The 226,898-nt window shown below is 37.5% G+C and overlaps 4 protein-coding genes across 20 annotated transcripts; 2 read left to right on the plus strand and 2 right to left on the minus strand.

The window, feature by feature from the left end:
- The first annotated feature begins 31,559 nt into the window (after window positions 1-31,559).
- On the plus strand, window positions 31,560-54,738 carry COCH (cochlin). 2 transcript variants are annotated; one of them, XM_064658550.1, is made up of 11 exons: window positions 31,560-31,756; window positions 31,837-31,881; window positions 37,632-37,788; window positions 43,933-44,066; window positions 45,249-45,314; window positions 46,164-46,208; window positions 46,296-46,443; window positions 48,229-48,332; window positions 49,720-49,946; window positions 51,768-52,284; window positions 52,968-54,738. In XM_064658550.1, exons 1-11 carry the CDS (start codon window positions 31,735-31,737, stop codon window positions 53,141-53,143), a joined length of 1,641 nt encoding a protein of 546 aa, XP_064514620.1. In that variant the 5' UTR covers window positions 31,560-31,734; the 3' UTR covers window positions 53,144-54,738. The 2 variants fall into 2 exon arrangements, with proteins under 2 accessions (XP_064514620.1, XP_064514619.1); XM_064658549.1 differs by lacking the exons at window positions 31,560-31,756; window positions 31,837-31,881 and adding an exon at window positions 34,576-37,288.
- Window positions 54,739-60,782: 6,044 nt separating this feature from the next.
- STRN3 (striatin 3) lies at window positions 60,783-127,705 on the minus strand. Of its 6 annotated transcripts, XM_064658543.1 has the most exons (19): window positions 127,379-127,705; window positions 107,625-107,728; window positions 102,082-102,155; window positions 101,377-101,458; window positions 100,901-101,080; window positions 100,316-100,448; window positions 98,540-98,681; window positions 93,065-93,175; window positions 86,848-86,988; window positions 81,623-81,756; window positions 75,304-75,479; window positions 75,129-75,176; window positions 73,272-73,393; window positions 71,726-71,893; window positions 71,333-71,473; window positions 69,269-69,376; window positions 66,921-67,007; window positions 66,605-66,806; window positions 60,783-64,111 (listed from the first exon to the last, which is right to left on the minus strand). In XM_064658543.1, exons 1-18 carry the CDS (start codon window positions 127,703-127,705, stop codon window positions 66,637-66,639), a joined length of 2,448 nt encoding a protein of 815 aa, XP_064514613.1. In that variant the 3' UTR covers window positions 60,783-64,111; window positions 66,605-66,636. The 6 variants fall into 6 exon arrangements, with proteins under 6 accessions (XP_064514613.1, XP_064514614.1, XP_064514612.1 ...); XM_064658544.1 differs by lacking the exon at window positions 60,783-64,111 and having other exon boundaries at window positions 65,110-66,806; window positions 101,377-101,455; XM_064658542.1 differs by lacking the exon at window positions 60,783-64,111 and having other exon boundaries at window positions 65,110-66,806.
- A 146-nt stretch (window positions 127,706-127,851) lies between these two features.
- AP4S1 (adaptor related protein complex 4 subunit sigma 1) lies at window positions 127,852-150,671 on the plus strand. 2 transcript variants are annotated; one of them, XM_064658552.1, is made up of 7 exons: window positions 127,852-127,993; window positions 133,454-133,591; window positions 134,708-134,908; window positions 136,303-136,389; window positions 137,519-137,587; window positions 140,665-140,676; window positions 149,936-150,671. In XM_064658552.1, exons 3-7 carry the CDS (start codon window positions 134,771-134,773, stop codon window positions 150,062-150,064), a joined length of 435 nt encoding a protein of 144 aa, XP_064514622.1. In that variant the 5' UTR covers window positions 127,852-127,993; window positions 133,454-133,591; window positions 134,708-134,770; the 3' UTR covers window positions 150,065-150,671. The 2 variants fall into 2 exon arrangements, with proteins under 2 accessions (XP_064514622.1, XP_064514621.1); XM_064658551.1 differs by having other exon boundaries at window positions 127,860-127,993; window positions 140,665-140,688.
- Window positions 150,672-151,910: 1,239 nt separating this feature from the next.
- On the minus strand, window positions 151,911-213,656 carry HECTD1 (HECT domain E3 ubiquitin protein ligase 1). 10 transcript variants are annotated; one of them, XM_064658533.1, is made up of 43 exons: window positions 213,520-213,656; window positions 211,173-211,457; window positions 195,249-195,483; window positions 194,259-194,486; window positions 191,210-191,491; window positions 190,674-190,944; window positions 190,259-190,335; window positions 190,072-190,170; window positions 189,627-189,741; window positions 188,896-189,070; window positions 187,384-187,522; window positions 187,047-187,217; window positions 185,788-186,010; window positions 185,655-185,699; window positions 182,404-182,679; window positions 182,221-182,297; window positions 180,711-180,845; window positions 180,349-180,495; window positions 179,896-179,990; window positions 179,390-179,495; window positions 178,347-178,481; window positions 178,122-178,261; window positions 177,305-177,628; window positions 176,772-176,938; window positions 176,413-176,589; window positions 172,984-173,820; window positions 169,252-169,473; window positions 167,370-167,503; window positions 165,146-165,302; window positions 164,051-164,273; window positions 163,264-163,318; window positions 162,845-163,027; window positions 162,281-162,491; window positions 162,113-162,198; window positions 160,474-160,601; window positions 158,682-158,883; window positions 158,396-158,533; window positions 157,491-158,098; window positions 155,274-155,352; window positions 155,069-155,162; window positions 154,608-154,758; window positions 153,284-153,428; window positions 151,911-152,861 (listed from the first exon to the last, which is right to left on the minus strand). In XM_064658533.1, exons 2-43 carry the CDS (start codon window positions 211,310-211,312, stop codon window positions 152,724-152,726), a joined length of 7,770 nt encoding a protein of 2,589 aa, XP_064514603.1. In that variant the 5' UTR covers window positions 211,313-211,457; window positions 213,520-213,656; the 3' UTR covers window positions 151,911-152,723. The 10 variants fall into 10 exon arrangements, with proteins under 10 accessions (XP_064514603.1, XP_064514602.1, XP_064514606.1 ...); XM_064658532.1 differs by having other exon boundaries at window positions 182,416-182,679; window positions 190,674-190,962; XM_064658536.1 differs by having other exon boundaries at window positions 172,984-173,679; window positions 190,674-190,962.
- Between the last annotated feature and the right edge of the window lie 13,242 nt (window positions 213,657-226,898).

The raw sequence follows: 226,898 nt of genomic DNA on the forward strand, positions 1-226,898 counted from the left end.
TGATCGGTGTCTTCCTACTTGCTTTGTTCATTCTTTTAAGCAGCAGTGTTCTCTGTTATGTGTCCCTAACAAAGACTGTCAAACCGGGTCACAAAACCATATGAGGGAGAGATACCAGCCAAGGATGATGGATTATGACACAAAATGTTTCACAGGCAACCACACAATTTTTTTGCGTAGAGCTTATGTAATAGCAAAGCTAATCGTATTTCCAGTTTTGTTAGCACTGAAATAAACCCTCTCTTTCTATATGTGTTTCCATATGCCATTTTCCTGGGATTGTTGACAACTAAACTACTTAGCTCCAGCTGGGATGTGAATTCACCCTTGAACTGGAACATCAGTTCATTTCCCATAGATAACTAATCAGCCGTGGGTCTCATTCAGATATAGTTTGAATTGGTAACTCACAGGGAAAGATACCTACTCCTAAATGCCATGGTCTGTCCAGCTGCAGTACTAAGGATGTTATTTTCTTTGCGGTGAAAAAAGCTTTGGCTAGCCAGCCTTCCCTCACTGTAACCATGCTCCTTGAAAGCAAACAATGTGAAGGTAAACACTATTCCATAAAGCAGGTAACTATATAAGTCTGCCTTCTGTGGTTGTGTGTTGCTACCAGCACAGGGCTCTCAAGGAGGAGAGTAGGTGCCACACTCAGTCCTCACTGGAAAAGTTGAATTTGTGCAGGCTCAGGGCCCAACATGAAAACAGGTGAACCTAAAAGAGGTCACCCTTAATTTTTAATTAATTTTTAATTAGTTTTTTTAATGAAAATATCTGTCATTCATTAGTTAGAATCCATGTTCCGTCTTTTTCTTATCTCTCCCTCTCAATCCGTTGCAATATCAATGATCAAAAGCACAGTCCCTATACCTTAGGATAGGATCCAGCTTAGTCAAACAGTCAGTGAAAACCTGATGAAAACAATGTCATTTTATAATCATGGCAGTCAAACCACAAACAAACAATGTGAAGGTAAACACTACTCCACAGGGAAGGTAACTATATAAATCTACCATGTGTGGGTTTTATATCTCCGTCAGGCTGGAAGTCACCTTTATCATATGAGGGATAGGTGGTAGTTTGAAGAAGAGGGAGGAAAAAAAATAACTGGAAATCCCTAGGAGTAAGTGTCAAAGAAGACAAACATGCTTTGTAGACCCTCACATTATGTTGGGGGACTGTTCTGAAACTCTTACTGGGAAATCGTTCACTGTTCACTGGGAAAGTCTTCACTGTCCACGTCACCAGCTTTCTGATGTTTCTGCAGACTACGTTTCTCCTCAGGGGAGGAATCTGGTCTGTTAACCTTGCCTTGCATGGGACAAGGAACAGCAGTGATGTTACCAGCTCAGGACTCTCAAGGAGGAGAGTAGGTGCCACACTCAATCCTCACTGGAAAAGTTGAATTTGTGCAGGCTCAGGGCCCAACATGAAAACAGGTGAACCTAAAAGAGGTCACCCTTAATTTTTAATTAATTTTTAATTAGGTTTTTTAATGATAATATCTGTCATTTATTAGTTAGAATCCATGTTCCGTCTTTTTCTTATCTCTCCCTTTCAATCCACTGCAATATCAATGATCAAAAGCACAGTCCCTATGCTTTAGGATAGGATCCAGCTTAGTCAAACAGTGAAAATGTGATGAAAACTGAAGTTTTATAATTGTGGCAGTCGAATCATGAACAGCAAATCCGTGATGTTTTCCAAATTCTTTTTCCTCATTTAGGTGTCATTAGTAATTTGTTCTGCTATTCTCCTCGCCTGGCCTCCCTATGTGCAGTCTCTGGTCAGAATCTGGGCTTCAAGTGCCAAGCTCACCTGTATCCCAGCCAGGATCAAGTATCCCAGCAGAGACAAGGATTTAGTCCCAAAATGTGCGTATTGATACCTCAAAGGAAACAGCTAGTTCCCTTCCCAAACCCACAGAAATATTTGTACAGCTAAAGTTTCTGAAGCAAAAACACATCACATTTACAAGAATCCTTTGGCACAAGATGACCTTGCTTTCTGTTACCTGTTTCTAATAAACACTCATTTTGGGAACAAAAACAGTGCTAAAAAAATAAATGCAACTCTGGCTTAGATACAGAAAGGATGATATCTGGATTGCATTCTTTCAAAATTTTCCCAGTAAGAAATTAAGGACAAATGTCTCTATGATTTAGTTATTATGTCACATTTTGATGCTGTTCATATACATATATTTATTTTTTCCACAATGACAATAGAAAAGTGACCTCAAAGGGTATTCACTGAAAGGCAATTTTACTCTAGTCTCCTCCTTCCTTTTACTTAAAATTATTACATTAAAGGGATTCCACTTGTTCAAGTGTTTTACCAGTTCCCCAAAATTTACCCCTTCTATGCACGGAATTCCAATTTTTCTGATCATGTCTAGTGCTCCTAGATTTAAGAAGATTTCCGCTTCTGCAGCTGCATCCTGAAGAAGTTTGTAAGTGAGCAGCCACTGTGTCCAAGTTCAAATTCTCAAACAGGTTTGCTGTTTATGGTTTTGGGTTTTTTCCCTCCTCACAATGGATATAAAACTGAAGAGGGATGGCAGGACTGATTGCAATTTGCAGATGCCGCTTACTTACCATCTTCATTTCCCTTGCTCATTGGAGAACAATATTGGCTGCATCTGCAACTTCACAGCTGCCTGAGCTGGAAGCCCCAGCACAGCACGGCTGGGATTGCAGCCTGTGACACCCAGAGCATGTGTGACATGGGCTCTATGGCTGCTCAGACTTCAGCACAGCCAAGGCCCCAGAAGCCGTGTTGGGAACCGTGGTGCTGTGGCTAAGCCAGACAGCACAGAGAGCTCAGCTGCCTGGGGAGAGGAGTCAACTGGAGTCAAGGGGGGCCAGGAGGGACTCTGGGAGGCACATCCAGATGAGCCATGTTCCTTCTTCCAGCAGAAGACCCAGATCAGAAGGATTGGGATTACAAAAGCGCGAGGAAGGGTTCATGCATCTGGCAGGGCTTGGAACCAACTTGGTTTACAGAAAGCTCTGGTAGAGACAAATATTAAATGCACTGTGTCCAGTGTGATGAGGATTGGTAACTGAAGGGGTTTCAGCCTGTCTTATAAAAGGAAAAGGAAGAACAGGGCCCTTCCCAAGGCATCAAGGTGCCGAGATCACTCAGGCAGTACTGCATGGAGTGGGAGGGATCATAAAAAGACTCCAGCACAAATCCAAGAGGGAGATTCTCCTCCGAAATGAAAGTCAAGGGGAGAAAGTAATGCTATCAGTCAGCAAACCTACAGAGACACTACACAGGCTCCCATGCTCTTCCCACAGTAGTCATGAGTAGGGGACCCAGCAATAAAAGTGGGCTCCGTCCCAAGGAGTTGTCCAAGGATAGGGACCATCTCTCTCCCTTCTCTCTCCTCCACAGAAGGATGGCCAGAAGAACAGAGCACTAACCTGTGAACCTCAAGTGACCATGTATGGTTGGTAATATCCATCACCAAACAGAACCAGGAGGGAGACTGCAGAATCCAGAAATGACACCCCACTAAGCCAGGGGTAAGACTGAGTGCACACTGGCATTCTTCACAAGAAGATTCAGCTAGGAACTAGTGAATAAATTCACATATTTAGGCACAGTATCGAATATAAGGAAAAGATGAATGCCACCTATACATAGAGTATTTGCAGATTTCTTGTCAACTGAAGCTATAATTAAAAAGAAAATGCAGTTCAAGTGACTATAGGTGCCTCTGAGATCTTGCATGTTGTTTGGTGCCACAGCTACAGTTCCACTGTATAAAACTTTGTGGGTATACAAAAAAAGTGGAGACTAAAAACATTAGGCTGATGCTGTTGTTGTATTGGAAAGCCTAGATTGGAAAGGAATATCTTAGCCAGGTCCACATTTCAGACAAAAGCTGGCTATAAACTAAAGTCATCTTTTGCTCCAAATACCGCTACAGCTGTTTGGAAAGGAAGCATAAGAAAACATCAGTTTATGGCAGTGCACATGTCTTGCAATACACACAATCAGGTTCCCAAGTCTTTTGGAGAGACTGGTACTCCAACAAGTACCTATATGACATGCAACTCTATGAGGAGCTAATTCTTGAAAAATAATGAAAGACCAACAGTCAAGGAATATCTACCTGCAGTATCTCACACTGTTTTGTGTGTTCTTTTGTTCATCAAAACTCATAAGAAACATCAGTTTTTTATGTACTACAATGACAGACCTGCAATATATATTTCCACACACAAATTTCATGATTAAACACATAATATGGTTTTAGGAATCTTAACATTTTTCATATCAGAGTTATAATTAGAAGAATGTGTTGCCTTCCTTATGAAAGTGCTTTTATTGCACTAGATGTTTGAAATATCCACATGTCTAAATTTAAGAAGTCAGTAGTCAGTTGTTTTGAAGTGGGAAAAGAGTTGACATGATGATGTGAATTAAAATTATTACTATTCAAATTATATCAAGTTATTTTGCTCACTATTTACTTTAAACCTGACTGGTAGGTGGGTATTATGAGCCATACTTAAAATGGAATGCAGTTAACTTGAAATAGATTTTTTTTATTATTTTAATGAAAGTGTTTTTCATAACTCAGTGTTCCTTTTTCCTTTCCCCACTGTGATCAAAATGTAACTGTCTGAAAGTTCATCTGGCAGCGGAAATGTTATTTCCAGTTTGCCTACAGATACAGTCATTTCTCAGGGGCTGGCTCATAGCAGACGCTTTTGTAGATAGTCTTTAAACTTTGCCATTTCAGAGGCAAACACTCTTGATCAAAGGATGAATAAAAAGGAAGGCCTCAGGAGATTCCTTCTCGGCATACTACCTCCAAAGGGTCCTCTCGGGTTACGAGTTCTCTGAATCTCAAAGCTACCTTTAGTTTCTGGTTTTATCTTCTAAATTTCTAGAGCTGTAGGCCTAAAAGCAACTACAAATATTCCTTGTAGAATTTGCATACTTCATCTTGTTTCACGCTCCACTTTTAAGGAGAGAGGGAAGGTGAATTATGGATGGAAGCCAATGCCATAGTGTAAATATCCAGTTGATCTGGTCATCTCCTCTGCAGGACGGTGGTGTTGCTCCATGGACCACAGAAGAGGTTGCAGGAAAAGGTTTGCAGGAAAAATGCATGGTACTTGTTTTGAGGGCTGTGGATGCAGAACAGAACCTAGAGAGCAGCAGACATTTAGCATGATGGTACGAAGAGCAAAGGGAAAATGCACAACAGCTACCCATGTGAACACTGTCCTTTTGTGGACAGTGGGACAAGAGCATTGGTACAACTGAAGAAATGGGAAAGAAGTGTGGACCCACGTGCACAGTAGGAAAGAAGCAGCTGAGAGGGGTAAAACAGCCACCATTTGAGTTAGAATAGCTCTTAACTGGAGTGCCTAAAAGAAAAGATGTAAAAGAAAGTACAGGCACGCACACATACAGAATTATCCTTGTAGGAGGAAAGTTTTTCCTACTGCAAGAGAAAAGGGCCCTATTCTACTGAAATGAAATACTGGCTACTTAACAGGACTTAACAAAAAAAGAAAAAAGCATCTGAGAACAATGTATCTATTATAGCCTTGTTTTCCAGCAGATGTTTTGAGGTGACACAGAACAGTTTAGTAGCTGGGTGTTCTGTTTTAAAGACCATGCTGTGAGTCGTTCCGGAACAGAGCTATTTTGGCTATACAGAGATTTTAAATTACCATTTTTTAAAGTGTACTTAAGCTGGTAAGCTACGTGTAGCTAAAGACTTTTGTTTGAGGAATAACAGTGGGAGGCCAAGAAAGGTACCTCCAAAAGGCAAATGGGCTTTATTAAATCAAAGTGCACAAAAAGTACTAATCTTATCTCTTTTTCATACATCGTTCTACAGCCTCAGTGAAATAATGTATTTCACTTAAATTCAAAACTAATATTTCTAGCACATAGACAAAGAGCTTTTGCTTTGCAAAAATATTTTTTCAACAGTCAGGTGTCTGAATGCACTTCCCAAAGAACAAGCACATGAAGTGAATAATGATGCTATAAACCACATTTGACCTTAAACAGCTCTCATATTGAAACAGGCCTTTGCTGAAGCAGTGGCACGATTCATAATGAAAAAATTAAGCAAAGTTGCTCAGCGTGAACTTACCCTTCTAGAAATTTGAATAAATGAACTGCTATTTAAGTATTTATAATTCAAGAATTTCCCCAATCTCATTAGTTCTTCCTATGGCCCAAGAGTGCCACAGGTACCTGTCTGCAGGTACCTCCACAGTGCTCAGGCTGTAGGCAGTCAGTGTCCGAGTCATACCCACAGCTTATGCAGATTTGTGGGTGGCAAAGCACTTTCTTTTGCTCCTCAGAGCCCACCATAAGTGTATTGCTGCCAAACCTCTGTGCTTGGCTGGTAATGTTCACATAAATATGATTGAACTATTTCCAGAGCTGTTCTTGCCCATCACTGCCCGAAAAATCCTTGCCCAAAACACCTTGTCTTAATGCTGCTCCACCATCAGTGTTTTTACAGGACAAAATCAGCATAACTTCAAATCACTCTCCAGCACCAGCAGCAGTAAAATATTAAAATACATAGGCTATAATTTAAAATGCAGATATGTGTTTATGAAAAAAATTGATTGTGGCCTGAAATATTTATTGTTGAACTACTATTTCTGTCCACCGCAAACACTTGGAAATGAGCACTTTCATTCAGAGGTTGAACTCACAAAGCTGTGTCATGTTGAAGCGGTGCCCTTATGAAAAGACAACTATCCAGAAGCTGTAGAGTTACCTCTGAAGACACTCAGTTTATCTGAAGTTCTGAGTTAATGCCAGGAGCTTTTGAACGCATCATGTTTCTTGTAAAAAGTCCAAACATTTGAGAAAAATCAGCTGAGCTAAATCTATTTAAAATCCCACAAGCTCCAAACACAATGAATGTCATAGGAGAAAGAGTTTTCTACGGTTTCTGTCTGAGGGGTGAAGCAGTCCTGACATAAACAGGACATTGTCCACCTGCATATGCCTGTGTGGTGTCCATGCTCCTGAGGAAATTCCACTTCCAGCAGCCTCTCTGGCAAGCACCATGCATGCACTGCAGCAAGCTGACACACAGGAAAGCCACTATGTTCAGTCATTTAGTCAGCCAGAAACTACACAAGTGCATTAATTGCTGCACCTATTAAAACCTTTGATGGTCAGTTTAATTATTTCCATCAATAAAGAAGAAATTATAGACACCACTCCTACCATTTCTTGTTGACCCTCGAGCAATCCTACCCTTAATTTAAAGTAAGGGTAATATTCACAAATTCTAAATCAGAAGATAAAAGGTTCACAGTCTAGAATAAAAGCTAATAATTAAAAATAACACACGGGAACAAAATTATTTGACATTTATACAGAATTTCCAGAATTTCTAAATAGTGCCACAAAACTGTGTCAGATTACTGCACTACCCGTGGCTTTGTTTAGGAGCCTTTCAGAGCCTTTTACATATGTGGAAACTGTTATAACAACAAAGTAATTTTAACCACAACTGCTTAACCATTATCAGTGAAAAAAGAGTCTACTCAACACTACTAATAGTTGCCAAAGCTAACAGATTAGGCCAATGTACTCATCTGAAAGTCCTACATCAAGCTATTTTGGAGGTACCATGAGCCAAACTATTCAGAAAGTGTTCAAGCAGTGAGTTAACCTTATTTTCCGAAGTAGTAAAATTTCCCAAATGCCTTCTAGTTTGTCTTGATCTTCATAAAATAAAATAAGATGAAGTAAAATAAAATAATAAAATAAGTGGGACCTCAGTGAAAGATTACAAACCTACCGGATTAATTATTTTGGTCATGGTGAGGTCAGTGAATATGAAAAGTGAAAAGCCATTTTTAAACATGGAAGTAAGGTCAGTCTCTGAAAAGTGAAATGTGAAGAAAAAGTGAATGTGGAAGAAAAAGAAAAGCAAATTTATTTATAAGCATAAAACACTTTCCACAGAAATTTTTCATACCTACCTACTACCCCAAACCACAGGAGAGAGAAAATTAATTTCCTAACAGGTAAGCAAGTAGAAATATTACAAGAATTAGGTATTCTCTTGTCTCATTAGCCTGATTTTGCAGGAAATTCAGGCTGGGAAAAGGAGAGAAAAGGACCTCAAAGGCAAGGAAATGGATCGCTTCCTCTTCCAGAGGCCTATCCTTGTGGCAAGGAAGATTAAGCCCAAAGTAGAGAACAAATAACTCAGAGGTGACAAAAAAGGAAAGGTAAAATTCAGTGAGCAGAACAAGTCTGAGAAGAAATTCTTATGGAGAACAAAATATCTGGGCACTAAGGAACAAATTTAATTGTTTCATTAATGAGCATCAGGAAAGATCCTCTAACTAACGCATGACAAAGAGTTGTTAAAAGTAACTCATGCTTACAATAAAGCAAAAGTCGTTAAAAGACTAAGTCTAGGGAAAAGAAATTGTTACTAGATGTTGAGCAAACCAGGTAGCATTCCTAAATTTCATCTGAAAATACTGAGTAGATATTTATCACAGTAAAGGAAGGAATTTTGCTCAGAACTTGCTGCTGGATGAGTTATTATTGAGACTGTCAGGTGAGAAGTATTCTTCACAACTTGCTTGAATAGGATGAAGTTTATTATAATTTAATAACAATAATAATCTTGAATGAATGTAATTTGAAAAAAATCAGTCACTGAGAAATGAGACAAATATCAAATAAATAAACAGTTCAGTGAAATAAGGAGAGAGAATTATTTACATTTTTCCTGAAACATGATGAGGTTTAAATGTCCAATTTTATATATATGTATGAAAGTACACAGAAAAATCTAATGTTTCCACACTGCTTCTCTTTCCAGATAAGCCCTATTGCTGATATTCTTCCATACACCCTGCAAAGCACTGTCCTTTTTCCTCTAGTTTGTAGCTTCCTTTCTGTCTGATTTAACAGAAAAACTATCAAAGTTGTGCACTTCAAGGCACTACAAAGGATTTACCCTTAGCCCACATTCTTCATTGATTCTCTAGTCTCCCTCTTCTAGAGCTGGCAGATACGAAGTGGCAACCAGGACTTAGACCCTGTAAATCAAGTTTCCTGGAAAAAAAGCCAGAGCTGAGCTGATTTATGCAGGGCAAGGATATCTGTCTTCACTGTCTAGGGTTAAGGGGAGACTAATGATCCTGCACTCCAGGCCATCAATCACTTTGCTCTATAGGATCCTTTGCTCTACAGGATGTCAACAGCTATGAGGGATGTTCCCATGCCATTCAAACCATAGTTACCAGCTGCAACAACTGCAGGATGCAGCAAATGCAAAGGAGAGCCTGGTAAACTCTGAGGTTAAATCCCTTATGCCTCACTGCTTTGGTCACAGGGCAAAGATGAGGCAGGAAAGCCAATGTTAAACAAGGCTTTGTTGTTAAAACAAGGAGTTGTGGGACTGCTTGTGCACTGTGGAGAGCTTCCATCAGCACTAAAAGGCTTTCCGAGAAGGCTGCAAGCTAATCCAAATCACTTACCTCAGAAACTGGCACATTCTTCAGAGCACATACCCAAACCCAGCAGACTTCAGGGCTACCTCCACAGTAACTAGAGTAGATTTGGTGACAGAGTACTCTAGAGACCTCTCCAGAAGACATTTCTCAGAGCCAAAGATCTGAAAGGACTTTGGCTTGGATTTAGCCCTCTGAGAACTGTAATTTTCATTTTTTCCTCTCCCTCAGTCCCACTAGTCTTAGATTCATATTATGTTCTTATCTTTTTCACTCAAAGAGAACAATTAACTCTATTAAATATGTTATTTAAATAGTTTGATGAAGGATGTAATTGCAGTAAAATGGAACTTATAACTAACAATGTCATAGTATATGCCAGACTGATCTCATGAAAAATCAAACAAACATGCCTTTGATTGACTTGCACAAAAAATTAATCCTGTTAAAATACAGTCTTTGTAATGTTTCAATATAAGGACTTTCAAATAGGAAGCTCTTTGGAAGTGTGTGGCTCAATAGCGTTTTGGCTGACAGCATGAAATCTGGTGACAAAGTTGGAGATGATACAAGTTGAAAAGCAGCTGGTAGTTCAAGGTAAAGCTGATTTGTTGCAGCTGGATCATGTATTTGCTGCATGATGCAGACCTCATTTTTCTACTTAGTGAAGACTTACTTTTGCATGCCTCTCCCCATCCTCCTTATCTCCAATCCATCCAAGCAAACTTTGGTATTCCAGCTCTGCCAATACCTGACTAACTCCCACCACAGCTCTCATTCAGGTGGATATCACCAGAGATACATTACAGTTGGTGGAGCAATCATCCCCAGAGAAGTGAGAAATGTGGGGTTTATGGGTTTACAAGGATCTGAAGAGTGATGGACCTGTTCTCACACTAGAAAACGTATCATGCATCATCTTTCCTCGTTCATGATGACACACCTAAGCCACACAGAAAATGCCTTTACTCTACAGTACATTTCCTTTATCAACACTCACTACTTTTTACAGTGTACATCTGGTTAAGAGAGAACCCCCCCAACATGCTTATTACTGCTTATTCTTCACTACCACTTCTCTCACACTTGTAACTATGTGGGTGAAATTCTTCATTTACTTTACCAGCCTGGATAATGTAATAAGAAGTTATTGAAGATTATGTGTTAAATAAATGTTCCAAACTAGTTCAGTTCTAATAACATTCTTTTAATCCTCTAATCTTCAAAATAACCCAAGAATGCTTCTTGGATCCTTCCCCAGCTTCTAAAAAAAACCCAACAAAAAAAACCCAGCCCAGTTACACCATGTCCTTATTTACAAGCACCCATTTCTCCACAGCGTTATTTATTCCTGTCTTCCCAGGTATCACATCCCAAGACTTTTTCATCACACAGAAGACCACTGTCAATAATTCCAGCTACTACTTAGCTGACACACTAAATGGTCGCTAGAAACAAGCTTTATATATAATAATATTTCCCAGAAAACTACACTGACATTTTGATAGCTGAAACCAGCAAAACAAGTGACTGAAACAGTGTTAAGCTTTGATCTCATAATTTTTCCCACTGCTCTCTTCTTCTTATTATTAGTCCTTCTTATTATCCTGCCTCGTGCCATATTACTTCTTCTCATCCCTTTTTCTAAAACACCTAAATGTATTTTTTCTGAGCATATGATTTCTAGCTTCAATGAACTGAAGCATTTTGAAGGAATCAGATTAGTTAGGGAAATTTTTAAACACCAGATAAACAGTTCTGTCACAGTCATGAATATCAGTTTTCCAAGTTGTAATAGTTTTTTTACCCAAGCCTATGGATGTTGTGAAACTACCATTTGGAAAAAAAAAAGTTTCTTTTCTACAATATCTACCAATATTAGCTGCCAATTTCTCTAGGAATGTTACATAATTAAAACAGAAATGGCATGAAGGAATAATACAGCTTTTCACTCCGTGGCCCAATAGGGGGAAAAAAACAAATCCCAAGTATCACTTACATTTATTTATTCTAGGTATACTGTTTCACTGAAATATACAACAAGTTCTCATATTTGACTACGTTTTACGCCTTCTGTCTATACAAAAAGTGCATTTGGAATGACTGAATATCAACAGATACAGTGCAATGTGATATAACACAAGTAAAACAGGTGTTCATAACCAAATCTCCAGAATGTCCTTAGATACAGCAATTGTTTCAACATAGATTTAGTGGGAAAAAATAAAGAGTCATTTGAGATGCAAAGCTTTGGTTTTAGCCTAGAGATTTTCACTTGTCTGAAAAGAAAAAGGAACTAATTAGCCAAACTACAGAAGGGGTTATGGAACAAACTAGCAGACAAATGGGATCCTCAGTTGAAGTAAATTGCTTCACTTTTGTCAGCCTATACACACTGTCTGTGTGCCCTGAAATAAGTGGTCTGCAGTCTGCTGACCTGGGGCTGCTGGGCAAGGAGCAGCTACCATGTCTGCACACTGGTGTGCTTGAACTGAAGAAAAAAAAAAGGGAGAACAAATTCAAGTTTCATAGAAGCAAATAGGTGAGATAGGCCATCACCATGATACAGCCTTTGCTGGCTATATCTGCAAGCTAAGGCAGTTATGCTCCACAGTGCACTTCATAGTCCTTCTCTCAGGGGCACAGCATAGGGGGCACAGCCCAGCACTATGACAGGTGGATTTCCACAGTCCTGGTTCACTGACTATCCAGAGGAAGCAAATGAGGGAGGATTTTGTCTTCTTCCATGCTAATGTGCTTCTCATCCTTCTGCAGGAAAACAGAACATATGATGGGATAGTGCACATACTCACCATTTGCCTGTGACACAGGCAGGACACACCAGAGATCAAACCTGCAGAGATTAATTCCTCTACAGTACCAATGCAGCCATTTTCCCCTCCACAAAGTATGAAGTATTTCTGCTAGTACACCAAGAGGCAACAAAGGGTCGTAGCTCTGCATGTCACCCCATTTCAAACACTAGTGAACTTCCATTTTCTAATGGATTCTGAAAAATAGGTTTTCTATATCCCTATTCATAATGTTTAATTCTTATACTGCCACACTAACATTTTACATTTCTATAGTGTTTTCATTAGATGATCTAAATGTAGTATGAAGGTTCATTTGCACTTTATTTCTGTTTTTGACTTACCATGACATTGATTTAGAGTAGGAAGAAAAATATATCTTTTGTTTGGCTTAAATGCAAAAAAATCGTTAAAATTAGTTTAACAGTACCCAGTCCACAACTATAGAAGGAATCAGAGAACTGGCACACCATCTGCCAGCAGATAGCACTGCACTGAACAGGCTGGAATAGGCTGACATTCAAGTGGTGGCATGCAGCTGGTAACATCCCTTGACAAACCAGAACAGAGGCTGAGCCTTGGCAGGAGAAAACAACCCTTTGGACTAGGCAGATCTTGACCCACAGATCAGTGATATACCGTGGAGCTTGAGAAAGAGTAAAGCTTTTGTTGGAGAAAAGTTCTTGAGCCTAGCCATCTCAGTCTTGGAGGGAAGAACCACCAAAGCCCTCAGAGCCAGCGATGTGGCATCAGACTTGCATCATCTTACACATGAGGACTGACTAGTAAATTGATTAATGTCTGGGTTTTAGTAGCTGCCAGAAAAAAAAGTCTATTATCTGAGCATAAATGAATGTTTGAAGATTTGAGGTTTTGCCTGGTTTGTAGGTCTCTCTAAGTACTCCTATCATGCTGGTCCCAAACTCACAAATAATAACAGCAGTGACATGTACATGTACAGATGTCTTACAGCAACTTCACCAAAGAGAGACCTATTATCCCTACTCTAGATAGGAGAAAACTGAGGTTTCCTATTCTAGATATGAGAAAACTGAGGTATAGGGAGATTAGCTGACTTTTTTAAAAAACTAGCAAAGCCAGTAACACAGCCTCTATCTCCCAAGAGCATGCTGTGTGGTTCAGCAGAGAGGACTGATGCAAGCTATGCAAGAGGTCAAGGCCAACAAGACTGGAGGCTTCTATACTGCTGACGAGGATTTGTGTTGTCAGTCCAGACCTCAGTCTCATCTGGCCCTTTCAAAAATCAGTTTCCCCTGAAGATCAGAAAAACCACAGAAACTAGTCAGTATTCTTGTAAACAAATTGTTTCATCTCTTACTTTGTAGCTCTCACCAACGCATGTGAAATAAACTATCATGCTCTAAAGTCTTGTGAAAGATTTCTAATTCCTGTGGTAGAATACATCTACATTATAAGTCAAGAATTTCTTAGTAACATTTCATAAACTTCCAAGTACCACTTTTTTCTAGGCCACAGAGTAACATGATGGCAGAGTGTTCTGTAAACCTATATGTGTGTGTGTGTGTGTGTGTGTGTGTGTGTGTGCATGTACACATATGTCTTTTCTGCAAAGGCTTGTAGCTGTTGGACAAAATTCTGGCAGTTTGGCAGACACGAGGCTCTAGGATTAGTTACAAGAGGACATTTGCATATAAATCTGTCTCTATTTATGAAGACTAAGAAGAGAAATGTCATTGGATTTTACTTTTGAAAACCAAGTATGAAAATCTTCATGTAAGCTGAGAAAATTAAAACTTTTCCTCTTAGTTTAAAGTCTCTGTTAGGTTTGAGTTAGGTTTCTAGGCATATAGACTATATCCATATTTTTAATGACCTATGTTCACATAGTTGTTCAGATTGTTTCTATGGACGTTGTACACTGTGAAGTTTGACTTTGAACTGTACCCATTCTGTTCCTATTATCCCTCTGCCCACTCAGATTTTCACAGCTTACTGATCCAGCTGGCTTGCTTCAGCCTTCAAGTCAGCTTGTGTGTAGTGTGCAGTTTGGATTTAGATGGCAAGCATCTAGATACACTTATAGTCACCTGTTTTTACATTTAGTCATCTCTTTCCATGCAGGAAACTGGAGCAAGAGAGACATATGCAGCTAAGGATGATGGGTCACAAGTTTTAGCAACCTAAGGTGAAATGTAATGTTGAAATTCGGAATATGATGATGACCATAACTGAACTGCATTAAAGTCAGTCTGCCTTATGTGAACAGAAACTCCACAACCCAGCTGAATCACCCCTACATTAATGCAGCGCTTCCCAATGAGATGTTCTCAGAAATCAGGAGTGTAGTTTGTTATTAAAAAAGCCAAAATATTTGAAACTTATGTTCAGTATCATCTCCTACCATTGCAGGAAATCATCTCAGAACTCAACATTGCTAGCATTCTTTTGGTGAGGTTTTCTTTTCTTAATTTTAAAAGCTAAATTTAAAGTTTCTTCCATGTAATTCTCAATATCAGAATCAATCTCAGATGAGCTTAGCATCTTCTGCTGTTTTGGATAAACAGATCAGTGTCAGAACTGTGTTTTTAGCAGCAGTCGTTTATAACTGATTACAGGCTTCTTTCTATTCATTTTTGTGAGTCTCTGTCAACAGATTATTTTTGCAGGGATTATTGGCATTGCAATGGCCTCATTAAAATGGACACATGATAGATCTCTTGCTTCAACAGTACTTGTAAGACACTTAACTTTCCACTGTTGGCTCATTATCCTCCCTTAAAAAACACATGATACTTCTATTAATACATACTTAAAGGTCCATGCAAATGTAAATTCCTATACCTCAGCTCCCTCCATGAAATAGCATCTGCGCTAAGACAAGTAGCAGTCTCTCCCACTGCTGAAGCTGTATGTATCCCAGTACCAGTAATGACAAAACTGTAAAAAAACTCATTTTTACTGAAATGTCACTTAATATTTTTCCAGGTATAATAAAACGCATCAACTACAACTTTAAAAATTTATCAGCTGTTTTTTGTTTAATTTGCTCTTAGTACAGCTTTAATTTTTAATTTTCTCATTAAATATTGCTGAAATACAATGGAAGCACTGTAGAAATTATTTTAATAACCACACTGATAGCCAGTCAGTTTTGTAGCATAAGAATCAAGTTTTCTATCAGCACCTCAACTTTTCTGCACACAACAAACTTTGCAGACTAGTTACCATGTGCATGGGGAATTCACATCTGACAACTCATTTTATAAATTCTTACTATTCCTGGGCCAAATCCCGTGAGGTTTGTTAACTCCCATGGCACTTGATGGGAGTGACAGGTGGTCAGAGGGTTGGAAACTCATCCCTGTGTAGGTTGACACACATTAAACACAAGAGTTGCTGTTTTTTAATCCCCAGGATCAGTTTCTGACTACTCTATACATATCGCCAGGAGGATACAGCTGTTGCAGGTCTGAAAGAACAGGCAAGATCAACCTGATGCCAGTATGGGGAGACAAGGGAATTTGTCTCTCCATGGAGAAGAGGCTACTTTGCAAAAAATGTGAAACAGGTCAACATGGAGAACAGCTGATGTAGCCACCAGGCGGAAATTTCATTTCCTTGGATCCAAGGGCTGGATATGCCTGTGAACAACCAGTTTCCTCCACAACAGCAGATAAAGGGTAGAGGGTAGAAGAAATCAGAAGGGTTTTCTGACTTGAATTAATACAGAATTATTGAGAATTAATACAGTTGAGGTCCAGAAAAGAAAGTGTAACCAGACCTTGCAACCACAGGACTATGAGACTGTGAAGAATTGGAAGTTATGTCAGTTTTTAATTTATAACAAGATTAATACAAGCAGTATTTTCATTCTAAATAACTGAGCAGGCAAGAATTAAAAGATTACATTTTTTTTTTTTTTTACTGCTCATAATGAAATGAGATACATTTTCCTGCGCTAATTTTTCTTTGGGCCTGAATCTTTTGATTTGTGCAGTGGTTTCTAAGTCTGCCCAGCTGGTTAGGTTGGAGGGCAGGCATTGCTTACTAAGGGCCCACTCAAACTGGGCGAACTCCTATTCTTACACACCTTCACAAGCCTTCTCTTCCCAGTCAAATGGATGATACGTAAATATTCCCAAACTTAATATTAGAAAATAAACCATCATATGACACTTAAGTAACATGCAAAACATGATCCCAGTCCGAGGGAATAAACTTTAAAAAAAATAGATTCAATTTGTATAATAAGTGACTAAGTGAATATGCCCAAAAGCTCTATTTTTAAAATTTAAAATTTAAAAATTGTAAATTAAAAATGATTTAAAACATGATTTTATAAATTATCTTTATCAAGTAAATTTTATAATTCAGAAAGAGGAAAAAATCGTTGACACAGAAAACCCACTCTGCTGAGATTTCAAAGATCCTGAAGACATCCAAAAACCCCTATTAAATTTTAAAGACGTATTCTTCAGTTATGCACCCAAATCAGAACTGAATTTTGTATCGGTTTATTACAAAATATTCTCAGTTGCTAATTTTTGACTGCAGAGTTCTAATTTTACATGCGAACATTCAATTGACACAAACAATCCAATACATGGAAAAGAATGGTTCGTGTGAGACTGTTACAGAACTATCAACTAGGAGAGATACAGCAAAATATTCTCAGAGAGAACAATCCAACACCAAACAACCTTTGCAGTTCTAGTGAGTTGAGGTGAGAAGACCACCTCCTTCATGCCCCTGGTTAATGCCTATTGTTTTCGGCAAGAACAGGATCAAACCCATAGTTCCAAAGGTGTTAATGGCAGCAGAGTCCATCCTGGGCCACAGGAGGCTGGCATCAGCTGCTCCTTCCAACCTCCGGCTGCGTGGTCCCACTCTTCCGCTGCAGTTTTCCCTCTCCAGCTATGCCAAAATAACTGCTTGCAAGAGCACAGAGTAGACCGGATTGCTGAAAATAACCCTTTAGGAGAGTTATTTTTAACCTGGATCCCTTCAGATTGTGTCAAGGTGACCTCACAAGTCATTGTGCACATGGGGGTGTGTAGAAATGCAAGATAACAGGTTGCCAAAAGCATGGCTGGGGGTGGAGAATACAGTGTTTTTTCCCCAAAAGGCAGTGAATTGTGAAACTACATCCATGTTTAACAACTGTATGTACAATACATACAGCAGAAAGAATACTGGTCTTTCTGTCATAGCCATAAGAGAACAATGAAGTTCGAAAATGCTTAAAAATCGTTAGAATACTTTTCCTTTCTTTTTCTGTCCCTGTAGCTAAATATGCACAGAGAGATCTCTTGCAGTATTAAATAACTATTTCCTCACTTTCTTTTTCCTCTCAGCTTAATTAACTCCCTCTTCTAAAGGACTCCATCAAAACTGAGTCATGGCACATCAGAGATATTCACAAGAGAAATCTCTGCTAATAAATTGCATGGCTGTTATCCACAGCAGAAGCACTTAATTTCAGCACCTTCTAGACCACTTTTCTAATGACGGTGTCACAGAGAGGAATAGTAGTACCTTTCAGATAAAAGTAAAAATATATGCACAACGATAAAAATAAGACACTTTCAATCACGAATGAAGTAGGGCACAGCTCTGAAAAAACGGGAGAGTAGAGCAGTACTTGGGACTTGTTAGTGCTTTCCCATGCACAGAGGCAGAAGAGGTGTCCATGCATTTGCACAATGAGCACTGAATAAACACTAGAAGAAGGAAGATAAAACTTCTCCTAAGAAGCTTTCTCTTTTATTTGTTGATTGATGACTCCTACTCCTCTTTCTCAGAAGCAGCTCCCTTCTCCAGGCTTCTGGGAAGTAGCTGCTATGAGGATTTTTTTTAATAAAGAAGAAGTTTCCTAGCTCAGAGAGCAGCAGCGAGGGAAAAACCCACATCCTCAAAATTACTTTTCTCTCAGCACTACCATGCATTTTTCAATAGTCATTTTGCCCCTGGCTGCTTGTTTGAAGGACTGGCTGCATAAACAAGCTTTTTCCCCATTGATTCAATTAGTGATTCTGTACCTATATAGGACATCAATACTAGCTATTTTAGTCTTTAACTTCAGATTATTTTTAATCATTTTGCAATTCTTGCTCTCTGAGACTGATCTGGGATTGATATTGCAGCCAAAGAGGATTTGGGGTTTTATTTAATCCTGTTTCTTTGCCATGTAGCTAAAAGTCTTTTCCCTTGTTATAAATATTATGCTCCAGTTAAGTCAATAAATATTCACGATGTCTGCCTACTCGTTCTTGTAACTCCTAGTTGGACAAAAGCCTCAAAGTATTTGAAGAGAGTACAATAAGAGCAATGTTTCAAATGGTAAGCAGGGAAAAGGAACAACAAATACCACCTATCCAGTCAGTTCTCTTTTTCCTGCCTTTTCTCTCCTTATGTATCCCACTTGTCATTTTTTTTCAACACCTCATTCTCTGTCTCTTCCCGTTTCTGTGTTTTCCTCACTTGATCTCACCCTCATTTTCAATAATTTGCTGCTTCTTTTTCTGAACTCCAGGTGACATCTTGTTGCCACAGCAATATCAGACGTAAAAAACTACATCTGCAACCCATGGTTGCAGCAGCAGTTTGTAGCTATACACCTCATCAAACCTTTGAAATTGCCCCTAAAATTTTTGGTGGTAATATTTTCAGTGCCTGTTATTTTCTGTTATCTTTAACATGCTAAACCCTTCTGCTAACCCATCATATTTACCCTTGTAGGTTCCACACTATATATGTCTATATTATGTGTAGATATATATATTTATAATTTATAAGTACAAATATCAGGTTCTTAAACAAACCCACAAAAAAGCCAATCCATGTATATACACTGACATGTACAGACTACTTCCTCCAATCTGCTGCTACATGTATAAGACCTGTAGATTCACCTCTAATTTTCCTAACTGCTCCTCTACCCACTAATACCCGATCTACTCCTGGCATATGAAAACTGTCATCTGGCTGGCACTATACCACCACCCTGATTTCAACTTCCAATGCAAAATCATCTCACACATTTAATAGTCTTTTCCATAACTCTCATTCATAGTGGTATGTTGAATCCAGTTTTACACACAATGGAAATCCATGCTTTACTTCCTACCAGTTGTGGAGACAGGATATTCATGAGTGTCCAGAATCCCTGGCAGGAAACAGCAAATGGGATCCCAGGCAGAAGACCAGTAAAGGTACTTACTTATGGAAGAGAGGACTATCATCTCCTAAATCACAGAATCACAGAATAGAATCATAGAATCATTAGGGTTGGAAAAGATGTTCAAGGTCATTAAATCCAACCTTGGACCAAACACCACCTTGTCAACTAAAGCATAACACTAAGTGCCATGTCCTGTCATTTCATCACTTCCAGGGATGGTGACTTCCCTGGGCAACCCATTCCAATGCCCAACCACTCTTTCAGTGAAGAAATTCTTCCTGATGTCCAGCCTGAAACTCCCCTGGTGCAGCTTGAGGCCATTTCTTCTTGTCCTTGCTACAACCTCCTTTCAGGTAGTTGTAGAGAGCAATAAGGTTTCCCATGAGCCTTCTCTTCTCCAAGCTAAACAATCCCAGCTCCCTCAGCCACTCCTCATATGACTTACTCTCTAGACCCTTCATCAACTTCATCGCCCTTCTCAGAACCTCAATGTCCTTCTCATAGTTAGGGGCCCAGAACTGGACACTGTACTTGAGGTGTGGCCTCATAGTGCCAAGTACAGGGAGCTGATCACTTCCCTAGTCCTGTTGCCCACCCTATTTCTGATACAGATCAGGATGCCATTGGCTTCTTGGCCACCTGGACACAGTGCTGGTTCTTGGTTTGGCTAGCTGTCGACCAGCATCCTCAGGTCCTTTTCCACTGGGCAGCTTTCCAGCCACTCTGCCCCAAGGCTGTAGCACTGCAGGGGGTTGCTGTGATCCAAGTCCAGGGTGCAGCACTTTGCCTTATTGAATGTCATATCATTCATACTATACATCTCTCTGTCAGATATCAGCCACACTAGTGAGGAGTTCCCAAGTTAAAAGAAAGCTGGGCTCCCTTGGTTCCCTCTGTTTTCAGTGAAGCACATCTTAATGACGTTACTCTTCCTACTTCTTTAGTACTTACAGAGAAAGCCAAAGGCGATTAACTTCTAAATTATCAGATGAGAGCTTGCAGTACAAGATAAGGCAATAGTGAATATTTCCCAGAGAATAGTATCCAACATTCCCATGACAGTTTGTACCTGTCAATGGCATGCATGTGCATCCCATTTAACATGGCTTGATGTCATTAGGGGGTAATCTTGTATTTGAAGCATCTGACAAAATTAATACTATGAAATACACTCGATATTCTATTTTCTTTAAAAACCTGAAAATAGTGTCTTATCACTTATCTCCTAATGAGAAAATTAACTTAGCTCATTTAGTACCACATATATCCCCATGAAATTATACAGTTTGGATTTTGAATTTTTACTGACAGTTGAATTGTAGTTAAAAATTAAAAACTTAAATATCATTAATATTGCAGAGATTTTTGAATAAACTAACAGGTTTTAATTATAAAAAATGTACAAAATAAGTATCTAATAATTATTCACAATGAAAAGAAAGCATTATCTCCTACAACAAAGGACAGAACAGGGAAACTTGGGAAGGGAGGGGCAGCTGCGGCACAATATATTTTTTGTAGCTGGGGTTGTGAGGGGAAGTTGTTTGTTTGGGTTTTTTGCATTTGGGCTTTTTTCTCTTGGAAGCAAAGAAAAAACCCAAAAGAGTTAGATATGCCTTTGCATGTGCCAGATGCGACATTGAGATCAAATCCTTTTCTAGGGAAAGAATTGCTTCATGGAGTGTTTGATTTTGAAAGAGCAAAGACTCATTGTCTCTAAATTTTTCTGGATACCAATAAATGCTGGCATTAGTGTGACATTTCCCTTTGAAAGTAGAAGTACAGAATTAATCCTAATAAACAGTACAAATTTGCAGCTCTCACTGAAGCAGAATAGTGATCACTGTCATATACTTAAGAATGACTCATGTGAACATGACAATGGAGTACAACCCCTGGGTCTTTTACCAACCACACTTTCATTTTCTACCTAGCAGATAGAGCTGGTGTTTTCTTATTTTTGGGTTATATTTCAAGCATTATTAAAATCTTCTGATGAAGTACAGCATTCATAATGGTAACTTGCACTTATTGAATCAATTCAGCTTAGCAAATGTTTATAGCATTTGCTAAATGATGAAATATTTCTTCAGAGACATACTGTAAAGTAACATCATAAATTTAGATATGGATTTCTTGCATTCTAACAACTTCACTTACAAAAACTTCTTTAAAAGAAATGGATATATTTCTCTCCAATGTGGCATAATATGTTATTTTTTACATCTCTCAAATTGGACATAGCTGGAAAACATGATTTTCTCTCCTGCTCTGTGGTAAGTTACAATCTACAAATAACACTGTCTAACCACCTCTGCAATGATTCTCTTTCAGGCACATGAAAGAAATGTTCATCTGTGATCTATTTGTTGGTGGTCTTCTTCAAACTGTTTTCCCTAGATTTTTCATACACATGCATTTCATAGATGCATTTATATTGGCCTTAAGTCATGCAGATGTAACAACCAGCTTGTTTTTGGTCTACATTGGCCTTATCCCAGGCCTTGTGGGCCTTAGTGAGGCACAGAAATATTTATAAAACTGAAGAATGGACCTCCTACTAATGTCCTTTTAAGAAATTGTCTGTATTTGGATCAGAAACATTTATAAAGTATATTTAAGAATTTCTTTAGCATCATTTCCTGAAGACATTCTTAATTTTAATGTACCTAATTAATGTTAATTAAATGGCTGCAGTACAAACACACACAAAAAAAAAATTGAGAATGTAATTGTCTCCTGTAAAAGTTAAAAATATGTATACGAATAAAAATAATCTTTCCCAGCAAGAAGTACTTGCAATAAATCAACTTCTGAGGACTGTAACTGCTCTTTCTGTGACACTGTGTGACAGAAACAAAAAATCTGAACATGAAGTACCATTCTAGGGAAGGAATTTGACAAAGCTGCAGTGTGGTTACCTCATTACAGAGAGATGAAATGCTACTAATAAAAGCATGTATCCTGGAGAGCCAAATCCACAGGGAGAAAAAAATGTGAGACTGCCACATCTGCTGCTGGCAGCTGAAAAACAAAAAGTACTTGGCTTTGTGGACACTTGAGTACTAAAAGTGATAACTGTGGATTAACCTCTTTGTACCAACCTTTAATTTCCCTGCTAAATAAGGACCCAACCTTACTCAAATATTCCCAGACCCACTTTCCAGTGGAGAAGCAAAGTTTGGTTTCTCCAATGCAGGCGTAGGGGTACCCTCCCTGTCAGATTGAGCACACTCACTGAAGTCCCAACCCTCCCGGCAGCCTGAGCTGCAGGTTAGGAGGGATGTTGGTGTCTGGGGATGGACAACCCTCTGCAGGGTGTACAGCTATGCCAGTGAATGTCCACCCCTTGCATGGCTAGGAAAGGAAAAATGAAGGGGCACCCACTGGGGAACCTTTAGTCTTCAGCAGTGACTGGCTCTTTCCATCTACTGATTTATCCCTGTGCCTGTTATATTTCGTTGATTTTTCTTGTCTATCACATCTTTTTTCCCCTTTTACCTTCATGGCTATGAGACCCTTAAGACATAAATAAAACTTCTGATAATTTTTATGTTCCTGTTGATTAGTTCTCCACAGTTTTAAAAAACAAAATTTTCCTTAATTACTTTATTTTTCCATCTCAACAGATACTGACTGCTTCACACACACTGAGTTTAAAAGTTCAGCATGTCTGTTTTACTTTGTGAGTTAGAATAACCTAGTCTATCAAGTGATATATGTAAATATTTCTAACAGAACTTATTTCGCAGACACAAACAAAGGCATAAAACTGCAAAAAACAACTGAGAAACTTTATTTTTTCATGAATAGTGAATTATTCAAAAAAAAAACTGCAGAGAGATTCTTCTCAAAGTAAGTTTGAATCTGGTGAAAAACCTCTAATTTTCTATCTTTAACTAATAGTAACATTTAGAATATGTCAAAATCAGACATTTCATTTCAGAAAAGCAGGGGGGTTATTGATGCTTTAAATACAAAATTGCTCACATTTGCAATCCAAAATTCCATTTATTTTTTTAATTGAAACCCTGATGTGAAAAAAACCCAACAAAATAATTAATTTGTGATCAAAATGAAATAAAATGCTTTAATTTTTTGTTCAGACATAAATAAAAACCCCTATTATTTACTTTTCTAACAATAATCATATTGTGTCACAATTGTTACTACAAAAAGAAACTACTTACGTCACAGTGGCAAAAGTCATTGTATATACAAATAAATATGCAATTCAGAGATGGTGAATGTTGATGATACTTGAGGTAACAAAATAAGAACTTCGAATCCTATGCCACACTCTCATTTTAAGAATTAACCAATCCCCCTGCCAAGCTGAAAGATACAAGAACATACTTCCTCTCTTTTGATATCATGATCTGAGTAAGATTTTAAGAGCCAACATAGACAGCAGTGTCAAAAGAAAGGAAATAAATATCAATAAAACCAGAAGGAATTAAAACAAATCTGAGAAAAAGAGTATGAGTTTAAGGCCTTTAAATCCTTTACAGGGCATGAGTCTCAGAGACATAAAAGTAAACACTATCATCCTAACCAGTTCCAGCAATTCTATCATAACCCATGTTACTCCTAATATTTTTCAAGCAGTTCTGAATTTACAAGTTAAGAGAGATCCTAGTCCTACAAAAATACACTATCTATATGTGAATAATGTATCTTGAATTTCTACTGCAAAGTGTTACAGCAACACCTGTTTTTAAAATTCTCTCCATGAGAAAAAATGAATGGCCACTAATTTCTGCACTGCAGCTTCTTATTTCAAAATATTTTATGTCACTTTCAAACTGGCAATAGTTGACAGGGAAAAAAAAAAGTTTTGCACCAAAGTGAATATCTGTATTCATCATTCAGCATGACTTTTTGAAATAAAAGAAGCACTGTTTTTTTCTATCTTTTAGTTTCTGCTGTTTTGGAGGGGAAAGTATTTCCTCTCTTTGATTTCATTATCTGAATAAATTTTTAAGACTCATTTACGAAGATATAATACAGTGTTAAAAGACAGAAATAAAAATCAATAAAACCCAAAGGAACTAATCTAGAAATCTCTAGTAGTTCAAAACTACCATTCACTTAAACAAGTCTTAAAGAAATTTATTATTCTCTCCAACACTGTGCTGAATACTCTTTGTAGAATAAACCATCTCTGGACTGACTGGAACTGGCAGAGCTAGATGCCAATATAGTGTTTGCTTTCTCCTCTCAAACATGTGTTCTTTCAAAAGAAACCAGGCCTATCTCTCCCCATACCAATGCATACACTGAAACAGCTCAAAAAACAGCCTCACAAAAGGCCAAACTTACAAGCTCACAGAGCATAAAATCTAAAAAGCCTTCAATGCATCCTTAGAGGACCTTAAAACCATCTACCCTTAGTATTGAACATTCCTCTGAAAAGCTGAGCTTCACCACCAAAGGTAACGATGCAATTCACCAACAGACATGGTCTGTGGCTGCACACAGCTATCCAGAGACCATTACACTGCAAGGAAACCATCGCTTTACACATCTCTGTGTAGGTGGCATCTTTGCCCTCTTATCCATGGCTGCCCTCCAATTATCTGCCCAAGCAGAGACGAGTGATGAACCCATCTAAGGATGGGTTTCCAAATAATTCTAGTTTTAAATTATCCTTTTTTTTTGCAAAGAATTTGCACATGGTGAAGTCTTGCTTTTGTCTAATTCTAGAGGAATCACCAAGCACCCTTCACACCTACGCAAAACCAGCCACCAGACAAACCCAGACATCCTCAGCCATCACTCTCTGATGCCACAAACTGTCCACAGCTCTTTCCTTCTGCAGGAAGAACAAAAGGTGACACCATCACCTTCAGAGAAAGAAAAATGTAAGCAATTTACTTTCAGCTCTGCACTTTGCCCACCCTTTCCATACCCTAGATGAAAGTTACTGGAGAAGTTGTGTTCTTAGCAGCACATAACCTGGAGTTGAGGTAAATTAGTGTTGTGGTAAATAATTCCCATTGTAAGAAAAGGTATTTAAATAACTACTGAAGGAGGGAAAAAAGAACAATGAAGGACTAATAGGGAGAAAAATACTCACAGCTCCATCTATTGCTGGAGATGGGTAGTAATTCAACTATAAAAAAAAGGCAAAAGCCAAGTGTACCAGAGATACAAATTCTAGCTGAGATGCCAAAGGAGCTGAATTCTGGAGTATAAATCTTGAGTTTAAATTCCGGAGTATAAATCAAACTCCAGGTGTAAAAACTAGTGATTTAACAACATAAAGTGTTAGAATTTTTTTTAAAATCAACAAAATAGAAACATATATATGTATAAAATATTTTAAAACTTACATAAGTGTTTACGATAAATGCTGAAGTGAAATCTGAACTGAAACTTCATCCCTATATGTGATAGATGATAGTGCCCTTGATTTTAAAAAAGAGACATTTAATTGCTGGAGACTACTTCAAGGTTCCCTGGATCAACTATTATTCTTCTATAAGACTATATTGCACTGAACATGACAGAAACACAATTATTTCTGAAATCTCTGAGGGTTATCAGAATCTCAGTATTAAATAAAGATACAAATGGTACATAAATAGATGAATATCATAGATCTGTTTTCTTAGTTGTTATTAGAATTCTTCTGAAAAATATTCTAAACAAAAGTTTATAATAAGAGGTATGTCTGTTCTTTCTAGAAATTAAAAAGGAGCTCTTTTCAGCTATCTGTATAGATGATTAAATTACTCAGCAAAACCAGGGGTTTTCTCTTTCAATTAATATACTATAGCTAAGTTTGACTTTCATTAGTTTATGATATTCAAAATCCCAGCAAAATATAAAAGAGTTACAAATGGATTTGCATGATTCTGATTTTGGGCAATCCATCAGTGACATATTTCTGCTTGTCAAAATGGCCAGGTACTGGCTAGTTTTGGCAACATGTACTTTTCTGGACTAGCAATAAAAGCACATTACAGAGGCTCTTGGCATGCCATGCACATTTACGAATATTTCTCATTTATCTCTTTTTCCTGTATGTATCACAGCAATCAAGAGAAAAGGTACCACTTCAAATTTTAACTCACAGATATTGTTTGTCCCACCTTACTCCAATTATAAGGGGTTAAAGTGGATAAACTGAATTCATAATATCTTCACTTTATAAAGTTAATCAGAAAATGTCTTTTCTGTTTATGAAGACTCGCAAAAAATATGTGCAAATGTACGTGTGCATGAAGAAAAGACAAAGAATTCCTGTTTTTAAGAATGGCTGCGGGGTGTGTGTATGGTGCCCTGGATTACCCTCAAAATGTGCAGATGACCATTACCAAAGGAAGTGGAAGGAACAGCATGTTCACCAGCTCCAGAGCCAGGAATAACAGAAGCCACACGTTCAACAACAGCCATATGACTACAGGCAGGCTCTGGTGGGGCACTTCCCATTCAGGATTAACATAATGTTTATATGAAGCAAAAAAATGCACCTTGCTTACACAAAGCAATATATTTCTCTAAGAAATATGTGCTCCTGAAACAGGAAGCAATACCTCCGGCCTCTTGACTCAGTAGGTGGATGAACTCTCAGACTATGGATGCCGGCTACAGAAACAGGATTTGAAATTCTGTTTCCAGAAAGCATGCACTGGGTATCATCCCAAAGATCAGCATCCCCAGTTCTCAGAGTACAAAACAGATGTTCTGACTGGCAGCTAACTCCTGCACACAATGTCATTGCTGCCCCAAGTGAAACAGAAGAGTGAATGGGCAGCAGATGAAGTGGGGCCCCATCCTTGTCCTTATTAATTATTTAAAAGTCCTCAATGTCTTCACACAGAAAAAAGTTTTCGAAGTGTTAATAAAAATACACCTCTGGGCCAACAAAGGTCTTGATATCCCAAGCTAAGCAGCCAAGGATGAATCCAGAGTCATTATTCTGAAATAATCAGTGCTTTTTTTACATGTGCTTTTTAAATTTATATGTGGAGCAAATTTAATCTGTTTGCCCTTATCTATGTTATTTTATACCCAGGCTTCATTTTTATCCTCATGTGAGTTAAACATATAAGACATAAAATAATAAATATATAATATAAATAAATATAATAATAAATAAAATCCACATTAACAAACATACTTAAAATTTTATCTTGAAAATCTCTTTAGATGTCATCATAAGAACCAGCCTCTCTCACTGGAGAGCACACAATAAGACAGGGCAGAGGCAAGATCAGTACTGACCACGGGTGAGAGCTGGGTGGTCTTCTGTCCCTTTGTGGGGAAAGCACTGAGAGGAGAGGAGACAGACTCACAGTCCCTCTTCACAGAGCTCTGCAGTTACTGTATAAAATAAATGGCTAATCTAAAAGGTATAAATAGCAGGTAGACAAGGGTCTGCTGCACATCAGGGACTGTTTGCTAGCAGTCATGCTTGAACTCTTAAAAGTGGAGACCTGCGTGCAGCTACTTGTCTTCCTTAGTGCTTGGGCTATTAGGCTAGTGCATTGGAGGGTGGTTCTGTGCTGCTTCCAGCTGTGGTGAAGAACCTGCTCCAGAAGAGCCTTCCTAGAGAGAATCCAGGCTATGCAATGCCAGGCTACAGAGGCCTGCTGCCTCTGTAGCCCCTGCCAAGGTGCCCCCATGGGCATTGGCCAGCTGCTGTGATCTGGTGCATGTCCGTGTCTGTGAGCACTCTCTGCCTCCAAAGGAAGGAGGCAACGTAGATCCCAGGATGGAGTAAACCCTGTGCTGAGCTCTGGCTGGGAGCCTGGCAGGTGATCAGGGCCAAAGGGCTGCCAAGGAGCATTTCAACAGTGGGACAGGAACAGTGGCAGAGCTCCAATGTTGCAGCCCGCTCTCTGGTGCTGCTTAATGCTGTGTATATGTATGCATGCATGTACATGTACATAAACAAGCATTTCCCCTGCCACACACTGTGACAAGGCTGTAGCCACTCAGCACAGAGAGTATAAGAAAATTGGGTGTTACACAATTTGCTGTAGGTGCTTGCACCAATCATTTGTTTCCTTCCTCTGGTTTCAATATTTTTATTTATTCAGTGTGTTTTTCCTACGTGGATATGTTTCTGTTTTGTTTACTATCAATCCAGTAATTTGGAAATGAAACAAAAATTAATGCTTCATAAGGAGCCTAACTAAGATGATGGTGTGGATAAACAAATTGAGCCCAGCGGTGTCAGGACAAGGGCTGTGCCCACAGGCAATGGAACATTTGCCTCATACCCCTCTAAGGTCCCTTCAAATTACCTGTCTCTCCTAAGGCATCAAACAGCCTTGCTACAGCTGGCTGCCCAGGGCCAGGCATGTCTGTATGTTCCACCAGCCTGGCATCAGTTTGCCTGTCTCATACCAGCGTTCCTGGTAACTCCTTGATGCTCAGAAAATTCAAGCACAGCTCAGTACCTCTTAAACGTAAAATTGAAGGTGACACGCACAAGTCAATGCCAAAGAGTTTGAAGGATGAATTAAGGAGCCTTAGGGAAGAAAGTGTAAACGAAAGCATTGTAGGTCTGGAAGGAATGCAGGGACAAGCCAGAAACACAAAACCCCAGAAGATGAAAGGAATCAGAGGAAAGAAAAATATCAAGAGGAGGTAAAGGAGTACTGCAATGAGGATGGGTGCGTGTATTTTCCCAGAGAGTGAACTGCAAGTCATAGGGCCCTCTCCAAGTGGAATACAGGGCTGAAAGTTTAATTAGTGCTTTCTTCTGTCCCTTTTGATCTTTGCACAAAGCCTTTCTTCACACAAAGGACAGAGAGGTTACTGTGAGGCTGTGTGGCAGGGCAGCCAGTGTCCCTCGGTTCAGGCATTTCCTGTATTTCCCAGGATAAATGGAATGCCTCTCCCTGTTCTTCGTGCCTGTCCCTCGACCTCCAGAGGAAGGCATTCCCGGGACATTTCACTGCCTCAAACACCTCAGCCCGTGTGACAACAGTTTCTCTGCGAAGCAGTTTGCTCTTGCCACCAGAGAAGTTGAGCCATTAGCCCGGGACCAGCCAACACCTCCTCCCCCGCCCCAGCTGGGCTTGAGCTTCGGTTTTCTGCCGCCTCCGTATTCCCGGCAGGAGGGGGGGCGGCGAGGGGAGCCGGCGGCGGGAGCTGCGGGGAGGGTGCAGGCATCGGGAAGGGAGCGGGAACGTCACCCATTTGCCACAGGTGGCTTGCAGGGAGGTGGGAGGCCCCACGGATGGCATCCTCTCCTGAGCGCTGTTTGGCTCCCAATATTTTTTCTTTAAAAAATAAAAATTGAGCAAGTGTCCCGTTTCTTTTAACTACCTCAGCTCTAAGAAAATCGAATCCCTAAGGAACGGGGATTGCCCCAGAAATTATTCAAGGTAGCCTCTGCACCTGCGGGAGACACCGTAGCGGAGGCCAGCTCAGGGACACAGCTTTTGGCGGCTATTGCCAGCTCTTTAATTGATCGCCTAAGGCGAAAGGTGACCGACCCACTCGAGGGCACCTCTAGTTGAGGAAGGAGCCTGCTGACGAGCAGGAATTCCTTGACAAAATCTCAGGATTCAGAGAAGCTGAGAGAAATGCCAGCAGAACTTCCTGACATCTGTATCATCCGCCTTGAATAATTTCGCATTTGAGATGATGCTCCCGTAGGAGAAGACCACGTCATGAGGGAAGCATCGCCACCTTTATCCTGTGTGGGAGGCATAAAAATGTATTTCTGGGACGATCAAAGCTATGAGGGAAAGGGGTATCATGTTCTCACCACTTCTGTTCTTTGCTTGAATTAAACTCCGGAAAAGCAATAAATTACGAATAAATTACGAATAACTTACCCAGTCATGCGTCCTATTTTTTTCTTACAGGCGACATATCTCTGAAGGGATCACAGAGTTCTCAAATATATTTATTTGCGATCATGCGAAGAGATACTCCACAAAGCGCATTTTTATGTTAAAAAAAGAAAAGAAACCAAAACAAACCAAAAAACCCTAAAGCGATTTGCCCTGACCAGCAGCTTCCCTCCCAAAGACGACAGCTCCCAGAGCTGGTTTCAATACCCACGCTCACTTAATTATCTGCCCCGGCAAATCATAATTCCTATGAGGTCTGAAAGCTTATTTATATTTAAAAGTTATTTTCTGGGAACAGCCGTCCCAGTAGAAATTAAACAGCGGATGCTGACGGATGGTACAGAAAGCAATTTTAAGGCATTCGTTGAAATTCCAGCACCTCTGCCCACCATTCCCAAGTGACCTGCCCAGCGCACATCAATGCCAGCCGGTACTTCACGCCACATATGCGTGGGTACATTGAGCTGCGGAAACGGAGTAGGCTCTGAACTGGAGGGTTTGGTTTGGTTTTCGTTTGGTTGGTTTTCGGGGGATTGTGGTGGGTTTGGTTTTGCCTTTTTTTTCTTTACTTTAAACAAAATTTTACTTAAATGAAAGGCACCTGCAATATCTGCGCTAACATTTTAGACCAAACACAAACGATACTCGAAATGCCGGATCCGGTATTTCCATCTCTTCGAATGATTTAGTCAGGCTTAAATCCCCCAGTACTCCCCTCCGCAGTGCCGAGAGGGACGGCGTAAGGGCCCAGCACGATTGCGGCCGCGGCCGGCGGGCCCGGGGGTGCGCGGGTCGGGAGGAGCGGCCGTCCCGCCCTCGGCAACACCTCGCAGTGCTCGGGACAGCTTTGCCCCTTCGCTCAACTTCGAGGGAGGGACAGATGTTGTGGCAAAGTAGCCGATAGCTGGCTCGCATTTCCCAAGATATCTGGAGTAAAGATACCTGACATGAGATGTTGGAGAACTGTGGGTGGAGGGGATATCGAGGGATGCTCGGGCAGAGCCGGGAAGGCAAACTGCAAAGGCGCTTCGCCGGGCACAGGAACGTCCGCGCGCCTCCACTGCCGGAGCGGGCGAATTACCGGACCCGACTGCTTAGGGAAGCGCTGAGCCGCCGATCCCGGCGGGAGGAGTCGGGGGGGGCGCGGCGGGGGAGGGACAGCAGCACCTGCCGGGCCTGGCGGCGAGGCTGCCCAGCCCCGTGTGCCCGCTCCCTCCTTCCCGCCCTCCCCGACCACCCTCGCCCGCCCCAGTGCTCATGCGCCCGCCGAGGTTTAAAGTGGGAGCCGCGGCTGCCGGCGGCGGTACCGCTCGGCGGAGGTGCGGGACAGCGAACAGGGCACGGCAGCCCGCGGTGCGGTGACCAGGCCGGCACGCTGCTCTCGGCTGCTCTCCGCTGCTCTCCTCGCCGCAGCTCTGCGCTGCCCGGCGGTGCGGGCGCGCCCCGCTGCCATGTGGCTCCCCCTGCTCCTCGGTGGGTATGGTGGGAAGCGGCTGGGGGCCGGCGGGGCGGGCGCGGAGCAGCGCCCCGACCCCTTCCCTGTCTGTTCGCAGGCTCCTTTCTGCTCTCCAGTCCTGTGCGCGGGAGCGACAGCTCAGGTGAGTTGGCCGCTCTCCTCTCTCCGCACCTCGTGGATGTTGTTTCTCCCTCGGACCGTCTCTGCTCGGCCAGGCCCGCCCCGGCGAGAGGTGGCGGCGCCCAGGGGGGCGCTTGGCCGCGGGTACCGGCCCGGCCCTTCCCGGCGCTCCCGGTTGCTGCTGCCTCTCGCCGCGGGGTGCAGGTGCTGCCGCGGAGGGGCCGCGGGTGCGGCCGCAGGGCAGGTTTGCGCGGAGCCGGCCGGGGGGAAGCTGCAGAGGGGCACGGAGGATGTCTGGGAACGCTTCCAGGCGAGGGTGAAAACATCTTCCTGGCACAAGGTGAAGCAGCGCCTTTATGACAAACGTTCCAATCGAGGAGAGTGCCGGTAGCAAGAGTGAGTGAGAGTGTGTTTTGTGTGTTATAAAGGCAGTCGTACAGTGCTTGGTAATTTGAGGATTTCTGGAATATTTTAGACCATGGAATTAATTAAAACCACTTTCAACCTGCCCTGCAATTATTTTGACCCGAAAAGCAAAAGAACATACTTAGGATGCCTAGGAGGGTGCTGCAGGGGCTGCCTGTTGTACCATGCTCTATTGGACTGCCTCCCTGCTGCTGGAGAGCAGGCTCTCCTGGAGCCAGAATCAATCCATGGGAACCAGGAGCCATAGGAAGCAGTTGAAGAAATAATGTGGCAGAAGGACACAAGCAGTTTGTCTGCCCCTTCCCGTGGAGTCTTTCACCAAGGGAGGACAGGAGCCAGCAGAAGAATGTGCTTCCAGATGCAGGCCTGGCAGACAGAAGGTGAGTGACCTCAAGCTTTTCTGAATGGTTGTTCGTGATTTCTCAGCTCTTAGGAAGCAGGATTTGCTGCTCATTTTGTGTTCAGTCAAAGATTTGGAAAATTCTTTTGTGCTAAACTGATAAAAGCTGCATGAGACAGGAGTGCTATGGCTAAAAAAGGGAAAAAATGCACAGCAATAGGAAACCTACTCCAACCCCAGTTCCTTTCCCTTTTTTTGTTTTACAGGTGCATTATAGATGAAGTGCTGACAGTCTGGCAGGAGACAAATGAAAAGTTTTCTGTGATGCTTCCTCCAGGGTTGGAGAAGCCACTGTAACCTGAAGGTATCTGGAACCAGCTAAAATAGCATTAAGGGTGTATTTCCAAAATGGAATATTGATACAAGACTATGCTATAAAATGTGAACAACTTCTGTAAGATATTATCTTTTACCATTATTCTGAGCCTAAATTCAGCAGCATTTGGTTATTGAACTAGAAGATTTGCAGGAACTTTTTATGAAAGTGCTTAAATTCTGTTGTTCAATAAGAACATTAATTTCCTCAAAAATCTACTGTATTTAGGCTCATAATGTTTGGGAAGATCTTTGAAAATCTTAAAACTTCCTTTATGCTCCCACTGGAGTGTAAACAAATACTGCCAAGTTCAACAGTTGTGGTTACCATACATGAGACTCTGCAGGTGGGTGAACATTGGCATGTGATGGTAAGCAACCTTACACTGATCAGAAAAGGGCAAGTCTCAGACTGAAATGAATGATATAGCCCTGACCAGATTTCTTTAAATTCCATTACCCTTGTCCACATCAAGATAGGTAATTGAGATTGCATAAATTAGCATGTAATCTGTGAACAAGTTTTCTGAAATATAAACAACTGTAGGTTTACTAGTATGTCCATTTTTTTCAAGTATGGATAAGGTATGTGGGAGGATTCCTTGTGTAAGATAGAAAAAGCAGGCATGTTTGAACCCTCAAGATAAAAAGGGACCTAAAGTCTTCCTGTATTGAAAATAATACCAAATATTAAAAGGAATAGGAAGCATTATAGGGATGTACTTCTCTATTTTACAGCTCATAAAGCAATCTTACTTGTAGGAACCCCTGTTTTATATTTTGTAAGAATGTACATAGACTTTTTTCCTTTGCATAAACGAACTCTATTTTCCCAAAGCAATGCATGGAAACTTCAAGATTAGAGAAGCTCAGATTTTGGCTATGGATTTTATTTTTCTAGAATAATTTAATGCAATGACTTGTGTCAAAAATTAAGTGAGAACTTTCATAGATTGACATAAGCAGCAGCTATTCACAGCAAAATGTGAAGAGGCATCAAAAAGATGGAAACTGATGGAATGATTGAAAACTGGTTGTTTGAGGAGAGAAGTGAGTCTTTGCTTTTTTTTTTTCCCCTTTTTTAGGTCAACAATGATGGAAGACATTCATCCGTACCTTTAAATATGGCTTAAATCAGGAAGAATTACAGTTTCTTTTCTCTGTACTTTGTTTTTATCAGATACCCTGGTGTAGTGTGTTTCTGTGAAGCTTGACGGGTGTGTGTCTTGACAGGATTGGATGATGGCCAATTTATTATGGTTCTGAAGGCCTAATTTTCTGTCACAGAGCATAGGTCTCTAGTCCTCAACAGAGTCCAGAATGGGTAGGAGTCTAGGACTGAATCCTTTAAGGGACATGAGTTACACAAATTGCAAGCTTATATTTCCTTCTTCCAAAAATACTTGGATTTAGAGTATTGCATCACATAAGCATCCAGAGAAATGCCTCCACTGCTATTGCTGAAATTTTTAAATTCCAGTGATTAAAACATGTGGGTTTTATCTCAGTTACTTTATATATATATATATATATATATATATATATATATATATATATATATATGTATATATATAAATAGTCTCTTTGGCAGTTTCTGCCATGTTGAAGTATATTGGATAGATTAAAAAACAACCACCTTCTCCAATTTTAATAGTAATATCACATATGAAATTTGTGAGAGTGATTAGTATGTAAGCTGGCAAAGAACTATTTTATATTTTCTAGTATTCAGATTTCATTAATACATTTCCCTGTTTGCGATGGAATGCTTGTGGTTTTATGGGTTGAGTGGTTGATGGTGCATTAACGAAAAGGAAAGAAATTCACTGCAGAGCTGATATAGTAAGTCTTAATTGTGGTAGTAAAAAAAAATGGCTTTCACTTTGATACTGCACCTAAAATTTCTAATGTTAGTCTCAGTTACAGAGTTATGGCTTACAGAAAACTGTACCTACCTACACAGAAAACCAAAATTGTTGCTTTTGGATTAACAATGTTACGTGCTTCAAAGTGTGTGTTTTTACCTCTGTGCTGATCCAACTGATGTATAGACTGCTAAAGCCCCTAGCTACGGTGTGTCAGCTCTTCAGTTTGCACAGCAGCCTGCTTCGCATGCATATAGACAAGGATGGTGACACCCTTGAGGCTGCCAGTGCATTAAAATCCCGTGGCTGGGCTACCATGGATTTCTGTGTTTTCATTACCAGGTAAAACACAGAAAGATTATTTTTTTCCCTTCATCTCCTGTGCTATGCAAAATATTAGTCTTCCACATGACAGTAATTAGTAAGTACTGGGTGATGAGGGAAATACAGATCTCCAAGTGATAAGGTGTTTGTTAACTAGACATGTCTAAGTACTGTCCTTGTGTGCACAGCCGGCCAAGGAATTCAGTCAAGTACAGTACATTAGAAACTACAGGAATTAAAATTTCCTGTGGAGTCTTGCACTTTTAGAGGCTGGAAGAATGTTGCAGGGTGCGTGGCACAAGCAAAGCTGTGAAAGCAGAGAGTACCAGTGGTGCTCATTGCAGGAACTTCTCCAAGGATTTCCAGCCTTCCAGCTGCTGTTTAATTCTGGTGCTCTTGCTAGTTGTCATTTGGTGGATATCACTTGATCAGTGCCCAGTAATTACCAAAAACACTCGTGGAACTTTCATGGAAGGATTAGGGGACTTAAAACAGCAAAGCAAATCTACTTCTTTTAGCATAACACCAATAATATAGCACTTGTAACAACGAAAATATGGAGCTTCTAGGTATAAACAGTGGTGATTCTGCTTGATTTTTCTGTCTTTTGTTTTTAAGGCAAATGTATAAGATTGAGCACAGAGAGGATGTAGGTAGGTAAGACTAAGTCCTAAAAGAAACTTCTTTATTTCTTAGAATACTTGAGAAGCAGATTAAATTACTTTACAGTGTCTGGCTAGGTAGACAACTCTTATCTTGAGGAGGGAAAAGTAAAGAAGTGCTTACTGCTTTCTTTTTTTCTTATTCTGGACTATCTAGACAGATTTAGCATGTATAAATCCCATCTTTGTGCTAACAAATAGCAGCACAGATTTTTCAGGAAGATGTGATTAGGTAGTTTAAAATAGTTTCAATATAGCATTAATGGGAATTATATATATTTAGTAGTAGAACTACATGCATGGTTGATGAACGTAGGTATTTGTTTATGCAGCCAGAATAAACAGACATACTTCCCTGTACCTCTCTGACTGCAACTGCTCTGCTTTTCAGTTCCAAAGTCAGTGAGATTAGCAGGAGGTGTGATCTTTTCCATCCCCTGATGAAGAACAGTGTATGTTCCAAATACTTTCAAATACAAGCAGCATATGTTGGTGTCAGTAAACACCCTAGGGTAAGAGTGAAAACAACGGGCAGGGAAGCGGGTAAGAGACATATCACTGATCCCTGAAACATGCTCTCCTTGGGATAGAATGCTATGTTGTATGCATTGATGCATTGGCCAGCCTCTGTCAGCTTTCATCATAATATTATGAAACAGTAATATCCCAAATGCATACAGAAAAGGTTCTTGCACCTTCTAGTACTCAGCAAGGGCAAGATGTGTCCTTAGGAAGTTCAGAATAAACAGCCAGTCATGGGTTGGACTTATGATGCTGAATTGGTATTGATCTAACCCTAATTTGCTGTGCTACCAGACCAACTGAATGTTCTGTGTTATGTACTAAAAGGCTGGTAGTAACTCTCCAAGATAAAAGACCTCTATGTTTTCAAAGTGAAAAGCATGTTTGTCAAGCAAAATTGTATACTGATATAAATCTGTGTCTGCACACCTACACTGCACATAGGCAAGAGCAGTGAAAGCTTAATGATGATAACCTGAGGAGCAACTTCTAAGAAAAAAAGGCAGAGTTCTGTTTAAAAAAAAAAAATCATATGCCTCAGCTGAATAAATAACTTTTGTCTCACTGTGTGATTCTGAGAGTCCTTTGCCCAATGATTAAGATGTAAACTTCATTGTAATGAATTGATATCAATGTTCTAGATGTTACTGTACTACTGGAGCAAGAAGATGGGTATTCCTTTTTTTTTTTTCTTTTTCCCCTGCGCTGGCCTCAGTTGGATTTATTGCAGAAGCTAAGGGAAATGCTGAATACTGCTGTCAACCTGCTTCATGAATACCACTAAAGAGAAGATTCAGAATTTCCTAAGTGATTCATAGATGTCTTACGGCTGGAGATTACTGTGGGGATGTCAGAGTAATTTAATTTCTCCCATGGAGAGTGCCACCCATGTCAGTGGTCCACCAACCTTCCAAGGTCTTCTTGTCCTTCTATTTCTGCAGTAAACTTATAAATGTGAATTGGTTTTCCTCATGTAATATTCCTTGAATGTTATTTTAATGTTGTTTGCTCATGGTTGTTTTTGGTTTTTTTACCCTTCCCACCTTTTCCTGCCACTTCTTTCCCATAAATAATAAAGTGTGTTCTTCCTTGTCATAACTGCACATTTGTAAGCTCCAAAGACATCTTTACAGGCATCGTACCTAATTTCAAATTCAGACATTGCTTTAAGCTTGGAAACTGTAGAGAGGTTTGAAAAAGAAATCCCAACAAAAAACCCTTAGATTTTTCAGGTCAAAAGTTGTTCTTTTCTCTTTAGCTGCCACTGCTATCACGTGCTTTACAAGAGGACTTGACCTTAGAAAGGGGACAGAAGATGTCCTTTGCCCAGCAAACTGTCCTCTGTGGCAATTTTATGTCTTTGGGGATGGAATTTATGCTTCTCTCTCCAGTATCTGTGGAGCTGCCATACACAGGTAAGTCAAATGAATGCTAATCAATGTGTTAAGTGAATTTACATAGTCTATAGTCTTGCCGTGCTTTGAAATCTTAATCTTTTGATGCCATCATATTAAAGATCTCTCTAGGCTTTCTGAATCCTGTTAACAAGAGTATCATTAGGAGAAAAGAGAACAAGATAAAGAATGTCTGGACAGTTTGCAAGTTATCTGAATCGTGTTTAAGTGCTCTTGAAAACCACTTTGTTGACTTTCTTTAAAATGGTACAGCAGCAGATTGACTTTCACTATAAAATTATTTGTGTCACTAGTAGAGATGGAAGAATACAGTGTAAATAGTAATTAATTGGAGAATAAAAGCAGATTTCTGACTTTCTTAAATGCTTAAGTCAACTGTTTGAAAGAAACGGAGGAATGATTTCAGTTTCTGGGGCTTTTATCCTCAAGAAACAGAAACTATTTCAGAATATATCGATGTGCTGCTGAAGCTATCAGTATTTTTTATTTAAAAAACCCCACAACTATGGACTTAAATTTTTGCAAAGAAATTAATTACTAGAAGATAAAGGAGGAAAATAACGGGGTTTTGGAGTTATTATTAATTGTTCGATACTTTAAATGCCATAAAAATATGCTAAGCATTTTAAATAATATTTAGGGTGCTGTCATTACTATCCAGAATCTCATTTAAAGTATCAATTAAAATTCTATGACTTTTAATAAGACTTACAAAATTCAGGCTACTTGTATAGTATTTAAACTCCAAACTAAAATGAACTTCTTTTTGAAAAAAAAAAATTGATTTAAGGAGGGGGTTTGAGTACAAACTGTCTGGAATTTGTCAAATGCTGTAAAGGAGACTAAGAGCTAAGGTACTACCAGAGGAGCCAGAGAGAGCTTAGAAGGTATTGTGGGGGTCTGTGTATTTGTTTTTTAAAGCTTTAGAGTTTGTCTCAAATATAATTACATGTCTCCATGTGTATTTTATTGCTGGACAGGCTTCCTTTTGATGCTTATGTAAAAAGAAAGAAAGCCTCAATTAAGTGTGCTGTAAGCGTCTTCATGAGTGTTTAAAAAAATTAAGCTCTGGTACTTCACTTTTCTTTGTTTAGGTATATAGAAGAAGTTTGTGAAAGAATGTCTGGATCAAATGCGAGTTGTGCTTTTTGTTTGTTTTTGTTGGGGTGTTTTGTTTGTTTGTTTTTTAAATGAGGAAAACTGAGATTTCTTTCCATGGTCAGTTTTTCTAAGACTGTGTTTGTATTTTGTGATGTAGCCATTTATTTTAACATTCCGTTTCATTACTGATTGCCAAAGAAGTCTTTACTCAAAGAGAAAAAAGCTCTTGCTGTCAAGACTTTTTCTACAGAAATTAAAGACTTGAACAGTTTGAAAAGACAAGAAGTTTCTAACCAGTTCAACTAGGCAGCATTCTTGAACCTCCCATGCCAGTGGTGTCTGTGACTGTTAGAGAAATCCCACCACGAAAGCTGCTGGGACTTGGTTCCATCACAGCTGGGGAATACTTTACAAAAGGAAAACCCAATATTTTTCCATAGTAAGAATCAATATAAATTGTACTACTTGTGAGATATGTAGCCCTGTTTGTAAATCCCTAATCTAACAGTCTGTCTCCATAGATATTGTGAGAATAATGAGGGCTCTAATAGCAACAAAGAGACTAAAATATACTCACCTTTCTAATCTATGTCTTCCAGAATTGATGTAAATTAACATTGTTCAAGCCTTCTGAATATGACAGACTGCAGTAAAGTGTTTTGAAAAAGCAGAATAAAGGAGGACTGCTGTTTTTGAAGACAGCCTCAAACTTTGGCCTTTCATACTCAGAATAGAATTTGCTACATGAGAACATTTTGTTGTCTTTGCTGCAGCTGTTAGCAGCCATAAATACTGGCCCTGGTAAAAAAGGATTGATGAATGGAGGACAGGCAATAGCTGTTTAGTTCTCAGCTAATTACAGTGCAGGCTGCAAAATCGAACAAAACCCTTCTTGCTCTGTCTTGCAATGCATAAACTCCATATTGGTGTGAAAGTAACTTTTTGAGAAGATATTCCTAACAGGTAATCACCTTAGTTTGCTGTTATTGTGATGTAAGAAGATGTGTGCTTTGAGAAGTTTGTAAATTTCTTCCAAATAACTGAAATAACCACACCTAGTTTAAAACTAAGTATGCTCTCCATTTCATTGCATGGTGAGTGCAGCGTAGCTCTGTACCTTTCAGCACCATTGAGTACTAGCCCTGTGCCACCTACAGTGCCTGCTGTTGTCTAAGGGAAAGCAGTCAGACAACTACTCACCATTTCAAGAAGCATCAGTCTTGGGAGCAGTGCTTTTGTTTGTTTGGTTGGGTTTTTTAACTGAAAATGATTGTATGAGCATGAGTCTGTTCCACATACACTTCAGTTTGCATGCTGGGTCCATACTGAGGCTGGATCCCTTAATTTTACATAAATCAAGTAATGCTTATTCCTATGAGTAGTTCCATTACTGTGAGGGAGTTATTAACACAAGAAAATACTATACAATGCATGAAAAGAATTTAGCAGAATTCAGCTACAAATAATTCTGTGTGCTAGAGATGAATAAGCTTTCTGCCTGGTTTAGTTTGTTATATTTGGCTTTTTCTCTCATCTTATGTGTAATTACTCTCAGGAAACAGAATATTTATTTAATATTGTTCTTTTTCTGGGCAGAAGAATAAAACATTTTGTCGAGGGAAGAATGGAGAACCTCCTACCAGGCTCATGCTATGTAGGCATGAAGAGCTGAGTTAAATCTACCACTGAGTGATTAATTGGATTAATAATCAGAAGGTCAAATGAAGGACTAGGTTCTCAGCTTGTGTAGTTCTGTTCTAGTGCCAGTTCATCTAAATGGAAACCCAGCCCAGTGTAGTAGTAGTTAGATGTTAAATAGGCATGTAAGTTGTTTTTTTTTTCATGACCTTCCTAACTAGTCACAGGGTGAAACCATTTCTAATTAAGCATCGAGGTCCCAGAACTCAAGTCTAACAAAAGCATATCATGGTATTACCAAGCTGGTCACAAAGTGCCCTTAGACATGAATGGCACCTGAGCTGCCCTAGTGTTTGCTAGAAGAATATTGACAAAAATATTGTCTTCCCAGAGGGATTTCTGAGCAGCTGTAGATTCCCTGGGAAACTTTGGTATAGAGCCTGCTTCTGCTGCTTAACTTCCTTTCGCCAAAAGCAATAGGGTTGCAGAGAAAACAGAAGGAAAAGGGTCTAGGGGGCTGGAGGAAACGCTGAGCAATTGCATATTAGTGATTGATGGCAATCAGGCAGCAGCAGGAGACTGCAGTTTGGAGAAGAGAAGGATGCTTCTTGGAGTGATTAAGAAAGACAGATTATGTGGAAGGAGTTGGCAGATGATAATAGTAGAAAGGAAAAATCGGAATTCAGCTACTTGAGTTGCCTTGTCTAAAGTCCCTGAGGATAAACGGGCTGCAGACACATCTGTAAGGCTCATCTCCCATGGCTATCTCTTTGTGGTCTAGGCATCAGTTTTGATGTGCAGACTACATGAAAAATGCATTCAAAATTCAGCAAAGCCCTGTATCTCTTTCTCTGAGAGTGCAAATGAACAGTTCTTGCACTTTATTTTGAGAAAGTACATGAGGCTCATAAAAAGCTTCAGTTTTATCTGGTTAATTTACCTCAATTCAATTCAGATTTTTAAGTATGTTTTGGCTGAAATTCCTGTATTTCATTAGACCTTTCCATACGTTCTGCTGCCCTTGGCCAGTATACTTTCTTTCATGAGCTACTGTGCAGTGAGGTACTGGATTGCTGCTTTGTGTGTCTGTTTTTGTTTAATTTGTGTCCATTTTTGAGTGAAAAATACTGCTTAGGTATAAATTGTGATTTGTTATTAACAATGAAGCTAGCCAAGAGAACAGACTGCAGCTTTTATATAAAATTGCTGTCAAGCAGCACTGGTAGTAACATGAAACATAGTGAGTAAGGAAGTGAAAGCTTCCTGGACAATCTGCAGATTCCCGTTTAATAAAAACAGCCATGGCACGCAAGTCAATCACACAGCGGCAAAGCACAGCAACAACACTCAAAGCAGATTAATAATGACATAAGTCATTCTGAGGAAAGGCGTGGGCACTTCTTCACTCTAAAAACCACTGCAGATCTACACAGGGTTGATATCACTTTTAAAGTCAATCATAAATGATTGCAGAAGGGAATTTGCTGATCTGATTCAGAATGCAAAGGTAGGCTGACAATATATGATTTATTCCACATCAGCATATAAGTATGCATTTTGAGTAGACTTGCTTGAAGAAGCAGCCCAGGTAAAACTGATGAGATTGTAAAGGGTGGATTAAACTGTTAACTCGCCTATAGAACAAAATGGCAAGAAAGGAGGAATAACTTCCATAAAGCTACAGTTCATGTTATATTTACTTCTAATATCAGCCCCCACTTGAATTAAAAATAGCAGAGCTGTCGTATGGAAATATTGTATCTTCAGAAGATAGTATAGAACTTTGACCTGTGTTTAAATACAGAATCAAATGTTTTCAACAAATAGATAAGGAGCAAATAAATCTACTCCAGTTTCAGTGTGAAGCTTCCAAATTCAATGGAGACTAGGTAGATAATTATTTTTCTCCGGAATTACTAATTATATTTAATTACTTAATTGGCGGAATTAAAATGTAAAGACCAATAGACAAAATGGAACAATATAGACAACATTGCATAAAATGCAATAAGATAAGCTGAAAACATTGTTTCCAGAATAATTCTTAGGTTGAGCTTTCAGACTGAACATTTTCTTGAGTTCAATTCAGCCACTGCTCAAAGTTGTGAGTCCACAACAAAAGAAGTGGGAAGAGATACTAAATTCTTCTTAGGAGCTAACTTGGGCATAGATCAGGTTTGCTGATGTAAGCCTAAAGTAGCTTCACTAAAATTGCAAGTACAAACTTAAACTAGAAACTGTTCCAATTAAACACATATTCTCTACTTTTGACACCTTTCTTTATCCATTAAGACTGAGACACTAGTGAAGGCTTGAATGCCAAAAAGAATCAGGCACTGGAGAAGAAAATTGTGTTCTAGTTAGACTGAAATATTCTAAATACATTTATATGTTATTTTCCTTAAAGATGATTTCAACTTACTGAATTTTCCTGTCATTTAAAACTAACCAGTTAAAAGCTCTGGTCTGATTTTTCACTCACTTTTGTTTTAAAGAACTATAAAGTGCTGTTTGTATTTGCCAACTTTATAATCTGATTTTAAACTCATTCAGGGTAACTTTACTAAAGCTCCTTTGTCTCCATATTCTACACTGTATTCCTGGATAAGAAAATATCTGTAGAGCTTGAAACTGTTTAATTCTTGTAGCTTGGAAGATTATGATAATAGATATAACCACAGCTGCATTTAGAAATACAAGTCACATCCATGAAGGAGGAATGTCTTTTAACAGCAATCCACATAGAGCTTTGATGTGGAAATTGCCTTTGCCACAGATACCCAAAGCTCATATTACCAGAAACATACACAAAGTTTTCTAAACTGTAGTCTTGATTATTCTTCTTCTACAATGTTTTAAATCAGATTAGGTCAGGACCTCTTTTCAAGCAGAAAACCAAACAAAATTGAAAAGTAAATACGAAGGAGCACATTGCTGTGCTGAGTAGTCTTGAAATTACTACTTGTCTCCCAAAGCACTGTACCTGCCCAAGTATTGCAAAGCATCAAGCTTTTACGTCCTCTTAGAGAAGCTCAGCCTTGACCTTTGGCCTCTAAAAGTAATAAATATTCTTTCAGTATCACATAAAAAGAGATCTGAACTGTTCAGAATTTCACTTAGGAATTGATATGAAACATCACTCTTCTGCATTAGTCTAAACACTGCCAGAATTTTGGGCTTTCCTGATCTTTTTTTTTTTAATAAGTCTGTGTGATGCTGTGTAGAATAGCTTTTTTTTAAGGTCTTTTCAGCAAGTTGCAGTTTGTTTTAGCCTAAACACAACTGAGTGCATATATGGCGTCTTTTTCAGGAGGCTGGTGTAAAATATACTAATGATGGTATAACTGTATTGCATTTTCTTGTGATTAAAATGTCTGATTCATAAAAACTCTTTTTGTATCTCAGGGGTGTGATCACCAATGCAGGAGGAGCTGTAAGGGTAAAGACTCTCCCAGGACAGGACAACTACCCTGCTGTAAATGCCAACGGGATCCAGTCTCAGGTGCTCTCTAGATGGGCTTCATCTTTCTCAGTGACTCGTAGGTGGATCACACTTATTATTCTGCAAACTGTATTTGAAATGTTGATAGAACTGTAGGAACCTTCTTCAGTGCTCCATGCATAAATAAATGTGATTGCTATCTGATGTGTAGTAATAGTATTTTTCACTTCTAATTAATTATTTTACCTTCATTTTTCTGGTTTCCTAAAGAAAAACCATTCCAGCTAGACTAGCTAGTCTGTAGGAGAAGTTGATACATAAAAATGCATCCGTTATTTAGAATGTAATGACTTGATAGCAGGCAGTTGACAGTTCCATGACAGTTTAAGCCGGTCAAAGTCCGTGCTTTGATCCTGACTTTGCAGTCTGGTCCTCCTACCACTTCAGGCCATATAGTGTTATCCCTTCTCTCACCCTGCCTGCATTTGTGCAGGCAGTAGCACTTGTCAGACCCTTCAAAGACCTTGTACAGCATTCCCTGCAAAAAGAACACTGACCCTCCAAAAAATATCAATTATGTCAACTTACATGTGATGTGCGGTCATTAAGCTACAGTGTGACATAGTGGCCTTTTTTCCAGAACTTTTTGTCACATAGTTGAGATAGTGTCCCCAGCTGCAAAGCTGTTGTCATGCCTTGCCATTCAGGGGAGGCTAAATCACCCTCATAAAATCATATGCAGAAGCATATTGGTTGTATATGTTGTGGTTTCAAAAATATTAAAGCATATGTGTTTTCTGGTACATTCTTTCAAAGTTTGTGAAACAGATCTCTCTAATGTGTTCTTATTGTTTACACAGCTAAGATTTAGCCTACTATCTCTAAGATACTAGTAATCCTTAGTTGGTGCCCACAGCAAGTTAATAGCTAAGAACTTGGGATCACAGGTGCTTTTGGTGAGGGTGAAAGTTTTCAGTTCTCCAGATCAAGTCCTGACTTTATCTGCTAGAAATAAAGAAATAATGGCTTCTACAGCTCAAAATCTCTCATCAAATAAGTATGCTGTAATCATGCATCAGCTGCTGTTGCTTCATATGCGGAAATTAATTACCTCTAAAACAAAGAGTGCAATACTGGATTACACCAAAGGTTTGTCTAGACTCATATTCTACTCCCAGAGTAGCTAATGGCAGATGGTGAAGAAAGATTATTGGAAATAGAGTGTTCTTCAAACATCATCTAAATACACTAAAATACTGTAAATGTATTCTTATTTTAGCAGCTACCAAGGACACAGCACTTGAAGCAGTTGGACGATCGGTATCAACAGCACGTCCTTCTACAGGTATGAGGTCTCCACAATAAGGGAAGCATCTTGTGATATGATGTGCTTCAGTGTGTGAATCCCTGGCTGAAATTACATGTTTCATATGATTCATTTATTTTTAAAGAAGAAAACATACAATATCTGGTTTTGCAGCATATCTTTCATCAGAAAAAAGAAGAATCATGTAATCTTGGAGATTGATTATGATTTCACTAGTGTTCATGTAAATTAAAAACAAAACTTGAATGAGTTTGAAAAAGTAATACAGATAAAGAAAGGTAAGAGTTCATGAGCTAATGGGATATTTGTTCTTTTTAAGTAACAGAGAAGAAAAAGGTAAACCATTTGTTCTTACAGAACTGCTCAACAGCTGAGAGCTGTGTAGCAAAAATTTAGTTGTTATGTGAATTTCACCACAGAAAATGCTGCGTTAAAAGGCTAGATCAATTTTTATGAAGGTTAGTGCTATATAAATACTGGATTTGGATGTTGTTTGTGAATAGGCCATTTGTTTTACAGTTTAATTCATGGTTTGCTTCCAAACCATTAATACTGTGCACTGTACAGCAAAATTGCTAACTGAGAAATAGTAGCACTTAGGAAGGTGAGATACAGAAATCCACCCATCTTTGTATGATTCAGTAATCAGTCAGGCAGGTGTAGAAAGGAAGGTTAACTGTTTCATTTGGAAAAGAATATTCTCCAGGAAGCAAAGCAGTACTAGTGCAATTTTAATAATTAAACTGATTGACAGTCCTACTGTGGATAGTTTGCATTGTAATTTTTGGAGTCTGAGCTTTTTCTGGTTTATTTCGGTCCATTCATCATCTTGTTCTTAAATGACCCATGCTCTTTTCTTCACTGAAGGTAAAAGACCTAAGAAGACTCTTGATAAAAAAGCTGGAAACAAAGGTAAGAATACACAGATTTACCTTTTGCAAAGAAAAATCCTAATATTTACTTGGTGTTAATAAGTCCAATTATTTTGGATGTTCACAGACTGTAGAGCTGATATTGCATTTCTCATCGATGGAAGTTACAACATTGGCCAACGTAGGTTTAATTTGCAGAAGAACTTTGTTGGAAAAGTAGCTGTAATGTTGGGAATTGGAATAGAAGGGCCTCATGTTGGAGTCGTACAGGCCAGGTAAGGACAGATCTACACAAAATACAACCGCGTCACTGGTAAGAGAAATCAATTAATATATCACTTCCTATTTTGCAGAACAATACCACTCCATAATGGTTGATGAATAACAAGAGAAAGCAAACTCTTTTGAGCTGTAGCAGCGTTTGCTCTGTGCTACACTGAGATGTCCATGTGAGGGGACATGACAAATTTGAACATTTTCTGTCTCTATGATATTTGGTATTTGGATAGAGAGAACAGCTGGACTTCTCACAGCCCCCTTGGCTGCTGACAGCTTTGTAGCTCATCTTAGTAGAACTGCAGGAAACACCCCGAAAAGGAGAGAGATGGCTCTTTTTAAAACTGTAGAGAGAGAGAATTGTCACAAATGGCTATGTACATTTACAAAACAAAAAACTGATCTTGCCAACCTATAGGTTACTACAGCTAATATTTTCAAATTTTAACTGGTCTCTTGCTTATTTAAAGACAGTTCATCAAATCTTTTAGGTTGGAAAAGACCCTTAAGATCATCTAGTATAACCGTACTATGTATGTTCACAGAGTGTAGTCTAAAAGCCACTGGAACATCCAGCATGTTAGCAGAAGGTTTTTTTGAGCCATAGCTTAGTTTGCTAATGACCAGCAATTGCAGTTTTCCAAGGTTTAACCAATTTGGCTATGGCATCTGGAAAAAAGGAAGCACAAAGAACCCACTTATTATCAAAATTAACTCACTTATTCCAAGAAAATGAAGCATCTGCTAGATTAGCACAGGATTTCTCTATCACATCTTTCTTTCATCATTAAAGTCTTTTCCTCTCCCTGCCTTTAGGCAACTGTAGAGTAGATAGATACCTGAGTCTGATTTAGTTACCTAGGCTTGCTGTTGCAGTCACTAGAAAGAAAGGCCACATTTGTGGCACAAACCATCTGAACTGCTTTGCATGCCTCTTTTAGGATGTGATGAATTGCATCCTGAAAAATCCAGTTTCTGTCCATCAAAAGCTAGGGGAAATGAATTCCACTCTTGCTGTCCTGAGTTTATATACTATAAGGTGAGGACCAATTAATGGAGAAAGTAAACAGTTTAGCACCTTGAACATTCAACTCTTCATTAGAAATTAATCTTACAAACAATAATCTTTACAGCTCAAAATGTACCATTTTAACAGTTATTCTGCTTGGCACAAGGGTTCATTCTAGTGATTGTGATGCAGAATTGAGCCATTTACTCATAGCAGCAGCTCTTTGGCTTGCAGGTGTTTATCAGTCTGCCCTTCACTTGGCAAAAATAACTTAATTTCTTTTTGTTTTCTACTGTAAATCAAAAGTGAAATCTGGAAACAGCGTAGTTAAAATCTTTCATTTCTTACATGGAGTCAGTAGCTAGTATAACTTAAAACTTCTCAAATAACTCAAACTACATTGTGCAGATATTTTTTAAAGAAGTTATTTCTCATACAAATAGTAGAAAGCCTGCTGATTTTTAATTACACAGGTGCGTTTACTTTAACATCTAGCAGGTTCATTTTTTTCTTTATATATTTTCAACCAAGTGTTTTCAGCTGTTTGATAAACATAAGAATCAGACTGTTCTTAATTTACCCATTTAGGTAGATAATTCCTCTTGCTAATGATTGTGAGATTTACTAAGCAAGGAGTATACTTCTATTTTAAAATACAGAGAATAATATATATTACCAAGAGTAAAATTATTCAAAGTGTGATTTAGCTTGCTAATGCCATACCAATATGAAAAGTGAACTGCAAACCTTATTACTTTATTTTATTTTTACACAGTGAATATCCAAAAATTGAATTCTATCTGAAAAACTTCACTGCTGCCAAAGAAGTTTTATTTGCCATAAAGGAACTAGGGTTCAGAGGAGGCAATTCCAATACAGGTGAGTTCATACTTCCACTGAAATAGAAATTATTGCTTTACATATTTTTATATATGTCCGTTTGTTTGTGTATATTGAAGTTTGTATAATTCAGATAGGTAAGAAAGTGTTTTAGATGCCACACTTATCTTAATTAGGTTCAGTGTTTTTCCACTAGAATGTGGCCACATCTTACACTTCATTTCCAGAAGTTAGGGCTGCTTATTACACATTTTATTAGAGTAGAAGTGTAAATATTTCTTCCTCTGTTTAAACAGTAGTTGACGTTTGACTAGTAACAGTGTGACATCTTGAGACAAATTCATGAAAGGCTTAGTGTTTCTTTCTTGTTGGGTAGTTAATTAAAGAGTTAGAATAAACACAGAGTAAGTAGTAAGTGATTGTGAAGAGCAGCCAGCAACCAAGCACCACACAGCCACTGGTGGTGGGAGAGAGAACTGGAAAGATAAAAGTGAGAAAATTCGTGGATTGAGATAAAGACAATTTAATAGGGAAAGCAAAAGCCACTCACACAACCAAAGCAAAACAAGGAATCCATTCACCATGTCCCATGGGCTGGTAGGTGTTCAGCCATCCCCAGAAAAGCAGGGCTTCAGCACACATAACAGTTCTTGTCACCACTCTGAATGTCCCCCCACCTTTATTCTCATTCCTCCAGCTTTATATGCTGAACATGACACCATATGATACGGAATACTCCTGTGGTCAGTTGGGGTCAATTGTCCCGAATGTGTCTCCCTTGTGCACCTTTTCTCTAATGGGGTGGTACAAGAAGCAGAAAAGGCCTTGGTACTGTGCAAGAGCTGCTCAGCAGCAACAAAAACATCCCTGTATTATCAACACTGTTTTCCACAGAAATCCAAAACGCAGTCCCCTAGTAGCTACCCTGAAGAAAATTAATTATCCCAGCCAAAACCAGTCAAATGAGGAAACTGAGCTCCAAGTACGTTGTAGTTCAGGAGCTACCTAAATTCAGCTTGTGAAGAGTCTTCCTTCCAATCCATTTGGCAGGCACCAGTATATCTACTTCCTAGTACAAAACTAGACCCATGGGCAAAAAAAAAAAAAGTCAGTGAATTCTTCCTTAGCTTTATCTGTATTTTTTGTTGGATTTTGTTGTGGTGTTTTTTAGTCAGGTGTTTGTTGGTTTTTTGTTTGTTGGGTTTTTTTTGGCTGGGGGTGTTGGTTTGGAGCAGTTGGTTTTTAGCTTAGAGGTTGCTGAAGCTTCATTTTTATCAAATTTCCAGGGACACCATTTCAATACTACACTGGGTTAGACCTGTAATCATAGCATAAATCCAGCACAATTTCAGACAGGAAACTGGTACCAAAACATACCACCATTGTATGCGTTATTTCTTCATATTCTTTTTCTGTTCAAAACAAGGAAAAGCTTTGAAGCACACAGCTCAGAAATTCTTCTCTTTGGAAAATGGAGCACGGAAGGGAATTCCCAAGATCATTGTAGTGTTTCTAGATGGCTGGCCCTCAGATGATTTAGAAGAAGCCGGCATAGTGGCCAGAGAATTTGGAGTCAACGTATTCATTGTATCTGTAGCAAAACCCACAGCAGAGGAGCTGGGAATGGTACAAGACACTGGTTTTGTTGACAAAGTAAGAAAAAAAAATTATTTGTTTTTCAGTTGTGAATATAATTCTGGAGAATATACTTTACACTAAAATTCTAATTAACTAATATATGTATATATAATAACTTATATAGATATAAAAATATTCTCTCAAACCATCCAGTGAAATTCTCTCTGCTTGTAAGCAATTTAAAAGAATAACACTAGGAAGGTTAAAGAAACACTGGGGGGTTTTTTTCTGCTAAAGGGTCCACACAAAGGTATCACTGTCCTCCCAGTTCAGAGGCTTGGCCAATTTGTAGTTCCTGGACTTTGTATTTGCATGAAGACTCTCAGTGCAGGAAATTCCCCTATCTCAGGTATGATTAAATGTGCCACAGCAATGAAATGCTGATACAATATATTCCCTTTCCTGAAATGGCAGACAGAGGCCTATCTTCCTGTACCTGCTCTATGGATAATTATTTACTTGCTTCCACTACAAAGAGGACAGAAAATATGGAAAAACATATCCTAGCAAGTTTATGTACAAGACTTTCATCTTGGATGCAGTTTTGGATCTTGTTCTGTTTGAATTCAAACACTGATCACCTACTCTCACATGAGCTTTCTGATTACTAGGTCTTTACTTACTCTGCAGTGAGAAACCCACTCATTTTCCACAAGGAGGTCTTAGATGTCTCATTTCAGCAGAAATGGCATGAACAAAATGAAGCACTACAGCTCTGCTTCTTCTAGGTGTAGGAGACCTAGCTGCTTGTCCCAGAGGTACTGCAGGCAGGTCCAACCCTTATGTACTTATAGAAGCATCATAGATTGGTTTGGGTTGGAAAGGACCTTAAAGATCATGCAGTTCTCACTCCCTTGCCATGGGCAGGGATGCCATCCACTAAACCAGTTAGCTCAGGCTCGGCCTTGAACATTTCCAGGGATGGGGCATCCACAACTACTCTGGGCAAACTGTTCCAGTGACTCACCACTCCCACAGCAAAGAATGTCTTCTTAATAGCATACCTAATTTATTTTTTTTTTTAATTTAAAACCATCCTCCTCCCTTGTACTATCACTGTCTGTCCCTGCAAAGACACAGAAAGACATGACCTTTAAGTGATTGAGGCCTGCCCTCCCCTTCTGTGTTTTGATCTTAGCCAGATTAGTTTTTAAATTTAACTCCTTTCTTAATTACCTTGTACTTTACATGCATCTTATGGAAGCTAGGGGAAAAAAATTTTACTTTGAATCACCTGGAGCTGTATTTCTACCCACTCTATGTCTGTGTTTATGACACATTAGAGATTAAAAAAATAAAGGTCTTACCAAGTTCCAAGGGAAAGCACAGAGGCTAATTTTCAGTGGATAAGCAAAAATACAGAACTTTCAATGCTTTGGCTATGCAGTATCATGACTCAGTTCACATTCACAAAACATAATTATGATTTGGAAAGGACCCCCAAGGACCATTTAATCCAACTCTTGAGTGAACGGTCCATACAGGGATCAAACCTGTGACCTTGGCATTCTTAGCACCATGCTTTAACCAGCTGAGCTAATCTCAGAGTTGTTATAGTTCTTCTGAATAAAGCTAAATTATTTGAAATGTCCAGAGCTTGTGGGGCAGGATTGGCTTTATTCCTGGGTAAAATAAGCTATATTACAGCTTTCAGTGGTTTCAACTGCAGATGTTTGTCCTCAGTTTCTGTCAAGACAAACAAGCAAAAAAGCCACCCCAAGCTCCCACCATGAGGCTCCACTAACCTGCCTTTGAAAGAAAAATCATAAGTGTCCAATTATTTTCCATTCGACTGGTCTGTCAGCATCCACCCACTGACTTACTGTTTTCCAACAGGCTGTCTGTCGAACCAACGGCTTCTTCTCTTACCAAATGCCCACCTGGTTTGGTACTACCAAATACGTAAAACCTCTTGTCCAAAAACTGTGTTCACACGAGCAGATGTTGTGTAGCAAGACATGCTACAACTCCATCAACATCTGCTTCCTGATCGATGGTTCCAGCAGCGTCGGAGAGAGCAACTTCCGCCTCATGCTGGACTTCGTCAGCAACGTCGCAAAGGCTTTTGAGATCTCTGACATCGGTTCCAAGGTCGCAGCTGTGCAGTTCACATATGACCAGCGCCCTGAGTTCGGCTTCACAGACCACGTCACTAAAGAAAAGGTCCTCTCAGCTATCCGGAACATTCGCTACATGAGCGGGGGCACTGCTACTGGGGATGCCATTTCTTTCACGATCAGAAATGTGTTCGGGCCAGTGAAAGATGGACCTAACAAAAATTTCCTCATTGTTTTGACTGATGGTCAGTCTTATGATGATGTTAGAGGACCTGCTGCAGCTGCACAAAAAGCAGGTAAATTACGTATTTTTAAAAGCGGTGCAAGTTGATCCATCTTGTTTCTGCTCTACTGTAAATGTTAAGGTTTTAAACTTTACAAAGTATAATACCTGCTTTGAATTCAGCAAAATGTAAGCCCCAAGGAACCGTTTCCCATTAGGATGACAAAAAACCCAGCGATCAGTATTACGGAGCCAGGTAGGCATAGATTCACTTATGGCAGCTTAGTGAACAACATACACCCAGTTTTACTTCTCTAAACAGTAGAGTAAGAATAAAGAACCAAGTAGTGAAGCTCCATCATCATCTAGGAAAGGAATAAGCAGTTTTGGCCAAAAAGCTCATTGGACTGATGATGCTTGAAGCACTAAGCACTAAGGAACCAAACTCATTTTCAGAATTATTTTGCACAGTGTTACTTGTGTTGCAAGACTGATATTGTAACTACTGCATTCATGTGTGTCACTACAAAAACTACTAAGACACTAGCTTTTACAATACCTCATATTTCCTTCAGGATTTTTCCTGAGACAAATCTTCTAATTCCTGATATTTAGTGGCAAACTCTAATTACCTTTGACAGACTGCAGATATTGAAACATACTTTTTCAATCCAGATTAATTCATGAATGTAGAAATGGCTGTTTTTCTTGTATCTACAGGCAAAATGGCCTTAACAATTTTTTTTCCTTTTGTAGGAATAACAGTCTTCTCTGTCGGTGTTGCCTGGGCACCTCTGGATGATCTGAAAGACATGGCTTCTGAACCAAGAGAGTCTCATACTTTCTTCACCAGGGAGTTCACAGGATTGGAGCAGATGGTTCCTGATATTATTAGAAGCATCTGTAAAGATTTTTTGGACTCTAGGCAATAAAGAAAAAAATCTGCTGTTCACTATTACTACTTTGAAACTAAAAATCATGAAATTGAAATGGTCCCTCTAATGTACAGATGTTTTTCCTCATATATACTATCATAATACAAAGGAAGAAGGGCTACTTTTTGTTTCTGTAATCAGTCAAGGATTCTTGTGAGCTTGTTAGAAGTTGTACTTGATACTGAAGTGCAAAATTTGGCCAACAGCTAATATTTTCAATAGGTACATAGTATCCCAAAGTTTAAAGCTATGCATATGATGCCCCTAAGGATAGCAGACATCCAGAGGAAATCATACAGCTCTGACTTTTTTCTGCCTCTTGCTAGATCTCTTCTTACCAAAAATAATATAATTTTAAACACAAGGTACCATCTTCTATAAGCCTTCTGTAGCTTATGATTCTGCATCTTTTCAAGGAGTTCTACTGGTAACATGAAGTACTTTCAGTGCTCCAGTTGCAAAACATCCATTATTGCCAGGCAGTTTAAGAAAAGATACAACAGATTGTAGCTAAAACAGTCTATTTTTACTACTTAGGGTTTTGCTATTGTGAATGATACTGCCATCTGGTTGGAAAAATTTACACCAAAAGTCATTTAACTTCTGTGCACAGATTTCTGTGGATCTATTGGTTCTTTTGGCACAGATTTTGAAAGGTATTTAAGGCACAATAGTTCTTTGAGAACCTGGATCCTAAAATATTAGCTGTTACTACTGCTTCTTGCACCACTGAAGTCAACAGTGATATTCCAAATATAACTGACAACTGGATATTTCCTGTCTACTGCTATGTACTGTCTTGATTTAACAAAGTTGTTATTGGCTAGACAGACACAGGAATCTTAGGCCAAGAGATTAAATTAGACCACACAATGGGGACTGAAAGCATTTAAATTCAAATCCAAAGGTATCTCAAACCTTGAAACCTAACTGATTTATATCAGATTACATGGTTAGAAGAGAGTAGGCAGGCATATTAAGTGGGATTTAGTAGTTCACAGAATAACAACTTCATAAGGATAGCAAAAACATCTTTTTGTGTGAGGTTTTTTGAAGATGAAAGAATAGTTTTCTTGATAAAAGGCTTTCATTTGATTACATACCTAGTAATATTGATATATTTGTACACCCACATGTGGTTAAAATGATGAGATATTCACAGAGTTATCCCAGATTCTTGGTGTGAATAACATACTTCAAGTATTTAGAAAATAAAGGGAGTTTGCAAGTAAAATATATAGTAGAAAACAAAACAACACTTTCCCTATCAGTCTGGGGTTTCCCTTTTTTCTCAATATAGATTGTAAAATTTCTAGTAGTTACAGAGTGGCACAGAAGGGATTGTACTCATCAGGCTTTTGCTATGCATTTTTTAAGAACATATAACTGACTATATATTACTCTAAACATAAATGGCAAAGATGCCTTGTATTTTTCTAGTAATTGTTATCTTTAATTTTGTTATGTGCTTATAGATAAGAGTATTCAGCTTTTGCTGTATAAATTCATATGCCGTATCAACTTTGTGTTAAAGTTTCTTTCATTTAGTTTATAAACTTTTTATAGAAATACATACTGCAAGAAAACTGGGACTGCTGCTATCTGTTTTAGTATCCCATAATACAAAAGTCTCTTTATGATGACCCTCATGTAGTACAGCTTGAGTAAGTTGTGTGTGATGCTTCCTGTCTGTATTATCTTAAATCCTAAGTCCTGCTTAAATAGCAGGGGAACTATTTATACAAATATTTTGAATGAGTCAATATCCAAGTTTTAGTCATTGTTTGTACTAGGTATGATGCTAGTTAAATCTCCTGGATATAAATTGTATGCTAGCTAATAGAATCACATTTTCCCTCCTGCTTTGTTTTTACTATTGTAAAGGAGTAGGGAGTTTTAACTTGTCATTCATTCATCAAACAAAAAGCAGGTTTGGATCCCTGGGACACTGAAACCTGCAGAGCTGACTGCCCACATACTTCCATTTCACAGGAATGGTGATGCCACGTTACTTGCACCTTCACAGAGTCCTGTTACACTCGGGTAGGAAGTGAGCACAGAGAATACTTTCTGAAACATACAATGCTTATTGTAAACAAGCATTTGTGAGCATAATTTTGATCTGAGAAAAACTTTGGTGGGATACGGATAAAAGGATTGAGACCAGGTGAGATACAAAGACAAGGTGGAAAGGATGTGGACTGTGCTATAAGTGGAAGGTAAATTTGGAGGAAGAATAAATAGCAAGGTAGAGGGTAGCAGACGTAATTTGAAACTCTGGCTTGAGTAAGAAGGTAAGTAAAGGATTCAGACAAAGATTCAGTTTTATGCTGCTGGACCAAGCAGTACAAAGAATGTGAACAGAGCTGCAGCTACCCTCAGTCATGCAAACTCAATTTGGGAAAACTGTAGCAGATTTGGGGCTGTCAGGAGATACAGTCTGCAGGCGGTCAGTTCTGTTCTTTAGTGCGACCGATGAAAACCATTGTAAAGGAGCTGGAATACATGATCTTTAAAGGTCTTTTCCAACCCAAACCATTCAGTGATTCTCTATGCCCTATTTCCCTGAGCAGTACTCACAAGGCTGCTCAGGGGGCCTCAGATTTGCAACCCCACTGCTGATGACATACCGCTGCACATTAAAAAAAAATAAGATTCCTTCTCTTGAGTAGAAAATTCTGAGCTTAGAGGTTTAGGTACTTACTGGAACTCCCATTGAGCTGTTTTGAATTTTACATTAAATAGTTAACACAGTTCAAAACTCATCCTTCCCAGTGGAGCTCCCAAAGCAACCTAAATTTACAAAGTTCTATTAATTTTCTATCCTAAATAAATTGCAATTATTTTTGTACTGTGGTAACTTCCAAGAAGGGCTACAACCCACAGCTGTTGGTTAGGACATACACCTGAGCACTGGAAGTGTTGACTGCCAGAAGACCAAGGAAGACACCAAATCTGTTTCTTACATTTCCTGTGTAAACCGTTCACTCACAGGCTATTTTATAACTGAATGGAGCACACAACTCCTTTGTCATTGGCAGTATGTCTTTCTTAGTCCTGGAAGGAAACTCAGGCCAGTGTCTCTGATTCTGCTTGGAAATTTTCAGCACCTCAAATTTTGCACCTTGCACAAATCTTAGGCATTTAGGTCCTCTCTTTATCATGACTCACCTTGTATCTACATCTCTTGATAGCATGACTCATTCTAGCCATAGACTTGTCTGACAAGTGCAGTATATAAGAAAAGCAGGTATATAGTCTAGGTCTAGAGATCAGTAAACTGCAGAGAAGTCTTCATACAGCCAGGTATACACACACCCTGCAACCCAGTAGCAAAAGTCTTTTATATGACATCCTCAAGCAGAGTGCAAGAACAGGTCTCAGAAATTTACTGACTTTTATTACCATCTGTGAAACTTAATATTGAACCAGCAAGGAACAAAAAAGATCCACAAGAAAGACCATCCTAACATTCTTAAGAGAGAATAGTCACTTTAAAAGTGTTTACTTTGCCTTTTAAAATAAATGCCAATAAAGAGCTATGCAGAAATGAGCCAAAAAAACATTTGCATCAAAAGCCAACAACTATAATTCTCTACAACTTACAAAGCAATTCTGAAGTGGGAAGACAGAAGAAAGAACAGGGGTGTTGTTTTTGGCACTAAGTAGTATAGTTTCATCAGAACAGTAGATTCTCCCATAAATGTTTTTAATTATTTCCATTTCCATTTCATATTAGTGTTGTCACATAAGCTATGAGTATGGCCCCATACAATACAGATATTATATTTTCACCTTCCCTGAAGGTGAAAAGTGGGGACAAGGCTTAAAAGCAAGACATAAGAAGGTGTTTCTAATGGGGCAGCTCTCAATATCACTACCTAGCTTCAACAATTTTGTCAGCACTTTCCTTCCTTTCATTAGGCCGAAGGGTAAGTCAGCTCCAGAAAGCATCAAAGCCAAAAAATCACAGAAAAGTTCAGTTGCAGGCAAGTGCCACAGAAGGCCTGAGCACACTGTCAAAGATGATGCACTTTTATTTTAAACAAACCACGTGGAAACTGGGGGCTTAGATCCCCAGCCTAATTAAATAAATTAAGAAAAATCTTAACTGACTAGCTTTGGTTTGGTCCTGAGACAGTAACCCTAAATGGTGTTCTTGAGAAGTGAAAGCTGAATGTGGCTGAATAGTTTGTGATCAACTGTCATTCAAATATAGACACCAAATACATGGAAACTTCCAGTGAACAGTTTATAATTAAAATATGAGCAACTTTCCAGTTATATATGTCTATGAACTGGAGCACACACTCTTTTGCCCTTATTGGTTTCAACAAGAATTTTGCCTCTAGCTTCAGCTGAAGGAAGAATAGGTCCTGAAAATTTGCTGTCTATGACTAAATCCAAGGTCTTAATCTCTGCTTTGAAGCAAATGCCCACTTTTAAATTTAATCCCATTAGGATCAAAATTTTCTTTCCTTTCAAACAATCAAGTCTGGTTAGTGAAGTGTCCTTGATTATAAGCTGCTTTCATTAACTGAAGGGTATTTATTGTTTTATTACTCTAAAATTTGTTTACATTCATCTGCATCTACATACAAACCATTACTGTTTCCTTACTATTTTCTCTACATTTCACAACCAGAGCAGTCGCCTGTAAACACTAGCAGGGGCAGCTGAACTTCAGCTATCCTAGGATAATAAAGGGAAAAAGCACTGCTTTGGCCAGTTTGTTTACTACAGCCAAAAGGAGCAGGTAGCATTTGCTTCCCAGCTGCCAGGAAGCCAAACCTCACACTGAGGGCACTCTCCTGGGAGCCAGGTGCTGTCAGTTTGAATATACCCTCAGCCTTAGAGTATAACTGAATCTGCAGCTGAAATTCATACTGGACCAGTTCCTCAGACACCAGCATGTGAATCCTCAACTGCTGTTTTTGCTAGCAAATGCTAACTAAACTTGTCCAACCTTTGCTGAGGTCAGACACTGCCTTTACTACAATTGGAGTATGGCAGAATGCAAGCAAAGGGATAAGAACTATTTTTCTGCCCTGGTGGATGTGATCAGATTACAAATATGATAAACAATTATCTGCCAAAGAATACAAGTTAGAGACAACAACAAGTCAAAAGACTGAGAAGAAGACTGGCAAGACTTAGGAAAATAATCTAAATTAGATGGGAAAAATCACAAAAATTACTTACTATCTTAGCAATACTTTTGAATTTTTGGTAAATTCTAAATCAAACAAACTATATAATTAAAATAATATTTTTTTAAATCAAAAAATTCACAAGGATGTAGTTTCTGAAATTCTCTGACACTTACCCTTGGGTATTTTAATAACGTACTACTTGTTCAGAAAAGGAAGATGGGGAAAAACAGCTCTCTCCCATCTAAACATTCTAAATGAGGTGAGGTACACAAATTTGTCTTGAACTAATTCTGGTGAGGACTAGGAGCCAGTTTAGAAACAAAACAGAACTGTCAGGCACAGCATGCTGGTAGAAAATACATTAACATGGAATTTACTCCCCAATGGTCAGATTCGCTCAAATCTAAACAGAGACTAGACTAACAAACAATTAGAAGAAAGTGATCATGATCAGTTGCTTCTGTAAGCCCAAATATCTGCCAAAAAAAGGTTTCTAAAAGAATATAATGCATATGCACCACGGAAACTGTCAGGTGTTAGATCACTCAAATTGTGGAAAATATTTCCAGCCTCTAAGAAATTCTGTGTGGCAACTGTTAGCTAATTCCTCTTAACAGAAAACTATGCTTATTAAGAGTAGCAGAGTCAGTCACCTTGGTTATCTAAGGCAACAGAATCAAAGCAGAAATTCAGGACACTAACATACAGCTCCTGTTTTTGCAAACATCTACGCTAGTAATGAGTTTCTACAAGTATTTTAAGACTTGCTGTCATTAAGATGCAGCAGTATTTCTATGTAACACCAAAAAACTTCAGCAGAGGGAATCTAGGGAAAATCTCTGGCTACCAACCAGTCCACCAAAAGTGTCAGGTACGTAAGACAGAGCTATGATTCAGACTTCAACATACCACCACTGCATGCAAAGCATCTGAGGCCCTTCCAAGAGCTTCTGCTTTTGAGCTCCTGCCACCAACATTCACAGCTGCCCACTGCTCTTCTCCCAGAGGCCTGATACTTCCCAACAGCTGAGCTGCAGCACACTAAGCACCTTCATCCATGCCTCCCTGTCTGCATTGCAGGATGTTCTACCAATAGAGCTAATGGGTTTGAACTTTTTTCTCCCAGCCATTGCTGAGATTTCAGAGAAGAAAGATACTTCTGCATGAAGCAGGAGCTCTTTATTCCCACTGAATTATAGTCTCACAAGACCTTAGATGCAAGATGCCCCTAATCAAATGAGAAGCTTTTTTCTCAGAAAAGCCTTTTCCTTAGATAGAAAACAATCCCCACATATTAATTAAAATACAATTCAAAAACAAGAAACTCACCCATTTCAAGGTACTAAAGAGCAACTGGAAAGACACCTGAAACAATAGAGAAAAACCCACTTAAAAAAGCCAATCAGGCTAGTCACCATGAAGTCACCAGTACAGTACAACCATTTTGGCCAGCATTCCTTTCACAAGGGAAAACCATGTCCCCTTGGCCAGCTGCTGTTCATGAGCAAAAACCCAGCAGCTATCAGGCTCAGTCTGAGAAGTGCCTGGATGCAACTGGTCTCTCCAGGCCCACCAGGATCAGAAGAGCAGTGACAGCTTTCCAACAGCCATATGGCAAGTCAAGCTGCAGGTAGAGGCCAAGCCTCAGGAAACACCTCAGGGATACGTGACCAACAGTGGAGAACATCAGCAGCTCTTGCCCTCTGCCAACATCAAAATGTCCGAAGGCAGGGAGGGCAAAACCTCTCCTGCCCTGCCTTATCACAGCTTGTTGCAGGACTCCTGCAGCTCCACTCTGTCCCCAGGCCAGAAGTGGCCATTGTCACCTTCTCCAGGTGGCATTGCCTGGTGAGCCCCACCAGCTCCCTCTGCCCACCGTGGCTGGGCCACAAGACCTTGTGCACAGAGCTTATAAAGTCACCCTCCCAACTCGAGTTCAAATGGTCATGTATTTCTGTAGATCATGCACGGATTCACAACCTAACATTTGTACAAGCTACTCCTTCCTTCTCTCAGAGCCTCTGAAGCTTTCAAGAAAAGCTAAAAGCTGAAAGACAAAAGCAGATGGGAGAAGGATGTAGCAGGTCAGGTGGCACTAATGAATGCTTAAGACTGAATACAGTTAAGAATCTTTATAATATTATAACAAATGTTCAACTGCGAAAAGCTCCTCTTGAAGTTACATTGAAAATAGCTTTTAAAAAAAAAAAGGTCACATAGCCTATCCCATTTATTTTTGTCAGAGGAACCTGATGATAGAGCTGCAAATGATTGTCTTATGGTAGTGTTCTCCCTTCAAGTTAAAGGGTCTTCAATACATCCAAGTCAAAGATATCCCAAAAGCAAATAGTCCTCGATCACCAAGTGATATATTTTTCCTAAGGTATCCAGTATTCTCTGAAGTAGAATGGAGCATTTCATCTAAAGGTTATAAACTCGCACTGTATATTTTGTGATAGCAATAAACGATTCTACAAGCCACGTAACAATTAAGCTAGCATTATCTTTATTTTTATTTGAAAGACCATCTCTTTTCAAAGAATTAATGCCATTTGTAAAGAATAGGTCAATATCAATACTTTGGAACTTTGCTAAAGCAAATACAGCTCCCAGTAATAATCAGTTTAAAAGAGGCAGCCTTTTACACACACAGATAATACAAGATCACTTATAAATTCCTACCTATAGTCTTAGTTTTCCAAATATATATATAAATTCACAGCACTGATCCTTTAGTTTAGGAAGTTTTTAATTTTGTAATAAATCCATTAATTTGAATCAATTTAAAATGAGAGTATCAAAATGAGAGTATCAAAAGTTTCACAGCACTGATAAGATTTAACAGAACACTCCATGTAACTGAAGACAACTGTGTATGATGTTCACAGATGAAGATACTAAATGTGTAAGCTGCTACTTGCTATTTGTTAGTGGTCAATAGCTAACAACCAGCAACAGCTTATGTTCCTAAAAGAATGTTAAGTGGAGGCATATGCTTGTAGGAATCAGTTCTCTCTCCCTCAGTTAAGACAATACACTAGAGATTTGGTATTACTCTCAGCGCTATGTCATAGCACTACATACAGTCAAAGCAAAAATTCTTCTACTGCCAGATTAAATGCCCTAGCACTGCTCCCAGACACTGTTGATATACTAGGGTGGCTGAGGGTTGGCCAATGGCTGGCTTCCCCAGTTACTTTGCTCCAGGAAAACTAGACCAAATCAGCTGGACATGGCATGACCTTCCCAGAGAAAATATCAATACCAAGTTCAAGACCTATGCTCCTAATAAGGTTTTAGATCACCAAAAAACCCCCCAGCAGGCCTCACTGACATTTGTTCCATTTTATATGCATCTAAAGACATCAAAGCATAGCTACTGTTAAAGTGCATATCAACATATATCAGTGTACTGTTTTCAGTGGAGACTTTCACAGCACTGCAGTCAGAGGTTCAGTGACTCCTGAAAACAAGAGCCTTATGACATAGGTTACCTCACATTGTCTTCTTTTCATGACTATGGATTTCACCAGAGTTAAATTAATTTCTTTAAACTCTGCAAATATTTTTTTTAAAAAAAGTGTATTGTTGCTATACATGCACCTTCAGAGAGTCTAGGTGACTTTTTATGTGGGGCGCCATTAAGATACCACAAGGTAAGGAGGAGGACTAAAAAGAAGGTATGTTCTTTTACATTATCAACTCAAGAGTTTTATTGTTAAAATTAGAAAACAAAACAATATATATTTAGGACATTTAAAGTTTTTGTAGCTTGAACTACTTATTTTAAAATCCTTTAGTGTATTTTATCTGTTTAGGACTCCAGGGTGTGCATTCTCCAGCTATCAATAGAGCGAGTATTAAATATGGAACTTAAACCTTCTTTCATGCTCACCTCAGAAGTAGCATTTCTAAACAATTCTGGAGCCTTCTGCTTTTGTTAATTCTTTTAAAAAACTTCTTAAAACCAGAACATAAATACATATGTATATATTTACATACATGCACTTGGGTAACCAAGCTGAGTAGTGCCATTGACACACCTGAAGGATTGGATGCCATCCAGAGGGACCTGGACAAGCTTGAGAAGTGGGCACATGGGAATCACATGAGATTTAATAAGACCAAGTACAAGGTGCTTCACCTGGGTTGGGGCAACCCCCAGTATCAATACAGGCTGGGGAATGAAGAGATTGAGAGCATCCTGCTGAGAAGGACTTAGGGGTGTTGGTGAATGAGTCTCGACATGTTCAGGGCTGCATCCAAAGCAGTGTGGCCAGCTGGGTGAGGGAGGGGATTCTGACCGTCTACTCTGCTCTCCTGAGATCCCACCTTGAGTACTGATCCAGGCCTGAGGTCCTCAGCACAGGAAGGACACTGATATACTAGAGCGAGTCCAGACAAGGGCCACAAGATGATCAGAGGAATGCAGCACCTCTCCTACGAGGAAAGCCTGAGAAGGTTGGGGTTGTTCAGCCTGAAAAAAGAGAAGGCTTCAGAGTGACCTGATTGTGGCCTTCCAGTACCTGAAGGGAGCCTACAAGAAAGATGGAGGGGGACTTTTTACAAGGGCATGTAGTGACAGGAGAAGGGGAAATGCTCAAGGTCAGGCTGGATGTGGCTTTTAACAACATGTAGGAGGTGTCCCTGCCCATGGTGGCAGGGGTGAGGTGAGAAATAGATGATCCTTAATGTCCCCTTTAATGTTCCCTTCCTTTGGAAGCCTTTCTATGCTTCCATGAAATGAAACCGAAGTAAAACTTGAAGTCAGTCATATTTTCATACCATGTACCTCCTCTATATGGGAAGAAAAAAAGATACACATATTCCCAGAAGGATTTATGTAGACCACCCTATCTGTGTGTTTAGCGTCCCTGCAAAAATACCAGTTGCTCAACTGTGCTTGTTTGAGACAACTTTTTAGTGCAATATGGTAGAAGAAACAGAAGTCAGCACTGTGACCAAGAAGCTTTCCATTGATTCGAGATGGGAAGTGCTAGAGCAGACTGCTATCAGTTTTAAAGTAAATCAAAGCACATAACAAAATTCTTCCTTAGTATTTCTAAATTAGGGGAGGTTCTTGCCCAGGCCTTGTTACACCCATTTTCCTGTGTATTTGCTATTTATGTAAATAAGGTGCTGGACTACAGTCACCACTCTTCTGCTTAGAACAGTTCCTACAATAAAAAAGTAAGATGGAGAGTAAGTCTGTTAACATCAATCATACCCTAAATACTAAATTTATTATTAAACATATTTAGACATCTTTCAGGTTCTAAACACAAATCCTTTGGGTCTTACTTACAAAAGAGAAGTAAGTCCTTTCATTACTTGAAGCATTTTTGCTAAATAAAAACCTTTCAGCACTATCATTTTTCCCCCCATCACCAATACTTGAGTTCTTCTCTTCTAAAAAACCCCAAACCAACAAATGAAGGTTTGAGCATGTAGTACCCCACAACAAATAAACTAAGACTGTATTAGAGATTATTGTTAATATTCAATAAGTGAAGCCTCACTACAGTATTTGATCCACTATGCATTAGTTCACTAAGATGAGAGTTAAGATATCAATTAAGGAAAATAAGCAAATATTTTTGGTTTTATCATTTCGATTTTAATACAATTAAAAAAAAGTAAATGTTATGCATGGTAATGTTTATTAAACAATCACATTTCATTTAAGCATTAAAATGCAGCAGTCTGGAAAAGCTGCCAGAAACAATGTTCGGCTTCAGAAAAGGCGATTATGAAATTACTTCCAATAAAATTCAAATACTCTCTTGTCTGTTGATTAGTTGAATGCTTTAGACTGGAAGGAACAAAAAGTGCAAATCAGCTGAATGTTACTTTCAAAAGTAAAGTCTTAGTGTCCTACAAGCAGTTACTAAAAGGCCTCACCTCAATCTTCATGATAAAGGACAAAATTCTCCAATTCATATATAATTTACTGCAACATTTCAAGCAATGCAACATTATTACTAAAACAAAATTAATCTTAAAATATGACTGCAATATTCTGCCTACCACAAGCACCTCTTTTTCCTTTTTTTTTTTAAATTCTAATTTGCTTGACATGAGATGGCATGAAATACATTCTTACTGCAAAACTGGAAACTTACATGGAACAATGCAGTTAAACCACTTATAGGAACATGTTCTAACTTTAGGTAACTTATACCCAAATATACTGCTTTACATGAAAATCTAATATTCATATTCTGGTATTCTGCATCTGCTGATACACTTTGAGCAAAGTGACTCATCACAGAGTAGGTAAATGCTGACCTGCAGTTGAGCCTTTTGTGCATCATCTTTATTGGAGAACTTACAAAGAAATGGACAAAGGTAAATAGATAACATTTGATATATGGGCAAATTGTAAACATTTAGAAATCTTTTTTTTTTTTTTTTAAATTCAACACAATGGTTCAGTGGCAGTTTGAAATAAAGAGAGTATACCTTTCTGGCTCCTAAATCACTTCAGAATGATTTCATATATAGAGATACTGAAAAACACTGTGATTATCATCTTATAAAGGCTGTAGGAATACACTAGCAATTTTCAATTTGGTCTTGTAAAAATCTTTTAAAACATTGTGGAAACATGTTCTTATATGTGGGTAACTGCTGCTTTGAAACTGAACAGTTGGTTGACATCCAGACAACTATTACAATTTTGCAAAAGCAAAGCAGCTTATAAGCATAATAAACAAATGGTCATTTTGCTAAAATTGAGACCTAATTTAGTAATTTGTAGAATGACACTTTCAAACTGTGCAACACAAAATAATGTAGCCAACAGTAACATACAGGTACACCATTTAATATTTATTATATGCATTTTATATACATTATTTTTCAACAGCTGTATTTTGCTATGTGGTACAATCTTAAAAATTTGCTGATTCATAGTTTGTAAAACAGAAACCTTACAAAACTCATCAAAACTCGCAAACTGATCAGAAAAGTTTTGTGGAAGACTAGAAAAAATACTTTTTTGTATTAATCATGCATTACACAAACAAAATTTTTAGTTACACCATAAACTGAAGCACATCTGGAAAATAAAATAAAAGCAGGGAATAACTAGTCAAAACACAGCAGATTTATGAATCTTTAATCAACTACTTTTGTATTCTATTTGAAATGTAAATAAAAATAATTTTCACTCCAAAGGTTCTGAAACAAGATTAGTTTTTTGGAGTCAACTCCACTCCAGGTACTTAAGCAGATGAAAAAGAATTTCTTGATTCGCAACTTTAGGATTATCAAATGTCCCGTTTTCTCATCTATTTTAGACCGTTCAAAGAGTGCCATAACAGATATACAGGGCCCTTTAACACACTACATAAAAGGATATAAAGACCAACAAAAAGTGAAATAAATAACAATAGGCCATTAGCAAGATGGGTAATCCTTGATAAATAAACTCGTAAATACAGTAAGATGTACAAAATATCACATAGTGATAGGATGCCAAGATTAATTTTTTTTTTAAAGAGTTCATTCGGGGGTGTTAACCCCTCTGTGTTTCATCTGAACACATTTTACAGTCCTTTATTTATGAAGACAGTTATGCGATGATGATGAATTAGCATCCTTAAGCAAGGACTTAGCTGAGCTGTATTAGGCAAAAGAAGGGAAGAGTGTGGTTACACAGCAGCGGGTCAGTGAGATCTCTGTGTTTTAGGGTTCTATAATGCAGAAAAACATTATCAATACAATCTTGAGCACTGTTGTGACAGGCTAAATATATAAAAAGACTTATAAAAACTAGAATTTTATCCAAACATTTTGTGCAACTAATGCTAAAATATTTTAAGTTAAATTTCCTTTTCTTTAAAGCAAAATAAAAGTTTAAAAGGGGAATCTGTGGCATTCAACTGATAAACAGAAGATTACTAAGAGATGAAAAGAAAGCTACTCTTGGAGCTCACTTCCCCCCACAAGAGCACCACATTCCTAACCCTAAGGCAGCACACAGAGTCCAAAATAAAAATCTTTTGTAAGATCAGACTCCACGTTTGCTTAAAGACACCTAAAGAACAGACATACGCTCAGTTCATATCCAGTCAAGGCTACAAATACTGTTTGTTTTTTTTTGTATTTGTCCCCACCCCCCCAAATACAGTAATTACAGTTAAATGAATGAGCCTGACATTGTTCAAGATGTGGTGACTTTTCACCAACTTATACCTGCCCCACTTAAGAGCCTTCACCCAGGCAGATCAGATGTAGTGTCTTATTGGTAACCTTATAATTGATGGCAGTGACGCATTCCCTCTTTTTTGTCCAAACAGACCTGCTGTTATGATGCAGGTTTGTTCTGCTATGTCACACGAATACTTTGGCAAGGGCATCAGCTCCTGCACTGGCAATATATGCTTTTGACGGATGAAATGCTACATCATAAATTGATTCATCCAGCTTTTTCCTATGAGCTGTTATTTCTTGCACACATGTCTTGCTGTCCAAATTCCATAACCTAATGGAACAATCATGGCCTGTTTAAGAAAAAAAGAAAAGACAAAAGACAAAGTTATATTTGTCAGACACTTCAGTGCATCATAAATGCAAAATTTACAGAGAATATAGAATATGAAAAAAAAAATCCTTACTTCCAGACATTAAATAGATTCCATTAGGATCTACAGCTAGACTTGTGACAGCATCCAAGTGAGCAACCATAGAATGGATCATTTTACCTAAAAGCAAAATGAACAGTGAATTTCCTGTGAAGTATTGTTTATTTAAAAAAATCAAACATTAAATGCAATACAGGACAACATGCTTATTTATATTCCAGTAATACCTGAATGATTCTATTCCATTAGAAATTAAGAAGTTTCAACTGCAGACTCTTGTATGACCATAAGAGTAAATGACACACAACTCTCAAAAAGGCATTTCCATTGTAAGCAATCCATCTGGCATCTTTACTGGTAGCAATGACAACGAAGACCAAGACTAAAATGAGGGTGAGAACCTCAATTTTTAGTCTGCTAAATGTTCTAAATAACTGCCCCAGTAGGACAGAGCGTTGACGACGCTTTGCAAAACGAGATTTACTGAGCCTTACCAAAGGTCCATCTATCTCTGTCATTGCTAGGAGATGCCACTGGTGATAAACCAGGAGGAAAATAAAAACAAGGAAACTGTAAGTGATACTTGCCCAAAATACTCCCCAGCTCCTAGTAATTCACTGTTTAGCTATGTCACAAACCAAAGTGTTACCTCTGCATTCAACTACTCTTAATACATTTCTTTTCAGTGACCTCCATTCCTGGATTCTTAATAACATCTTTTAGCATCTCATGATACTTTTTGGAAAGAGTTCTGAAATGTTTAACTGCACAGAAGAACCATCACCTCTTTCTGTTTGGAATCTATCACCTGCTGGGGGTTAGGAACTGAACCTCAGTCCGTGTATTGAAAAAGAGAGCAAATAAATCCCTGTAAGACCATAACCAACATGAAGAAACTATATCATCTTTTTCCAGTTGTCTGTCTTTCTGAAGAATCTCAGTCTATTTAGTTCCTAAGACTCTTTGTGAAGAAGTTAAAAGCTACTAAAGATCTTTTTAAACATTCTCTGAAACATATTAATTTGGCTATATCCCTTCTGAGATAAGGGAGACTTCATTCAAAGTATTTATACAAAGGTACTAAAAATGTTCCTTTTTGCTGTTTATTCCTTTCCTTCCTCCTAACATTCATTTTGCTGTCCTGACTGCTAAGCAACAAACTGGTATTTCCATTCAATCTCTTATTCAACTCCAAGGTTTTACTTTGGGTAAGAACAGTCACCCCAGTGATTACTATTTTATATTACAATGTTTATTTTTCCTTATATGTATCATTTCCCATTTATCCACACGGAATTTAATTTTCCTGCTATTAAGTGTATTAATATCCTCAGTTCTTCATTGTCAGACTTAATGTTTAATAACCTGGATTAATGAATGTCAGTTAACTGCCAATATATTGTCCCCTGTCCAGATGACTCATTGTGTTGAGCTACTGCTTCTAATATAATGACCATTTACTTCTACATTCTGTTTCCTGTCTTTAACCCAATTATTTGTACATGCAAAATTTTTCTCCTTATTCTACATCTTTGTTCTTTAAAGTAATAAATCTTAATTTCAGCACAATCATTACAACACATTTAACGATCACAACTCAAATACATACATTCATGGCAGGTGTAAAGGGGAAAAAATGTCCAGCTTTTTGCCTTGGAAAACAAAAACCCCAGGAACACCATCCCCCACTCTGCCCAAACCAAACAAACTTCAAACAGGGGTTTTGCACATGTGCTTACTTAAAGTGAGCTTATCTTGATTTTTTTTTTCTTCTAACTTTGATAACACGCAGGAAGTGTGACAATTTCACAAATGGGAAGTTTAGGTTTGTTCTTACAATTATTACAACGTTTTTGTCATGATAGACAGTGCAATTTTCCCCTATAGCCTCGTTCCCTCTCTTTCCTCCAGATTCTTTTCTGTTTTATAAATTTAATCAACAACTTAAGTAGAACATATGATTCCATTACTACAATGAATTTAGTGTTATTTCTTGCCCTAATAGGTACTAAGCAATGTTCTTTACTACTGAAAGTTGAAAAATATAACTGATACATGCTTAGAGTTAAAATCATGAGTAATAAAACAGCAGACATACTCTATAAATTAGGAAAGCTCTAAATTAAAAACAGCTTTCTTGTTCCTCACAACTATCTCTGCCTGTTTTGAGAGTGTTTTCTGACTGCTGAAGTCACAATTGCAACAGATACCCCTGTTTCATAGAAAAGGTACTGAAGAGGTTTATTCTTAGAAATACCAAAAGTTCTGTTTTGTGTAAGACTGCATCACTAGTAAGTTTCCTACACATGGATTCTCCCTTTGTCCATCCAGCTGTCTTTAAAAATATTCATACATACAAATTAGGTTCTCTTTATCCTTACCCGTTTTGTTGTCAAAAAATTTGATGTGTCTATCTTCATGTGCTGTAATAGTTACAGGAAGTGTGGGATGACTTACTACCTTGTTAATATGATTATTTGATTGTACACCTGAAAATAAAAGAAAAAATATTCACCTGTCTTAAAGAAAGTGTTAAAGTTAAAATGACAGTATTTCAGCATTACACTTTAGATTACATAGTAATTAATATCATGTAAGTAATATTTTAAGATCAATGGATCCCCTAAGAAATAAGTAACAGCTTCTTGCTTTACAGGATGGGGCTAAGGGAGGTAGATCCTAGGCAACATACTGAAAGGTTAAAGCTGTACAAGTGGTTTACACACATGAAAGATTCTTTAGAGCGATAGGAAACCAAGCAAGTACTGCAAGGCAGCACTAGTCAAGTAGAAACAAACTGTAGCATCTGTAATATATATTTAGCACATGTCACACCAAAAGCTATTTAGCTGGGGTGGCAGAGGGGGTAGGGGAGAAGACAGAATCACAGAATGGTTCAGGTTGGACGGGATGCCTTCCACTAGAGCAGAGAATCCAAATAACTGAAGTCAATCTAACCTATTAGATTCTGTCAGATATATTTATGTCTTTAATTTCAACTTAAAGAAACAATGAATGGTTTAAAATCTCTTCAGAAGTCTTTAGAATACTTTTTAGAAAACACTTTCTTATCTTGATATCAGAGTGTTTTAAGGCTTGTTCCTTTAACTTCTCTGCTTAATTTTTTCTGATTCCATTTAGGAGTTTTCAAACTCCATTTAGGAGTTTTCAAACTCCATTTAGGAGTTTTTGTATTGCTCCAAATTGTAATGTTCCTTCTCACTTCAGTGTCAGGCTTTGCACAAGATATCTGTATATATATAATATATATAACTAGACTACTTGGAGGGGAGAAGCAAATTTTCCCCTTGCATTATTCTTTTAGATCACGTTTCATAGAAAGGAGTGACCAGAAACTGGAGATTTTCCTTATGAAACACTTTCAAAAGTTCACAAAACGAAGTCACCTCTATCTAGAGTTTCATCAGATACATACAATTAACTCTTGAAGAGCTACATCTTTCTAGCACCTTACTTGCAGCAACAGGATTTTTATAAAGTTTCATAGGAAAGCATGTTTAATTCCAAGGTGTACAGAATTCTACACTGAATTAATATTGTATTTAATTAATCCATTTACTTATCTTAATATCCTCCATATCAAGACCATGTAATTAAAAATGTGGTTTGATATATAAATCAGACAACTGAATCTTAAGAAATCTTAGCTTAGAGAACAATAACTGTTGCTTTCACTATCTCTAACTACTTTCAAATCCAGCTAATCCACAGTCATAAAATGACTTGGGTTGAAGAGACATTAAATATCATCTAGTTCCCACTCCACCTGACACAGGCAGAAGCACCTTTCTCTAAATCAGGTTGCTCAGAGCCCCATCCAACCTGACCTTGAACACGCCAGGGATGGGGCATTCACAGCTTCTCTGGACAACCTGCTCCAGTGCCTCATCACCTGTACAGTAAAGAATTTCTTCCTAATATCTAATCTAAACCTACTCTCAGTTTGAAGCCATTCCCCATTGTGCTGCCACCACATGCCCTTTTAATAAGTTCCTCTCCATCCTTCCTGTGGGCCCCTTTAGGTACTAAAAGGTCACAATAAGGTCTCCCAAGAACCTTCTCTTCTCCAGACTGAACAACCCCAACCCTCTCAGCCTGTCTTCACAGGAGAGGTGCTCCAGCCCTGGGATCTTGATGGTCCTGCTCTGGACTCGCTACAACAGGCCCACATTTTTCTTATGCTTGGGGCCCCAAAGATAGACACGGCACTCCAGGCAGGGTCTCACGAGAGAGGAATAGAGGAGCTGAATCACCTTTCCATCATGTTTGTCCCAAGCATCTTTAAGTATCTAACCATCTTTCAAACTGAATAATGCAGAAGAGAAGCAAAATTTTTTCATTTACTACATCATATTATAGGTACCATATAATACCATAGGCACCTCAACCAAGATCGATATTTATTACAGAAGAGCTTTACTTACCAGATTCTATTTGTGATGAAAACATTACCACTGACTGGGATGTTTCTAAATCATAGATGACTGTGCTGCCAGTGTTAAAAGATGCCACCATATGAGCAGGGTCACAACCTATAAAGTCAACTGATGTAGGTATTCCATGCTCTGGAAAGAGAGAAAAAAAATCTTTAAAAAGAATGAAACACTTTTAAAATTTCCGACAGTTTAAACATTTAGGTTTTTTTACATTCATACTTTAAAGAAGAAATTTGCTCTTTTAAAGTAATGCCACAGCACCACGATGATTTAATGTTCTTCCTTTAGCTCTTTTACCTAATTTGGATAAATTGAGTAATGAGCCTGGATGCATCATCAGCTGCCTCACAACTGATTTTCAAAACCACTGCAAAAAGTTACCTTTCTCTCCATTGTAAGTGCAAATACAGGGAATTTTTTCTGGCGGATTCCACAACCTAATAGTGCCATCTGCTGAACAGGAGAGTAAGTGATTCTTTACACCACTGTAAGCAAGACCCCAGACTGCATCTGTGTGAGCAATTAATGTGCCAGCTAGAACGTTTGGCTCTGGAAAAAAAAAAAGTTCAGAAATGAAACCTTTTTAGTGAAGAAACATTAAGTAAGTATTGTACCTAAACATAAATTAAATTCCACATAAAATAGTCGTATATCCCACCTGCCCTTCCTGTTTAAGCAACAGTTAGAATATTGCACAGGAGGTCCGTTTGCACAACCACTGCCATCTTTCTCAAAAAAAACCCCCAACCAACCAAACAGAAAAGCAAACAAAAAACTCAAACCACAAAACCCACTGATGCTTAATGCTGCTTTTACTCAACATATTCTGCTGACACAAGGGTATGTTCTAAAACTCTCAAGCACCCTAATAATTAAAACAAAAGCTATTTCTCTTGGGGACCTGAGAATCTTATTTTCACCTCCTGGATAATTTGTAGTTGTCTTTTATAGAGGGTTTTTAAATCTATTCTGTATCAGGCTTTGAGTAGAGAAGTGGGAGAAAAAGACAAATGGAAAGGCATGAAGTCAGGTAAATCACTAAAATTTAGTTTTGTGGAAAACTAGAAAAAACAAGTTGGTCTTGCAACCCAAGAGCCTGCAAACAAGCTTTAGGAAGGCAAACGTCCTATTAGAGCTCTCCCTTTTAACAATAACTTTGTCACTTGAGTAGAGGCAGTTTTGTCTGAGGCCCATAAAAACTATACCATCAAATCCTACCAGCATGAACAAATTGGACCATTTTTAGTGATTAGACTGTACTGAATATATTTTTAGCAGAGAGGCACAATTGGAGAATACACTGGTTTAAAGGGACAGGGTGCAGTGCTTCTCCTGAATTGGTGCAAGACAGTACCTACTCCTCCTCTCACTGCCACAGATAATGCAGCCTGAGTGTTGTAGTAGGCCATTCATTACACTGACACGATCACCATCAGTGGCAGGAGAGGGATGCACAGTTTTCCAAACAGTTATCAGCTATTTAATTTTAGAGACATCTAAAACTAAAGACATCTAAAGGTAGGGAACTGAGATGCAAATCAGAAACACAGGACATAGAATTTGAGTACACTTGTTTTATTTTTTTCACTGATGAAAATTTACCAGAAAACTAAGTAATCATTCAAAAGTTGCAATTTGGTTTCAAAATTTTTTGCTTCTCAAAAATGAAAGTTTGGATTAACTTCTTCTTTACTGTATAAATCTCAGGAATTGCTATGTCTCCCTATTACAATTCTACACAAAGCACATCACCAATTTAAGTGGGAACTTGTGGTAAACTAATGGGTAAACTAATGTTTACCACACATAAAAAGTTGAAAACACATGGTTTAGATGATAAAAGCACTAGAAAACAGATTAACATCAAGTAGAAAATTAATTTTGAAGACAATGATCATAAGATGTTTATGTTTTAAAAGGTATTTACCATAGGTATCATATGGATCCACATTAGGGCTAGGCATGTTCCACCACTGGATGGTTGCATCAACACCACCACTGAAACACTGTTCTCCATTGGAACTAATTGCCAATGACAATACAGGTCCACTATTGGGAGACAAAGAAAAAGAAGCTGATTGATACTGCCTACAGGATAGAAGTAAAAATTTGGCTATCGACTTTCAAAAAACATTTGGATTGTGTTAAGCAGTTAAAAACCCCATAAACTCCAAAGAAACAATACTACTAAAACATTTTAAGTCTCAACAAGTGATATCAATCTCTATTAAAAGAATCATAAGAAATTAACTAAAACTATACAAATTGAAACAACTCAGACCACCACCTTATTTCTCAGAATTAAGTACACCTACAAATGGTGGGTTTTTACAGTGTATCTATGCCAATCTAACAGCTAGCTGTGCTGAAATCAGTGGCTGTAGTTGCCTCCCTTTCTCAGCCTACATTTAGAAATGGACAGTAACCTACATCCTGGAAAACTGGTTCAGAGAAATGATCCTAGAAATTGTACCTTTTGGCCAAGGTTAAATTTCCACTGTTTAAGTTCTTGAACCTGTTTGCTGTGATACCAGATAAGCACAAGTGGTAGCCCAAAGGAAGAACCAGGTCTACTCTTTTGGACACACTACAAACACAGGTTTAACTGTACTGTAAAACCATATCCCCAAAATTAGACACCTGGGTCATTTGACAGGCCATGCTCATGATATAGATAAGAGCAGATAAGCAAACTAGAATTATATCTTTGAAAATGTTGACAAGGAAGACTATTGGCTGAATCCATCCATGTATTCAGCAAAGTGAAGAATGAAGATAGGTTGAAAGGTAATGTTGCTTAATGCTTGCTTGAGAGGAAAAAATAGTAAAATTTCTTTGTTATGTCGCACTGGAGCCACAGGGTAGGCATTAGTTCTGTATTAAAACTTCCCCAAACCTTACCTTTTGGTATTCACTAAAAAATATCCAAATAATAGCCCAAATTTGGACAGAGAAAGAGATCTGAAGGAGAAAACTGGTCAGCGACCCCACAAGAACATATTTCAACATGAGGACAAATTAGTCTCCCAGTCCTGGGGCAGAGTGTTTTACACTTTAGTTAATAAACACAAAAGTAGCACATTACATTCTACCACACAGCATAAGGGAAGGAGGAGAGTGAGACAACAGAATGTGTTGATTTCCTAATAAAACCACAAATTTATTTTCTTTTGTTGTTGTTGAGGCCAGCATAAGAAGTGTTACCTACTTCCGTGCTTATCGAAACTCTTGTGAAGCTCATCTGCTAACTGGGTTGGAGACTGGATCTTTACTTATAAAAGCAAAGTACATTCAAACTACTCTGGCTATCAAGTGCGTATTTTTGTCTTGCCTTCTTATTGAAAGAAAGCAGAATTCATAATTAGCAAGTGAAACTCAGGAGTAACAAAACAGTTAACACAAGCTGAAAAAAATCACTGAGACTCAGACCTGTATCTGAAGGTACTAAGCAAGACTAGTAACATCTACATTATTTATTTTTACCATATATTATATATAAAAAATCCACAGTCCAAGACATGTCTCAGGTGATTTCATCACCATCTACAATTTCTCCCTTCCACTGCAACTAATCACATTTGCCACTTTCTGTTCTTCTTGTGTTATCATGGACAGTGCAATTAATGACAGGGACTCAGCATTAACCTGTTTTACCAAGGATAATGCACCTTGTCTACACAGTGTAAAAACAGAACAGATTTGTGGCTATTACACTGATGTTTCTTAAGAATACATGAGATAATGACAATATATTTATCAACCACAAATGATGTCAAACACTTACATGTGGGCCCTAAACGTGTAGATGGGTTCTACATCTAAAGAGGCACTCCTGAAAGAGAAAGAAAAAAGTTATTATATTACGTGAAGCGTCTACTGAAAAACTCTGAAAATGTGTTTAATTAATTTCAAAGGCATTTAAAACACAATTGACGTTTTATAAAAACACATATACTTGCTTTTTGGCAGGAACTGTTTTCTGCAAATTCCAAAGTTTTAGAGTATGGTCCTCAGAGGCTGTAACCAGCACAGGCTCTACAGGATGAAAAGCTAATGCTCGCACTCCATCAAAATGACTGCGTAGCGTATACTTAGGGTTCCATGTCTTTCGGAAGGCATCTTTATTAGCTGGCAACTTAAAAGAAGAAGAGGAAAGGAGTAATTTTATCTTGGATTTAAAAATACGTAATATGTACATCCCCCCGTGTTTTAGGAAAACGCGCTATGCCTGATTCAGCTAATACATGTTCAATCTTAAGTTTACATTTATCTATCGATTTGTCTACATGCATACCTACAATCCCTGTCTAGCATGCAAGGTAGTCTGCAAATCTTTCTATTGTAATGGTTTCCATTATCCCAGAGTGGAATGGAATATAATGTTAAATACACAGACAAGAAGCCTTGATTTTCAAAAACTGGTTTTAATGCACAACGATACTTTAATTCTTCTTCCTTGAAGAAAGAGAAATTGTCATTGCTTATCATGTTGTCTCCACCCCAGGAAGAGATTACAGCTGTCAAAAGCTCATTTATCACTTAAACACAATAAAAAACAAATTTCAGGTGCTTAGTGAGTGCTTCTTCTCAGAGGAGTGACTGAGATTGACAGGAAACATATATAATTCCTTAATACTTCTACAGGCGAAGGTATGTACACAGAAATAGGTAACTGAAATTTCAAGACATGTTTGTCATGATTTTAAATGTAACATTACATACAAATATTTTTTGAAGTTTTTAATGAATTTTAAATATATTTGTGGGACAATAACTTGGCTGCTTTATGAAGCAATATATGAAAACTCTACATTTATATATGTTGTGAACTTCCAATTCATATTCTTAACCTACAGACTGTTAGGCTAAAATACAATAATTACAGCTGCTTAATATTAATTATTGGTAACTCAGAAGAGTTACCAGAAAACCTCAGGCCTTTCTAGTGCTTTGAATATAATTTAAATTTATGCAGAGCAGACCCTTAAAAGACTACATCCCATTCTAAGCCTCCATCAGAAACTCTTTCCCTAAAGGGAGCTTAGAAAACTGATTTTAATTAGATAACCAAAATTAACAAACTAAGAATGAATGGAAGCTAATCCTATCCTCTGCCTTACTATCTATTCACTATGTAACTGTTAAAGCATGTTTTTCAACCGCAGGCCTGAATATCTTAACATCCCAAGCTAATAAGAGACTAAAATCTCCTACAGTTAATAACATCTTAGTACCTTATATCTGTCAAGACTGAAAATAAAAATCAGATAATAATTTAACATATACTGTAATAACTATTCTTGGACCAAATCTATAATGAGGACTGAATTACCACTATTCACTCAAACTAAATTCAGTTTATCCAATCAAAACAAACAGGTTCAGACCATAACATTTACTGCTGTGAGTTACAGATGTGCAGACATTTGCTTTTCCCTTATATTAATGTAAATTTTTGTCCCAAGTGCAAACTTTACCAAATTCAGATCAAGCCACAGAAACTTGTTATACCAGACATGCAACCTGAATTTTTAGGGGTTTTTTAGCACCAATCAAGAAACACATATAACAAAAAAGCATTTGGTTTGCAATCCTCCTACTTCAGATTACACTGAATACTGCAATATTTTTACTGAGATTTAAGTTATTTAGCACTACACTGCATATTATATACAAGTTTCATAAAAAGAATAATCTTTTGTTTCAGGAAGCAGAGTAGAGTGGAATTCTGGAGTTCTGCATTAAACTTGATAGATTTCAGACCAAACTATCTATTTATTTGCCTCCCCGAATGGGTAAGAGAAGGGGGGGAAAAAGAAAGAAAAAATGGTACTTTTCTAGAAAATAGGAGTCCCTTGGTGATTTTAATCCTCATTACATAAGATATTCACCCACCTCGCTAACTCATGTTGTCTCATGTAATTGTAGTGATCTGGGGCTTAGAGAAACAAATGTCAAAAATTTGAAATAGCAATGCTTAATTTTAGCACATGATATTATGTCCCAGATTATGCAGAAGACTTTAAATTCTTTGGATGCAATGTGCACCCATGTCACAATAATTTCTGTTACAGTTGTGATGAAGAGTCATTCAAGAAAACCAGGACTGAATATGGTGGCCCTTATTTTTCAAAAGAGGAAGAGAGTTCATTAAATTTGTTGTTGTTGTTGTTGTTAAACGGTCTGTTGCAATGGTAATTTCATTTTCAGCAGTACAGAGGAATCTTCTAAAATGCAAGGTACAGAATTTACACAAGTTATGAAAAATAAGGTACACTTCCCATTTTAAGTATAGCTTTAAAGCCTTCATGTTTTTAAAACAAACTGAAAATCTCAATTCTTTTAGAACACACCATGTACATCTTACCAGAAATCTAGTTATAAATAAACCAATTTTTTCTTTTGAAATTCTTTTCCCCCATTCATGTTTCTAATGAATCTTGACATCCTTACTGCAAGAGATCAACTGACACATCTTTAAAGAGATCCTTGCAATCTTTAAGAGAAAAAAGCTAACCTGTAGTATATTTCAAAAAAAAAAAACAAACCCCAAACAAAAAATCCAACCCCACCTCAGAAAAACACAATCAAGGACTTGGAAAAGGGATTTGATGATTACAAAAGATAAATGTGAGATACAAAATGGGCCAGAGGTATAATGGAAAAGAAGTAAAATGTGACACTGTATGTCAGTGTTCTAAAGTGTGACACTTCAAGGTGTGATTGTGCTGCAAATCCACAGTTACGAGGAAACAACTTTAGAAATTAATAACTATCAAGGAATTTTCAACCTGAGAAAGAACTAATAATACCTGAATTTCAGTCTCTTTCAAATCCAAGACAGGACAAAGTCTTCTTAAATACAAATATAAAAAAAAAATTCTTGCCATCTGTCTTATTTGATACTTTATGTTTGTCTTTTCTGACACATGAAGTCAGAAGCCACCACGTATTTTTGACCTATGCTTTAAAAGACAGAAGATAACCTAAGAGTACTGGGAAAGGAGGACTGGACAGGAAGCAGGGAAATCAAGTGACAATTTTGGTCAATCACATCTCGTTTCTAGAAAGAAAACAAAACTCCATTTCTATCTTTTGTCTCCTGTATATGCCAAGTACTAAACCATGAAATAGCCTCTTTCCACACACCTCCCAAACCAAGCTGAAATTAAAGAGTCTCTATTGTAGAGTCTCTGAGAAAATTTTGAAAATTCAACTACACTGAAGCAGTAAGATCAACTTCTTCTACAGGATCACTAACACCTTCAAACTTCCAACTAATTCTGCTGCAAATTCCTTATTAGTTCAGGCAGTATTTCATACTTGTGTATTTATCACTTGTTCTCTGCTTTAAGTTTCCCCAGAGCAAAAGCAACTTCAAATTCTATTATGCATCACACTTTGCACCATAGAAACTGTACTTGTCACAAGTATCACAGATTCTCATGTAACAGTTTGATCAGTTGATGTAAATTACATTATTTATGGTAATGCTTCCTGAGTTTAGTCTTGGCTCACCTGTATATATTCCTCCATCTCAGAACAAGGAAAATGTTTCATAAAGAAGTTATACTTGACAAGAGACAGTGACATACTGCAAAGCTGCAATTTGCAGTCAAGCATGATGTTTTCCTCAAAACCAATACTGCTTCTGAAAGTCTCTCACAGGCCATCCTCTAAAGACCAACTTCCCCTACACTGCCAGGATTCTTGAAGGAGACGTCACAAATTTCTTCTTTTACATAAAAGACATTCTTGCAATCGCTTGAGCATAGAAAGAAGTATGGCATATATTTGCCATTATGGCATCAGAACATATTAATGATTGCATTCTTTTGATCTAAGATACTTCTAGCTCAGTGTCGGTCTCTGACAATAGCTAAAACCAACTAAAAGTGTGGAAGAGAAAGTACAAAAACAGTGGTGCTTCTCACTGTTCTTCCAGACTGCTATCACACTTCAGCCCAGGAACATGTTACCTCTAATTACATTTCCTAGTAATTCTCAACAGAGAGCTTATTGGAGAACAACGGAAAATAATGATCTATAATAGAGATATAAAGTATTCTGCTAATATGGGAGTTGTACAGATACTGAAATTTATGCTATTAATTGCAATTGACAATCATTTTCATGACATTAACAACTGCCAACCAAGAGTGGAGCCAGGCAAAATACAGTATTACAGACCAACGCGAAGGCTGGCCATACTAATTAGTCCATGCATTAATTTTCCAGCATACAGGCTGACTTGGGATTTTGGTGGCCAGAAGGAGAAAGTAGGGTGCTTAACAAATATTTCAGATGTTTAAAAGAAAAAAGTATCATAAAAATCTGTGGTTACAAACATGTGCCTTAAGAGCCAAATGTTGTCACACTACCTTTATATATTTAATGAAGTTGGTAAGTGTGACCCAGCAGACCTTGACATTCCAAAGTTCTGAACTTGGGAATAGGACATACATAAAATTCAGTGCAACTACAATTTTTGACCTAATCTCACAATTGCAGCTGCCTCACTACTGAAAGTACACCATTTAGATTTAGATGCCTCATATTTACTGTCAGTAAATTAGGAAAAACACTTAAGGAAAATACACCAATCAACTGCCAAGTTCATAAACATGATTTGAGATTCTAACCTGCTTAAAAAGAAATGGTTTTATTTTTAAGGTTAGCATTAAAACACTTTTCTTAATTCTTTGATAAACCCAGAGACAGAAGCATTTTAGAAGTTAGAACCAAGTAAATAAAGCACTGTGCAAAACAAGCTCCCAAACTATTCAACTTCGTACTTTCCAGGGGAATTTACTACTGGTTAGGAGTAGTAGTTAGGAACATCCAGTTCTGGATATTTCAAGTTTAAGCTGCCTTTAAAGCATTTAGAATTGATGCTTTTGAACTTTTGTTTCTTTGAATGTCATTTGTTTATAGATTTCACTGAAACTTAAAAAAAAAAAGTGATAATTTTCTAAACAATTATACATGATCCTTAAGCCAGTCATATTTTAGAAGTGATTACACAACAGGTTTAGCTGAACAGAAGGCAAAATATTGAGAAAGTTAAGATGCAAAGACCTGATATTATGTGATTTCCTGGAAGTGTTATGTCATGTGAAATGAAACAGAACCTGAAAACTATTCTCTACTGTGAACAGGATGATATATTACACAATTTTACAAAGTACTCAAAATATTTTAAAAAGGTCTTTCATTTATTTTTATACAGTCCAGAAATAGGATGGATAATTAACATTTTCATTTCTTTTTCAGGAAATCCAACTATGTAATGTAACACCCTGCAATAATGGAGAAACCTAAGTATTAGCTCTTACTTCATTACAGTAATTAATAATGCTACCCATTTTAAATACCAAAGGACAACTATGATTAAAAAATAGGTGTGTAGTCACACACAAATATTTTCAGACCCTGTAAAAAGTATAAACAATTTATTTCTTCACTTTGCAGATTCTCAGATGTTAATAAAATTTTTAGTAATGGTTTCCAGTATAAATACCATCTATCTAACTTCAGAAGTTAGAGAAACAGAGAGGTACCTTACCAACCATAACTTAAGAAACCCCAACTCTCCACTCCCAACCAAAAAAAGAAAATCCCAATAAAACACAACCAACAAGCCAATATCACAAGACATATTAAGTACAATACCACATGCAAAACTTACCTGAACACTTCCCTAACCAGCCATTCAATGTTACTAACCAATGAAAAATTCATGTGACATTATTAGTAGAAGCTTAATGAACACAGTCAAAGGAATGTTAGAACACTCTGGATTATAATAAAAGCATCCCATAAAAGTACCCCATAAAAGCTTACATCTGAAATATACTTCTATATATAGTCTATGTTGTTAACACTACATAATCACAGAAGGGACAGCAAAGAAATAACTTAATATCAATATTATGTTTTATGCTATGTCTTCTCAATACTCCATTTCAGTGTATAATTGCCATTTTTGTTCAAATTCATGTTAAGACATCGACATGTATTTTATGTCATAACATATTCTCCCAGTGACAAAATCTGAATTAAATTATTTACACAGAAAAAAACATGTCATCTCATTGAATTCCAGTTTACCCAAATTACTTAGCTCATTCACAAGGTGCTCTGTCCTCCCTCCCAAGGAGTAGCTTTTGCTAATGAAACCTCTGTTCTCTGCAACTGTAACGTTCAGGATGGAGGAGAGGGGACCCAACTATTATTGATTAAACTGTATAAAGAATTTTAAAATAAAATTGCACTTACATCATAACTATAGTCTGCATCATTTGTTACTGTCAAGTCTGCAAGGTCTCCAAGGCCCAGTACACTTAACAACACATCATCAGAACCCATAATAAATGACTTGCCTCCTCCAGGTGGAAACGTTATTGGTTCAGCTACAAAGAACAAAACAGTTTCTTTAAGTCTCAATGTAATAATTCAAACTGATGAAAAGCTGCATTATTCATCACTTAACAGCAAAGCAGAGTTTAAAACTGAACTTGTATGTACTACACACGGCCCCAACTAAAAAAAAAAGCATGAAGACACGCACACATGTGCAAACACACACACATATTACATACACAATTCTGATGTCATGCTTTGTCATTTGATTTCAACTTACTTTACAGAGGTGTTCAATACTACTGACAAGTGACTTGACTGATGTTACTTTACATTGCAACATCAAATGTACATCCCAGGTCTCCAAATTCTCAGCTAAGTATTTTGTTCACTATGTGCTTTCTGCCTTCTATCCACTTGCAAATAAGTCTCTGTGCTTTATACTAGTCAAATATCTCTACTTCCATATTTAAGTATTTTTTTATCTCTTGGGCGAAAGACTCCTGCAAAACATCTCTTCTACTTTGAGTTTTTTCAGATGACTGAAAAAATGAAAACATCTTTTATTCATTCATTTCATCTCTAGAATCCAAAATCATACAGAGAAACTAATTTGAAATACACTCAACTGTTACTTATCTTGGCTAGCTAAGCCTTCCCCAAATTAAAATTTAACAATTCTGTTAATTATAATTTAGAATAAATAAAAGTTATATATAACCATTTATTATAAATTCACATCTGAATAATAAAGTTTCAAATATTCCCCCATATTCTTTACACTCCTCAACAATTCTGTAAATCTCTGTCTACCCACAAACATCAATTTAGCAGTAAGGAATAGGAATGAAGGCTTAAACATTGTAATGCTTCAGCATAACTCAGAAGCTGTTTTTACTTCTCAGTATTCCTTTCCATGCAGAAATTGCAACACTTGTTAAATAAAGTACGTAAAATTAAGCTATGTGTGAGCTAAGTACAAGCATCTGCAAAATATGTTAAATGATATTTGACATCTTGAAAAATTAAACTTGGTTGACTTTTGAATTTTACTGATCTGGCAGGGAGAGTTACGGTCTCACTTTAATGCCACTCCTTGTTTCTACTCCTCTCAGAAATCCCTTGTAACTCAGAGAACATAAAGCTTCCAGATGTGAAAAACATCCATATCCTGTTTCTTTGTCTTGTAAAAGTAGTTCCAAACAAGAGGACTAATAATCAACATAACTGCTGTTTTAAACACGCATCTTCACCATTTCATAGTGCCACTCTCTGAACGGTACCCTAGTTCTGTTCCACTAGCGCTGCAGAAAAGTAACTAAGACCAGGTATAAAGTCACAGATGCCTGGCATCCTTGTTATGGCTACACAAAGAGGAGCCAGTCCAGCTAGATCAAAAAATTCACTTCTCAAGAATAAAACAAGTTCTAATGCTTGAGAGCTACTGTATCATTAAGAAGTAACCTTATTACCAACAGCCAACATAACTGGATGTGAGAATCTAATAATCTATGCAAGAATAAAGATTGCTGTTCCTACACTTACATAAAAAGAGTAGATAGTACTCTAACTATGCACAATCATCTCTTTTTAAAACATGCACAGTCCATACAGAGGTCTTAACTCATAAGAATGCTACATTACATCAACAGCCCAAAGTGGCTTACCATGCCCTTATATGAATAAGCTTTTCGTTTCCATTAATATTTTACTAAAACTCTCAATTTGACAGTCTATTGCAAACTATTCATATTTCATAAAATGTCGTATTCCTACAAAGCACCTATTTACCTTACTGTTACTCCTATTCAATCTTTAGGACAGGCCCACAAGGTTCAGGTAAGCCCCATAACTTGTCATACTAATTCTTTGTGAAATATATGTTATCGGACCTTAACAGATCAGCTTTTTTATGCTTTATGCTAAAAATTAATCACTACCACATTAAGAGTTTATATTATAAATTCAGCAAGTTTTATTCTCATGATGTGAATATCTATTTAAAGCTTCAAAATTAATGCTATCCAAAATTTAGAAGAATATTTCTCAATACTAAAGTTTTCAATATGAATTTATCATATGTTGTGTAATTTAATTTATTTAATTATTTTTAACTGTTATTTTATATTATTTTTATTTAATTATGATTTAAATTATTTAAAATATTATTTTAAAATAAAGCATATTTGAGAAGTTTAAAAATGGCTGCAAGCTGCTTTTGTAAAAAAGAAAAGGCAGAATAGTAGCACAATGAATGATGCATGCTATAGCTACTAAAAATAAAGATGCACATCTCTGCATATCAAAAAAAATGCATCAATAGATATATGCAAATGATAGTTAAGAAATTACTTTTTAGTGCTTTTCATTTTTAAAAAAATATCCAAGTATTTTTCTAACACACAGTACAATATTATCCTCATAGCATAATATATATGTTTAACTGAGTTTGCAATCAATAAATATAAAGTAAAAATGTGATACTACAAGTTTCTTTGTAGGTGAAATAAATATTGAATAAATATTGAAATATCAAAATATAAAATGGTATTAATAAATATTTGCTCGGCCAATCCTAACCAGCACTTCTTACCTTTAAGTTCTTGACGTCATATACAATTAAATAAAAATCAAGCAGCAATATTTGTACAAAGTGAAACTGCTTTAATCTCTAATCAGATATGTTTGCTCATATAGGCTGCTGTTGTCTGTTAGATGACAGCAACATCTTAATCTTGTTTTCCACAAAGTTAATATGTGGTACACCAAAAGCAGCTGTTAATACCCAAGCAATTAGCTGTTAATGCTTTATTCTGTCAATCTGTAGATTGACACCTCCACAATCTATAGATACTAAAAAGGAAAACAACCAGTGTAGAGAGCAATTCTCTGTAGAATACACTGGATAGTGAATCATGCTGCAGTTGAATCTCTTTTGGAAAGTCATGCCATATGTAGAAATGGAAACCCCACTGTCTCATGACCAAAACTATTAAGTCCAATTACAGCATAACAACTTCCTCATCATATTCAACCAGGCACTTGCGAGTGGGGAAAAAAAAAAACAGCCCCCTCCCTTTAGAGGCATAAAAGATACGTTCCCTGCCAGTCAGATTCAGTTCCTCTCTGAAACCCCCTCAAGAAAAAAAAAAAAGTAAGCTCAATAACACTTTCTCCTCTAGATGAAAACAAAATTATCAACCACTACCTCAGAACTGTAATATTTCAAAGTGTAACATAAACCTTTCACACACTCATAAGAAAATTATGGCTTAGTAACATTCATCAAGCATAGGCTAGTGTGTCCCAGGAAAAAAGCCTAAAGTTATCTGCAAAAACTTAGCTTTTAAAATGCAGCTGAATAATGATTAAAATCTGCATTTGTACCACACGGTGCAAAATCTGCATTTTATGATAATGAACTATTTGGCTTTGTGACACACCTAGAAGGAATTCAAATACAACACTGTTCATTTGCAGCTTTGCACCATATGGTAAAAACAAAAACTCAAAAAGCCACATAGTATTCAGCATAGAAACAGCAAAAGTTACACTCTAATACTCAAGTTTAAAAACTATGCAGAAACCACAATTAGCAGATAAGATGATAGAGATATTAATATTACTCCTCTTAATGAATAAAGGCCAAACTACACCGACAAGTTGAAAACAAATGGACACATTAAACAGCATGAAGATATCAACCTGAAAGCAATAACAACATTTTATTTGAAAAGAGTGTGAACAATCTTTATTTGAAGGGCAGCACAGTGTTTGTGCTACGGGAACCAGGCAACACAAAATGGTCCCTAGCAAATTCAAATTTAGCATCTATTTCTTCAGAAAGATTGCTTTGTCCAATATTATTTTAGATCTAAAGTCTCTAACAGAGATAACAGCCCTATATGGCCTGTTCTTAACAATGAAGGTCTGTGTTCCTTTGCACAACATGTATGGCCAAAGAAAAATAGCCCAAGACAGACTGAAGAAATTGTAACTGTAGGGTCACGTGCCCTTCATACCTTAACAAGGCGAACAGGCAACTTAGAGCAGGTAAACACTAAACCTAAATACAACCTAAATATATGTCTACACGTTTTAGCAGGTGGAACTTTCACCAGTAGGTTTTCCAATTGCACTCCACAGGTAAATTTGATACTGGTTCATCTTTAAGTTGTAAATAAAAACAAAGATGAAAAGGAAGGCAGTAAAGGAGACATTTGTAAAATAACAGTTTGGGAGAGCAACAAAAAAACTTCCTTGCAACATTTCTATTTTTCTGCTTGCCTGGTGACAGGCATTTGTGGGGCCAAGGGTGAAGAAAGAAAAGGAGAACCAACAGATTACAAGGATCAGTAGCAACACAAATTCCACTTCTGGTACAGGCGCTACTATGCCAGGGCTTATGGGCCAAAGATCATCCTAAAGGAGCCAAATCTGAATATATCAGAGTATTTTGAATAAATATGTTCTGAGGACAGAATTTACATAATGGTATGCTAATCTCAAAGTTAATGCAAGGAAAATCATTCCTTTAAAACAAAATACTTAAAGGCTGAAAAACTAAAGGTTTTTCACTTTTTAGATTAAAGCGTCCCACTAACTTCCGTTGTCTAAGATAATCCTGAAACAAAAAAAATACTTTATAAAGAAATAAATAGTGCCTTTACAAACTTGTATATGTAGACCAAAAGAATTTTTAAAAAGAGAACATTAAACTTGAGGAAAAGAGACAAATTAGTCCTGCAACTTAAGCCACCACTTTTCACTTTAAAATCCAAACTGTGTATCCAATGTTAATACTCACCTTTTTTCCCCTAAATAAATACAACCTATTTGTGAAAGGTGTTGCTAATGGGGAAGGGGGGGGTGTCTGCAAACAGGAGTTTAATAGTGAATAGTTTCAGAACACACTGCTGTACATAAAGATATTTTAAAATACTTATGAAATAATGGTGAGTTACGATAAGCTACAGAAACTCAAGCCATATTCTCATAAAATCATTTGGGAAGAACTGCAAATAAAATAACGTGGCGATCTGCAATTTCATTAAGCTTTATAGAGGGGACAATAAATTACAGCGTGTGCTTTCTAAAAAAAAAATCTCCTGAAATATAATAAGTAGCTGAATTGTTTGTACCTTCCTCTGCTCTTGCACCTTCATGATCAGGCATTCTAGAAGAGGGTGACCTAGATTGATTAATGATTCCTGAAGGGATGTGGGGTATCTCATCATCGCCCAGATCAGCTATCATGTCGTGAAGTTTTGTCCTGTTGACTCCTGTAAATTAATGTCAGCAGCAAAGATTCATTTGATTGCTACCGCTTGACTTGACTGAAGTCTAAAAATCCATTAAACAAGAATAATTACTGATGGGACCTCCTTAAAATAAATAGTGCTTTGCTTTTGTTTATTAATATTTCGGAAATCAAAAGAAGGAGTTCATACATCAAATCTGAAAACTACATGCAAATAATTTTAATTCACTAAATCAAACAATACTCCTTTGTGTTCTGTAGATCTATTCTACAGTTTCCTGTAGGAAAGAGAAAAAAAATCATCTTACAGCCCTACTGAAGTCAAGCCAAATATTAAAAGAACATGAACTATTAAACAAAAAACATATGAATTAAACATTTTCTAATAATATTACACAACTTTAACTAAACAATTTAACACTGAAAAACAGAAGTGCAAATTAAAAATATGCTTAAAAATGAGGGCAAAAGTACAGACAACTCATAATGGGGGTGCAACGAACAATTAACTTTCCCTGCTTTTGAATGATATTTATATTGCATAAAGTGTTTATTAAACATGAGAGCAAGAATACTTCCACCACTGTATGAAACTGCAGATGTATATTATAAAAGTATGCCCCTAGAAACAAAGCATGTTGAATTATATGTGCATTTAATTACGCAGTCACTAGTAAACAGGAATAGTATAATTTAAAATATTTTTAAATTAATAAACTCATTCCTGCTTCCACCTTTAGAGTTTCCACATCAAAAAGTCAAGCTTCAGTCATAAAGTGTATTTCAGTGAGAGAATCCACAATGATGAAAGACCTATCCAGCTTTTAAGCAATGAAACAGCCTTTCCTGGGACTGCAAGAGAGATATTGTAAACCATTTAGTAAAGGAAGCATTAGGGAACAAGTTCTTATACTCTGAGGTGAAACGTACCACTTTTATTAAAAAGGAAACTAAAACAAAGCCTTTATTCTCAAAAAAGTAAAAGGTAAAGACTATAACAACAGATGACTTATCAAAAGCATAACTGTTCATTCAACAGTTAAACACTAAAACACTCTCTTTAAAAAAGTATCTGATCATTTCAGATCTTACTGGGTAAGTCAATGTGTTCAAAAATAAGTATTTAAAAAAACCTGAATTCTCTGAAGATAATGAAGAGTTTCCTGCAGAGAGGGATGAAAACGAAAAATATTTCTCGAAGTAGAATCATAGCAAGTATACCACACATACCCTTGAAGGATGCCACATGACAATTCTCATTAATATTTGCAAAACATTTTCATTTTGCGAAGTAATACAACTTACATACACCTTATATTTTTTGCGCTTCTGATATTTTTTTCTTTCCTTTATGGAACACTCAGTATTCCAGTTAAATCTAAAAAGGCTGCTACCCAGAAGCTGTTTGAGAATAAAAATGGCTTCCAAAAGTTTCCCTTCTGCAACAGATCACTTGAGTGGTTAAGTTTCATTCCACTCTTGTGTAGAAGTATATCTAGAAACCCATGATCTCACCTATTGAAGTGAGTGTAAAACAATAAAAATGAGGAATGCTTTTTTTGAACCAACTGTTTTTTCTAATAGCCTAAACTGACAGGATTTAATTTCAAAAGTACAATACTTAACTGCAGTCAGGAGGTAAGATCTCATACACAAAAGTCACTCTTAAAATGGACAGGTCTCTACCACACAGGCCACAAAGCTTGCTTTTGTCTTTATTCCAGATGGCCATCAGTGAGGTACCTCCATGACCAACAGCGGATATGTTCTTGCATAGAGAAATCAATAAATGACATGATATAAGTAATGACTGGTACTCTAAGCTGTCTACTTTAATAAACCTTTGCTTTTCAGAATAAAAATCATTTGTCTTCTCCATGCTGATACCATGAACTGTTCAACACATTGATGGAAAATGCCAAAAATAGCTTATAATATTACTCATATCCAAACTGAAAGCATCTTTTGGAGGTACTTTCACACCAAACATGAGCATGGGAAGTTTGTCTTAAAGCATACTCAGAAGTAACCAGAAGTAGTCCCCCTGCTCTGCTACCTTAAAACAGCCATTCATTTAGTGTGTCACTGATTACGGGATGGACAGCCTTGCCTTTTAAAGTTTTCCAGTAAGTCTGAGCGCTTCTTGTCCTTCAGGCATAATCTCAGAACAGTCTTCAATCCATCATACAATACAGGGAGAAGCTTATAAGAGAGCAGATGCTGTTCTCACAGCTTCTGTGTATTTCATGTCGAAAAACGTCAGTATTCAAGATTGTGCCACCACTACAGAAGACGGCACAGATTTCTGCTTTCAAATAAGTGCAAGTGTACCTTCATATAACTGGTGAAGTATTTTAAATGTTATGAAGAGATTTTTAAAGAAAAGAATGCTTTACAATACCATCTCAGTGTATTCTCCTTCAGAGATCAAAAGGGAAAATGGTAACTGAGCATTCAGCGATGAAAAGTTATAGTATAAGAAACCTTAAGCAGATTTCTATTAGCTCTGAGATGTATCAGTCCAAGTCTGAATATAACATAGGGATCCTTAAAGGTGATGGTAATGAAGAGGTAAAATTCAGATCTATTTTCATGCCTATCAACTATTACACTGTGTTTCCAGAAATCAAGGCTAGCAAAGTGAATGGGATGGATACTGTTTAACAAACAGAACAATTACACTAAGGGAAAAGAGCAGGAAAGTAAAAAAAAAGACAAGCTTCAAGAAAACTAAGAAAAAACAGTAAGAGTATTTTCACTTCAACAGTGATGTACACATACATTTTAAGATGTGAAAACTATTTTTCAAATTGCTGAGAACACATTATGCTGACCCGATAGTACAAAACGAGATATACAACACCTGCACTATTACATCCTGCAAATGTGACAGGCTATATCTGAAAAACAGTCATCCCAATTTACCTGCCAAAACTGATCTTGTCAAACTTGGAACTCTTCAATAAACAGCTTTGCATTATTTTGCAGCTGATATTATGAAGGAAATTTAAGTGTGGAGTAGTGGATTTTTGTTGCTGTTTTGGTGGGGTTTATATAGACTTATAAAGAGTAGTATTCCCACATAACATGGCGACTGTCATGACAGACACCCTCTTCCTCCCCACCAAAAAGGGAAATACAGGTGCTGACAGAAGATGACCTAAATGAAGGTGTTCTACTTAATAGAAAATATATGAATTCAGACTAGATAAGCATCAAAATAGAATCAGATTTACTTCTGTTCACTTATTTATGTCTACATCTGGATGAAAGTTTCCCCACCTGGGGTCAGGGCTATGATTACCCTGTCTAATTGCAGTCTAAATGTAGATTATGGCAGATGCATATCCCACAAAAGAAACTATTAGAATGTCTGGTCTATTATGCTATAATATGCTTCAAAGTATTGCAAGGGATGACAGTTAATGCACATTTGTTGGACGTTTATGATGATACATATATACTACCATGCAGGTAAGTTCTGACAGCGCTCAAAATAAATTCTGATAGCAGTCTGACAAAATACTGAAGAGCAAAGTAGGAGATGAATTTTCAGAATGAAGTTCCCAAATGATCAGACATGAAGAGCAAGAATAAAGAAGGCCTTCAACATTATTTTCAGCCTCAGAATGTTAAAAAGCTGAGAAAACAAATCTATGAAGCAAACAGAATTGAAATAAATCTGCCCAACCTTGAATGTGTGTGGAGCTCTCTCATTCAATTAGCTCAGTGATTCAGAGGTAAGTTTTTAATTAGAAACTACTACCATGAATGTGACAAGCAAAGAATCTCTCAAACCACCATGTGAAACTACGTGAGCTCAAGGTTTCCCGAAGGAGAATTTAAGCTTAAAACTCAAAACCCAAACAATGACTTTCATGACCCCACCGTGCTGTGACACACAGTTGATCTCCTAAATATTCTCTTATGTGAGCAAAAGAAGACTTCAAAATTACTTTAGATGAAGAAAACTTTGTTATTTTGCAGCCACTGTGCTTCCAAAAGTCTAAAATGAGAAATTATGAAAATTTCAAATAAAATAAGTCCATTCTGGTGTGAAGTTTCTAACCCTACCAAATACTTCATGCAAATTTGGTGTCAGCTGCTGATTTCCATGATAAATGGTAGTGCTCATTAGCATGCAGATTACTACTGTAAGCTCTAATCAAGACTAGGTAAAAATCTTTGCTTTGTCAAAGATTTTACGTTCATGTGTGTGTGTGCAAGTCATGCAAAACTGCTGCAAAAATAACCAACATGCACCAACTGAAGTGTAATTGTTAGGTGTCACAAAGTAAATTCAAATCTTAATGATTACGGAATTCTTCATGAAGTGTTATATTTTAATTATCATTTAATTTAGTTCGTACATATTCACACAATTTTTCAAATTGAGGAAAAGAATTTTTTTACTAGATATTGCCAGAAACTGTTAAAATACACTTTTAGAAGAAAAACACTGCAAGCATGGGAGTTTCTCTGAAGTGACATAGGATGCCATCCAGAGGGACCTGAACAAGCTTGAGAAGTGGATCCATGGGAATCTCATGAGCTTTAACAAGATCAAGTGCAAGGTGCTGCACCTGGGTTGAGGCAACCCGCACTATCAATACAGGCTGGGGATGAACAGATTGAGAGCAGCCCTGCTGAGAAGGACTTGGTGGATAAGAGGCTGGACATGAGCCAGCAATGTGCACTTGCAGCCCAGAAATACAATCATATTCTGGGCTGCATCCAAAGCAGCATGGCCAGCAGGGTGAAGGAGAGGATTCTGCCCCCTACTCCACTCTGGTGAGACCCCACCTGGAGTACTGTGTACAGTTCTGGGGTTCCCAGCACATGGACCTGCTGGAGTGAGTCCAGAGCAGGGTCACCAGAGTGATTAGAGGGATGGAGCCTCTCCTATGAGGAGAGGCTGAGAGAATTGGGAGTGTTCAGCTTGGAAAAGAAAAGGCTTTAGGGTGGCCTAATTGCATCCTCTCAGTACCTGATGGAGAGAGGGACTTTTTAAAAGGGTATGTAGTGACAGGACAAGGGAGAATGGCTTCAAACTAAAAGAGAGTAGGTTTAAATTAGATATTAGGAAGAAATTCTTTACTCTGAGGGTGGTGAGGCACTGGCACAGGTTGCTCAGAACTCCATGCAACCTGGCCTTGAACACTTCCAGGGATGGGGCATCCACACTTCTCTGAGCAACCTGTGCCAGTGCCTCACCATCCTCAGAGTAAAGAATTTCTTCCTAATATCTAATCTAAACTAGATTAGATTGGAACCAGATGATCTTTAAGGTCCCTTCCAACCCAAGCCATTCTATGATGACATAGATTTAATAATACTTTATCCACTAAGAACTTTGTGTAATTCATAACATAATTTCTAAAAGCATTTTTACCAGGTTGTTCAACACTGAAATCTGGTTTAATTTACATAGTTAAAATAGGTCAGCTGGTCACAAAACTCTTACTGAGTAAAGAGCTGTCAACCAAAATGTGGTAAATGCACAGAAAATTGAAGGGCACCATAAAATAAAGATTATATCATTAAAAAGGCCATCAAAAAGTTCATATATACATTATAGACATTTTTTTATTCTCAATGCCTAGGACTGTAAAATAATTACAAGCCCATAAATAGCAATTATAGCTTGATTCAAGCTCATATTAAAAAAAGCAACAAAAAACTCGACCCCACCACCCCCAAAAAAGACCTCAACACCCATCCTTCCCAGAACAGTATCATTGTACTATACTTTAAGAAGCAGATAAAGCTTAAATCTTTCAGAAAACTTCTTAGAGTAGGAATATCCTCAAAACGCAAGTTGTTCGCTATTTTTACACTCACAGTTCAAAGCATTTAGTTCTCTTCACCTATTTAATCTTGAATTTTTACATGTTTTCAACATTTCTCATTTAGGAAATGGCTGTCAAAGGTTTTGGCATATTCACATTCAGCAGGTAGAAAGTTAAAGTTGGTTGCCCCCATTACAGAAAATGATGTTTAATGAAAAAAAAAACAAAAACAGAACTTGTGAGAAAAAATGTCTTCTATATAGATAGGCAAAAAAGTGTTGCATTACAAGATTCAGAATCTGCACTTACTCTTTACCCCTTTCTTCCCCTTTCGTTCCTTCTTGTACTGTTCCTTCAGTTTACTTATTAGTCCCTGGTCTACATCCCAAACCTCAGCAGTTGGGGACAGGTCATCTTTGTCTACATGCAGCATATTATTAAAAGAAAAAAAATCAGCAATTGGCAATGCAAGCTGTTGGTGATTTACTGTCATAGCTGTATAAGAGCACTAATAAAGTTATTAATAAATCTTTACTTTAAAGGTGCAGTCTCAGTTTTAAGTTTATAAAAGACTAAGTCTCATTTCATACAGTTTTCCAAGGCACTGTATATTATCAGTTACATATTTGAAAATTGTATGTTAATTTGTTACTAAGGAGCAAACAAATTAAGCTTCATAAGTAACTGTTTATGTTAAATACTTCAACATACACAACATTTCATTGGTGATCAGAAACAATTACTGCATCTTTAGAAAGACAGTGTTAAGAAATTATTCAGCCAGTGTTGAATAAGCAAATAAAAATATTCATGCTATATCTCTCATGAAAATGCAAGCTTGAGTAAATCAGTGCCAGTTTATTCATGAAGACAGACCACCATGCATCCTTTCGCATTCATTCTACATGCACAAGAAAAAAACCTTGGTCCTATATTTAACCAGAGAAACAAGTCTATAAACACAGTTTTTTACATAAAGATGAAAAAAAGTAATTCACACAGGTGGACATCCTACTGCATTCCAGAAATTAAATCATAATTAACAGAAATACAACATTCCACAGTCGTTTCAGAAGACATATCTTTTTCTGTTTGACAAACATTGCAGAATTAATTATTCTTTATGAAAAGTCAAATCTCCATTTTTCTAAACTATCCATCTCAAATATTTCTGGAAACTTAGAATTAGTAAAAAGATAAACCTGTTTCTAAGACAAGGCATACATAACATTTGCAGAAGCACTTCTGCTAGTAGACAACTAGGTAGCAAACTTGATTTATGTGCCAGTTTAGCTTTATGCCCACAAATTCTTTAGGCATAAAATAATAAAACTTAGTTCCTCAGTTCTCAACTTCCAATCATACCTACAATATGACTGTATCAATTTTTGAAGTTATAACCATTATAACCATAAAAGTGCACAAGAGGAATCATACACAGCAGAAACAAGGAAACATGCATTTAGGATGCAACACAATAGGAGTTATTCCAAGTACATGTTTCATGACAAAACATGACAACGAAGGAGTGGACGGATACCCTAGGATACTGATGCATCTATCATCATTCAAATAGGACAAAGATAGGTCAGTCTTGATCAAGGAGATCAATATAGAAATGGAAAGGGTAGTGAAAGCATGAAACCAGCAGCATAATGGCAGAGTCCCCTGAGCTGACCACAAAGAATTCTGGAGAGGAAAAAGGAACAATGACATCCTACACCAAACTGCAGCTACAACTACCAAACTGCAAACATGAAGACCTTTATGATCTTTACAATCACTGGGCCAAAACACTGACAGAGAGGAATAGTGATTAGTCAGGAAACACAAGAGGCACAGAAAGATAAGTCAGAGGATATGTTCAATCAAAAGAGGAAGAAAATCAGGGGAAAAAAAAAAAACCACCAAAAAACCTAAAACTCAATTAAAAGAAATTCAGTTAAAATCAAATTAAAATGAATTTAAAAAAATCCAAAGCACCATTAATAAAATGAAAATAATCAGCTAGGTTGAAGTATTGCAGAGAAGGATTACGGAAATAAGTTGAACCAGAAGATGAACACATGGAACAGCAATGCAATGCTGTTGTAAAAAGTCATTTTGGTACATTTTAAAAGGTGCACTGTATTAAAGCAGGAGTAGTCCATATATTATAGCACAGGTGATGACAAAACTGAAGTAACATAGTCTGTGTTCTACACTGGAGGTTTAGAAATGTCTGTAGAGTGCAAAACAAACAGGACATTAAATATCAAGACGAATTTGAAGGAACTGTGGGCTCATTCAGTCAATAGAGAACAGGAAAAGCATAAGCCTACAAACAAATATCCAAAACCAACACTGTTGGCTGCTGAAATGCAGGTTGAAAATAGAAAACCAGATAAAATACTAATTCTGGTTATCTGAGGAGGCTGCAAAATGAATTTCAAACAAGATTTTTAGGAAAATCCAGCAGTGCTTCTCTGTGGTATGCCTAGATAAACTATCTATTTCAGAACAGAGCCATGTAACTAGAAGATCTCTTTAATGTCCCTCTAGTGAACTTCCTCAAATTGCCTGCAGTGTTTATACCTGCACTAAACTGACACCAGAACAGCACAGAGGATCCAGGATGTCCACTAACCATTATAATTTTGTGGAGAAAGGCTGGTTTTAATTTGTTTTTATTGGGGTTTGGTTTTTTTTTAAAAATATTTAGAAGATGACCCAAGAGACTCTTAATTTCAGTCACACTCTGCCTCCCACAATTCTGGGCACAGTCAGTCATTCTCTGACTCATGGTCCATCTGCAAATGGAACTTTGGTGTTTCACGGAGATGAGAAATCCAGTGATGAACACACAGTTAGTCTTTGAAACCATAAGGAGAACAAAAAGACTACATAATATGTTAAATCTGTAATACATAGCACAATATATAACAATATGTATTTATTCCTTTTTGCTTAAGCAAACTCAAATTATATATGCATTTTTTCTTTACAATAAGTCACCACAAGGCATTTATAAATGCCTCTAATATAATAATATAAATCCCTCAATCTAAAACTGTACATTTTTTTCTAGTGTGTCACATACTTTGACTTTTCATTGAACATTGCTTGAACTTGCTCATCTTTCACTATTTTGAAGATAAGCTGTTCCTAAGTAAAACATGTCACATGACAGGACACATTAAATTGCAATGTTTGAAATTAATTTAATACTCAAAGTATGTTAACTGAGGGACTTACAAAAAAAGAATGTGTTCATAAAAAGCTGTACTATAGGAAGAAAAGAAAAGAACCCAAACTTCACCGCTCATTGGCTGGTTTGCAGAAGTCTCCAATAGCAAAAATATAACTGAATTTGGCAATGAAATATTTCAGCATATTTGAAGTTAGATCTACAGACAATACTTCAGCAGAAAAATATTAAAAATATTAATAAAGAAAGACTAGGCAATATGTTTAGAGTCTAAACATCAGAAGTTTGGTTTCCAGATACTAAATAAAAGCATTATAAATAAATAGAGATGTAAACATTTACATTTTTTTCAGAGTGCTTAGACCTTCGCAAGAGAAGGATGTTAATGACAGGAAAACTAAAATTGGAAGAAAGAAAAACTACGAAAACAGAATAGAGCAATATTACATTATGAAGAAAAATTTGAATTTTAACAAATACTGATGTGCATGGTTGATGCAATTGTTTAGAAAGTCATGGTAAGTATTCATTTAAATGAAGTTCCCCTTCAAAATAAACAGCTAAATGTACAGACCTGGAGATTTCCGGTAACAACAGTTTCATAAAGTTCAGAATAATATGACAGGCTAAAATAAATTGGTTTAGGCAATGTATTAATTTAGAAAGCATTTAACTGGGACAATTTTTAAAATGTTATTTGTGGTAGTTAATAAAGAAGCCTTGTCATATTTACACACTGACCTTTAAAAAAGTAACGCTTAACCCCAGGATCTGATAGACTGTATCCTTAAACATCCACTTAGGAAAAGAACAGTTGTACTAAAATCAGTGACATAATGTGAAAAAAACACTGCTACTACAGTTGGAAGTGTGTCTTTCATGCATTTAAATAGTAAGTTAGCAGAAAATAAACAATAAACTTACGGATATTGTCTTCATATGGCAAAACTTAGAACACATACTTAGAAAGATGAAAAGTAGGTCTATGTTTTATTTCTTCCTTCCCACTTCCTTGACTCAGACACTACTATTTTGGTAACAATGGAACGAACTACATTTAAATCAGTTGTCACTTTTGCTGTGGGTTCACTTAAACTGTAATAAAAGACATTTAAACTGCTCTATGAAAATAATGGTGGGTCAATTTGACTTTTAAAATAGACACCGAAAATCAAGTAGCTACCTGAGAAGACGACAGAGATAGAACACACTGGAAAGTAATCTTGGGAACAATGACTTGGAATTTCAATGGACAAGCTAGTTCAATAAGTTTCATCAGTCTGTTGTGGCAAAAATGGATAAATCTTTTGACTGCATGAATTATAGTATCAAATAATCTTTCCTTTTATATACATTAGCAGTAAGACTGATGCTAGAACTAGAACATTCGGCATCACTATATATTTGAAGGAATGTTGCAAAGTAAAAAACTTGGATTCAAGTTCTTACATCAAGAGATCTGCCTGTGTGCCTAAATAAAAAGATGATCAAGAAATGGATCACATACCAGCAACTTCAAAGGGAATCAACACTAAGCAACTAAAATTCTACTAAAAGTAGACAGTTATCACCAAAACTAAAGGTAACAGTTTGTTCAGCTTCAGTTTCCAACTAGAAATAAGACTGAGTTTTAAAAATAAAGGTGACTAACCCTTAATACTAGTTTTCAGGAAGGAATGCTTTCTACTCCTTGATACCTTCAAAATCAAGACTGGGTTATTTTCCTGGAAGATGTGCTGTTATTTTAATTTCTGTAGATCTTTATATTCTCTTTGCTCACCAAGGTGCTTATTGAAGTATGACTTCATTGTCTCAATGACATAACTCGAACATGATCTAGTGGCACTTTGGGGTTTACAATTAAAGACTTAAGAGTATGCAACTACAAAATTGCTCATATCACAGTTCAGAAACTAAGATTTCAACTTACCATTTAAAGGCAAATATTAATTATGTGGGTCAGTTCTTTTTCCTACATAAATTTTCTCCTTTCAGTTTCTTCTTTTGAAACACGTAGGTTGCAGAAGTTTCTGACTTAACATATTTTGTTTCACAAATTACTACGAAAAAGTTGGGCTATTACAAAAGTTTGGGTTGTTTTTTTACTAATGCAAGCCATATGAGCAACAACATCTAAAAATCTCAGGGAGAAAAACTAAAAATACTAATGGTCCGTTTTTCAAGTACACCAAAGAAATTAAAGTACAAAAAGTTTAAAAGTCCTGATAAGAAACAAATAGGAAAAAATATATCTATATTTGAAAGCAAATTTAATACAGGTATAAAAACATTCAGAATCCTAGCCTTTCCTATCTAACAAGGAAAATACTCTCCTCTTAGTTTTGGAATCAAAAACAAAACCCGAAACAACTACAACTATATTTGTATTTGTGCCAACTACGACAGCATATATATATATGTGTGTGTATATACATACATATATGAAAGTTTCAGTATACAATATACCATTTTCTAAGCATTAACATTGGAACATCACAATCATCCACACATTCACACCATTTTAGTAGATATTGCAACTCATGTACTACCATGAACAAATATTCCCTTACTTCTAAATGCTTTTGTTAGCATCTTACCCCACTCTGTTCCATCTCCTGAACTTCGAGCTTCTCCAGCTCCCTCACCATCTTCAGCTGTCACTAAAAAGTCAAATTCTTTCAAAGCTTCTTCAGTATCAGGGTCATCTGTAAGGTCAGCAGCTAAACCTTCATTACCAATCTGCAAGCAGATAAACATTTTTCTGCGTTCAAATCACGAACAGATTTTCTAGTCATTTAGGTTAGAAGAGATATAGGTTACTCTCGTTGAATAACTGGTTCCAGGGGAAAACATTTTTCAATGTGAAATGCAGAAAAAGACACAGATCTCAGCTGGCTTATTAAAAAAAAAAAAAAGAAAAAGAGAGCAGTGCAGTCTAGTGATCATTAGAAAATAAAAAGAACACTGACATTAGCTTTAGCAACAAAAACAACCCCATACATCCCAGTCTTCATTTTTTTTATTTAACACATAACAATTAGAAAATTTTGTTGATTTTCTTGCACTATCAACAGCTCTGCAGAGAAGCCTTACAAACAAATTCTGCTTTCTATTGGTCCAGGAGCCTTTTCCCCTTTTTGCTTTCCAGTTCTATTTCAGTTTTAAGTATAAATTTGGAAAAGGAAGCACTTCAGGAAAAGTGTGTTTTTACTATTTCTACCACATCTTCACCTTAAACAAAACAAATAAACCCCCTGCCAAAGGGTCAGTGAAAAGTTCTTCAGGTGAAAAAAATTTCCACATGGAGTTAATTTTCTATTATTTGCACAATATTCTTACTTTTGCAGAAAGAGACTATTTTTATAAAGTTAACTATAAATGATCCTTTTGCTTTCTATAGAAAAACAAACTTTGTAAAAAAATCAAGAAGTAGCATAATATCTTCACATGTGCTTAGAGATTTATTTACTTGATAATCTTTTTATCATACTACCTACTGCCTTAGAACAAAAGAGATTCAACTGCTTGATTAATCTGTCTACCAGAAGTACAAGTTAATAAGGCATGGTGGAAACTCCTTCCTGACAAGTCAAGCTTGGACATGAAGACTTGCATCAAGCCAAGCTAATGCTGTCAACTACTTAAAAAAATCCAATGCAGCCAGAGGGTCATCATGATACAGAATACAGTTCTGAGTAAAAAGTAACAAAACTGTCAGTACAACATGCATAAATCAATGTTTTTACATTGATTTCACTTCTTCAATTTCAAAACCTCAAAGACAAGAAGACTTTTGGTACAGAAGAAAGAACTAAAATAGGACAGGTAACACAGTCTATCCTACCTAGGAAGTTGCTCACACAATGGAAAACTAAAGAGAAAAATAAAACTTAATTGAACCTTAAACAAAAGGTGATTTGAGACAAGTCTCTGCTAGGCTTTTAATCTATTTAGTAAAAAACTGCCTAAAAGGAAGATTTAAACATGTATTTGATGCGGAAGTAATTTTTTTTCACATTACATAACTTTATTTCCTCTAAGGAATTGTCCCTACCTTCTCCAAAATTCAGAAAGGATGCACATTGTATTGTGCTAAACTTGTCTCATAAAGGGACTCAAAGTATGGAGAGAAGCTGACATGGCCAATTCACATTTGCAAATAGGTTGGTTAGTTGTTTTTAATTTTTCTATGTAATATATTAATTAAACTACTAAATTTACTAATAATGCATCTGCTTACAATCCATTCATATAACAAAGGTGCAACAAACACTTTAACATTACACATTTATATCATCTGGGGGAAAAAATTCCCTTTTCAAAGGGAATTTCAGATCTATTTAAAGAAAAAAACAAAATAAAAGATTTTTTACTTTGTGTTTCTTATTTATCCGATGCTTTTCTTTTCCTTCTGCAATATCTTCTATCATGTCATTCTCCTCTTCTTCATCGCTGTCATCTGCATTTTCTAAGAAGTTAAATGTTTCAAGAACATCACCAGAATTCCTACATAATTAAAAACATCGAGAGAATCCATTTTACTTGCTGAATAGATTTCGAAGATTAACAGATTAAACGAAATTGCTACCTGACAGGTTAAGAGCTTTAAAGCTAGCAAAACAAGAAATGGTTGTATGAAGAAGTTTCTACAACTGCCTATGTCTTTATTACAAAAACACCACTCAGCAGCATCTTTGATTAAAATAACACCTCCAAAGTGTTTATATGACATAATTCAACTTCAATACACAATTTTTCTGTATATATTAGTATAATGTACATATATGTATGTAATAGATGTACATGTTCCTGTGTATAATGAGTTTTAGTTAAGTTCATAATCATTTATGGTCAGCTACACTCGCAGGTGTTCAGAGACTCTGCAGCTGAAAGTTCAATTTGCACTGACCAATGATTAAGAAAAACAAGCTTTATGCATTTGTTATCTCTTCACTTACCTTTTGATTTCCTGTCCCTTTTGTTTTGATGAAGGAGATTCACCACCGTTCAGGATCTGTTCTAAGTTCTTCGTCTCTACTGAACCATTTGGTTCTGAATTGGAGAGCCCAAGCAAAGACCTTACCCTCTGGGAGCGTACATCCAATATTGTATCTGTATATCCTACTTCCTGAAGATACCTAGTTGCATTTAGAGTAGGAAGAAAGAGGAAGGCATATTTGAGAAAAAAGGAAACTTCGTATCACTGTTAAAAATGAATGCCACTATTACATCATTTATTGAAAAACAAGCTTCACTGCTATCCATCTCATATGGAAAACCTTACTCTGTACTGCTAAAAGCTCAACACTGTGAAGTTCTGGAAAACAAACTACTCTATGCCCACCTCAACTACTGTTACATAGAGTAAGCATATATACAGCTCCTCCTACTGCAAGAAAAGTTTGAAACACCAATATTCAACAATGTTACTTACTGTCGCAGTAACTGTCTGCCTTGCTTCCAGGTCAGTTGGCTATTCTGAGGTACTGCAGGAACCTCTGTATCTTTGGTATCTTCTGGAAGATACAGTGTCATAGTTAATATCTAACTTATAATGCTTTCAAACACAAAAATACAAATCATGATCTCTAGCTTCAACTGGGTATAAAAGTACCCAAAATGTGGCACTTATAAAAGAGAAGGGGAAAAAAAAAAAAAAAGAGATGGGTGTGGTACATAAATCTGTAGACCACAATTTTAAGGCATACTATACAAATATAGGCCAAAAGTCTGTCTTCCCAAAGACCAACATTTCAAAAGAAGCCAAATGAAATTCTGCTTATTAAATAGCCCAGCATTGTTACGAGAAACGCTTTCCTCTATCTGCAATACTATGAAGAGCAAAACTGTTACCATCAATTTGATATTTACAATGCAAAATCAAATGCACTCCAGAGGAGCAATAAGAACAGCTTATTTTTTCCTCTTTGGAGTTTTTTCTTTAATTCAAGATAAAAACATTCAGAGCTCCTTGAAAAAAGGAAAGGTCAATTAATTTTGATTTTCAGATTAAACAATATCTACCCAATGCCAAATCTTTCCTAGATATATTCTCTATAAGACACTTACGGGAGGGCTGGGGGAAAGACGGAAAGCTGCAATAAATTGAACAGATCAAATCTATTGTAAAAAAAGTTACCTGATTCAAAAGTTGGCATTTTCAAGTCACCTTGGTTCAATTCTGTGCCATATTTTAATTTATGATATTTTGCCCTGAAAAAGTATGCAGATGTTTAACAAATTAGCATACAAAAATTTGAATAACTCAAAACATTCTACTATTCCCATTTAAAGTAACCATACCAACAGTATAATTAATCCAAATAAAACTCTTGTGATAATTATTGCATCAAACAATTATTATTAGTCTTCCTATAACACAGTTTCAAGACAATATTTTTACAATTATTCAGAACTATCAAATAACTTATAGATGAGAGTTCAGTATGTTCTCCAGTAATGTGGGGTTTTCCATGTAGATCAGCTAATAAGAGAAGCTTTCAAAAACCAGCAGGTTCAGCTATTTAGTAGAAATGATTTTCCAGTAGTACCACTGTCATAGGTAGGCAATCACACTACAATGAATGAACCTCTTATTTGGGATTCCTGCCTGCCACTTTCAATTTCCACTTCCATTTCTCTCCTGCTCTGTCTTTGTTTATCATACATATCCTTCCCTCTGAAAAACCATGTTGGAGTGCTAGTTTCTCTCATCACATGTATTCTCTTACTGATTTTCTCCTCCTCATTGACTGGAGGCTTAGCTTCCAATTCCTGCTTAGTCCACCTAAGCAAATATGCCTCACTTCTTCCCATCTTCTGATCGCATAACCCTAACCTCTCCTTCTCCATCCCTTTCTAAAAAATTGGTCTTGGTGATACTATTTCCATGGAGGTACACATAAGCCTATAAAATCTTCTTCTCTACCCAAGCTGCATATCAAAATGTCTTCAGCTCCCTTTACCTCCAAGAACATAATTTGAACTACCTACATCTATATCCTAGAGTTCTCAAACTTTATCATTGATCTTTCACAGGTCAACTTTTGCTTCACAGATCCTTTGCAAAAATACTCAAAATCTCAGTGTAAAGAACTCTAAATGTTCTGCAGTAAAGCCAAGGGAAAAAAATCTCTGTAGAAACATTAGCAGCCACATTTTAAAAAAGTCTGAAATACAGTTATCTTTATAATTCAAAATGAAACATTTGACCAAAATTTTAAGAATAATTGAACCATATTTATCTCCCATCAATTTTAAAGACCATTCTTGAATATGAAAATTCTCAAGAAAAGATACATAATGGAACATGCGCTGGACAAAAATCAAGGACTTCCAAAAAAACTTCTCAAATGGTTGAGCCACTACTGCAAGTGTTTCCAAATTGAAAATAAAGGTACATCTCAAATGCTGTCTGGTATATTTGATGGTATTGATGCTTTTGAATTTTCAGGATTTTTAGTTTTTTGTAGATTTTAATGTAGCTGTATAGTCACTTTAGAATTGTAGTTAACACTCATCAAACCCTATTCTCCTATTTCATATTGAATTTTCTAAATTCTTTAGGCTTGTTTAGGCTCCTTTCAAGGTAGAACTGTAGTAACACCTTCTGTTTAAGAACATTTGCACCCCAGGCCTGAACAACAAGATATCATCATAGTCAAAGCAACTTCAAGCCCAGAACCTTGGAAGAGCCTCAAAGACAGTATGTGCCATGAAGAAGAGGAAGATGAGGAAGGAAGGGGTCTTAGGACCTCTGACTCAATTTCTGGGGGGCAGATCTGGGGGCAGGTGGTTCTCGGATCAGACCATAAACTGTGGAAACCCCGGACACGGGTGCACGCTTTTCATACTCCTTGTGCCAGAAGGCCTTCATTAAAGAGCTCTTCTCTGTCTTATCTCTACTAAATTTGCCTGGAGTTTTTTCGGCTCCTGATCCTTAAAGCAAGAGTACAGAAGATTTTCTTTTAGGGTTACAAAAGCATCTCCTAAAATTGCAAATAGGAACTCTCATTAACAAACTGTCAGTAGATGGCACTATTGACCCTTTTTAGTAAGATAAAATCCCTCATTTCATGGCAATCACATTGTAACTGAAAAACTGTGAGGCCCCCGAACACTTCTCGGTGACCTGAATCTGACTGACTGCCACTTAAATAGAATCATATTTTTTAATTATTTATGAATAGGTTCATAGCTCATCCACGCACTAGTAAAGACTGTCTGCTCCAGGTGCTCTCTTTAAATTGAGAGACAAAGCTTTGTGCCACACTGTAATTGGGCAGTGTTCCACCAAGCTTTCCAGATATGGAAAGTACATACTATGATTTATATGCCCTATAAAGTATTGTACATTTAGGGGTAAAAAAAACCCCCAAAACAACTTTAAACAACCAAAGTGAAAATAATTCAAGTTAAATAAAGTTGACAAAATATTTTTTGCTCAATTCATAAGTGAAGCCAATAAAGCACTGTAATTGAAAAGTCAACCTAAATTTGTTCAATTTTGAGCTGTGGCAACACTATTTAGGAGCACTTTCTCCTTTCTGGAGTTACAACTTCAAAACATTAATTAAAATTCTTCTTTAATTGTTGATTAGAGCAGATAATGATGTATCTGATCTAAAATTATACCAATGACTAGCCACTACAAATAAGCCAAAATATTGCTGCAGGCAATGAGATCAGTTGTCTTTCACATCACAACTTGAATTTTACAGCAAGAAATAAATCTTATTTAATTCCAATAAAATGTACATTCACACATCTGTCCCTTCTGTATGGTCACAAAAAATGGTAGTTATTATATACCTTCAAACACACTAACAAGCTACAGCGCTGTTGACAAGTCAGTGGCATTACTCTTCCACACCACATAGTAACTGAATTCTACAAGAGCCAACTTTGAATCCTTAGAGTATTGACTTATCTAAAGCTAGGTTTCCATGAGTGAAAAAGTAAGAAGAGAAAAAAACAATGCCTTAAGTTGATTTAACTGCTTTCTGCTATTTAACTGTGGAAGCCTATCACTCAGTTATAAGGGTGTAAGTTAGCTCCAGTTCAAAGCCCATGAAGCCAAAACACAGCCCCAGTTTTATGACTTCAGCAAGCGTCATTAAAGTTAAGCACAGCACTATGGTAATGAAGCTTGGGGTAGAGTGCTCAGAGCATGCAGCAGACAATGTGTCCCTGGGTCTGCAAAGCACCATAAAGGAATACACACTAGCTACAAACAAAAAAATCCCATACATATAACTACATAGGACCTAATTTTATAACAAAAAAAATTATACTGAACTACCAAAGCATTTCAGGACACTAAAATAATAACATTTTATGTCTCCAAAACATTATTACACATACTTAGAGATAAATACTAGAAATATCAAACTATTTTGCAACTACTGCATTTTATTTAATCTTACACACTGATGTTCAATTTCATATCTTTTTCTGTAAAGTCACAACAGTCCATGTCTGAATTAGTTTGTTCTTGACTCCTTATAATTGATATTTCACTGCATGACACTTTTTGATGGTGTGGAGTTGGTAAAAAGAAAAGGAGAAAGAGGGTGGGGAGGAATCAGGTGCAACACTGAAATTTGCTGTCAACAATTCTCAGGTCTGAAATTCTCAAACTTTGTTTTGCTTTGGAACACGTATATTTTCATTAGTTGTGACTCTTCACTCAGAGGAACGATGGCAAAAAAATAACTCCTGAACACTGAGTGTGACAAGCAAGAAATCAACATAGTATCATTCTCATATGATTTACTAACAAGTCAGTACCTGCTTGCTTTCCTTACTCAATCCATCATACTTTCACAGTTAGATCCCCTCAAATTACTAGGCATTTGTAGCTTCCTCATTGCCACCCACACATTCACCAATCAACCCAAGTTTCAGTTCCTGTTTCTAGCAATCTCCTAAGCAAGGCTCTTCATCTTAAAAACTATGCAGTACTTGCTTGTACCCACTAGCCACAAAAACGAAAGTAAATGGTGTGATTCTGCTGTTCTGCTTCTGGTGTGCGTTTACAAGTTTCTTGCCCATTGGATGAATTTTGGTATTTCATGGGAAGACAAACTATAAAGGCAGCTGCATTTCAGGAGAGAGCAGGAATATGGTTTCACCAACACCATTAATCTTCAAATTGTGCATCCTGTTATATGATGTCTTCACATTCCAGCTGTAATTAACGGCCTCTGATTTATCTCAAAAAGCAGGCAATCCTCACAGCCTTATGGCATGCACTTGCACAAAGTCCCTGTGCAGCTTAGTTTATTATTGCCAAAGTAATCAAAATCTTTTCCTTCAATTTCACATAATAACTTATCCCCAAGACATTTGGGTCTGCCATAACAGCATATTACTACTTTGATATGCTCAATGTTCTTTATAGGAGGAGTAGAAAACACCCAATACTCTGTATACATCTCATCTGCCTTGAATCCAGACTGACTTGCACATTACCTGTTTGATATAACAATGTAAAATTTTCAATCTTATACTGGTTGGAAACCTTGAGCTACTTTCCACTACAAGGACAGGACTGAATGAAACAACAGATCCTTTCTGTCTACTACTTCACCAGAAAAGACATGATGTGCTGATATGGCTTTCTGTATGAATATACAGTTTTCTGAAGCACCTTTACACTGGACACTTCACACAGAAAAATGCAGCCATCACTGCCAAAACATTAGTTTTTAATATGAAAACAACTGAAAGTTACCTCTGTACTAGTCACTTACAGTACTGATGGATAATGTGAAATATATTTAGATATACTTAATGCTTGGATAACTAACTTAAAAATGTCCAGGTAAAGTCTCACTACACTTTGATACAAAATTTTAAGTTTACTCTGACAGGCATGTTCCTCTGAAATCAAAATAAACAAATAAAGAGTACCTGTTTTGTTGCCTGATCCTCAAGTTGTTTCACTATTGGATTCAGTTACTTTTTAAGAGCAAGATAAAACTAAGTATAAGAACTGAGTCCACTACTGAAAGTATAGGCACATGACAAGACTATTTTCCTAGTGTTTTTGCAAAATTACCTACCGATTTTGGTCAAATGAAATAACCAGGCAACAAAAGAGCATGTAGGTTTGAAAGACATTAGCCTGCACAGACTGAATGGAATTTTAACTTTTAAAGCATTAAATTAATGCTACAGAAAATGCACCTCCTGAGACTAAATATGCTAGCATCTACCCAATGACAAAACAATACTTTAAAATGCAAAATCAACTTTTAAAAGATTCCGTTCTGTCACAAAAATACAGTTTTCATCATGCAACACATAAAAAACGGTTGAAAGGGATCAAAAGAACAGTATTTTTCATCCTTTCAAATTCAGTAGCTCTGAAGCACACATAAAGGTATAGTAATAAGGTATAAATCTGTTGGGCATGTTCATTCTCCAACTCAGAAAAGGGAAACTGTCCAATTTGTCTAAGACATGAGTCTAAACGTTTTGAAAATTATGCAACTTTTTATTATAGCTGACACTAAGGTTTGTCAGAAAACACGGTGTAAAGATGACCAACCATAAAAACATATTACATAAAGTAACATAAAATCATCTAATAAAGATAGTTCACGTAATGTGACAGAATTCCCTTTAGTCTGCAAAGTTTTCCAGGTCAGAAAAAAGCTGAACAATTTGTATACCTACCTTTCTTGTTTTAATGCATATTCTAACATTTTTATTCTTCTCACTAAGTCTTTCTTCAAATTTTCTTGACCCTTTCTTTCCCCTTGTAGAAACGCTATCCGAGCCTGAAAACACATACACAAAAACACAAAAAGAAAAAATAGATTTTATCCATTCTGTTCCCAAAATAAAACAACCAAGTCTGGCCGAAAAGAAAAAAGAAAAAAAAAAACGGGAAGAAAAAGAAAAGAAACTTTTTTGCATTCATTACTTCAGTGAGTGAAAAACAACAAAAATACTTCTGCCCTAGACACTACTATTTTCATCATTTTAAGATGAACAGGTATTAGTTTGTACAGTAACACTACAAGAAGGCACAAAGAGCACTCTTATTAAACTTTTTAATATATGCACACATCTTTGTCCTTGCACCATTGCTAGCATAAATTCTATTACACATTTTCTTCCAAAGCCATATTACATTAGGTACACAGCAACCAGCAATTTAGCTTTTAATGTAAACATACTGAACAGATTAAGAAATGAGTACATGAATTCACATACAGAAATTACAAATCAATTGTACAGGAAACAACTATTTTACGGATTCACATTTTACTTACTAGTGACAGTTGAAGGTTAGATTATCAAGGGAGAACTGGGTTTAGTGTGCTGTTGTATATGGGGAAAAATAATGCTATGATTTTTTTAAAGCATCAATCATACTATCCACCTAATTTAAAAAGAACTAAGGAAGATACCTACTTGCCTGCTAACCTAGTAGATGATAATAAATTCAGCAGAAGATACAAGCCATCTCATCAAACTTTAAAGTAGTTGAAAAATAAAAGCAATAAGTCTGTTGAGGACAAAAGTAGTCTATTCACTACAAAGTGAAAGGACTTGTGTTTTGACTTTTGCAAGCCAAAATCCTAGGGAAGACAAGGGAAATTGCAGAGATGAATACAAAATTTAAACAGTCAATGATTGTACTGGATTGGCCATCATTACACAGACTCATTTGTCCCCATTATGACTCTAAATTAACTGAAGCCATTGGGTAGCTCACTACAAGATTAGATATAAAATTTCCTTAGAAGAGGTATTTAAAAAACTAAAATAAGGAAAATAAAGCAGAGACCACATTGCTCTACTAAGGTCAAGAGCAACACCACAATTTAATTATTAAAGGAGGCAGGGGGAACTGCTATAATCGGCACCTAATCTATCCTTCAAGATTTTTATAAAGAGATTGGTTGTACATTTTCACTACTCAGTGGTTACAGCCTGAAACAGTTTAACCAGGATGATAACATTCTTGTATCGCTCCTTTCTTGAGATTAAGTGATATCATTGTATAAGACTTGACATATGAGCCCTGATTTTAGCCCCTCTGGCCTTGTGCTCAATGGTGACCAAATTAAAATACGTTCCTTTAACTTGCATTAGCTCAGTAATGATTTAATCAATTAAAATCCTAGTGAGAACAAGGCAGTTATGAGTATTCCAGTTAAAAGTTCAACTAACCACTGTCACTTGGTAAGAAACAGTAATGTACCAGTGTACGGTAATAGAGGAGAGTTTAAGGGATGGGGGGAAAAAACACCAATGCCGCACCAAAAAAACCCCAAACACACTGAAACAGACTTCATACTGACTGCACAGATATTTCAAAATAAAAGGTAGGGACCAAGATCCAGAATCAGCAAACCCAACTATACCCAACTGCAATTCTGTTACTTAGATTCAAAAAAACACTACAAAACTGACTCTAATCAAATACAAAGTTAACAGCCTTCTGCAGAAAGCTACCACTACACATAACTTGTACTCCCCTAATACCTAAGGCAGCAAATGACCAACACAATTTCACAAGCCCAACAAGTTATCCCAGTTTTCACCAGTCAATGCAAAGTTGTTACATAAATAACAAAATACACATTAAATAGTTATAAAAGCAGGGGGTTTTTGGAAGGTAACATATTACATGCACATATGCACAACACTGTACTTCAAATATTTGGAAGTTACTGACTGCCCACAAACTCTTCCTACAAAAATAAACCCAGAACTAAATACTTTAATAATTATCTAATAAAGGTTATAAAAGCTCTTATGCCCTTTGGCTTGAATGCAACTCTCAGCTTCTTCCAAACTTCAGGTCTTCTCTAAGTGATAGTTTTCTCCCCTTTCATTAGTCTTCTTTCACTGGCCAACACCCTCCTACAACTATTTGACAAATCTTAGTTGCCAGCTGCAACTGTTGGGCCTTATTTCAGCCCTAGAGAGGAAAACATAATTCTGATCATACACAGAGGGAGGCATCTGCTTCCTAAAGGCTCACAGACAAAATTTTTCCATGTGTTAATATTTCTGGAGTACTTGGCCAAGCAGAATCAAGTTTCCATATTTAAAAGGTATTGCCTAGATCTCATACTTTTCAACCAGACAGGTTAATGAGCTGAGTGATCTTGAGAATTAATATACTAAAGAAACAATGGTACAGAAATAAAAATAACCCAAAATCCACCCTACGAAAAACCCTCAAAAGAACAACAGTATTTATAATAATCTTTACAGGGTCCAGTAGGTTGAACAGAAGGGTTACCACAAAACACACTTTGTAGCTGGGGTTTTGACATTTTTGTCAATATTAGCAGATTTCTTCTAGCATTGCTTTCTGTAATTGCTTGGATACACATTTGACTGATTTTAGGATTTATTACTTTTTTCTCATTGTAACCGTCACATAGCTAAAATGCAATAGAAGTTAAGAGCTCAATATTTAGAAATATCAAAAATCAATTTAGACTGGAGGAGTACTTAGTCATCAAAACCCTCAACATGAAACCAAGAATTAGGTCACCAAAAATTTGCTGTATAAATTAATCAACTAGCTCCCTTCGGTCTGAACTGAGAAATGAGAGGTGTCAAAACAATACACTTGATGTACTCCCTGACTATGAGCCCTAAGGATTAACACACAATTTCCCAACACCTTTTTTGAAATGCGGTAAATCTCGGGGTCGATAAAACCATATAAAGCAAACACATCAATCTCCCTCAGGGGTGCTGTACTAACTTGGGTTCCATACACAAAGACAAATGCTTAAGAAATTATCTCTACATAATACAACTTTCACAATCCTTAGATATTCAAATATTGAAACAATTGAAACAATTCTCAGGAGAGCTAGATTTGATATGATTTGTAAATATACTGATGATTTGAGATTGTCTAGCACAAAAACTGGGAAACAAAATGGCAAAGAAGCATTTGGTCTCACCTTTTCACCCCACCCTCCCTAGTTACAACAGAATTCTTTCTATTGTCTTACACCAATTTGTAAGTCCCCAGGCTGATACTACCAAGAGCAATCCTCCTCCTCATACTGCTGTTCCTTCTGCTGTGCTGACTGAGCTACTTGTGTTCACATATATCAAGCCTACCGAGGAAATCATCCTATTTATTTTTTACTCAGTTCTAAATTACATCAGTTTCCTGATTCTACTCTGTACAGCCATGGGAGTACGCAGGCTGGCACAGGGGATGCAAACAGGATACTGAAGTAACAGCTCCCTTCAGAGATAACATGGTCTTAGATCAGCCTAAACTGACCATGATACCATAACATGCATGTCCAGGGCACAAGAGTTGCAAAAACAAGAGCAGAGAGACTACAAAAGTCAAATGCAAGTCTTAACTCTTTTGAATTGAAAATTTAATCAAAATGCACTTTAAAAAGTGTATTAACATGAACATTTCTTAAGGGGAAGAAAACATGTAATAGCTCTTTTACAAAACATGTAATAGTTCTGTAAGCAAAAATATGGCCTTTCATGGGTTAAAATCCAGCTGTATTCAGTTGTGTGCAGATTCTGTTAGAATATTTTTCACTACAGATAAGGACTGTACTTCACATTCTTCAAAGCCTAATCAAGAGTCTTATTTTCAGGGCAGGTTCCTTCTTTTCTACCAGCCTGTAAATTTCCATGTTTACAGTGTTTTCACAGATCCCTGGGATCCACTATGTTTCTACAAAATTGACATTTAATAACTCTGGTCTCCCTCTACACCTTGGCCCTCAGCTGTGAGTACCACCACACAAACTTGCTCAGCTTTATTATGAAAGTGAATTCGGGCAGCTTTGAGAAGTAGTTAGAGTGACAGATACTTTGTATTTGTGCAAGGATGCATGAAATAATGCCTGAAACAAGGCAAGATAGAATTCAAGGATAAAAAGAATTACTGAATAGCTACTTGAACAGTATGGATCCCATGAAAAAGAGTTGTCTGAGATTTAAAAACTACAGAATGCACATGCAGAAAAGAACACTTAAAAATCCTAGTATCTGATATTTTAGACTTTGTAAACTTAGCATTGTTTTAATGGCATATTGCATTTCAGATATATATGCATTTTGGAGTTGGAAAAGTTTTTATCTTTTAAATAGCAAGTCTGATCATACACAAACCAGGAAACAGTGTTTCAGACAAACGCTAAGATCTCAAACAAGAAACTGAAGTTTCCCTTAAACGACAGGAATAATTAAAAATCACTGGTTATACTGATAGTCCACATCCTAGTATGCAATTACACTGCTTGTTCAAAGTGTAATAGACGATTTAAACTAGTTTACTAAATTACTTACACATAACTTTCAATTCTTAAAAATATTTCATTTCATACAGAAGCTTATAAATCAAAATTTAAAGAAAAAAAAAAAGTGTCCTGGGAAGAAAATGAGGATTTTTCCCCCCCTTCTTTCAAAAGAAACTAGAAAGGTCTTAAAACTTCAGAATTATTGCTCTACATTTGATACAGCACTACCCATAGCAGCATTCATATTAAACTATGCTTCATTGCTTTAACTGCACAGAAAAGACCAACAATCTTCACACTGAAGTTATTACAGCATTTTGGGTAGGTGAAATTGCATATGTAACCTAAAGTTTATATAATAACTATGATATCCACATAGGATTTCATAGTCTTATTTTACTAATAAATCCTGATATGTAGTATTTGAAATACTTGTCCAACACCTGAAACCTAGTGAAACACATTAAAGGGAAAAAGAGGCACAAAAGAAACCTGGATGGTAAAGGCCTGATTAAAAGCCTTATCTTCTGCTGTTGAAATTACCAGAAAGGATTAGTGTTTCAAACTATTGAATTCTAATGGGTTTACCAATACAGGAACACACTCAATAAGTAAGTATACTTTCTTTCCATTTCAGTTCTAAACATTGTTAAATCTCAGTCTCTAGAAGTTTATTTTGAAAAAATTCAACTATATGTAAAGCAATACCAGCTACAATGCAATGCTTGTGTTTTGTTTTTCTGAAGTCCATTCAGACTTCTAGAGGGAAGGCATGAAAGGACTGCAGTAATTTTGCAAGAAGTGCAATACACTGGGGCAATTTAACTATATATACTCAGTGCATACACTAAGTGTATGCTTATCCTACTAAGGATAACTAAACCACAAAACTAAAAACAGTAGGATTTTTTTTAACCTTTTGGTTTAATCACAAGTTTATTACCACACAAAAATATTAATCTAATCTTAATTTTTAGATACTTATTATGTTGAAGATGAAGCAGAACACTGTTTAGGAAACTAGAAAATACTGGGGAGGTGGAAGATTTGACTCAGTCATTTAAGAGTGAACACACCTGTGCAGCTACTAATATTCCAGTTCCCATTCATAAAAGGGAAACTGAACATAAGATAAGCTTTCACCTTCTGTTTTCAATAAACACAGTCTGAAGCTTAACCTCCTTCAGAACATCTAGAAGCATGTAAAAGCATTGGGCATTTAGAAGAATTTTAGAGTATTCTTACAGATCTGATTATGTTTATATATTTATTGTCCTTACAGTTAATCTTTAACTGTCAATTGAGGACTGAAAGAAGACACCATACTATAAATAAATATATACATATATAAATTAAAATCTATATTTATTTTGTAAATTAAAGTCTCAAGATTCTCTCTCTAGTAAGTTACGCAGTAAGATGTCACTGGTCATATCAGCTTCATACATGTTCCAAAGATATATTACTTTAAAAGATCCTATAGAATAGAAAATAATTGGAAGACCAAAAAAAATAGAAACACCACCTCTCTTACATTAACAGAAAACCTTTACTTCATAAAGTAAGCTCAAGTTAAAGGTGTGGGGAAAAAAAAGATATCAACAACTAGTTAATACCAGTGTACATCTGAACAACATTTGCAAATAAAGAAGGTAATTTTTGGCAGAAACTTATGAAAAGTCAGTTAAATAACAGGGTAGTTAACTACTACACTTAGAGTAGCAAAGGAATTAAGATGTGTTCCCTTTTTTACAGATCTTTTCCATTTGAGCTGACGACCATTTCTTGCTCCCCAACGGATACTTTTTTCCAAGACTCAAGTGATCACTTCCTGATATCTTTTTAAAAGCAAACCCTAACCACTAAAACAGTGGCATGCTTGAGCAACTGTCTCATAAAAGGGGCAGACACAAGACACCCAACTAGGTCTAAGGAGGTTAATGACACAACTGAGGATTTACTCATCCATAAGTCCCCTTTCAGTCCTGCAATGGCTATGGATGGCAAAGACTAGGCTTGCAAAATTCTCTCCTTCCCTAAATCTGTCTTTTCTCTTTCCCACTACCACCATATCATTCACATTCAAACGTTTGCCTCTTCACTACAGGGCCAAATACTGTCAAGTTTCATCAGCATCTCTGAACAACTTTCAGAAAATCCAGCCTTCAATTGCATCCTGTTCTGTGCTAGGGCCAAACTTCCAAGTCACAACTTAAACTCAGCATAAAACTGCCTTCATTCTGTCACTCTTAGAATTTTTTCACGGAATCATTTTTTTCTAGGAATTTTATAGGCACTCTCTTAACCAATATGGTACTTAGGAATAGTACAGTAACAAAACTCACACAACTCATAATTGTGTTTTTAAAGACTAACACCCTCTAAACTTCATGGTTTGGAAACACAGTAAACCAAGTCTGTCCACAGACTTACACCCAGTACAGAGAAGCCAATGGCAGTGGGGAAAAAAAGTCAGTTTAGACTACATGTCCAAAAAAAGCTGAAGGCACTAAAAACAATGGATTCACACTCTTTTACAAAAAGAGCATTGTCCTCAAAGACTAAAACATACATGTCTAAAAACTGGACACTAAAAACATTTATTTTTTTAATAACAAAAGCAAGTGCCTTAGAAGTTTATCATTCACTGACTATTCTCGTACTCAAGTGTTCTTCATGCAACAACGCTTCTAAAATTTTGTTTCATTTAGAAACTTAGAAACCACTAAGCACAGTTTAATTTATAAATAAGTTTTCCATTTCAATTTCAGTCTGAGAGACGTTCATTCAGAAAAGGAAGTTCCTGCCTAGGAATTATTAAAAGAACTGTCACCTTCCTGAAAGAACATTCTATTCTGTAAGACTGAACTATTACATTAACTTCACAAAAAGTGAAGTTAATCTGGTCTTTATCATCTACACACTGTAAAAGAACTATTAAAACGCTCCATGACACAGTGTCAGAATGTCAGCCACTGTCCCTACATGCCAGCTCTCCTTCTCCCCACAATCAGAGCCAAGAGCCAGCAAATTTTATCTGAAAGCTGTTAAACAGACATAATCATTTCTTTAATCAACTGACAGTTAACAGGAATGCTTGGAGCTACTGCATCACCTAACTAGACACAAATGCTCATTCCTTCACCCATATCAATACAATTCTAATGACAAATCAAAGTCTTTCCATTCAAATATCAAATTGAATGCCACCACTCAAGATAACTAAATAGTTAACCAAGTAAAACATAAGCAGCAAAAGCAATTCTTACTCGTTATAAACACTATTCTGTGAAGAGTCTGGATACCATATTTCAACCACATTTCTTAAGCACATTGTTGAATAATCCATGAATCATGTTTGAAAACAAGCTCTGAAGACTTTAAGGCAGTCACATTCCCAATAATAATTTAAGAAAGCTCTGCACACAAATGTAAATTAAACTAAGTTCTCTTTACAATTCAGCCTGTTTGACAATATAAGTATCATTCTTCAAGAAAGTATGTACTTCCTGAAGATCAAGTCACGTAATGCAAAACTAAAAATCCCACATCTATTATCTGAAATGACTTTCTATGGAACTTCAATTTTTTTCACATCAGTTTTCCCAATACATAAAATAACAATATTAGTGTTCATATGCCTTTTACAGTAAAAAGTTACGACAGAATGTTAGGTGCTCACCCACCACATGATGTGTTTATCCAGCTGTGTGCCAGACATTTTGTCCAGAAGGGTATTGTGAGAGACAGTATCGAAAGCTTTACTGAAATCCAAAAAGATTACATCAAATGGCTTCCCTTGATCAAGTAGGTGGGTTACCTTGTCATAGAAGGAAATCAGGTTGGATAAGCAGGACTTTCCTCTCATGAAGCTGTGCTGGCTGTGACTGATGACTGCATTGTCCTTCAGGTGTTTTTCAATACCTCCCAAAATAATAATCTCTATAATTTTACCAGTCACTGAAGTGAGACTGGCAGGTCTGTAGTGACCAGGGTAATCCTTCCTGAAAACTGGGACAACATTAGCCAGCTTCCAGTCAACTGGGACCTTTCTGGATTCCCAAGATGTCAGCCAAAAATTAATATTCTTTTCATAGATGAAAAGAAATTCTTATACTACTGTTTGGTAAGAAACTATTGAAGTTTAGGTTTTTTAAAATCTATTAAGTCATAGTGTTTTCCAAATGTCTGTGCTGGAGAAAACCCACAACACAATTGCAACACCAATGACAAAAACTGAGTCTTGCCAAAAATACCAGCTATCAACTCTAAGTATTCCCTCCCTCAATTAAGACTATATATAGCATTTCCTATGTAAATATTCTATTTTGGAACATTCTGTATATTATTCCAATATAAACTGGTTGAGAGAGTCAAAGGTTGTGAGCAGTACCTTCTCTGAGGAAAAACTAATGAAAATAGACACAGACAAGCTTGTGGACAAGTCAAATCACAATGTTGGACAATCAACAGCAAAATACACTGTAACCACAGCTTAGATAGTGTTTAAACCACTTGAGAAATACTCTCGACCATCACAGCTATAACACCACAGTGCAGCAAGTATTTTGAAAACATTTAGCATCATCATAGATGTCAGTTTATTAATGAAATGTTCTATGTGAAGTAATGCTAAAATAATGTCTAAAAAAATTTCACTTGACTTTGAAATCTCTGAAGTAGTTTTCTGCCCAGACCTAAACTCTCATAAATACTTAACCATACCGAAATAATCAGAGATTGAAAAGAAACTGTTGAATATGCTTTTATCTTTTCTATATATTACTGAAACACATATAATAAGGGTGCTCAAGACAGGTATACAATTTTCACATAATGCTACATAATAGTCCCAACTTACAGCACAAACTGATTGTAAAACACAGGCTTAAGTGCAGTGCAACCAGAGCAATTGTAAGAGAAATTCCTGAAGAAAAATCAGGATTATTTTGCAGTTGTGAGTCTTAGAATTTACACTGCAAGGGTTCTTGTACATTTTCTTCTAACTTTAATTTTTCAAGAACAGCTTCTGGCCTTGGACAGGCATATTCAACAACCCACCAGCAAACTATTGAACTACTTGTACTTTGATACTGGCTATCAGTAATCTGTTTAGGTCTCTGTTTTAACTAATAAACAAAAGGTCATTGCCTTTCTTAGTAGACACCAGCTATGTTGAGTACATTCCATCTATTACAGGACAGATAGTGCTGACTCCCTTTTTACTTAAGACAGCCATTCTTAAAAATCCCTTACTAAGAACTAAGAAATATCTTAGTTCTCTCAGTTCCAAGGGTCCAATTCTTAATTTAAGTCTGATGCCTTATGAAAAAGCATGGACAGAACACATAAACTTAACAGCAGTAGATTAGACTACAGAGTAAGAGATGGTTTATTGTAAATCCATTTCTATTTCTTCTGTGTCTCCATGTAGAAAGGATTCATAAATTTTCATTGTACAAAAATTATTTTGTTATGTTTTATACTTGTTGCCTGATTATTTCTTTGGCTGTTGCACCAAAAGGAAAAACAAAACAAACAAACAAAAACTAATCAAAACAACAAACAAACAAACAAAACAAAAACCCAAATAAAAGAAGAGAAAAAAAAAACACAGTTACCCAACTTCACACATATATCTGTCAAACTATTTACACACCCTCACTGGGATTTAACTTTTCTAAAGTGAAGCTCCAATCTGCTGTGTCATATCCCTTAAACTAAACAATTTTCTACTGTAATATAAAAAGCCTCTGAATAAGTCTAAACCCCAGTGAAGCATCTAATAAGGCTACCCCTCAGATTGCCTTCTGATTTACCAAGAAGACTGAATTCTAAATGGATACCTCTTCAGGATGTTATTTCCAGACCTCAAACGGGTTTTATGTCAAATTCTCAGCATTCCTTTCAAAATGACTACTAAAGAATGGGACATTATATTTCAGTGTTGACTTTGCCAGTTCTGCACAGATCACAGGACAGAAATCACTTCCCAATTTCTGTATTTATAGCTCCCGCTTATAAAGCCAGGGATCATTCAGGGGTTTTATTAACTTCTTTTAGCAGGAAAGTCACAGCAGTCCTGGAGGAAAACAACTCAGCATGATTATTTCAGCACAAGTTCATCCTCAGTTGCAGTTGCTCACTCTGTCATTATCTCTATTTTCTGCATTTCTCCTAAATGCATGAACCTTCCAAATAACATCTTTAAAACAAAACCAAAAAACAGTTACACACCTTGGACCATTTCCATCTAAAAAGATTCACATACAGTCTTTTAAATTGCTTGGCATTTTTTGGGACACATTATGCTAGTAAAAAAATTTTCTTTTCAATGAAGTCACCACTACAACCAGTAAAATTAATTAGGTATATACCAAAAGACAGTATTTGAATTTGATAAGATTAAAAATATCTTTACGGTCAGCATCACTACACTGGCACATTATTCCATTAACATGAAGCTACTTTGTTAAGTTATACAGCTAATGACAGATGGCCACAGCTAGAGCTTCGTTAGATACTTAATACTACATAGAACTGAAAATATTAAGCTCATTTTTTTTATTATTACTAGTATGTGTAGTAAAAGATCACATAAGTAAGAATGAAATTGTATACTTTGCAGTGTGGCAAGTTCTCATAATCACTATGGAGTGAAAAGGGAAGGGAGGAATTGCAGTGCGGCAAACATCCTCAAGAAACCAGGAACACCTACTTACTAATCAGGAATATAGAAGGAGAAAGCATAATCCACAGCACACTACGAACACAGTGATCTGAACTGACCTAGACTGTTCCAGTGATGAACACTCATGTCAGTGTTCATCAGCTGCAAGTCAGGAGCACACATGCCTAAGGAACAGACAGTAGAAAGCAAGAACTATTTGAATATAAGAAGTCATATATATATACACACACACATCGAAGAATACAGTCTACAGAGTATAGAGAGCTTTGCATTGTTAAGGCAATTGCAACATTGACAGCAAAAAAACTGAATATAATCAAGTTGAGGGAATTAAAAGTTAAGAAAGAGTAAGATGATTAAAATAAAAGTGTATAATTTAAAGTGTTTTCGGTGAGGCATCACAGAAGGTTGAAAAGGGGCAGGTATTTTGCACCTCCTAAATGTTAATCCAGTCTCCTGGCACAGAACAGTGCCAGCGCTCTCTAATTTACACCACTTCACCAGAGAGTTAACACAGCCAGTAGTCCTGCCTTCTACCAATACAACTGTATATATCTTGCTAAAGCCATGAAACAGAATAGCTCTTATAAAACTTGTAAAGATGTTCACACGTTCTCCTTGAACTCTCTTCTGAGAGTTGTTTGTCAAAGTGAGATCTTTTCCCAGGGTCTCAAGGTGTATCACAGGATTCTGTTCCTGCACCCCAGGGTCCAGGAGTTAAGCACATCATCCTCAAAGAAAGCAAATCACCACAGTTTCAAATTAAATACTAGAGTCCAGCTTGTTATAGTGGTCACCAGTATAAAGCCAAGGGGCTTTCTTTGGGTTTTTTAGTCTAGGAGGAGTATTATAGGATCATCATCCTCATATGTGGTGGTAGTTAAAGAGTGGCAATATTTTGGGTGAAGAAAAAACAAGGTGAGCAAATGGAAGAAATTTTACAGCAACCAACCTGTTGAAAAATTTTATAATCAGAAAGACCTGGACTTTCTAAAGTTCATTCTCTATTTCAGGATCATTTCAGTCAGCATTCAGAGAAGGACAATTTTTCAGAATGTTACATTCAACATATGCAGGATTTTTCAATATAAATATATACATAAACATGCACAATAGCTTCAAAAAAAGCTAGGAATGCACTTCATTTCTCAGTAACATTGAGTCGAATTTATTCTGAACTCAGAAAAATGTATTTTTACCTTTAATTGCTAACAGGAGGCTACCTCTAATCAGCCATTTTTAGTAAAGATCCTATAGTGGCAGAGAAACCTACAGACTGCTTGAATTCATGCTGTAGATTCAGGACTGGTCCTGAACAATAGCCAACTTCCTAATTAGCTCTTGATACCTGTTTGGAGTTGCACTGATAAAGGCAGAAGGTATCATTAAACTCAACATCCTGCTGAGCCATTGCTTAGGATAATTCAAGAACAGTCTGAGTGAAAAAAAGTAACAATAAGACAGGCAAACAAAGCTCTTCCAAGTCCTGAAGATATGTTAAATCACTGGAAGATCCAACTTCCCTGCCATACTCTTGATCAGTTAGGAAAAACAAATCATTATCACTTTCTCCCAACTGGTTAAATGACAAAAAGGATCAAGAATACCCACCACTACCTCGAAACCTGCTTTCAGCATGAAATAAATAATTACACCAACAGATACTTCAACCCTCACAAAAAATTCCCCAAAGAGACATTTCTCATAGAGCCATTCGATATGCATAGGCAATGAAACTAAGAAATAAAATACATGCCCAGTGTTTAACAAAGTACAAATAACACTTCTTCACCAGGAAGTGTTATATAACTTACATGCCACATACTTCTACACTGTGCCTAAAAGAAAACCTCAGACTGTTATGAATTACCAGTTCTGTGCACTTCGAAGAGAGATTTTATTCCAAATACGCATTTATGAAAAGGCAATCATTAAACTTTTATACCAAGTGTTGCTAGAAGGGAGTTATTTGGGAACAATATTCCAGAAAAAGTTACACAACTTCTACACTGACCAATATCTTCCTGTACATAAACTCCATAGCCATACAGGTATTTCCTGTTCACTCTCTATATGGATCTTTATGTAACTCTGTGTCCTGCATTCTTTTATTGTTTTGCCTCCATGAGGTGAATACTGCAAGAAAATTTTATAAAAGTGTTAAAGATCTAAATCAATGTTTTAAAAAATAAAATGGAAGAATGGGGCACAGAGAAGTAAAAACACTGTGTTTTTCAGTGAAGAAGACTCTAATCCTTTAGTGCCAAAAATCATACCTCAATTTTACAGTGAAACAAATGAAATATTAACATTCTTTCCACAGGAGAAAATCTCCTTATTTCTATTTATCTTGAACTATGTCAAAAAATCTCCTTACTCCAAATTCGCACATGTATTTCTTAAGGTAAGTTCTGCTATACAGCAATCATCTTTCAATTTACAATCATGTCCTCTCTTTATAGGTTATCCATACACAAAAAGGAAGCAGCTCTGCACAGTTTTAATTTGGAAGTCTTGCCAAGAAGCCTATGAGGAAAGGCAAGATTTATCCACAGACACATAGAACAGACTTTCAACCTTCAGTATACAGGCACCTGAAGTTCTACCAGAGGCAATCTGCCTCTTGATGTAGTTTAGACTAAACAGCTTACGGAAAGTCTTGAAGGAAATGGAAAACAGAAGGGAAACCCTTGATTATGTCTAATTGCCCCCTTACCCAAAATACTCAGAACGCTCAGCTGAGTGCTTTAAACTGCAAAATGGACTTAACTCTAGAAAATATGTACCTGTTTTCACCATTAGCTTAGAAAAATGATTAATGAACAGAAGTTTCTGGGGTTTAACTTCTAATATGTATGTTATTTTATACAGAAAAAGGTACTGAATATTCAGATATTCTATTATGTGAATAAACATTACTTTGTACAAAGAAGTACTTCTACACCCCTGCTACAGCAAGCACCTTAAGAGCTTGCACAAACAGAAGTTTGATGCATATATTAATCAAATATTCATCCAGTTCAGATGCATATATTACCCACATACCTCATGGCATTTACAGCTATCACAAAAAATAATGCTGATCAACTTTTTACAACCTACTTAATTTTATTTTCAGTCAGTGTTGATCAAGTAACCTGTGTGTTTTTTAAGGACTGCTTAAAAAGGACTGATTAGTTAAGCTTAATTTTATACTAAATACTGAAATTCACCTGTAAGACTCAATGAAATAGCAGTTTATCAATTAATCATACTTCCAACTTCAACCGTCTAGAATGTAACTGATAAACAATACATGCAGTTAAAATACACTGTGCATTTCACAACTGCAGCATCTGCATTTCCTGCCTTAATTTTGCATATTTGATCACAATTAATGCCCCGATATCAATCAGGGTTTGTTACTTAAGCAAGACAGTATCAAAACAGCACTAAGTATACTCTCGAACAATGAAACCGAAGCATTTTCCTGCTGATGGCAGGGAGGTTGGAACTGGATCATCTTTAAGGTCGCTTCAAACCCAAACCATTCTATGATTACATTTCAAAGGTAACTCACTGGTCGTGAGGATATCAGAACAGCTTGCCTAGTCAGCCCATCAGACCACCAATCTCAGTCTGCCACTTTTAACCATGGGCAGCCAGTGCCACAGGAGTAGCACAAAAACAAAAGAATAAACCTCAAAAACATTCCAAATCTCAAAAAAGTTGTAAATCAAAAAGATAGTATCTTTGAATTTAGATATCCCCAGGAAATTTTCTTCCAAGAACTTATGCAAACCCTTTTTGACCCAAGAACACTTTAGCATTTACATACACATATATTTACAACAGGCCTCTGCATAAAATTCCACTAATTCTTGAAAAGACGGGGGTTTTTTTAAATAGTTATTTTTAATTAATGCTCCCTAGCTGCTGAGACATACTGATTATTTCCAACAAACTAATAACCATTCCACAACCCTCATAACCATTTCTACTTGCAATCTATCATCAAAACAAATTATCTGCCTGCTAAATGCAAGTCAAAGTCTATACTATAAGAAGCAATAACTGTTCCTCCACGTTTGAGAGAAACATTCCCAACATTATCTCCACCTCCTCTTCAAACCTGCAACACAGTAAAATAAGCCACATACAGCCAAAACTTTCAGCAATTGATTCTCGCTACACTTTATAAACACTGAAAAATGCTGAAATACAGCATGACGGTATATATACTCTAAACGTGGTCTCAATTTAGTTCATGATATCAACACTTTTACATATGTTATCTGAAGATACACTTTATTTTTTAAAGGAATATCCCGTATAAAATTCCTTTAATGAGCCTGTTCCGCACCCCCCAGCAGAAAGTGAAAGGGGGAGGCATGCAAGTAAAATCTGAAATCTATGGGGTTTGGTGGTTTGGGCTTTTTAAACACTTACATAAAAAACCACAAAATGTTAGATAACAAAACTTTCCTGTAATGTCACCAAACAGTTGGGAAAAAGAGCATTTGTAAAATTTGATAAACTAGGAACTTCAGTTGTGTGTCACCAAAGACGTCAGGATAAAAAATGTATTAACAATCATATGCACATTTAAGTTACTTAAGAGGCTATATAACATTTAAATTGAAATTGCACATATTTTGTTCTGAGTGTTTATGTTTCTTAATTATTCATCCTATTCATTAGAACATTTGGAAGTAGCATCTACTGATAATTCTCTCCCAGCATATTTGTGTGTGATTTTGAAGTACCAGAGAGTACTCCATTTCACTTTTATCTGCTTCAGAAAACCTGAAGAAACTGCACAATTGAGACCTTTATTCCAGCCAAGCCTTACTATAAGCCCCACAGGCAAGTGGATCTCCCTTGGTTTTTCCTGCAAAGTTGCAACCTTTCCTATGATACACCTTTTTGACACAACCTTTATCTTCTTTCTTTAAATGTTTCTGTATCTCCACAGTGGTTTTGGATCGATGTTTCTTTTTCTTTTAGGAGACTATGGAACCGCTTACCACCTAGAGCAAATAATTACTTCTAACAAATACATAACATTCAACAATATGGACTTAGAGTAACTCCTCTGAAGTGCATAAATGTCTTCGAAAAGATGGACAGTGTAGCTCAGTTTAACCGCTATAATCATCAAGGTCAATAGATTGACAGCTCAAAGTTACAGTTACAATTACACAGCATTGCTACAGTAAAAATCTTTTAGTTCACCAAAAAGGGAACAGATCAATGCAACGCCAGACTACTTATTTTCTACACAGCTGTGAGTAAATGCTTAAAAAGTTACTGCAGCAGCCAATATTACAAGTGAAAGGAAAAAATGTCAGAATATCAGGCGTGCAGTACTTGAAACATTTCTGTACTTGATATTGGTTTGCATACACAGATCTGTCTCATGATGATGCTGCTTCTCTTCTGCACACAAGCAGAACAGCCATGCATCTGAAGAGTTGGAAAGTCAATGTAAAATTATTAACATTTTATATTCAAAGGCTGATGTAAATGTAGACTTAAGTCTACCAGTACATGACTTCAGACCCAAAGGCTCAAGACCCTCTATTAGTCTTTATAGCTGTGGTATAAGCCCCAACACAATAAGGTAATATGTACTTTAAATTATTTATAAAAATGTGTCCCACAGACAGGTAGAACAAAAGAAAAAGTTCTTTACAAGATCCATCTCTCCCTGCACCATCACCCCTCTATGCAAAGAGCACTCTTACAAAAGGTGGGCAATTCTTCCACTCACTTTAACCATACAGGAAAAGGAAGGGGGTAGGTGGGTAAATCACAGGAGTCCCATTAATTTCATACTGCAGATAAGAAAGTATCTTATTCTGTGGAATAATAAAGTCATAAATTTAGAACAGATAAATAAAATCACACATATTGCTAAGGCACTTGGTTTTCCACATAAATTTTATAGAATCATAGAATCAACCGGATTGGAAAAGACCTCCAAGATCATCAAGTCCAACCATTGATCCAACACTGCCGTGGTTACTAGACCATGGCACCAAGTGCATTGTTTGCAAAGTTATAAAGAATTTGTAATTGCCAGCACTGAGAAACAATGTTTACAGAGTTTACCACCATGCTGAAAGAATGAAGAAATAAGAACAATGAAATTACCTGCATCAGGAGAGTTGCAAATAAATCATCTAACACTCACTTCCATATAAACTATCGACTGTCATGCTATGGACATGCTGTTTTCCTTTCAACCCAGGAGCCCTCAATCATCAAAAAACCTCACACTGGTACACTGTATCACTCTCACCAGTTTCAGCAGACAAAACTGTTGTCTGGGGTCCAAACTATTAAAATTTTATTAGCCACAAAATATACTGTGGCTTTACATCTTGAGTTGTAGAAAAACAAAAAAACCAAAAGGCCTGGTAAACACCTATCTTCCAAAAATATTCTCAACACACTCCTGTATCAGTCTTCACAACTGTAAATTCGACATTTAAAATCCAAAGGTAATGCCTTCCTTCCCTTCTATCCTGGGATTCTGAAGTTATAAAAAAATATCTCCCTCATGGAGCTGCAGTGTGCAGCAACTATGCTGTCTCTGTCCCGTGGCCTTATGCACACATATATGAATCAACACGTATGTAATCAGGGTCAGAACTAGTACCATACTTCCAGAAATAAGCACCTGAAACAATGTGGTAATGGATGACAAACAGCAACCACAAACAAAATGCAGCAGACTTGGCAAGAGTGCATCAGGGAGTCTAGAGGCCACATGAGTTCACAGCAGCGCTTTTTCAGTTAGACATAACTTTCGAAGTCTCCGAACTGTGCTCCACAACAGGGTACAGAATATAGTACTTCATTTTGAAGTAATAAGCCCATACATAAAAATTTCAAGATGGTTTTCTTTGCTAATGAATAGCACTAAGCAACTTAATTCTAAACACAGTGCTGTATTACAAAGACACTAGAGGAAACAGGAGAAATAGCCAATTACCCTCTGCTAAAAACTCCCGCCAATGTCCAACACACTGATTTTAAAACCAGCCATTCCACAAGGTTTAAAATGGTAAGACTAGCAGTAAGTGAAGGAAACAGTGAAACCTCTTCATCTGTTTCCCTTGGTGGTTTTTTAAAATTCTTTCTTAATTATAGTTGTAACAAAAATAGCGCGAGTTACAGGCTTATTATAGAGACAAGAAGCTCTGAAAGAACTGCCCAGGCTCAGGTATAGTTCTTGGTTCTGAAATCTGAAAGTAAATGCCTTGCAAACTTTGGCTGCTGTTGCAGCAGGTTATTAAAAACTCTAATTAGAGTGTAATTTGATGGAATGCCACTTTAGGATAGTAAACATTCACTCAGTAAAAAAAACCACGAAAAATTCTTTGGAAGCAACAAAATTTGCTATCATTTTTTAACATTGTTATCATGTACATTTCTGTACATTTCATGTACATTTCATGTACATTTCATGTACATTTCATGTACATTTCATGTACATTTCTGTCCTATAAAAGGACAATGACTCCTATGTCAATACCTCACATTCAGCAGATTTTGTAATCTGTTCATAAACTTGTAATAGCCTATGCATGATTTTATTTTTCTTGCAAAAGTAATTAGTAGAATTATCCTTTCTATTACTAAAAGCAAACATTAGTGGCAAGAGATGCATACTGCAACTCCAACACTTGCTCTCTACCTTGAGGAGTTATTCAATTTCTGCTCCCGAGATAAGTTCGTAGTTTTCTGTATATTGAAATGACCACGTTGCAGACTTATTGACTCCTCACTCTTCTCTGATACGAAATCTCCAAAGAAACGAGTCCGAAGAAAAGCAAGAACACACACTCGACCTGTCTCAAATTAGAGTGCCTGGCCAAGTCCCTTACTTGTGATTTACCTGGACCCTTTTCTCGTCCTCCCCCTTCTCGGGCGGCAGACACTCCTGCCCCTTCCTAACTCCCTGTTTTCCCTCCAAAGCAGCCGCTCGCTGAGCTCCAGGGAAGCGCCAGCCCTCGCTCGCAGGCCCGGAGCTCTTGCTGTCCGTGACCCGCGCGGGTCTGGGGAGCCCCGGAGTCATTGTGCTGCGGGAGCCCATCGCAGCTGTCAAGGCGCAGCGCAGCTCGCCTCGCCGGCGAGGAGAAGGGGGAGGAGGGTCACAGCCCCGCGCCGCGACAGCGCCCGCCCGCCCTTCCCGGGCCGCCCTGCGGGCCCCGCACGGCGGGTGCGGGCGAGCGGCCTGCGGGGCCGGGGCCGCTCCGGAGCCGGGCGGGCGCCATGCTACAAACCAAAATGGCTGCCCCGGGGAGGAAGCCCGGCCCGGGCCTCCGCCAGCACCGCCCGCCGGACCTCGCCCGGGTACCGTCCCCAGGCCACGACCACCGCCTCGGCCCTGAGGGTCCGGCCGGCACGGGCAGCGCTGCCCCCGCATCCCGCGCGCGGCCCGGCCCCCGCAGCCCCCCGGGCCGGTCCCAGCCCGCCCGCGCCCCTCGTACCTGGAGCTCGGCCCGCTCCACCTCCCAGTGCGCCCTCTCCATCTCGAAGCGAGCCCACTCGTGCTGGATGTAGTGCAGGATCCCCGGGATAGTGTAGTGCTGGGGCCGGGACAGCTCGGCGGGGCCCGCCGCCTCCTGCCCGGCCGGGGCCGCGGGGCCCTGGGGCTGCGGCTGTTGCCCTCCTCCTCCGCCGCCGCCGGCTCCGGCCCCCACGCAGCCCCCACCCGACTGCAGGTTCATGTTCCCACCCGCCTGCAGTGGCGGCTGCTGCGGTCTCGGGGCGGCCGCCATCCCACCGCCTCCTCCGGCTCCAGGGTGCTCGTCCATTGTCTGCGGGGAGCCCTCCTCCTCGTCCCGCGGCGGGGGCCGAGAGCAGGGGCCGGGGAGGGGGCGAGCGGCGCTGGCTGGGGCGGGGAGGAGGGGGCGGGCCGGGCGGGGGGGCTGCGCCGAGCGGGTGCGGGTGTCAGCGCAGCGCGGAGCCGCCGCCAGCCGCCATTACAGCCCCGCGGCCCTCCCTCCTCCCACCGGCCGGGCGGGGAGCGAGCGGCGCCTGCCGGGAAACGCGGCCCGGCCCCGCCACCGCCTCCCGCGGCCGGGGCGCCTGCGCGGAGGGAGGTGAGCGCCGGGACGGGGGGAGGGGGACGGGCCCGGGGCCGGGAGCGGGAGCATCTTCCCGCTGTGGAGGCGGCCTCGCCCGCCTGCGCCCGGCCCCGCGTCGGTCGGTGCCGCGGCTGGCGGCCCCGCGCGGGTCCCGTCCGCTCCGGGTGACCGTGGGAAGCGGCGGCGGGGATCGGTTCTCTCCGCGCCTCGGGAGTGCCGAGCGGCCTCGGAAGAGTCGGCGGGAATGCGGCCGGGCCGGGGCCTACGTCCCAAAGCGGCCCGCAGCCAGCTTTAGGTCAAACACTTAAGTTTTTGAGACTCAGCGCCGTTTAATGGTGCCCTGAGTTTGCCCTGCAAGGAGTTGGTTTTAGAATAGATTTGTTCAATTTATGGTACGTTTCTGGAAGCTGGCTCATGACCAGAGGGTCATCTTCATGATACCTCAGTCGTGTTGTGTGTAATGTGTTCCGCCCTGGATGGGAAGGAAGAGTGCACCATATTTGTTATTCAAAAGTCTTTTCCACGTGACGAAGGTTTTGCAAGTAATTACTGGTCTGTTTTGTCTGGCTCAGTTTTGCCAGTGATAGCAATGCAGTGTTTGATGCTGTATTTTGGATATGCTGAAATTACCTCAATTGCACAATCCTACTCTGAAATGCAGTATTTACAAATTATTGACACATCCTGTTTGAAATGATCCATAGGTCACCCACTTAAGCTAGCCCTTCAGTTTTTCCTCTCATCAAAGTATTTACATGCTGTGCTCATTAAGTAAAAAAATTGATAGTTTCCTAAACATGGCCCATTCTTGACAGAGCTGGAATTCTGTTAATTACTGAAAAAAAAATACTCCTTGTCTCAGTGCTGGTGTTTCCTTTCTTTACTAATTTCTGCTCAGGTGTGTGTTGATGTTTCAGTTAGTTCATCCAGTCCTTCCTTTTTTCTCCATTAAATCATTTCCTACTAAAATGTCATTGTACAGTCTTCCTGATTCCATATAGATTAGGCAATCTAAATCCAACTCCCTTCCACCTCAGCTTACTTCTTTTGTCTACTGACAGTACCTAATCATTCTTAAAAATTGCGACTTAGCTCATAACTAGTGTAACCTTTTGTTTAGCTCGAATTGTATGGGACATTCCTCATTCCTGAGTATGTGGGAGTTACTGCAGTTTAATTCCGTTACTATATTCAGCCAGCATTTTGACAACTCAACAGCAAAGGAAAACTTTTTTTACTCTTTCCTTCCTCCTTTGACTTCCCTAGGTTAATAAGGTTGCTTTTGTAAAATCCCTGATCCTGAAATTCAACACAGTGTTTTATTTTAAACCCACATAGATATGCTTGTTTCATCTTTGGAAGAATGTGCACAGTAATAAGCTCTAGAATACAAAGATTACTTCTACTGATAAATAACATTACATGTGACTTTTGTTAAAGCCTTGTCCACAGTCAGAAAAAAAGTAGGAAGACTAAAGGTTCTGATTATGGGAGCGGTCTTCATTTGCTACATGGTTTTGTACAATAAATTTATAGCCAGGAAGCTCAATAAACATATATATCACAAATATTTGTTCCTGTGCTACACCTGCTTTTGCCTCTTGCCTCTACTATTTAGCCATTTTTTGATTTTCATTAAAGTTTTAATTCCATTAATGTTTTACTTGTTCTACATTTGGTGAAGGCCTGGAGGAGAAGCCATATGAGGTCATTTGGCTTGTTCAGCCTGGTGGAGACTGAGGGGAGACCTCATTGCAGTTACAACTTCACCGTGAGGGGAAGAGGAGGGGCAGGCACTGATCTCTTCTCTGTGATGACCAGTGACAGGACCCAAGGGAATGGCCTGAAGTTGTGTCAGGGGAGGTTTAGGTTGGATATTAGAAAAAGGTCTTCACCCAGAGGGTGGCTGGGCACTGGAACAGGCTCGCCAGGGAAGTGGTCACAGCACCAAGCCTGACAGAGTTCAAGAGGCATTTCAGTGATACTCTCGGGCACATGATGTGACTCTTGGGGATGGTCCTGTGCAGGGCCAGGAGCTGGACTTGATGATCTCTTTGCGTCCCTTCCAGCTCAGGATATTCTATGATTCTACATTTAGTACGCACGTTAAGTGCCATTAGATCTCTGCATCCAGAAAATCAACTTGTTTAGAGTTATTGCAGTAAATTATTTGCATATAGTTCTATCTAACATTTATTTTTAATTCCTGGTAAAGCAGTTCTGTAAATATGTAGTCATGCATTTCTTCTTTTTGAGATTTGATCTCTTATTTACATTCTAGCTGAGAGCTCTAGAATATTGCAAACTGTTCGTAGAGTGCAATAACTAAAATGCTTCCAAATCTATAGACATTGACTGGAGTGGTTTTAGCTTGAGAGACATACGACTAATTTGAATTACAGCTATACTGCAAGTACAACTCAAACTTAGGTTGTGTTTCTTTTTTTATGATTTATGTATTGGAGTATGCATAAATATTGGCGAAATCATTGACAAACTAAATTGAGTGCTTGTGTCTATACTGGAGGAGTAATTAAAAATATGTTTAAAATATGTTTTATATTACTGCATGGGAATCAGCTGGGTTGGCCTCACTGGAGACTTAAGATCTTTATATCCACAGAACAGGTATTGCAGGCTTTGTCTCTCTGAGAGGTCTCAGCCAGTATCTGAAAAGACATCATTTAGGGGTGTGACTCAAACAGGGACAGCTTATTTTGAGGTGTCTTATGTGGTTATGCAGCCTGCAGAGCTGACATGTTCTGGAAACAGATCCTGAAGCAGTGTGAGTCACACAAGCCAATCACCATATGAGTTTTCTCTCATAGATATTTATCTGCAAGAGATACTTTAATGAGGGTGAGATCTAAGACACTGTAATAGTGCATATTTAAATCACAGTAGTTAAGCTGTATGTCATCTGTGTACATGCCAAATTATCCTTACAGAAGAAATACTTTGTAAGGGTTCTACTCAGTTACTCCAGAAGGTAATTTCTTTTGAAGGAAAGTTTGCAATTTCAAGACTTTTTACATCTTCCCCAAATGGTAGGTGTTTTGTAGATTGGGTATGCAGGATATGCAGGAAGCATATACCATAGGCTATTCTGAATAAAATTTCTAATGCATGGTTGACTGTGATGGGGAGAGTTGGACTTGACAGTCCATCAGGATCCCAATAGTCTCTTCCAGTCTTCGGTTCCTAAGCGCATTTGTGATGCAGATAGTTGTCCAGTGACCTGGAATGAGACCGCCTATTCAGTTCTGACAAACAGCCTTCAGATACTAATGTCTTTTCATTACTAAAATGAGCAAAATAATGGCAGAGATATGAAAGGCTTGCATCTTGTCACCAATTCCCTTGAACCATTGGATTCTGCATTCATAAAAGCATCGTAATTCATGTGTATGTGCATTAATACACACAGGCATGTGCGTGAGAATGCACAGGAAAGCACGTAAGAGTTGTATCAGAAGAAATGGAGCTGCCTTTGTAAGTGGAATACTGATTATTGATCATAAAAGGTAGCTTCTCAAATATATAGAACTTGAAGAAATGGGAGTTTCTCCACCCATCAACATACACAGGCTTTTGTTTGTTTATTATACTTCACAGGTTTCTTTACATCTTATATAAGTTATGTACATCTTATATAACTGAGATGAGCTCAGTTGATATGGTGCTAATAACACCAAGGTTGTGGGTTTGATCCCTGTATGAGCCATTCACTTAGATTTGGACTCGATCCTTCTGGGTCCTTTCCAACTCAGAATATTCTGTGATTCTGTGGGTTCTGTATATGCAAATCTCACTTCAAAATGTTGTCTGTATCTGAAGGCCAAAATGAAAAGAGAAAAAATAATCTTTGTTTGCTAGAAACAAAACTCAGTAATTTTCTTTTTTTTTTTGCCTAAATGTGCAAGCAAACATTTTTATTTCTACAAGCGATTTTCTTCAGATAACACATTTGAGTGCTACTGTGGTTCTACCTGTTACAACTTTTTTTTTTTAATCTATTCTGGGTAAGACCATTTGTGTGGATTAGAAAAAAATAATCTGGTCTAAAGTATATTCATATGTAAAACAATCCAGGCCATTCATAGGAATACATGCAGATACAATAGTCAGAACATCAGAAAGGGATTAACCATGTACAAAGATTAGGTTAATAAAGGAATAATTAGGATTAGGATCCAATCCTCCAATAAGATCATACGTATCAATTTTTGTATGTTTTTCTGTCATATATTGCTTAACAGTAACTCAAAGTACTACATCTCTGTCAGTGCTCTGAGATAGTTTACTCTCCTCCTGTTCTCAAGTCCTGCTTGAATATGCACATATATAAGACATGTTAAGCCTTATGTTGCGCAAGAGAGGAGCCCCAAAGAGAAGATACAAGGACTCCCTGAAACAACACCTCAGCCTTGGCCATATTGATCACCATAACTGGTCTACTCTGGCCTCCAATCGGGAGGTCTGGAGACACACCATCTATAACGCTGCTGATCCCTTTGAGAACATACGCAGGATCACTCTCGAGGAGAAAAGACAACGCAGAAAGAATCGTGCCTCGCAGAATATACCACCTAAGGAGTCTTTCTGCTGTGCCTTTTGCAACTGATCTTGTCTATCTCGCATTGGCCTCTTTAGCCACCAGCGTGCTTGTAACAAATGTGGGTAGAGCCCTCCTCAAATCTTTGTTCGCGAAGCCCAGCCATGATGATGATGATGATGATGATAATGAAGCCTTATGTTACTCTTCTAGAGTAGATTTATGCAGCTTGCTGATTTGTGAAAATAGGACTTACGGTCCTTGGTACAATTTATGACTAAATTATTAAAATAGTTTGGAAACAACTTGTTTAAAACAGACACCTTGTTCATGCTTCAGCAGTGCCAAACACAAAGATGAAGTGTAAAACTAAGATGGAAAAAGAAAGGCTGTCTATGTCACTGTCATTATCTGTTTAGCATGGAGAGACATGTTTTGCAGCTGGGTAGGAACAAAGATTTTGTTCTCCTGTGTCTGAGCTTGATTAAAACAATGGGCAGCATTTCTTCGACTGTTTCTCTTTCATGCCACAGCCCTTTCTTAGGTAGCTTTAAAGCTTCAGATTCCTTCTGTTGTGAGGTTGGCCCTTGGTAGAGGGCCTCACTCAGAGCTGGAAGGAGTCATTCATTCTTATCCTTAGTTCTTGGAAGGTTTGTATTAAAAAATGACTACATCAACTCACTGTTTCACCTTTATGCTTCAAAATACAAAGACATCGCAACTGTAACTTCAGGAGGCAATACAAAACAGAACGTGGAAAAAAAAAGAGCCACATATTAAACACAGTAAAGATTGTATAGATGGTACTCTCCCATTTAGTCATAAATGTCAGCCTACCTGCCATCCAGCAGTGAAGATCCCATTATATGTTTCCATCTGGGCCCTTTTTTGTCTTAATTACCTGGTTTATTCTTTCTCAGAGACCAACTTGTGCTGATTCAGAAGCCCTGGGTGCAGTGGACAAGGTGTGTGCACCACTGCAGCAGCACTGACCAGCATCCATGACTCTTCTGTTGGAGTGACTCAACAAAAGTGCATTCCTGAAGAGACTGGCGGAGGTGAGAATGCTCTGAGACTGTCACGATTTCAAACAGATTCTCTTGTCCTGAGGATCCATCCTGGACTAGGCATGTGTCACTTAACTAAGAAATGAATTCTCAGTATCAAGTCAAATAAGTAAAAATACATTTGAAACTACATATAGAAATCTAAACATCTTTGTATATGGAGTAAACCATAGTACACTGAGGAAAATTACATCTGCAGCTTATCCTTTTTTCCATGCTTTTCAAAACATGAAAGATGTCAGTTGTTTAGGAAGCAGATTCTGATACGTGCTGTGCTCTTTTTAATACCCTTTTTCATTGTACATTGCATGGGGTATATTTATATTCTAGAACTATATTTCAGTGGTGTTGTGTGGATTAATATTTATTTAGATTGAGATTAAGCTCTTTTAAATAATTAACATGAACAGATTTCTCCTTAGGTATCAAAGACCCACACTTAGTTTTCATTAAGTGCAGAATTTACCTTTTGCATCAGTGTGGGAAATTAGACAGGAGAAAACTGATTTCAGTGGCTCCTGGTCCAGCTTAAGATGTGTGCTGATACTGCAGATACCCAAATACTTAGGAGTCTCTCGTTCTGCAAGAATGGTCATGTGCTGTGGCCCATGCATTTCCCTTTGTTGTCTCTCCCTTCAATATGATATGACGATGGTATGAATGTAATTGTTAAATACAAGTCAAGGGAAAAATAGTGTTCAGAGGCCACTTTACTCTTAGGAGCTTTGTTAACCTTCTGGTTTGGTATTGGGTAAATTTCTGGTAATGTTTTCCAACCAGTTAGCATGCAGAAACAAAATGGTGAGTAGATTTATGGTTATGAAGAAGTAACTGATTACTCCTCCAATTGCCCAAATCCCACAGAGAAATTAATTTGCCTGAAAAATGTGAAAGCTGTTATTTATTAGATAGTTTATGATTAGTTGTGTGGGGGGAAAAATGGAGTTTTACTCATGGGATGCATGCAAAAGATTAGAGATTTTTTTTCAGTATTCTGTGTTTTGGCAATAAACTCAGTCATAAATATATGCAGATCTGGGCTAACTAGCTTTTAGGAAGTCTTTACTCCTATGTATTACTAGTCTTTTTTTCCCCTCCTCCCAACAGAAATACTTTTCTTGATTCCTGCACTCAATATTCAAATCTACCACTGAAATCAACAAAAAAGAAATGATAAAATTTTTTCTTATGGTTAACAAGCAAGGTCAAACAAGACTGTCTAGGTATTATGAGCATGTAGAAATTAATAAACGGACAATGCTGGAAGCCGAAGTGATCAAAAACTGTCTCTCCCGTTCAAAGGATCAGGTAAGTTTTGCAGTTTTTATTTTAGCCACATCTCACATCTTTCATGTCGATAATTCTGAAAACCTATCAGTTTCCATTGCAGGTCATTATTTCTTTTGTACCCATGAAGAAAAAGCCTGAGTTTCTAGATTTTGGGTTTAGTCAGTTGGACTGTTATTCTGCATCGAATAAATATGTTTTTCTGAGGCTTAAAGAGATGTTAGAGTTTTGTGTATCACTATTGTGAAGATTCCTCTTATTTGTTTGAAGAAACTCAGAAGTCCAGAAAAAACTCATTTTATCCTTTTATTATTTATTTAGAGATTGATAGAGAGATATTACTGCTGCTTTGCCAGAATGTAGCAGGGAGAGTACAGACAGCTCCAAGTTTAAATAAAGATTTTTGGATAGAGGATTACAAATTATGAAAACACTACCTAAAGCACAGGAGCATTTGGAAACACAATTTTTTAGGCCTCAGTATTAGACTTTTTTATTCAAAAAAAGTGTTCACACTTTCTGCAAGAAAGTCAGAAAACTCAGAAGTTGTGAAATTTCTTAGATGAAAATTGAGATTTTCATGGCTCACTTTAAAAGCACCAAACTTTTGCACATTGACTTGAATTAGAGGAAAAATATGTGACTTGGACTGTGAATGGGGTTTTTTGGTTTGTGTTCCGAAGTCAGCTTCTTTATTTTTAATTAATTATGTGTGTTCTTGCGCAGTGGTCCTCACATACTACACTCTACCAAACCTCAGAAAAAATAGCAGTTCTTATAAAGTCTTACCTTAGTCCGCAGACTTGACAGTGGCTAAAGAAGTTAACCTTCTCCTACTGCTCTTGCGAGGGCATTTCCTAGCACAGGCTCCAGCGCAGGAGCTGACGGCGCTGCCGCTGCCATTTCGGGGGCCGAGCGAAATGACAGTGAAAGAGAAGGCGGCGGCACGTCCTGAAGCGGCGAGTAATGGCGCCATCTCCTGGCCCCCGTCCTGCTGGGAAACACATGTCAATCCCCCTGAATCTGGAAAGTCTAACATTCTTAATTTTTACTTTAGGATTTTGATAATTTTTAAAATAGAAAAATTACCTACAGGGCTCTTTTTGGAAGGGCTTGCAAATGAAAAGTTAGGGGAATATTGGGTGCCTTATAACAAGTCTCTTCAGTTCTGTATGTTCCAGTTTTTCCATTTTAAAAAGTGGTGGCATGTTTTCTGCCAGTAGATGAAAAGTGTTGTGTAATAGTTATCCTACTAAATTTCTTTCAAGTCAAAATCGTTTGATAGATCTTGGGAAATCCATTGTTCTTTGTGGGTCTTACAAACCTGAAAGCTTAGTCTCTCTGAGCACTGTGCTTTATGCTGTTGTATGCTTAAAGGACAGCTGCTATAGTTGACTTGTTTTGCTTCTGCCTAGTGCTCTTTCATTGAGTATAAGGACTTTAAGCTGGTGTACCGACAGTATGCAGCCCTTTTCGTAGTTGTTGGCATCGACCAGACAGAGGTAAGAAATTATATACCCTCTTGCAATGAAAGCTTATAGTGATTCTCACAGGCAGGAGCTCAAGTCTTCTTCCAGTACAGAATTTTTCAATAGCAATTAGAGAATTTCAAGGAGTCATTGTGGGGAAAAAAAACCAAACAAACAAACAACAAAAAACAAACCACTCCAAACAAACAAAAATGCTCCCACATTTTTATTTCTGTGAAATAAAGAGGTATAAAAGCAAATGAAGTATATTTGACTTCAGTCTTTGGCAGTAGACTTAACTATTATCACGAGGTAGTCTTCCTGAGCCTTGTATTGATTCTGTTTTCCAAATTTATGTTTGATTAAACACAAATTTATGTGGGGTGGAGTTTCTCAACCATTGTTAGCATTACAGCCAAATCAGTTGTCTCATCTGTGGTGATTCCCCACTGTTTTTAAGCTCCTTGACCAAAGAACAAATTCCCATACTGTTCAGCTAGAAAGATGCCAATTTATTTTCTTTTTTTAAAAGGGAAAAAAAGAAAGATATCTGAAAGTTGACAAGTACTGTTATTTCATTTGTTCAGGTTGTGCCTGTGAGGCTTGAGTGTTTACATTGATTCCCGGTTCTCAGAAATTAATTCAAAGTTTACTATTAGAGACCTTAACAGGGTGGTGTGGAAAGTAGCACTGATTACCACAGTGTCTTCAAGTCAGGGTTATAATGGCATGCAATTTGGGGCAAATTAATTTGGCTTTGCTACAGAAATCGCCCAGCATAGCCTAGCTCTGTGCTACAGCTGGCTGGTGCGACTTCAGCATAACCCAGTTAGGTGTTTCTGTCCATATATCTGACCTGGGCGATGGTGGAACAAAGGATGCAGTGGAACAGCAGCATCCTGGGAGAGACAGACCCACTGGGTACTGCAGTGCTTCCTTGGGTGGCCGGCCTGAAACTTCTGCCCCAAGCACTGCCCAGCTCTTGGCAGCTCTGCTGGGTAACGACATTGCCTCCTGCTGTGGTGGCCTGAGCTTCTGCACTTTAGTGTGGGTTGTCTTATGTTATCGAGTTGCTTTTCATTCACCAGGAACTGAATTTACACAAAGAATGCTATTACATTTTCTAGATATTCATTTAATATTCGATTGTTTTTAATTTCAGAATGAGATGGCAATATATGAACTAATTCATAATTTTGTGGAAGTTTTGGACAAATACTTCAGCAGAGTGGTGAGACACTGAATCTATTATGAAACATTTTTTCTCTTTCAAAGCTTTAGTGAATGTGTCATTTCAGGGAATAAATCAAAGGAGAAAATAATTATTTAACATTAATTTAGAATTTTGAATACTTTAGTATAAATATTATCACAGGAGGGGGGATGAAAGCAGGATTAATTGATTTTTCAGAGAAGTAAAAGTATATGTAGGTTATAAATCATCAGACAAGGAACACCAGAAATACTTCTGTTAGAAAAGCATGTTTGTATGTGCTATAAAGTTTCTTTGGGTCATGTATTCTTATTTTAGCCATGGGCATTTTATATGTTTTAAAGAAATAAAGAGGTTTTTCTTTGCAGTTCTTTCATGCAGTTCTTAGCATTACATTCCCCAAATGAACTTCATTTATGATTAAGATGGTGTAAACATTAAGCAGGGAACTCATCTCACTGAACAAGATCAGAGGGATGGAGTGAAAGAAACCCAAAAACCAGTCTGTACTTGTAGTCTCCATATTGTTGTCATGCAACAGTGGATATCTGATAAAACAGCTATTATAGAGATAGTAATTTTGTTAAGGATTCAACATCAGACATGGCTCCAGTTAAAATGACAGTTCCTTTTGGTGGGAGATTTGTTTGCTTGCTCATTTTTACAAAGTTTCAAAATACAGCATTATAATCCTGGTTAGAACATGTGCTATTTAATATATGGCTTTTAATAGCCTTATTACAAAAAAATTTCAATTAACCTATACTGAAATGTCTTGGATATCCCTCTCAGAAAAGAGGACTGCGTGGTTTCCTCTGTAGTCCATGTACTTGAGGGTATTACATTGGTGACTGTACAATCAAGAGATCAGTATGCAGGGTCTGTAACTGGTTTCCTAGTCCTAGTACCACAGTGGGCATGGCAGAGGTCCCTCTGTGAATTCAAGGACATGCTTGAAAAAGTCATCTGCACCCTTCACGATTTAGATGCCTGGGAAATGTTTTAGGCTGTTATGTCAACTGATGCCGCACCAGCCCACTGAAACTGCTGGAACTAAGTGTATCACTTTCTGACTGCACTGAGTTCAGAATCTCTCTCTTAAAATTGCTGATTGCAGTCCCAACCCAAGCAGTGATAACCAGGAATGGAATTTGATCCTCGCAGCACAGGAATGCACAAAAAATTTAGTCACATCTTATTTATCTAATTGAGCTAATAGTTGCCAACCACTTCTCAAGTTTTATTTCTTCAATTAAAGCAGAACGAAAATAGATGTAGTTATTATACATATAAATGTAGTATATATAATTCCTTGACCACACATATAACCCAGCCACTGATAGTTGTTAGAAATTTGCTAGTTCATCATACCACAGGGGTTTTTTATATTTTCTGTAGCATTTCATGTTTGAGACTAGAGGAACCTAAAAGGGGACTGGTTAAGGAAATCTCATGCCATTCAGTGGTTCTATTTTTAGTAGCATATAACATGATAAATGACAGAGCACTGAAGATGAGGGCTATAATTCTAGCTGGGGTTACTGTCAGTAACCACAGAGCAAGAAAGTATAAATCTGTACTATTACGGATTAATTTAGGATTTGCAGAATTTTAGCAGAATCCCAAATTATGATGGTGACAACAGGGACAGAACTCTGGGAAAGGAACGAACATCTGTCCTGCTCTAGAAGGACATTTTGTCATCTATTATTTTTAGGTTTGTGAGCTTTAAACATTCTCACATACTCTATTTTTATCTAATGGATTTTAAAGAGCTTGAATTCAGATATGAGAACAAACATTAATGGAATTAGGGGGAAAGCTTTCAAATTTGTTTGTGAGATGTAATTCTGAGTCCCCTTCACTTTTACATGGCTACCCACAGAAAGCTCTGCATATTGTTCAGAATTCCAATGTCTTCAATTGCGTTTTAATGCTCAGGAAACTTAAACTGATCAGGCTTTTAAAATACAATTTTTGTGATGCATTAAAGACTTCTAATTGAAGAATGGCACAGTCACGCAGCAGAGGCCTGTAGACTAGAACTAGTCCAGTTTAGAGCATCTTTAGACCACAGAAGTAATATCAGTTTTACCAATAAAACGTTACCAGTATTCTCTGCTTTAAAACCAGGGTTAGACCATGAATGAAAACCATGTTAGCAAACTAAATTCCCTTGGTAGCAGATAAAGATTCCCTCTTTTAGCAGAGACTGGGGAACCTCCACCCAACTGTGCAAAATATTAACTGCTAAGGTTGTGATTAATTGTTTCTAAGTTTAGACATTTAACTGAGGCACCTAAGTTAGCAGTTTGGTCATCCTAAGCTCCCATTACTGGCCGTGGAGACCTATGAGTATCTCGAGAAAGTGAGTCATGCCTCAAGCATGTTGAAGATCCACATCTCTTCTGGGGACTGCAGAGAGACCACAAGGGCTTCTAACTCAGACATTTTGGTTAAATGAGTAATACTACTTGGGGTAAATCCAGGGCAAAAACAGAAGGGAAACGATGACTATGAAGAACTGTGTTGCTGGGGCTGGAGAATACCTAGTGCTAAGTGTCCAAAGCTTGGAGTTGCCTTCCCTTTCCTAATATATGTAGCCACTACTACCCCAGCCATGGGTATATACAATGTCTAGATTTTGCTGTTGAAATGATCTGCAGCAACATTTTTAACTGTGTGAACTTGGCATTAACATCCTGGGTTTTGCAGAAAGAGGAAGACAGAATATAGGGCAGGAGCTGCCGTGATTAGAGCTGCTAGTTTTCCACCCACGCACTCAGATGGCACTGCATATATTCAAATTGTTACTTGTGGGTGACCTCAGTGTTTTTTTCTAAGTAAAACATTAGCTTTGATTACACAGGCAGGTAACATATGTAAGGCAAAGCAGTGTTGCAGGAAAGAGCATGTAATTGTCCAGTTCAGACCAGAAATCTGAATCGCCCTAAAATTTTCTATAGTTATTTTGAAGACTTTCTTTATCCATTAAAGGGATGTGTAATGTTTAATGATTACAAGATGAGAGATCATTTAATCTGAGATGAGAGATCCAACTGTAACTAATGACTGTCTATCTCTTTCCCTTGCAGAGTGAATTAGATGTATCCTTTTCAGTATCAGAAATCCGTTTGTCTGTCTCTTTTTGCTGTATGATCCAGTTCATACTGTCTTCATAGCACTTACTGTCAATCAAGACAATGCAGAGGTTTAACCAATTTTGCATTTAGAGTAAGTAGCACTATTTTGGCACCCTTCTGAAAGCATGACTGATGTTCACAATGTCACCTATTTAAATCCCCTATCATTAAGATAAGCCTGGTTCCATTTAAAGTAAGACAGGGAGAACTAAGTACATGAAAAGTTATATTCATAGGGGAGCTTTCAGGCTTAACTAATTATTACTTCAGGGTTTCACTTTTTTTCTTTAAGTTTACAATAAAATAGATATTGAAATGCCTGCAATAATAACTGAATGTTATAGCTGTGTCTTGAGCCAAATAGCAATAGCATCATTGTAAGATTATGTTTGCACTTTGATTTGGCTTCATGAAAGCAAGAGTTGAGTTTTACTTTCTGTATCTATGAACAGAGAAAGACCTGAGAGGAGGAAATTTAGGAAACTAGGCATTGCCACAGTTACTGTTTTCTTTTTCCACCTCTCCGCTTACAAAGCTGTATTTTCATGTGTATGATTAATTAAAATATGATTTAAAACTAAACCCAAATACAAACAGATACTAAAATACAGTTTTGAACAATTAAACACAAATATCAAGTAAATAAAACACAATACTGGGTTGGAAGAAAATTAATACCAGGAGAATGTATCACAAACAGTCTTCATTATCAGTTCTTCCAATCCCAGTGCCTGCTCACTCTACTCTAGCAATTCTTACACTTATGTTTGTTGTTGATTAAATGCAGATCTGGTACAAAGAGTTTCAGTTATACATCTGAAATACAGTTGCCATCCTGGAATGAAGTACTGTCATGTAATTTCATTTATTTATTTTATTTAAGAATTACAACTTATGAAGAACATGGGAAAATTCTGTCATTTTTCTTGGAATTATTCTTCCTTCTTTACTAAAAAGGGAAAAAACAAACCAACAGGAAATAATTAATTTCACTTTTGTGAATATTTTAATGCTTGCTACTTGCTGGAACTGTCTCATTTACTGACCTTATATATATGTGTATATATATACACTGTCTGTATTTCCTTCCTGAAATTTACAAAATGCTGTGGTATTAGTATAAAAAACTTAAATTCACTGATATTATAAAAGAGCAATAATGACATTTCAGCATGAAGGGACTCTTAAGGTCTCTGAGTGACTGTAAAACTAGATTTTTTGTATTCAGATATTATAGTTTAGGATTAGAACTATGTGTACTTGTATATGAGCTTTGCTGAATTAGAGACTAATCTGATCTATTCAGTAATTACACATAAAAAGAATTCCCTGTGTTTCCATATGGTGTATTTAAGTCTGCAAGTGTCTAATTATCTTAGATTGTTTGGTGTACTGATGATTCTAAATTCTGTTTGCCTCTGGTAATTGATTTCCTACCAAAAAGAATTTCCTGTAGTTCTATGCTTAGAGCTAGAGCTCCCATCAGCCGTTCAATTGGCTGCTGAATATCATGGAATTATAGAATGGTTTGGGTTGGAAGGGACCTTCAAGATCATGTAGTTTCAACCCCCTTGCCGTGGGAAGGAACACCTTTCACTAGACCAGGTTGCTCAGAGCCCCATCCAACCTTGCCTTGAACACTCCCAGTGATGTGGCATCCACAGCTTGTCTGGACAACCTGTGCCAGTGCCTCACCACTCTCACAGTAAAGAATTTCTTCATAATATCTAACCCAAACCTACTCTCTTTCAGTTTGAAGCCATTCCCCCTTGTCCTATCACCACATGCTCTTCTAAAAAGTTCCTCTCCATCTTTCTTAAATGTTCCCTTCAGGTGGTGGAAGGCCCCAGTTAGGTCAATCCCTAAACCATCTCTTTTCCAGGCTGAACAATCCCAATTCTCTCAGCCTTTCCTCATAGGGAGAGGTGCTCCATCCCTCTGATCATCTTGGTGGCCCTGCTCTGGACTTGCTCCAACAGGTCTACATCCTTTCTGTGCTGGGAACCCCAGCACACTGTATTCCAGGTGGGGCCCACTTCTTCAGCTTGTCCAGGTCCCTCTGGATGGCATCCTGTCCTTAGTCTGCACTTTTTGGAGAAGTTGTTGCATTATATGCCAACACTAATGTTTGCAATGGGTGCAATATGAGGTGTGAATGATTTCCATAGAAATTTATCTAAGGGTCTCATCTGCACAATGGTGTAAATATAAATATTTGGAAAATAGGAGTGTGCATTAGTAACTTACTTGATCAGAGTGGAAAAAATACTGGAAAAACTCATATCTGATATTTCTCTCCTTCATATGGATGACATATGAATGACGTATGTAATTTTACCATTTAGAGATGCACTTTTCTATGATACACATTTCAGGAACAATTTTAAAATGAAACATTTTACTTCTCTATATGTACAAAGTAATTTTCCCATTTAGGAAGAAGAGCTTTTCATAAGTTGAAAGGATACTTAAAATATTTGAAATGAAGTGAGATGCCCTCAGTATTAAATGTAAAGCTGAGGTGTAACTGTGAAGAAGTGGGTTGTTCAGGACTGTATTTTTGACAACAGCTTGAATAGCAGACCCAGAAAAACAATACAGAGTCTGGGCAATTGTCTTAGCTGTTATTGCAGTGCAAGCAATAATTCATCAATCTGCCTTTCATAACATATAAAGTAATATCCCCACCTGGGATTAAACCATTGCCTTTGCCAATGGTCTCACACGAACTCCTATATTCAGTACAGTTAGCTTGGATACAAAACAGCTGATGGAGAAAGTACTGTGTCTGAACATCTGCAACAGTGAAAGCCAAGTAGCATTTACAAAATCTTTGTTTAAGACAGGCAGGAGACTATCACAATTTCCTGACTCTGTGCTATTATCTTTGTGTACAGATCCATAGGAAGTTTATTTTAAAAGTGGTAGTGGCTATTCTATAGAGCCAGTAGTGTTTATTAACATGAAAAAAATAGTAGGAAATTACATGAAATCAAATCTAAAGACTGAGACCATCACACAATTTTGAGATGTCCCTGGAGCCCATACGAAGCCTGCAGCACATGCACTGATTCTTTCAGCTTCCCATACATAGGGCATTGCCCCACTATTCCTGGCAACGCAGCTCCAGCTGAGGCAGGACTACAGCTTTCATTTATGTGCACACCCCTGAATTCACCCAGGGCACCCACAGCGTAGGTTGTGTCATGGCCTGAGTCTGGAGTCAGCTGTCAGGAAGGACGCCTTGAACATAAGGCAGGGACTGGGTCCAATCTGAATCCTGCCCAACAGGATTCATACATCACATTGATATGTATGACATAGGCATGTGTGATGCTTAACAATGCATGAACAATTGTGAAGTTATCTCATGTATACTTGCAAAAATGAACACTGATTAGCTACTGTCCAGCTAAGTACTTTAGAATAGCCAGTTTTTTACAGATGGTTTCATGTGTGAATTTGTAAACCATTTAGCCATTATATGACGTTCACTTTCATTTTGAAAGTCTGTTGCACACTTAAGAGTACCTATGCTGGAATAGCATAACATTTCTAAAGTTGTTCAGATTGGTTTTAAAATATTGATAAGTAGTGTTGTTGGGCCAGTTGAGTGAACAAGTACTGAAATTGTCCTAGGGGTGTTGTGTCCTAATGTGTTAATAGCACTGGATAAGCCTCACTTTGTCTATAAAATAAGTGGGTGGAGTTTTTTGTAGCTCTAAAACTCCAGCTTGGATGGTGTAGGAACTACGTTCTTGCTATGATGATGACAAAAGAGACTATAAAAATGAACATGTTACCACAGCAGCTTTATAGAGAACAAAATGCTAGTAAGTATGACAATTTTTAAAATTACAAAAGGTGAGTTTTCTATTGCTTGAACTGGTGAAGCAAAGTTTACTTGGAGTCACATTATTAACTTAAAGAAGAAACAGATACTTATGTTCCCCTGGTGAGAAGGGGGGGGAGGGTGCTCTAGGACAAAGCATTTGAGGAATGTTGTCTTGATCCAAAAAAGCCATTACATTCCACTGCAACTAACTGCTGCTGCTCCTCCTAGGATAGATAAGAAACTTTGGTATAGGGAATGCTTTCATGTGAATCAATTTTATTCTTCAGTCCCCTGCGGAATAACACTTGAGAATACAGTGTATTTAAGGAGTGAGAAAATTCAATGATGAATTTATTCTGAGAATTTATAAGGATGCTATGCAGTTTGTACAGATCCACAGGAAGTTTATTTTAAAAGTGATAGTGGCTATTCTCTGTAACATAATTGGATAAAATGGAAATTTATAAGGATTAGCTTAAAATTAGCTTAGTTGTTCTAGAATTTCACAGAACTTGAAGGCACCTTTGTCACCTATTTAATATCAGCTTAGCCATTTGAGGAAGAAACAGAAAGTATTTCAGGTTTCAGTGTGTTTAATGTGCCTGCCATTAAATAGGCTAAAAGTCACTGAAAGTGAAGGTTAGCAAAGTTAAATCAGAATATGTGACTCTAGATTAAATAAAGAAGCAACTCCAACTAATTGCTCGTTGAAGATGAGTGTCTAGGATAGAAATCATGGTTTTGTAGTGCTGTATATTCAGTAGCAAACCATCTGCCCCATACATACCTGTGCTGTAATCTACAAAGCCCTTGTTTGTGCTCCTGGGTGTGTTCCAGGATCACAAGGTGTTGGCTGCGCTTCATCATCTGTTAAGCCTGGGCACACCCTTAATTACTTGCCTGGAAAATCCTGAGAGCTCTTAAAATGCCTCTATATGAAGAAGTTATTTATCACATCCAAGTCCTAAATGTGCTTTTTTTCCTTTCTCCCTTTCCTTCCTCTCTCCCCTGCTCAACTGTCTATATAATATTTCAGGGAAGGAGACAAAATACTTGTGTCACATTTACTTCCTCTTAGTATGTATGTGTCATAAAAACTCTTTGTGAGAGTAGAAAGTACCATTAATGTCTTTAAGAAGGGCAGTTCTTAAAGTTGCCAAAAGCGAGCATTACATGTAAAATGCCAGTTGAGTAGATACCATTTACTTCCGCTGTTTGTTACACAGCCACGGCAGCGTTGCCAGAAATCTGTAAGACAGAGCCAGGGAGGGCTCACCTTTGCCCAGGCTGACATGCAGGGATTAACACATATTTTCTTCTGCGTACTTGTTTAAAAACTCCTGTTAACCTCTGCATGGATCTAGTGAAAGTCCCTTAATCCTCTTTTGTGGGTAGCCGGGATTCTTACTGGAAGCAGGACCTTAAATGACAGCTCTGGGTGGAGCACACGGCAGTGCACACACTGAATACAGCTTTTTCCTGTTGCCAGCTGCTGAAACTGGTTTGCTTTGCTGCTCTTCAGCTGGGTGTGGATCTATGACTTCAGGGCTTTAAACCCTGAAATTTGGGGTCACTTGCCAAACAAGTGACAGGTGGGAAGGACAAGCCTTGCTGAAGCTCAGAGATCTGTATCTCTCTGTCCCTGGGCAGAGCATTCAGATGTGAATGGCTGAGCTGTGTGTGTATGGCAAGATGGAACCATAGAGCATAGGTGAAACTTACAGGAAGGGGAAAAGAGCCAAGGTTGCTCCCTGTACAATCCAATAGTTTGCCAAGAACAGTGTGATGAAGGGAGGTGGGAAGAGAGGCTGGGATGTTAGGCTGAGGGTAGATGGTGAAGAATGCTTTGGGACCTTCCAAAATCAAGTTGATAGATCTTTCCAGAATGGTATTAGTATCCCCATTCAAACTGCAGATGAAATTACTTGTTCTGGAATGATGACTGTGAGCTGACCACATCACAGAGGGAAAGAAATCATACCACTTTTCTGCAGTGGAATAGCCCCATCTGGAAATAACCTGGAATGGCCCTGGAGGGGAATTGACATCTACTGAACCACATTGGGTTTGAGTGGAACAGCTGCAAGATTCTTACTGGTGTGTTTTCCTTTGACATAGTATTGGCTCTTCCAGAAATACATCAGGGGAAAAAGCAGTGCTAAGTGTTATTTAAATGTTTTCTTAGACAAGATGATGCAGAAAAATAAGATGGGAGTGGCAGGTTGCTGCCTCATCATTGATCCTGGTTGGTCCACTCGTCTGGTTTTTAGATCCTTGGAACTGTCAAAGGAAGAGGAAGGTCTGGACTCTGCCATAGGAACTGGGGCACTGTGAATCAGTGGTAGAGTGTAAAAATTAAAAGCCAGGAGGAGCTGGCTTTATCACTTGTTGAAACATGAATGGAATGTTGTCTAACTTCCTTAACAGATCCTCTAGCCCAATGCAGAGCAGTGCCAGAGGTGAGCACAAAGCAGCACAACAGCTGTCTTCCTAAAAATTCTCACATTACTGGAATAAGGAAATCGTAACTTCTCAGATTAAAATACTTCTGTAAAGGCTGATTTACTTAAAAAGTATATAACAGCAAGAAGTTTGTCTTCAGTCTTTAATCTGCCAAGCAAAGTAAAGCTACCACCTTTGCCTCTGGCACCACAGAAACGGTGACAGTTGTAAGGATAGCACTGTTCCTCAGTACTGACAGCACGAGTCTGATTTTTAGAAGGAATTCAGGCCTATGATCAGGCTCAGGAAGAAGCCTGGTATTTAAAATACAACTTAGAAATAAATTAGGTGGTTAAGGTTAGGCCAGCAACTTAGAAGCTATCTGATGAACCATGGGCATACTCGAGATCTTGTTGACAACTATAGTTTGTCATGTAATGGTAACTAGTAGAAAAGCTATTTGGGGGCCTGAATCCTGCTCTTGCACATACCCACACATGCTGTGCACTTGGTCAAGCAGAACACTTCTGCTGGAGCAGCAGTACAATTGCTTCCCCTTCTCCACAAATACATGGTAGCACCGAGTTCAGAGCATTCATGGCAATTTGAAATGGCAGAGGAAGGTGACAGCCCGCTAGCTGTGGTCTCATCAGTTGGATCATTCTGCCTGAACAGGTTCAGGTTCTCCTTTTCAGCTCTTAGAAGGGTGGTCACACACAAGGCTGAGATACTCTGTGCCCCTCTTTGTGCTTTAGTGTATGCAGCAGAAACGATCACCAAGACAGGAACAAAATCTTCAGCTTCTCTCATTGCCAGACTGTCATACTTATGAACTTTTACAGACAGCAGGAGAACCTTAAGCACAGGGAAGCTGGTGCAGCTGCTACCAACTCAGCTAAGCTTGCACACAGAGAAAGGTGGGTTTGGAATTCCCCATGCTGAGGACAGACTCAGCCTCTGTCCTCTGCAGGTTTCAGGCAGGCAGCATCTCTACTGACATTTAAAAAGAGATCAAGCCAATCATCATCACCTGAAGTAATGACGTGGGTTTCTGCATCCAAGAGAAAGGATCATGGAAAACTCCCTCTCTGCATTCCCAAGTACAGGCTTCAGCCCTGGTTCTCTAGAACCTGTACCTTGTTTAATGGGTCTGGCAGTCACCACTCATTGTGAGAAAAATAAGGCACCTAACTCAGGTTAAGGAATTCCCTTCTCAAAGCCAGGTGCTAAAAAACAAGGCATGGAGATGTTCGATGTTCAATGTTACCTAACAAATCCATTTCTTGACTTCAGCCCAAGACTGTTCCCTTGCATGAGCTTATGCCATAGCAGCTCCAGTGGTTTAAGCTGTTGTCTTAAACCCCCACCACTTGCGCTTACCACCTAGGAGGAACAAATATATACAAATATGTGGCTCCTCAGCTGTTGTCATACACAGTCCACAATACTCCCACTGTTCCTGCTCTTTGGTAGGGCAGTACAGCTGACTGCCGAAGTCAGATCCACTAGATCCCCTTCAATGCCTGAGTCATATTCAAAAAATTAGACAATTATATCACACTGGGCAGAGGAAAATGTTGATGCCTTCAAAAACGTGGCTCTTGCAGCTCCAATGAGTAGCAGGGAACTCCACTAATATAAATACAAGGACTAGAGCAACACCAGGCTGTCTTCCTGTGTTCAATCCTTAGTGTCAAAAATAGCATGATGGGCAGAGAAGGAACTCAAGAGACTCATATCAAAGTTGGGCAAGAAGTGTTGAGAGATGCATTTAGAAATTACTGTACAGTGTCTTGCTGGCTCTACTGCAGTAGTCCTCCAGACACATCCAAGAATTAGAAGGCACAAAATGAAGGCAAAGTGGATCTGTTGAGCACAGCGAAGAACACATTTAAAAAGCAGCAACAGGTGGCAAGCAAGGCAGATGAAGCGTTATTCATGCCTCTGTATATGTATGTGTATGTCAGTGAGGCACAACAGATGCACCCAGCAGGCTGGTTTGCTGTGCCCGTTTCCATTTCGGGTTCTGGTGATAAATGGCAACATACGAGTCTTTTTTCACTACGTAACCCTTTGCAGTTGTTCAGTGGATGCACCCAGCACTCGTGTCTGCATGAATGCAGTCATGTATCACGAATGCCCACCACTTAATACCCGAGTGGGGCCTGTCATCAGGGTTTTGAGACAGATGCTGTTAGATAATGTTAAGGAAAGACAGACATGGTTATGGGCAAATTTCATATATCACAACTGTGATGTACTGAAGCAAACTGAACAAATACATATTGCTTCAGATTATTTTCTTATAGGTGAATATTAGCGATTATAAATATATTTTAGAAAGTATTTAAAATATGAACCATTTATTTACTTTTGCTCTTCTTTATGAGATTTATTGTTAGATCAATGACTCAACTTTACGTATCAGCATATTCCTCTTAAGCTATTTCCAAGCAGATCAAATAGTATTAAGTAACTTAGGGTAAGGAAAATTTCAGAATCAAATTTTTAAGAATTTGGCAACTACTTTTCTAGGAAGAATGCAGAATATTTGGATCTTCACATTCAAGGCTGTTATCCATGAATAACATTTTATATCCAAACGATACATGGTACTCAGACAGACAGTAAAATTAACCACCTTTATCTAAGTTTAGTTAGTTTCATTTGCTTTTACTACTGTGTACTAGTATTACTACTGTATTCCAGGAGATGATACTGCTGGGGCTTCAACTTTTCTACTACAAACTTCTGACTGCCTTGTGATCAGAAAAAAATGTCCATTGAACTGTTTCCCTAGCTCTATTAAAATAAACAGCCAAATAAAGTAGAATAAGTTAAGAAACACCTATCTTTGTAAATTTTGGTTAAAGATTTAGGTGCCTAAGATTTTTTCTGAATTATCTTCATGTTGTTCAAAATATACTTAACTTGAAATGTTCCTAGATCATGTTCAATTTGGACAGAGTGCACATAATTTTGGATGAAATGGTGCTAAATGGTTGCATTGTGGAAACAAACCGGAACAGAATTCTTGCCCCTCTGTTTGTGCTTGACAAAGTGGCAGAAAGCTAGGAAGATGCAAGATAGGAAGATGCAAGACTGACTAAAGCATTCTACAAAAGATGGCGAAAACATCAAGAATGTACTGACAGCAGCTTTCTGATGTTGCAAGACTGACTCATGCAATACTCAAATTAGTTGGAAAATATTTTCCATTTCTCCTATAATCTGTGTACCTAATGGGAAAGATGCAGCTAAACATGTAGATGCATTTGGATGTAGCTCTACTGACCCAGCAGAAATCTTTCTAGAATGGTCAACAGTTTTAAAAAGGACTGCAGATGAAGAAATGGAAACTTACCAACCAGGTATAACATGGTATTACATAGCATTGTGCCAGACCTAGAAGACAGAAAATATAGAAATATAAATTCTGAGTTTCAGTCCTTCCCTTAAGTATCAACTCTAATTTATTTTCAGTTCTGTAACTTTTATGACCACTTTTAAAGTAGATTCATCCTTTGTCAAAAAGCTGGTTAACTTCCCTTTGCCATACAAGTCATGGATACAAAAGAAAAGTACAGATGTATTTAGTATTTCTGCATACCGTGTAAGTTGTAACTAGAAGTATTTAGCACTTAAATATTATAACATTAATAAAAGATAATTCAAATAAGAAGTTTAATGATCTTTTATCGTGTTGGCTTCATAAATTACACAGACCTTTTTCATTTTGGCACACCAGTGTATTTTTTTTCTCTTGTATGTGCTATCCATGCATCAAGATTAAAATTTTTACAAAAGATGAGTAATAAGATATGCAAGTTTCTCAGTACCAGGTAGGTACCAAATCAAATCTCCCTTCTTGAGCAGGAGGCCATAGCTACACTGACTTGCATTCACAGGCATACAGCATGCTGAGCCACACCTGCATGCTACACTGTAAGTCATGGAAGAGTCAGCAATCTGAGCTTACTTCCACTTACCCTTCTACAATTATCTGGCTCCTTCTTCATAACCTTCACTCCAACCCCAGGCATAACTTGATACTGAATGAGCATATTCTGTGTGAGCTGTATGTATGAAAGCACATACTGGTCACATAAAAACTGCACCCAGAAACCAGGGCCTAAGGAGCAAAGAGTGTTGTGAGAATAGTCCACATGGCTTTAACACAACACATTCAGCAAAACAAGATGACATTGGGTCTGGAGCAGATAGCTCTATAAACCTGTGTACAGGTGTTTTTACTGAAGCACGACAGGCACAGGAGTGGGCAGGAAGGAGATTCCCCTCCAATGCTGCATTGGGGAAAATCTAAAAATCAATACTGTAAAGTCCTATGAATAATGCTATGAAAAGACATCTGGCATCAACCTGATCTATATGTGCAAAGGCAGAATCTTCTGGCAAGCCTCCTTCAGCAGCGTCGCGAGAAAAGGTGGTTACCAAAGAGAACTGGCACAGAACAAAACTTACCACACAGATTCAACTACGATTGCCTTTCTTTTTTTCTGTTATCAAGTACTTAAATATCTTTAAGGACATATTGTCACTTTATCTTACTGCAATCCACTTTTTACCAATAAATACCACATGCTGAAACCAAGGCAGCCACTCCATCTGAGGTAAAGCTGAATCAGCTGTATCATCTGACCCAGATTTTATTCCAATGCAGTGAAGACCTATAACCTCAGGTCAACGCGTTCACTGCAGAGCACCAAAACCTGCCACATGCAGGGTTATCACTCCCAGGCTAGTTCTTAGAAAGCTGCATTGTCTAATTCTGAAAAGATTTGAACACAGCAATGAATTTGTGAGATCAATAGTTCTTTTAAACCTTTAAAAAAGTATGGCACATTGTCCAGAACGTGTATAAAGATTTAATAAGTACTAATGAAGTATTCAGAGGAGACAGTTTTATATGTTGCAAACATTTTAATGATTACTTTTGAGCTTACACATTGGGTGGTTTTTTTTAAACTTCAAACTGCAACAAGTTAAATAAATGTTTATAATATACAAAGAAAATACAACCAAAAGTAAAACTTGCTTTAAGTGTGCCTTGCACTAGGAACCAGTGTTTTTTAATAGCTTTATTGTTGAGCTGCACAAACACACTTAAGGATTTGATCTTTATAGCAGGGCATTTGAGAAATCAAAATATATTCCCACTTGAAAGAAAAAGAAGAAAAAAAATGGTTGTGCATGATTATATGCAAAAACCCACTAAAATACTCCAATAGTGCAGGCACCATTAAAAAAGAAAAGGCTGGAGATGCCCATTAACTCTAAATTTTAAAGGAAACAAATTTCTGACCAGTTAGCTTAAAGCCAGCAAAACAGGGATCAGTGATGGCAACTGTAGTGTACAAGGTATTAAATGACAAACTTTACACAATACACTGTTAGAAATTTGTATCAGTGAACACTGAAAATCTGATGATCTGTTCTTTGGAACAGTCAAACAGAAACACCTTAATTTCCAGTTGTGCAAGCCCTTGAAGCATCACACAGTGTTCTGTGCCAATTTCTTGCTGGCTGTGTAGTTACAGGGATTTATTTTGTCATTAGCAGCTAACAAACATTCCACATGTTCCTAAAGCCTCACAGGTGAAAAAAGGCAAGTCTCGTCAGAGCACAGCGTGGAGATCATATTTTTTGCACACAAACACAAGAGGCTTCGCTAGTATCAAAAAACACTTCCATGTTCCATATTGTGGCCAGCAGCTCAGTTGAGATGGAAGCCTTTCTCCATGGTAGCAGCCAGCAGACGCTCTCTCATAATCTCCTCCGAAGAATACTCAGGCAACTTTAGGTAATGCACACATGTATTCACAGATGGATAACTTGCATCTGTAGCATCAACCTGAGGAAAAAAAAAAAAGAATGTTTACTGCAGTTGTTTGCAGCACTCGACATGGAAGTTAAAAGTTGTTAAATCCTGTAATTTATGGCACTTACTGCATATGTAACACCACTTGTCAAGAAACAGTAGCATCAGCAAAGCTACAGACCAACTTATAAATATGTTTGCTTTATCTGTACAATGACACTTTAAAAATAAATATATGAATATATTTTATATATGAAATATATTAAATATATCAAATACAAAATATATATATAGGAAGTCAGAGAACAGATCTGAAGCAGAGGTTAGTACTGAAAGCTTAGCATAGTGCCATAAATTAACTGAAAACAAAATAAAAATCATCACTGTTAACATAGAAATGATTCCATTCAAAAGCCAAACCAGCTGGTTTAAAGGGTGACCTGAATAAGCCGTACCTTGCGTACAACAGTGAGCCGGGGATGTAGGTTGGCCAGTCCTCCTGGTGGGAGTGTTGAACAACCAGTGGTGAACTGGAGAAAAGCCTTCCTCTCATCCGAAGACATACCACACAAGACTCTCACAAATCGAAGGAATCCAGGGCTTAAAATAAATCAAAATAATCAGTTCTGGTAACATTACAAGAAAGCATGTGGGTTTTTTTAATTTCTCTTAAGACATTCAAATTACAACCTTTAGTCATGTTTAAGCAGACATCATAAGATTCTAGGGCCTGCTGAGTTTTAAGTTAAGAATAAAAAAAGCTTAAAATCTATAAAAATACTTCTTTAATCTCCTTGCTGAGTATTACACAGAAGAACGTAGGTACATACTTATCTTGGAGTGTTATTTGGGTATCTTGCATATGAATGGGTAGAGAAGTAGATAGAGCTCAAACATTCTACGAGAAGAATCCAACTGCCTATAATCTTGAAGACTTTTTCTGTACCAGTACTACAGTATAAAGTCAATTTATATTTCATTTCATTTCTACCCTGTTTTAGACCCTTATGTGAAAAAAGTAGGAAAGATATAACAGACTACAACAGATGTTCAAGAAATCCTCTGCTGCTTTCATCCCTATGAACCCAGGGAACGAGGGGAAAGAGAGGGCATGAAGAAAGCACAGCCTGCTGAAACACTCCCTCAGGTATAAGGGAGCTGTAATCTCAGCTACATCTTTGCATGCAGGGCAGGGTCAATGGAAGAATTGCTCCACACAATCTTAGACTTATTAGGATCCTTCAGCAGACTTACACTAACACAGTTCCAGAAGTGATTTGTGTGTTATTGCTACCAAACATGACAAGCAGCAAAAAACCCCCAAACCTAACAAACCCCAAAACACCAAGACCACATCCTGATAGACAACCACCAGTATACATTTGTCCCTTGCATAGTACACTTGAAGAGAAATAAGAAATAAGGCCAAGTAGCAATTGTACCCAACTGAAAAAAATGTTATAACCACCTAACATGAGAATAAAAACTCTAAAATGCTATTTTTAACAGTCTGTATTAGTTAGCTGCCATTACATTTCCACTAGTTGTTCTCATTTTAATAATTTTCTTATTCTCTCTCATCACAAAACCACCAAGTACCTTCTAAACTATTTGTTGTAACATACGTGGTTATTTCACGCCATTTTAGACAATCACTTGCTCTTCAGGACCCACCAATCCCACCCAATTTGGCATCTTCATCTAAAGAATATTCTGCACATTTTGTCACTTAATGTTATATTTTAGCTAATACTTTAAAATCACTCAGAATATAAGTACCTATCTCTTGTATATCCCAGTTTGGGTTCAGTATAATTGATGATATCCTCAGCTGCCCAAGAAGGCGATTGATTTCCACAAAGAATCATCTGAACCTCTTCATGGCTGAAGGAACTCAGCTTCTCCATTGGAAAGACTCTGTTGAAGCCATCTTTAATTTGTACAAGATACAGTTATAAACATGAGTCCAAATAATGTTTATAAAATAATGTCAGCATTTCAATTGTATTTTAGTCAAACCAGAATCAACAGTTTCTTTATTAATCTAAATGGAACCTCTTCAAGATTAAAAATGGCATAACTAATGCCAAGGTATTCTGAAATTAGTTTCTTACCTGTTGCATTCTTAATTAAAAAGTTTATTTTTGAAAGCCATTCGATGCCACCACTTTAAACCAACATACTCTAAACACCAATTACTCCACCTAACTGCATATATGTTCTGTTATATTTAAAATTACCTCTGAATGCCTCCATTTGTTTCTGTATACCAGTATGCATGCAGAAGTCAAACATGAGATCTACATACTCCTCTGCATTATCCATTGTTACAGTCTGGAAAGACAATAGATAAATACTGTAAGAATTCTCTGTGCATTAGAGTTACTGCTGAGACTATAAAAATTTAACTGCTCGTTAAATTGTTAAGGTAGGTAGTTTCCTTACCTCATCTTCACCACCTGGTTTGAGATCCACAGCTGTAAACCCATATACTTTGGATGAAGGGCAAAACTGAAAATTTAGACTTCAAAATACAAAGATAGTTAGCAAACAAAGCAAACAAGTCTGCTACTACTTTTGTAAATACACCAGATTTACAACATGCACCCCTTACACCCAAAAGTATCTCACTAGATTTGAAACTACTGTTGGTAGATCATTTTGTACCGCTGTTCATGTATATACAACAGTACAGAACTACAAGTAGTAATGGACTGCACAGATAATACAGGTTTCAAATGTATGGTATGCACATGCATATACTCACCCACCATTTATTTGGACTGGATAACCATTGAAAATGTCAGTTTGATATCCAGAAGCTATCAGCTTCAGAACTACTCAAACCATTTAATTCAGTTCACAAACTCAGAAAAATCATTTCCATTAATTTCCAGCACTAACAGTTACAGAGCCACTTAACATATTAGGTATTTAGGCCCTTCAACGGTGCTACTTGCTTTCTCTCCATAACAAGCCCAGCTAAAGTCCACAAGACCTTTAAGGATATAAAGCTATTAGAAAGGAGGGCAATGAAGATGGTGAAGGGCATAAAGGGGGAGCCATACAAGGAGTGGCTGAGGTCATTTGTCTGTTCAGCCTGGAAGAGACTGAGGGGAGACCTCATTGCAGCCTACAACTTCCTCAAGAAGGAGAGGGGCAGGCACTGATCTCTCCTCTGGTGACCAGTTACAGGACCTGAGAGAACGGCCTGAAGTTGTGTTAGGGGAAGTTTAGATTGGATATCAGAAAGAGGTTCTTCACCCAGAGGGTGGCTGGGCACTGGAACAGGCTCCCCGGGGCAGTGGTCACAGCACCAAGCCTGATAGAGTTCAAGAAGCCTTTCAGTGATACTCTCAGGCACATAGTGTGACACTTGGGGCTGTCCTGTGCAGGATAATCCTAGTGGTTCCTTCCAGCTCAGGACAGGCTATGATTCCAAGGCCATAAGCAATTACTGAACTCTGACAATATGCAATCCTTGTGGCACAACATTATTTTAACAAATAACTAAGAATATTAATGGTAGAAAAACTATTGCTGTTTCAAAGGAAATATTTAAGACTACATCCTGACATCAGGTTTACACAGGTACGAGCACTTTGTCTTTCACATTTGCTAAAAGTTAATACGTGTTTTAACATGGATTCAAATACTGCACAATGAACACAATCTGAAATGTCAATCTATCCTCTTTAAAAGCTCTCCAAAAAACTTGATAAATTTCAACAGTTATCAGAGCGAAGAAATTAGTGTATCACACTTTTTTCAAATGTCTTTAAAAGTATTTGTGTTCCCAGTCTGTCCTAGTTAGAACAGCTGGGACCAGTTCATCACTGTATGGGTGTAACCCAAAACTGTGTATTCTATAGCCTTCCATGCCATTTCCCAGAAACTGTTATCAATAGACCATTTACACCACCTGCCCAGAGCAGCCTGACTCCTCAGGCCATAACCTGGGTGTTAAGAGGTCTGTGAGATAGGAGGATGCTCCTGTCCTCACACCCATTGTGGAACTCCCCACCCTGAGGGAGGTACTGGGCATTCCTGCCTGAACTGGAGGATATATAATCTTGGGGTCTTGGGACTTTATTAACCACTCGTGGGATCCAGAGGAAGACTGCAGACCACCACTCTCAACCATACTGCAACCACCACTTTTCAACCAGACTGCAACCACCACTCTCGACTGGACTGCAACAGCACTCTCACCAACAGGTTTTCCCCTCTCCTTTTACTGTGGACTCAAGGGGCCCAACAAACACCACTCTGTTCATGCCCCAGGGTGCTGAGTTATACATTTGGGTTTTGTGGGTTCAAACCAAATGTTTGTCTGTATAATCATACTTATTCTATTATTTTATTAAATTGTTATTCTGACTTATCATCTCTCTTTTGAGTTGGGTTCATTTCCCCTGCCGGTTTACCTTTAAAGCAACATGCAGTCCTACAACACTGCAGTGTAGCCACACTTAAGTTTAAAGAGTAGGAAACTGAGGAAGTGAGAAAATTCTCAAACCAATATGGCTGCATCTCTAATGATTCCCCCTTGCAATGATGCTATTTAAAATTAAGAAATCTTCATTTTTCATTATATCTGTTGACTTTTGTCTCTAACACAACACAGTTTGTTTATTTATGGATAAATATGAAAACTCTTACCCCAAATCCTCTATGCTAAGAGGAGGACCCGAACCCGATGGATTCTTCAGCATTAATTCCTGTAGTTTTGTGTTCTTTTCATCTTCTGACAGATTTTTGTTGCTTAAAATTTGACGCCTTTTAATTGCAAGGTCCTTAATTTCTTTTAGAAACCTAGCTCTATGTGGATTTACTAATTCAAAGTCTTCCCATGTTAAAATTCCATTAAACCAGGCTGGTGGTTTAGGTTTTGGTGGATCAAGAATAAATTCTGACTTGGAGTCTTCTTCCAGACTTCCTACTGACAAGGAATCATGCCCTTCTTCTGTAGAAGCCTCCGACTGGCTTTCAGTACAGTGCAAGTCTCTGTCACCCCGTGATTCGTATATCAACTTACTCATGTTACTTTTAATGTCCCCCATACACATGAGTTTAAAAAAAGGCTTAGAAATGGGTAAATCCACAAGTCTATTGTCCTGAATGCATTTAGCCAAGAAAATTCCAAGGAAATGAAAGAGTTTGGTTATTCTTTCAAGCTCATCACTATCTTGTGGGAATGGTGCTGTGAACAGTCCACATGATCTCTGTACATAGTAGCCAGGCGGTTTCAATCCACCACCAATATCAACCTGATTTAACAGACAAAAAAAGCTAATATTATTAAATTCACCTTTAACAATGTATTTGCACAGTCTAAATTCTTATACTCTACTACTCTGTTAAAAAGAGAACAGGTAAAAAACCAGGCTGTGGAGCAGAGTGGTCATTCTTACCATGATGACTAGCTTCTCTATGATCATGTGTTCTTTCTTCCTGGATATCTAGCTCATTTGTCTTCTCCCCCTTTTTTTTTTCTTAACACAAGCATCTGACAACTTAAACAACTTAAACAACTCTGACAGTTTAATATACAAATTAAAATATACCTGACGAGACTCATCATCTGGAAAATCATCATCACAAAGCCAAGCTCCCAAGTCTGTCCTCTGAAATTCTGCTGCAACCAATGCATAAAATTCCAAGGTAGGACCCAGGCCTGTTCCTTCCTCCCCTAAAAACTCAACCTAGAAAAACATAAGGAATGTTAATAATAAAAGAAAATCCTAGTGAAATGTTCAGTGTTGGTTATAGAACAGGATATTCAATAAATATCCTGTCCAGTACTTTAGAAATAGCTATCTAACCTCGCTCTGCTAGGCAGATATGCTTTACCTCTAGAACAGATTTTCTGTCTGCATGAATCTGCATGACATTTTCTGCCCATTCCATCAAGGATTCACCTCGCGGAACTTTTACTCTTTCATGTTTGAGGCGCCCAACTCTGAATTCTCCTGGATCATCACGTCGCACTGTGCTTGTGGTCCTTGTCCGTTCAACAGTGGCTTCACGTCTGTTCTGCAGCCATACAATTGCTCTGGGAAAAAACCAAACAAGTAGTTTAAAACTTTGATGCCCAGCAACATGAAAACTTGAAAGTAGTCACTAATAAAATATTACCTGTTAATTACTAATTAGCTCCTAATTTTTTTTGAAGTATAAACTGAAGTATCTCAGAAATACCTGAAATGCCCCAATATGGGCTGCTTCATATTTTATAAAGTCAGAAAACTAGATAATTTTTAATATAAGCACCAGCTTCTGATGATAGCACCCATGAAAACAATACAATTATTGATCTTGAACTTTTAATCACAGATGCTCAAACCTGTTTAGAGACAAGTATTACACTATTCAGTATATATTGTAAGGCAGTTGCGCATCACCCCATTAATATTGACCAAGTTCTGCAGCAAGATTTATTTACTTACACACTCCTCAGAGCAACACAGAACCAAAGGTCCAGCACAATCATACATAAATAAACCCATATCAGTGAAGGAAGAACAGCTGCCTCTAACAGCAATACTTATATGAAGTCAAATTTTCAATTTCTTGTATGTATTGTCATCCATGCGGCAATAAACTATCTACCAAGCTACTGTCTGTTGGTTGTTTTGCAAATATGGTCAAATGTCATGATGGAGTGTACACACCCACAGTTCATACAGAATATGAGTTTTAAGAACTACTTCCAGTATTTTAAGAGCTCTTTACTTACAAAGTAAATGTTTCCTGAGGGATCTCTTTAAAACACAATTTTTCTAGAATATTACCTTTTTTCAAAACAAAACAAAAAAAAACCCAACACACATGGTCCATTTTTCTGGACCATTTTCTGTAAAAGTTAAACTTTTACACAATAAAAAGATTTAAACTGATGTCTTGCAAGATAATACCTTTTCTTCTCCTTCTTTTTCTTTCTTTTTAAATGCCTCATTTTATAGTCTTTATGAGGCATTTCTACTGTGAATTAGACAACAGTAATTTCTGCAATTCTCTCTCTACACCTTGGTTTGGAAAACAAACAAGCAAAACGAGCCAAGAAAACCCTCAAAAACTAATTCTTTTTTCTCATTAGATAAAGGTATACCAGCAAAAAGGTTTACACTGCCTATATACTCTCAAGGTAATCACTGCTGTAATCAAAATATTAAGGATTCTGAGTTAATTGTGCAGCTAGTAACTTTCAAAATAGCATCTTTTTGTTAGATTTCTTCTGTTTTTTTAAGACTTCAGTGAGTTAAAAGTAAATTAGCCAAAACAATCATAAAACAATTGCAAGAACTATAAAAGGATTTGTGATTTGGTGTATGTTTTAAAAAACCATTTAATTTATATGATTTGCAGAATGTTTTCTATTTTGTTTTTCAGTCCTTTATGCAATGAACTGCAACCCAGTCAAATTACTGCCTGATAGGATAACCTAGCTAGAAGTACACTAGCAAGTCTTCAGCTAAAGTTAAAAAATGAAATTTCTTGTCTTTCTAAACTTTTCCATCTTCTTCCTTCTAGTATCCAAAATGCTTCACATTTGGCAAGCAAAATCTGTCTCATTAGGATAAGGTCCTTCTGCAAATCAGCAATTTATTAAAAGGAAGCTGTCTTACTTTTTTTTTTTTTTTACCTTGATGCTCCAAATGCTGTGCATGTGAAGTACAACTGTCTTGTTTCAAATGGAATTAAGAAAGGACACTTGCTTGTTAGTTGCTCACACCAGTCTGGCAAAGCTCCACTTGCTAGTGCCAAGGGTTCCTGTAGTTTAATGCAGAGGGGAAAAAAAACAACAATGTTTTTAATATTAGACTCAGGTGGTCCCAACAAGTTTGTAACTAACTACACAGACACCCAATACACCCAAAGTACAGAGTTTTCGTCTGTGCTTAAGTTTCTTCCTTAGCAACTGACACTTTCCCCCCCTCCCTTTTAAATGCTATCAACATGGAAACTACATGAGGAATGGCTGAGGTCACTTGGTCTGTTCAGCCTGGAGAAGCAGAGACTGAGGGGAGACATTGCAATCTACAACATCCCCACGAGGGGAAGCAGAGAGGCAGGTACTGACCAGTGAAGGGAGTCAACAGGAAACAGCATGAAGCTGAGTGGGGGTGATTTAGGTTGGATATTAGGAGAAAGTTTTTCACCCAGAGGGTGGTTGGGCACCAGAACAGGCTCCCCAGAGAAGTGATCACAGCACCAAGCCTGACAGAGTTCAAGAAGAGTTTGGACAACACTCTCAGGCACACGATGTGAATCTTGGGGTGTCTTGCACAGGGCCAGGATCAATGATCCTGATGGGTCTCTTCCAACTCGCCATATTCAGTGTTCTGTGATTCTACAGTTCTAAGTTTATAAAGTTTCTAGGACTCAAGGGTGCTTTGACATAGACACTGAAAGCTGTAGTAAATCTGGGGGTATGTACTACTCAAAACACTGGGGAGATCTAAGGATCCAATTACCGAGAGAGAATTACTCCTGAGTTTTGCCCAAAAGTGATTAGATACTACCTTCTAAATACCAGAAGACACAAAGAAACTTGGTGGTAGTAAAGATGATCCCCACTGAAAAATTACTATAGTCCCTTCTAAAATAAAGAAGGCTACAGAAATTATTACTACAAGGATGTTCAGGGTGCCTGAACAATCTATAAAAGAACACAAAAACCTGAACTTTTTTTTAAACAAAAAATTAGGGCAACTTAACTGTAATTAAAAAAACCCAAACCTCAAAAACCACACAAGGGCTAAGTCAAGAATTTCCTTCAAATCTTTGTTAAAGAAAACATAGTTCTTTGGAAGAACTACACCTTAAAATTTCCTTTTTAATGTATCTAACTGACCTGGTACCAATAAGATGTTTTCTAGATGCTATTTTGGAAAGCTTTGTGTAGAATATATACACCATGAAATGTCTGTGAACCCTAACATAATCAATTGCCTTTTTTACATTATCATCAGGCAGACATACACACACTACGGTTGTAACATCAGTGGCTGGTACAGAAAAAAATTATTATTCATAAGCAAAATATAATCAAGAAAAAAAGTTTGGTATGAAAAAGAACTGTATGTTTTCATTCAGACTAGTCTATTCTTACATAATTTACTCATCCAAACTATAAAGAAGAAAATATGTATGAAATAATTCAAAAATCAAAATGGCAAAAAAACCTATTAATTTCAAACAGTCAAAATAAGGAAGAGAATAATAAAGGCTTAAAAACAATATGACACATATACATTGTGCATAATACATTAATGTAATACCTCAATCTGTTGCAGAATCTTTGTAGTAATTTTTTTGCTTGTGAATTCATCTGGTGGAAAGTTAAACTGAGGATGCTCATCTCCTTCTAAAAATAATCAAGAGAAAATTTTTCCTTTATTTTGTTTTCATTAAAATATTTCAGAAGCTCTGCAAAATAACTAACTTACCTTCCTGAGAAGTTCGTGCTGTGTAAGGGTCACTGGCAACTATATACAAAATTCTAAGTAATTGCAGAACATCTTCTACTCCACAGGAGTTCTGTCCGCTGCCAGCTTTGGCCTGAGGTTGTTCTTTTGCCAAACTAAGGATATCAGAATTTTGAAGAGTAGAAATGGCTCCTTGACTTAATCCAGATTTTGATCCATGTTCACAAAAATCCTGTGAAAAAAAGAATTGTTAACAATGAAAACTGCGTGTGTTGCTTTCTTTAGGACTGTGCACTCTAAGTTGATGATTTTAAAAAAATCAAAATGGTTACTGTGTTCAAACTTAACACAGTCAAGTTGTGCATGGTGCAAATCATGATTCAAATGCATTTCAACACAACTACGTTTAACAGAAGACATTAAAATAAAAAGGCCAAGAGCAGCAAAACCTAAACTTGATATTGGCTTTTGAACATTCAGCTTCCCTATCCATGTCATAGCTCTCCCTCCACAAGAATCTTTAAAGCTGCAAAACAAAGCACACAGCCATTCATAATAAAAAAAAGTTTGGATGCAGACATATACCTTGTATGCAGCTATGAGCTGGGAACAATTTCTGTTTTTCCTAATACTTTTATTAGTGCCGGTTAATTTCCAGTGGCGCAGGAAAGCTGAGTCTGCATTCTTCTGCAGGTAGGTTATCAAGTCATTCTTTGGTAATTCATCAGTGCCAAGGTACTGCTCCACATGCTCTACTGACCAGCAACCCTACAACAGGAACCACCAAATGTTGGTTCTTCCTGATTGTAAAGTCTTGAAGATTTCACATGCATTATATAATTTTTTTAAAGGAGCATGCATTTACAAATATACTCACGCATATCCTTTAAGTAATTGAAGACAGTTAGTTTTTTTTAATGTAGCATTTCAAAAACTGCAATAGGATTTCTTTTGCTTTTGTTAGAACCACAGAACATAAACAAAGGCACAGAGATAGGTCTTACCATTTTTCCACTTTCTTTCTCTTTATCAGAATCCTTCATTTCTCTGTACATGATTCTAGATATCAAAACAATGAGTTAATATTTCATACTCATAGCATCCTCTAAATTATGAAGTCATATATTGACCTGTTAGACATCAGTGACATTTAGATAATATGATGTAAATCAGCAACAGCAGCCACTCTCTGCTGCACAGAACATCTGGAATACCCTAATAAGTTCTTAAGCTCTATTTTCATGATGTTGATATTTAGCTTGCAAAGTATTTAATTTATGCTTCCTTAAGTGAGGTTTGAGTAATCAAACAACCTTCACTGTGCACATTTCCCAAACCAACTTTAGATTTTTCACTACACACGCACCACCTCTTTGAAATTTTTAAGACATACAGTAGCTTACTGTGCATTAACTTAGGAGATATGCATATTTACAACTGTTTCTCATGCTTTTTAACTAGAAACTTATCTTTTCTCTAGGACTGTAAACCCCATGGGATTTTTCCAAGCAGGTCCCTGAACAGACAAAATTCTTTTTATCTTGGTCAATGCTTGACTTTTGGAATATTAACAAATCACAGTTGAGCATTAGAGGTTATGAGGTTTTTTTGTTTTGCAGGCACAGCAGTAGTTTTAAAACGAGTAAGAACACACTGACAAACACAAAAAACCCACCTAATTCTAATATTGCTTTTTACAGAGGAGGAAGAAAAAAAATTAACATTGTTTTGCATCCATTTCCTAATCAGTCACAGTGTTCTCTACACAGAATAATAAACCAGTGAGCTTACGTGTAGGTTGGCTCCCAAATACGCCTAAGTTTGTCAGATTTCACACTGCCATTACAGGAAAGCTGTAACAATTTCTGTACATAGTAAAAGATGGTAGATCGGAAGTTTGTTAGAGGCAGTTCTACTTCTCGAGTTGTTCCAAGACCTGAAACTTTCAAGGTAAGTGCTAAACGTGGTGAAGGCATGCACTCAACCTCTTCCAAGAGTTCTGAATGAGGTGTACCTGCGTGTGAAAAATCATTTGAGAAGCCGTTAATACAAAATATATAACGCATTGCAAGTTGGCTGCAACATCAATAAAGTGGCACAATAACGAAGTGTAAAGACTTTCTGTACACATGTCAAAGAGATGATACTGAGTTTTAACTACAGACTATATCTAAGGGCTATAATCAGAGCACTTTTTCATGTGGGTAAAGCTAACTGGAATTTCTGAAATCCCTATTGATCCTTACATCTTGTTATCATCTCCTTTCATATTATCACAGCATGTGCTTTATTCCTTTCACACAGTAGCTTCCTTTCAGTTCTTCAAAATCAACAGCAGTTCATTTCCACATACACTAAAGCCTATTTATTCCTTTCTGTTATGCACATTGAGTACCTCCACACTGATGAACAGGAATGAACTAAGGAGCCAGATCAGGTGCTATGCTGCTGATCGCACAGACGGCTCCCTTACTGTATTACCTTCCCCCTTGCCTCTGCTTTGGACTGTTTCAGCAAGCCCTCTCCAATCAAAGTTATTCTGGGTAGCTCTAAGACAGTTTAATCCCTGCAGGTGGAACCAGACATACCAAGAGATTTATCACATCTTGATCCTATCAAGAGATTTTATTATTTATCATTTTAAGAGATGATCCGAGTTAAATTCATGAGTTTGCCTATTTTACACAGCATTTAATTTACTTTTTCCCTAGTAATGCTTGGACCTGCGGAGGTAGATGAAACTCACTCAAACAGAGAAAAGCCACAAAGCCACAAAAGCATGTTGTTCTGGTTAACAGTGATAGGATCCCCAGAACAGTGGGCCCCTTAACAATGAGTCTCCATCCTAAAGCCAGATTAAGCATCATGAATATCTTGTCAGCATACCCGGTGGAGGGATTTCTAGGTCAGTTGTCTGCTGGACATTAGTACGACCAGGTCTTGGGTCAAAAGCAGGAACCAAAGCAGAAAACTGCCGTTTCAATACATAATCATCATCCCATGTTCTTCTACGGCCTCCTTTGGTTTCATACTCCTCTTCTTCCTATAAAAAAATGTAGTTGTTTTTTAGATTCTGCTACAAAAAATCATTTAAACAAAAAATTAAAACTCAGGGAATACAGCAGTCACATAAACTGAACTGCAACTCAGCCCTGGTGAGGCCACATCTGGAATACTGTGTCCAGTTCTGGGCTCCTCAGTACAAGAAAGACAGGGAACTCCTGGAATGGGTCCAGCTTAATCAAAGATGATTCAGAGACTGGAGCATCCCTCTTACGAGAACAGGCTGAGATATCTGAGCCTGTTCAGCCCTGAGAAGAGGTGACTGAGAGGAGACCTCATCAATGTATACAAGTATCTGAAGGGGGGGGTGCCAAGAGGATGTAGCCAAGCTCTTCTTGGTGGTACTGAGAAATAAGACAAGAGCCAAAGGGCAGAAACTGATGCACAGGAAGTTCCATCTGGATATGAGGAAGAACTTAATTACTGTGCAGGTGACTGAGCACTGGAACAGGTTGCCCAGAGAGGTTGTGGAGTCTCACTGTGGTTTTTGTCAACATTCTGTCAATTCATTACGTCTTCCCCAATTTTCAGAGAAAACTGACATAGAAGAAATCAAAGTAGGCACTTAACAGTTTTAGTTCCCCTTAGCAGGAACCAAAATTATCAAAACCGCAGACACAGAGAAACCAACAGGGCTAACCTTACAATGGGTATATTTACAGTTTCTGGAAAGAATTAAACATTCCATGAAGCACAAGAACACAGGAAAAATACAAAGTATTGTAGACGAGCAAACTTGGTGTAGATATTGTGTGTATTCCACAAACTTTGTAATATCATAAGTTCAAATAAGCCAATGGTGTCAAAATAAACACATTAGTTTTTCTGAAAACAAGTAGTACTTTTTTTCCAAAGTGTATCACATATTAGTATATAAAATATACACATTTTATCCAGACATTAAATCAAAAATACTAGAACTATTATGGTGGGGAAAAAAAAAATCTAATTTTCAATGAGCTTTAGCAAGTGTAAATTGCTTATGAATTTTCTACAACAAGCTTTTAATCTGTTGAACTCCTCACTGAGAAGAATTACATGGTATATCAGAGGGAATAGTTGGGAATAGAGCCCAAAAAGGGAAAATTTTCTTTTCCAGACTTGCTTCTTGCTGTGTAGTCTCAATGAAAGTCTATTTCTGCTATTTCTGCTGCTTCCCATGAACAATAGTAACTCCGTTTAACATTTTCTGAAAAGTGGTCAACAGTCTACAAACTAATGTCACTGTTTGCATTGCAGATCTATTTAAGTAGCACTAGCTTTTTTCTTCCTAATTTCGTATATTTGTGCAGAAGGTGAAATAACAAAATAGTTAGTAATGTACCAGAGTTTCTATTAAGAGTATAACCACTAATTTAAAATGCTAAATATTTTGGTTCAAATGAATAAAACTTTGCATATTAAATGCAAACAGGAAGCTTCTGTAATTCCATAAAATAATATTTACTTTTATTACATAAAACATTAAATTATTATTAGTGAAGTCTTATATTTTGCAATATCCATGCTGATCACTTCAGTGGTGGTGGCAGAAGACCAAGCGTTATTCCCTTCCACTAAAGAACAACCAGATGAAAGGCCAGAACTCCCAACAGTGTAAGCAAAAATCTATTGCCCCCACCCCATTGCTTTTTTGGTGAGTTTTTTTAGAAGACATAGTTCCTCTAACAAACTTTTTGCTTCATGCAAGCCTACAGTTAAACACATCCTAGAACTGTATCATCACGAAATGCAGCAGCCTACCCACAAAGTTTTACCATTTCATCAGCCATTGAACTAGTGATCCATCATTTCCACTGTCTGTCATTTTGTTCCCAGGCTGGTTTTAAGATGTTCATTCTGACCTATACGGTCTCAGAGTGTGCTGGTGCTCAAAACCACTTTTCTTGTATTTTTTTATTATATGCAAGAAACTAAAATCTAAATAAAATTGTTTTAATTAATGGAAATATTATAGCTAGGACTTCTTATTGCCAAAAAAAATCTGTTGATTTTTAATGCATCTGCTAGTCAATTAAGATACCATCTTATGCTAACTGTACCATACCATAACTTCTTCATATTCCTGATCTTCTTGGTTATCATCTTCATTTTCATCATCTTCTTCATCTGGTTCAGGCAGATCCTCATCATCATCTAATTCTGCCAATAGAGTGCTAGCTCGGCAGCTATCGAGAAAATCTATAATACATACATATATATATACATTTACATACAGAACAAAAGTCAAGAATAACCTTTAAAGCAAAATTTTTAAAATTAAAGAACAGAAGCATTGGGCAGAGTGAAAAAACAAATCTCACTAAAACAAGTAAGAAAACTAAAACCTTGCTTATTGCATAAGAAGATAAAAAGATGTGTTAAAAGCACATTTAAAAAGTCCATGGCTTTAGCACATAGCTAAAACGTTCATGGGTCTACTCAAGACCATAACTAACAAAAGCAGCACTTAATATTGGTATAATTAATAGTGATCAAGAGTGATCAGTTTTTTTGTTTGCTTATAGCAAACACAATTACACTTATTTTAAATTACTAAACATCTCAAAAAAGAGGTACACAAATGCATACTGTCTGTTTCTATGTCTAATTAATTTTAAAAACAGGTCAGTGATGTAATTTCCACTAACAGTGTGTCTTAAACCTCAAATTACATTTAAGATAAATATTTAAGAGTAATATTTTTAAAGATTCAATTGCTAATTAGTTACTGTAACAAGAAATTGAAGGCAGAGACAAAGTTCAATTTTACCAACCTAGTACTAAGACTTCAACAACATCCCAAAGAGGTGGAATTTCATCCCAAGAAAAGAATTTCACAGCAATATAAGTGGATGGGATGAAGCTTTCAACTTTTACATTTTTCTATACATATAGAAACTACCTATACTACTGAAACACCCTATGAATTGTTGCCACCACCCATACAGAAAATTTAACATACTCTATTTGCTCAGTTGTTTGTGATATATTTTAAGACTTGTCACCCAAGTGAAATATCAAATCAGACTTAATTAAAAGAATAAAGGGAGATGGTATATGTAGATATATTAATCAACTGCCTCCAAGCAGCTCAATTCCAGTATCCATTGAAATGACCAGATATTCTTCAAGTAATTTAAAAGGCAACAAAAGAGAATACAATCTTAATCCAATAAAATTGTAAACAAATCAAGTACCTTTTTTTCACAAACATCTCGCAATCCAATAAACTTTACATTAGGAAGTATTTTCCCATATCCAACACAGGGGTTTTTTTTTTACTTCATTTTATCATCTTGATTCCTAGGTATTACTGACCTAGTTATCTAAATCTTCTTTTCCAATATTCATATCCTGCAAGTAACTACTGTCCTAAAGTCTGTTTCTAGGGTACAGTGTCCACATAACTCTGGATGATGTTCCTCAAATCATATAATTCCATTCTCCATGTCATTTTAATTTTTGTGTTCTTTCCAATTTTTTGCAATTGCTATGATGGTACTGAGATACCTGGAACCTATTTTAAGTGTACAATATGCCTAATGGTGGATGCTTTTCAATCAGACTAATACAAGGTACATCAGGCCGTGCATGCAGCACGCCTACAAAACACAACAAGAAATAACATTTTGATTTTAATGACAAGTACATATGAAAGCTACATTAGATATTAAATTTGATGATGGAAAATATATAAGTGCCTAAATAGAGCGTATCATAAATAGTAATAATGTGGGATACAAACCGCTTAAAAACATAAGGAAATACTACGACATGAACATTATTTTACTTACTGCCTTACAGAATTAGCAACATATGAACAGCTCAGCTTTCAAACACTTTTCAGTAAATAAACTACTACACGAGAAAATCACAACAATGGAAGAAAAGGAAAAAATCATTAATGGGAAGTCTAATGCTTACGTTCATTTAAAAATGAAACTTACCATATAAAGAATATTCTGCCTCCTGCCCTGTATCGCTCTCACTAGATGTTGATGTTAGGCTAGTAGTTAGAGTATTACTAAGCGACTGACCAACAGATAAAACTGTAGTTGCTGTAGCTACATTGCTGCTGCTAGTAACACTGGATGTAGACATGGTCACTGTTGATGTGGTACCAGTTGTAGTCAGATTAGGAAAACTTTGGGCACCCATAAGAGGAGAAGCTATAGATAAAGATATGGTAAGATAAAATAAATGATTTGATGACTTGAAGAGTACAACTTACATGCATGACTCCTGTGTTGAAAAATATATTTGGGATTGAAAAATTATCAGTGTGTTATTTTACATAAAGAACAACAGAATATAAAAGGGAAGGGTTTCCCAATGCAAAAGTGCACCTTACAATGCAGATTGTAATCCACTTCTGAGCTTATTCCATTGTGTATATTAAAAATAAATAATTTTATCAAATAAATCCCCAAATCCCACTGTAAATCTGAAATTACTTGATTTCATTTTCAATGTATGAAGAGAATTTCTGAAATCTATTACTCCAATGTTGTGGTCTATCTTTAAGCCTAAAATGTAATTTAACCTCTAAACAACAATACAGTCATACTATACAGGGAAAACAACTTAACTATATATAAGTTAATTTAGAACAGTAGAAACATGAAACCTGTGATTATTGTGAACTTTTCTAAAGTTCTTAAAGGAGCTCTTTTCACATCACTACTAGACTATAACTATTAAAATATATTATCATCACGGTCAACAAACCTGAACTGACAGTACCGTGAAACACAGTGACTGACTTATGTTGGATCACTTATTTACATAATTTTCAGAAAAAGCAAGCAACAACTAAGAAGTTACCTTACTGCACATTCAAATAAAACACAGTAAATGCATTTTAGTTAACAACTGAAACAAAACTGAATTCACTGTAGACTCAACAGAAAGAATTTCAGGTGATGTACGTAACTGAGTACAATTTATACCGATGTGCAAGTAGATCCCAGTCTTCAAAACATTTTCTCACGTGCTTATCTTCAAGCAAGGAGATTAATCACACATTTGCATGTGAAAACTTGATGGGTCACCTGTACTTAGAATTTAAGCCTTATGTTTTCCAATCTACTTTTTCTAAACTTTATCAAATTCAAGTTTTGCAGTTTTAAAGTACACATTTCCATTATTGCAGTTTATGTAAACTAAGACACTGGTTTTTAAAAAATAAACCCCATATCTGAATTTCAGACTATTATTAAAGTTTGCAAAGGTTACTACCCTTGAAGAAGGGTACAAAGATTCTTAAGTATATTTGGTAGCTTTCATGAAAAATAAATGTTATTGTTTCTGTTTTTCTTCTTTGTCACATACTGCCCCCATCCCAGTCCCTGCCCCTTAGGAAGGTAAGTAACATTTTGCAAATAAATAACAATGCAGGAAGAGTGTAAAATAAAAATATGATAATGAGGGAGAGTGTGAAATTTAAATCTAGAGTTGTTAATAAGCTTATCTTCATCGTTATGAAACCATGGAAATGAAAAACCAGAGTCTTTCTTTTGTTGTTGAAGAAATTGAAAATAAGTTGTTCAGTATGCACATCTTCCACCTACTACTAATTAATAGCAGTAAACTCTTTGCCGTTACAGGAAACAGAAAAAGCCATTAAGCATCAGCATTTCAGTTGCTCTGAATTCAAGACCAAATTGAAACTGGCTACCCCAGACACCACTTAACTTCTGGCAAATACTGATGTTTTTCAATGCAACCAGTACAGCAAGTCCAGAAACGCTTACATCACTAATCATGATTTCACTCTTTACTTTGTGGGTGTTGGTGTTTTTTTGAGGGGTGGGGTGTTTTGAGTGGCTTGTCTGGGGTTTGAGAATTTTTGGGGTTTTGTGTTGGTTTTTTTTTTTCTGGAGGGGAGGAGTTGTTTGGTTTTTTAACCTGAACAGGTCAAAACCCCAACAAATTTTTAAAAATCCAAGCTTGTCACAATGGTCTATGGTGAAATTCCTTCAATTTAGTCTCTGATCTCTTTTTGGGGCATGACTTACCATTTACAGTTTCTATTAATATAAAATGTATAAAACAAAATAATTCCTACATGAGGAATAATGTAAAGTATGAATATTTTAATCAAATAATTACATTTTTAATTTGCCCTATTCTTATTTCTAACTTTTCCAGCGTACGGCATCAAACATTCATGAAATCTGTTAAATAAGCTGCTGAACTATTTTACCATGTTTTTCAAAGGTGCTCTCTTCCCTCTTCCCCCAACACAAAACTACTTCAGAACCAGAGGCACTATCTGCCTAAAAAGGGACCAATTACTGGAAAGTTTTCCTTGAATATCTTATTTACATTTTTAATATAGGCTTCAAACAATTCCCCCCCATCCCCAGTATGGCAATATGAATGTAAGAATACATTAAAAAAATAAATCTCCCCAACAAAAAATGGAACATTCAGTATTTAAAAAAAATTAAAAATGCTAAAAGCAAACACCATATTTTTAAATAAGAAAGCCTAGAATCATAGAATTGTTAAGGTTAGAAAAGACCTCTAAGATCAAGTCCAACTGTTAACCCAGCACTGCCATGTTCACCATTAAACCATGTCCCCAGGGGCCACATCTACACAACTATTGAACACTTCTAGGGATGCTGATTCCACCACCTCCCTGGGCAGCCTGTTCCAATGCCTAACCACCCTTCCAATGAAGAAATTTTTCCTAATATGTAATCTAAACCTCCCCTGTCACTTCTTACCTGGGAAAAGAGACTGCACCCCCTCACCACAACCTCCTTTCACATAGTGGAGAGCAATAAGATCTCTCCTAAGCCTCCTTTTCTCATTCCTCGGAAAGCATGAAAGCTTCACAAGAAGCTGAGTGGTTTTTTCTAGCTTGGGTAATTTTACCTTTTCTGACCTGCCTACCTCATGAAATGCAGCTCTCCAGTTAAAATACAGTCACCATCAGAGAACAGAGTAACAACTTTGATGGCAGCATGCTCAAAACAGTGAACTCTCAACAAGAAGGTTTACAGCTTCCCTTGCTAATACCTTAATCCTACATATAATCACAGAACATGCAAATGTTAAAGCATGTACACAGTCAATTAAAACACTTAACTATGAAGTTCCTCACATTTAATGCACCTGAACAGTTCACCGAATCTAAGCCTTAACGATGATACCATCTTTAGAAAACATACACAGTATTGAGCCCAATAGAATGAAGGAATCTACTAATATTTCATTATACTGAAGTTCACTTTTTTCTTTCTGCTGTGTTCTTAGTTCCTATGCTCAGAGACTTCACAGTATGCACAAACTGCCTCCTGAAGAAAATCGCAAAATAACAGAAATAGACAGGTACAAGGTGAATATGCAAAATCTACACAGATCAGAAAGCATAAACACCTGACATGAGCTACTGTTGCTAGACTTCCAACCTCTTGGTCTAAACCATACTGTCTCTCTCTTCCTAAATATATAACAAGTATAAATTTCAAATTACCTTCTATTTGATAGGTACTTTTCAGCTGACATGAACTCTGTGAGCTTTTCATGAGTTTTACAGGTACACACAAGGTCAAGGCTGCTCTAAGTTCATTTCTCTATCAGGCCAACAGAATCCAAACTTGTTTAAGTGTAACGAAAGCCAAAGAAACAACAAAAGCTTCAACTAAAAATAAAAATAGCTTACTTACTTGCAGTACTCACAACATTTCTTCCCAAAGTATTAGTATTGTTATCACTGCTACTCCGGCTCAAATTCATGTTGTTTGTGGCATTGGTACGTGCTATGTTTGCCACTCTTCGTACAAAGGACTCCAGACTAGAAGTTTCCCGAGATGATAAGTTGGGAACACTTGCACTAGAGCTCATCGGTGCCCCAGCAGCCAACAAAGAACTGACTGAGAGTCTGTTACTTGCTGAAGAGCTCAGAGGTCGTTGGGAAGCTGCTTCTTTATTAGTCAGTTCGGAGACTGAACTCACGTCAGGAGAGCTTACGCTAACAATTCCCATGGATATAGCACTGGACTCCCCAGGAGCACGTATTGAGTTATCAGGACCTAACTTCCTCTCTGCATTTTCGTTTCCCATGTCCGCTGTTAAGGTGCTGGTGCTCGCACTGGAAGATGACCCTATGTCAGCCTGAGGCACACTATCAGCGGATGACAGAACAACAATCGGTTCATGGACGTCAGTGCCTGAAACTATATTTTGCTCCAATACACTTTCTGATCTCCGCTCCATTTTGGTCGAACCCAAGCTGATGTCGCTGCTACTTGCCACGCTACACACAGAACTGCTGCTTCCTTTTCTACTTGAAGAGCCTGCAGCAGCAGTCGTCTTGTCTGGACAGTTGTTTTTCACCAAGCTGCTCCATGACTGCGTTGTGCCTGAAACAGTGGATGAAACAGGTTTGGGTGATGCCGCTGAATCAGGGTCGTACCCTGGTGCAAGCTTGAGGTCAAACTTTCCTTCTGCGCCCATACGGTAAGAGTTAGAGCCACCAGCATCCCAGGTGACATCAATCCAGCCTGGAAAGGGACAGGAGTTTGTGAGATCCAGCAGAAAGCAGACAGGAGCGTGTCAGACAGTAGCTCCACAATGTGGGATCAGCTTCTCTTAAGGGCTGCATGTCGAAATTAATGAAATCACTAAATAACCCTTAATGCCGATTAAAAAGGAAGTGTTTAAATTTAAACAATTTAGTATTTTGTAATGTTGACAACACTGAGGCGGCAAGAATGATCATCCTCTATTTTCAGGGTCCCAGAATCCAGCCAAAAATAAAGTTTCCTTCAGGAAGGAACCTTACCTACTAGAATCTCTAATAACAGAAATGTATATTAAAATCTATTATAACCTTATTAATATCTGTCTAACAACCTTATTAATATCTGTCAAGAAGTTATAATTATTGCAAGGACATTCTATAATATTTTTCTTAGTTGGATGGTTGCGGATAAGCATATTTACCCAACAGAAGATATGTCATGAAACTGAAAGTGATTAGTCTGGGATTTCTTATTCTTGCCCTATTAAAGTGAAAGAATTAATTCACTGATACACAGCTTTTTAGTTCAGTGAGTTACACAGACTAGAATATTCCTTTTTCATAGGAGAAGTCTTACAGCAGTCAGGTAAGGACTACTTCAAGCAAAATTTCAGGATTGCAAAGAGAATATATTTCATAGAAACAAACTTTATCCTGGGACCAAACAACACTCAAAAAAGATGCTACTCTTCAATTCCTTTATTGAATGATTATTTAGAATAGCAAAATTTTTAAGTTAAATATAATAGATCTGCAATAATAAGAGTAGTGTGCAAAATTCAGCAAACTAGAACAGAAATGGGGGCAAAATGATTTATTTTTATTTGTCTAAATATGTATCACAATATAAGAGTCACCCTAAATTTCTCATTGTATCTTAACTGCAACAAATCTTGGTACCACTATTTTAGTTGATACACATTTTCTTTGAAAATAAAATCTTTAAAGCTTAATCATCTTCTGCAACCTCAGACAAACTCAAAACAAATGTCAGGTCCAGATGTACACACATATTTTTTTTATTGAAATAGAAGAGAGCTAATTTCAACTAAAATATTCTTTTTAGTACTGTCAGGTGCACGAAAGTGCTTTCAACTATCCAACAGTCACCACTGCTAGACAACAGAAGATCACAGACAACTTTCTACTTAGAAATATCACTCCGGAGGAAAGGTATTTAAAAATGGATACAGTTTTCAGATCGGATAAGCAGACATCTCATCCCCAAATGAGCAAGCTTAGATCATGTTACTCTCATATGATTTTATTCCTTCTTCATGAGCTATAGCTGAGTACCATCACTCAATCTTTGAAGGGTAAAGTTGTGAAGCAAGCCTGAATTTTTTTCTTTCTACAATTTATCTGACAGGGTATTTTGTAAAAGCATATCTAAACTGTTCTTGTTCTGTATAGTTCCTTTCTCTAAAATATAATTACAAACCATTTTAAATCTGAACAAGTTTTAAGTACGTATTATGTACTTGAAGTTATACTGCTCCATCATTATAGCCCTAAAACAACTCAAAACTTGTCTAAACTTGTGAATAACGACCAAAATTTTCAAAATTCTATTTGAAAGAAAGCTATGACAGGAAAAAAATGGTTTGGCATCACCATTTCATAAATGAACCTCGATTTCACCTGTGCTTAAATGGGAAAGTTTTACTGGAACATAGAAACAAAAACACTGATTTGGTAGAATACTACTCACCAATAATACCTAAAGTCTTCAAAGTGAGAATGTAGCTATGGATACTGTTGCATCTGATAAGAACAACATATAGATGATGGAAAAATTCCCTACAAGCTGAACTGAACAGCTTAAATAAGAATTTAAGTTTCAAAACATTTTAAGACGTACTTTGGACATTTCTCCATGCTTGAGAGCTGACAACAGACTAGAAGAAATTTTCAAGTCTGGCTAAGAATGAACCTAAGAGTGGCTGAAGATGCTTCAGAAACAAGGCAAGTCTTATATACCTCAAAACAGGGGGAAGAGAAGGGAAAAGGTGGAAATCATGTTCAGCTGACAAGATCATCACCTTTCCTGCAGCCTCTTCAGTATCTTAGCTTCCTGAGTACTGACTTCCCTGGCTGTTGGAGGTTTTTATTCTGCTAAGATAATTATTTTTCATGCTTTAACTAAAAAAAATAACAACTTGATCCCAATGAAGCTTGCAAGGTAGGAAAGGTATAGGATACAACAAAAGTCAAGAAAAATATTGCAAATGCTAAGCTAGAAGAAATGAAGAAGGTAATTATAGATCTTGAAGGCCCAAACCTTAATCAGTTTGCATCAATCACCTTCATAGACTTTGCAAGTCTAAATAACAATTTTGTATTTTAGTTAAGCGGAGCTCTACAAAAGTTCCATGTACAGAAAGAATTTTTTTTCATGCATCAAAATGGAATTCACAAATGGACCACAAAAGTTGTAGCATTTGAGTTCCTTCTCCCCAAACTATTTAAAATTTCATCAACTTCAAGATATTACAAAAGAAATACTTTAATGATACCCACTCCCCATGATCTAATCATGGTACAGTTACAAATTCGGGTAATTCATGCTCACCATTATGTAATTCTCCTGTAACTGTGCCTTCACCCTGTGGGCTTCCATCCTGATCTCTCCATTTCCAATCAATTCCTCTGATTACACGAGCTCCTGGAACCATGTATTTTAACACCTGAGAACGGACCAGACGTCGCTGTCTTCGCAGGTTTGCTTCAGCTTCTTTAGCAGCTTTTCCTACAAAAGATGTAAATTGAAATGAAAAGACTTAAAAGTATTGAATGGGGAATAATTTTGAGCTTATTTCTAAGCAAATTCCACTGCAAAAATTAACCTCCTTTTTCACGTTGATTTTTCTATTGTATGCTCACTAGCATTTTAAAAGAACAAATAAGATATATACACATTCTTTTTCTTACCCAGCTGATCTTCACATACTCCGTTCACAGTGCCATAAAGTTCAAATCCAGAGAGGGAGAGGTAGTGTGTTTGCCCACTGGCATTCTTTCCCATCTGTTTTATTCTAACATGTCTCCAACCTTGTTTCTCATCTTTTGGAGGATCTAAAGGCCACGTTGCTGTAGACCTTTAAGCATAACCAAAAAATCTTAGTACCAAAGTAAGCAAAATCATATTGCTGATCATGTGTTACAAGATACATAAAACCTGTTAATACTAGGAACAAACTCTGGATGAGTGTTAGTGCTACTATTTTGTCAAAATCAAATGCAAAATTCACAATGATGGAAAAGCACAAATACCATTACGTGAACCATACAGAGAACTTACAAATCACTTATTCTCCAGCCCATCCTTGATAATTTACATTGCCTACCATGTCTTTATATAGACATATCATTAGAACTACAGGACAAATTAAACTAGTCTATAGACAAGTACATTTTTTAACTGAGCCCAGTTTTATGAAAAGTGATAAAATACACTGACATACCCTGGTTCGTTGAGACTACAGTCATCAACATGAGTATACAAAGTAGTCCAGTTCTGTCCATCCTTAGATACCTGGAAAACCCAATTTCTGAGAGCAGATCGTCCATACCCTCGAGCATGGCGTAATGTGTAAGCTGACGGGATAACCCAAAGGCCAAGATCAATGGCAAACCAAGCATTCTTATCATCATTAGTATGACAATTGAGAGCTGAACTGTCACGGCTCAGGATGTCTTCTAAACGACCATAAGGCAGATTTCTTCCTTCTGAGGATGTAACCACTACTAACCCATAGGCTGCTGGATTTACCCACTCATATGCAGTTCTATATTAAAAAAAGAAAAATGTACTGATCAATTATTACTTACATAAAAAAAAAGGTATCAGCAACATTTGACATTTATTGTAAATTGTATATTACATCTGAGTTTATCACAAACCAAAATGATTAATATAATTTTAGATAAACAGATAACTTTAGATACGTTTCAAACATTATTTGTTTGGATTTTTAAAACTACTGTAGCAGAGGAAAAAAACCCAAGCCAAAACCAAACAGAACTACAGCAAGCAAAAACAAAGACCCAAACTTCCCCATTCCTTCATTTCTTGGGGAAGCATAAAAATTCTCAACGCAACTTCAGTGATTCATATTCTATTATTTAAGTAGATCAAAAAGAAATGTAATTCTATTGATCAAAGGATACTTCCTGCTCCTAAAAACATAACTTATTTCATTTCGTTATTAATTCTCTCCCTATCCTGCCCCAAGGTCTATAGTTTGTCTTACTTAAATATTTAGCTTTGAAGAAACTCACTTTGCATTTGTCCCAATCCAGTAAATAATTCCATTTTCATCAAAATCATGTTGATGTCTGAACACAAATGTTTGGCCTTCACGTAGTTTTCGTACAAAAACAAACGAAGCCCTATCAAAGTCGTACCATTGCTTTGCTACCTACATATGAATGAAAGGAAATGAAATATTAAAGAAACAGAATACAACCATTCCCTGTGAACTCTGTGTGTGGTATGTAGCTCACCATTTTTAGGAGATATTGTTCTAGAGATTCAACAGTTGCCAACGGTTCCATCTTTAGCATTCTCCCAGTCCGATCTATCAGAGATGTCTCCCCTGAGGCACGTTCCAAACGAAACCTCAAGCGCCTTGTTAATATCTGAGAGAGCAGCTAAACATTAATACAGGCTTTTCTGTTCATGCTTTGAAATTTTAAGAAAAAGTTTCAGTGGCATATCAAGTATCTTTGCATAACTTAAGCAAACTATATTCTAATGAAACACTTTAAAATGTAATTGATAGCCTTATTTTTTTCAATTAAGCAATGCTTTAAGATGATAGTCAAAGTCAATAACACACTCAGCTAATGTTTTCTCACTTCTGTGTTTTCATAGCTTTTATTTGTTGACTAGCAATTACAAGAATATATAAATTGAAAATTATTTTCAAAAATATTCAATAGCAACAGTGTTTTTGCAACTTTCTGCAACTATTTGCTAATAATTTAACATAAAACCAGAAATATTTACACTTCCTTAGCATGTTGCAAAATCCTGAAGTGTGCTTTCAAATAGAAAAAATTAAGAATCCACACAAACTGGAAAAAAACAAGTAATATTTTTAGCCAAACTGCCAAGTGTCCTGTATAAGAAGCTGATGATCCTGCAGGTGTCTGAACATACAGCCCTAGATGGGACTCTTTAAACAGTTAAAACCCATCCCTTGTCATTACAAATAAATGTCTAATAATTGCCTTCAACTAAATGCTTAGTCAAGTAGTAAGGATACTTATAAGGGGGCACATTCCTTTATAAAGACAACAATACTTGAAGACAAAAGAAAGAACAAACACATTATCTCTTCAATCAGAATTTACTTTCACTTCACAGTGTTAAAGTCACAGTAGAGGAACACCCATACATTTAGGTTAAGTGTTAGAGAAAATAGATGCCAAAGAGTTCGTTGTTCTTTACCTAATTCTATCCACTTCTGCAGACAATGTGTGCAATATATAGCATTCAGATGTGTACCACCCAGGGTGATATGCTGTTATCACTGTACATTTACCTGAAGATTATATGTAGATCCTGGTGTATCATACAAGTGCAGAGGTAGACGTTCAATGGATTCTAACACTGCTATCAATTTCCGAATTAATGCAACTGCTGGACGACTGTGAAAGTGAACAGTTACCATGTTACCACAAAACAAAGGAAAAAATTCTACAGTGTCTCAGAGAACAGCACTCAGCTGAGGCAGGTAACTCAGCATGCTATTTCTACTAATATCATCTGTTCTAGTCACATGGTTACAGCACGGTAAAAAAGATATTAATCTGCACAATGATGAACAAGTCACTTTATATTTGTCAACAGATGTTCATTCAGTATAGTTGACTCCTACAGATAAAAATTTTCCATTTTTACTTCAGTGCCAGATGCTGTCTTTTAAGATCAATTTTCTATTCCACTCAAATTCAAAGAACATAATCTTAGTCTTTAAATTATTTTAAACATACCATACTGCTTCATAAACGCAAAAGGGGTGATTTTTTTGCTTGGTTTTATTTTTACCTTTCGTCGTCTTCATTTTCACTGAATGCTGTTTTGAAAACGTTTATCCTCTCTACCAGCTGACTACAGTCTTGTTTCACATCTAAATCGACATTCTAATAGGAAAAAAAATACATTACATTTAATACAAAGAAATTTATGTGTTTGTTATACAGGCAAAAATATCTATTCAATCTCACTGAATGCCCTATTTAAAGTATGTATATGAAAAGCTAAACATCAGCCATTAAACCTGACCAGTGTTGATTTAAAGATTTTTAATGGCTCATTTTAACTACAGTCATCTATTGTGACAGTTTATTTTCAACAGGTAGAACAATAACTGGAGCAGGTCTGTCTGATTTTCACCAAGACAGGAAGGAGACATATTTATAATAGAATTTTTAAATGAAGGCACATGACTTAATTTTTTTTAGAAAGTTTTTCTTCAGCAACGATGTTCTATAAACTCACATTATTTAAAACTGTCAGCAATGATTGAACTAAGCCACTACTGCACATTTCATATGGAGAAATAGTATTCTCATCCTTCAATAGTACGATTAGGTTTTCAAGAGCAGTCTTCATTAAATCTCTCCAAGTATTTTCTCCCTCAATACACTGAAAGACAAAAAGATAATTATGGTGAAACAAGGTAACAGTTTTTCCACTTCAGTTGAAAACCCGTATCCTAGGAAAGTACCTATCTAGGCAATACATGCATTAAAACTCCCCACATTTCAGAGAGACATACTATGACCCTCCTTACATCATGAAAGACTAGTCTGAACATTATGACACTGACATCAGACATTAGAAATGAAGGATACCCTTACCTGTCTGTTTGCATGAAGCTCCCATGCAGACTCCAACTGCGTTGCTATGTTCCTCAGAGTTACAACTACTCCTCGAGGCATACTTTCCACTGCCTTAAAATGATCATCATATAAATCTCTTGCCATAGTGCGAACCTAGAAATAGATTTTGATAATCAGAACTCATACCTTATTGTAATGAGACTATTGTTATTTTCCCAATACTGGAAACTTGATCATCTTTTTTTAAATAAGTCCATGAAAGACAAACAAACAGGGAAGAATCAGATCCATCATACATCACGAAATGGCAAAGCTTGTGAAAGGATAAAGGTACAGGAGAAATAAATGGAAATACACAGAATCTTACTGAATCTCACAAACTAAGCTTAGTGTCATGTATTAAATTACACCACAAAAAGTAGGACTCTCAATCTGTAAATCTTTCTTTTAGAACTGTATCATGGATTAGATAATCTTTTTAAAGATAAAATTAAGGAGGTTTGATACGGTTTCGGAATGCTTAATTCCTTAAACCAATTCAGTCCCTATATGAGTTCTTATTATAAGAATTATTGTTTCTACAAAGTATAGCTCGCACAAGATACAGATTTATAATATAATTTCTTATTAAACAATATTTTGCTTATAAGAAATTCCCCAAAAATCTTTCCCTTTCATTACCATTACATGTCGTACAATAACACATAAGCTTCGGAGTTACACAGTGCAATCTCAGGTACGAGAGTGAGCTGCCTCTGCTTATCATCCCACATATTCTCATTCACACAGTGTTTTAGTTTTCAACTTAGTGTCACACTTCCCAAGATGTAAGTTCTTACATGCTGCAGATACATGGTACAGAATACATTGACTGCCCTGTTAGAAACTGCAAGACAGTTCAAGACTGAAGATCAGCCTGAGCCCTTGGCATCAGCAGGTCACAGAACATACAGTTAACTCTGTGGGGTTTTTGTAAAAAGCTTAATTTAATTTCTTAGTTCCTCTGTTCTTCCCCTCAGTTTGAGGAGAAAGAAGAATTTTAAAGAGGTCTAAAATGAGGGTATTTACTCATTTTGCCTCACTACCACAACTCTTACAATGCAGACTGTTCACTTCCAGCACCCTATCTGTCACAACATCCAGTCTGAAATTACTATCTAAATGAAGTAACCAGAAGCATCATATGCCTCTGACAACTGTAGTATTGATCATAACATCTTTTCCTTTTGCATAAAAGAAAAAAAATCCTGGGGAATTATACAAATCTAAGTCAGAAAGATTAGATTTTCCTACATTTTTAAAAGAAAATTCATTTTCCTCCAGAGGAGCACAGTTTACTAATATTGTTGGATAAAACCACCTGAAGAAGTCCTTTGTTCCAAGTGACGTTTTCCCCTTCAAGTTTAACATAAAATTGTGTCTAGTTGAAGTCAGAGATTTTAATCCTCTGAGAAGAAACTACAACTCTATAAGCATGTTATAAAATAAACTCAAATTCTAAGTATAAAATAGACAGATGCTCACCAACCTTTTGTTTTGTCTTCTCCAGTTTAGATTTCAGTTTTCTTCCTCTTTTGCCTGTCCAGCCAGTCACAAATTCTGATCCTGCAACGTATTTTTTAGAAAAGTCGCATTTTCTCATAGATATGAAAAGCAACAAATAAAAAAACTACCTCATATACACTTGCTCCTACCTGCACATAACACATACCTACATACTTACCCAAAGAAGTTTCAGCTGTAAATGAATGCTTTGTTCCTCTGTTCGATTCGAACACAAAGCCTGGCAGATCTTCCTTCAGTATTGTAGCTTGTTGACCATCAGAATTGTGAATAGCAATTTCTCCTTCTTTTAAACAAGTGAGTGACCAGTTTCCTACAGTAAGTTTAGTTGGCCCTGGTGTTGATAAAATTGGCTGGCTTGTGGTAGATGGTTTTACTTGGCTTCGAGCTCTCTGCAACTTCTCAAGGAACTCACTCCTACTTTCTATTTAAAAAAGAAACAAACATTTTTTTCCTTCCAACAACTGATTCCACCATTGTATCTTAGTTTTTTTTTTTTTTTGGCAAGAGCAAAACAACTGAGTACATTCAATGCAAAATTAAGTTTGAAATTAAGGGTCTTAAAGTGTTCTAAATGTCTTCCCAATGTACTTCTGCACTTCAGCAGTGATTTATTCCACAATCACATGAAAGCTGCAATGTAACAATGAAACTCTTTCTGAAAGGTGCTATTCACCAATGTATTAATTCATCATTACAATTATAATTGGAAGATCAAAGAAATCCATGATAAACTTTCAGTTTTGGAAAAATTAATCATGGCCAGCATGATTTACTCTCAAAAGTGAGTTTTCAGAAAGAGGAAATTAAATGAATCTTCCAACAGGAAAACAGCAATCAGCTTTGTAGCTTAGAGCAATTGGAGAAAATATGCTGAAGCCCTAACAAAAAAGAAAAAAAATTCACAAAACTTTACCTAGTCCAACAGTCAACATGTACTAAAAGCAAATTTGAGCTATTTGCTCAGATGAAGTGTCATAAAATTTTTTCATAAAGTATACTAAAACTTTTATTTAATTTCATTTGGAGAACCTCAGAGAAACTAAGAATGTCACAATTATGCTACTTAATACAGTGACATTACATTAATTCAACTTCTGATGTAGATTTTTATTTTTTTTTTTAGTAATTACAAAACTGTTAAGGATCTCTATCTCTGAGAGAAACAAAAAAAATACACCAAACAGCACCACATGATACTTAATTAGAAGCCAATATTTAGAGAAATTTAATAGATGGCAAACACAATCATGTTCTACTTTTAGGGCAGGCAGGCAATCTAGCCCAAAATTATTCTAAAAAACTATCTCAGATTTAATTAAATATATTTTTATATTTTAGTAATTACAAGGCTGAGTTCATAATTTAAAAGATAAAAATTACATTTAAAATAAAAATGCAAACACCTCAGTAATGTAAAATTATATCTCAACTTCACAGTTAACAAGTACCCTCATATCGATTTTAGCATATTGATTTGATAAATACAACCTTTGTAGTCCATACACTTGTAAAAATTGCTGTTTTCCTTTTGCTGCATTGACAAGCTCTAGGTTTTTTAAATCTGCTGTTTGTTTTTTTTCTTTTATAACACAGAAGTAAATCATCTCTGTGCAAAAATAAATATGCACTGAAGGCATAACATTATTGCTTAAATTTCATAACATATAGAGAGAAGACTCATAAAAATAACTTTGAGATTTTATATGCAAAATGAAAATTCTGTTAATTAAACAGTTTCAAATTTCCATAATTACACTTTAATAAATTTATTATATAGCATGCTGCACTGCAAGTACTATGTTTATACATGGTCGGGAATAATTTCAGGTTCCTTTGGACAGAATTTTGAGTCACACTTAAAGCTTCAGAATTACCATTAAATTTCAACTTTTGCATTGAAGTTTTATTTTTTCTAAAAATTCAAACAAAACAAGTATAGAGTTAATGTGGAGAGGGGTGAGTACAGACCTTCCAAAAATGTTCACACTATATATATTTCCCCACCCACCTCAACTTTCATCATGCAATACACACTAACAGATTTCACTACTCAACCCACTATATTCTTGCCAGTTGTGAAGATACTAAAAAGTATACCATGAGATTAATCAGTAATGACTTAGGACAGCAGAACATATAATACAGTTCAGGACTTAAAGATACTATCTGAGTCTATACTGTACTGTAGTCATTTTAGTTAATAAATATTAATTTCTTAAGTAAAAAAGGCTGCTGCACATGCTTAGAGCTCATGGTTAAAGTTCAGGCAAACGACTCTGCAACATCAGCACTCTTAGTAGAGGTCTATTTGACAAAATATTGCATGAAGCCTCATTTAATCCTAATTTTAGCTCCTTTCCCTCCGTAATATCTATGCTAAGTATCTTGTTAAAAAACTTGGGATTTATTCAATCTTTTTTAAAAGACTGACTTAAAGAGATATCTTCTTAAATTCTCAATCTGACTTCTTTTAAGTTCTCTTCACTCCAAATTTAACTGAGGTGTCCCCACTCCACTCATCTTGTACAGATATGGTAAAGTCTCAGCCCCCTGCCCACACCATTTGGAAGGAAAAAAAAAGTTGGCATCCGGGGGCTAAGAGAATCTAAAACATTATCCTCATGGATCTTGATAAAACTGTATTGTGTGATAAAGTAGTATCTCAACCCAGGAATTGTTTACCTCTTAAGGTATTATCCTTATCAAAAAGAATGCAAAGATACATTTTCTGACCAAAAAAAAATAATCTATAAGTGGTTTCCAGTTGCATTATAATCAAAACCACACTATACTGCATTTTGTGTCCTTGCACCAAAATCGATGCATAAAGTCATTAATACTTTATTTTCATCCTGAATCATAATATGTTCTGTTATTTCACTCCATGGCTTGTTGAAAGCATAATAATATTGCAAAGCATTTTATGTCTGCAGGTTCATAAATGCATGAACTGCAAAAAACCTGAAACAACACAAGGAAGGTTGTTTCCACATCCAGAACAAGTTGTGTATTCTGTACAGAAAATTAGAACCGGCTGTGCATTGCCAGTGCATAAGGTCTGTTCCCTTATCCTCTCTCCAGCAGACAATTAAGACATTGTAATTTGTTTCCCAATCTTGATGAGAAACGTTCCATTACTTTGTCTTCAAACACATGCAATTCCATTCTGCTAGCTAGAAGCAAACAACGAATCACCATTTCAACCTGCTTTTCCTGGGATGGCCACTACAAAGTGCTTTTAATGACTGGGGTGAAAAAAATTAGGTACGCATGGAGAAGAATTAAAACAAAAAGTTAATACACTTTTACTGGCAAGATGTTTACTTAACACAATTCACCAAGGAAGTCAAGTTATGGTCACATGCTATCTGATAAAAAGCATCACAATTAACTGACCACCTTCCACCTGTTTATATCCTTTACTATTTAGCAAGCCAATTCCTGCAAAACAAAATAGCTCAAATCAAATGATATAAACAAATATAACCGTCTCAAAAATTAACCCAGATTTGATTGGTAAAAAAATTACCTGAACTATCGGATCCTCCTTCAGGGCTCCCACTGGAATACATTGTGGCCAGCTTGCCATCCAAGATAAATCTGAACCATCCATTACTACCATTAGATAGCTCCAGGGCTGCAGCATCACTCCAAATATACAGGCAGTCCCTTCCCCTAATGATTGACCAGTCTCTCCAGTGGTACGGTTTACCCTGTTGCAGTTCTTTAGCATCCTCCTGTGGTTCATCCTCCTGTAATAAATTTGTATTTATCAACAACAACCAAACAAAAACGCCCAATCCATTAAAAAAACCCCAAACCAACAGAAAACCAACACAAAAACATAGACATCTTTAAAAGACTTTAAGAGAAGAATTACTCAAACCAAAGTACAGGAACTGTACTATTTCTGTCTGTAAAATGTATCCTTAAAAGTATTCTTTAAAACAATAAGATACTTCTTAGGAAGTTTCCTGTCACATACAGCTTTATCTACTCAACAGTAACAACAGTCTGTTGACTGTGACATCCACTTCTGTTCAAAACTTGAATTGTGAGGAAAGAATCACAAAATGGTGGAAGTTGGCAGAGACCTCTGGAGGCCATCTAGTCCAAACCCCTGCTCAGGCAGGGACACACATAGGACCAGTTGCTCAGAACCATGTCCAGATGACTTTTTAACATCTAAACACTTAAAAAAACAGCAACCCAAAAAACCACCAAACAACCCAAAACCCACAGTAAAAGAGCTTAACTATACACTTAAGGTTTAACTATAAATTTAATTGAATTGATAACAGAAGAGGTCTGTGATCCATTCAGTTCTTTTGAGTGGCAATAAGACTGCTGGAAACTGACAAATAACTTCAATATACACTTATGACTTTCATTAAGCAAACAACTATTTTCTTTTTTATACGTTTAATATATCCCGTAACAACATTTAAAACCTCTGCAATTATTTGGCGCATAAACTTCTGACACGAATACACTTCAGGAAGGATTCATTTCATTTAGCAGTCACTTTCAAAATACTAGGAAAAAATCAAGTATCGATCAACTTGACCATAAATAAATATGGATAGGAAAACTCAGCAGATAATAATGTGCTAATGGAAAATGAAGGTAGAGACAAAAACAACAAAAGCAATTAAAACAAGGGGCATACCATAAGCATGAATTTAATATCCTAACTACCTTGCCCTGGACATTTTCATAACAGTGAAAATTTTATCAGAAGTGTTGATTTTAGAGTAACAAATAAAGCTATCAATTCCATACATTTACCTTCTCAGGTTTGGACTCCTCTTCATTTTCATCATCAGATGATGGCCCCGCCAAAGTTGACACTTTACTAATTACACCAAGTCTAGCCAGTTGGTCTAGAAAAAGATCACCACCTTTATCCACTAAATCCCTTATGATTTGCAAGGCTAGCAAATGGCCATCATCATCATCCTGTAATACATTGGGATGAAAAGAAAATAACAATTACTTGAAGATATCCTTACATGCTGAACTTCACATATGGTCACAGATGGATGGTATAAAAGTTTTAGGGTTAGTTGTCAACAACTACATGGAATCAATGAATATAACCCCCTTTTTTGCACTTTCTTCCTACCTCTTGATCAAGCACTGTAGCTGTTATCTCAACCAGTATTGTGGGCAGATTGTGGCCAGCATCAGAGTCACAAACCTCTTTCAGCAGTGCCTCAGAACAAAAATGTATCATTTTTCTAATGAGGGCAAGACTTGCTTTCCTTTAAGAGATCATAGAAAAAAAAGGTTCTAACAATGATAAAACAAGCAGTAATCAAAGTAACAAAAAAGTTCAAGATAAAACTACTTTTGTACTACATTTACACATTCTTTAGAAACAAAAAAAAAAACTTGTTTCAGCTCGTTATTGGAACCAAAATTAGTTATTGTTAATAAGTCCTAGATTATCTCTAAGAATAATGTACCTCTGATCTTTTTGGATTGTACAGTGCTATCAGTCTAAGGTATTTTAATCTCCTCAACCCTTTGCTAAGTAAACCTATTCTACATTTTGTCTTTATCCACTCTTAGTGCTGGCAATTCCCTTCTGCACAATTTATCCCCCTCACAGGTATCCAGCCTTTTGTTTTAGTCATATATTTCCCATGTTTCAAGACCCCTATAGTTTTAAAGTCTAAAATTATTATTAATCATGCAGCTCTCCATACTAAAAACCATAATTAATGTGAAAGCCAATCACTCCCATAGGGTAGAGACGAATTTTTTATTTGACTGACTTCTAAAAACATAATTTATCTGATTCATAAACTAAACTTTAAATTAGAGAGCCAACTACTTCTTTCCACAATCTGCAACAACAATTAATCATACATAGATTGTTAACATAGTTTCTTATTTCATTCACTTCAAAGGACCTAGTTTAAGCTTTCTATCATCAGCTCACATTGAGTCTCTCTCCGCTAGAAGAAGCCCTTTTTATCTTGCATTTTCACCCATCAAAGTACCTATAAACACTGGGACCATAAGTAAGTGATCGGAATAAACGTCATATTTGTAGTATAAAAGGTTGAGCAGTTATGGTCAGATGCAATTTTTCACATCCACTATGCCACCCACAGCATTCCTTTTCTAAGTAGTAAATTAGATTACACTCTTGTAATTCTCTCAGTAAGAAGCGTTTTCTGCAGTTGATAAGCTGTTAGTCTTCTAAAACAGCTTTTTCCAGTCTTGATGATTTTCCAGTGAATGTATCCTGATATCAATTCATTAGTTTTCCTCTACTAAATTACTACTTTCATTACAGTGGCTACAAAGAGCTGTAACCAAATCACGTATGCAGTGTATACAACGTACTTTATGAACATAGTATTCTTTCATCATGCTACTATAGTCAAGAGTATGCTTTGCTCTCCCACTTCTGACTGACTAACCATATTTTTTCCAAGACATCACTTCCCCAGAAAGGAAAAAATGCTACTTAAAACACTAAGTAAAAATCAGTCATGCAACATTTTTCACACAACCACTTCTATTCAAAAATAAATATGATTGTTACTTGCATTACTTAAATTTTTAGATCCACCTTGGCTTTTTTAAGATTGTATCAAGAAATTGTCTATCACGACAGTATTACCTTATTGAAGGCAACATAGTTTGTTGAAATGTTTGTGCAAACACAGGCAATAGCCTTTTCAAGTATATGGGTGCCATTTCTGGATCTCCTTTGGGTTCATTACATTCTTCCTCATCCTTGTTTGCATCTTTCTTTTTCTTCTCATCCCCTTTGTTAACAGGACACATCCAATCCCCTGGAAAATATTTTTCCCCAAAACATTCAGTGGCAAAAATCAACAAACCAAACAAAAAGCCCTTCAAATAAACATACAGGTTTTCTTTAAAACACCTAAATACCTGAACAGGAATATGCACCCCAAGAAATATAAAATTTACACGTGCACAACTTCTTGAATGAAACTATTTGATAGCATGTATCACCTGTGGCATCTAACAAACATCAGATAAAGTGCTGTTTTCTCATGTACAAAGGAAGGAAGCCAGAGAAGCTACCAAGGCTGACACCTTTGAATCCACAGGAAAATCCCAGTCTAGCCCCATTCCACAGCTGAAGAGCAGGACCACTGGCAGTGCTCATGGCTGGTTAGTCATTTCTTCAGTAATTCCCCCTCCCTTAAGAACACCTAAAATGCTGAAGTTTTTATACAGACTTTACAGGTTAAGGAAGGTTGGTCACAAAATATTTTTTTTTAAATAACCTTAATAGAGTAAAATTCTAATAACTGCCATTTTTAACATGTATCAGCATTTCTATTACAGCGAGGGTGTGGAAATAAAAACTGCACTCACCTGGAGACTGAAGAATAGCTACTACTTCACTGTGTCCCCTTTCACGAGCTTTGTCCAAAGGGGTTTTCCCATCTTCATCTCTCAAATCAGGGTTTGCACCATGTCGTAAGAGAGTCTGAAAACAAATATTTTTATGTATGAATAAAACATTAAGATTTCTTCTTCCAAAGTAGCAAATGTGGTTTTTATACATCTTTCCTATACTCTTCTCATGCTTGTAAGGCAAAGTTGGAGCATTCCGTGCTTTTGATATTTGTAAAGCTAATATAAAATTACTTTTATTCTCTAGTGCCCTATCATGATGAAAAATCTGTGTTTTGATAAACATCATAAAGAACATGTAAATATTTGATCATGCATGTGTCCAATATATTGAAAACATTTTGTGCAGAATAAGATGAAAAGTCAATATGTAAGGCTTCCTAAGTGTCAGTTTAAATCATACCTTTGCTACCTGAGGTCTTCCAAAACATGCTGCATAATGTAATGAGGATGACCTCTGACCTCTGTTAACATCAGCACCCCTTTCACAGAGAAATTCTACCTGTTAAACCAGAAAAAGGAAAGTAGTTTTTTTTTTTCTTTCTTCACATAGATAACATAACTTCTTAAGAGTCTATAAACCTAATTACCATTTCCTGAGTTCCAAAAGCTGAGGCCCAGTTTAAAAGAGTTTGTCCTACATCATCCATAAAATTTACTTCAAAAGCTGAAAGATACAATTAAATAAATAGTTAAAGTTCCCAGAATTATAAACTAAACTTCAACACTGTTCTTTAAATAAAAAGCAGAATAAAAAGCAGGTCTTAAAAAAATTAAGCATCCTCGATAATTCTAGAGAAGCATTTATGCCCTTAATTCCTATAAAAAAAGGTGGCATAAGAATTATCCTAACAGGACCTGTTAAGTATTTAACAAAATAAGTGAACTTGTATATGAAGATTTTCAGTGTAGTAAGTAAGCATTTGTTGTAACACCATAGATTATATGAAAACCAAAAGATAAAGCAAGCATCTCATTTTCTTTATCAGAGTATTTTTTGCTTACCTCCTGTGTCAATAGCATCTATCAGTGCATCAGTATCCTTACTGCGGATGCAATCTATTAGCTGCCGATGAGAACGTTCCCCAGAACTATCCAGTCTTCGCAGTCCTGGGATTCTGCCTGTAGATCCAGCACTGGATTTTGGCAGGGCTTTTCTCCCTTCGAACAGTAGCACCAAAAGAAGATCTACTAACCGCATGGTATCCAGCACACATCTCTCATCACCCTGCAACGCACTTTCTATAGAATCTGGAAGTTCAGATCTTAGAAGATCCTGGAAATAATTAAAAGTCTGAACAATAAAAAATATACAGGGCTTTAGAAGATACTATCAGAATTGGGTTTCATTTCCATATGAAATGTTTCCTTTTTTTCCCCTCTTTATAAATAAATAAATGTGCATGTGTGTGTGCATGTGTACCTATAAAAATAAAACTTATAAATATATAAAATAGCAACATAAATCTTGCATACATTAAAGTACACAGAGGGAAAAGCCCTATGAGAACAAAAAGCTGTAGCATAAAAGGATTTCTTACATGTGTTACTACTGGAGAGCCTCTACACAGGGTTGACAACAGGCTTACAATAGTTGACACCTGATTACTTAATTTAGAGTCTGCAGCTGTTGGTGGTGCACCAGCACTACTCCGTCCAGGTTTGCAAGCTGAAGAAGGTCCTGATGCTGTCCCACCCGCGGCTGCCATGCGAGATAGCAGCTCCTCAGTTAATCCATGCTTAGCTAATGGGGCTGGGTCAACCCCGCGCCGTGTGAATCTGTCAGCTAAGGAAGCAAAGCATCTCAGAGCTCCATCCGAAACCTAAGGAAGAAGTGCAAGAGAAATTATGAAATATCTCTTACTGAAGAGGAGAAGATGCTAAGGGGACATCTGCAAGAATACAGGACATATAGAAGAACTTGATTTCCCCAGGTTCCCTTCAAAGTCAGTGAAAGGAGGAAACAGGCTTTTCAAGCCAGAAACTCGGAGATGGAACCCAACAGTGCTCTGAACTGCTCACTGAAGGACCGTACTGTTCCTGCATTTCTTCCCCTCCTTTTCTCTGTTGATGATACATAAAAGTCAAGGAAACTATTTCTGAAGTTCACCGTTATGAGCATTTCTTCAACTGTGTGATTTGGGGTTTTGCTCAATCTAGAAAAACACATTTAGTCATGAAATTGCCAAATAAATACATATTGGAAGCACTTCTCAAAACGTTTTTAGTTATAGATCTTATTGTCACAGCTATTTATAATCCCCACTAGCAACTGTCCATTCTGACCATACAGTTTGAAAAAGAACCAATACCAACTCACAGCTGGCTATTGAAAGAGCATACTTAACTTTCTAGTTCTTCTGATGCTAGAAACTGTTAAAGTAGCCTTCCAATAACAAAAATTAAATACACAACAAAAAAACCCCAAAACACCAAGAAAACACTCTATGAGGACTTACTTCCTAGGTTTCATACATTTACCGAATTTGAAATTTGTTCCTCAAAGAATAATAAAGACAAAAATTGCCTTGCCGTTTTATCTTCTATATTTACAGAACACCAAATATTCCAATATGTTATATTTTTACATTTATAATTAACATTCTGCTAATATTACAATGTTATAATAATTTGGTTCTTTCTATCAAAAGAAATGCTATCAAATAAGCCATTAAATGATGTACTGACTAAGAACTCCCAAAGTATTAAATTGACAGTGAAGCTTGATAGTTAAAGTTGTATTTAAAGGTCTAGATATTTCTCTTGAGCACAAGAAATTTTTCAATTGGACCAAGCCTAAGAATAGGACAAACTGGGAAAAGCAAATTTTAGATAACTCAAGATTGCCCACTGAGCACCTGATCCAAGGACATGCAAGCACTTCTGTGACAATAAAATGCAAATTCCCAAATTTAGGTTTGTCACTAAAGGGGGAAAAAAAAAAAAACCAACACAAAAAAACTCCCAAAAAAGCAAACAATGACACTGTGGAAATAAGGCTTACTGATGATCTGTTTAACAATTCAGCAAAAAGTACTGCTGGTCAACTGCCCAGGAAAGCAGCCAACATCTTTTCATGTCAACATTGAAAAGAAAGGAAGGCTTTCCCTTTATCTCTCTCATCTGTGCACTACAAGGGTCTCCATCTTTCAGATCAGGTTTGCATAGGCATATCAAGATAAGCTGCTTCAGGCACAGTTGCCTTCAAAGATCTGTAGTAGCAAACCAGACTGATATCAAGAAATAGTAAAAAAAAAAAAAAAACCCACAATACCTATTCTCTATCAAACTCTAAATTACTATAGTTCTTACTCCCTAAAATGTCAACTCATAGCGCAGTCCATTTTCAAAATGATTGTCAGCTATCACATAACGAGAGCTTAAAGACAGTTGCTCAGCAACACACAGAACATGATCAGAGTAGTAGCCAGACTTGATGAACACAAAATTTTATATCTCCATTAAGTTTGCAAACTTCTGGCACAGCCTGTGCATGCCAAATATTCTGATTTATCAGTACTCTTTTGCAAGGGACATTTTTCTTTAACTTGCGATGGTCACTGCTCATGTCTTCTGGCATTTTGCTCCAGTTCTTTTGACAGTACAGATAAACAATTCCATCAACCCTTATGTAATTTGTATACACTTTCTGGATCTTTACTATAACAGTTGTCAGAAATACACAAGAAAGGTTCACCTATTTAACACACCACATTAGCGGCATCAGGTTACAAAGCAAAAGAGTACTGTGGAAACTATTTACATTTCTTCTCCCACATTGCAAGTTTAGCAGAAAGGTTAAAAAAAAGTTACAGATAAGCTGTTCTTAGGGCCACATTCATCTGGTCTGAACTTCTCCCTCAAGTTGTGTTACTAACTGGCAGCCCACACAAAAAGTGACCAAACCCAAGAGCGTAAAAGGATGAGATGGGGAGCAACAAAACTTTATAAGGGACATTACTGGACAAATCCATAATACACATCAACATCCATTGTAATCCTGAGGCTTGTTTCATGCGTAAGACATTTCTGAAGGATACCAGTACAGATTTACTTATTATCTGGGTTACTCCAGTCTTAAGCCCACTTATCTTTAAGCTTAATTGCTAAACAGCTAAATTGATCTGAACTCTCATTCACATCTCCAACAGCCCCAGCAACTGCTTTTTTCAAACACCTTATAAACTGGAAACAGTTTATTGCTTCTCTTAGTCTGGCAAAAGAAAAATGAACCAAATTGACTTTTGTCTCTTACTTATGCCAAACTTACTAGTGATTGCAGTGCAGTCATAGAACAATAATTACTTTAGAAAGTATCTCAAAATGCACTGAAAAAAGTTACAAGATATTTTTCAATAAAGTTTTCAGAGGCTAAATAAGATTATATTCAAACAACAGTGCTTGGAGTCAAACATTAAGCAGTATTTTTATCCTCTTATCATAACAACTATAAAGGAAACTATCGTAATAACCATATATAACAACTTCTATGTAGACGTACAGTTGGGGAGGCTAAAAAAGTTACCTAGTCATCTATTTATTAATAAACATAATGAAAGTTAAATTCACAGCACATTGAGCCAACATTACCTGATGGTCTTCATGTTTTAATAAACTAGACAGAGATTCCACACAGATCTCTAATGAAGAATCCTGAGGCTCCATTTTGCCACAGAGTCTGGATACTACAGCCATAGCTGAATGCAAAGTATCTTTATGAACAAGGTGTCCACTGTCACGAATGAATGTCAGAACACAATTCAACCCTCCGGCTTCAAACACAGCTCCTGACTCACGTGTACAGATTAACTCTAACACCTAGGACAAAATTAAATTTAATTTGAATGAAGCATACATAAAAAGTCAGTTATTTATATCCTAGTCAGATGTTTATATCCATATACAGAACTGGTTAAGAAAATGAAACAACAGGAAAAAATAAAAACTCCTTTCTTCCTCAACACCCAGAAGCAGCCAAAGTCTCCATAGTAGTTAGTAGTTAGAGCTCTAGTAGTTAGTAGTTAGAGCTTTCTTCAAAAATACAGGAGTGAATACAAGAACATCCCCCAAAGGCATGGTCATAACAGGTGTTCATGAAGACAGATAACAGTATCTTATCCTGGGAGAATTAAATCTCGGGATAACACACAACTAAGAGGTCTGAAACTTCTAAGAGCACCATTACTCCAGTGATGCACTTCCAAATAGACTGAACTAGTAAATGGGAAATAGATGCATAAATTCTGACGCCATGGTAATCAAGGACTACAACTACATGCCACCACATGGCCATGAGTTACGCTTTAAATTAGAGATTTTAAGGGTCTTGTAAATTTTTCTGAAAACTTCACAAGGGTGCAGGGAAGCTGTGTCTAGTGTTATTGAAGAGGAAGCAGACAATTTTTTTGCAACAGGTAACTAATCTGAACCTGGAGCCATTCTTCATTCCCTTTTTAGCACAAAAGTAGCTCTTAGCATTCTAGTCATGTAAGATAAACAGGAAAACCTTCTTCTAATATTTTGTTTCTTTTTCAATACATCCAGTTTCTTCTTAAAAACAAGGTTCTTAAGTATACCTACCTTCACACACTGCTCAGCCAAATCTCTGCTCGTTCTGTTGTTAAGTTCAACAACTACTAAACGATTACAAAGTGCCTTGATAGCTCCATCCACTCCCACAATCCTACGGGTGCATTCAGCCGATACATCCAGATAATACGTTATGGCACGAGCTGTTACTTCCAGTACATTGTCTGGAGCACTTTCATCGAGAAAAATTTTGCACAGTGCTGGCAAAAAAGTTCGAGGAGGGCATCTGCAGGAATAAAAACAGAACTCATTATCACATTGTGCCAGTTTCTCTACATTATGTAATTTCATACAGTCTCACATCAGCACATTAGTGCTTTCCATGCAGTCAATTTGCTCAGCTAGCTTATAGTTGGTTCAGAGCATTCCTTTAGAACACTACATCTCACACACGAAAATTCATATTGGTAATCTGAAAAGATGTTGTATTAGGGGAAGAAGCCAGCAGAAAAAAATATTCTTGAAATTTTACAATCATACAGGAAAAAATATATCATCTTGGGAATTTATTTTAGGAATTAACCTCACATCACCAAACAGAATGTATTTTTTCTTTAACAGAGCTTCAAGGTTCATGATGATTAATAGCTACTTGAAATTTTATGTTTATACAAAGACTAAAGATTTTGGTTTTGCTAAACAATTTAATTCTGAGTGGTCCTTCTTCTCTATGTTATTTCCCTTGTCTTTTTATCCTATTTCAATCTCCTTCCCCACCCCTGCCTCATTTTTTCCCCCTTAATCATACTGAGAACATATTTCATTAATTTAGCTTGTTTCTATTGCATTTTCTCTCCATATGCATTGCCTTGGTAGCCTCTGCCTCTCCTTTTTACTGTGAGTCTGTATGTTGAATATCCCCACAACTTCAAAACAAAATAAGCAAGCTGCAATGGTCCTTATTCTACCCTTCTGACACAACAGAATATAAACTGAAATAATTACTTTTCACAGCTGTGGTTAAGACTGATTTGGATCAAAAGTTCTAAGACACAGACCTATACTTTAACTCATTTTATCTTCCAATAGCATACTTACTTAACTATAAATAACAATATAATGATGGCTCACTGCAGTGGTAGAAGACTTCCAAGGTGATGGTGGGGAATTAAGTGAAGGGGATATATGCTGTGACAGTAGTCAAAATAACTGATACCTCAACCCTAGATGCAGTAGACCAGACTAAATCTACAAGAAGCAAATAGTGCAACTTTTCCTTCAAGTAAGGCTTTGGTCTTCAAATGACAGCCTAAAACTTTTCTAAATCCAAAACAGAAAGAATAACATGTTTTTTGGTCTGGAAGACAGGTGAAGTACTTGTTGATGAATCATTCTGAAGACTCAGAGGTCATTCAGTATCCCATCTGGTATGCAATGACTCATAAAAGGGACTAAATCCTGGGACAGCAAAATGCTAATAGTTTCCTTGAAGATCTGACCATGCTTTATGAAGTAATTAATAATACTGCCTGACAAATAAGTATATTACCCAATGATCCTTAATGACAAAATAATAAATGAAGCTTCAGTAAAGTCAAATCATGTAAGTAAAACTTGTATTAGCCTATCCAGCCTATACTGCCTGTTGTTCTTAAAAAATCTGCTACTTAACTGTACATCTTTAAGAAAAGTTTATATGGTAAATTGGCATTTTTAAGGCATTATCCACTGGGGAAAAACAGTCTCAAATTTGTACTCATTATTAGACAACTATCATACAATGACACAAGAAGCATATCAGCACATAAAATTTAAAGTGGACAATGCTATCTGTTTAAGTGTTTTGGTGTTGGATTTTTTATATTGAATTTTATGCAACCCCAACAGAACACTAAAACACTGCTATGAACAGTGTTCTTCCAACACTACATTGCAAGAAAAAAAAATCCAATAACGACAAATCTTAAAAAGCCCCAAACAAACCAAACTCACATATGTATAACCAGGTGAAAAGTAGGGAGCTCTACTGTCTCCATTTTAATTCTAGCAAGAGTAGTAAAACATTTCTCTTAGATGGCCAAAGACAGCAGCAGAGAGTCCAAAGCCATACTTAGCAAATCTAAAAATTACATTTTTTTCCCTGTGATTTAACAGTTTATAAAGAGACACAGCTCAAAGGGAAGTTGGCTGTATTTTTTGAAAATGGAAATTTAAAAATTTGGAAGAAATTTGTTCCTATCCACTAGAGCCAATTACCCAGCAGACGTAGTAAAAATACGAAGTTATAAGACCAGTTCATTTATATTGAATTCTTTGTCAGCACACAAATGCCAGTGCACTGTATCAGCAGTGCTCCTCTTATAACAGCACAGCTCTCTAGCAAAAACGTAAGGGTTTGGGTTTTTTTAAAATTACTTTTCTTTTCTTTGCCAGAACCTCTAGCTACATTTATCAGACACCACACTTTTTCAATCAGGAGGTAAATAACAACCTCCACTTGCTGTCAGGACATGTGTTTTCTGACTTGGAGGAATGATTTCCAGTCCTCCAATAAGAAAACCAAGTTTTATCACAAGGTTTCAGGAAGAAACTGTAGATTTGTCACACATTTTACCTGTGGATATTGCTTGATTCTCAAAATAAAAAGCCACCCAGACTTAGCTAATTTTGTAGACTACGGTAATGCACATTGAATTCCTATAAAAGCAGCAATATTAAGAACTTCACTTGTTCTGAAAAAAACATTCATCGTTTCTGAAAACAGCAACTGATTTAATTTTAACAAGACCTTCCAGGGAAAACTCTTTCAAGCTCCTTCAACCTCTACGTACTTGATGTTCATTTCTTGTAATAGTCTGTCTTTGGGTTTTTTTGTATATTTTGGGGGTTCCAGTTGTACTAACTAGAAAGGTAAGAGCTAGACTATACCATCTAAAAGATTAGCAGAAACATTTTATAAAGGACCTGTTCCATAAAGTTGTCATCCAGGTGTTTTAGGAATCTTCTGGCCCAGGTTTTATCAGCTGTGTGGTGCTCCCAGTTAATTTCTGGCAAGTTGAAGTGCCCCATAAAGACAAGGGCAGTCGATTTGTAAGTGTCCCTTAGTTCCTCAAAGAATAATTATTTGGTGTCATCATCCTGGCTGGGAGGTCTATAGCAGACTCCCACAATGACATCTACATTATTTGTTTGCCCCTTGAGTCTCACCCAGAGGCTCTTCATTGTGCCATTGCCAAATGTGAGCTCCATAAATTCTAACCTTTCCACTACATACAGTGCCACTCCCCGTGGCCTGCCTCTGCCTATCCTTCCTGAAGAGCCTGTAACCATCCAACAGGGTGCTCCAGTCACAGGTCTTATCCCAACAGGTTTCACTTATGTCAGTGCTGTCCAACCTCTGGGACTGGGCCAAAGCTTCGAGCTCCTCTTGTTTGTTCCTCATGCTGCATACATTGGTGTAGAAACATCTTATTTCAGGCCAATACATTGCTATACTTTGTTCTCAGCAGCACAGCTCTTTAACATTTCAAACTTGCACTGGTATCAGCAGAAAAAAAAAAGTTTGCTATGCCAGCCAAGCATACAAGTTTTTTCACTACTCATAAATAACAGCTTTTCTGGACAGCTACAGACCTTTTATAATTCTATGAAAATACAACTATCGAGTTATATTTGTATGCAATTCTGAAATACATCTTCAAGAAGCCAGGCCCAAGCCCCTTCAGATAATCTTTCACTTTGTAGGTGTCAAGAGTTTGAGAAAAGACAAAAATAAATAATTTCCTAGAATTTAAACAGTATTCCTGATGTGCAGGTTGTTACAAATAAGATAAATTTCTCTTCTGAACTAAGCGAAACAATCCAGTAGCAGGAGCTTCCTGGGGACAAATGTAATTGACTGGCCTTCACAAGTACCACATAAATAAGAAGGCAGGAATGCATTCACACACATGCCCTGCAAGTTTTAAATATTGTCATCTTTCCACCTTAACTTATAGCAACTTTGTGGTCATTAGACACAAAGGATCGTGACAGAGCCTCACTCATTGCCAGCTCTGAACTTCTCACTGCAGTGTCTTCTCAAACTACGAGTAAGATTGGAAGGGACTACTGAAGGTCATTTAGTCCAACCCTGGGTCCCCACAGAGCACATTATGCAGGATTTTGGCCAGGTGTGTTTTTAATATTTCCAGTGACAAAGACTCCACAACTCTCTGGGCAATCTGTTCCAGTGCTCAGTCACCCACACAGCAAAGAAGTTCTTCCTTATGTTCAGGTGGAACTTCCTTTGGATCAGTTTTGGTCCATTGCCTCTTGTCCAAGCAATAGCTTGGCACCACCAAGAAGATCCTGGCTCCATCTTCTTGGTGCTTTCCCTTCAGATACTCATAGACATTGATGAGGTCCCCTCTCAGTCTTCTCTTCTCCCAGCTACACAGGCCCAACTCCCCCAGCCTTTCCTCATAAGTGACATGCTCCGGTCCCCTAAATCATCTTCACAGCCCTTCACTGGACTCACTCCAGGAGCTCCATATCGCAAAATAACTTTGACCTTGGTTCTGTAATAACTGAAGATACATTCTTTGCAAAAATATTTGGTCCAGGCATTAGAAGATTTGGTAGAATTAAGAGCAGCAGCTGAATGAAGCGACAGCAAATTTCCTACACGAGTAGACACACGACATGGACTGCTAGAATTATTATTATTGTAAACAGAAGGATTAATACATTTATGAAACATCTGCAACACAAAGCAAAAAAACAAACTGCAGTATTCTGTAGTACAACATCGCTGTATTTATTTCACAGTGAAAACTACAAACTAGTGTTCCAGTAGACAAAGAACAGTCAGCTACACAGGAGCTCTTGGAAGAGGCATATGGAATCACGGAATGGCCTCGGGTGAAAGGGGCCTTAAAGACCATCTAGTTCCAACCCTCCTGCTGTCGGAAGGGACACCTTTCATTAGACCAGGTTGCTCAGAGCCTCATGCAATCTTGCCTTGAACACTTCCAAAGATGGGGCATGCACAACTTTTCTAGGCAACACTGTCCTGTCACTACATACCTTTGTAAAAAATCCCTCGCCATCTTTCTGGTAGGCTCCCTTCAGATACTGGAAGGCCCTAGTTAGGTCATCCCTAAACCATCTCTTTTCCATGCTGAACAAACCCAATTCTCTCAGCCTTTCCTCACAGGAGAGGTGCTCCATCCCTCTCATCATCTTGGTGGCCCTGCTCTGGACTCGATCCAGCAGGTCCACATCCTTTCTGCGCAGCGAACCACAAAGCTGGATGCAGTACTCCAGGTGGGGTCTCACCAGAGTGGAGTAGAGGGGCAGAATCCTCTGCCTCACCCAGCTGGACACACTGTTTTGGATGCAGCCCAGGATATGTTTGGCTTTCTGGGCTGCAAGTGCACATTGCCGGCTCATGTCCAGTCTCTCATCCACCAACACCCCCAAGCCTTCTCAGCAGGGCTGCTCTCAATCTCTTAATTTCCCAGCCTGTATTGATACCCAGGTGCAGCACCACCACTTGGTCTTGTTAAAACCTTAGAGAAGCCCATGGGTCCATTTCTCAAGCTTGTTCTGGTCCCTCTGGATGGCATCCCATCCTTCACGTGTGTCAATGGCACCACTCAGCTTCGTGTCATCTGCAAACTTGCTGGGGGTGTAATCCAGTTTATATCACTAATGAAGATATCAAATAACACTGGCCCCAATATGGACCCCAGAGGGACACCACTTGTCACTGATGTCCACTGGGACTCTGAACCATTGACCACTACCCTCTGAATGTGACCGTCCAACCAATTCCTTATTCATCCAACAGTCCACCCATCAAATCCACCTCTCTCCCATTTAGAGAGAAGGATGTTGGGAGGGACCATGTGAAAGGCATTACAGAAGTTCAGATAAATGACATCTGTAGTCTTCCCTTCTCCACTGATGTAGCCACTCCATCATAGAAGGCCACTGGGCTGGTCAGGCAGGACTTGCTGTTGGTGAAGCCATGCTGGCCATCACGAATAACCTCCCTGTCCTCCATGTGCAGAGTTTCTAGGAGAATCTGTTCCATGGTCTTCCCATGCACGAAGGCGAGGCTGAGAGGTCAGTAGTTCCTAAGGTCCTCCTTTCTACCCTTTTCAAAGATGGGTACATCTCCCTTTTTCCAGTAACTTGGGACTTCATCTGACTGCCATGACTTCTCAAATATCTTTGAGAGTGGCTTGGCAACTACAGAGAGGTTGTGGAGCTTCCTTCTCTAGAGATATACAAACTACACACACTATACAGATAAATTCAGATTCTTTTTTCCTGCTCAAGTCCACTCAGGCCTTATCAGTCTCTAATGTTCCTGTCAACAAGAGACCAGAAAGGACCAGTTCCGTCATCCAGACAATCTAGATCAATGGTTCAGCCTGTAATAGCAGAGAAGCTGGGCGTACAAACACATCCCCACTGCTCCAGCCATCATCTTCTCAAACAGGTGGCTAGAATAATTATAGCATAATTATTCATGCAGCTGTCATTTTGAAGGACTTCAGTCATTATGCTGTAGGTAACCTTTCTATCAACAACTGTATACAACCAAAAGTACACAGGTCAGCTTTACAGAGATCACCCTTTAATCCCCAAACCCACACTAAGCTATGACATGGGTCTCATGGTTGAAACTATGAGCACCTGCTATATATTGTCTCAGGGACAAGAACGTGCATCTGTGAGTAGTACCAGAAAAAGGTCTAGAAGGGATAGGTGGGAACACCAGCCCACCATGAGAGATGGGATATAACATCATCACAGCCATATAGCAAATGCCTGTACACCCCTCCCTTCTGTTCACATAGCTCCACTGGGGGTTTCTGTGTGCTGGCACTTGACCACAAAAAAAAAAAAAAAAAAAAAAAAAAGGGAAAGTGTTGCCCTTACTCGGTGGATGATCTTTATGTTTCAAAATTGTGCAAATGGGCTTTCAGAGTAGTCCTTGAGTCTTCTCTCAATCCAGTCCCAAGAAAAGGCACTACAGCATTAAGCAAAGGCAGCACAGGGAAGAGAAATCCACTGCTGACCTGGAAGCAATTCTAGCAAACAGGTTCCAAGTAGGGCACTTTCTGAGGACCAGCCTCTCTTTTTAATGAAGCACCAAGCAAGCGAATACAGTCAACACCAGCAAGAAACAAAGAGTGAGTCAGACAAGTCATGTTACATATGCATTACTAATACACTATAATTCCAAGGTAAATCCTTAGTGGCTTCCTGAGTCAGGCCAAAATAGATCAAAGGGACCTAAAACTGCCTCAAATACTTGCTGTGGAAGATTAGGGCCCATTACTAATACAGACCTTACTGTTGTTCCAACTAAGACTATGCTCAGAATTAAAATGTAATTTGACAGGTAGCAAAGCATTCAAGGAGTGTCTATACCACAGACAGGGTCTGCACACGGGACTCCCTTTTAGAAAACAGTTTACATGGGAAAAACAAGGCTGCCAAAACTTCCTGAGACAGCAGGGAGGCTGAGGGAAGAACTACAGCACTGAATGAACTGATGTGACATGACAGCAACCGATGTTCACCTTTTAGTACATTTCCATCTACTGACAGATGATGCTTTTGATTACCCAGAGCAAAGCACACAAATAAACCTCTCATTACCGCAGGCATCAACACCCACTGGAGGGAAAAAACCTAAGTGCATAATTTCTAAACTTAAATCATCCCAATATCAAAACTAGTTTCCCATTTTGCTTTTTATCTAGACCATATATCAAGTAAAAGTAATACATCTGAGAAAAAAAGTAATGACGACCAAAAAAAAAAACTAATTTTATCCTTAAAGTTGCAGGAGAGGAATCACTGTCCACAGTAACTTTTTTGCAGTGGAACAAGTAAAAAGATAGTAGTGAGTTTTCTTTAATATAGAAAAAAAACCTAGTTAGTTTTTATTCTTTCAAATCAGAAAATAACAGCAAATAGTAGCTCCAAAATTCAGATTTCTATTTAGGCCCCTCTTCTTATGAATATGAAAATGAAAGAAATATTTTTAGGTTTTCATCTCTAGGGAGCTGTATTAACATCAAATCGGGCACTTCCTAAAGTACTTTAAATGTGTACTTTAGAAGAGTGATTAGGGACTACTTAGTGAATTAATGAGGTTACTCTGTGTTACTCCTTAGTGAAAGAAGGACTTCAAGTTAATGAGGTTACTCGACAACACACACTACTTCTCTTGCTAATTACTTTAAGTCTCCATGTCCATCCAACTTCATTCCTGTACTGTCAGGATAAGAGCTTCTGTCTGCTACCTACTGCCTTGCAGGTCTCCACCCACCATAGTTCCAAGAAGGAAGGTTTGTCCGAAGACAGGTACTATTCCATATCAATATTTACCATTTATATTCTAATCTATTAAGGCAGTAGAGCATTCTCTGTTCCTAGTACTAACTAAACCATATTAAAAAGTGCTGATTCTGTATAATTATTCTGTATGATATTCATACTTTCAGTGTCAAAACTAGTTGTTAGATTGTAAAGAGCATGATACCCAAATTCTTTAATATACACTCTTCCTCTGCAAAAAATTTACTTGGCCTAAAAACATTTTCTAAATATCATAATCATCTTGATGACAAGAAAGGCTAAGAAAATTTGTCAATACAATTACATTACTACAGAATTTACAGCACTATAATCAGCATAACTCTGTAAGCTGACATACTTCTGAACCTTTAGGTTCTTTAGGAACAGGAATATCCATAGGGATACAAAATTGTTAAACAGCTACAGCAGTAAGCTCCTGCCAGTGCTAATCCCTTAAACTCTAATGAAGTGACTCAGCTGATTTTACAGCTTGCCAGTGTAAAAAGATACCAAGGAAGTAAAAATAGGCACTGTAAACTCATTTCTGTAATTACATTTCGTATTTTAATGCAGTTAAAATCCTTAGCTAAAACAGGAATAATAATTGTGAAGGCTACTGCTGTGCTTAAACAAAACCTGAAAGAAGGAAAAAAGACAACTCCAGTTCATCCCCAAAACAGTTAATATAACTCTTGCTAGCATAAGGGTGTGTTACTCAATTCCAGAGTAACCGCTGGACTCAGTCGATGCTTGATGCGGAGCCCCTGGCATGTGACAAAGCCTTCGGCTTCAGGCGCCTGCTCCAAGACATGTGACTTGTGGCAGAAAACCAAGCTCAGCTGCCTGCCAGCACTAGTGCTGGGTCTTTAATGCATACCATATGCTGGGACCAGTTAAAAGTGGGAAAATAAGGAATTACACGTGTCTACCCTACTTAATATATAATAATTTCAAATGAAAACTAAAATATTGAAGCTAACTCTCAGTAGTAACTGTTTCTGAGGAAAAATATACAAGTTATAAGTTGACTACAATGTGTCACACAACTTTGAAACCTGAAAGAACATTTGCCACAACTGATTTCTTCTTAAAGCAATAGTAACTTCAACTCATTTTTGCTTAATGATTGTTTTTCCTGTCTGTAATTCTATGGGAGGAGACCTCAGACTTTCCCTCATTGTTTCTTTTGCTCGAAGACCATTTTGTTTCTACACATGAACTAAAACAATTCCATCTTGTATCCATTCCAGCAGAAAATCCACATTATTAGAAATTAAAATAAATCATTTTAGAAATCAAATTTGATATTTACTTTTAAACTTCCTTTGAGCTAAATAAATGACAGAGCTGAACCCTCTTCTGAGTGTTCACTATTAGGAGAGAACACATAAGTATTCAACTACACATTCAATAAATATCAGTTGTGTAAAATGAAAAAATAAAAAATACATACAAAGAAAGCTTCTACAGCCTAGGTAACTTCTATATTTTTAAGTAAAGTATCATTAGTCTTGCTCTTGAATTTACAAAGGATGTGTTGGGATGCCTTTTGCGTTTTTCAGCATATTATAAAAGCTATGCCATACCTCAGAAAAAACATGTTTTTTCTCCTATCTCCAGCATTTTGTAAATATTTCGCAGAAAGTTGGTCCACAATAGCTGAATAAATTAAAGACCTTGAAACTACAGGTCTTTCTGCCTATGATTTCCACTAGTAGCAACCTCAATTGTGCAAATAGATAATGCTTCAAATACACATTACATGTCTTAACATTTCAAAAGGAAATAAGTAATTAAAACAAAAAGTATGATTTTGTATATGTGCCTAAATATGCACATCTGACCACTAGCTTCTCCTGGATTTCCAGGTGCTCAAAAAGAGAACTGACTTAAACAAGAAAACTTCCACTTCCTCATTAGCAATCTGCTTAACATCTATGCTATCTATACTTCTCCATAAGAGGCCAACATTAAAAGTCACTTGACTGGTACAGTCATCCAAGAAAGGAAACCCACTATTTGAAATTCCTATAACACCTCTTTTATTGGTCTCTTCCAATCTATTAGGAGTTGGACTCTTTCGAAAGTTCATTAACTTTAAGCCTTAAAATTCTGCACCTATGTTTCACATAGTACTTGCAAGAGTCACTTCAATTTTATCTCACACACAAAACTCTAAACAAAAAGGCTACTTCATGATACTGCTAGAAAAAAATCTTAAAAATGACAGACTAGTAAACAGTGACAATGTGATGAGTTATACAGTTGTCTGGACTACCCAGAGGCATTTAAACAAAATGTGTTTTAACACCCACAAATGCCAAGTTACAGATCTTAGTCTAGGTAATACACCGAGCCACACCTAAGAAGCAAGCAATCATATCCTTGAAAGCAACTCTGAAAAGAGATAACTAAAACCACACTTACTGTACAACATTTTGGAAACCTGTAACTAAACTTGGCATGTTTAACTGTTAACAGTAAGTTAAAAGTATGACTATAAATGGCATGAATTAAGGCAACACTGGAAAATATTTCTGAAAAAACTGTAAACTGAAGAACTGGAAAGGGGGAGGAAGATCAAGAATTGATGAGATCTTTGTGTGCAAGTGCATTCACACTAAGAACAGTACTGGCTTTTAATCTAATAGGAAAAGGTGAAACAAGTGGCCTCTGCAGAATGCAGCAGCCTAGCCAATTCATATGAAAAAGAACAAGCAAATTTCAACAACAAAGACAACTTAGACAGCACATTAAATAGCAAAATGAGATAAAATTAGGCAGGATGCCCTCTCAGAGAGCATCAGCTACACATTATGCTTGTATCAAACAAGATGTTCAATCCAGTAATAACCAGGTAAAATATAAGGGCCAATGACAGAAGAGAGGATGTCAATTTAGATGACCTAATCTTTCCTTCTGGCCTTTGCAACCATTAAGATGGTCAAAATACTTAGACAAGGTTAATTAATCTCCATAATACCAGTGACAATGAGGTCGTAATTCCCATTTTACGGAGAGCAACCAGAAAGACATCAGTTTTTAAAAACTCTTATAACTGGAAAAAAACCCCAACAACCAAATGGCTTTAAAAGTCAGGAATAACTCTAAACAAAAAAGAAATGCTTTGCACAGTTTAAAATAATGAAAACTAATCTACTGTTAACAACAATACTTACCTAATTTACTCATGGCTGCATTCCAGCACAAAACTGTAACAATGATCTGACTTTTTTTTTTCCCTTAAAATAACAAAACGAGCAAATCTGTAGGACACACAATGTGAAATCACCTTGATAAGAACAGAGCTGCCCTCTCAGCCTGTTACTTATTCCATGATTGTTAGACCTGCTAAAGGACACTTTACCACTGCCTGAATTACAAGATGCTTTTAAACCAGCCCAGACTGTAAATATGTGCCTGAAAACCAGCAATTTGAATTCCTATCCTTATTTCTACAAGAAAAATTGTTTTCCTGTATGTACCTAATTTTGATTTACTGGAGTTATACAACCGCGATAAAGACAGGAGAATATAGTTTTAAGCAACCAGGTGGAGGTAAAGCTAAACTGTCCCACACTAACAGTCTCACTAACTCCTATCAACAGTCTTTAGTTCACTAGCATTTCTTCACACTTGTCACACACTAGGAAATACAAGATAAAGATTTCTATTTTGCAAGTACCTTTTCCCCAGTGAATAAATACTTTGGAAAGAACAAGGTTTATTGTAAATTAAACATATCTGACCTAAAGAATAAACTAAAAGGATTTCTATTTTACATGTTAGAACCCTAAGTTATGATTCCCTGTACAATTTGGTTTTATTTGTCAAATGAACTGACAACTCTTGATAGTTTTTTGCAGACCAAATCTGTTAACGCTAAATATACAGAAGTGACTTAGGGAACAGCCAAAGGGGAAGACATGCTTTCTCTTTGAGCACTAATAAGGCCTATCTGTTGTATAAGAAAGATTTTACTTTACTCAGGCTTTACTTTACGTGTTATACTAGTGCCTTGTTCTACAAATTTTCTTTGTAATTAAGGAAAATATATAAATAACATTTTGCTTGCTAAATACTTTTACTTTGGCAGACAGGAAAAAAAAATAGCAACAGAAAGGCCAGACCAGAGATGTTCTAATTTTATTTCACCAAAAAAGGGTGAAAAAAAGATAAATTGAAACAACTTAGAGGAAAAGGTTATATTAATCATGTGAGATTGTAACTAACAGCCTCTAGCATTTAAATTGTTACAGGTAATTTAAAAGACTAAAAAGCCCCCATTGTATTATATAAAATGCATACCTAAAACTCCTGTTAAAGTGGATTTCATAGCACACAGTTTAACTACAATTGGGGACTAACACTTAATCAAACCAGTTTAGCTATTTTACTCCAGTTCAACTATTTAACAGAACCATTTCTCCTTATTCATTAAGTTTCTATGGTTCAAGATACTGGCTTTTGCTGCTGGTAAAATGTTAGCCACTTCTCATGCTAAGTGACTAGCAGTGTCTGTGACTCATTATCACCAGAAGATGAATATGCTGCTAATTTTTGTAATGTTAACATATGAGTAACTTTCAAAATAATTTAACTGGATGTAATATGTAAATCTGGGAAGAAGTAAAGAAATGTCAACTGTTTGGCAGCACTACCTGTTAATGGGTTGCATACCACACAATCTGCTGTGATGCTGCTAGAACGCTGCAGGAACATTATAAAACACACTACTGTACACTCATGCTTGCTTCCCTTTTTAAGTTGATCTGAAACACTACCTTCAATACTCAATACTCTTGTACAGAAGCAAATTATTAGCTTTAAAATACATTTCCTTGAGAATGTTTGCAAAGTAACCTCATTACTTTACTGCAATAATGAAGTTCAAGATTTTTGAATCCAACAGTTCAATACTTTTTTCCCCTCCAACTTTGTGCTTTCTTTGCTAAGTGAGATTGTCAATTGCCCTTAACTCCTTAAGAAATAAGCTCAGAAACACTGTTATGCTTTTAAAGTGCACACATGTCAACATTTTTTATGTGTCTTTGTTGCACAGTTTGCCAGTCCTCATAATATACAGCTTTTAATCACCAGATGTACTTCACTAAAATGATGAGCTTTTTCTTAGCTCCACATCACATAAGAAAATAGTTTCTTACATAAAAGGGGGCTGCTACTTAATATCTAAAGTCACTAACTGATCCCTGAAAAACTCCCCATTTTGTTCTCCAAGAAACTGTTTTAAAAGTTCACCTTCCGCCTTTCACTTGTTGAATGCCACAGATGAAAAGTTTTCTTCAAGTTTTGTTAATATATAATTAATAGCAATAAACAGTTCCAAGATCTTGAAAGAACATCTGCACAGCATCCAAGAATTTGGCAATGCTGTTCTAGCTTAGCAAAAGAGAAAAAACCTTGTAAAGTCTAGAGCCCTCTTTAGGCAAACAAAAATTCCTTTAAAAACACAGTTGAAAAGCAATTATAAAATATTATCCATTTATCATTTTAGTTACACTCCCTCAGCACACGACAATTTTGGCTGTTTGAATTGTCATTTGGAAAGACTTTAAAAATGCTTTTCAAGACACCATCTATTTCTAACAGACTTTCAAAATACATAAATTCGCTTTGAAATGCAGGTTGGGACACCACAAGCACCTGAGACAATCCCCTGAGAAGTTCTCCACTGAGGACTGTACACCTTTCTTTGCCTCTCCCATATTTCCAGTTATGCAGTTCTACCTCCTGTTCTAAAACCATCTTCAGCAGAAAACTAACCATCAGAAAAAGAAAACTAACAGGAAGAACCATCTTCTTCAGCAGGTTTCAAGAGCAGCTTGCTCTTTCAGTGTACTAGAGGAGTCCAGTAAGCCCTAACAGCGGCATGAAGGAGGAGTAAGGTTGTGAGGAATAAAACTGGTAGGCGATAGATGGGAAGAGGAAACTGGTCCCTTTTGAAGGTAATGAGCTACCATGTCAGCTCACCAAATGCTTCAGTATATTCAAAAGTACCAGTTTTAACTTCATTGTAATATCACTTCAACCTCGGTAACTTTTTCCCCAATTTACACTTTATTCTCTTGTTTTGAGTGAAACAACAGTAAAAGAAATAAACAATCCAGAAGACCAGTAAAATTAAATTATACCAAGGCTCAAAACAAAAATTAAAATGCCAAATGGCATTTTAACTGTTCCTTCTTTCAGACATAAAAAATAACTTTAGAACCACAACAGTGCAGTAATGGAGCATTCATTATCTACATTCTAAGAAAAAAACACTTGGACTATTTAATTCATTTATATGGAAATGAAAGTCTGTTCTAAATAAGATTCATAAAACCCACAACTGGTTTGTATTTTAAAAGTTGACTTTTCATTCCTGATTCTCAAATACCCAGAAGATAACTTTAAAAACACTTATGCCTAATTATACTTCTGAATATCCTGGAGCAGGCAGTTCACCTACCATCATAAGAAAAATTCACTCTTAAGCAACAAACGCTTTTCTACGATGGCAAATTCTGAGGCTGCAAACATAGTGCTCAACTAGTATCAGTACTGTGAGGGCAGACAGGGAAGCAGAATGGATCTCCTGGCAATAAGTCTCTTCCAAGTCAAAATTTTACCCATCAGCTCACCAAGGCCAAGAACAGGCAATTTCAAATTTTAACGCACTGTACAGAATTGTGCTGTTACATAACTACTACAAATCCAAATTTTACTGATGTATGAATTTTACATTTCCTGTAATAAATGCAGTCATGAAAGAGAACAGTTTTTAAGAGACTTTAGAGCTACAAAACTAAACAGTGTAACAAACAGCTACCTTCTTAAATGCTTCTAAACCCACACTCCTAAAAAGCAGAATGTATCAGAAATACACTAGCCATACTCTACCATGCAAAAGAAAGTGAGAGCAATGAAAAAAAACACGGAAGAGAGGCAAGAGAATCAAGATCAGAACTGAAGAAACAAAGATATGTGAGATTTAAAAGTTGTGGTTGTTTACACTTCTGCTACCTCTTTCCAAACTAGTCTGGGCTCTCAAAGAAAGCAGTGTAACACATGCACAGCAACACTATTAAGTAACCGGAGTGATTACATCAGAGTTTTGTGCTGTGAGAAATATACAAAAGAGTGAGTGCAGGGACTGTGCTACATGACATGCACAAATGCAGTTGAAAAGGAGCATGGCATGAACACCAACATGCTTCAAAGAAGGGGCAAAACATGCTTAAACATATCTACCCAGGTGATCATTATAGTCCTAATGCAAATAAAAGTTTTTCACTACTGAAAAAAACACCACCACACAAAACCCCCCCACAACATTTCCACGTTGTTTAAATTAAAGAAATGTATAAGAGTTGCAATAGGCTCATATGTCAGACCAGGCACTGGTATCATTCAAACAACACTATGTTTTTAATCAGACAACGGTACTTCACATGGCATTAAGAGGAACTCTTCATTTCAGAGATTTCAACTGAAGTTCAGTCTGTAAAAACATTTTTAAAGCTGAAAGTTTCTACAAATGTTACATATTATATTCAGCTACTGAAAGAGGAAAATAACATCCCATAAAGGAAAGCCAAGACGACTTACGTTTCAAAACAGCGATCCACGTTGTCTGACATCAGAAGTAGCATGCATAGCTGTTCCAGTGCTATTAGCTGCATATCCCTTTCATCTCCCTGCCCCATCTGCAGCCATTCCAGCAACGTGTCTGGGTCCACATCTGCCATGGTGGGTTTTTTAATAAAAAAAAAAAAAAGCCGCTTCCACTTAAATTAAAAAGTACCACAAATATCCTTTAATTGTTCAAGCCAGACTAACTTCAGCACAATTAATTTCTCTCTTCAGTCAGCCTCACACTTTTGCAGTTTTCACCTAAAAGGAAAAAGTAAAAAAAGTAATCATCAAATCATCATCACAATCTTCTTGTTAAACTTTCTGTATTTGCTTCTCCCTAAAATGTACAGTATATTTTTGGGACGACATTAAGAAAAATTCCACATATTTTATCAGCAAAGTTTGCTTTTTTCCAAGATTTATAAGTAAACAGTAATGAGTTTGTTCTGTTTTGAGGATAATTCAAAATTAAGACTAGAAAAATTGTGCTTAACCCTTCTGTGTATTCTCAAAGCTAAGAGAGTGATGTTTTGTCCACCCCCTTCCCTTTAATATCACTTTATTATAAAGTCTTCAACTTTATGAGAGATGTATTACCACCTCACTAAAGTATTCAAATATAGAAAGACAACAAATCTCACATTTTAAATAGAAATCCACAAAAGAAAAACTGAGATGTGTAACTACAGACTTGCAGAATCTTTGAAAACGTTTTATGAATCCTTCCCCTTTTAAGAGCATTCAAGCACAAGAAAAATAGTCTTTTTATGTCAAAAGATAAAAAAAGACAGTATAAGAATCACTTCAGTTTTCAGGTGTTAGGAGTTTGTTGGGTTGTTTGGATTTTCTTTAAAAAAATTATCTAATTCATAGTTTTTTTAAAATATGCAGTGAGTAATTCAAATAATTCACGTACATATAAGGAAAACAAAATTATTTGCTGGCCAAATGCCATAGTTGTACATGCAAGCTGAAGACCAAAAAAGTCCCCTTAAAATGTTAAGAGATATTTTTGACCTACATGCTTGGTTTTTATTTTTTTACAAACAAATAGTCAAATTCACCTTCCATACCTAATAACACAGCAAATATGACTATTTTCATATGAAAACTAAAAGGTTACAAACAGATTTCTCCAAATAAAACACACAAGAAAAAAAAATCTTTAAAAAATATAGATTATAGAAAAAGAGTTAGTTTATCAAACTCATAGGTAAATATGAAACACCGACAGTGTCCCCACAAACTGGGGGGGAGGTGGTGTGTGAAGGAGAAGCTTGATCTGGACAAAGTCTGCCTACTTGTTTACTTGCTGCTAACGAGTTAATAGTTAAAAAATAACTCCATGAAGGGCACGTCTATGAAAGGGAATCAGAAATAAGTCTTACATGGAGAAACACACACTGGATCAGCAGTGCTCTTTCACAACAGCTTTGAACTCAAAGATGGGACAAAAGTATGGAAAGTAGAATTTTTATGTAATTTAGGGCCAAAATGCTACAGATCATTCAATTACTGCTTGCCAGTTACATATTTGATATTGTCTTGCTCTAAAAAGTAAATTAACGTTAGTAAATTAAATTTCTGTGCTTTAAACAATGCCTATGATCATCTGAGCTGTTTACAGGCTGTATTTTCTGCACCAACACTATATAATACCACTTTCAGCCAGTAAAAGTGGAATTGTATTGCAAGTATAGTACCTCTCCTTCAGGTGACTAAATCTTTAGTTCCAGGGGAGCAGGGAGATGGGTGACGGCGAGAGAAACAAGAAAATTAAGAGGGGGTAAGCTCAGCATGGGCACCTGCTGTTCTTACACCCTAGACGGGCTCCAGCTAGACGGAAGCGCCTCTGGAAAACGGAGCTCCCGGGACAGCCGTTCCGGGGCGGGGGCCAGGCCCAGCCCCGCTCCCCCCGCGTCGCCCGGGCCTGCTCGCACTCACCAGGCGGCCCCGGGCCCGCGCGGGGCTTCGGGCCCCGTCCCCACACGGCGCCGCCCGGGCAGGGCAGGCACCGCCTCCTCCTCCCCGCCGCCCCCGCACGGGGCACCCGGCGGCGTGAGGGGCTCCCCGGCAGCACCGCCTGCTCTGTCCCCGGCCCCACGCACAGACCTCCTGGCTCCCACCGCCTCCCCCCGCCCGCCGCCTCCCGGCCCGCTCCGTCCGGGCCTGCCGGCACCGGCCCGCCAGGCCCGGGCAGCGACGCTCGAGTTCCCGGAGAGCCGCAGGCCGCGCAGGGTGACCCGGCCTGGCGGCCCGAGAAAGGCGCCGTCTGCCCGGCGCCGGCGGGAGAGGCCCCCGCGCCGTCCCCGCCGCTCACCTCAGCCTCCCGGAGCCTCCTCGCCGCAGCCGACCCTGCTCAGCGCCGCGCCAAGAGCGGGGCAGCGGCGCGGCGGCGGCCCGAGCCCCGCGGCAGGCGGCCAGCGGCATCCATGACGCTCCGCCCGGCGCGGCAGGGGCGGGGCGGGCGAGGAAGGAGTCGCCGTCGAGGGGCGGAGCGGAGCCGGCCCGGCCCGGCGGCCGCTGGGGGCGCTGCGGGAGCGGCCCCTCAGGGCGGGGGTGGTGCCGCCGGGCCGCTCCCACCGGCGGCAGGGCCGGGAGCGCTCCGCCCCGCGCCGCCGCTGCGGAACAGGGAGCGGGGCCCTCCGCGGAACGCGGAACAGGGAACAGGGAGCGGGGTCCTCCGCAATCTGCCCAGCGGAGACCGCCACGCCTCGGGAGGCCTTTCCCTGGCTGCATCGGGATTTTTTTTTTTTATGGTTTGCAGGTCGTTTTATTTCTTGCCGTATTCTAGTTACTTCAGTTCTTTACATTTATGTGGGCGGGGGGGGGTTGTACTTTGCAGGGGCCACTCTTGCAAACACTTTGATCCACCTCCAGCACCTCCGTTAAAGGGGTCTGATGAGCAGGTTTAAACGTCGCAGTAGTGGGCCTTCCAGAGCAGAGGTTTTAAGTTGCCCCTACCCAGTCGTGAGTTTGAAGTGCTGAGCCTGAGTTGTGTATCTTGAGACACCTCCTGCAATGTAGTCCCCGGCCATACGTTCTACAAAACGCTGTGCACTTACCTTGCATATAATCAAAATACAAAGGAAGCAAACTGCTATAAATTGAAAATGAAGGACTAAAAGCGAAGGATCTTCAAAATAATTTCCTTCTCTGTAAGATGACATGTTTTTCAAAGGAATTTAGGTCTATTAATATAAGTACAGTAAATAAGATTATTGTACATTTGAATGTCACTCCTACCTACCTCATTAGACATTTCCTGTAATTAGGAGGCTAAAACTACACACTGAACAAAAAGGCAATAGCAGTCATGCTTGGTTAAAACTTGCCAAATGCCAAATTTTTATTGTTCGATGTTCTAATAACACCTCTAAAAGGTGTTATCTTTATTGGTGCACGTTTTTTTCAGAACACAAGAACAGTACTTCTCTTGTCTCTGTTTCTGATTTTTAAGGCAGCTTAGCCTTTCTGTCTTACCGTATTATGTCTCTCTTAACTGCCACTTGTTTCAGCCCTGACAAGATTTACATGGATATCCTTTGCCTGTGCTTGTCCTTCAGAGGTCAGGAAGACTTCCTATATGCCTAAAGTTAAGGGCACCAGGCAGTAGGAAGACTGAGTCGGCAGTCTTTAAATTTAGAAGCTTGGTCTTCTTTCACTTCACCAGTGCAGCAAAATTAGGCCAAACTTATGAGAACTGCATCTGCTAAGTGACCTCACTCCTGTTGCATGATGCTAGAACAGTTTCCTTTGCTTTTTATCACAAAGGAAATTTCAGTTAAAAAAATATTATGAATTTCTTCTGAAGACCAAAAATAAATCCCAATTTTCAATTGTAGAGGCCAAAACCTTTGCAATCAAATGTTTCACTCTTTTCACGTAGGGTACAGTTTCTGGTTCAGACATGATCATCTATGGATGAACATTCCGGACATGATCATCTATGGAGAAGATGAGGGTATAAAAATACAGACCAATTTAGGAACAAAATCAAAATTTTAAATAGTCTACATGCGAAGAATACAAATCATGGATTTAAAGTACTATTAATTAGGAGTACAACACTTAAATACTGGAAATAGTTTTCAGTGCTGTACATACTTATTTCTAAATGGATAAACACAAATACTTCCATGTCCTGCCGCATTAATTGCCTGATTTCCTATGTCGAATATTTTTGTATTAAAGGAAGTATATCAAGTAATGTATTGCAGCTTTATGATTCAGGATCATTTTTCATTGTGATACATTTGCAATATTCAAGAGTTTGCTAGTGAATTTTGTTCCTCGTGATGAGATTTCATAAACAAATGTGAAAAAGAATGCTAACTAGATAATCTCAGCTTCATTGATTATATTCTTCTTACAAAATATGTTTATTGACTGGTTAATACTTTTTTCCACTTCACATGCTGATGGACATTCCAGTTATTTTCACAGTTGTCAGTACTCCACTGAAATACACCACAACGAGCGATACAGACTAGGACTGCCTCTTCAAACGGGGCTGCTCTCTAATATTTAATAGGAAGGAAATCACTAGCAAGTAGGAGTACAGTTAGTGGATAAGAAAGACAGGAATTGCATCAGTCATTTTTACAAAATTACTTACTTCCATTTGAAATTTCACATGAACAAAGTTTTGTTCAGACCCCCAAATTTCCAGCCCGTGTCTATCATTTTGCCAGCGCTAGGCCTAAGCATATGGAGGAACAAGGTCCTTACATGGACCAGTGTAGCCAGATGGGGAAGGCCAGTGATGGCATATTCTGAAGTGACAAGTAGTGGAACTTGACTGTCAGAGCTGTTTTGAAGAAAACAACACTGAGCATTGTGTGAAACTTGCAAAAACAGCTCCAGTTCCCTGTACTTGTGCGATGTACATATTTTTCATTCAGTTAGAAAATCACCTAAATGCTAACACCAGCTGACACACTTCATGTATGACCTTGGCCTAATCCCTTAGTCACTGCGTGTCGCTGTTTCCTCCTTTACCAAATAATGAGATAGTAATGCTGGAGTCAGAAATGTCTTAGCATTTATGGAACTGTGAGTTGCTGAGTCATGTTACTACATTAAGTCTTAAATAATACTATAAAACAGAACTCCTCTTTATGACTACACTTGAACAGACCACATGTGTGACTGATGATGTCTTTGGAAATTAGGCCACATAGGGTCAACACAGATTGACCTTTGTAGAGTGTGATATTGAGCAATGACGGGCATTTTTGCTGTGTATTTACCTGAAAATTAAAACCTGGCTTTAAAAGAGAAAACATCAGCACATTTACTAGAACAGTGTCAGGGACCCATGAACAACAGTGAAATATGCCATAGAGGGTAGCAAGTGTCAGGGATTGGAGGATTGTGGATGCAGAGAGCTTAGGAGACATGTTCTAAAGGACAGCCCATCTGAGACAGATACTCAATAAGAAGACATTGCAGGTGTTCTCTGAAGGATTTGATCATCTTTGAAAGGAATTCACATTTGGCTAGAATCCTGCAAAATTTTCTCAGGATAGAAAAAACCCCAAATGTTTTTTCACTTATAGCTTAAAAACATAACATTTATTACTGGTTTTATATTATAATCAGGGTGGTGTTTTCTACATGGTTTTAGCCGGTAGCAGAAGGAAAATCTGTCATGGGCACTGTTGATGTCACAGTGTGATAGTGAGGATTGAAAGCTTCAGATTGGAATTGTTGGGCTTTTGTTAAGAAAATACAAAACTGGCCAATAATCAAACTGAAAAACACCTACAATTCAAACAAAGTAAGAAGCATCTGATTCTTCCATGTATTTTTAATTGAGGCAGCAACTAGAACCTAGGATGACTGATGTTTTTGTTAGCTGTCTGCCTACTTCTGTACGCATGCCAAGCTGGTGTTTCTAAAAATATCACTTCTCTATAGTAAACAGACCTGAACACCTCCATAAATTTAATTGAGTAGTTTATGTCAAAGACCAAGGCTGTGTCCAGCCAATTAAAACCTTTTGGTGTTTATGGATTATTTATTCTTTTGCTTTAAGACTTTTTTCTCTCCCACCCAATAATGTAGTAGAAAACACTAAAAGTTCCTACTCCTACAAATCCAAAAGATGAATAATTCCATACATGTTTCATTTTTTTGGATGAACATTATACTTCTAAAGAGAAAGTTAATAAATGTTGACTACACATTTCAAAGCGAGGAGGTCAGATATTACAGAAGCCTCCTTGCTGTATCAGGTAAGATTTAGTTTTATAGAATTTGGCTACTTAAACTTCTTTACTTCTCAAGTGTCCTGTGTTAACACAGTCTCTTCTTAGCCTGGGGAGCACAAACATAGTGTCAGCGTCTTGGCTTTCCAGAAGGACGTGCCGATTTTTGCAGCCTTGGCGATCCCCAACCAACCCTGTGCCTGCCGCACAGCGGGTGTGTTTTTACCATGTGCCGTCTTACGCAACCTGCTGCAGCCGGGGCCGTGTGCGAGGCTGCCTCTCGGGGGGTCCGAGCATTGCAACTACGCGTCAATGTGGTGAGGGCACGACTGACGCTGACGTGATAAATATGCGAATGACTCGCTGGTGGCTGGTGTTTACTGAGGTACTGGGCTGAGTCATTGCTCATCACGTTAGACTCCTCCTCAGGAGAGGCTCAGCTTCCTGGAAGGGTCTTATCAATCTGAGGAGCTGAGGGAATTAACATGAAAATTTACAAAAGAGCATGTTTTCCAGAAAACTGCAAATACTCCAAAATTATCTTTTCTTCTTTCTGAAATTATTGCTCAAAATCTTATACATTATAGTGCTTTTTCCTAAGTAAACTCACCTATGTGAATGCTTTTTTTCATAAGTTTACTTTTTTGCAGTTTCAGGCTAAAGAGTGAGAAGTGAGTAAACTTTATATCAGTTAATTACTTTTAACCTCAGTTTACCTCCAGCTATATCACTTATTTGGACATAAAATAGAAATTAACTTGCCCTCACTACCCTCACTAATGTCCCTTCTGCCTCCAACTGGCAAGGGGAAAGTGAAACAGAATTTAGGCAACAGTTCTCTATTTCAGGCTGTTAGCTCTGTCCTGTCCAGTTGTGACATGGGCAACAGCAAAAAATGTCAATCCAAGACAAGTGTAAGGAAAGATCAGTGACTCAGATCACAGGACTTTTTACTGTTTTAATGGCACAGACTAGGTGATAACTTTCTGAATCAGAAGGTTAATTAAGATTTGGTATTTGTTCTTCCTGGTTTTAGTCTGTTGTTATTGGAAGGTGTCTTAATCACAAAACAATTCTTCTGTATTCTGGGATTAAAAAAATCCAGCTACTTAGAGTTTTATAGAAAAGATTGTAATTTTTACATACTTAAAAGCTTACTAATGCCTTTTACTATTCTTTTCATGAAATTATGCCCTATTCACTGCTGTTGAATGTCTTGACATGCAAAAAAGAAGAAACAGTCTCAAGCTCCTAAAACCTGAATTTCTGGATTAGTTGCTAACTGAAAAGAGCTTCCTTCATTCAAACCAGGAAAAATCATCAGCCTATTATGGTGGAGCATGGCAAATTTCAATGCTAGCACTGTCCTAGGGCATATGAGACAGACAACAAAAAAATTGTACCATTTACTACTGAAACAGGAAAACTTTCTTGCCCCACTGATGACTCTTAGGAAATATGAGAAAGTAATATATTTCACTAGTGGTTTGTTTGATCAGAAAGATAACACTCCCAAGCTCATTTAAGCTTGAATTGTTGGGTTTGTAGGAAAGGTGTCATTCAAACAACTTAAATCCTTGTCAGAAGTGTGAAATTACTTTATTTAGAATTTTACAAGTGATATGAAACCAGGTTTCTGCAGATTCTCAAATCTATATTTCTGTAAGGAAAGAACGCACATTCCTTAAGGAATATATTATAGGCAGTAAACTGTGTACCCGATTTTCTCTTAATTAGTTTTTATTAATCAGTGAAGATCACATTGTGCATGTATTGAGATTTGTCCTTTGCTGTAACCTTTGGACTTACTCCCAGGCTACAAACTGTATTAAATAGAACTGGCTGAAAATAGGGAAAATATTTTGCAAAGACAGACAAAGGACTTTTAGTATCAGCAGGGATGAGTTTCATTCTTTGCCCATGGCTAGTGAATGCAGTAAATGATGTTGAGGGGATTCCTCCTGTTTTCTTAACTTTGTTTTTCCTTTTGCTGCTCTACTTTCTTTCTTTTTTTTTTTTTTTTACTTCCTTAACAGAAATATTTTTAAAAGAGCAGAAGTAATTCTCAAAGCTCAAAGCCCTGAAATTCATTCTGTAATGGTGACTATGAGGAAAATTATGAGAAACACCACCCTTCCAAAGACATTAAAAAATATTGATACATCACTGTTTAGAAAATATCTTAGAAGCAGCATGTTGTGAATTAGAAAGTCATATACCTCAAATGTGTTTATACTAGGCTGTAAGTGATTAAACAGCACTTCTGGCAGGAAAAAAAAATGGATATACAGTGATGAGGGTTCAAAACGCTACACTTGCTCACCACATTTCAAACTGTGACCCAGGCCATATAAGAAGATCTTTTTGATCTGATAGTAGATAGCTTTGTGTCAGAGCTGTGTTTTCTTTCAGCCAACCTCTATTGGTAGAGCTATTTGGCATGGTCACTCTTAAGACCAATCCTAACTGATACAATGTTTTTTTTTTCCCTCGGGGGGCCTTTCACTTCAGATGCAGAGCATTTCTGGGACTGTAGCAACACCTACCCCAGCATTCCCTTGAAAGAGCTCCCCATTCTCTTTGTGCATACCCGATACCCCTAGCACCGACTCTCTCCTTGGGGCAGAGTTTTTACAGGACTCTAAAAGATTTTTAAGGAAACACATTTTGATCTCTAGAGTGCTTTAAATAGTTCTCAAAAATGATAACTTACATGGAGAAAATGGTTCATTGGGGTTTCCATTCTTCAAGCAGGCCTCTCCCACATCATCCTTCAGATGACAGACACATCCTACACGCACACTTCTTTTATTAAGATCAAGCGGAACTGCTAGGAGGGAGCTAGGAGTACCACAGTACTCCCTTCATCTTGCAGGCACTCTTAAGTAAAAGCTGTCTGCCACCAAACCCACAAGCTTCTGCTTTCCCTTCTCTTGCAGCAGGAACACCACTCAGTGGGTCCACACAGTACCTTCACTCAGGGCTGGCAATGGGGGTATCCAGGCTGTGTCTACCTGATAGGCCAGTGAAATCACATCTCAAAAAAACCCCTAAACCACTTCAATACCAGTGATATAATACTTCTGAAAATTATACCCCTATACTACTTTTTTTCTCCCTGGAAACAATGCCATGTCTAGATCCAATTTGCAGTAAATTCAAAATTTTCCTTTGCAGTCTGTCCAATCTTTTATCCTCCCTTTCTCCCATTTTCACTCCAGACTAAGCTTTACATGCAAAGTAATTTGAAATTCTAGGGAATTCCAGTATTTAAAATCAAAGTTTGGCTACCAAAATGTTTAGATTTTATTTAAATTGTGCTTAAGTGTTGCTTTCAGCTTTCAGAGCTATTGAATCAGAATGCTTTTTGTAAGATAACCTTAAACTCAGCCTTATGTCAAAGTTCATATCACACTAGATGTCTGAAGAAAGCAGCAAATGGCAAACCTACACACAAAAAATAATGGCTAACACATTTTTGTATATTTCAATACTTAAATCAGTTCCACAAACTTTAGCTTGAAAACCAAAGAATATCAGTGACTGATCAGACATGAAAATGTAAAAGGATGAAGATAATCTCATTATAATTTCATTAAAGTATCCCATCTAGTTTTTTTGAGTCTAACTTACTTTGAAGCAGTGGTGTGATTTTAGACCAGAAACAATTCAAGGAAAAAAGCTTCCCTACATTTACCTTATATAAACTCTTTCCCATGTAGTGATAAATAGTCAATTTTCTCAAGTTTACAAATAATATCAAATTATTAAATTTTTTGAGGTTTCCGGTGATTATTTTTTTTTCAGAATACTGTCTTCCTTTCCAGAACTCACCAGTTCAAGTGATCAAGTTAGTAAAATAGGAATCAACACTGACAGTTCAGCTAAGACATGGGATAATCTTCAATTTAAAAATGGGAAAAGTTTAAAATCTTGACCACTTCATAAACGTTATTCTGCAGTGGAACAACTCTTACCGATGTCAATTCATTGATATTGGTGTAGCTGTGATGGAATTCAATGGCTTTGACTTCTAGAAAGTATTTGCTGTGAGCAACTGTTAGGACTTCTTAACCAGGTAACCTGCACAGCAAGTATTTATTTGCATGACAGTGGTCCATGCAGCTTTAATGTATGTCTATCAAGGTTGGGATGGGGAGCACAAACAAGGGCACAGCAATATTCAGTCTCACAGAATGTTTTCTCTGGCACCTCCATGATTGTTTCCAGTTCTCCTCTCTCCCCAGAAGGGTGACAAGCACATTTATTTGTGCTTTTAAAAATCAGTTCCCATCTTAGCCCCTATTTGGTGCAAACTGTGTTATCAGCAGCTTCCATTTCTTCAGAACTGGCGAGAAAGAACAAACCATAATTAAAGGCTGACAGTATTTACCCTCTCTTCCCTGCCCTGAAGAGACTGAGCTGTTGCCAGCAATTACACCCACTTGCCTGAGATTAGAGCAGGCAGGAACCAGTAAACCCACTCTGATCCCACCTACCCGCCCTAGGAAAATTCATCTGCCACTGAACAGTGACAAACCCTTCCCAACTCTCTGCGTTCTCTCTGGCCTCTGAATACCCTCCAAGGAATGATCTTCATTTCCAACGACTATCCACTCATTTAGGTCAAAATCCTAACCTAAGAACAGTGGTGAAAATTTTGCCATTCAATTGACTCCTTATAAGTAATTCTGAAATCTGTTGATGAAAACATATAAAGTGTGTATGTGCAGGTATTGTAACTGGTACTGAAAAGGCAACGGAAACTAGGGCAGGTAGCTGCTCTTGCTGTTCATGAGTTACATCACTGCAAACTTGTCTTCTTACTTTGCATACTACTTAATAATTTTGGTGTTTGTGTGTGTGTGTGGAACAAACAGTGCTTTCTGATGAAATTTCTGTCATTTCAGTGAGTGTTCTCATGGTTTACTTAGCGACTGTGTAGAATGTGATCCTGTTGTGGCTGCTTTGAATATTTTATTAACAGGTAGAGACTCAGAGTATTTTATGCAAGTAACTTTGAGTTACTTTTTACAGTAATGTCATTAGTTTGCCTCATCCTGTGCTGCTACTACAAAGTGTTGTGCTTTGATTTATGCAGATGGTTGGCAGTCTTTTCTTTTCCTAAATAATAGGCAGCACAAAACAGAACAAGCAAAACTCATGTAACAGAAAATGGTGTGAACTTTACAAATCAGAGCAGTTTAATTTCTAAAATATTTTATAATATTCCAGTCAATTATTAAACTATGATATTTCACACAGACTGTTTTGAAGCAATGAATCAACCAGGTGACTGCTGTAAAAATTTTCTCTTCCTTCTTTTACTACCCAGGTGCATGCCTCTCGTTCTGCTTTCCTATTCTTCCTCTCTGTCCTGGCCTAATCCTCCAGCATTTGTTTGATTTGAAAAATCTCTCAAGAGTGTTCTTGCTTCCTCAGCAGACTTTGTATTTGCTCCTCTCCTGCTACTTTGTCCTCTGACTTGCCCTGTCTTCACAGCTATCTCTCTTGATTCACTGTCTGGAGCATATTGCCCTCTAGCACTTTTACCCAGCAGAAGTCACTCAGCAAGTCATGTCTGGGTGTTGGCTGAACATAAGGAAGACAACCAGAAAAGACCTCTAACAGCAACGTAGTTGCACAAAGTTCTGGGATATTAGAAAAGGAACTGGATTTTAAATACTTGCATCTCTGTCTAGTTCTTGCACTTACAAAAGAGACAAAAAAAAGTAAAAAAGATTCAGTTGTTTTTGGGGCATTCTGTGTAGTCTAGGTACAGCTTCACAAACCTAGAGGGTCAGGAGAGAATCCCTGACAGTTAACATATTCACCATCTCCTGAAGGAGAAAATTACGGCACTGAAAGCTTTAGTTAAAGTCCAGAACGAGCCACTGAAGTATGTGGTTTGAAATCCTGACCACCAGATGCAGAGTTGATCCAGCCAAGATATACCGCAGCCTGGAACAGCAAGTTTCCATGGGTAGTAGCAGGTTCATGAGCTGCTATGTCTCCTCTCATTAGTGTGCCAAAGCCATTGCAGTTTTTGCCAAATTTTGTGTAATGGAAAACATTCTCTCATGGCTACACAAAGGTTGTCTGTCAGATTATGTACAATCCTAAACATCCACTGGTCAGATTATGTGACCAATACATCTGTTCTAGAACAAGCAGCAGTCACAAGTAATTGAGGCCATGTTGCTGAGAACACAGCTGCGTTGGGGAGGGCACATCTCAAGGATGAAGGACCACTGCCTCCCTAAGATCTTGCTTTATGGTGAACTTGCCACTGGCTGCTGCAAGAGAGGAGCCCCGAAGAGAAGATACAAGGACTCCCTGAAACAAGATCTCAGCCTTGGCCATATTGATCAACATAACTGGTCTACTCTGGCCTCCAACCGGGAGGTCTGGAGACACACCATCTATAACGCTGCTGCTTCCTTTGAGAAAGCACACAGGATCACTCTTGAGGAGAAAAGACAACGCAGAAAGAATCGTGCCTTGCAGAATACACCACCTAAGGAGTCTTTCTGCTGTGCCTTCTGCAACCGGACGTGTCTATCTCGTATTGGCCTTTTTAGCCACCAGCGTGCTTGTAACAAACGTGGGTAGTGCCCTCCTCAAATCTTTGTTCGCGAAGCCCAGCCATGACAGCCATGGTGGTCACTTCAAGCCTGACAACCCAGGTAAGACCCTGCTCCCTCTTCCCTCCTCTTGCTCATGGAAGCTTTGCAGTAGATGTCTCATCTTCCAAATCTGCTTCTGAAGTCTCTCTGCTCTATAGCCAGTACTTCCAACAGCCTTTTCTCTCCTGTCTTGATCAGGAAAATCTCCAGAAGTCTTTAGGAATGACCACAGCTTATCCTAAATCATTGCAGTTCATGGTTCTGAATGTCCTTGAAAGTAGGTTTCCCTGGGCATCTGAAGGAAATTGCCTACTTGGAAAATAAGTTATTCACTCATAGCTTCCCTGGGTGCACCTGCCCTCAGACAGAGAAGAATACTTTGGTGGTTCATACCATGCCCACTGACTACTTTTCCTCCCTGTACCTACAGGGGACAGGTATGGCCTTTTGCCACATCTCCAAGCTTATGTGGGAAAATCAGGACAGAAGACTGCAAGCCTTTAAGCCCCAAGGGTCTGCATGTATCTATATGTATCGTATGGTTTAGAGGGTGCCTAGAACTAGGGATGGCTCATGGCTCCAAATCAAGACCACTCGTTCTTGAGAACCTCTCTCCAACCAGCTTGAAAAGTCTCATTTCACAAAAGTAAATTATACCCAGATTTGTTGGTCTCAAAAGGGAACTAGGAGGAATGGACTAAAAAAAGCCCATCCACCCTCCCACCCTCCCCGTGGCCGCATTACTGTGTGGCTTGACTCCCTGACAGCTGAACACAAGATTGCATTGTGCCTCAGATTGGAGGTGAAAACCATTCATTTCCAGCATCTCTTCTATTTCCCTTCTTCATCCCATCCTTGCTTTTTTAATAAATACAGTTGAAGAATTATCATAAAAGAAAACTTGATTTTTTTCCTATAGGCAAATTCTTTTATTTCTCTAACTGAATTTCAGGTAAATTTGGTGGCAGCAGCTTGAACCAGTTATCCTTGCATCTGTGCTTCCCATAAAACATGCATACATCTGTGACAATTTTTTCTTGGTGTTTGCCATGAATTTTACATGAGGGAAGATGAGGTTAAGAGCATTTTCCTTCATAATGATAGGTTGTATTTTCAAATTGCATAATATTTCTATTTTTAGATATAAATCAAAATTGTTTCCAGAATCCCTGAGGCCTGTACTTCATACTTCCACTGAAAATAAGCCTCATACAAGCCCTTCTCCTTTTCTTGCAGAAAAGTATACAGAGGACTGACAAAGTAGGCAGAAAAAAAAAACCTTACAAAAATACCATAAATAAAATTGTCCCCAGAGAAGGTAATAATAAGAAAAAAATTCCCTGTAGTAGCAACAGGGACTCTCAGTAATTCCATATTTCATTTCACTGTCAGCAAGATAATTCACATCCATTTTAATACATGAATATTAACATTGGTCAAAAAAAATCCATTTTTAGGCTACACAATTGCAATTCGTAAGACTGCAGCTTAGAATGGGACTTTATGAATCTGTGTCATTACTAAATTTAGCTTCTTACCAGCAACTTGTAGAAACAGACTTTCCTTATCTGCAAACTTCTTTACATGCATAAAGAATATGTTTTTCTGTGCAATAACCAGGCAAATTGGCACACGCACTAATATGCATAGAGACAGCAGGCTCTGCTGTGGCTGCTGCTCATCCTCCCAATTTGTTTTCTCCTGCATGTGCCACCACTGAGCACCTGGAATCCAAGCAGAGAGAAAGGGGATTTGCTGCCACATTCTTCCTTCCAGAGTTAGACTTTGCACTTCAGATAAGTGGGACTATGGAAGTGGAGATATGACCATAGAGCAAAATTGATATCTGGCTGCAGAGTGAATTTGAGTTACTGTACCACAGATTATTGCAGGATGTTTTAAAAGCCTGCTTTTGTGCTGACCTGTTTCTCAGACAAGGTCTTCAGCCCTACTTTTGCTATATTTAGATGTCACTTTCCCTTACACTGGTATATGTAATAAACCATTTATTCTCCAGAGAATACAGAGAACATTTTAGGAAAAAAAGTTTCAAAAATCTACAACTCTACATGAAAACCAAAGTAAGAACCACACAACATTTTGGAGAGGTTAGTGGCATAGCATTGGCATATTTAGGGTTTTCTTGTGCAAACAGCATAATGTATCAAATGCAGCTGGTTTACTTCAGTTTGCATAATCAACTTTCAGTATTCATGACAGTAAATATGTTAGAGGCAGGTAAAGCATGTCATGTCTGGCCAAATGTGCTTTTTAATTTTTATGTCTTTGAAGCTATAGCCTGCTGTCATTAAATAGCTTGAGCAGTATATGTAAAACTGAACTGCTTGCTACTTCAGCTAATTGAATGAGAGTCCTCTGTGAAATGTCATCCACGGCAACAGCTCCAGTGTTGCTCACATTAGAGTGCTATGGACAAATCTGACTGACCACTTTATTTAACACTTGGCTGCATGGAAGTACAGTTTATTAGATATTTTTAAGGATCAGAGGTTCTTATGTGCAAAAAGCAGTACCTAAGAACGCCCACAGGATCAGGGCTGGCCAAGGAATGCTACTTTCAAGACAAATGGAGTGACTCTTCCTGTGGTTTTTGATACCACAGTGTAGAGAAGTAGACAAATAGCCTACCTTGCTGTATGTTCTTTTGATTGACGACTCAGCAAAGAGTGTTAATTGTCTAAAGATTCCCCCCTTGCTTTCTTGCCTTGCTTGAAGTATCATTTGCTAAGTTTGTCACTGGCAGAAAACAGAAGCCGTTTATTAGTAGACCAGTATTTGTTAAGAAACAGCAAATTCTTCTTGGAAACAACTTCTGATTTATGGTCTACTGATAAAACAGG

Source organism: Pseudopipra pipra, chromosome 6 (genome assembly GCF_036250125.1).
Source record: "Pseudopipra pipra isolate bDixPip1 chromosome 6, bDixPip1.hap1, whole genome shotgun sequence".
In the NCBI taxonomy this organism is placed as follows: Eukaryota; Metazoa; Chordata; class Aves; order Passeriformes; family Pipridae; genus Pseudopipra; species Pseudopipra pipra.

Bases quoted from the DNA above. Each gene is read 5' to 3' on its own strand.
- HECTD1 (XM_064658531.1), bottom strand. From the start codon at position 211,312: ATGGCAGATGTGGACCCAGACACGTTGCTGGAATGGCTGCAGATGGGG. The intron at 189,742-190,071 runs GTATGATTTAAA...ATTTGTTTTCAG, and splicing joins GAAGACCTCAGGTAGCAAAG to ACTCTCTTACGACATGGTGC. The intron at 158,884-160,473 runs GTAAAAAAAAAA...GTTTTTTCCCAG, and splicing joins ACAGCATTTGGAGCATCAAG to AGCAATTGTATGGCTGCAGA.
- AP4S1 (XM_064658551.1), top strand. From the start codon at position 134,771: ATGATAAAATTTTTTCTTATGGTTAACAAGCAAGGTCAAACAAGACTG. The intron at 134,909-136,302 runs GTAAGTTTTGCA...GCTTCTGCCTAG, and splicing joins TCTCCCGTTCAAAGGATCAG to TGCTCTTTCATTGAGTATAA. The intron at 137,588-140,664 runs GTGAGACACTGA...TTTCCCTTGCAG, and splicing joins ACAAATACTTCAGCAGAGTG to AGTGAATTAGATGTATCCTT.
- STRN3 (XM_064658543.1), bottom strand. From the start codon at position 127,705: ATGGACGAGCACCCTGGAGCCGGAGGAGGCGGTGGGATGGCGGCCGCC. The intron at 101,459-102,081 runs GTAACTTTTTTT...TGTATCTTCCAG, and splicing joins AATGCCAACTTTTGAATCAG to AAGATACCAAAGATACAGAG. The intron at 75,480-81,622 runs GTAAGTGCAATT...TCTTCTTTTAAG, and splicing joins ATGCAGACTATAGTTATGAT to TTGCCAGCTAATAAAGATGC.
- COCH (XM_064658549.1), top strand. From the start codon at position 37,192: ATGTCTTACGGCTGGAGATTACTGTGGGGATGTCAGAGTAATTTAATT. The intron at 37,789-43,932 runs GTAAGTCAAATG...TTTGTATCTCAG, and splicing joins TGTGGAGCTGCCATACACAG to GGGTGTGATCACCAATGCAG. The intron at 46,444-48,228 runs GTAAGGACAGAT...ATTTTTACACAG, and splicing joins GTTGGAGTCGTACAGGCCAG to TGAATATCCAAAAATTGAAT.